The 216,693-nt window shown below is 40.2% G+C and overlaps 5 protein-coding genes and 1 long non-coding RNA gene across 15 annotated transcripts; 2 read left to right on the forward strand and 4 right to left on the reverse strand.

The window, feature by feature from the left end:
• Positions 1–2,067: 2,067 nt before the first annotated feature.
• POF1B (POF1B actin binding protein) lies at positions 2,068–49,217 on the forward strand. The gene is made up of 14 exons (XM_073360894.2): positions 2,068–2,792; positions 18,451–18,558; positions 22,398–22,598; positions 32,125–32,255; positions 34,193–34,220; positions 35,285–35,359; positions 37,460–37,552; positions 38,300–38,413; positions 39,817–39,969; positions 40,140–40,250; positions 42,044–42,172; positions 42,774–42,850; positions 44,217–44,331; positions 46,376–49,217. The coding sequence occupies exons 1-13, from the start codon at positions 2,196–2,198 to the stop codon at positions 44,323–44,325; spliced, it is 1,926 nt and encodes a 641-aa protein (XP_073216995.1). The 5' UTR covers positions 2,068–2,195; the 3' UTR covers positions 44,326–44,331; positions 46,376–49,217.
• On the reverse strand, positions 33,629–61,022 carry LOC140917640 (uncharacterized). Its single transcript, XR_012160936.2, has 3 exons — positions 59,474–61,022; positions 51,701–51,785; positions 33,629–35,353 (listed from the first exon to the last, which is right to left on the reverse strand). It is a non-coding gene; the product is annotated as an uncharacterized LOC140917640 (long non-coding RNA).
• An 11,241-nt stretch (positions 61,023–72,263) lies between these two features.
• ZNF711 (zinc finger protein 711) lies at positions 72,264–112,583 on the reverse strand. Of its 7 annotated transcripts, none has more exons than XM_073360886.2 (9): positions 112,367–112,583; positions 90,287–90,391; positions 87,827–88,357; positions 80,215–80,373; positions 79,502–79,648; positions 78,682–78,819; positions 76,540–76,587; positions 75,731–75,874; positions 72,264–75,105 (listed from the first exon to the last, which is right to left on the reverse strand). In XM_073360886.2, exons 2-9 carry the CDS (start codon positions 90,363–90,365, stop codon positions 73,928–73,930), a joined length of 2,424 nt encoding a protein of 807 aa, XP_073216987.1. In that variant the 5' UTR covers positions 90,366–90,391; positions 112,367–112,583; the 3' UTR covers positions 72,264–73,927. The 7 variants fall into 7 exon arrangements, with proteins under 7 accessions (XP_073216987.1, XP_073216988.1, XP_073216989.1 ...); XM_073360887.2 differs by having other exon boundaries at positions 112,357–112,583; XM_073360888.2 differs by lacking the exon at positions 75,731–75,874 and having other exon boundaries at positions 112,367–112,582.
• Positions 112,584–118,188: 5,605 nt separating this feature from the next.
• On the reverse strand, positions 118,189–154,750 carry LOC140917642 (uncharacterized). 2 transcript variants are annotated; one of them, XM_078854234.1, is made up of 8 exons: positions 154,668–154,750; positions 144,437–146,121; positions 138,670–138,775; positions 135,961–136,152; positions 132,374–132,476; positions 127,773–127,870; positions 123,480–123,645; positions 118,189–119,862 (listed from the first exon to the last, which is right to left on the reverse strand). In XM_078854234.1, the coding sequence occupies exons 2-8, from the start codon at positions 144,510–144,512 to the stop codon at positions 119,746–119,748; spliced, it is 858 nt and encodes a 285-aa protein (XP_078710360.1). In that variant the 5' UTR covers positions 144,513–146,121; positions 154,668–154,750; the 3' UTR covers positions 118,189–119,745. The 2 variants fall into 2 exon arrangements, with proteins under 2 accessions (XP_078710360.1, XP_078710361.1); XM_078854235.1 differs by lacking the exon at positions 154,668–154,750 and having other exon boundaries at positions 144,437–147,065.
• On the forward strand, positions 149,128–162,876 carry SATL1 (spermidine/spermine N1-acetyl transferase like 1). Its single transcript, XM_073358706.1, has 6 exons — positions 149,128–149,193; positions 153,641–153,692; positions 155,782–155,862; positions 160,162–160,263; positions 161,191–161,231; positions 162,706–162,876. The coding sequence occupies exons 1-6, from the start codon at positions 149,128–149,130 to the stop codon at positions 162,874–162,876; spliced, it is 513 nt and encodes a 170-aa protein (XP_073214807.1).
• On the reverse strand, positions 154,771–213,956 carry APOOL (apolipoprotein O like). Of its 3 annotated transcripts, none has more exons than XM_073360895.2 (10): positions 213,884–213,956; positions 195,614–195,718; positions 193,825–193,944; positions 180,334–180,388; positions 177,334–177,432; positions 174,845–174,936; positions 173,267–173,383; positions 170,189–170,384; positions 160,230–166,972; positions 154,771–154,815 (listed from the first exon to the last, which is right to left on the reverse strand). In XM_073360895.2, exons 2-9 carry the CDS (start codon positions 195,716–195,718, stop codon positions 166,875–166,877), a joined length of 882 nt encoding a protein of 293 aa, XP_073216996.1. In that variant the 5' UTR covers positions 213,884–213,956; the 3' UTR covers positions 154,771–154,815; positions 160,230–166,874. The 3 variants fall into 3 exon arrangements, with proteins under 3 accessions (XP_073216996.1, XP_073216999.1, XP_073216997.1); XM_073360898.2 differs by lacking the exon at positions 213,884–213,956 and adding an exon at positions 213,368–213,540; XM_073360896.2 differs by lacking the exons at positions 173,267–173,383; positions 213,884–213,956 and adding an exon at positions 213,368–213,550.
• Positions 213,957–216,693: the final 2,737 nt, after the last annotated feature.

The raw sequence follows: 216,693 nt of genomic DNA on the forward strand, positions 1-216,693 counted from the left end.
ACTTTTAGAGAAACTTAGGAAAACATCCTCCTCCATTAGCCAACAAAAGAAACAATAGAAATGGTTTTCTACAATAAACATAACCTCTAGTACAAAAGGTCACTTAATATGGTAACTAAGAAGGAAGTTAGACAAAATTCCTGTTAATAAGAATGGGAGTTCTGTGGATAACTCAATCTTAGCTCTGTCAAGTGCTTCCTGTGGGATAATCACCAGCTGCTAAATCCTTGCTCCTTCTGTTTTCTCCTCTTGGCTGTATGGATTACTATCAGAACATTCATCTCTCTTTCAGGCTCCAGAAGACTAGCTTGACCAGGCTCAGAGACATTGCTTGGGGACTTTGAGTTTAGGCGCTTGTAAGCCAGGGTTCCTGAGGTAAAAGCCTCTTAAACAGTTATTTTAATTTGTCTGACCTTTCATGTGACTGAAGCCTCTGTCAGCTATTCCTAGCTACAATTAATATTAATAATAAAATCATCATCAGTATGTACTAGTAATAATACATCCTTTATCTTGTGGGACCCGAAAGCAACTAGTAAGCTTATAGGGTGACGGTGCACCAAGCTGGAGCATCAGAGGATGATACATATATATGTTTGAGATTTTATACAATATTTTACATAGTTATGCTACTATCCTTTGCACTAACTTGCAAGAAGAGGGGACAGGGCCATTTGGTTATTGAATGTGACAAGGGAGCACCAAAGAAAGTATTCTGGATTGAAAAATTCAGTGGAACATATATTCTTTCCTATGGAGTGAAGTTTTAGGCTATTGCCTCCCAAACAATCAACAGAGAACTTGCTGGTGGTCTATCCCTAAAGAGCAACCTGGTCACATGATGTTGCCTCTCCTCCTTGACACCAACTCCCAAACTGTATTAAAAATAGCTACAAATATATTAAAATGATTGCCTAATATCACTTTTCTATATAAGCAATTGCTGTAGTAGCCAGAGGGTTGTTAATGTGAATGGGTGAGAAAGTGGTCCCTATGATTACAAATGGAAAGTGGTCTACCACGTAGTAGAAAGTTTTGCAAACCCCTTAGTTTTGGCATAGAATTTGAGTGATTTAACTGGCTGTGACTAAGTAGCAGATTACACTCCCCTGTCCCTTCAACCCAACCTGGGAACACATTAAGACACCAAAGGGGAAGTTTAAGTGCACTCACATCAGGAATGAAATTAATTCATTTTGCTTTATTACAGCTGCAGGAAATGTCAAACCAAGGCTGATGACAACTGAAAATGAGTATATAAAGGGATTATTCTGCACAAATATACATAAAGTCCTATTTGAAAATATGGTGGTTGTCTCTATTGGAAACTGTGGTGTTTTGAAAGTTGTGTTAAAATTGTGATTTATTACTTTAAATGATCAAAGGTCTTCAAATGTCCTGCTCCTGCTTGCCCCTATGGGTCTTCCTAGTGAAGCATGAAGCAGCAGCCAGACCAAGGTAAGCTGTGGTCTGTTTTGAGAGCAGTCTGCTTTGTGCATGTGTTACTATTCTGAATTCCAAGAAATAAAGTTAGGTTGCATTTTCCAGCAAGAGTATTTTTATGTTTATCTAACATCTCTCTTTGTATGCTGTGCCTGTAACAGAAATTAGTTTAGGCCATGAATTATTATAAGTAATGTTAATGTATTTTAGGCTTTCCTTCACTCCACCTATTTGCATTATCTAGTACTAATTCCTTCCTTGTCACCCTGATAAACACAGGACAATCATATTGGCATCAATCGTACAGTCTGGTTTTAACAGAAGGGGAATGGGTGATAGCCCTACCCTGTTTCCAGCGCCTTTGAAGGCTGACATTACTTTCCCCCCTCTGGAGCGAACAATGCTAAGGTGGTGGGCAGCGGGGGGCTTCCCCGCCAGGCCTCTGGCGCTCTGCCCCAGGCTGGCCTCCAGGCGGTGGGGGCGCGGCGCACCTGCCTGCGCTGCTCTCCCCCCCCCCGCGCGCGCCAGGCCGAGCTGGCAGCCTGCCAGCGGAGGCAGCGGGGCGGCTCCCAGGGGCGGTGGGGGGGGGGGGGGGAGTCAGGTGAGCCGCCGCCGCTCCAAGGCGTGTCCAGTCCCGGGCGCTGCCCGCGCGGCTACTAATCCCCGCCCCAGCCCGGCTCGCCCGCACTTGCTGCCCCGCGTCCCAGCTCCCGCCCAGCTCCGCGTCTCCGGGTGGGCTCCCCGCGGGCAGCATGTACGGCGACCAGCAGCAGCTGCAGACCCAGGCGCTGCCCCCGCACCTGCAGCAGCACGGGGCGCAGCACCACCGGCCCCAGCCCTGCTACCACACGCTGCCTCTGCCGCTCCGCCGGCCCCGGCCGTGCCCCGAGCCCCTGCCGTGCCACGACCCGCCGCCCCTCCAGAGCCGGCCCAAGCCGTGCCCGGAGCCGCTGCCGAGCCGGCCCAAGCCGTGCCCCGAGCCGCTGCCGAGCTGGCCCAAGCCGTGCCCCGAGCCGCTGCCCGAGCCGCTGCCCAAGCCGTGCCCGGAGCCGCTGCCGTGCTGGCCCCAACAGTGCCCCGAGCCGCTGCCGTGCTGGCCCCAACAGTGCCCCGAGCCGCTGCCCAAGCGATGCCCCGATCTGCGGCCCCTGCCCTGCCCCGAGCCGCTGCCCCACCATCAGCATCAGGACGGCAACGTTGTGTACGAGCGGGTGAGGACCTATAGCTACCCCGGGGGCAGGCGGGGGCCGGTGCTGGAGCTCCCTCCGTGCTCCCCCAGGGCGGTGTCCCCGCTGGAGAACGCGCCAGGCCGCCAGCATGTCATCTGGAGCCGCGACCCGCCTCAGCAGGTAGGTGGGTCTCCCTCCCTCCCGCCTTCGGGATTTGGCCGGGGGCTCGTTCGGCTGCCTCTTGTGCTTCTGTAGACTTGGGCCTCTGCTACTTCCTGCTGCCTGGGTGGCTGTGCGTGACCGAGCGCGCGGGGAGGGTTTCATTGACTAGTTACTGTGTGAATGGGGGGAGTGATTGACTAGTTACTGTATTGGGGGGCATTGACTAGTTACTGTGTGTGTGTGTTGGGCTGGGGTCACTGACTGGTTACATTGTGGGTGGGAGGTCACTGATCCACAGGCCCATCTACACAATTGTTGCTGAGGGACTGATGAATCATTGAAATTCAAAATTCCTGTATATGGCTATTCCTGAAGTGAGTCGTACAAGGGCTACTATGCTTCTAAACAGATTTGCAAGCTGCATGGGAGAGTATTTTCTTTTTTGGCATTCACCAGTAGGGGAGAGGTGTGTTTAGCTTTCACCATAGATCTATTGACATGCAGAGAAAAGGTAATTTACAAAAGAGTTCTGTAGGGGTGTGGCAGCTTTATGAATGTGGTGTAAACAGGACTGAATTAAAGTATGAGCACTGATGATTATCTGCAGCTGAGAACTGTAACAGGCAAAATCATTAGGTTTAGAAGTGTTTTGCAGTTTGTCCTGGGATTTCTGTTCTTGTTCTTGTATAAGAAATTATATATTATTTCTGTACTGTAAAGATAAATGGATTATGAAATGGATAGATGGACCTCATAAAAGCTAGTGACTGCTTTTGGAATGAGATCAAAACCAAACAGTACATTAAGATACCTTTTTGTGTCCCAATAGTAATTTTTATTACATTGTAAGTATTAAAGAAAAGCATTATACACAGGACATTGCTGAAATTATGCTAAGCAACCTGTTTATCTATGTGTGAAAAGCTATATGTAACTGTAATGTATTTTCACAATCCAGGTTTTTTATGATTTTCAATTTAAATTCCACTTTTTCGTATCTTAGAATAGATGAACTACATTTGTATTTGTTCAAGCTTTCTTTAGTAATTCCTACCTACTATTGTTGACTACAGGACTACAAACAAACCCCCACAATATTTCAGTTCAACACAATTCAATAAGGACAAATGCAAAGTACTCCACTTAGGAAGGAATGATCAGTTGCACACATACAAAATGGGAAATGACTGCTTAGGAATGAGTACTGCGGAAATGGATCTGGGGGTCATAGTGGACCACAAGCTAAATTTGAGTCAACAGTTTAACACTGCAGCAAAAAAAGCGAACATCATTCGGGGATGCATTAGCAGGAGTGTTGTAAAAAATAGCATGAGAAGTAATTCTTCTGCTCTACTCCGCATTGAGTAGGCCTCAACTGGAGTGTTGTGTCCAGTTCTGGGTGCCACATTTCAGGAAAGACTTGGACAAATTGGAGAAAGTCCAGAGAAGAGCAACAAAAATTATTAACAGGTTTCAGAGTAACAGCCGTGTTAGTCTGTATTTGCAAAAAGAAAAGGAGTACTTGTGGCACCTTAGAGACTAACCAATTTATTAGAGCATAAGCTTTTGTGAGCTACAGCATCCGATGAAGTGAGCTGTAGCTCCCGAAAGCTTATGCTCAAATAAATTGGTTAGTCTCAAAAATTATTAAAGGTCTAGAAAACAAGAGGGAAGATTGAAAAAATTGGATTTGTTTAGTATGGAAAAAAGAAGTAAATTGTGAGGGGACATAACAGTTTTCAAGAACATAAAAGGATGTTACAAGGAAGAGGGGGGAAATTATTGTTGTTAATGTCTGAGGATATGACAAGAAGCCTGCAGGAGGTTCAGGCAGGATATTAGGAAAAACTTCCTGACTGTCAGGTGGCTAAGCACTGGAATAAATTGCCTAGGGAGCTTGTGGAATCTCCATCACTGGAGATTTTTAAGAGTGGGTTAGACAAACACCTCTCAGGGAGGGTCTAGATAATACTTAGTCCTTCCATAAGTGCAGGGGACTGGACTAGATGACCTCTCTAAAGGAAATCTACTTGAAGTTGAAAATGCACAAATCAATTTAAATAGATCAGACTAGTTGTGGTAGCCCTCTTTCCAGAAAAGTTGATTATAAAAAAAATAGCAGAACAGATACCAGTATGATATTAAAGACCAGTAGGTCTTCAATGAGGTCAAAGAGCAGAGGAAAGATGTAGTTTTTATTGTGCAGCTGAACTGATTTAAATATTTTGTAGTGGATCCTGATATATATAAAATAAAGAAGCAGATGCCTTCTTAATTTATAGCTACAATTGGAACAGCACAGTAGCATAGAGTGACACTACACAGCAAGTATTCGTTATTCCGTCAATCTTCTTTTCTCACTACTTCAGCAAATACATCCATTTTCTGTGGAAATGTTGTGTCTTATCTTTTACAAAAGCAAAGTTAACATTTGTTGATGCTATTAGCGACAGAAGTTCATGGAGCTGTGTCAAGGTTCCTTCCCCACTCTGAACTCTAGGGTACAGATGAGGGGACCTGCATGAAAAACCCCCTAAGCTTATTTTTACCAGCTTTGGTTAAAACTTTCCCAAGGTACAAACTATTTTACCTTTTGTCCCTGGACTTTATTGCTGCCACCACCAAGCGTCTAACAAATATAACCAGGAAAGAGCCACTTGGAAACGTCTTTCCCCCAAAAATCTCCTCCCCCCCACAAGCCCTACACCCCCTTTCCTGCGGAAGGCTTGATAAAAATCCTCACCAGTTTGCACAGGTGAACACAGATCCAAACCCTTGGATCTTAAGAACAATGAAAAAGCAATCAGGTTCTTAAAAGAAGAATTTTAATAGAAGTAAAAGAATCAGCTCTGTAAAATCAGGATGGTAAACACCTTACAGGGTAATCAGATTCAAAACATAGAGAATCCCTCTAGGCAAAACCTTAAGTTACAAAACCAGGAATCTACATCCCATTTAGCACAACTTATTTTATCAGCCATTTAAACAAAACAGAATCTAACGCATATCTAACTAGATTGCTTACTAACTCTTTACAGGAGTTCTGACCTGCATTCCTGCTCTGGTCCTGCAGGACAAAAACAACACAGACAGAGAAACCCTTTGTTTCTCCCCCCTCCAGCTTTGAAAGTATCTTGTCTCCTCATTGGTCATTTTGGTCAGGTGCCAGCGAGGTTGTCTTAGCTTCTTAACCCTTTACAGGTGAAAGGGTTTTTCCTCTGGCCAGGAGGGATTTAAAGGTGTTTACCCTTCCATTTATATTTATGACACGCTGCAATAAAATTTTGTTTCATAATTTCTTTGTAGTGCTGATGAGATGTTACTAAAAGTGAAATGTCTTCCCTATTGTGAATTTGTTCTGTTTGTGTAACTTCTTATTGTGGATTGTTTAATCTATCTATTGTGATTTCACTTAGTATAATATCTGTCATTGCTGTGGGATAGGGCTTTTGTAAACTCTGGAAAACAGGGCATTTTACCAACAATGGATGTGAATGTGTATATAATGCTGATTACCCTCAGCTCTGCGTGAATGAATGAGTGTGCTCACACCTTCCTGGATAATTTTACTAATATTTGAGTTTCAAAAGAATTTTAGATGTCATCCTGTTCAGAATGTTTATGGCATTGGGATACACATCTCATTTTTAACGAATTTGTTGATTTGTGTTTGAGCTAAAAGTCTTTGGACCTGATCTTACAGACTTTACTCAGGCAAAACATTGACTTTAGCATGAGTTTTTCCTGAGCAAGTGTTGCAGGATCAGGATGGTCTGGTATGAAGTGTGGCAATTATCTGAAGTATCTGTTTATGCCTGTGCATAATCTCATAACATAGATACAGCATGCATGTGATTTTTTTTTTTATTCTACTTTATTTCATTTTATTCATGGGTAAGAATAACGCAAGTGTGATTCTAGGAGTGATGGGAAAAAAAATTTCAGTGCTTAGAAAATTAATGTTAGTTTTTTTTTCTGGGTAACTTCTGGTTGTAATCCTTCTGTTGTCATAGAACTCATAGCAGGTGAACAATTTTCCATTTGGAGCATAGGATTAATCTAAATAGGATTTTAGTTTAAAATAAAGAGGGCCCCTCTTCATAAGTTGTCCGCTCACTGACAGGTATTTCACAAATAGTTTAGATTGGGATGTGTAAGAACTGACAAATTTTAGCTGCCTCACCATGTATATGTTGTAAAGTGATTTCAATCTGAATATATATTAGGCCAGTTCCAGAGGCAGCCTAATCTTTAGCAAATGCAGTCAGTTTGCTACAGACTGCTTCCTATCCCACAGAATCATATCTTTTATAGTTATTCACAACAAAATCATAGCATATCCATGGTGTGCAGGTAAATATTTAGCCATGAATATTGGAGATGGATTGGATGGAATATTTCAGATTATGTTTATAAATAGTGTTGCAAATAAATTCTCACAGGATTTTTGCACCAAATATTTGACTATGTGGGTTAACTAAATACATGTGTAAAAGCCCAATCTCACAAACACAGATGTACAGTACAGTATTTGAGTAACTTCAGTGGGACTACGTCCATGAATGAAATTACTTGCGTGCATCAGTGTTGGCAGAATCTGGTCAAAAATGTTCAGGTTACCCTTTTGCCAATCATAGTGTCAGTCCTTAAATTTAGAAAACATGTCCCTAGGGAAATATAGAATAGTTCAATTTTTATTGATTAATTTTTTACCTAGTCAGCTATCAAATGCATAAGTTAAAGCTAAAGTAGGTGCCTATTTATCCAAAAGTGTAAATAACTTGTTTGGGTACAAAAGAATAGATCTATGATTGCCTAAATGTGAACTTGTTGGGTCAGAGCCTGCCCTCTTCAGGTCTGCTTTCTGTCACTCCTGACAGTGCAAAGCAGAGTTAAATCCAGTTTAAGCAGCTAGCTGAAGCTTCCTCTTGGCATAGGGGATTCCTCCCTTTATAGCCTCTGGTGTTAGGGGGCATAGCTAAGAAAAGGAGGTGGTGTGTATGGAGAACCCTCCTGCTCTGACAGTCCCTGGCTGCTCGAATGGCCCTTTGCACCTATGGTTGCCAGTTTTGATTGGATGTATTCCTGGAGATTTCATCACATGACATAATCTTTAATTAAAGTTTAATCTTTAATTTCTGGAGACTCCAGGCCAATCCTGTAGGGTTGGCAAATTTATTTGCACCTGATACATAGGCACGTCTGGTGCATATTTAAATAGGTTTCTAAAATACCGTATTATGCTCAATAGACCCTAGCAAAACACAAACTATGTTTTAATACAGCTAAATGTAAAGTTATACATGTAGGAAGAGAGAATTTAGGCCATACTTACAGGATAGGGGGCTCTGTCCTGGGAAGTAGTAACTCTGAAAAAGACCTGGTGATCAGGGTGAATAGCTCCCAGTGTGACACTGGCCAAAAGGGCTATCATGCAATCCTTGGCTACATAAACAGGGGAATCTCAAATAGGAGTATAGCAATTATATTATCTTTGTAGTTGGTAGTGGAATGGTTGCTGCTGGAATACTGTGTTCAGTTCTTGGTGTCAAGAATTCAAGAAGGATGTTTTTGGAGAGTGCTCAGAAAAGAGCCATGAGAATGATTAAAGGAATGGAAACATACCTTATAGGGATAGACTCCAATCTGTTCGGTTTAAGAAAGAGAGAAGGTGAAGTGGTGACTTGATCCCAGTCTGTAAGTACCTACATGAGGAACAAATATTTGATAATGGGTTCTTCAATCTAGCAGACAAAAGTATGACAGTATCCAGTGGCAGGAAGTTGAAGCTAGACAAATTCAGACTGGAAATAAGGCATACTTTTTATGACTGTGCAGGTAATTAACCTTTGGAACAATTTACTAAGGGTTGTGGTGGATTCTCCATTACTGGCAATTTTTAAATCCGCATTAGATGTTTTTAAAAAAAGTTATGCTCTATTTTTGGGAATTTCGATGACTGCATTATGCAGGAAATCAGACCATTACAGTGTACCTTTCTGGCCTCAGAATCTAATTCTGTGTCTCAAATAGGAGAAGTATAAATAGGATGCAAGCTGACAGTACAGTCCTTATAAAAATTACACAAGTGTCTGTACAGGTAATTTCAACTTCAGTATTTTAGAGATTTAAAATTGTTTACACAACATTAACTAAATTTGGCAAATTTCACTTACATATCAAAGCCTTAAAGATGCATTTGAGTTGAGCATGTTGTTTGTAATGTTCATTTAACTTTAAAACATCTCAAATCATGTTTTCAAAGGTGGATAGAAGAATGATGTTCCTGGACTCAGTAACTTGATGGATGATCAAGTTTTGCAATAGGTGGAATATTAATGGGATCAGTAGGAACTGGATTAGGCCTCATCTATGGTTTGTAATAGAAACACTAACAACACTTAAACTGTAGTGGCACGCATTCCTCTCCATAATTCTGCAGTACAATAATTGTCAAATTTGATTTATTTGTATAATGTTAAAATAACTTTTTAAAGTAATGTATCTAGGATATTAGATATTTGGTGTTCTTGGATATATCTCTTAACCGTAATCATGTTAACTTTTAAACTATTTTAATACCTATGTGTCTGTTTCAGTTAAAAAATGACCTTACAGAAAAGTACTTTACCAGATGGAAAGTGATAGACTTTGTATAGGCTTTCTGAACCATCATATAGAATTTAGAATTTTTAATAGAAAATATATCCTGCTACAGGATAGTTTATAGATTATTGGTTACCCCCTCCCCTTTTCTTAAAAAAAAAAAAGATATCATTCTCTATTAAATTATTTAGGATTGCTGGGAAATTTCTGTAGCACTCTATTGATTTCATCCCTGTTATGCTCTCTGGAGGACTTTTCCCTCTGAGTCTCCAGTGTTTTGCTTCATGGAAGCTGAGGAAAACTTTATTTTTGTGGCATCTGCAGTTTTTCATAGACTGCTACAATGTGAATGACTTTTCAAAAATTGAATTTGGTGTGACCTTGAAAAATTATTTAAGACTGAACAAAAGGGTATAAAACTCAGTAATAATATGTGTTTCAACAGGTAAACATTTGTAAAATCCCTATCTTCATAGTACAATATCCTGCTATAGGGCTGTATTTTCAGATAAGTGAATGTGCAGATTTTCACACACAATGTGCTCACTGCTATGTGCCTCATTTGTGCATGCACTTACTTTGATTATGCATTCAAATTGGGTTATTGCCTGTACAAACTATTATAATTAATTTTTGTGCACAATTATCTAGTTTCCATTACTAGTGGTGATAAGTTGTGAGCATATTAAATATATAATTGTTTAAGCTAACTTTTTTTCAAAATCAGGCCTGTGAGAGGGGTGTGTGTGTGGTGTGTTTGTTTTTTTTTTTAAATAAGATTCCTTTTTGTGTCTTTAGCTCCAGTTTATGGAATGAAAATTTTAATCCTGAACAAATTTAAGGAAAACTTTGACAAGCAAGTATTAACCCTGCTTGTCACAACTTTACAAATGGCATTTAGACAGAATTCTGTGCTGAGAATTAAGAGGCAAGAGTTCCCCTTCTGCCTCTACCACTGACTGTGCTTTGTGATCGTAGGCATGTCAGCTAAATTCTCTGTGCTTCAGTGACCCTGTCTGTAAAGTGGAGATGTATGCCCAAACTGGTAATGTGCATTGAAATCTAGAGATGAAAATGTTAAGCATTAATTAATATGTAGTACTTTACTACGCAGTGTAGTTGTAGCCGTGTCAGTCCCGGGATATTAGAGAGGTAAGGTGGTATTTTTTAGAGGTTGGTCCAATAAAAGATACTACCTCACCCACGTTGTCTCTCCATGTAGTATTGTAGACGTATTAGAAAACATGTTCCTAAAGTTAAGCCTGTGCTTAAATGTTTGGTGAATCAGGCTCTAAAGGCACAAAAAGGTCAGACATGGAGTGAGTTGTGGTTTCTGTAGCTGGAATACTGGTTGTAAACTTTTGGAAGGTGGAGAGGGAGGATGTTTAATAAACATTAATTTAATTTAGGAGGTTTCTCAAGCTCAAGTGTCAGACGCAAGTGAGAAGACGTGTAGTTGGAAGTAGATGAAAGAAACAAAAGAAGTGGTTGGCAAGAATTTTGGAAGGAGTATTAAGAGTGACAGGAAGAGTAGGTGGAATTTAATGTTTGTTCAGTCCCCTACATTGGAAGTCTATAATTCTTTGGGAGGCTGAGTTGTCCAATGGGAAATGCAGGGGACTAGAACTAAGAACTCTTGAGCCCTATTCTTGACTCTCCTATTGACTTTATGCAGATTGCTTAATTTCTGCATATCTCAGTTTATCCAGTTATCCCATAGGTATACCTACTTCACATTGATTTCTGAACCTTAATTGAGTTCTCAGATAAAGTGATATAGAAATATTATATTGTTTGCTACTGCTGATTGGCCAAGAGAATTCTCTTGTGTGATACTTTTTAAAAAATTACTTCTGGATAGATTCTATATGTACATGAAAGCCATAAAAGATACACTGTGTGTGTGTGTGTGTGAATCAAACATTTCATATAGCATTTACTCTATCAGTGAATCAGTGTTTTCCACTATGATTATTCTTATGTATACTTTGATTACATTATAGAGTAAGAAAATTTGGAAATGGATGTCTTTTATGATCTATTTGTCTGTATTGCCTCGTCACAGATGAAAGCAGCTACTTTATTAATATGTTGTTCTTAGTATTTTTTTTTTTTTTGCTGTATCTAGCCTTTGATTTACTCTTTCCTGTTTGAGATTGTGGGCCAAATGCTACTCTGTGTCAGATCAGGGTATATCTGGAATAATTCCATTGACTTCAGTGAGGTTATCTGAGAGGAGTCTTTCAAGGCAAATTGAAAACTCATGTGAAGAGTTCGTACTTGAGTGAGTGAAGGTTTGCAGGGTCAAGATCCACTGAGATACTGAGCACCCTCAACTCCCACTGATGCCAGTGAATATTAGCCAATGCTATGATCTGTCTGTTTTGGGACCAAGAGCCAAAACATTAACCCCCCTCCTCCCAATTCCCAAATTTAGTAGATTAACATGCAGGAGGAGGAGTGACAATTAGAGAACCAGATTATTTAAAAAAAAGAAAAGATAAATTGTAAGTCTTGTTCATTTATAGGCAATCTCACAGTCTGATGCTTATAACAGGTTTTTCTTTTACTTTTCATGATCTCTTCTGAGTGTTCTTTCTTGGTTCTCTGGATAGCGGGATGAATTCTATTCTCAGTTTGCATTGGTTGTAAACAAGAGTAACTCTACTGAAGGCTACAGAGTTATAATTTACCCCAATTTAACTGATGACAGAATCTAGTTTATCTCTGTTCAGAGGTAGAGTTCTTATCTGTCATGATTTTATTTCTTGGATCATATTCTATAGTGATAAATTAACTATTGTATTTGCAAACTGTTAGGTCATTTATAAATTCTGCTAACCAATCTGTTGCTGGAGTTCTTATTTCTGATTTTTTAATATTGTTTTAGAAAGCCTTCAGATACGTTTTGCTTGCCTTGTATATATTCTTCATAGTTTTTTATTTTTATCTGAACCAGTGGTGCTCTGGTGTCATTACACATTCACCACATTAGTGTGGAGATCTACTCCTATCATTTCTTAATTAAAGGCGTGAGTCTGCAACCTACATTCAGATGGAAAATTGCACTTAATCCTGTGAATTAGTCCCATATTCAAGACCCCATATTCAAGAATTTGGACAAAACAGTACAGAATTCAATACTGGTTCCTATTCCACAATTTATCTGTCTGTTTATAGAGGGATTTTTTACAGTCTGTTAAACCAGATGTGAATCTCATTACAACAAATTTCCTTGGCTGAGTAGTTCAATGAAATAATTATAATGGAGAGAAAACCGAAACAAAACAAAACCCCATGAAGTCACCTTAACACATATTAAATAAATCTTAGAGGTCAAAGCCACAATCTTTTCTGCTTGCCAGTTCATGTTTAAATTTGTCCTCCTAAATTTAATAGTATGGGGCCCAAATCTGCTTTGTTGCCTTGGTGTAAATCCAAGGCCCAATCTTGTCACTGAAATTTGTCCAACAATGGGATGTTCTCCATGCTGACCTCTATCTCTTGCAAGAAAGGAATTCAGTTGCCCCCTGGCACTGCAGAAGGTTTTCCTTGGTACATTGTAGGAAGAGGAGAGCTGAGGGGAAGATGTACATCATTTTACCCCTACTCATCAACTTGAGTTTCAAGTGGAAATGTAATATAACCTGAGGCTGTGTTACATATTTCCTTCCCCGCATCCACTGTCCTATGATGGGAATCACTCTTTGAGAGTAGAGGGTTCCGGGAGCAGCTGCTGGCTGCAGAAATCCTGGCAACACAGCCCCGCTGGAGCTGCAGTGTCAGGGAACGAAGAGTTTTTGCTGGGGAGTGGAAGCACAGGGTTTTTGTGTGACTCCAGCCTGTTCTGCAGGTGTGGGGAGAAGTGCAGGCAAATGCCACCCCTCTGACAGAACAAGTGAGGAGCAATTTCAACAAGCAGAACCTCGGCGAGACTTCTCATTTTGTCCCCTCCTTCAGGCTGTCTGAGGAGGTGATTGGGCCAGCGTAACCACGTTTAAGTCAGTGGCATTGCTATGAATTTAAATGGGTGTAACTGGGTACATGCTTTGAGGTAAAAAACAGAGTCTATGTATCCTGAAAGTGAACATCAATTTGTGGAAGTAAAACATCCCCCTGAGCTCTAAGTATATTATTCTACATAGAGTTTAGAATCTTTCCTTAAATCTTAAAAGCTGAGAAATGTATTCTACCTTAATAGTCTCCTGGTCTTTATACCTATGAGAGTACTTTAGTACTTTTTACTAGAGTAAAATAGTTTTACAAGTTACAACCACTGCTCCCAACTTTCATGTGGTAAATAAGCACCCTGACTTCCACAATAAGTAAAAAAATCAAGCTAGTCCCATTTCAAAACAAGGCCAAAACAAGCCAATCCCTAAGAACTCCAACACTCTATGTGACTAGATCCCCTGGCATGCAGCCTGGGACTGTGATGGGCCTGCTCTGCACCCCTGACTCTCTCCCCTCCTTGCCCCTGCTTGCCAGGAGCTGATTTTAAAAAAAAAAAAAAAGCAACAAGCTACAAGCCCAACAAGCTACAAGCCCAAAACTATCCAACAAGCAACTCACAAGCCAATTAAGCCAAAAAGAAGCCCAGTTTCTGTGTGTTTTTTTTTTTTTTTTTTTTTTTTTGCGGGTTTGGCATGTCTGGTTACAAGCGAGAGAGCTTAATAGCATGAGTTATGTATTCCAAAGCCCTGAGGCAGTGGATTTAGTTTAGGCAGGTTTGTAAATCTCTTTAACAGATTATTTACTTTAAATATAATCCAGTTTCTTAAAAGGATACATTTTTCAATGCCTCATACTACAGTATGTACCTCTGAATAAAAAAAAAACAAAAAGCTTTTCCCGATTGTTTATTTGTATTACCACAGTGCCTAGGAGTGGACCAGGATTCCTTGCGCAGGGTTCTGTGAAAACACACAACAAAAAAGAAGCTCTAAGTACTTATTTTGAGCCAAAGACTGAGAAACAAAACTCTATATCTATAAAGTGCAGTCTTTGGGAAGTGAAATTTGTGTGAAGAAATCAATCGCATATTAATTTGTAGGTGTTTCAGTTTATAGTCCAGAGCCTTTAAAAATTAGGATAATTTAGAAACATGGTTATGCTTTATAAGCTATACATCATCTTTTCTTCTGAATGTCGTTTACTCATATAAGGAGTCCTTTTTACTTCAATAGGATTACTTACATGATGAAAGTTTGCAGGATCAGGCCCTAATTATGCAAAGGTGAGAAAATGTGATCAAGACTATGACAAGTCTTCAACAATACTCCTAACTTTGACATTCTTTTATTACTATAATTGATGCTTAGGTAGAGTAGAGTCTTTTCTACTTTGATTTCTTTTCCCTGGTGTTATGATTCACTCTTTTAGGAGGAGGATTGAAAAACTGCTGCAGGCTGCTTATTACAGTGTAACACAGATGGGGCAGTTCCAAATTGGATATCTGACCTATTTTGGAATTGCTCTTATCCAGTGATGAATGTCCCCTTGATTTAAAATTTTGATAACAGCATCAAAGATCTTCCTGGTGTTGCTGAGTTGTTTGGGGAGGAAGGTGACTATTACCTGTGAGGAGTTCCTGCTGCTCTATAACCATTAACAAACAAAAGACGCAATCTTCAAACTGACCTCAGTGGGAATTCTGCTTACTTGAGGAATACGGTGGTGCAGCCATGTTCGTATCATGAAATTAAGAGAGACAAGGTAATATCTTTTATTGGATCAGCTTCTGCTGGTGAGAGAGACAAGCTCTTGAGCTTACACAAAGCTCTTCATCCGGTTTGGAACACTGTGTAGCTCGAAAGCTTCTTTCTCTCTCTCTCAACAATGGAAATTGGTCCAATAAAATATATTCCCTCACCCACCTTGTCTCTCTACTTGAGGAATGTAGGTTTGGGCTGTAGCTCTGTCCTGGATGTTGTTAATGTTGCTGGTGCACACATGGAATTTAAGTTGTCAATTTAGGTGGATGCTACAGTAGAAGAAGAAGTGGAAACAAATACTTGCCAAATGAAAGCAAACACAATTGGTAGGAATTTTTTTTTTTTTAAATTATAGAATTTAGAGAATGAAAATGATCGAATTAAAAGGAGAAACTTCTCCCAGGAACATCTGATTTCACAGTTGTCATTGCACTATCCTCTGAAGCACTTGGTGCTGTCAGGTATGGGATATTGGGGTAGGTGGTCTAGTGGTCTGATCTGGTCTGGCAATTCTTAAATTTCAATCATTTCACTATTTAAATAAAATACAGATTTTCTTTGCTTCTCATCTCAGAAGGGAAGCACTGAGAAGAGAAATAATGTAATTACAGTGCTTTTTATTTGTAGAGATGAGCGTACGTTATGGGTCATATCTTCAGCTGGTATAAATTGGTGCAGCTCTGAGTTCAGTGGAGTTATACTGATCTACACTAGCTAAGGCTCTGTCCCGGTAAGTCTGCATAAGCTTTGATTCTTATCCCCATTTTGCAGACAAGGCACAGAGGCTAACCCCATTGGTGTGTTATATGCAAATGAAAGAACTGAAAAAAAGAAAATGCTAGCACTGAGCATTCTAATTTTGCCGAGCAGATGTATGCCCCGCCCCCAAGTCTTCTTTATAATGTGGGGAAATGTGCACAAGGTTCAATAATGCTAAATAAACCTAATTACCTGCATGAAACCGATCACTGGTGGTTGGGGGTAAAAGCAGATGTGCACTAGTGTGGCAATAGGACCTAGATGTTTTAGCATGAGCACAATGTATGTAGCCATTTTCATTATTTAAAGACCATTCTAAAGTACTGCTTAACCTAAATATGTGGAAGAGTTGTGCTTAGGATAAAGAATGTCTGTGGCTGGCTCTCATGTGGCTGCCGCAGACATAGAAATGCTGCTTCTTTATATGAAACAGTATCTTCAGCAGCCAGTTCTTTAAAATATACTGGACACAGTATTGTTGCTAGCCCAGAAGCCTGGGAACCCCCAACATATTTTTTTTATTAGCTCGGAAAAGGAAGGAAGATCTTGTTGGTAAAGCATTGGATTAGGACTGTAGATCTGTGTTCTATCAATGGCGTTGGCATAGAATTTTGTTATGACTTTGGCCAAGTTGTATAGGTTCACATTTTCAAAAGTGCCCTTTTGTTGAGTGCCCAAATTTACTCACTGCAGTGTAAGCCCAGGGTTTGAACTCAGGCTCAGGCCTAATCCACCTTCCACGTACACACCCATTGCACTAACCCAGCTCCCAGGATCCCACGGGAGTGGAGAATCTGAGTCAAATTTGGACCCAGGGTTCAAGCCCTTTTGTACTAGTGCTTTGGGAAGCCACTAAAAGTATTGCACAATCCCACAGGCAAACTTTCTTTATTCTCTGGATAGTCAAGTTTCGTGGCTAGCCAAGTTTTCCCACACTGCACCACAAAGGGCTAGAGTTGCCACTTTTGGGAGGGTGCTAGGAAGTCTGGGATATGGGTGGCTGGACTCGGGCCTGCATAATGCAGTGTAGAAATTGGAGCTCCAGTTTGGGGCCACGTGTTCAACAATTCCTAACCTGGAGTTTACAAATAAGTGTTCGCAAAAAGAAAAGGAGTACTTGTGGCACCTTAGAGACTAACCAATTTATTTGAGCATAAGCTTTCGTGAGCTACAGCTCACATCCGATGAAGTGAGCTGTAGCTCACGAAAGCTTATGCTCAAATAAATTGGTTAGTCTCTAAGGTGCCACAAGTCCTCCTTTTCTTTTTGCGAATACAGACTAACAGGGCTGTTACTCTGAAACTTGTCAAATAAGTGTTGACGCTCAAGCTCTAGATTAACAAACCCAGGGACTGCTAACTCAGATTCTGCTAACCCTGGGCTTACATTGCAGTGTAGACATATCCTGTACAGACACTTGGGGGGTAAATCTGCTTTGCGTTAGCCTGCTACACGCTAGTTGTCCATGTGGACCGTGCTGTCATGCACTAAAAGTTCCAACATGCTGATCTACTTGTAGCGGGGTAGATCAGAGCACACTGTGGAGCATGGACTGCATCAGGCTAGTGTGAGGTAAATTTACACCCCAGCTTGCCATGAAGTGGGTGTTTATATAGATAAACCCAGTGACCAGTCAATACTTGGATCCATCTGAGTTATGCCTTTTGTTTCTGCCTTGCTCTCCCCCTCCAAGCCGCTCTGAGGATTAATGCTCGCATCTCAAGAGACCATCCAAAGGAACCAAAATCAGACTTCCTTCTGCTGAGGCAATATGTCACTATGCTATATTTCGTTTCTTTCCTCTTACTTATATATCTGTGCTCTGCTCTGGTCTACTCTGAACAGTTGTGGTCGTCTTAACACATGTGTTTTAGGTCAGTTCCTACAGAGTTGATTTAGCACTTTATAATCTGCCTGCCATTGTGTAGTTTATCAATAATAATGAGCCCAATCTTGTATACTCTCTAAGGGCTTGATCCAAGGCTCACAGAAGTCAGTGGGAGTCTTTTGTTGACTTCAGTGGAAACAAGCTGAGCCCCATTGATTCAACTTGCTTTCTTATGGAGCTCAAATTATGGATTCCAAGGCCAGAAGAGACCATTGTGATCATCTAGTCAGACCTCCTGTATAACACAGTCCAGAGAACTTCTCCCAAATAATTCTTAGAGCAGATCTTTTAGGAAAACATCCAATCTTGATTTAAAAATTGTCTGTGCTGGAGGATCCTCCAGGATCCTTGGTAAACTGTTCTAATGGTTAATTACTCTCACTGTTAAAAATGTATGCCTTATTTCCTCCAGTATAAATTTTTTTCAGCTTCAGCGTCTAGACATTTGATTGTGTTATGGCTTTCTCTAGTATATTGCAGAGCTCATTATTAAATATTTGTTCCCCATGTAAAATTAACGTGACCTTTTAGTGTCTCAACTACTACTTCAATGTACACAGTACCGTATCATGCCTAAATATGTTGCTCTTGTCCTTTCATTTGAAAAAACCCTCCACACTTTTTATTCAGAATAGTGCTAATTCTAAATAGGAGGGGTATATCCACAAGATTGTATATTAACACTTTTTTTTTTTTTAATGCTTTACAGTTACAGGAGCCATTGTCTCCATTTCTGAGAGGAGAAAGTTATTGCCCAGGGAATAATGTTATCTATGAAAAGACAATAAGAAAATATGAGCTGCTAAATCCTGAACAGGTAAATGTTTTCTTGCACAGCAGATTAATATAAAAAATCAAACACTTTTCTACTACTTTCTCAAGTTTTTGCTTCTCTTGGAAATTAAAGCAAATCTGATAGAATTGTTTTAGTATATGTAAGGGCTAAATCCTTACTTGAAATCAATGGAATTTTTTTTATGAGTAAGGTGAGCAGGATTTGGAACATCTATTGGCCAAGCTCGCAATGGCTTACACTCAACTTGATGGCATTTCTGTGTCTGTCAATATGTAACGCAATAACTTTTGAATGTCACATCAGATCAGTTGGAAAATTTTAGGGAATGTTGTGTCCAGAACCCTGTTACTTTGGGGAAAATCAAAAGGGGAGAAATAGGGTACACGTGGAACCCCTATCTTCTCTTTAGCCAATCTACAATTTCAAGCACCTTTGCGGTTGTCTATAGATCAAACAACTGGTTGATGGCACCCATTAATGCCTTCCATCATAACAATACCCCAGTATAGAGTTAAGATGTTGACCCAGTGAATGTCCTATCTTCCAGATGGTGGGGGGAATGGGTGCCTACAGGGAGCTCTTATCATGGAAGAGAGTGGGGTGAAGGGACCCTGGAATGGAGGGAGTGGGGGGCACACAGAACTCCTGGCATGGAGGGGGAAATGGAATGAGGGCTAAACAGAGCCCCTGCCAATGAGGGAATGGGGGGCGGGGGGAAAAGGCACACAGCAACTGACATGGAGGAGAGAGTGGGGTCCCTGGTATTGGAGGAGGAAAGAATGGAGTGAGCACACAGAACCCATGGCAGGAAGGACATTGAGGGGAATTGCAGGGAGTCCATGAAATAGAGGGAGCTTATGGGATGGCATGGCGGGAGCTTATGGGGGGGAAGGAGCAATGCAAGGAGCCCTTGGGGTTTGCAGTGAGCTTGGCCTTCCAGAAACTACGAAGTGTGCAGCCTGTTAGTTATACTTTCCCCAAAACCTTCCTTTTAAATTGAAGCTGAGAGTTGCTGTGCCTCTTTATTTGATAGTACTATAATTTTGAGCCTGAGGCCTGGTCCACACTGGGGAGTGGATCAATCTAAGTTACGCAACTTCAGCTATGTGAATAACGTAGCTGAAGTTGACGAACGTAGATCTACTTACCGTGGTGCCTTCACTGCGGTAAGTTGACGGTTGACGCTCTCCCGTCGACTCTGCCTGCGCCTCTCGCCCTGGTGGAGTACCGGAGTCGATGGGAGAGTGCTTGGCGGTCGATTTATCTTGTCTAGACTAGACGCAGTAAATCGACCCTCGCTGGATCAATCGCTGCCCGTCGATCCAGTGGGTAATGTAAACAAGCCCTGACTGTGGCACCTTTACTGTCATTGGTAACTACATTTGCATGGGGATTGTCTCACTGACTTCTAGAAATAATTCCAAATTGTATGAATTTGTTGTCCTATTTACCCAGGCTTTTAGAAAAACAAGACTATAAGGAAAGGTATTGTTTGGAATTTTACTCTGTTTCTGGCTAATTACATTGTGATGGAGCTGGTTGAACATTTTCAACTGAAAAAATTCACCACCAAAATTTGGGGTTTGATCAAAAACTTATTTTTCATTGAAAAATGTAATTATTGATTAGGTTTAATTTAATTTTCCTCAGAAAACTTTGCAACAAGATGACAATTAAAACATGAAATTGTGAAATTTTTGATTTTTGTTTTCTTCCTCCTCTGTCTGCCACTGAATGCAGAAGAATAAACTATGTATAAAGGGTCTCCTCTCCCTGCATAACTTTTCCAAAGTTGGAGAAGTTTTGAGTGGAAAACGGGAAGGGAATGCCTGGACTTCTTCTTTTTTTTTTTTTTAAGTCATACTTTAAGAGGAAAACTAGAAAAAAGGAGGAAAACAAAAACTGGACATTTAAAAAAAAAATTTTACAAAAATATTTCACCAACTCAAATATTCCATTTTTAAGTACTAAGAAACAACAAACCACCATAGAATCTAGGGCTGGTGATCTTTAAAATGCATTATATGTGGAAATATTTATTTAAATTATTTATTTATTTATTTAAAGCACTGAAGTATATTGACTTCAATGGAACTTAAGTGTATGCTGCAGTGCTATGTTGAGTCATGGCCTAAACTAGCTTCTAGATTACTTACAATTTCTTTGTCACTCTCATATGCTTGATAAATTTAAAAAAGTTGCATTTTTCCTGCATTATAAAAACATAAATGATGTGGCAACATGTAGTCTGCATAATGTGTGAAAAATGTTGCAGATGTCACTATGCATTGTTCACTGTGAAAATCAAAACTTGAAAATTCATGAAGCAAATTTACTGACCCATCTCCAGACTAAATTCAGTTCCAAATACTTTTCTTACTAAACTGTGCTGCAGTGAAAAAGCCAAGAAATATGTCTTTCAAACTTGATCTCATTTCCTAACGTCGGTGTTCCTGACTATAACAGGATATGTCAAAGGAACATATGTTAGAATAGTAATAGAATCTAAATCTAAGTATAAAAAACAAGTGGAAGTACCATTTCGTGAAATGGCATGTCTACGCTGAGACTGCATGGACCTAATGACATCAACCTTGACTCTATGCCGCTTGTGGGGGTGGAGTTATTAAGTCGGTGTAGCGGGGCAGTTACGTTAGCGGAAACAAAATTTAAGGCTATGTCTACGCCTACACAGCTTTTCGCGACATGGCTGTGTCGCTACAGCCGTACAGCTAAAAGTTGTGCCTAGTAGCCGCTGTTCATCGGCACTCCTGCCAACAAAAAACTTCCACTCCCAACGAGCAGCGTTGGCGGCAGGAGAGTACTCCTGCCGACAGTGCGCTGTTCACACTGGCGCTTGTTGCAGCAAAACTTTTTTGTCTTCCAGGGTTTGTTTTTTTTAAACACCTCTGAAAGACAAAAGTGTTGTCGTTCAGTTGCCTGTGTAGATGTTGCGTAAGCTGCTCTGTGACAACCTAACTCTGTAGCGTAGACCAGACTTCAGAATGTCACAGCTAAATACAAGGTGGAACAGGTTATTTAACATAAGTAGTTAACACACATTTCCAGGAACCATTCAAGGTGAAGTGGCCTGTTAACCTTGAATGGTCCCTTGAAAAATGTGTTAACTTCTTATGCTAAACCATCTGTTCCACCTTGTATGTAGCAGTGATACATACTGAGTGTGTTTCCCAGCCCTGAAGAAGAGCTCTGTGTAAACTTTCAAAAGCTTGTTTCTCTCTCACCAATAGAAGTTGGTCCAATAAAAGGTATTACCTCACCCATCTTGCAATATTTGCCAACCCCTAATGCTCAAAAATCTTGAGTCAGGCTCACTAAAAATCACGAGTATGTAAAAATAATAGATGTGGTGGGTCTTTTTATTTGTCTTCTGCTTTTTGAACCTTTAAGGTGGACAGGGGGTCACATTTTGAAGCTTTCTGCACAGACGCAAGAGCTAGAAACTTACTTTTTCTTTAAGAATGAAGGCTGAAATCATTACATATCCACTTGACTCTAGAAGCTGGGTCTTAAAGGAAAGCAGTCATTCTCATGAGACTCACGACAAAATCATGAGAGTTGGCAACACTGCCTCCTTGTTTCTCTAATACACTGGGGCCAGCACAGCTGCAACAACTGTTAATGTGTTAATGTTGTACTATGCCAAATGACAAGCATCTATTTGTGGCATTTTCAATAATATAATTAAAATATTTGCCTAACTGATCAACATAAACTACCATTTGAGTTTTCCCATGCAAGAATGCATTTTATTCATGTATACAGAGGCTTTGTATGAGGGAGAGTAATGTTCTCTGGTTCTATAATAATCTTGAATTTCCTATGTATTTTTTTTAAAGGAGAAACAATACCAGTTTTCCCACCCGTCCAGTCAATCCCAGGTTAGCCATGTATGCCAGCAATCTGAACAGCCCCAAGTCATCCACCAATGCCGAGAAACACAAAGTTGCAGTCCCTGCGAAATAAGCTCAATCTCTGTGAGTGATGGTGGAAGAGGAACGAACACAGTGCAGAGGGTAACAATCCAGTGCTGCGAACCGGTAAGAAGAATTCCTGTTTAGTATTTTACTTTTCACAGCATATTAATATTGTATACGGTGCACAGCATTTTACCGAGAAATTAAACTAACGGTCCATGGGAGCTTAGTTTAAATTATATAGTGTGGAGATTACATTCTATATATCCTTTTTGAAAATGCTCAGAATAAGTTAAATTAAGAGCCAAAATGTTTATGTATAGATATTACTGCTGCAAATCTCAACTTTCCCATTTTCTTGTATTGTCAGCACAGTATGTGAAATGTTTGGTTAAGAATGTTAGAACTGGCAACAGTCTGACCTAGAAAGGGTCCTGCTGTAACATTGTTTCAGGTACCCTGTAATTTCTAGGGGCCCAAATGGGGCATGTTTTGGTTGGAATCTGAGCAAGAGAGCAGTTTTCAAAGTCTGTCATCTTTATAATTATGTCACCTGCAGATGGAGATGAGAATTTTAAATAGATACTTTCCTCTCAATATACAGATTATGGTATTTGGAGGCTAATTTTTCAATTGTGTGTGGAGTGAATGCCTCCAAAAAATTGTGTGTTGCCATTGCACTTGCAAAACCCCATGTTGGCATATGCCAATAGGTAGTTACAGGAGGAACACAATCATCATGAAGCAGCTGAAAACTTTGACCTTGAGTACAGTAGTATGCCTAAAATAGAAAAGATTAGAAAATGTATCCTGCCTCAATAGGTGAATCCTTCTTTATATTCAGGCGTAAGGTAGGTAGATTGACTTGGTTCTGAACATCTGGTAGGAATTGATCGTAGTTTTTCTTCATCAGTGAGACTGTACGCACTTGATCATTCTCTCCTACAGAGAAACCAATAAAGAGACTCATTTTTCTTTAACAGCTACGGTCAATATATACATTATCTTCCACATGCTGTTCAGCATAGCCATGTTGGGTCAGACCGGTGGTCTATCTACCCCAGTATCTGTCTCTGACAGTGGCCAGTGCCAGATGCTTCAGAAGGAATGAACAGAACAGGGCCATTTTGTATGATCCATCCCCTGTCATCCGGTCCCAGCTGCTAGCAGTTGGAGGTTTAGGGACACCTGGAGTATGAGGTTGCATTTCTGACCACCTTGGCTAATTGCTATTGCTGGATCTATGCTCCGTGAATGTATCTATTTTTTTTTTTAACCCAGTTATACATTTGGCCTTTGTCCAACATCACCTGGCAACGATTCCACAAGTTGACTGTGCATTGTGTGAAAAACTTCCTTATGTTTGTTTTAAACATGCTGCCTGTTAATTTCATTAGGTGACCTTTAGTTTTTGTGTTATGTGAAGGGGTAAATAATGCTTCCCTATGCACTTTCTCCATACCATTCATGAGTTCATAGGCCTCTATCATATCCTCCCTTAGTCATCTCTATTCTAAGCTTGAACAGCCCTAGTCTTTTTTTAGTCTCTCTTCATATGGAAGCTGTTTCATTCCCCAGTCGTGTTTGTTGCCCTTCTCTGTAACTTTTCCATTTGTAATGTATCTTTTTTGAGATGAAGCGACCAGAAATACATGCAGTAATCAAGGTGTGCGTGACCAGTTTATAAATTGGTATTATGATATTTTCTGTTTTATTATCTGTCCCTTTCCTAGTGGTTCCTAACATTCACTTAGCTTCCCTTGGAACTGTTCTTTGTCCCCTTGGGACTGTTCTTTGTCCCCTTGCACTGCCAACTTCATACCTTTTCCCATACCATTTGGAAAAGCCTCTCAACATATGTCAGGTGCCCTCCCTTTCCTTCTTCACAAAACTCTACAATATGCATCTGTTCCATGAAGCATAAGAGGGGCAGAGTTAAATAACTTAACTCTAAATTTCTAGACTTTCAACCATTTAATTTTTGAACATGGATTCTAAGAAAGTTATTTTGTTCATTATATATATTTCACACCTTAAATCACATTACTCTCAAACACGTGTCTCTTTATTTAGTACTGTGTACTACTGCTTATCTTTCTAGTTTGTAAATCAGATTTTGCATTTATTAACTGATAATTCTTCTGTTGCAACTTAGGTGTCTCAAAGTTTGACTTGTTGGTTTAGTCACTGTTTATCCTTTTGGGGTTTTAACCAATCATGCAGTCATACCTCTAAAATCAATATTTTGCCTAAAGGAATAAACAAGAAATTAATTCATCCTCAACTTCTGAAACAGAAGTTCTCCATGAAGGAGGCATATCTATAGTGCCCTATCAGGATTACTTTCTGTCTGCACTTACCAATAAATTGTTAAATTAATGTGGAAATACTGAATTGTTTATTTAGTAGCAAAAATTACCATGTACTAAACTTACTATGTTAAACATGCTCTTCCAACATAATTAAGGAGTTAATAAATTCTACAACTTCCTCTACAATTATTTTAGCATTGTGTATCACATTTCCTTTTTTGAGAAATACTCAAAATTGACCAGAGGTTATTTTGGACTGCCTGCAAAATTTTAATCCCTTAGAAGATTCTGCTGGATGATATATGTAGCAGTTCCTGTCCCTAAAAATATAGCATCTAAAAACATTTGAAGGTACAAAATAATAAAACACTACAGAAGTGGGAGTGGTCTTTATAGCTGGAATACTTTTCTTTTCATGTTCTTTTTTAAAATTAAGGTATAGTACTCATTTTGAGAGTATTTGTTTTTCACCCTTCCAGAAAGTACTAAAGAAGTTTCTATCATTTAAAATTAAATGTGGAGGAGTGTACACTATTATATTCTATGACTTAGTTGGCAAATTTGTATAGTAATTAATTTTTAAAAATGTAATATCTCGTACCTCTTTAAAATGCCAGCGGTTTTAACAGAGATCAGATTCTGTTTACTCTTGAGTTAGTATTATATACTATATTTATAATACCCCAGAGCAAAGAGAAGGAATGAAACAACTTTTGAGATATCTGTGTTTCATATACTACCTGAGAACTATCTGGAATTATTTCCCCAAGATATAGTAAACAAAATACTCTGAAGAGATGAACCATCCATTCATAGATAAGAGTGTTGCATTTAGGTCTGATAATAGGAGTTTTTTAGTATAAATTTAAATCTTAGTTTTCTTTAAAGTTTTAGGACTAAATTATTTCTTTTTTTGGTTATATTTTAGAATATTATCTTGTATTTTTGACACAAACCAGGATCAAATCACAAACTGAGCTGCTGTTTAGACTTGAATGTTAGCTCCTTGGATATATTTCTATGTTTCTGTTTTTAAATAAGAATATCGTGTATACATTGATACAACAGGGAAAGGTGTATTATTCTATACTTCTAACTTCCATTGAAGTTAGTGGAACTACTTGGATGAGTTAAGACCATCAGGATTTGGCTCATGGCTTGTAAAAGTATGTAACATAATAGGGTGTGTACGTTTAAAAAAAAAAAGCATCTCACTGAGCAGTTATGGACTTGATTATGAAATCTTTATTCATATTAGTACTTCCGCTGAGGACATTGTCCCTACTCAGTTGAGTAAGAGCTATAGGATTGGGCCCTGAACTTCCATTCATCTTACAGGACTGGACTCTTTGTGCTTTCAAGATACTTTGCCTAATATCACTATAATTCTTAAACAAGAATAAGACCTAGTGCTATGGCTGAACAGTTTCTTAACATTTTTCCTATTGCTGCAGGTTCTAAGGTTCTGTCTGTGGTCCTATGTTCGTGCTCTCTCTCTCTTTTCCCCCATCATACCTTTTTCTTCATAAAACAAAGAGAGGCCTTTTTTTCAAATAGGTAAGTCTGAAAGATTAGACAACAGATCTTCTAAGTTTGGTAAAAATCAAAATGAACCACCACTATTTTTAAACAGACAGACAGCATTTTTTAGAGTAGGTTGGAATTATTTACTACTTGTATATATAAAGTGGATTTGGTTCTGGATTTTGCTTATAGAGCAAACTACACTTATATACACATAATAAAGCTGAAGTTGTAATTCTTCATCCTACCCACTAAGCAAATGCAGTCGCTGTCTCGCTTCACCATTACAATTTTACTTATTGTTCAAAACTTTGGCTGTAACAATTAGACAAAGAAATGCAGCTATGTCTAGACATGAATCGTGGACTAGACATTTTATGGTGCCCCTACTCATTATTCATATTCCTTGACACACTATCAGAATGATTAAAAGTATTAAAATGTACTTTTCTCCAGTAATTTAAATGTCAGTTAATGTTTGTGTAGCACCTTGGTGACATAGAGTGGGGTGGAGCTGCTAAGTGTAACTTTTATTATCTTCTAAAACTGAGGTGGCAAACCAAAAGAGAATTTTGTTTCACAGAAATTTCTGAAACATTTGTGTTCCCATGGTTACTCATTTGGCAAAAGATGGCAACATATGGTAAGAGACTATCTACCTACTCCTCACCTTGTTTACCAGTTCTGCCAGAGACAAGAAAACCGATGCCTCTATTTGGCAAAGGCAACAAGCTGCAACTCAATTAACAAATGCAAACATCCAACAGGCAAAGTACATTACATTTTATTCATTTATGCCCAAACCCTTATCCTACTAAAATTAGTGGCAAAGCACTAGTTGATTTTAACATGACCAGGGTTTGGCCCTTACAGAACTACCATACGAACCGTAAGTGAGCACAGGGTACAAAGAAAACATAGCAACATATAATAGTAATCAGAGAAAAATCAGTAAAGGCCAAAGACTAGTATAACCCAGTGTAAATACTGGCTCTCGGTCTTCACCAAACTCCACCTTTTTTAGATTGCTGTTGCACACTGAGCCGATGTTTTCAGAGCACTATCTAGAGAAACTGCATGATTTCTTTCTTGAATGGTAACAGCTAATTTAGACCCCCTCATTTTATGTATCATATGTATAATTGGGATTATGTTTTCCAATGTGCATTACTTTGCATTTATCAGCACTGACTTTCATCTGCCATTTTGTTGCCCAGTCACCAAATTTTGTGAGATCCCTTTGTAACTCTTTGCAGTCAGCTTCGGACTTAACTATATCAAGTAACTTTGCCACCTCACTGTTTACCCCCTTTTCCAGATAATTTGTGAATATGTTGAACAGCATTGGTCCCAGTACACATCCTTGGGGGGCTCCCACTATTTACCTCTCTCCACTCTGAAAACTGATCATTTATTCCTATCCTTTTTTTTCTATCTTTTAATCAGTTACTGATCCATGAGAGGACCTTCCCTCTTATCCCATGATTGCTTACCTTGCTTAAGAGCCTTTGGTGGGACATTGTCAAAGGCTTTCTGAAAATCCAAGTACACTATATATCCATTGGATCATCCTTGCCCACATTTGTTGGCCCCATCAAAGAATTCTAATAGATTGGCCAGGTATGATTTCCCTTTACAAAAGCTGTGTTGACTCTTGCCCCAACGTATCATGTTCATCTATGTGTCTGATAATTCTGTTATTTACTATAGTTTCAGCCAATTTGCCTGGTATTGAAGTTAGGCGTACCAACCTGTAGTTGCTAGGATCACCGCTGGAACCTTTTTTAAAAGTCAGCATTACATTAACTATCCTCCAGGCATCTGGTACAGGGGCTGATTTAAGGGGTAGGTTACATACCACATTTAGTAGTTCTGTGATTTCATATTTGAGTTCCTTCATAACTCTTTGGTGAATATCATCTGGTCCTAGTGACTTATTACTGGTTTATCAATTTGTTTCAAAACCACCTCTATCAACATCCCCATCTAGGACAGTTCCTCAGATTTGTTATCAAAAAGAATAACACTGGTGTGGGAATCTCCCTTGTATCCTTTGCAGTGAAGACAGATGTGAAGAATTCATTTAGCTTCTCCAGAATGGTCTTCCTTGAGTGCTCCTTTAGCACCTTGATTGTCCAGTTGCCCCACTGACTGTTTGGCAGGCTTCCTGCTTCTGTATCGTTGCTGGCAGGACTCAGGGAGTTCTAATGCAATATTATACATCTTGATTCAACATAATCAATTCATTGATGCAGCATAGGTGTTAAATTCTCAGATGTTCTTTGTGTGATTTTTGAGCTTTAGTTAACAGAAAGCTGAAATGAGAAGAAATAACTAGCCACAAAACGAAAAGGCAAGATGCATTCTAGTAGTGATCCAATAGAGATCCTACTCGGTTTTAAGAAAAGAACTAACATTCAGTAATTTTTAATCCGATTTTCACTTTTAGAACCTAAAAATGCACCACAATCTTAGTCACACAAGGTCAGTATATTTTAACTCATTTTACTGTAAAGAAAAAAGAGCAATAGTCCTTGTTTGAATGGTCTCCAGGGCTGCTTAAGTAGGCCAACACCTGTTGTGTGGCAAGACATTTTATTACCTTCTGGGCTGTAAGAGTGCTCTTTGTTCTCAGTTGCTTATAATTCCAAGGCTGAATTTAAGGAAGTAAGGATGGAGTGACTCCCTGCATTCTTAATCTCCTTCATTGATTTCATTTTAAATGTCCAGTTTAAAGTGATTTTAACATATTCTTGTAGGTATTAAAATTAGTTTTAATGGTCTATTACATAATAATAGTTTTATTCTGTGATGATAATGCATAGTCAGCATTAGTACTTCAACAAGAACAGATAAGTGGCTCAGGCAACTTCAAGGTGAGTAGGGAAAAAAAGAGTACAAATTATATAAGAGCAGGGAACATGACAAAGATGTGTGGAACAGATAAAGCAAGGGGAGGGAGATAAACTTAAAAGGAAGAAGTTTATTCTGGTGACTCATGTTTTTCACTAGAATTATACAGGAAATGAAACAGTTCTTTAGGACAGTAATGAAAGTCAACCCTTGCTTGTTAATCTGCAGCTTTAGAGAGAATTTACCTGTCCCTAGCCACTGGTGCCTTCACTCCTACTCCTCCAGATCCTCCCACTTCCGTTTCAACGTGCTGTGCTTTTGTATATAGAGTTAAATAGGAGCATGCCAATTGTAATGAGTGAAATAGAACATATGGAGAATTTTTGAAAAGTTAGAGAAGTTTTTTCATAGCACGTTAAGGTTAATATTTGTGTGTATGTAAAAAGAAACCCGCATCTCTGAGGTTGAGACACAGTTCATTTGTGCTTAGGAAGACATTATGGAATGCTGAGGTATCATTCAATTAAGACTGCTTTTGCAATGCTGCTGCACTCAAAAACGTTATTTGGTTGCTCCACAGAATAAATGAAAGATGTCTATGGAAACCAGCCTCAGTCTAGGTGACTGTAGTCATGTGTACTAAATTCTGCAGTAAAGAAAAGGAGGTTCTTCTTTGAATGGTGGTCCCTATAAGTATTCCGATTGTGGGTGCACATTCCCGCCAGGTTTTCTTAGCAGTGTCCATTGGCCTGTATGTGTGTCAGCAGAGGTTATAAGAGGCTGTGCGGGTCAACACCTCTCCAGTTCCTTCTTACTGCCGCATGGCCTGAGTCAGAACTCCTGTTCCTTTGTGCTCTTAGAGTGCTAGTCTGTTGTATATCATTCTTGTTTTGTTTACTTGTTTGTTGTTTAGAGCTTACTTTGGTGGATCCTTCCTTTTGTTCCACTTCTCCATACGTTAGCACCACTAGCTTCCTCTTTCTCCAGATTGCAAGTGTATTTTAAACCACAGTGACGGAATAAGTGATCTTATTTGAGATCCTGGTTCTATCATTCTCCATCTAAATTGCAGTTTAATTTGCTTGATGAAGGGTCCTGAACCTATAATCCTTAAAGCATATCTTCCAGAATGTCCATGTGTGTGTTAGAATGCATGATTTGAGTTAGTGTAGCTATGGATACTTGAAAGACATTTCCATACACAATACAGTGGAAGCAAAAATCATTAAGAAAATCTGGAAGTCATCAACAGTTTTTATTTTTTTATTCATTCAGTGATATTTTTTTTTTTGGTGTGGTTTCCCCTGCCCCAAATGAATGCTGAAAAGTTTTTTTTCCAATAATTTTTCTCTCCCCTACTCCCACTGGGCTGTTGAATTTGAATTGTCTGTGACTACATAGTGCGTTGAGGTCCTGAAGGGGTGATTCAGGCATCTAAGTCCAAAATTCAGATTCACAAAATTCCTATGCTGCTGCCACCTATCCCTGTAGGTGCTTAAGTTTCCATGGGTGAAGTCTGCTAGGCCCTAAATTTCTGCTGTTGGGCATCTGCTCGGTTTCCTCGGTCCTGACGCAACTGAGCAGCTCCAAGCAGGGTTCACCATAGGCATTCCCCAGACTGTCTCACTTGTGGGGCACAAACTGGTTAGGGTGACCAGACAGCAAGTGTGAAAAATCAGGATGGGGTTGGGGAGTTAATAGGTGTCTGTATAAGACAAGGCCCTGAATATTGGGACTGTCCCTATAAAATCTTGATATCTGGTCACCCTAAAACTGGTAGACATGCTCAGAGGCAGCCTTAGAACCTATTGGCCAGATCAAGCCAAACACAAAACACAACTGGAGGAGGAAGTGATGGTGCCATCCCCCCTCCTTATGACTTTTAGTCCAGGGGCTAGAATGTTCACTCAGGGCTGGGCGAAAGAGAGACTAGTCTCTAGCCCACTGGTGGGGGCATTCACCTGGGCCGTGGAGGACCTGGGTTTTTAATCGCAGCTCCACATCAGGCAGAGGAGGAGGTGAACCTGGATGTCCCACATCCCCAGGAGTGCGCTAACCTCTGGCCTAAAGGTTGTAAGGGGAGCATAAGTGCCACCACCATCATTTTTCTTGAAAACAGCTGACCTGGCTTAGCTGCCTAACTCCAGGAGAGGGTTAACCGCTATGAATCCTGAGTGAAGGGAAGTGTCTACTTTCATTTGAGGGGCGAGGATCAGCCCACATCCCTCTCAGCATTTCCTGTTGGCTAGCCTAGGTGGCTCCCCACTCAGCTTACTGGCTTGTGAGAATCCCATTCTGGGACACCTGTCTCCAGAGCCTTGGTGCCTGTCTTTGGGGTTGTGAATTCCACTTGGCAGCAGCGCACCTAAAAGTTATTTGCTGTAACGCTCAGCCTGAATCTCCCTTGTGAATCCCATCCTGAGTGTGTTCCAAATTCCACAATTACAGAGGCTGCCTTGTATTTTGAGGGGATTCTTTCTCCTAGAAACAGCTGCTTAAAGCCAACTTCAGCTTTATGCAGCCATTCAAGCCCATCTTCCTAGAAGCAGAGTGTCTGTTCTGCCTTTTCAGAGTGCCTGCGACAAGTGCCTTGGGGAGAATGCTGGGCAAGACGCTGTTCAGTTTATCCTACCCAGATAGCTAAGCAGTGAAAGGATCTGTTGTACGCTAGTAAAGATCCTTAAAGGGACTGCAAGCCTAAGTTGAAATCTCACAGCTTTCTGCTTCTTTATGGATCCTGTGCTGCCAACTAGGGGGAAATTGGGCAGATTACTTCCCCCTCCCTCTGTCATGGTCCCTGGGTAAGCTGCCTCTTCTGAGACACTTTTTTCAGTCCCCCCAAGTTTATCCCTTTCAAGTTACAGGCCCAACCCTGTCTCTGGGTTCCACTCCCATGGTTGTCACCTTAAAAAAAGCAGTCTTTCTTGTTAACCTTGATTAAAAAAAATTTTCCTCTCCAGGTACAGTGTCTTCAAGAAGCTAATGACCAGCTGGACTCCAGATATTTTGGCGAGCTACTTGCTGAAGTGAACCGCAAGAGCAATGACCTGTACAGCTGTTTACTGCAGCATGTGGAAAAGATAGGAAGAAGGTATTGTAGACCCCCCTCATTGTGGTGTTCCAGGAATGTATACCATGGTTAGAGAAAGCAGTGCTGTTTGTTTGAGCTGCATTCTGCAGATAGCTAAACTTCATAGAGTGTGGTGCATAGTAACTTAACTCCTTGAATGTCTCAAGATGTCAGAAGCCATGCTATTTTATTGAATGCAACAAGTGTATTTCAAACTGTTTGACTAATGGTCAAGGCACTTTACAGAGTTAAACAACTATGTACTTCCCTTGTCAAGATAATTTAGACAGCACATAGTGCATATTGCAGTGAATATACTGCACGCTGTGACTTTTTGCTTTAAGACACAGTTAATTATTGTACTCACCTGAAGATGAAAAGAAGGAAACTACCCTGATGCCAAGGTTAAGTGACATGCTCCGGATTCGGAGACAGGCTATGTGCACCATAATGCACAGCATCTATAAGCAAATTAAGCTGCTTTCTACATGTATTATAAACCACTTATGAAAGAATAATTTGATAGCTGCCATCTGAAAGGATTCAGTACAGGAGCTCCTCACTTAACATTGTAGTTATGTTCCTGAAAAATGCGACTTTAAGCGAAACGTTGTTAAGCAAATCCAATTTCCCCATAAGACTTAATGTAAATGGGGGGGTTAGGTTCCAGGGAAATTTTTTTCACCAGACAAAAGACCACACACACACAGTATAAGTTTTAAACAAACAGTTTAATACTGATACACAGTGATGATGATTGTGAAGCTTGGTTGAGGTGGAGGAGTCAGAGGGTGGGATATTGCCCAGGGAAAGCCTTACTGCTAAATGATGAACTAGCAGTTGGCTGAGCCCTCAAGGGTTAACACTCACATTCTACAAGGCAGCAGGAAAGGAGGGAGGGCAGACAGAGACAGAGACATACACCCTGTGTGTGTTTGAGAGACAGAGATGCGCATTTCCCCTTTAAGTATGCAGAGTGGGGTCAGAAATACACTGCCTTGTTAATTAGATCAGCAAGCTGATTTAAGGCAGCCGCTCCCTCCATCTGTGTGTCTCCCCTGCTCTATGGAAGATGGGGTAAGTGGGGTGCAGGAGAAGGGGGGAGGGGGACACCCTGACCTTAGGCCCCCCTCTTCTCCCCTCCCCTGCACAGCAAGCAGGAGGCTCCTGGGAGCAGCTCCAAGGCAGAGGGCAGGAGCAGTATGTGGGGGGAGGGACAGCTGAACTGCAGGCAATTGATAGCCTGCTGAGCAGCTGCTGCACAGGGAACTTAGGGGAGTGCGGAGCTGATAGGGGGGAGTTGATTGGGGGGGGGGGGGGGGCTGCCGGTCCACCCTGGTTCCAACCCCCACCAGCTAGCTGCAGTGGGCTGCTCTTCCTGCAAGCAGTGGACAAAGCAGGTGGCTGCCAAACAACGTTCTAAGGGAGCACTGCACAACTTTAAACAAGCATGTTCCCTAATTGATCAGCAGCGTAACAACGTTAACCGGGACAACTTTAAGTGAGGAGTTCCTGTATCTTCAAAACAAATCACAAGTTTTTCTAAAATTCCTCATTCTTCTCCTCCCCACCACTGATGTTCAACAGAGTCCAGGAAAAGATTTGCCTCCTGTTCAGGCAGTAAAGTTTCTCCAGGAATGAATTTGGTCCAGTCTGTAGAAAATAGTAAGATTTTCATAATACCGAGGAATTAACTCATCAAGATACTGGTTAAGGCATTGGCAGTGCTTAGAGCAATTGTAATGGCTCTCTGATGTTGCTTGTCACCTCGAGGAATATAAGAGGCCAGTTGGGCTGAAGCTAACCCTCCTTTGTTCTGATCCCCAAATTAAAAATGTGGTGGAGAGCCGAAGCCTGCCCATTTTTCTTCTCATGATTGGGCAGGTTTTTTTTTCATTACTCTTTCACATCAGCAAGAGGCACGCTGTTAATCTGTCATTTTTGTGTGTGTTTTACAGGACACAGGACAATGAATCTACAAGTCAAGTAAGCACTCAGAGGAGTCCAGTCCAAATGGTCACTACTTGTTGGTAATAACAATGGGGCAGATTCTCAGTTTTGAACTCAATGAAATTATGCCAGTTTACCCCAGCTGAGGATCTAGCCCAATCTGTAATATAAGGAGGACAATTTTTGATAGTTGTGCACACCTAGGAAACAGTAGGATTCCTAAATAGATCTATAGCAATATGGTTTAAATATGATGTTTTTAAACATGTACATTTAAATGATTTGTAGTACCATTATATAGTAGCTTATGAGGGGCAAACATTAAAACTTTTTTCCTGTGTGTTTGTCTGTAAAACTGACAAGATAGGTAAAAACCTGGGTAAGATGTATGTCACTTAAAAAGCTTCCTACTGTAAATACTTAAACATATAGCACTTTCACTCTCCCACAAATGCAGCAGCTGTTTTTAACAACACTGCACAGAGTTGTTTCTCCACAAGAAGTGAAGTAAGATATTGCCTCCAAATGAAACTTAAAGGGAATTTAGACTGACAAATGCAAACAGATTAGTCAGTTACAATCTCTAACTGCTGTGATCCTGTTGGAATGTTCCATTTACTAAATCATGTATAGCATGTCCTGCAGCATGTAGGTCATTCTAGTCTCCAATGACTGACTGACCAAGTCTGTCCATACTTAGCATGTAGGATTTGATTTGATCACATCACAGGCTAGTGTAGCTGCAACTCAGTGTAACTTTTATTTCTCCAGAATAGGAACATAATTGTTTATTATTTCTAAAATATACACATTTAAAATTGACAGACTTTTTGCTTATTCATCAGCAAAAAATAAATATGCTTCAAACTAATGTCTCCATCTAAATTAGCTTTATATACAATGTAAGACATACATTTTGGAAGTTTTCTGGATATACCCTGATCTGTGTGCATTCCATTTCTCAGAGTTTTCTGTCTTTCTCATGTTTTCCCAGCAGTAGAGTAATTTAATGAAGGAATCACATTGTGATATACAGGAAGAATTCTTATTCGAGATGTCAAAGCCAACAAATTGGTTTGTTTTTCTGTCTTCATTATTAGGTAGAAGATATTGAAGGTTTGATTCCCAAAGGACTGTCAGAGTTGACAAAGCAGCAAATTCGCTATCTCCTGCAGGTATGCAAACGAAAAATATTACTTGCAAATCTACAAAAAAGACTGTTAATTTAAGGCAGTTAATGATTGTCTTACACCTGGAAGCACTGATGTCTTACACATTTTTATTCTATCTAATGTAACTGTGAAGGTTATTCCTATAAACATCTAATCCTTTTTTGAATCCTCCTAAGGGCTTGGCCTTGATGTCTTGTGGCAGTCATTTCCACAAACTAATTACTTTTTTTACACTATTCACATTTCCTTTTACCCGTTTTAAATCTCTCGCCTTTCAGTTTGATTGGAAGTCTCCTCACATTATGAGGATGGATTAAATAGGAGCATCTGGATTACCTTGTCTGTACCTTTCCTTATTTGGTCACAGTTTTATATTAAGAAGTGATTAGTAGATATTTTATTGAATTGTTAATAGTTATAGTTCAGCAGATCTTATTGATAGCTTACAATCCATGTTGTGTAACCATCTATAACATCATCTGATGTAACTACCTGTAACACATATAACTCATGTCTGTAACTTCCTTATGACATCTATTAATAACTTAACACTTTATAAGTGAATCTTAATATAAAGTGTGCCTCGCTTTTTATATACCTCAATCATGTTCTTTCTTAGTAATCTTTGTCACACATCTTTGGATCCCTTTAGCCAGATGTTTTTGGATATGCGGTAATCAGAAAAGAACACAAGGTTCCAAATGAAAGCTGCTATTCTCAGTATTTTTTTTCCCATCCTTTATACATTTTAGTGGTATGCTTTTCTGGTCACTGCTGTGAAATGTGCTCAGTCAGAACTGAATCTCCTCCTTAGTTCATCTGGCATTGCTTAGGAATTGTAGTATAAACGTTATGTTCGAAGCCCCCTTCTAGTGCTAGCTGCTGCAGGGGCAGCAGGTGGAATAATGAGGGAGTACCATGAGCTCGTAGATGCTGCTTTAAAATACTATTTTGATACCCCTGTAGTCAAAATAACAGCTGATCCTGATTTTTATTTTACACAAAGGTATTTCTTTCAGTTAAAATTGTTAGTGTTAATCTTGTGTGTTACAAAACACTTCTGTTAATTTGAACTAAGAAGAGATGTTGGGAATCCTGTGAAAGAAGCTTTCAAAAGTGCTGCGTATTAATAAGAAAATTAAGTAGACAGGGAAACATGATCCATTTTGATCCAGACATAAAAAGATCAGATTACAATCTTTACTATATAAATACCAAGCCTTCACTGATAATCCCAAGAGTCATTGATCCTACCAGTAGCTAGAGCTGTTTTTGTATCCTTTAAAGGAAAACAACTTGACTCTTCACCATAACTTTAAAACAGACTTGTTGCACCATGAGATACTACAATAACATATTGTTTTAATATGAACAGGCCCAGCACTCCGCCACTTCAGTGTATTAACAATGGAAAAAGAAGACAGCCAATACAGCATTACTAAGCACTACTGACTCCTTTTAAATCTGTTTTGCTTTTCTCCACTAAAGGGAGGAGCTGGTGTTTTTATCTAATGGTTTTTGTCCTTGGGGTGAAAGCTTAGTTTGGCAGATCTCAAAGACATTGACTCACTGGTGTGTGCTTTCCCAGGAGTGATGACTAATGGTTTTGGTTTTTTTTTTGTAATTGCTCTAATTCTGAATGCTGTAAACTCACAATATAGCTGAAAATCAGAAATATTATTTTTTTTTCCCTTCCCACTGTGTGCAAATATGAAACTCTTCTTTATTTCTCTTATTCTTTCTTAGTTGGAATGTTTATTTTGTCCTATATTATGAGGCAATAATCTAAATAATTTTGTGTAACTGACAGTGTTGTTTTTAGTGAATGAAAAAGTCTCATCCTTGTAGTCATGGATTCAGATTTCAAAGTACAAGTGACATGAGCAGCTCTTACAATTCTGTTTCTAAAATTAGTTAGCTGCAGAGTAAATGTAATGTCCAAGTTTGAAATTATCTAACGTCTCTAAACAGATTTCAAATAAATCCCATACTGTTAAACTAAAGACAATCAGTTTTACTATTCTTGTTGTTTGGTTATTTTTAGTTATTGTCAAAGATTATATCCCACAAAGAATCTGAAATCAATCCTTTTCTTTTTCCTAGATGAGAGTGACATCAGATAAATCACTGCGACTTGTACTTTCCACTTTTGGCAGTTTGCGTGGGGAGCTCTGCCATCTACAAGATGACTTAGGGGTAGGTCATTGCAAAATTTAGTTTCCATTGTCTGATCTCTTCAGTTGGTTGATTTGGAGGCCTGAAGGGACCATTATGATCATCTAGTCTGACCTCCTGCATAACACAGATCTGAGTTTTTACATTACATTGTTTCAAGTATTTGCAAGAATCAGCTTTAGTCCATAAAGAAAAATTTAGACTAGACTAGTATCTTGTCCCAGCAGCAAACTCCACTGCAGTTACTACTGTTGCATGATGATTTTCCCTTAATAATTAGCTGTATAGGTAATTGCCTGTTTTGATGAAGGATACTCTGATACCAGGATGATGTGCATAGCATAGGAAGACAGGACAGCAAAATAATAGAACTATATATACGGTGGAGAATTTATGTCTACCCTCACTTGATGGTGCTTAACTTGACCAGGATGAGAGAACAAACGTAACATATGTTAGTCATGTTGCTTAATGCACTACTATCATGATATAAGAATCTATATAGAAAATAATGTAACCACGGACACTTTGGGCTAAGTGTGCAGTATTGTAACAGAGCAAACAAATCACAGATAGAATTTAAAGTATATCCAACAAAACTGATTTAGAATTAAGTACACACTTTGGGGTCTTGTTTCATTTAGTTTGACTTTGTGATAAATTAGTCATTTTAATTCATTTGTTTCTTTTAAAAATAAGGGGATCCATTTTTTTATTTATACTGACAAATTTTAGTAGCTATTCATAACAAGTACTTTTGTCTCATAGAAATTGGAAACTGACAAGATGTTACTAGAGAAAGACCTGGCTTTTAAAGAATCTCAGGTAAAGGAGTATGAAGCACTGTTGGCATCCGTGAGAGAGAATAATCGCCAACAGCAGGTAAATTCATATATTTATTATGAACAAATTTACTATCCCTCAAGAATTCACACTTAAAATAAATACTGAGCTCTATGAACAACTTTCACAAATCTATTCTTGGTAGAACAGCTTCCAACAAAAAGGAGAGAGACCAGAGATCAGCATTCTCTGTAACATGTGAATGTGTTGTTCTGAACACTTTATACGAGTACTGTTACCGGAGATGTTCAGACATCTAACACAGGGGTGGCCAATCTGTGGCTCTGGAGCTGCATGCAGCTCTTCAGAGGTTAATATGTGGCTCCCTGTATAGATGCCAACTCCGGGGCTGGAGCTACAGATGCTAACTTTCCAATGTGCTGGGTGGTGCTCATTGCTCAACCCCCTGCTCTGCCCCAGGCCCTGCCCCGACTCTGCCCCTTCCCCCCGAGCCTGCCATGCCCTCACTTCTCCCCTCTCCCCCCAGAGCCTCCTGCACACGAGAAACAGCTGATTGTGGGAGGTGCCGATCGTCAGAGTTGCCGGTGGGAGTTGCTGACATATTACTGTGGCTCTTTGGCAATGTACATTGGTAAATTCTGGCTCCTTCCCAGGCTGGCTACCCCTGATCTAATACATAGGGTTCTGGCTAGAAAAATAAAGGGGCCAATTCTCATTTATACTAAGGCTCCATATGCTGCTCTGTCCATGTAATGGAGCCTTATGGATCCAATTTATTTTTTCTACATTAATTTTTAAAAATACATTTGTGTGTGTTTAAAAAAATCGTATTTATCAGTTGCAAGTGAATGAGATCTGGAAATGTGTTCTGTGTAGGATATGGTAATTGCCAAAAATATCATAATTCATAGCCACTCCAGCAGAAGCAGTAAGTTGAGTCTGCTAGTAATTTGTTTAAATTTTTTTTAGTAATGCTCCATGTACAATTGAAATTGTTGTCCACCTGTGAAAGCCTATTAAGAATTTAACCCACTATATCAAATAAACATTGGGCAGTCTTTTGGGGGTAGGCAATTTTGTCCAAAACTAGTGATCTGAAGAACTTACTTGCTTGAAAAATCCAGTGCTAAGTTTCACAGCTTCTAGAGTGAATTTGGCCTACCTCCTAGAATGCCCAACCTCTTTCCACACATGCTTACACCAACACTGGATACAGTATATACACTAAAGGCCTGGCGCAGGGAAGTGCGGACTGCCTTTAATTTCCATTGATTTAACAGAAGTTGAATATGTGCAGCATCTCCCAACATCTGGCTCTCCAGCTGATATGAATCAGCTATGAATAAAGTTTGTAGGACAATAAGTTAAAAAATGGCTCACCATAAGTAACTGTATACCCAAAACTGAGCTTTGCTCAAAGACAAACCTTGAGACTACCTCACTGACCATATCTAAGAATTTTTTGTTTGCTGCTTTCATAGCAAGGACTCAGAGACAGTGCTGCAAAATGTCGTTCACTGGAGGAACAGATCATCTCTCTCCGATATGCTGAGGGAGAGAAGGACTGTCGGTTAAAAGAAGTGGAATACTGCAAGCGTGCCTTGGAACAGGAGATCCAGAACCTGAGAATGAAGGTAATGTTTTTTTTATTTTCTTGTCACTATTTTTTCACTCCTAAATCCAGCTTCACTAGATTTAGAATTCATACGGTGGAGGGAAAGTGACATGTAAAGATAATTTTCTTGTTTTCTCATCTAATGTAAATACATAATAATTAAGAGTGCTATAATTTTGTTTTGCATAGACCTGTTCTAATCCAGTGATACAAACCAGCACAGATGAGCTCTCTAGTCGTTACGTGGAGATGATTAACAACTTGAGAGAGGATAAAGATAGAGAGATCCGCAATCTTAGGGTATGTTGGTTATCTTATAACATATACATTCATAAACATATACAGATTTCTGAGCAAAGTATGGATATAGGAAAGTGGCAGGTTCCATTTTCAAAATTACAAAATGGAAGAAGCTTATACCAACCAAATATACATACTTGAGCTATTTTGTGGTTTGAAATTAGAGATAGTGGTCTCTGTTTTGTATCCATTGAAATCCTCGCTTTATTGTTCACGTTGTGTTTGGTTGAAAACTAATAATTCACCCTTCAGAAGCAGATTTTACAGAATCTTTTCTGACTCCAAAACTGGGTTGGCAGTTTTACTACACATTAGAGACTTGTGAGTTGAGCATAAACAAAAGATTCATGTATTTTGCGAGCGTGCAAAAACTAACCAGAAAGGCAGCTTTCATAGAATAAGACAGATCCTGATTTAAATTGTACCTATAAAACCTCTGTCACACAAAGGTACTGTATTTATATTTGGCCTGCTTAGAGATCTTTCTAACTTGTGCTATAATTGGTAACCAAAAGAATTTACCAGAGCATGCTGAGTTTCATAAACTTACTGATACCAAACAACATTATTACTTTAGTAGTTCACTAGTGCTTTTATTTTAACTCGGAACCACGCCATTGCACCAAAAAGGAGCTAAAATCATTTAATTGAAGTTGACCTATTCTTGAGTCTCCCTGACCATTTTTTTTTATATTAATCTGGTTATTTTAATGTGGTTTCTTGCTGTGTGAGAATCCACACAAACATAGGGAGATGAGATCTAAAGTGCTGACAAATGTACCAAGTGGACAAACTGGAAATACAAATATCTTTTCCCTTTTTATTTCTTTCAGTTGGAGTCCTGAAAGAAATAAAGTTGGAGTTTTGTACCAATAGCAGATATAAAACTTTTAAATAAAATTTGGATTTTTAAGTGTATGCCAGTAGGATGCAGAATCAAAAAAAATTATCCTTCTATTATTTGATGAAAATCCTTCATTTTCAGAGTCATGTCCAGGACTAGTCACACAGACAGGACCATAATTTCCTTAGATTTTCCATATATTCATGGTCATGATCGTTATCTAGGCTTCTAGACACTACCATAATAGAAATCTTAAATAATCATAAAGTAACAGAAAACAAACAGCAGCAAAACATGGGAGAAGTAGTGCATTAAATAAAATAAATCCACAAACTGGATAAAATTAGCTTAATTCTAGTTTAAAGGTGACCAGCAAAGGAGGAAAAGGTGGACTTTTTGCCTTTTTAGTTCATTATGTATTAAAAAGGCCTGAAAAGCTTTCTTTGTTTTTTTTAACCTATTATGGTAATTCAGTAATTCAAGTTTAGTGTTCCACAGTTTTGACAGAAGACTCCGTTGGGGGTCTTAGATTTATATTTAACTTTTAACTAAGCCATCTTTTCTCCTGTTCAGGTGTGTGTGAAAAATAGGTGTTAACTAAAAACAAACCAACAGTTTTAAACATATGAATAAAATTGGCTTCTCCTGTCAATCAAGTTTTTAATTATCCGAGTTCTACCGGTTCTCCTATCGCCTGTAGCATGTTTCAGGAAAAACAACATAGAAAGACTTGAACTTCCTCCTTTTCTTTCTTTGCTTTTCTTTTCTTCCCCCACCAAAAAAAAAAAATTAAAATTCAGATCTTTTTGAAACACAAGGCAGCAAAAAAAGGGGCACAACTCCATTGTTTGTTCATTGCAAGTCAGCTTTATTTAAGATGTGTAGACTTCAGAGCTATTATTTTCCTTAGATTCCTTACCATGTGCGTAACTGTTTTGTTTTTTTAAAGTCCCAGATAAACCAGTTCCAGCAAGATATTTCAAGAAGAGATGGAAGTAACAGTGACTTCCAGATGAGGCTGCATGAACTTACTTCAATGTTAGAAGAGAAGGAGACTTTTATTAAACAGCAGCAAGAGGTAAAACAGTGTTCATTTGTGCTGCACTTTTATGAAGTCTATTATTTACTCTTACCCTGTTGAGGACTATAAGAAAATTCAAATTTTAACGGTGTAAATCATTAGAATTTAAGGTGGAAGATAGAGCAGGTGGGGTAGAGAAGATCTGCCAAGATAACAGATCAGTAGTGCTGTTTCCTTTAATTGCTCTGCTACGTGTAAAACTATAAGTCTTTGGTTTGCAGGACACTTCTTCCATCTATTACTATAAAATTCCTTTGTAAGAATCTTTAATACTTATCAACAGCTGCCCCTTCCTTTCCTCCATGCTAAGTGGATGCCAGAGGAATTTATGAGCATGCTTCATAGAGAGGGGAGTTCTGCAACCTGTTCAACCTTTGTCTCTCCTGAAAAAGGAGTAATTTTTGCCCAACCCCTAGTAATACCCTTGACTGTTAGGTAGAGCCTGTAGGCCTTCCTCTGACCCAGTCTATTGGAATAACCAAATTTGATTCCATTGTGTCTTCTGAAAGGAGTTTAACCTTAATTATTTTCTTGTGACTTCAGAGTTAAAAATGATAATTCTGAACTCTTCACTAAATGTTATTTTTGGTTTCCTTAGGAACTCTTCAGGTTGAAGCAAGAAAGATTATCATGTAATCAATCCACAGGTGTAACAAAGTCTATCATCACAAAAAAGTAATGTAGCAATATAATTCTTTCTTAAAATTCGTTTTTTAATTTTCATTTTATACTGGTTTTCACAGCAGTAGTGGCCTGCAAACGTCAGGTTACAAGATTCTCTTATAAAATGTTTATTTAATATCTGGGCTTAAGAAAAATGTCTGGGGAGGATGTGCTTTATATAGTCCCACTGACCATTTTAATGAAGTGTTTGGAGAATGTGAAGATAAATGTGTGTTCCTTCCTCTGAATCTCACTTGATAAACTAAACCTTAGAAAGTTGTATATGTCTGAGAAATGCCAGTGTTCTAAGACTTAGTTGGAAATCTATCTTACTGCACTTTTTATTCAAAACATTTGTATTTATCAGAATAAATATGGCAATCTCTGTCTGTATGTGAATGCTGATTTAGATTTGCTTGCTTTAGGGATAAAAAATATGTACTATTTAATCCATTTTGCTCTTCAGAGTTAACAACACTAAAGCTTGGTGTACACTACAGAATTAGGTTGACATAAGGCCGCTTATGTTAGTGTTTATACTACAGCCTTGCTCCCACCAATGTATGGGCCCTATTACACCTCCACTTAGGCTGGTGTAGTTAAGACTGTTGGCTGTCTGGTCAATTTCACAGCTCCTTTGGAGCCATGAAATTCACAAGAAAGCTGCAACTGACAGGAGTCTGGGCTGGATCTCCCTGCCAGAGACAGAAAGCCCCAGGTGGCTGCCCTCCCCCTGCTCCTGGCAGGGAGATGTGTGGAGCTGAAATCCTTGTCTCTTAGCCCCACTGCCCCTCTTCAGTTGGTGGAAGCGCTCCTGGTGAGGATGCACACCACTGACAGAAGGACGGTAGTGTGTCCAGCAGCCATCGCAGTAATTACTGTGGTGGCTGTAAGTCGAGCTAACATAGGTCGACTTAAGATTGTAGTGTAGACATGTCCTGGGCTGAGAACACACATGTCCATACTGTCGCCATTTTTTTTTTTTGGTCCTCTGCAACTGTATGCCTGTGTCTTTTGAGCATCCCTTAATGCTAATTAATGGGTGTTGAACAGAATCATGGCATATAGTTAGTAATGAGTGTTTGGCTTTAAAAGAAAAAGTAATACATGTGGAAACACACACTTCTAAAGTGGATGCCTTTGAGGAGAGAGAATTTCAGTTGGTAACCAATTAACTAAAGCCTTTCAAAAATTATGGTTTAGATATTAACTCTTTTTAAACCAATCTGGGCGCAATAACTAATCTAGAAGTGAGTATTGTGGGGGAAAGGTTGAATTTGGTCTCCAAGATGAGATACTGCTCTGGACATAGATGTTTATCTCTGCTGAGCTTTTTAAACAGTATTCCACTTACAGTTTTGCAAAACTTTTTATACAGGTACATGAACCAATATCCAATCCTTGGTCTCCTGTCTGATGACTACATGGTTTCATCACCAGTTAGACAAACAGAGACTATTGTAATTGAGAAGACTGAAGCAATGTAGAAACATGTAAGTTATCCATGTTAGTTATATATCATTTGTTGTTGATGTGCAGATTCAGTACTCTAAAGAAGCCAAAAATGGGCTAGTAAAAAGCATTAAGGCAACAAAACTTATTTTGGAGACTTCTTTTCTGTAAATAAAATAGCAAAATGAGCAATAGGTCAGTAAGAACAGCCTAGAGAATGTTTCATAATAGACAAGTACTAAAAATGGTCTATGCATGTTGAAGAATAATAAGTAGAATAGCCTCTACTTTTTTCCTCATATCTTACAACCCTACTTTAGCCTTTGAAAGGGTTACAGTTTTTATTGATATTACACGATAAGTAGTACTGGTATGTGGTAAATGAAGATTAAGCCAAATCAGCTATTAAATCCCAGCACTGAAAATGTGCCCTATTTTTTGTTATCTCTAATAGGATGTACCACACCCTCAACAAACTAGTAGGGTGGGTGAATAAGAGGCTCTCATACAAAATTCAAAGCCCAGGGATGCTGGTGGCTTCAAATCACCTTTATCTGCTCTGAAACCTGGGCTGCTCCTTTGGCTCTGTGGTATAATTGAGACAGTTACAAGCAATTTCAAGGTTGCCCCACAACATTGCCTGGAATCTCTGCTTGCTGTAAACTAAAGCCCCCACCCCTTCAACTACATGTAGTCTCCAGGGCTTCTGAGGGGATCCTCAGCAGCCAGCCATACATAGTGCCTGAGGAGTCCTCCACCAGTTGGAATCAGCATTGGTTTTAGGGCCCTTTTACAATAAGCAGAGCAGTGCATAGAGGCTTGCTTTTGAATACAAGTAGTTTGCAGACAAAGGTTTCTGGGGAGCAGTACTTTAACCCTGAAAATAAATATACATCCAGCCTCGTAAACTTAGCTGGCACTTCACACAGACAAACCAGTTCCTTTCACTGAAGAAACAAACATATGACATGTAGGAAAGATTGGTGGGTTTTAAGGAGAGAGTGGGGAGGCTGTTCCTCCTGTAGGGGACACCATAGGAGCATACTCAATTCTGAGTACACGGAGAGAGAGGTGTAGGAGTCACAAGGGGCAGCTGGAGCCTGTTTGAAAGTTAAACTTGTTTGTTTATTTCACTACAGGAGAGAGAGTGAGTACTATAAGCTGAGAGAAATTTTGAGGTTTTATCTCCTGCAGACAGCTCCCAAAATGAAAAATCCCTCCCACACCTTAATGGGAGCAGGACTTAAAGTCAGCGGCACCAGGTTTTCACCCAAGATCTTCATACAGTAGAACCTCAGAGTTATGAGCTGACCTGACCAGTCAACCACATGCCTCATTTGGAACTGGAAGTATGCAATCAAGCAGCAGCAGAGACCAATAAATATAGTACTGTTAAATGTAAACTACTTCAAAAAAAAAAAAAAAAAAGGAAAGGAGCATTTTTCTTCTGTATAGTAAAGCTGTATTAAGCCAATGTTCAATTGTAAACTTTTGATAGAATATCCATAACATTTTGTTCAGAATTACAAACCTCCCCCTTCCCAAGGTGCTCATAACTCTGAGGTTCGACTGTAGCAGGTTTCAGTTGAAAAGAAATTATTTTACTTAAGTTACAAACCTATGACAATATAGGTTTATACTAGAAGTGTTTTGTTTTTTTAACTTTACCTGTAACAACATATGAGGCAGTGTATTTCAATTACCACAAAACATTATCAGTATTTAAGCAAGTTTTTGTCACTGAAATGTGGTGGTGTGCATAGGTAAAATTTTCAGACGCACCTATGCGCTCATTACTGTAGTTTTTAAAAATAAGTAGCATGTTACCATGAGTACTAGAATATTTAAACCTGGGTGCTTAACGTTAGGCACTGAATGGGAACTAAGGCTATTCACTTTACGTATATATCTGAGTCCCATGGAATGTCTGATACCTGTTATATAAAATCAACCATGTTTCTTACATAGACTTATTTGTAAGCACTCGTACATGTACAGCAAAATGGTTACATATGTGAAATCTAATGTGATGTTTGTTTTGTGTCAGGAATAACTTCCACTCAATTAACTGCTTATTTCTTTTAGGAATGAACAGATCCAGTGACAGTCCCAGCTGCTTAAAGGAGCTCATACCAAATGACTGTATCATGGCTTTAACCTTCTGCTGTTTTTCATCATTAGTCTAATATTTAGAACCAGGCCTTTCCCTGAACCCCAGTCAAAGGTGTATGTGTTAAAGACACGCAGTGGGGAAATAATGGATTGTGAAAAGCAATGGCTGGCCTTACTCAAAGCAAGCAAATTAACTTCTATCTGATGAAGAACACGCATTTTTCATAGTCTGCCCATTACCACCACTATACTAGCATTACATGCAGTTAAATCCCAGACGCTACATTCTCTATAGATATGAAAAGCAACAGGCCATACCATTTATAAAGTTCAGTCCTTCCAGACCACATTGAGTAAAGGGGTATTTTCCATTCCTTGCTGCATTACTAAGGAGAGGACCAAAAACCCCACTTATTTAGTCTGCATGCCTGGTGAAGAATAATAATCGTGAACGGTAGAGGCAAAATTACATCAATTACAAATTACTTGGTAAAGATTGACATATATGTCTGCACATCAGCATTTCTTGAAAGGGTGGTGCTCATGATTTTGATACACTTAAGTATTTAAAATAGTGGTACCAGTTTCTACTGCTAAAGTGTTAATTTATTACTTCACAGATCTTACATTAGTTCTAATCCTGCACTTAGCATTTGATCTCAGTATGGACAGATGAGAAAAGATAAGTGTAGCCACTAGAACTAATAGAAATTTAATCAGAGAAGTTTATATTTAAAAAAAAAGCACACAAATTCTGATCTCAAAATGGCATAAGTTACCTCTCTGAAAACATTTACAGCATTTCTGTACATAAACTAACCAAAATGCTTTAACTTGGGAGCAAGACCAGCTCCTCAGTGCTGGGTCTTAAGTGATCAGTGCTAATTTAGCAGATACATTTTATGAAAAACATCTATAAACTGGCAAAATAATCTTTTAAACTTAAGACAACTAAGTTTTAAAAAATGCATTAGAGATCACATGAATAAGTTTTTGACTGACCCTTTATAAACTGAAAACCAGCTGTGACTATCTGTACTAGGTAGGCATAGTTTAAGATTCTTGAAATTTACTTGTAAATTAAAATTTCAAGAATGTGGCATATCCATTTTTTATATTGGGAAAAGTAAAATGAAAATAGTTCTTGGGCTATATTCTGTTGTTAATGGAGCAAAATTCCCACTTGATTCAGGACCACAGTATGTGTCCCAATGATTTTGGTATAAGTGATAAAATAGAAAGTTGAAGCAATGTGGTGGGGTTTGAAAAAAAATATAGAGAAGATACTGGGAGGAGAGGAATTAAGGGTTCTACAATACTTAAATAGGTGCTGGCTTTTGTAAAGGGTTTCTTTTCTATATTTTAGTTATATTAGAGGCACTTGGAGTCCATTTTATATCCATACAGATACAATATATATGTTGGTGTGAGCACTTGTGACCTATGGGTAATAAACAGCTAGGAAATAAACATTCTTTGTCTATTAATAAAATATAGCGTGCAAAGTTTAATTTTCTGCTAACAAAACCTTACAGCCGTGTGTCCATCTGCTTTAGAAAACATCTAAGGCCTATCTTTTAATTCTTTAGATGCATTAATTTATCTAAATGGCTAGGCTACTTGATGCTACATTTTTATTTAACACTGTTACTAGACCCCAAATCCTTTATGCAGGATCTCAGGAGTGGGGGGGGCAGAGTTCACTGAAGGGCACTCAGGGGAGAGAGCCAGGCATAAAGCTATGCTCTATAGTCCTCCACACTGCTGCCAGTTTATGGCCCTTTGCACCACCCGAGAAAGCAAAGAAATTATCAATATTTTTAATTTTGAGAAAAACTGTTACTGTCCGTTCTCCACCCCAGAGTCAGTCATGGGGGGGTCAAAAATTTCTCGAACATTTGAATGGTAAGTTTTGAAGTTGCCTTCAATGCTTAGTAGGGACTAATCCATCCTTACTCAGACAAACTGCCACTGCCCATTGACATTACCTATGATATCGCAACTTCAGACTCACTGACACTTTAATTTGCCAGAACTCGAATATTTCCTTCATTCTAAAACAATTTTCCTATTTAGGGGCTTGTTTCTGCCCTTCTGAATCCAATGGGCATTTTGTCACTTAACGGGGAGTAGGATCAGACCCTGGTCTCAAACTCCTGAAAATTAAAACAGGAATAAGGTGACATCTAATGCATATGTTAGACATTCTTTAGTTAGCTTAAAGCCCCAATTTCTTATGGCTGACTGCACATTATTAAACAACACTGACATTTACACCATTTTAAAATAATTCTCATTTAGTTATTATGCAAATATGACATTCACAGGGCTCCTTCCCTGCCAGAGTAAGTGGTGATGCTAGAAGATATTCACATGAAAAGGTGGGAAATTGTTTGTCAAAAATGTAGTCTGCCTAATGGCCATGGCATAACTCTGTTGGCGCAAAACAGCCAGTACCATAGGGTTAGTAAAATGAAGGACTGAATAAAATGCCGCCTTCTTTAAAAAAACAAAACACCACCTCTGGGGAGCTTTGACTCGAGGGAAAAAATGCCATTTTTAAAATGGCTAACTATCTTTGCAGGCATCATCTTAGTCTTGTCTCTCTCTGGCTCAACTACCCTGGAAGCAATTCAACAGGCAGCGCACACATAAAGGAAGAATTCTTTTGGGGGGAAGGAATCACATAAAAAAAGGTGAAAATAAGGGTACAAACTGTCACAATGTGTTTATAGCGCTATGATAAATTTTGTACAAAGTATGCCTTGTGACTGAGTTATCATTTGACTGCTGGATCTGTAGCTAAATCTCTGTACATAGCTATAACCATAATGATGTAGCTACATCATTATGGTTATAGCTATGTACAAATATCTAACATCTCTTAGCTGTAGCTCTCTATAGGCATAGACAAAGATTACTGGCCCTTGCTTCAGCAAGCTATATCTTTAGATAGCCAGCTACAGCCAGAGATCTCTATCTATATCTAGCACTGTAGACATCCACAGTGTATCTCTAGATACAAAAGATTGCTATGTCTATATAGGTATGTATTTGCATCTATAGTTATATATACACAGATCTATGTCTATAATGAGAGAGCACTGTATGTACAGCTGTACATCTCTATTTATGTATAGCTAGCTATATCTAAAGAGAAAGGTGTATTCTACATTTTAAAGCATGTAGGATTTATTGACTTGCAGTTGTAATAATTAAGGGCCACATTTCCCCCAAAAGAACTACTCTCATGAAAGTAATTCAAATGATCCTATCACAGGTGTCTGTGTTTGCCCAGAATAGTGTAATCACATGCAATTCATCCACAAAAGCAGTAAATCCTGGCTGCTCAGAACCACCCACCTTAAGGTCCTGTGCCTCCTATTTACGATCAGTAGGCTCCTTTTGCTGACTCCAAAAGCCCTCTCAAAAGGGGATTATCATTAATCCCCTAACACTGGATGGGAGTTGGAAAGGGAGGATATGACAGTTGAGACAAGGGGATGCTGAGGATTTTGTCGAGAGGATAGCAGTGGGGCAGGAATCGTCTTAGTACAGGATCTAGTAGAAGGGCTGATCACTGATGTGGATCTCCAGCCCCTGCCACATCAGCAACAACATAGAACATATCTGGGGCATGTGAAATCTAACCACCATTAATGTTATTTGTGTGGGGACCAGAGTTGTCTTTGTTGACAAGTTGCAACCATTTACTTGCACATTTAAACACTGCTGCTACCTTGTAGCTCATAATGGGATGCTATGTATTGATTGAACTGCCTAAGAATGTGAAACACAACAAAGAAGCAGCTCCCACCAATTTTTCAGTCTTTAAAGATATTTTGGGGGGGGAAAAGCGGCAAAAACAAACTAAAAAAACATAAGTTATTTCTCTCCAAAGGTCATACTGCAATGGGTGATTTTTTTCCACCCAACCACGCTGGATGTGGATAAACAACATTTCTCTTCATCTATACCTCTAGTAAATTGTATGACACATAGAGAACGAGGTTTTTATCCTGCAAAACCAATGTTTTTCCTCAAACTCCTTTCCATGTGATGTTGTTTAGGGAGTATCATCCCTAGGGGTATATCACAGTACTCCCAATTATCTGCATTATAGAAGCTTTACACATACATTAAGCCCTGAAAAATATATATGAATACATTTTATTTTCAAGAGATTACAACACAAAGAGACAAAGTCTGATTCAAGAAACTTGTAAGCTCTGCTTAGTGTCGCAGCAAATCTTCTAACTGCTTGGAGCCAAATATCTCCAGTTCTGCCACTGACCTGCTGCATGACCTTGCTCCAGTTACAACATCTATACAATGGAGATAGAGTTCCTTTCTTTGCAAAGCACTTTAAGCTCTACAGATGAAAAGCACCATACAACAGCTAAATATTGCACATGCACACACATGCCCAAAAGCACTTTTCTTGGAATAGGATACAGGAGATATGACTGAGATGTAAGCTAATTAGAGGCAGAGTGACAACAGAGTAACAACAAGTCTTCCTTTTTTACTCTGACCCATAACAATAGAACAAGAGTACAAATACTATAAGATTATATAGTTTATTATTTGGACAAACATTTCTGATTAAGTGGTGTCAGTGGTCTATGGATAAAAAACTCTTAAAACCATGATTTACTGCCAGTTTATTTTATGCTAAAATAATTTTAAAAGCTCTAGGAATAAGTTTGTCTGCTCTGCTACCCTGCCTCCAGCATTACCCAATAGCTGAAGCTTGACACAGTGATTATGTATGTATCCAACCATGCATTGCTATACAGAAAGAAATTTGCCTTCCTGACTGCTGGTGGTCATCAGCATTCTTTCTTCCCACAGTGCCTAACAATGATAAAAGCATTTGGAAGGAAAGCTTTGGCTATCAAGTCTCTAGGGTAAAGTCTGCAGGTACAGGGCATTCCTAGTAGCAGAACTTCATCCCTGAAATTCAGTCCTACAAGATACATGCCTGAGGCCAAAAGTGACCACAGAGAAGCAAAGCGTTCCATTAATGCTGTCCTTGAAATCTCCTCATAGACTACTGCTGCTACTGGGTTCACTGTTATATATTCAAAGTAGATTTTCCTCATTTTCGAGAAGCTATTGTATGGTATTGTTTTTATCTATATAAACTGTGCCCAGATGCTACAGTAAGGGAACCTTTAAAAACTACTGAACAAAACAATTCTCAAAAGATTGTCAAATTAGCATAAATAGACCAAATACTTGTAGACACCCCAGCAAATAGTGCAAGAGAGTGAACAGAAAATATTCAAAACTTACAGTAAAAATGATTTTGGAGGCTCCATAGTACATCCAGACTTTTGCAACACTCCTCTGTTGAATACTTCATGTAGAGAGGAAGCACCTTAAAAAAAAACCATGCAAAATTACTAAAATTCTCTATTGAATATGAGCTGTTGACATGTTTATAGCAATAACTTTTAAAAGTCTTTCAGGTTTACAAAAGCCAATCCATTGAATGCTCTTCCCCACAGTGATACAAACAGCAGAAATGTAAAAATAATTCAGAGGTTAAAGAAACTCCCATCAAACTAATTGATAGTAATAAAAAATTCAAAGTTAAAGAAAGAAACTTTCCTTAATCTTTATTTATTCTTTATTTGCAGAAGTCTCTGCAAATATGCAGCCACACTTACTTATAGTACAGAATCCACAAGAGATAGAGAGAGCTATGGATAAAAATGTATCATTCTCTGAATTCCTTTGTTTTTATTAACACTCCTCATTATGTTACTATAGTTTTATATGTATTTTTATTTTAAAAATGAATAATTAATGAGACTGTCCAATAACTGAGGCATAACTGATAACTAGGGCTGTCAAGCGATTAAAAAAATTAATCACGATTAATCGCGCAGTTAAGCAATAGAATACCATTTATTTAAATATTTTTGGATGTTTTCTACGTTTTCAAGTATATAGATTTCAATTACAACAGAATACAAAGTGTACAGTGCTCACTTTATATTTATTTTTATATTTGCACTGTAAAAAACAAAAGAAATAGTATTTTTCAATTCACCTAATATAGGAATTGTAGTGAAATCTCTTTATCACGTACAGGTTTTAGAGTGGTAGCTAGGTTAGTCTGTATCAGCAAAAATAATGAGTCCTTGTGGCACCTTGGAGACTAACAAATTTATTTGGGCATAAACTTTCGTGAGTTAGAACCCACTTCATCAGATGGATGGAGTAAAAATACAGGAGCAGGTATAAATACATGAAAGGATGGGGGTTGCTTTACCAAGTGTGAGGTCAGTCTAACGAGATAAATCAATTAACATCATCCTAGCCACTATGGATGTAGAAGCCCTCTACACCAACATTCCACACAAAGACGGACTACAAACCATCAGGAATAGCATCCTCGATACCATCACAGCAAACCTGGTGGCTGAACTTTGTGACTTTGCCCTCACCCACAACTATTTCAGATTTGGGGACAATTTATACCTTCAAGTCAGCAGGACTGCTATGGGTACCTGTATGGCCCCTCAGTATGCCAACACTTTTATGGCTGACTTAGAACAGTGCTTCCTCAGCTCTCGTCCCCTTACACCACTACTCTGCTTGCACTACATTGATGACATCTTCATCATCTGGACTCATGGGAAGGAGGAATTCCACCAGGATTTCAATGATTTCCACCCTACCATCAACTTCAATCTGGACCAGTCCACACAAGAGGTCCACTTTCTAGACACTACAGTGCTAATAAGCGATGGTCACATAAACACCACACCATACCGGAAACCTACTGACTGCTATACTTATCTACATGTCTTCAGCTTTCATCCAGACCGCATCACATGATCCATTGTCTACAGCCAAGCTCTAAGTTAAAGTGCATTTGCTTCGATACCTCAGACAAACACCTACAGAATCTCTATCCAGTGTTCTTAAAACTGCAATACATCAAGAGCATCAAGAAGCATATGAATCTTTTGCACATCTGGCATGTAAATATCTTGCGACACCAGCTACAACAGTGCCATACGAAAACCTGTTCTCATGGTCAGGTGATACTGTAATTAAGAAGTGGGCAGCATTATCTCCTGTACATGTAAACAAACTGGTTTCTCTTAGCGTTTGGCTGAACAAGAAGTAGGGTTGAGTGGACCTGTAGGCGCTAAAGTTTTACATTGGTTTGGTTTTGAGTGCAGTTATGTAACAAAAAACCCTACATTTCTAACTTTCACTTTCATGATAAAGAGACTGCACTCCAGTACTTGTGTGAGGTGAATTGAAAAATACTATTTCTTTTGTTTATCATTTTTAGAGTGCAAATATTTGTAATAAAAAATAATATAAAGTGAGCACTGTAGACTTTGTATTCTGTGTTGTAATTGAATTAATTTGAAAATGTAAAAAAGCATCCAAAAATATTTAATAAATTTCAATTGGTAGTCTATTGCTTAACAGTACAATTAATCGCAATTAATTTTTTTAATAGTGATTAATTTTTTTGAGTTAATCGTGTGAGTTAACTGATTGAGAGCCCCACTGATGACTAAGCACTATCTATTTTAAATACATATAATTCACCCAAAGTTGTTATATTTTTACAGAACTATTTTTATTAAAACATGAATTTTAAAACAACTAATATGTATTTTCTCCATGTACAGGAAACAACAGTAGATAAAAGGAAGTACATATTAAAAATAAAGTTATGTTCTTTTGCCAAAAAAGGCATTTTTCACTTATTTAACTTTTTAGTTAATTCTTTAGCTGTGGAGTTTATTAAAAAAGATCACAAATGTTTAGATGCAATACTGGGATAATCATTTTCCAGATTTAACTTTATATTATGAAGCCCATTTTAAATTACAGTACACAGCCAAGAAAAATTATCATGCCACCAAGCTTCTAGTTTTTCCCTTATTTACATCATTTAAAATTTGTAAAACAAAAATTCATTTAAACAAAATTTCATAGTTTTGGTGGCAAAATACCATGTTTGTATATGCTTTTTACTGAACCAGAGTTACTAGCTATTGTCTTACTTTTGAGGAGCATCTTCTATTCAGACATAAAACTTGGTTGTGTATTGGCCATATGCCAATATTGTTAACAGTAAAAGGTGTAGGAAGTACTCAAGCCATTGTTCAAATACCATGAGCATGGGAAACGGGAATATGGACTTTTGTCTTTTCTACTGTGACTCTTTCCACCTTTGATTATAGTATTCGACATTTCATTTATCATGTAATATTAAAGTTCTCTGAATATAGTTAACCGCCTATAAAACCTATGATATAAACATAAATCACTTATTTTTTACATGCCTGTAGCTTTTAAATTTACATCAGTTAATCAATAAAGTGCAATACAAAAGTCTGACATTTTTAAAGCAACCCTATCTGCATATTTATAAGTTTCCTTTCTTGCATGAGCAAACATCATATTAACAGGCATATAAGCAGCATATATGTGGCCAATAACACATGCATCACTTTAGTGTTATGACACAGGACAGAGTACAGCTTTACAGCAGAGCTCACTTTACACAGTGTGCTACTTTGGATAGTGTCATATCAAATTTGCTTAGAAAAACATCACCATATTTGTTGTGTGATACTCACTGACAGTTTGTTAAGAATACCATCTGCAATTCTTGAATTAGCAGAAAGCATAAATACTGTATATCACCAAGAACTTTTTGACATGCCTGGATTGCACATTATCCATGTTCCCTTGCTAGTCAAACTGTTCACAACTCCTTTTTGTGTTTTTTTAAAAAAAGCTTAATCTTCCCTATTTTTGTTTCTTGAAAGATAAAGATGTTTAATGAATAGCACTTCTATTAGGAGTAACAACATGGATCCTGCATTTCAAAACAATTTATAGCAAAACGTTTATGCCCAAAATAGTGAACGCCCCACCTGGTACTTACTTGGAATTCTGGACTAAGTCGAACAGCTGACCATTTTTTTGGACAAGCAATAAGTGCGCACACTAACCCCAGCAAAAACAACTAAACTCTCCAGTAGTACACAAAGGTTACATACAAATATCCAGAATGCCCACAATCAGCAGAGTAAAAATAAGCAGCAACCAAGAGCAGTGTATTTCCTTTCCATACAGTGAACTGTGGGGTTGTTCTGTTCACCCCTATTCACAACTTGGTCTGCCAATGCCCCCATCTCATCCTACAGAAGCAATCTGTCCATGTAATTTCTGGAATACTTTGGCATCTTCATTTCCATAAATGAGTACTTGTGGCACCTTAGAGACTGACCAATTTATTTGAGCATCCGATGAAGTGAGCTGTAGCTCATGAAAGCTTATGCTCAAATAAATTGGTCAGTCTCTAAGGTGCCACAAGTACTCCTTTTCTTTTTGCGAATACAGACTAACACGGCTGTTACTCTGAAACATTTCCATAAATGAATTTAAAGAGAAACTGAGCTCTTGGATTTTTCTCTTTTCTCTCTTCCGTGTTTTCTTTCTGCTTGTTCCTTTATCTTCAGAGTTAATTTTTCTTTTGTAGCCCTACCACGCCCCACCCTGAACCCCCATCCTCCTAGCTCAACTCCAGCAGTCCCTGTCTTCCCTCCAGAATCCCCCTCTGTTCCCTTAATCTGCAGGATTCCCACCCCACCCTGGGAGCCTATTCTCTCCTGGCTCCTTCCTACTCTCTCCAAGTGGTCCTTCCATTTACTTCCCACCCTCCCCAGGTCTGTGCCTGTCTCCCTCTGTCCCTGCTCTACTGGGCTTGGGTGTCCCCTCTGTGTCCCCAACCTTCGCTGCTCCGTGAGAATGTCCGCGCATCCAAAAAGCAACTTGGAGAAGCCAGAAGCTGCTCCCATGTCCATTCACAGCCAGATGGCAGGGAGCTGGTGGAGGGTAGCGATGGGAGAGCAGCAGCACTGTGTGCTCTGCTGGCCAGAGTTGGGCAATGACAGAGTCTGCCTGTGGAGGTGAGGGAAGTGGGCTGTGAGCCTGGGAGGTCAGATGACAATATTAACTTGCTCACATTAAAATAAGAATCGTCTCCTGGTTTCTAAAAAGCTGTTAAGCTAAAGTGGACATGCTCCAAACCCTTATTTTTAGTATTAGGTTTTTTTTTTTTTTTTAAAGCAATGAAACGTTCAGTAGCTTGGTTTCTCATATGATTGAAATCTGACCACACCCTGTATATTGATCAGAATACTGTGAGGACAAAGAATCTAGGTAACACATTTATCGGTCGGATAGAGTTGCACAAGCCTGCTTCTAAACCAATTTCCTTTTACCAGGCACAGCCAGGAATAAGTCAGCCACCAACAGGTACAGGAAAAGCAATGCCCCAACTTTTAAAAAATTAACCTAGAAATAGGAGAAAGTAGGGTCACCTCAGAGTCATCTCAGGAGAAGCTTCCTCCACCCACGGGTCTAAGCACCACACCTTAATTCCTCCATCCACCACCCTTGTCTCATATGAGAGCCCACACATAAAGGAGTATCACAGTCAGCACTTACCCTACCAGCCCACCACCCCATTCTAATATTTGCATTTCATAGTCAGTAGGAATTCAATTTGCAAATAAAATGATCTGATAACATTGAGAACCACTTCCTCCTGAGGTAAGCTCTCTTGCTGAAAAATGTGTTCATTAACCAGGTTTTAAAATTTTGTTGGCTTTAACAAAAACAGTTTTAGAACTTTCTCTTCATTGCTACCTAGTCACAATGCAATATATATGGAGTGTTCATTATTTGTTAAATTCTAGTTCTGATTTCATTTTCTGTAACTAGAAATTTGTCCTGCCACTTCGGATTTCATTTAAGCTATTATGAAACATGTTTTACTTTTCTGAAGATATGCTGCATGGCATACTTTCTGCCATCAGGCCAATTTATTTGATGCTGATATCCCATTACAGTCTATATGCAGTACTGCAGATCATACAATGTTTGGCACCGTTTATGCATCTTATTATGGGGACATGTAGAAAATAAACGGTAGGACTAAATGTAAAAGTACATCTAGATGATGAAATTAAAACTTATCTTGCAAAGCACTGTCATAACCATACAGCTAAGGGTAGCATAAAATCCCTCCTTTACCTGTAAGGGGTTAAGAAGCTCAAATAACCTAGCTGGCACCTGACCAAAAAGACCAATAAGGGAAGAAGATCCTTTCAAATCTGTGGGGGGAGGTTTTTGTTTGTGTTCTCTTTGTTGTTCTCTCCAGGACAGAGAGGGACCAGGGCAGGAAAAAAACATCTCCTAAAACCCTACCTGAAATAAGCATCTAAAAGATTACAAAAATGGTAAGTAATAGCAAGAAAATGAGCTTAATTATCTTTTGCTATAGCTTGTGAATTTTCCCTATGCTAAGAGGGAGGTTTATGCCTGTTTTTTGTTACTTTGAAGTTGAGAGAGGGGAATCCTCTGTGGTTTAAATCTTTTTATTACCCTGTAAAATTACCTTCCATCCTGATTTTACAGAGGTGCTTCTTTTACTTTTTTCTTTATAATAAAGTTCTTCTTTTAAGAACCTGATTGGTTTTTAGTGTCCTAAAAACCCAAGGGTCTGGTCTGTGCTCACTTGGTTAACCTATTGGTTGGTATATTATTCTAAAACCTCCCCAGGAAAGGGGGTGAAGGGGTTTGGGGGGATATTTTAGGGAAATAGGAACTCCAAGTGGTCCTTTTCCCTGGATGTTTGTCTAAATCACTTGGTGGTGGCAGCAATACTGTCCAAGGACAAAGAAAGGATTTGTATCTTGGGGAAGTTTTAACCTAAGCTGGTAGAAATAAGCTTAGGGGGTCTTTCATGCAGGTCCCCACATCTGTACCCCAGAGTTCAGAGTGGGAAGGGAACCCTGACAAGCATATTCATAAAATAGTCTGGCTACATTCCCCCAGAATAACCCAAGTGGTTACCTGCTCCAGCCTTACTACTTCTGCAGCAAGTATTACTGACAGACCCCACCGCTAGCCCAGCTGCCACTGGGAGAATGACAGAATAACTAAGGATGATCACTGAGGGTTCTTTAATGTTGATCTGCCAAGGGGAAAATTGCTTGTATATAATATATGAAGGACTGAATGGTTTCCCACTACAAAAAATGGTGTCATGCTTTATTTTTTTAAAATTTAACACATGAAGAAAGTGCTGAAATTGAAAGACATTTAAAATAAAGAGATTTGGGGATTAGCTTGAGATGCAAAACTCAGCTCTCTAAACTGATGAACAGAATATCTGTCCTCTCAATGTTTCTGTCCATCAAAATCCCATACTTTAAATCTAATTTTTGGTAGATGACACTGACTATACAAAACCCTAAATCAATTATTGTAATTGTGTCAATGTTTTGATAAAGATCAATAATCTGTTTTTGGTATTTTTAAACTGCACTGTGTTAAATGCAATTAATGATATGCTCACTGTGGCAAAATGGCCACATACATTATGAATCACGGAGTGTGTATTTGCAAGTGAACGTTACAATCTGTGCAGAAATTTAAACAATTGAAAGTTTTATTAGCTATGTAATGTTTCTCCTAAAGTAATAAACCATTGCCTACTTTTGACAGTTTTGATACAGAGGTTTTGTTTGTTTACTTTAACATAGCATTTTAACATCTCCTACTAGGAGTTCTACTCGATCACTGTTCTACTCGAAAGTACAAATTTGAGGCACTGAGAACATAAGAGCCTGTTAGATTGCAAGCTATTTGTTTCATCACATTTTGACAGTTTTTAGATACTTCATATTTTATTTTTGCAAAAGTATTTAAATCACACAAAAAGAGATACTTTCTTATACCTCTAGCTAATCAGCAGACTGCACCCATTCCTTTCTAGTGAGGAACCCAGGAACTATACTCAACACTTTTGCAGCTCTATTTTGACTATTTCAGCTTGCTCTTGTGCTCTGTCTCTCTCTCTCATGCAAACACACTTCAATAGTTAAGGAAAAAACTATGTTGTTCACTTAATCATAAAACAATAGGACAAGATTGGTGACTCCCTTTTTAGTTGTAATAATCTTATAGTTAAGACAACTGAGCATCAGTATACTGTATATGGAATCTCACCTCAGAATCCCAGGACATAAGCTCTGTTCCTTCCTTTGAATTCTCCCTGTTAAATAAATAATAATTAGATGTAACTTTAATTTAGTTACTTTGCTTCTCAACTGATGTTTTTTATCCCATCTACAAATAGTGGGAGCCTAGATTATACAGGAGAGGATATTATAAAGCATAAATAAATATTTAGGAAGAACTGTATTCAGGGCAGAAAAGATTGTTTAGGACATAGGATATTGATCAAATAATAGCTGCAGCTGAACCTGTACATACATAGAATATCTAATAAAATAATGTTAAAGGCTTAAAATATACTTAAAATATATACTACTACACCTGGTAAAATAACTTTTAAAAGGTTTAAGACATGAACTTTAATTTCAACAATTTACACAACACTGAACATAGTGGGGCAGATCACTGTTCCATCCAGTTGGACAGCCTTGCTCCAAAGTAGCCAATACTTAAAAATACCCTAATTAGGGCCAACTAATTATCAAAAGGTGGTAAAATTCCCCCTTTAAAAGTACATCCACCTCAACCATTTCATTCAGCTGAGTCTGGTGCTCTCAACATGAGACAGGACAGAATTCCCCTACTGCGGAAAGTTTTCAGGCCCTTTGAGGAGTGATGGCTAGTGAGCAAGACATCTTGGCCTAGATCCTCAAAGTTATTTAGATACCTAACTCCCATTCCCAAAAGAAATAAAACACCTAATGCCTTTGAGGACTTGGGACCTTACCTCAACAGGCTAGTTGTGAAAAAACTTCCACCACCTCCAGCCCCTCGAACTATCCAGCTAGTCCCTTCTTGATTTCAAATTAGTCAAGAAACAACTTGCAAAAGCTGTGACTGGATCCTGTAAATCATCAATCCTCTGGCTCTCCTTTGACCAGTGATATATTGTAAACATCACATATCTTTTTTGGGTCTCACCAACAGTCTTTAACAAAAACATTTTATTATGGAATATACCTGCTATACTTTTCCTTGGACTACACAGCCTCAGAATGACAGACTGATATAAGACCTAGAGTCATTTCCTTCCCCCACCCCCGCCCCAAATCATTTCCATTTTTCAGGGGGTCATGATTCAAAATTTGCTTGTCAGATTGATTTCAAATTTTTGCCCCCAAATCTTTCCTCTTGATTAAGAGTACATATGAAGAGTCCCAACTCCCTCAGGAATAGAGTCAAAATTAGGGTTATAATGGAAAAGGGAAGTGACTTGCCCTGTTGTAACTGGAGTACTTCAAGATGTCCGGTCCCTATCTGTATTCCACTGAGTATTCCTGCGCTCCACTGACCTAAGACTGGAGAATTCTTAAAAGTAGTTGGTCTGCACCTGCATCCCTGCTCTCCTCATGCTCCATATGGAGGGTACAAGGGGTGGGATGGGGCAGACTGATCACCTCTCCAGTTCCTTCTCTACCGCAAATCTAGTCAATATGCGAAGCAGTGGGGAAGGAGGGCAGGTAGTGAAATACAGATAAGGCCTGCACATCTCGAAGAAAAAACAGTAATTCACCTTCTTGTAACTATTGTTCTTCAAGATGTGTTGTTCATGTCCATTCCAACCAGGCGTGTGCACGCGCACATGCACGATAGCTGGAAGAGTTTCCCATAGCAGCATCCGTCAGGTCAGCCTGAGCGCCCCTTGGGAGTCGCGCCTTTATGGTGCTCAATATATAGCCCTGACAACCCGCCACCCCCTCAGTTCCTTCTTGCCGGCTACTCTGACAGAGGTGTAGGAGGGTGGGTATTGGAATGGACATGAACAACACATCTTGAAGAATAGTTACAAGAAGGTGAGTAACCATTTTTTCTTCGAGTGCTTGTTCATGTCCATTCCAATCAGGTGACTCACAAGCTCAAATTCAGGAGGTGGGGTCGGAGTCGTCCACAGATTGGAGCACCACTCTTCCAAAAGTTGCATCATCTCTGGCCTGCTGGGCGACTGCATAGTGCGTGGTGAAAGAGCGAATGGAGGACCATGTCACTGCTCTCCAGATTTCCTGGGTGGGAACCTGCGCCAGGAACGCTGTTGAAGTCTTTGCTCCCAGCCACTTGCATGTGGTTTAGGATAGAATACCAGGAAGATGTCCTGGCTGACGTGAAACTGGGAGACAACTTTCAGGAGGAAAGCTGGGTGAGGTCTCAGCTGGACCTTGTCCCTATGGAACACAGTGTAAGGGGGATCTGAAGTCAGGGCCTTGTGCTCAGACATCCTCCTGGCTGAGGTTATCACTACCAGAAATGCTACCTTGTATGAGAGATGGAGCAGGGAGCATGTCGCCAAAGGTTCATAGGGAGGTCCCATGAGTCTGGAAAGGACCAGATTGAGGTCCGAAGCGGAACAGGCTGCCGGACATGCAGGTATAGCCTGTTGAGCCCTTTAAGGAAATGGCTGACCATAGGGTAGGCAAAGACTGAGCAGCCTTCTGCACCTGGATGAAAGGCAGAGACGGTGGCCAAGTGAACACTTAATGACGACATGGACAGCCCCTGCTGCTTGAGATGGAGGAGATAGTCTAATATAAGTGGCCGAGAGGCAAGTGTCGGGGATGGATGATGCTGCATCGACCAGATTGAAAATCTCTTCCACTTAGCAAGGTAGGTAGCCCTGGTAGAGGGCTTTCTACTGCCCAGGAGGACTTGCCTAACCGAGTCTGAGCAGGAGAGCTCCACTGGGTTCAGCCACGGAGCTTCCACGCCGTGAGGTGCAGCAACTCTAGGTTTGGATGTTGGAGATGGCAGTGATCCTGAGGTAGTAATCCGGGAAGAGTGGCAAGGTAACTGGAGCTTCCACGGACATTTGCAGGAGTGATGTGTATCAGTGTTGGCGGGGCCAGGCTGGAGCTATCAGAATCACCACCGTTTCTTCCCTCCGTATCTTGAGCACCTTATGAACGAGAGGGATTGGCGGAAATGCATATAGGAGACGGCCTCCGCATGGGAAGAGGAATGCGTCCGCTGGGCTGTGATTCAGGAAGGAGTAAAACTGCTGACACTTCCTGTTGCGTTATGGACTGAACAGGTCTATCTGGGGAAAACCCCACTGATGGAAGATTGAGTCCACGATGTCTGGTCGAAGGCACCACTCGTGGCCGTGGGACGACCTGCTGAGATGGTCCGCCAATTTGTTCTGTACTCCAGAGAGCTAAGATGCTTGCAGGTGTATAGAGTGTTCTACACAGAAGTCTCACAGCATGAGGGCTTCCTGGCACAGGAGAGGAGCATGCACCCCCCTGTTTGTTGCTATAAAACATCGCCATGGTGTTGTCTATCATGACTGATGCACATCTCCCTGCTAGATGTGCTCGGAAAGTCTGGCATGCCAAAGGTACCGCTCTCAGCTCTTTGACATTGATGTGGAGAGCAAGATCCACCTGAAACCAGAAGCCTTGTGTTCTGCGGTCTCCCAAATGTGCCCCCCAGCCCAACTAAGATGCGTCTGTCACTAGTGAGAGGGATGGCTGATGAAAGGGACCCCTGCACATACTACCCGCAGGTTGAGCCACCAAAGGAGGGAGTCGAGTACCAGGCGATGCAGGGTTACAATCTTGTCCAAACTGCCCCTGACTGGCCGATACGCTGATGCCAGCCATGACTGAAGAGTCTGAGTCTGGCATGCTGTACTATATAGGTACAAGCTGCCATGTGTCCAAGAAGTTTCAGGCAGTTTCGTGTTGTGGAATTGTCTGAGACCTCAAATAATGTCACCCAGGGCTCGAAATCTCGCTTCTGGAAGGAATGTCCTGGCATGTGTCGAGTCTAGTACTGCCCCTGCAAATCCTATCCTCCGAACCAGGGACAGCTTTGACTTCCCCATGTTCAGTAGCAGGCCCAGTTCGTCGAAAGAAGCTCTTATGAAGCGACCCGCGTCTCTACTTGAGTCCTGGATCGGCCCTTGATCAGCCAGTTGTCAACCTGTACCTGTCACCTGCAGAGGAACGTGGCCATGACTGCCACGCAGTTGGTGAATACTCAAGGTGCCGCTGACAGGCTGAATGTGAGGACTGTGAACTGATAGTGGGTGTTGTTCACCACAAACCTGAGGTATTTTCTGTGGGACTGAGTTATTATGTGAAAGTATGCATCCTTCAAGTTGAGGGTGGCATACCAGTCTCCTGGATCCAATGAAGGGATGATGGAGGCCAGAGAGACCATGTGAAGCTTGAGCTTCTTCACAAATTTGTTGAGCTTTCGCCGGTCTAGTACCCGCCCTTGGCTTTCGGTATTAGGAAATACCGAGAATAGAAACCCCTGCCCTTCTGTTCCTGAGGAACCTCTTCCACTGCCCCTAATGAAAGGAGTGCACTTCCTGTATAAGGAGTTGCTTGTGAGAGGGGTCCCTGAAGAGGGACGGGGAAGTGGGGGGTGGAAGGGCTACAAATCCTCGTAGCCCCTGGACAGCACAAAGTCGCGCCTTTCATTGTACTTAGCCATAGGGGGCAATGTGGCTGCGGTCTGCCACAAAGCTTTTGTGGTGTCAGAGATGGTCTTTATAAGAGGTAGGGCAATACATGCAGGTCCAGAGGGGGCAAGAATGTCTACCATTGGATCTGTGTCCTCCACTATCTCCTCCGCCTGAATGCCCAGGCCCTGGGCAACCCCCTGCAGCAATTGCTGTAGTACCCTGCTGTCCTCCAGAGCTGGGGCCATAGCCGTACCCGCCAGTGCCTCGTCTGATGAGGATGAGGAAAAGACCCCTGTAAGGGGTGGCTGCTCCCTTCCTTCCACACCCAGCTGGTCCCGCGGCACCTAGATTTCTTGGGCTGGTGCCAACCCGCATGGTGTCGCGCCCATTGGTGGGACTGCATACACTGCCGCTGGTGCCGAAAGTCTCGTCAGTGCCGAGGCCATCATCAATGCCAGAATTGCAGTTGGTGCCAGAGCCATCGCAGTTGGTGCCAGAGCCATCGCTGGTGTTGGAGACGTCAGAACCGAAACAACTGGGGCTGGTGCGGGCTGTACTGGTGCCGGAGGTGTTGGGATGGAGGTGCCGGGTGGCAATGGGGCTACTCCTGATCCTGCTGATGCCAAGCATGCTGGAGGGGATACAAACAGGGTCGAGGCCACCAAAATCACCCTGCAATGCGACCCTTAGTTCTGACCTTGGGTTTGATGAAAAGCCCAGGGAGTCCAAAAGGGCAATTGCGCAAGGGGTTGCCATTGCATGGGCCATGGTGCCGGGTAAGGGTGCTGGTCCCGCACTGATGCGGACTGTCTGCTCCTACTCCTATGAGACTGATACGAGTCCGACTCCGACGTGTCTGAAAAAGAGGACCATGGGGAGTGGTATTTCTAGGTGCTGACCATTCGTGCCAAGGGCTTGGGGACCAGTGCGGCTGCTGGGTCTGTTCTGGTGCTGGGGAGTGGCACGCTGGGGTTGGAGATCGGCGGGGCACCATGGCGGGCTTTCCCCTTGAAGGTGCACAGGGAGCAACCGGTGCCAGCCACCTGCCCCATCTAGCAGGGGAGAACCGTGCTGTGAGATAGAGCAGTTCTTGGGCTGCCACGAATGCCTCTGGAGTCGAAGGGAGGTGCAGCTCCTGGCTTGGCCTCTCCTTAACACGTCAAACACAAAGTGTGAGGATTGCTTCTCGGCATTCACTTGCTGCAGACTTTGAAGCTCGGAGACCCCGGCATGCCCTGGCGTTGAAAGAGTGTAGTAGGGGAACCCCCCCAATCCAAAGGAAACTAAGGACTACTAACTATTTAATTAACACCGCAGAGCTAATGAAAATTATGTATATAGACTGCTAAATGCACTTGCTGAGACAAGAGCAACAGGGAAGTTCCAGCTAACCGTCATTGGCGGTAAGAAGGAACTGAGGGGTGGTGGGTCGGCGGGGCTCTATATTGAGCGCCATAAAGGCGCGACTTCAGGAGGCGCCCAGGCCGAACTGATGGATGCTGCTATGAGAAAATCTTCTGGCTACCATGCACGTGCCTGACTGGAATGGACATGAACAAGCACTCAAAGAAGAACTCCAGCTGCAATAAGGTAAGTAACTTTCCTTTCTTCTTCAAGTGCTTGTCCTTGTGTGTATTCCACTGACAAGCAGTACTCAGAGAGAACGATGGAGTGAGGTTGCAGGTGGTATGGCTGCTTGTAGAACTGCTGCCCAGATGATGTGTCAGCAGAAAAGACTTGGACCAAAGAATAATGTCTCATGACTATGTGGCTAGAACATCACGTAGCTGCCCTGCAAATATCAAGCAGGAGTACCTCTTGAAGTGATGCCACTGAAGCCCCTTGTGCCTTTGTAGTGTGTGCCCAACTGATAGAGTAGGATCCAGCTAGAGATCCACTCAGAGACCCTCTGAGAAAATGTAACTTGACCTCACACTCACTCTGCTCTGGCAACAAACAGTCTAGAGCACTTTCTGATGGGTTTCATTCTTAGCAGATAAAATGCCAATCCTCATCAAGGGAATATCATCTCCTCTCCTTGTCAGAGGGATGGGGATTTGGAAAAAACCCGTAACAGGTAAGTGAACTGACTGCTTAAATTCTGAAACTATCGTAGGAGTGAAGTTTGGGTGTAATCATTGCAAGTTTTTTCGAGTTTACCCACATTTCTGACCAAGGTGATGGTAACAAGGCAGGCAACTTTCATTGACAGGTAAGACCACATAGCTAGCAGTTAGAAAGGTTGACTTAGTGAGTACTGAAAGTAAAGGTCCTAAGTGCAGGTTTGGTTCCTTTATTGGTTGACAGGGTCTGATCAGGCCTTTCAAGAATCTGTCTCTTAAAACTGGTTGAGTAAAGATCAAATAGCCATCAATGGCAGACGATGCACTGATTGCCACCAGGTGAGCCCATAGCAAGCTAAGGGAAAACCTGTCCCCTTGAGAGTAAGAAGGTAATCTAAAAGAGCAAGAATATCCAGAGTCTCTGAAGATATATGATTTTGCTAGGCCCAGATAAAGAAAAAAATTTAATTGGCTAGGTAACATCTTCTGGTGGAGTCCTTTCTGCTATTATTAAGAATGTTCTCTGTGGCTTCAGAGCAGGAAGATTCTAGGCTTGATGTCCTTTCAAATTCAAACCGTGAGGTAAGTGCCTCGGGGTTTGGGTGCTTGACCCTGCCATTCTTCTGGGTCTAGAGATTCAGGAAGGACCAAATGCTGATTGGTGGACAGGATGACATTTGTAGGAGCCTTGGAAACCAGAATTGCCTGTGTCACCCAGGGGCAATGAGAATGGCTTGTGCGCTGTCTTGTTGAATCTTCCATAGAACCCGAGGTAATAGTGGGATGAGATGGAAGGCATAGTTCAAGCGATCTGACCAATGTAGTAGGGGAGCTTCGCTTCTGGAGTACTTTCCTTGAGCTCCCCTGAAGCATTACATGTTGCATTTCCTGTTTGTCGAGGCAAACGATGCCAAGTGGTGGGCTCCCACTGAGTGAAAATGCTGTTCAATACTGAGCTGTGTAACTCATTGTGATTGATGATGAAATGCCTGCTGCCTGTCTGCCAGCGAATTCTGGATTCCTAGAAGGTACATTGACAATAGTGTGATATCGTTCTTGATACCCCAGTTCCATAAGATGACTGCTTCTATACACAGGGGGATGGACCTCATTCCTCCTGGTTTATTTATGCAGAATACAGTTGTAACATCTCACATTATGAGTAAACAGTGAAACTGAACGAATGAAGCAGAAGCTCTGCAAGCATCTTGGATTGCCCGGAGTTCTGGAAAATTGATGTGCATTCTGGTATCTCAAAGAGTCCAACTACTCTGTGCTGTGTGACTATCCATGTGGGTTCCCCAGTCTGTCAGGGAGGCACCCATAATTATCATGTGGTCAGGTGTGTGGGATAAGAAAGGAACAGCCACACACACTGGGCCTGGATCTTTCCCCCAAGTTACTGAGGTCCTCACCCTGGTAGGGATTGTCATTATGGTGTTCATACCAGGTTTGGTCTATATATACTTTTTGGAGCCAAACGTCCAGGCAACAGGGGTGGAGTCTGGTGAACAGTGTCACATAAGCACACAGCACCATGTGCCCCAAAACAGAAAGGTAAATCCCAACTAATGCACATAACCAGGTCTAGCAGGCTGGTCATTATGGTCTGAAATCTCTCTATTGAGACATAAGATCTTGCCTTGACTGAGTCAAAAGGTTTCTTTTATAAATTCTATAGTCTGCACTGGGGTCAAGATAGACTTTTCCAAATTCACAGACTCCTAGGGATGATAGAAGCTGAAGCAGCTAAAATGTTGATATGAGGGCTTCTACATGTGTCCTGCCAATGAGAAGCCAGGCATCTAAAGACAGTGAAGAAGCTTCATCTGAACCGGGCTGCTACTACTAGAAACTTTTGTGAAGACCTTAGGTGCAGTTGCTAGACCGAATGGAAGCCTCCTGTATTGATACTGGTCATGACCCACCATAAACCTGAGGCATCTTCTGTGAGCAGGGTGAATGCCCAAGTGAAAGTACGCATCTTTCATATTAGGAGCTGTGAACCATGTGTTCTTTTCCAGGAATGGTATTGATGCCAGCATAACCATATGGAAATATTTTTAATAGAACCCTTTTCTTTAATGATGAAGAGGCACCCACTCAACATTCCCCATTGCAAGAGAGATTCTACACCTCCTGGTAGAGGATCTCCTTGTGAGAAAGGTCCCTGAATAGGGATTGGGAAGGGAAAGAAACTCGATGGCATAGCTAGAATGGATGATTTCCAGCACTCACTTGTCCACTGTTATTGCACTTCAATTGTGGGAAAGAGAGTGCTAGACAGCCAACAAAGGATATTTGAGGATTGGGTGGAGATGTCATTAACAATGCTTTGCAACTCCTGAGCATCCCATCAAAAGTATCTTTGGCAGGGGGTGAATCCAGGTTCATGTGGTTAACGTGTAAGGTGCAGGGTATTATGGCTTTTGTACCTTCTGTCCTTTATGAGACAGTTCATAGGATTGCTGATGGTAAAATAGTTGAGGTATAGGCCTGGGTTTGTAGGGATGTTGTGCTATTTCCTCTTTGGAGCTGGTGTTTATTTCCCCAGGGAGCAAGGGCTGCCCTGGAGTCCTTTAGTGAATGCAAAGACTCAGAAGTCTTTTAGTTGAAAAGGTTGGTCTTTTTAAATGGCAAGTCCTCCATTGCATTCTGCACCTCCCTGAGAAACCTTAAGTGTAACCATGTCAGTGTTGCCCTTGATACAGCGTCCATTGCATCAGCAGTAAATTGTCATGCAGTTCTGGCCCCAAACTTGCTTTCATCAATAAGGGCCTGAAATAGAACCCGCCTTGCTGAAATAATTCGCCCTTAAATCTAAGAACTTTGAATAATTCAGAAAATCATACTTAGACAAAATCACTTGATCATTATATATTTTGAACTGGAGGCTACTAGATGTTAATACCTTCCCTCACCAGCAGATCCAGATGCTTGGCTTCCTTGGGGGGGTTGGCTCTTAGATATTGCTACCTAGATCTTTCTGTGGCAGCCTTAATAACCAGGGAATGTGGTGTGGTAAATAGAAACTCCACTCCCTTAACTGGGACAAAGTAACACTCCTCAGCCCTCTGGGGTAGGGGCGCATGATCCCGGTCTATGGCATATGGCTCTTACTGGTTCTGGTGTGGCATCATTCATTGGGAGTGCTATCGGGCTGAACCCTGTGAGTTGCAAGATGTTTAGGAGCTTGCGTTGTGTATCCTGGACCTTGATAAGGGAGATTAGGAGCTTCTTCACCACCCAGCATAGCAGCTTTTGAAATTGCTTGTAATAATCTGGAGGGGATGGCAAAGCTGGGGTAACTGCTTCATTGGGAAATAAGGATAGCCTTGCCAGTATTGGTGGAACCAGTGGATCTAGCTTGTAGTCTTCTATAAGGTCTGGCTGCTCTCTTGGAAGGGAGGAGTGGAATGATTCCTTATTAGATCCCACCAACCATGGGTATCATGTATGGGGCCCACTGGTCCCAGTAGGATGGATCAAAGGTGCATCATGGAAGCCCCAAGGCATGGGGTATCACCAATCCCAAGGAGCGGTGACTGGGTAGAGGTTGGTTCCAGAAAGCTCTTGATTGCCTGTGTGGACATCTCTGTTGGAGGAGGCAATGATGATTCATTTCCTCAATGACAAAAAGGCCAGATCCACTTCAAATCAGTAGTGTCAACAGTTCTGTCGGACCAAAGCTGCAGCTAATAGACAGGATGGGAGATGGACTTATCCCATAGCCCAGCAGTTCTTGATCTTTCAACCTAGGTGGTATTGCTGCCATTGTTACTGATGGTGCAGAGTCTGGTTCCGATAAAGCCCTCTTTTTATCATGGTTCTGTGACTTAGGACATTCTAAATCTTTAGGAGCTGCGCATGGAGGCTTGTACTACCTGGACATGGTGGAATCTGTCCTCTTTGGAGTGGACTTACAGGGGGATCTGCTCTTGTGTTTCTGAGAACATTTCTTGCTCTCCTGATGAACTCTGGAGATTTGATTTCCCTTGCTCCTAAATCAGCCATGTGGTAGGAGTGCACCTCACTGACTCTGGCCAACGTACCAGGGCAGGGAGAGGGTCCCCCAGGCTGGGTCTGCCTGGCGTCTCACAGCCTTTTCTATGAGATGGTTTTTAAGCCAGAAGTCCTGCACAGGCTGGGCATGGCTAGGGAAGGAATGACAAATATTTCACCTGCTCAACATATGCACTTTCCTAAGGCAGAAAAAGCAGTGCTGGTGGCTGTCGCTGACCAAGAACGAGCGGGGAATGAAGAGACAATTTTAAAAGCCCAGTGTTCTGGGCACAATCTAATTCCCATAAAAGGAGCCAGAAGGGTTCTCTGGGGTGGGAAATCTAATTAAACATGACTTATATTATTAAAATTATTTGTATTAGCTACATTAAAGTTAAAAGTTAAATATTTACAGATTCCAATGTAGGCCATGCACCAGTAAGGAGGAACAGGAGAGGTGGCTGGTCACCTTCTGCTCTCCTCATGCGCTGCACTGAGAGTATGGGCACAGGTGTGCACCAAAGGACACTGTTTGTAAAGCCAAATGTTTTAGCTACCAACAGTGCTACTGTACAGGATTAGAGGGAGACACAAAAACTTCTAAAAATGACTTCAAATACCTTTTCTGTATATGAAAAGTCACAATGCTAAAATCCAGAATTTTACGCCCTTCCAGGGTTATTTGCAAGATGTAAGTGCTGGCTTCCACTGGGAGGGTGGAAATATTTCTTTCTATGGGGATAAGTGCTATTTCTAGCCCTAATGCCCTGTTTGGATGCCAGACTAATTTTGTGGCATTTTTAGCTACAAAAAATTGTTCCTGTATGGGACTGAATCTCTTTGTAAAGTTTTATATTGTATAAATTCAATGACACTCCAAGTTACCTGAGTAGTCCATCTTTTAGATGAGATAGCGCTGATATCTGCTGGTAGAAGAGAAGGTCAGACCAGGACAGTGGCAAGATTGCTCTGATCTTCAGTCTAGTGGGTGTCGATCTTCAATCCCGGTACAAGGGAAACCCATGCTGTGTCAATATAGTCAGTATAATTTTTAGGAACAAAAAATATAAACATTTTCAATTAACTAGATTTTAACTTAGATTAGTTTGTGAATGGTTACAAGAAGGTATTTGGTTTAAATGGGAAAGAAAAAGAAAATAGATTCCCCAGGTTCCCATCTTTTATATCTGTGAGTGCATGCCCACAGGGTACACTGAATTTGTAACAAGCCAAAGAGGAACATTTTGGTGGGAATCCCTTTAAAATATTTACAGGATACCACAACTTGAAGGCTTTTGTTTTGTTCTGAAACATCTCCACACAGGAAACTCTGATTCAATTATATATTTTTGTATATTTGATTATAGTTTACATAATTCCACTGAAAAAACATGAAGTTAGAGGGAGGAAACTCAAATAAAAAAAAAAGGGTTTAGTGTTTTAAATTGTGAACTGTTCTTATTCTTATGAAAAATTAAAATCTACTTGTGGTTTTTCCAAAATGTGTGGAAAATTATGTTTTTGCAGAATCCAAACAAGGAAACTCAAAGGAACATCAATTACTTTCCATATTTGTTGACAGTTTTAGTAAATATGTTGAATTAAATTTATTGCAAAGTCTCACTGCTAATTAGAGCTGCACAAATAACTGATCTGTTGGTTTACTAGCTGATCCAAAAAAATTAAAAAACAAATTTTCTTCAGACCAACCAAAGAAATTCCCACCCTCCCCGCTTCAATTGTTGGTGAACCAATAAAAGTTGGGAAAAAAAAAAAAACTGTTTGGGGGCTGAACAAAATGTTTTGCTTGACCCAAAATGAAATGAAACACTTAATTTCTGAGTTTTTAAAGAAAAATAAAATTGAATACTTATAAACAAAAAGAAATTTTGAATAGCAAAAATGAAAATGGTTTGATTAATTAAATGTCAAAACAAAACATTTTTATTTTTTAAGAAATTTTTTGGAGGCCTTATGGGAGGAGTTTCAACCAAAACAATTTATCACAGTCAACACAAAGGAGTGAAATGTTTTGGCTGATCTGAACCTGCATTTTTTGGCGAAAAAGTTTTAGCCAAAAAAATTTCACCCAGCTTTAGCGCTAACACTACACAATGAAAATAATTAAACTGAACAATAAAAAAGTGGTAGCCTGTTTGAAAGACACTTGTCAGTTAATTGGCTTACCGCAGTCCAGATGATTAAACTCATACAAAGCTGAAAAGAACGATGAAATTAAAATATTAGGCACACTTTCAGTGAAGGAGAACATTCCCAGAATCAGCATAAATGAGAAACAAAGACTCCAAAGAACCTTGGAGTGCAAGAGATGCATTTTATTGTATGCTCATTACGATGAGTAACACATTTAGAAATAATAATCCCACGTAACAGTGACAATCTTATTTTACAGCGTGTACATCATTTTTTACAGCCACATAAAACACTTATTTTTCTAAGAGATTTCCCAATTTAGCTTTCTGAAGTTTAGAAATATAAAAAAAATTTATTCTCAAGGAACTGATTCTCATCTGGTGCAAAAACAAAATATGAACATTATCTGAAACACAAAGCCACAATATAGCATGAAGTAAAGTTACAATTTATCATGTGAACAGCTCTGTGCAAACATGAAGCAACTAAAAGTAAAAAAGTACACATTATATGCATAACATTTTTGAACAGGTTTTTCATTAAATAGCCCTAGACCAGCTTGTTATATTAAGCGCCATTTGATTTGCAGCATGCTAACACAAAGCATTGTTTAAAGGGATGCATATTTTAAATGTATACACTGTAAACTGAAGATCCACCTCCAAACTCGAGTGGCAGCATATTTTTCTGGTTAAATACTGCATATATACTTTCTTACAGATTGAAAATGCATGTTTATAGTATGGTAGAGATTTTTAAAGAATTGATTAAAAGGTGCAATTTTATGTCTATACTGAAAATTGTATATTAGCAGGTAGGACTATAATAGCCATACCTGTTATAAACACTGCCCTAAAGAACCTCTAAGTATTTTGTATTTTAATTCAAGAAAACTATTGTGTTCTTTGAATCTTTTTTAATACTCCTTTTAGAGAAGATCTTAAAGTAGCAAGAAAAAAAAAAAGTGTTGAGACAACACTATCAGCTGCATTCATTTTTTCCTTTTAAAAAAATGACAGATTCAAAGGTATTTGTCATGTGCCATACTGAACAACATTCAACTGCAGTTTCAGATAAAAAAGGGAAATTATATACATACATATTTTTAACCCTAGCACCGGAACACCACCTTTGAGCTCATAACATAATGCAATATTTTTAACATCATATCCTGCCATAAAAGAGGTTAGCAGCTCTGAAAATAGTTTTAAAAAATTACTCACTGAACCTAGACTAATAAAGGAAACAAAAAGGTTTCCCAATGAAATTTTTTTTTTTTTTTTAAAAAAAAGGGGGGAGAAACCCCAAAATTTGACTAATTCTGGAATACACTTTCCAGGCACAATTTAAAAACATAATGACCAAGTGATTGACTTATATTCTTTTCAAAACTGCATAAGAAGTTAGAATTGGTTGCTTTGACAAAAAGTTTGTAAATAATCCCACCACAACTGAACAGTTTTCATATTGGAGACAAATGCTGTTACTGATGAAATGGATAACACAATCATCTTCGTTTTCTCTTCTATAGCTTAACAATGTATAATACTATTAAATAGAAGACATTCAGAAATCCTTCTGCAACCTTTCAGACATTCATCCATCTTTCTGCATTCTATAGTGCTCTTTAGGTTCTGATAAGCCACAATCATAGGACTATGAGATCCCTGTCAACCTTAATACTTTTAAGACTTTTAATACAAAGAATGTAAAGTTATGATTTAATATCAAGCTTTGAAACCAGGAGAAACAGTTCATGAGATTTTTTTCCCCAATTAGCATATCACAGTTTCTAAATTGCTTCCTTCTCAACATCATATATTACATTATGGCCTCTTTGTGATGCCTCATTATATGTTGATTTTTTTCTGATGGTCTACGGAATCCCTTTTTGCAGTATTCACACCTGTGTGGATAGTCTTTTGTGTGTATTGATATTACATGTCGCTTAAAGCCTGATGCATCCGTAGTGCTATATTCACAATACTGGCATTGATACACTTTTCTTCCACTGTGGGTCTTCATGTGCTTCTTAAGTTCGTTTTGCTGCCTAAATCCTCTCTTGCACCTTTTACATTTAAAAGGCAGGTCCTTGGTGTGAACTGAGAGGATATGTCCACTAAGTACAAAAGGATCTGAAGTTTTAAAGTCACAGTGCCTACACTGATGTATCTTTTTACCTTTGTGGGTTTCACTATGCTTTTTGAGCTCAGATGGACGATGGAAGCCTTTTTCACATACCTCACATTTGTGGGGAAAGTCCTTCGTGTGAACCGAAATAATGTGTCGTTTCAGGTCGCTTGAGTTGGTGCTCTTATGGTCACAATGTGGACACTGATGAGTCTTATGTCCTTGAAATAACTCTGTGTGCTGCTGAAGTTCTTTTTCATCTGTGAATGCCTGGGGACAATGCTCACATTTAAATGGTAAATCAGTCCCATGTTTGGATTTTATGTGTGTTTTTAGATTGGACTGATCAGCACATCTGAAGACACAGTGCTGACACTGGTATGGCTTTTCTCCTGTGTGGGTCCTCATATGCTTTTTAAGCTCAGATGGATGACGGAATCCTTTCCCACACTCAACACAAACATGAGGAAAGTTCTTGCTGTGAACTGCAAGCAGATGTCTATTCAGCAGTCCCTGTTCTGCAGTCTCATAGTCACAGTATTTGCACTTGTGTAGTTTAGGCTCCTTGTCCCTCAATATCAGTTTATTAGAACTCAGTGGGCTTGCCTCTCTGTATCTCCTTGTATATTCTGTAAACTCATGGGTTTTGTCAACTTTATTTATAAGTTTATGGCTTTCCAGATGGTTGTGGAAACTTACTTTTTTGTTAGTTGTAAAGTCACAATCCGTACACTGGTATTTCTTCTTAATCATATGATCTGGGTGGTTCTTCATATGCCTTTTCAGGAATCCTCTCGATTTAAATTTTTTCCCACATATGTGACAAGGGTAAACAGTTAAGGGCTGTCCGTCAGGACCTATTATAACAGCTGTTTTCAAACAAACAGAAGATGTTATGAAGAAAACTGTTAAAAGTGCTGAATTAAAAAGAACTGCTCAAGAACATTTACTTGAACTTCACACATAGAGCAAATAGTTTAGTAGCTTGAAACAACCAAATCCCAGACATCTAAAATTTTAAATACTGTTAAAAGAGTTGACTGAAGCAAGGCATAAAACCCCATTGCTACCCCAATGCACGGGCACTGGTGACACTCGTTTACTGAATGGACCACAAATTAATGGAGAGATTGCCTTGTTAATCAACCTTTCTCCCATTCCCAATTGTGTATATCTCGCCTCCCATTCATGATCACGTAATATCCCCGTGACAACTACAGGAATTGTTTATGTGGATAAGTATTAGAAAAAAATGTATTTTAGATGTCTTTTAATGCAATTTGCCAGCTGGAAATTAAGAGAGTCAGCATGATGTACCAGCCAGCAATCTGTGGACCATCAGCAAATTCTCCAGGGACAACAGTTTTAAAACAGTTGCACTACACAATTTCAGTGGTGGTAGGGGTTTTTTTTGTTGGTTTTCTTTTAACTAGTTGCAGGAAAAAGGATCTTTCCATATTAAACCAATACAATAAACAATGAAAAATATTCTACCTGTTTGCCACTGCCTGGTTTCTCCCCTCCTCCTCTTCTTGGCTTTTTGTTTAAGCGCTCTATTTGTGTTAATGCTATCACAGATTTGCAGGTACTGTGCTGCATTACCATTTTTGTTTTCTAATCGTGTATCCAAGTTATTTCCTGAATACAAAGATCAGACACCATAAAAACTATAAGCAAGTTTTTTCTTTGGGACTAGATGACTGGAATCACATGGGAGCAAGTCACTTTACATTACCTTAAAAAATAAATGTTCACTGCAGAAAGGAATGGGCAAGTTTTTTTTCAAAGGGTCAATATTTACCATAGTTATTGATAAGGCATTATAGAAGAATTTAATTCAATTTGGACTCATTCTGAACTCTGTTTCCTCCACTCCCAAACCCTTAACATTCAGCCGATTATTCCTGTTCTTTCCTTCAACCTAGCAGTCCTTTATTTCCCAGTGGGCTCATTTTCCCTTCCCTGGTTACCCAAAACTGTACTAAAAGATACTGATGTACATTTCTGAGGGCTTCTGCTGTATATAGGATTGTTCTTATTTCTACAATGTTTATGTAATTGAAATTCCTTGAAGAAATGAGTTCCAAGTGTATGGAACCCTTACACATATGCATTCTGAATAGTTTGGTAGCATTCACTGATCAGGAAAGCTGTGGATTAGGAATTTGTCAATATTCCATGAAATAAGGGAGAGTCATGAATTTCTTAATGGAAAAATCTGATATACAACTGTGTTTTTTCAAAAAATTATGAAAGCAAATGAATCTCTTGCTCTTGTATCAAATATAATTACACGTTCTCACCTGCTGCTTGACAGTCTTCATACCTTCTGGGCAGTCGTCTTTCATCTCCTATAGAACACAGTATTTTACTAATTCATAAACTGAAATTGTATTTGACAATGATTGTTTGAAACTCCTTGTGTGAGAGAATAGCTAGCAAATTTTATTTACTGCAGAGTCCTCCCCATTCTGACCGCTCTCTACAGAGATGCCAAACCAGATAATGACCATACTGTACATATACCTCTACAAATTTGCTTTCATTCTTAGGTTCTGTAAACAACACCTAGTACGAAATAACCAAGTTCCACGATTCTCTTTTGCATGAGAGCAAGTCCAAATATCTTGCTTTCCTATCAAGAACTTGGTGCATGACAAGTTTTGGACTAATTTTCTATGTCTTGATACAATGGTCATTCAGCACTTGCACGAAGAATGCTGAAGCTCTATGGGATGAAATGGGCTACATCTTAGTAGTATTCTCATTTTCTTATTCTGGACTGAAAAAGTTTTTTCTATGCTTTTGGACTCTGTGGTTCAAACACATTTTTGTCGAACAGCTAATGGGGTTAGAAGTATATCTGGCCAGGACTTTTCTGTCAGATTAATTTTCTGATGAAAATGCCCTTTTCACAACATTAAAATTTTTCCACAAAAAATCGATTTTCCATGAGGAAAATCAAAGAGATGGCTCTTCTGGCTGCTTGCCTGGAACACTCATCAATTTCATTTTCAGCCTGCAGGGAGAAAGTTAAATTAACAAGAGTCTTCCAAGCGAGTTGCTTGCAAGCAGAAAAATTTTGAATTTTTCATCCTTGCCCACAACATTTTTTTTTAAATCATTTTTAACTTTTCATCCTGATTCAGGATGGAAAAAAATTCAAAATTGCATTTTTCACAGGAAGGGATTTCCATTTTGCAGCCAACTCCAGTTAGAACTCCGTCCTTAAACAACTGACTCTCTCTTTCATGAGTCAGAGATGATCTGAGAGGATATTCCCTTAAATATGATGGATTTACAAGTTAAAACCCTACAGCATAGTAAATATATATGATATTAATAGAATATACAGAATTTGAACCATTAAAACTTCCTAGTAAAATGTTCATACTATTCAATCCCCGTCACAGAGAAAGATGAAGATCAACTTATTAAGACCTTTTAAAAAAAAAAACAACCAATACACAATTTGTTTTCCGTCAGAGGATGAAGAGTCTGATTATGCAGTATAAGGCTATGTCTACACTACCACTTATATCAGTATAACTTATGCTGCTCAGCGGTGAGAATAACCCCCCCATCTCCACGACACTGGTTACACAGACGTAAGCGCCAGTGCGAACAGCGCTATGTCTGGAGAAGAGCTTCTCCTGCCGACATAGCTATCGCCACTTCTTGGGGGTGGATTAATTATGTTGACTGGAGAGCTCTCTTCCATTCTCATAAATTGGCTACACTAGAGATCTTACAGTGGTGCAGCTGCACTGGTACAGCTGCGCCACTCTTAAGCTCTCTAGTGCAGACATGGCCTAGGACTGAGAAAGGAAGATGTCTGCATGACAAACCCTAAGCTTATTTTCTCACACTCATTCCTCTTTTCTCAGATAAAACTTGTGTGAACCTTTCACCAGCCAGCTTCATGTATTTTAAACAAATTCCTTTAGCTTACGCAAGATTCTATAATGCTCAGTAGCTGACCTCAAGATATGCAAGGGAAATTTGCATGCTAGACATCTCTGAACTAGTACCTGGAACAACTTTAACAAAACCTTACAAACTACAATGCTTTCCCTTATATAAAACCCAACACTAAGCAAGGTATTTATTATGATTAAGAAAAAACAGATATTAAAATAATTTAAGGGCTGTCTGGCAGGCTAGTGAACAAAACACTAGAGTTTGGGACTAGCATTTTTCTTCATTCCTTAGTTGCAAGAGTCTGAGGGCATTCTGGAGAAAGTATACACAGCCGCTGAAATATCACTTAGATATTTCAATGTCTGACTCTTGTAAGTTAATGACTGGCTACAAACACAGCTCTTTACAATTCTCCTTAGACAGAGCTAAGAGGTAGGAAAGTCATGCTCTACAAGACTTGGGAGCTAAGTTAGGGGAAAAATAAGAGGAGGCATTCCCACGAAAAGAAGAATCTAGGATCCTACCATAAGCAGCAGCCCAAGCAACAGGAACAAAAGTTTTATTCACAGCAGAGTCTTCAAGTTGTGTGTCGGGAAGTGATGTTGCTTCCTCTTCACCTACAATGACCTCCATATAAACTTCATCTGCTATTTCAGCACAACCTACATTTAAGGAGGAGAAGTTGTGATTCTGGAATTAATTTTACTGTATGTTCAGCCTAAATTTTCCTTTGCTTATTTTCATATTATTATTCTGCTTAGTAGGGGTACCCACTGCACAATTCTCTTCCTTCCCCAAAATACTTGTACAGGGTTATATTGTTTTATCCACATATATTGCTAGACCTGAGACAGAAAAAATAACTATCAACCAAAAGAAGCTTGTAAGTGTGTAACTGTTGATGGTTCTTTGCCACTTTGCCAGAATAAGTACTGTTCTACTTAATAAAATGTAAAAAGTGATCTAAAAGGGTCTTGACACTCTCAATAACAAAGTTGTTTAAATGAGCTAAACAAGATTTTAGCATGGTAGTTTGTTAGGCAAACTGAAAAATTAGCAAGTTGCAAAAATCAATTACTTATTGACTTAATCAACGATCACATTAAATTCAATACAAATAATCTACTGCTTGTATAGGATAGGCACAATATGTATTTTATAATAACTATAGGCTACTCTTATTTGTGGGCAAGGCAAGATATGATTTCCACTACTTTAAATCTGGGAGCAATTATTCACAAACATGAAAAAGTTCCTTTTAGAAAGTGACCAATATTATGCATACAGTTTTCATTTCTGGTATTATTTTTTAAATGTACTTTTTTTAAAAAAAAGAATTCTTACTAATATCTTCATCTTCCTGAGAAGAGTCCTTAACAGCCATGTAAACCATCTTTTCTCGCTGCATTCTGCCTACAGCTCCCTGCTCAATGACTCCAGCTACAGAATGTCCATTGTGGAAGTCACTCTCTGTGACAATTTCTGTTCCTCCTTGAAAAAGAAAAACACAGTCAATGTAAACAAGATAATCTAGAATATCATCTCATGAGAATTAAATTAGAAAAATGTTTTATCAGTATTTTTTTCTGTTTTAGACAGCCATTTAGTAAAACCCCGATTAAGTGCTTTGAAATAAATGTTTTCTTGCCATTATAAATTTCATATTTGTTACTCATTAGTGGCACATTAGACAAAACCCTCCTTTCTCACCAGTATATTGACAAAAATCAGGGCTGAATGGTTGGATAGTACTATTCGGGGGGGGTATCATAGCCATAAACCGTGTCAGTTTTTGCATGCTAGTAGTGTGTTAAATATGAACAGAAATATTATGTGTCACCCCAAAGCTTCTATTTTATGCTGTGTTTTGAATATTGTGCTGGCAAAAACCAGACTTGAGATTCTTCCTTGAGAAAGGAAGTTAAATTGGGTTGACATAACCAGCAGACCACTACGAAGATGTTATTTCACATACTGCAAAACAGTGGATTTTATTAAAGAACACAAAACTAGCATTTTCAAACTACTGAATCAACAAACAGAACGTAAGACCGTACCTATTTCCACATCATCCTCAGCTTCAGCTTTAAATATATACACTTTTATAACTTCTGAACCAAATCCATCATCTTTAGAAACATCATCGTGTGAAACCTCAGTGCTGATTTTTAAAGGTGTGCTTCCAATATGGTCTAATTTTTCTCCAACATCATCCACTGTAAAAATAAAAAAAGGACAGTGAGGTTCACGCACAAATTTTGTTAGGACTCAAGAAGTGATCTCTAGCAAGTTTTCCTCACATATTCAATATGTAAGATCCAATGGAACTACTATTGTAACAGGTTCCAGAGTAGCAGCCGTGTTAGTCTGTATCTGCAAAAAGAAAAGGGGGACTTGTGGCACCTTAGAGACTAACAAAGCTTTTGCTCAAATAAATTTGTTAGTCTCTAAGGTGCCACAACTACTCCTTTTCTTTTTACTATTATAAAAGCAGTTATACAGACAGTTCCTTTTTCTTTTATATCTTAGTCTATTTTAGTAAAGTACAGTACTCAATTTCATTATCAAAACTTAGTAAATGAAGGACAAACATGGTTGTAAAATGAATCACACAGGAAGCACCCTCATTAAGTAATTAAAAAGTACCTGATATTTATTCTATTGTAAACTATTAAGCCTAGAAGGTATAGATGGATCAAAAAGTAAAAACACAAGACATATCTAATATAATTAAAAAACAAACCCAGAACCTGCTATTTTAATTCTTCTGAGATTTTCAAAATGCTCTACTGTCGACAATATCTATTACTAGTAACTAAAAGCTGTTATTCTTATCAAATGTGTTTTAGTCTGGCTGTGAGGTTTTGGGGTCAGTTATTATCCTGGCAAGTATATTTTTGAGATTTTGTCTCTTGCTAGTTAAAAGTTGAGATAGTAATATTTGGATTAATGTCCAACTATTTGAAGTTGAGCTACCTGCCATCCTTCATGTCTATAACTGAAGGATTAAGTCACCTACTACTCAATCTACTTACTTTTATCAATACAATCAAATTCTTACATTCGAACTACTATTAAGTGGAAGAGCAGAGTTTTGATAAAGTAAATGTTAACATATATAGGGCTGATTTCATAGCAAAGGACACTGAAAAAGCCTGATCAGAAAATGCTTGCTGTTGTGTGCCCTTTGTTAATCATGTATTGACAGAACACTACCTACTCCCTTTGCACATGGGCAGCATAAGGTTAATGCAACACTGAATATCCACTGAAGCCCTCAAATGAGGAATGAATTCCACACTTTGAAATAAGCCGTAACCCATACTGGATCATTTTCCAGATTCAAAAATATGTATATTATATTAGACATACAAAAACCGTGAGAATTTCTTTAAAAAGAGATGGGTTATTTCTTTATGACTTGGCATAATCTACTCTGAAAGTCATTTTAATGATACCTACTCAACTGCAGCAGGTTTTTTTGGTGTCACTGATGAAACTTGTGAATCTCAGAAGTCTTTGAATGAGTCAGAACAATACTGGAGCTACTGAAAACAGAACTAAATAGACATAAAGCAGCTAATTGATTAACATTAAAAAATCAACAAATACTAATGTAAAGTATTACAAAATTAAATTTCTGTAATTTAATAAAGATTAAAAAAATGTGAAAGAATAGGAGACTACATAATCTTTTGCATATTTCAAGCTTTTTAAAAAAAAGATTGGCTTGTAAATGGGGAGGGAGTTTGTAAAAGACAAACTTGGATCACTGAAAGCAATTGTAAATTTCTCCTCTTCTGGATGAGCTTAAACCTTTTTCCTTTTAATTTAAAGAATTTATGGCTGATCTTGTTTTATTGAAATCAGTGGGAGCAGGATCAAGGATCAAGCCCTTATTTCTTAAACATGTCCTGAATAACTGTATTGTATAACATCCACCACCTCCCACCTAAGAGGACTGCATGATGTCCAACATAAGAAAACAAACACCAAAAATAGCAAAACTAGAAAGGAATCTACAAATACCTTTGATTAGTAAGTTTACCAGTATCAGGCTGTTAATACAAATTTTATATATGAAGCAGCTATAGCATGCACTATTAGAGCATGCTCATGTTATCAGAATGGTGTTTCCACAGATAAGACTAAATCCAACTATCCATGTGCCTTTTAAAGGAAAGGAAGGGAGAGCTAAGACAACCAAGGTTTTGTCTATTAAAGGGTGCTATCAACTTAAATATTTTGAATCTGACTATTTTCTAATATCTTGGAACGGACTAATTTTCTGCTAAAGCATCTTTAATGACCTGATCCTTTTTATTTAAAAAATCCTTTAAAAGTTACAGGATTTTCTGTTCCATTTTTGATGTCTTTCCAATTAAGTCCTCAATCTTGCAAAGATTTATACACATGCTTTGTTCTACCAAAGTGAGTAGTTCCATTCCTAAATCTTTGCGGTATTGGAAACTGACTATACAGGAGAAGAATGAAACTGACTACACAAAGTGCTGTTAAATGTACAAAATAAAAAGTATAAAAAATTTACACTAATTTAATGGGTTACTTGTAACTATAATAGGTATAAAACTGAGGTAAAGTGATTTTAAGATGATGACTTTAATCATCATCCACTTTTCTGTTTTTTAATTTACAGATTTTACACACAATCAATTTAAATACAACAAATAAACATGTTAATACTTTAAAGATTGTTCAAAAGTGGAAGCCTTCTCCTATCAGGAACAGTGGAATAATCAATTACATTACTTTTCTTCATATAGTGTATATTGATGTATATTGTATCTTATTGCTTAATATACAACTTACTTTTAACCACATCTGTTAAAAATTCTAAATCCCTGCTCTGGCAGGCAACATTATTGCAATAACTAAAATATTAGAAGTATTTCTAAACCAACAAACATCCTCAGCCTGATTCTGAGAGAGGCTAAGCACATACAACTGAAACCGAAATCAACAAGTTTGTCCTAAACTATATATACCTAGACTCTCTGAAAATTAAGCTGCTCCTCTTTTAATAAGTGGAGCTGAAATATACTCAAAATGTTTAAACTGAATATAACAAAATTTGGAGTCAACTCCTGAAATAAATCTGCAACGTAATAGATATATTTAGGAAATCTGGATGGTTTGAGGGAATGGTAATGGAATATAGTTGTTTTCACTTCTAGAATGATGAAACATATCTAGCTCACCCTCAGTAGCAATTAAAAAGTAAACTATAAGTTCTACCACTTACTTTGCTAGTCTATATGAAATAAGTTTGGTGATCTCAGTCCACTTTTCAGAGACAGTCGTATTAGAAATAAAATCATCATAGTTAGCACTAATTAGTTTTTGTCCACAGTGTTAGCAGAGAGACTGAGAACTGAAGTAATTTCTAATTCCCAGAGATTTCCTCTTTGACGATAGGCAGTGTCCAGATGCTTGCTTGAACACCACCCATACACAATACATACTGTATGGACTTCTTAAGAGGACTCCAGTTACACAGGCTGTTAATCTAGTGCCTTTAGGAATACTAAATTCACATTTTTGTAAAGTATTTGTTTTAAAACAGGAATAAAAGTTTCTACATCACACAGTAAGTCAGTAAAATAATGGTGAACAGAACACCAGTCTCCTGGCTCTGAGTTCTCCACTATAAACATAAGATAATGCTGTTTCCTCATTTATAAAAAACAACAACCAGATTGCTTTAGAAATATATGCTGTATCCTCCCAAATAAGCACAAGAAGAGGAGCATTCAGCACACTTATAACTTAAATCTTACCTTTTTTAGTTGTTTTCAGGTGTGTGATGTCCAGATTCACTGTGGATTGCCAGCTCCCAATTCATGTGATATCTCAACATGCACTATGCTGGTGATATCACACCCACCAAAGAAGTCCCATGATTTTACAATTTTGCAAAGTTTTCTAAAGTTTAATATGTTTATTTTATATACCATATGGTACAATATAGGAAATATATATTAAAATATTTTAGCAAACTATGCAACACTGTATTGTAATATACTAAAAAGGAGGTGGTGGTGGAACATTACCTTACCCCTAAAGGCCAGCTCCAGTGTTGTTCTTTGGTGGGTATGAGGTCCCCCGCATAGTGCTTACAGGGCCAACACATAGACCAGAAGCTGGCAATCCCCTGTGGGTCTGAATATCGCAAACCTGAAAAACAAAAAACAAAAAGTATGTTTTAAGTTACAAGTGTGACAATTGTCCCATTTACCCTGGTTATCTGGTGTGTACAGTATACAGATTAAAATCTCATTTTGTTTGTTTTAAATAATCTAAAAAGGTAGTTATATTTAAAACAAACTTTCTATCTTAACTTCTAAATTTCCCTTTTTTTTTTTTTTTTTTTTTTTGTGGTGACGCTAATGCAGGGATTGGCAACCTATGGCCTGTGGCCTGCCAGGGTAAGCCCCCTGGCGGGGCCAGGCCAGTTTGTTTATCTGCCGTGTCCGCAGGTTCGGCCGATCGCAGCTCCCATAGGCTGCAGTTCGCCACTCCAGGCCAATGGGGCTGTGGAAAGCGGCGCGGACCGAGTGATGTGCTGGCCGCTACTTCCCACAGCCCGCATTGGCCAGGACGGCGAACTGCGGCAAGTGGGAGCTGCGATGGCCGAACCTGCGGGCGCAGCAAGTAAACAAACGGGCCCGGCCTGCCAGGGGGCTTACCCTGGTCGGCTGCGGGCCAAAGGTTGCCGAACCCTGCGTTAACGTATCCCATTGGGTCATTTTAAGTCTCCAGAAACTGTGATTTGACATATCCAATATGCCATCGCTTGATTTGTAAGTATATTAAGAATTGAGTTTTCAACCTTATGATTTTTACCTGATATGCTCATAATGCTTCCATTAATGTAAGAAGTTAAATTCATCTGCACAAAACAAAACAGATCAATGGTGACAAACTTCTAGTGAAAACTTTGACTATTACAAAGTTTTCTGTGCATATAAACTTCTGAGCAAAAAGATCAGACTATACTTATTAGTTTCCAGGTAACATTTACCACTAAAATAAAGATTTTTCCTTATAAATTTATAGGATAGCCAGAGGAGATACAAACTTAAAATGGTGAAAACTACATTTAAGCAGTATTAACACTGTAACACAAAGCAGCAAGATAAGGTAATTTTGAACTAAAGCTCCAAGCTTTAATCCAGCTTTTTGTCCCAGAACATTGTATACTGTAGGGGGTTCCCAAACTGTGTTCCACAGAGCACTTGGCGGTGATCCATGAAGAGCTAGCAGGTCATATGAAGTAAGATCTTTGTTTCAAGATGTTACACTTCATTAAAAGACAGCTAAAAATAATATAAATACTTTTCTAAGATTATGGTTCCATATAAACAATTGCTGTTGTTGACAAAGGATGTTATGTGTTCATGAATCAGAAAAATGTCCATGCGATAATCTCTCTGTTCAGAAGTGGTCCACACTACAAAAAAGTTTGACAACCCTGGTAATATATCATGGGGAATCATAGCATACAATTATACTCCTTTAATATATGTTGCATATTTGACTATACAGTAAAACATCTATACTAATCCGAGGTTTCAAATTCTTGGCTCGCTAGACATATTTATCTGTCCCAGCATGACAGATTCAGATTCTGTGGAAAACAAGTTCTCATTTTCTTTAAGGAAACAAAAAGAACCACTATCTAGCTGTAAAAATGTACATATTATCTTCAGAAGCATAACCAATTCAGCGCCATCTTATAAAATCTGAAAAAACAGCTCCATAGGACTGATTCTGCAAGGTGATGAGAACTCTGGTCCCAATCAACCAAAACATTTAAGTATATGCTTAACTTTACGGTTAATTTTAAAGTTAGCATATACTTTGTTGCACCAGGACCGGAGTGCTCAGCACATTACAGGATCAAGCCCCATGAAAGGTGAGAACTGTCCTAGTGGTCTAAATGAGACGATGACTTTAAAGCCTAATAATGACACTTCAAAAACCAGATTTTCTTATAACTCAGGTTGCAATTGCGTTTACTCAGACCATGATGTGCCTAAAACACAGTCACAACAACTACCATCAAGTTAAAGTTATCTACCTTAGAAGGAATTCCAAAGATGACTTTACTTACAATTACAAGGATGCAGTTGGAAATATCGCAGTTACAGAACACAACTCATCATAAGTACTCTGTTAGAAAGGAGGAATTCTTTCAGTGAAAACAACTGAGCATTATAATGGTGTTCCTTTTCTCACAAAACATACACAGGAATACCACTGCTGTAGAAAGTCTGATTTGCTTTCATAATGGTTTCTTTGTGTTCTTGTTCAAAAACCCTCACTAGTTTAAGTGACATATTTAAAGTGCCCTTGCATGCAGCACATGACATTACATTAAGGACAGACTGATGAAAACTATAGCTCTGTCTCTCCCACAATTTTGGAAAAAAATCTAAACATGTTATACTCCTAAAAATGTTTTGGAAAACAGCATCACAGACATGTTTCAAAATGTAGAATGTATAAGATATATTTGAATACAGTGATTTGTATTTATCCTGAAAATTTTAATAAAAGCCGTTTATTGAAAGTAGATCTCTGAAGTTTTTACACACTTGGCATTCTCATCATTTATTGAGATGGGTTGCTACCAGCTATATAAAATGGTTATTGGACAATCAAAACCTATTCTGGCCTAGTCAAATTTCACTAGCTGTAATTCAGAAAAGCTGCAAGTTTGCACTGACAAATATTGTGTATACTAACTAACCTACATGGAAGTCCTGTGGGTGAGAGTGAAAACTGGTACCAGATATCTAATTGTCAATATCATTTAATTGTAGAAAAAAAGGATTATTTGCCTACTTTGCAGTTTTCCCACAGTTGTTCTCACTCAGCCAGCTGTACCCTAATTGCAGGTAGCTAATAATTTATGTGCACTCCCCACAGTGCAATATAGGGCAAGAAGCCAGTTTACATTTTCCGTCTCAGATCAGAGGTGTCAGTCAATAAATGCGCATATTTTTTAAGTTTAGTTCAGATCAGGCAGTGGAACATAAAGCTGGCTACTATGTTTTTGCTTTACAAACAAACCTATTGTCAGACAAATGTATAGCCTTTAACGTTTTTATGTTAACCAATATGGTCAGGGACACAACTCCATACTCTGGGTGTCCCCAAACCGCTGACTACCAGAAGATGGGACTGGATGACAGGGGAATTACCCAACTCTGTTCATTCCTCTGACACTATCAGAAGACAGGATACTGGTCTAGATGGACCATTGGTCTGATCCAGTATGGCCATTCTTATATTATGTCTTTTTTCTAGCTTGATGCTATTGATGAAACTTGAAAAATGCTATTTTCTGCACATATTTCCATAATTTGATAATTATGTTTTTTTTAATTTACTGTATCACTGCAAGGTTAAATTACAGTATATTAAAAAGATTTTTTTTTTAAAAAAAACACCCATTGTTCAGAAATTACACACTCACATGAAAAATCTAACTCTTGGCACCAAGTCATTAATTTGGCAAGAGACTGTTTTTTCAGAGAGTTCAGGTGCACAGGATAGCAAGATTTCAGTGTTAATAACTTCTCCCTACTGGACCACTTCTAGTTGAAATAATCTCCTATTCATATCTACCTTTATTTCACTTACAAGATATCATTAAGTAGTCTTCAGATGTGCTCTTGCCATCATCATCATCTTCAGTTTTTATTGTAACCGTAGAACCAGGAACAGTACTGGCTGCTTGAATCACAGTTTCTGTATCTGAATTAGTTACAAGAACTTCTTCTGAAACCATTGTGGGTGAGTCAGCTCCTGACACAGAGTCTTGCACCACATGTTCCAAATGTCCATCAGGACCCGTAACAAGGTCAGCCACAAAAACCTGATCAGGAACTCTAACAGTTTCTGTTATTAGATCAGAAGTCAAAACATGATCACTGGTATCTAAAGCTTCTTCAATAGCAACATCAGCTTCCAACACAGATTCAGGAACAATTACACCTTCTGTTACAACATCAGTTTCAGTGATGATATCTGGTCCTTGGACAACTTCAGCAGCTAAGCCATGATCAAGAGTTATCCCATCATCCGTGACAACATCAGAAACTAGTACAGCTTCAGGAACTGATACAACAATATGGTCACCATCTATATGAGCAGTGCCAGCCATTCCAGCCACTGTGAAACAATTGTGAATGAGAAAAAATGTTAACATTCACACTACGGTATCACATGGACTGTATGTAAGGAATATAACTAAGGTAAAGACTATGCATAGAAGAGGGCTCCCTTGCCTTCTAACAAATTTCATTACATTTTACATACCTCCAGATAAGAATGAACACAATCTTGTAAAAGTCTATGATTTTAAAATTAAACAAAACAAAAGCACAAAATCCCCCAAATCTTTCTTTAAAAGGAACATTAGGTCAAATCTGCCCCCCAATTTAGGTTTAATAAAACTGAGATTTAAAAGACAAAAGATCAGTAGCGGATTCTATTATATGTATTCCAAAAAAGCTAAAACATTTTTCTATTATGCTAGCAACTTGAATGCTGCATTATTTTGTTAGTGCAACAGAGCCCAACAGCAAATCTGACTAAACAGCATGAAGCTGGCTGGCTTTGCTGACACACAAGATAACAGTTTCCTTAAACATCAAAATGTGCTACTGGAACATCCTTAACACTTTAAACATCAAAAACTGGAGAGTTCAAACTGTCAAAAATATCACTTGTTTTACTTGCTTATCAAATTATGGCAGAGGTTTCAATTAGTCACTCTAGTAAATATTAACAATTTTCCTTTCTAGGAAACATAGCCAACAGGGATCTGGGCTACAAGAGAAGCCACGTTAGAAATATCCAATTATTTTAAAGCCTAAATAAAAACAATTATTTTAATCGTTATGAATAAAAGATTCAAGAACATATGCCCTTTTAAAATGAAGGTGGTAAATAATATTTTCCATTTTTATTGTAATTGTAATTAATTTGGTACATTCCAAGGACTTATGCCATTAATACTAGCTCTGCAGAATGGTTGTCCCCATACAAATAAATAAAATAATAATAATAATAATAAAAAAAACCTCTCTATTGATAGATGGCAGAGTTAGGGACCTGCAGGTCCAGGAGATAGTCATGTTTGCCCACTGTACCATTCCTCCCAAATACTGGAGGCTGGTACAGTCACTATTATCTTACTTTTGCCCTGTCTACATGAGAAAACAGTAGCAAATTAACTAAATTAGTTTAGAAACTGCTTTAGTTAAATCAATGCAACATCTTGGCTGGACATTCATCTCAATTTAGGAGCTTCTAAACATAATTAGCTAAATAGATACAATTTTCTTGCATACACAAGGCCTTTGATTTCCTCTCTATACACAGGCATGCATGCAGAGGGAATTCAGACAGCAGCTAGTGGGAAGATCATAAGAACATGGATCTAAAGGGACTCAAGCCATTATGCTCCAGGAGAGCCTAAGATTTAATGCGGAAGCCCAAGATCTGTCAGAAAATCTCTCAGATTGCTGGCCATTCATGGAGCCCAGAGGCCCTGTCTGTTCCAAAAGGAGGAGAAAGGCTAAATCCAGGCTAAATCCTGTCCTTTTACCATCCTAACATATCAAAAGGAAACAGCAATTAAAAAAAAATCGTCACATTGCCTTTTAAGATAAAGATCTTGTTGAACCACCTTCTCTGTTTAAGGATCTCAGACTGTAAGCTATTGAAAGCCTCTATTCCCATTTAATCAATGAGGATTGAGGGTACTCAGCACTACAGAGGAGGCGTTCAGCACTTTTTACAAACTGCCCCTTAGTCAACTTACTGAAGTTCTACTTCATCCAGAATTAATGCTGCAATTTTTAAAGCAGACTTTTTCCACATGATAAAAGTGGGAATTCAGATACGTATAGCTTGTTTCCTGAAGGACTGCCTCTGTATGGCATTGTGAAGACAAAATTAAATACATACTAAATATTATTATAAACCGTTAGTTAACCTTACATTTGAGCTACATTCAATGATGTAGAAAATATGTTTTATTTAAAAAGATCTCTCCCATTTTGTGCATTAGTGTTTAAAAATAAAATGTTTTACCAAAATCTTGCATAATCATAGTGTGAGGCATTTTGGACTCTTGTGTCTGCAATCCAAGACTTCCACCACCTGGATCCATAGTCAGCTAAGCTCTTTCACAAATAGCTGTAAAAACAAAATTGTAATTTATATTAAATGCATATCATATTAATGTTTGTTTAGCTCTACTGGACTAAAGTCTGATTCACTCCGTATAAATCCATGCGTGCAGACATGGAAATGTGTCCCTGAAAAACGGAAGGAAAAAAAATAGATGCTACCTTACACAATTCACTTTGTCATATTATTTTATGATCCTGTATTAGATCTCAATCCTGCACACACATCCATGAGTAGCCTGATAAAGTCAAAAAGCACTGAAGTGTGCAAAATTAAGCAACTGCAAGTATTTGCTGGACTGGGCTTAGTTACAAAAGCAAACAAGTAAAAACTTTGTGATGCACTGTTTATGTTACAACTTGTAAAAATTTACCTAGAATGTGCTACTGGAACATCCTTAACACTCAGAACTCCAGACAGACACAGAGCTTTACCTCAAGGGGTACTAACTGAGCCCAAACCTTTTGTATCTATTTTGGGAGTAGAATATAAAAATATGCTCTGAAATTCTCCCCACAACATGACTAATGACAGATCATTAAAATGTCTAAAGCACTACTGACAATAGCAACAAATTATGTGTCAAGTATTAGTTAACAACAGAAGACAGTTACCTACGTCTTATTAGACACACAAAAAGCTGTTATGAAGCAGTTTGAGTTGCTACACATACAACTTACCTACCCACAAAAATAAGGAAATCAAAGGTAAGCCACCTAACAAGCACACACATTCAACCCACAAGCATACACTTTAACGTTACAACTACAATACGCTACGGATCATGCACCAAAACCCTAACTCTGTCCCATTTTCATCCTCCTGTACATACTTTTTACCCGATTATTTCCTCCCTTCCCCAACACTAACCATGTAGACATCTGGTGTAGCAGAAGGCTGTGATGAGAGAGGGTAGTCTGGGAAAGGGTTGTGGCTGTAAAGGCAGTTAAAGGGGATGATGGAAGCTAACATCCCAGGTGGATACCTGGTTTAAGTTATCAAGGCATGGTCTGTGGCATATTGTAGTTTCAACATTATCTCAAATAAAATTAGTAAGGTGGAGCAGAGAGCTGTAGTGTAGAAGACTTTTTATGTCTTTGCTTTTGAGAGTTTTCCAGGTAGGTTGTGTGTGCTTTCCAAAAATGTTTATATATAACTTTCTTAGGGATTTTTTAAAATAAAAATCTGTCAGTAGCTGCACACTAACCCTTCTGTTGGAGGATAAAATCTGACAAATTGTAGCTCCTATGGGTTTGTTTTCATTGCTTTGTTAGCTGGAGGTATAACTCAAGTTTTGCCCCAACCCAACTTCTGTCCACAAAGAAAATCTCTAGGTGGAGTTAAGTGGTGCTTTAAGATGCAAGCTAGCTCATCCATCAGAGATGGGGGAGGGGGCTGGAGAGGGGTCGGATGAGGGGCTGAAGTTCAAATGGTGATGAAGCTGGAGCTAGTAATGCTGTGGGGATGAAGTTATAACAGCTCAATGGCTAATCCAACTACCCTGCTAATTCAATCATTCTGTGCTGCTAATCAAATCACTCTGCAGTGTGTTGTTTTGCAGTGTGGTCACTCTCACTCCAGCTTGCTAGCTCCAGTGGAGTAACTCTAGTGTACCAACTGGAGTTAACTATTTAGCTGTTGCAGGGAAGACAACAAGTTATACCATGAATAGCAGCTGAACAAGGCATTATTATTTTTATTTGAATTGCAACAGCGTCTAGCCCCAGTTGCAGACCGGATCCCATTGTGCCAGGCGCCACACAAACAGAACAAAAAGACAGACTGAAAGTTCATAGGGACAGGGACTAAGTATATGACAAGGGACACAAGATGGATACAAGCAGATGGGGGAGCACAAGACAACAATAACACAGTATAGGTCAGGGTCCCCCCAGATCCCTGCTTCAGGCCCTTGTACTGTCTTTTCTCCTGCCCTGCCCTCCCCCCACACCGGCAGACACCCAGGGGAGACTTGGAGCAAACAAACAAACAAGAAAAGTACTCTCCCTTCTTTCCTCCCTTATGGGGGAAGGGAACCTGTGGGAAATTTAAAAAAAGCAAGGGGGACCTGGAACTCAGGCAGTCTTCCTGGGTCAGCCCTTTTGGCTTAGTTTACACAGGGTCCACCTCCAGCCCTTACTCTAGGGCAGAGGTGGGCAAACTATGGCCCGCAGGCCACATCCAGCTAGCGGGACCCTCCTTCCTGGCCCCTGAGCTCCTGGGACGCTTGCCCCTCCCCCGCAGCCTCAGCGCACCGTGCCGCTGGCACAACGCTCTGGGTGGCTGGGCAGCACAGTTGCAGAGTTGCGGCCTGACCCGGTGCTCTGGGCGGCACGGCTGTAGCACCGCCAGCCACTGGTGCTCCAGGCAGTGCGGTAAGGGGTCGGGGGGCTTGGATAGAGGGCAGGTGAGTTTGGGGGTGTGGTCAAGGGTCAGGGTGGTCAGAGGGCGGGGAACAGGGGGGTTGGATGGGTCCGGGGGGATCAGGGATGGGGGGTCCGGGTGTGGTCACAGAGCAGGGGGTGGTGGATGGGGCAGGAGTCCCATGGGGGCCGTCAGGGGACAGGGGGGTTGGATGAGGCAGGAGTCCTGGGGGAGCCGTTGGGGGCAAGAGGTGGAGGGGGGGGTCGGATAGGGGGTGGGGGCCGGGCCACGCCTGGCTGTTTGGGGAGAGACAGCCTCCCCTAACCAGCCCTCCATACAGTTTTGGAAACCCGATGTGGCCCTCAGGCCAAAAAGTTTACCCGCCCCTGCTCTAGGGCGTGCTGCTTGGAGGCTGGTTCATGCAGCTTTGGGAGCAGTGAGCCTTGTTGCTGTCTCCTCACTGGGCCTGTTTGGAAGGGAAGGGTGGCTTCCTGTGGAAGGTTTTCCCTTTTAAGCTCCCACCCCCAGACAGAACAAGCTTTGCAGGTTTGCTTTGCTGGCATTGAACAGGCTCAGAGGAACTCCTTAGTCCCCTCTCTGTCAGTGTGTGGGTGTGCCCCTTCATAGTTGGCATGACAGGCAATGCTCTGAGCGCACCAACAGACAACCCATTAAGTTTTCTGTAGGCCTCATGTCAAAAGGAGTTTTAAGAAGAATTATAAAGGAGAATAATGAGTTAGTTTTGCAGATGTTTATACAGTGCTTCTCCCAAGCATGGGCAGCAGCATGGGAAAGCACAAAGGTGTCTGAAAATTTAAAAAGTGAGCTATGGAAGCTGACATCATGGGCTCGTCAGAGGTGGGAGTCAGTATTTTGATACTAAATGAAAGGTAAGTAGGGTGAGGATAGGTCACAAAAGACCATGAAAACAAAGACAAGTTTGATATAATAAAGAGGGAACAAGTAAAGTGATGCAAAGAGAGGGGTGACATGGTTGAAGTGACAGGCAAGAAAAATGATCTTTGAAGCAGCATTCTGAACAGATATCAGCGGGGCAAGATTGCATTTGCCAAGATCAGAGAAAAAGATGTTACAATAATTGAGAGAAGAGACTATGAGAATTTGGACAAGAGTTTTAGCTCTGTAGATAAACAGGAAAGGCTGTATCTTAGAGAAGGTACGCAGAAAGAATATGCAAAACTTAGACATAGCCTGGAGGTGAGTACCTAGAGAGGTCCTAGTTGAAGATACTCTTGTCCATAACCTAGGGGTTGAATGGTGGTGATGGAAGGGAGGATTAAGAGCTGTTTTAGCCGATTAGAGTTTGAGATGACAACTAGATGCATACTAAAAATTTGACAATTGTTAGGTCACTAGTGTGCTAATACCACTACCTATCATGACGACCAATTCTGTCTCATTATTTTCTTGTACTTTCCTGTCTGTTAAACTATTGGGGGAAAGGCCCATATTTATGCATCACCTACTACAATGGGATTCTGATGCATGACTACAGCTCCTAGGTGCTACAATAATATATCTAAATAACAGACATCTTCTCTGACAATGTCCACTTCAGATGCTTCAGAGGAAAGTGTAAGAACCCTTCTGTGGCCAGATCAGAGAATCTGCCTCCCACATTAGGTTTCCAATAATGAGAGACTGGTTTAGGCACTAATGCATAATCTTTAATATCTCTTCCAAAATTATAATTAATTGTAACAACTCTGGATATGATCTATACAAATGTCCAATCCCTTTTGAATATTGCTAAATTCCTAGCCTCAATGATTTCCTATGACAATTTGTTCCACAGTCTAACTATATGTTGTGTAAAGAAAGAAGCACTGGTTTTGAATTTGCCACCTTTTAATTGAATGTCCCCTTGTTCTTGTGTTATGACACAGGGAGAAAAACATTCTTGATCTACATTTTTTATTTTATATACTTTTATCATGTCCTCTCTCAATCTTCCTCCTTTCTAAGTAAATAATCCCAACCTCTTCAATCTCTATTTGTAATTTTTTCATGCCCTTGATCATTTTTCTTGCCTGTCTCTGACCCCCCTCAGTTCTACAGTATCTTTTTGAGCTGGGATGACCAGTACTGCAAAGTATTCCAGACGAGATTGCACCACTGATTTATAGAAAAGGCGTTATATTTTCTGTATTATTCCCTATCCCATTCCTAAGGCATCTTTGTTGCTTTATTGACCACCACTGCACATTGAGGAACTCGTCACTGAACTGTCTATAACGACACCCAGATTCCTCTTTTGAGCTGATTCAGTTAATTTAGAATCCTGTACGCTGAACAAGTAGTTTAAATTTGCACATTTACCTAGCTTGTTTTAGGTCTCTGAAATTCCTCACCATCTTCTCTGATTAACCTAAATAAGTTGGTGTTGTCTACAAATTTTCTGTCTCACTGCTCAACACTACACACTTTTAAATGTATAGCTTTATTTGATAGCCTCCAATCCTCTGAAACAATGCTGTTTTTAATGAGAGAATTCATATTTTTGTTAGTGGCTCAGCTACTTAATGCTTAAAATTCTGCCGATCATTTGGGTATGGTGATTTGCTGCTTTTTAAATTATCAATTTCCTCCAGACATCTCCTTCTCCCAACATCTCAATCTCCAATAGCACCTCACCTTTATTCTCAGCAAAGAACAAGTCTGGGGTAGGTATCTTCCCAACATTCCTGGTACTGAAGACAGATGCAGAGAAATAATTTACAAAAAGAAAAGGGAGTACTTCTTTTTGCGAATACAGACTAACACGGCTGTTACTCTGAAAGAAATAATTTAGCTTCTCAGGGAAGTCTTCATCTTCTTTAATTGCTTCTTTTAGCTCCTGGTGATCCAGCAGACCCATCAATTTTTTTGCAGGCTTTGCCTCCAATGTACTTTAAGAATCTCTTTGTCTGTTCTTAGAAATCCATTTCAGCCCTTCCATTTTCCCATTTATTGCCTGCTGTAATTTGTGTCCTTTCTATTGGTTATTCCTATATTCGCTAGGGTCAGATTTCCAAATTTTGAAGGATTGTGTTTGGTTCAAATAGACTCTCAAATTGTTTCATGTAGCTATATTGCAGGGGTGGCCAAACTTACTGACTCTCCGAGCTGCTACAACAATCTTCAGAAGTTTGAGAGCCAGGTCGTACCTGCAGCCTTGTGGGAGGCGCCTGCTGGGACTTGGGGCTTCAGCCTCATGGGAGGCACCTGCCGGGGTTTGGGACTTCTGGATCTCAAAAAAATATTACCCAATCTTAAATTTGGACTTTATTTGGAAAACATTTTTAAATTTAATTGTTTAAGTTCAAAAAGATGATGGCAACTACAATCCCCTGCTGATGCAATTGATTCAACTCTGAGATATTTCAGCCATCCACCATGTACAGTGGATTTTTAGACAGGTCAGGGCACAAAGCAATAATCATAAGCTGCCTATATTCATTTCCAATCCCCACGTCCTCTCTCTCATTCACTATCAACGCTCACTTCTAATCTACCCATGATGCCAGCCTCCACTGCCCCTTATTACATTTTCAAACAACCTCCCTGTGCTTTCTCTGTTGCTGCCATATACATGAGAGATGTTCACCATTAACATCCACAAAGCTACCTCATTATTCACCTTCAAGTCCCTTCTCAAATCTCCTTTGCTATAAAGTCTACAAAAAACTTGAGAATTGTTTTAGTGTGTTGAGACTAAAACCTATCAGTGCTGACTCCTTCTACTCTGTCTGTCGATTTGTCTTATATTTAGACTGTAAACTCCTTGGGGTGGGGATAGTCTTTTTGTTCGGTCTGTACAGCACCTAGCACAACAGGGTCCTGATCTATGACTAGGGCTCCTAGATACTATAGTAATACAAATAATAAATAATTTGGCTAGCACCCATTTGGAACATATTACAGAAACTGAGCAGATGTAGTCCAAGTTAGGAACATTTTAAGGATATCAAGACAGGCTAATCTGTGGGCATGGATAGCTGAAATCTTATGACTAAAGTTTCTCTTACTTTTTGAGGATCTCATTTGAAGCTTTGCAAAAATCAGAAGTGCTACGCTGTCATTCCTGAAATTTGTACTTGGGCCAATGACAATACTGATCCTGCTTAGCAATCTGATTCCACAGCATTTTGTGTGCACCACAACTTCAGTATTAGACTAGGTACTTTTTTGCCCACAATGCCATTAATTATACCTTTTAATAGGCAGCTAGAGTCAGACAGCTGCACCTAAGGGAAAAGGAGCTCCCCAGCCAAGACCTCCTGGATCCAGATACTAAGGGGAAATGCAATGGGGCAGTAGACTTCTAGCATACTCCTCTAGTGCCATACTGAACAACTTCCTCCAGAACTGCAGTACCATGGGCAGGACAACTGTCGTAGTGAGGGGCCCCAATACTACCTCTCTAGACACAGAAACTACCTTCACAACCCTGTGTTGCCCATATACTCCACCCTTTCTGAACTTTTGCTGATGGAAGCATTTGGCTGTAAGGGACTTTGTTGGAGAGCAGGAGGCTTCAGAAGCTCAGTGACTTCACTACTGTCCATTATAGGTGTTTGTTTTAAAAGTAATCATCTAACTCGAGGATAGGTGGTAACCCCTTCTCAAGGATCAGGAGTTATCTCCTAATTACAAAGTTCAGTAACAGCTGAGTTATAAATATACAAATAATCACAGGCAAAAGTCTTAAAAACAACTATAATCAGAAGCTATCAAGTTGTGCAGTACTAAAGAGGGGTTACTTACCAGTAACTTGGGGTATGTCTACACTGCCCACATTACAGCGTGGCCGTGGCAGCACTGTGACGTGGGCAGTGTAGTCATGCTTTATCACCGGGGAGAGCTCTCCCGGCAATAAAAAATAAACATCCCTCATTCGGGGTGGTAGCTTTTATGATAAAGTGCTGTCAATACTGGCAGTTTTCTGCGCTAAAACTTTTGTTGCTCAGGGGGGTGTTTTTTCACACTCCTGAATGACTAAAGTTTTAGCGCTGAAAGTGGCAGTGTAGACACAGCCTTGTTCTTCGTGAGTGTTGCCCTGCATATTCCCAGATATGAGGCTGGCCCCTTCTGGTGTTGAGCTGCTAAATCTTCTAGAGAACAGTGCCTGTTGAAATCACTTAGCCCTCCTTCTCCCCTTCCTTAAGTTTTAATAATATAGAAGGGGTCAGTGGCTCGAACTGCCCATCAGTTTTTCCCTAATTTCAGAATTCTTGACCAGAGACTCCAAAGAGGTTCAGAAGATGGGTGAGGAGTGTGAATATGTAGCAGCAACACACTTGAAGAACAGCTACTAGTAAGTAACTTTTCTTTTTTTTCTTCTAGTGGCCCCAAGTACAGTACTACCTGTTAGAGACTAGAGCAGTACAACTGCTAGGAAGGTTGGTGGAGGAGTTCTAGATGAACAAGGACTGCAAAAACTACAAAAGCAAGCATGAGTTCTAGATGGAAAGTTAAGAGAGACCTAGAAGCAAGTGCAATTTCACTCCCCCAAGGACAATTTTTTTGTTCAAGCAACAGCTTTACAAATTCCATGAAAGAGACAGGGATGCTACCTCTGGATTAGCTGAATACCTTTTGATAGTTCCAAATGACTGAAGACCAGATGAGTCATAACAAGGATGTAGGAAAGACTTGTGGAAACACAAGCATAATAGAGGCCTGATAAAATCGAAACAGAGATGACCTGAGATTGAAAGTGGGGAGTATGACACTGACCAAATCACATTTCCTATATGGGCTACCGTTTATATAGAGAATTAGTTATTTGGCCTGTATCTCACTAAGATATCTATGGCTAAGATGAATGCCCTATTCACAGATGATACTCTGCAAATAGCAGATGAGAGGTCCCAAGAGTTTTGTGATACAAGACTTGACCCCAAAAGAAAAGAGATACATGCACCTGAGGAAAACCCCTCAGTGCAGCCATCAAGCTATCAGTATGTGGAACAACCCATCCATAAACTAGGTTATCTTAAGGCAAATGAAGACTGCTGCCAGAGCTTGTGAGGGTAGAAGCTGAAATCAAAACCCATGCAGCCTGGTGAAATTCAAAATGCAGTTTTTAATGTTCAAGTTGTAACACAGAGCAACATTAAAGAAAAGTTTGTTTGGTTAAAAAAAGCTTCTACTTTTCATTAAGATCCATTAGACTTCTAAAGAACACTCTTATCAAGCATCTCAGCAATCTAGAAGTCGGGCTGTCAAAGTGAGAAGATTCAGGCTCAGAGGGACATTCTTACTCTAACCTGAACACACAAGACCCAGTAAACTGGAAAGTGATGCTAGCATGAGACCTAAGTAGTTTGAAGATAAAACTGCAAAGACCTGGTTACAACTACTGTCAACATCTTGGCTCCATCCCGACTGCCCTGCAGAGAGAGATATCTCACGCCAACAAAATAAGGGAACACGTAGGAATTCCCCATTCCAGTTCAAGATAGGGCAGTCTGCCAATGACACTGGGTCCTGTTTTGATTCAGGATCAACACTGGACATAAGGAGCATTCTCTAATAAACAGTCCTAGTTGGAACTTTCTTCCCTTGCTTAACACGTAAGGCCAGACTAAGACCTAAGAAAGACATTTGTACTGTTATACAAAACCTCTTTTCCATGAACCTGCTTGGACACTTTCTCTGGCAGATAAGTCTTTGGCCTTGATTAAAGTTTTTCAAGCTACACAAATGGCTCTCACCCCTAGAGCCCTGATGGGGAGATTTCATTTCTCACAGAATCCACAAACCTTGGAAAGTCTGGAAAATAAGGTGAACATTAGAATCCACATTTTGAAATATTACCATAGATAGTAAGAAAAGTGAGGTGGGAATTCTCTGATGGGCACGTTGTTACTTTGCCATTCTGCATCTTGTATGAACGGAGACATAAGTGGCTGAGGTGTAAGAACTGTCAAGAAAGAGTAGTATCTGTAATTAGTCTTATGGAGGCCACAAACAGTGTGGATAGTTATCATCCAGTTACGCTTTTAAGGAACTTGTTGTACAGGGTTCTATTATTTTTTTTACTTTAAAATGTATGTAACACGTCTAGAGTTTGCCCTGTAAAAAGAGGCAATATAAAAACCAAGTGGTTTATTCAAATAAACAGCGCTGGATCTTTGGCATCAAACTATAACAGAAATGTAGGACTGGAAAGGGCCTCGACAAGTCGGCTAGTCCAGTCCCCTGCACTGAAGCAGGACTAAGTATTATCTAGACCATTCCTGACTGCTGTTTGTCTAATCTGTTCTTAAAAACCTCCTATAACGGAGATTTCACAACCTCCCCGAGGTAATCTGTCCCAGTGCTCAACTACCATTACAGTTAGGAAGTTCTTCCTAAGGTCCAACCTAAATCACCCTTGCTGAAATTTAAGCCTGTTACTTCTTGTCCTGTCTTCAGTTTAAGGAGAACGATTTATCATCTTCCTCTTTATAACAACCTTTTACATATTTGAATATGCAGGACATCATCACGTCCCCCTTCAGTCTTATCTGCTCCAGACTAAACAAACCCACTTTTCCCAATCTTTTCTCATATATCATGTTTTCTAGACCTTTAATCATTTTTGTTGCTCTTCTCTGGACTTTCTCCAATTTGTCCATACCTTTCCCAAAGTGTGGTGGCCAGAACTGGACACAGGACTCCAGTTGAGGCCTTATCAGTGCTAAGTAGCAAGGAAGAATTATTTCTTGTGTCTTATTTACAACACTCCCGCCAATACAGAATGAGATTTGCTTTTTTTGCGACAGTATTACTTTGTTGACCCATATTTAGGTTTGTGATCCACTATAAACCCCAGATCCTTTTCTGCAGTATTCCTTCCCAGGCAGAACCAGTGCTAGGCATAAGCAGACTAAGCAATTGCTTAGGGCCCTAAGCAGCTCAAGGGGGTCCCCTATTCACTTTTTATTATGTTTTTTGGGGGAGTATTCCTGTTTAGGACACCCAATGGGTTAGCACCACCTCTGTTTCCAGGCAGTTATTTCCCATTTTTATTTGTGCAACTGATTCTTCCTTCCTAAGTGTAGTACTTTGCCTCTGTCCTTATTGAATTTCATATTCATTTCAGACCATTTATCCAGTTTGTCAAGACCATTTTGAATTCTAATCCTCTCCTCCAAAACGCAACCCTCTCCCAGCTTAGTGTCATCTGCAAACTTTATAAGCATACTCCCTATGGCATTATCCAAGTTATTTATGAAGACACTGAACAGAATTGGATCCAGAACATATCTCTGCAGGACACTTGATATGCCCTTCCAGTTTGATTGTGAACAATTAATAACTACTATCTGAGTTTTCCAGAGCACCTTTTCCAACCAGTTTTGCACCCACTTCACAGTAGATTCATTTAGACAATTTTTCTCTAGTTTGTTTATGAGAAGGTAATGTGAGATGGTAACGCTTTTGATACTATGGGTATGTCTACACTGGAAACTTCAAAGCGCTGCTGCGGGAACGCTCCCACAGCAGCACTTTGAAGTGTGAGAGAGGTCTTCCAGCGCTCCTGGTAATCCACCTCTACAAGAGGATTGGCTCCCAGTGTTTAGAGCCTGTCTACACTAGCGCTTTAAAGCACTTGGACTTGCTGTGCTCAGGGGGGTGATTTTTCACACCCCTGAGCCAGCAAGTTAGAGCGCTATAAAATGTAAGTGTAGACATACCCTACATTTGAGTTACGTTACATCTACAGCTTCCCCCCATCCACAAGGCTTGTTACCCTGCCAAAGAAGGATATTAGGTCAGTTTGACATAATTTGTTCTTGATAAACCCATGTTGACTGACACTTATCACCTTATTATCTTCTATGTGCTTACAAATTGATGGATTACTTGCTCCATTATCTCTTCAGGTACCAAAGTTAAGCTGACGGGTCTATAATTCCCTGGGTTGTCCTTCTTCCTCTTTTTACAGGCAGGTACTATATTTGCCCTTTTGCAGTCCTCTAGGATCTCCTTTATCCTCCATGAGTTCTCAAACATAATCGCTAATGGCTCAGAGATCTCTTCAGCCAGTTCCTTAAGTATTCTAGGATGTATTTCATCACACCCTATGTTGACTTATACTGATCTAAGCATCTTATTGCCACTTGGGTTAAGTACAGAACCACTTAAATTGATGGTTCATCAAGGAGATTGGACCATTGTCCTGCTTATTCTTTGCACTGAACCATTTCAAGCAAGTGGCTCATCAGAGTATATTGTGCTGGATGCTCAGCACCAGACTTTGTTGACACAGATTAAACCAGGAACTTAACATCACTTACATTGGTACTGGACTACTTCAAGCAAGTGGTTCACTAGTCAATGGTGTAGACACCTGGGTATTGGACTCAGGGCACGGCTACACTTGGAGATGTAGAGCGCTTTGAGTTAAACCAGCAGTAGGGAAAGCGCTGCAATCTGTCCACACTGACAGCTACAAGCGCACTGGTGTGGCCACAGAGAGCAGTGCATTGTGGTAGCTATCCCAGCATGCAAGTGGCTTCAACATGCTTTTCAAATGGGTGGGTGGGTGGGTGGGTGGAATGTGACAGGGAGTGTGTTGTGTGTATATGGCGGGGGGGGGAAAGAGAGTGGGTTGGGGGGGCTGAGAACATGTCAGCATGCTGTTTTGTAAGTTCAGACAGCCGCCGGACCCCTCCCCCCTTCTCTCTCTCTCTCACGTACAGCATTCCACAGTAATGGTTGCTTTGTCTTGGGGCAGATAAGCATGCCGGCTGTCAGAAATGGAGCTTTCAAAGGCATATCCGCATTCCTGCGGCGATTCCAAAACAATGAGAAGAGTGGCCACTTGACTTAAGGGGATTATGGGACGCTTCCGGAGGCTGATCAGAGTGCAGTAATGCAACACCTTGTTCACACTGATGCCAGGGCATTTTAGCCAAGGCGCAACAAGTGTTAATCTACTCGACGACGTGGAGTACCAGGAGCGCTCTAGCCGTGGAGTCAGAGCGCTCTACGTGCCCTGCCAGTGTGGACAGGGAGTGAGCTAGGGCTCCCGGGGCTGGTTTAATGCACTCTAACTCGCAAGTGTAGCCAAGCCCTCAAATGACTCAGACTATTGTGGAAACACTAATGGTACAATGGGCACTGAACCTCTTCATCAAGTGGTTCACTAGAGACCACATTACCAGATCAAAGAAAATGGACTCAGTCAACCTGGACAGATCAGGGGACCTTAATGCAATTTAGAGTGGGCATTAAGCCACTTCTGGTTCACTAGAGCTGACTGTGATGGAACCGTGGCACCAGATTAGGTTGACTTGGAGGGATCCAGGGACTCAGTCCTATGTCAAAAATGCCAGGACCTCAGCACTAAATTGGGTTAACATGGAAAATCCAGAGACCTTGGTGTCAGATTAAGTAAACCCAGAAAGATCCATGGGCAGCAGTGCTGTGTCTACTGTGGTAGACCGTTGGCACTAAGCTCTATAAGCCAATTAAAACTGGGGAACTGCATATAGCCCAAGCTGGGCACTGAGCCACGTAGGCTAGCAGACCTCCAAAATCAAATCTGGACTTACATTTGCCAGACTTATTTGACCAGATGTGAGGAGACTCCCCTTCAGCTGGGTAACACAGCTCTGCTGCTCAAAGCAGGTCCAGATACTTATACCCAGATGGTAACATGTATTTTCTGTTCTTTTAAATACAGAAATCTGAACTAACTGGCAAACTAACCAAACCAAAAATAGTATGAAAGGGCCGAAGAAAAAGAATGTCAAGAAGTCTTGAGAACACCACATGCAATCCGAGTTTACTGCACTTTCAGTGGTTAAGAAGGAACTGAGGGCATGGCTACACTTGCAGATGTAGAGCGCTGTGAGTTAAACCCGCCTTCGTAGAGAACAGTACGGAAAGTGCTGTAGTCTGTCCACACTAACAGCTGCAAGCGCACTGGCGTGGCCACATTTGCGGCACTTGCAAGGGCATTGGGAGCAGTGCATTATGGGCATCCATCCCACAAAACACCTCCGCCTATTCTGGTGCTGTGGCTTGTGGGAAGGGGGTGGGGAGTGCGGGGCATTCTGAGTCCTTTCCCAACGCCCCGTGATGCATCGGTTCGCATCCCAGCATTCCCTTTGGTTCCATCCACATTTGGTGCCATCTTTCAACATTTTTTGTACTGTGCGCTCTGTCTTCCCTTTTGGTCCGCAGGAATGGAGCCTGGCCTGCTGAGGAGTATGCTGACTAGTCTCGCCAGCAAGTCACTATTGGCAGTCAAGTTATTCCTTATGATCCAAAGTGACAGGGAGAGCTCCGATGATAATATCAACTAGAGTAACGCATATGACGCTTGCTTGCGGCATTCACGGACATGCTCACCACCGTGGAACACCACTTTTAGGCTCTGGAAACAAGCACTGAGTGGTGGGATCACACAATCATGCAAGTCTGGGATGACGAGCAGTGGCTGCAGAACTTTCGGATGAGAAAAGCTACTTTCATGGGACTGTGTGAGGAGCTCACCCCTACCCTGCGGCGCAAGGACACGAGATTGAGAGCTGCCCTGATGGTGGAAAAGCGGGTGGCTATTGCAATTTGGAAGCTGGCAACTCCAGACAGCTACCGATCGGTCGCTAACCAGTTTGGCATGAGGAAGTCAACTGTTGGAATCGTGTTGATGCAACTTTGCAAGGCTATTAATCGCATCCTGCTCAGAAGAACCGTGACTCTGGGTAACGTGCATGACATTGTGGCAGGCTTTGCACAAATGGGTTTCCCTAACTGTGGAGGGGGGATAGATAGCTTGCATATTCCAATTCTGGCACCAGCCCACTTAGTCTCCGAGTACGTTAATCAGAAGGGGTATTTCTTGATGGTTCTCCAGGCGCTTGTGGATCACCATGGGCGTTCCACTGACATTAACACAGACTGGCCCGGAAAGGTACATAACGCACGCATCTTTCGGAATGCGGGCCTGTTGAGGAAGCTGCAAGCTGGGAATTTTTTCCCAGACCAGAAGATCACCATAGGGGAAGTCGAAATGCCCATTGTGATCCTTGGAGACCCCGCTTACCCTTTAATGCTGTGGCTCATGAAACCCTACACAGGAAGCCTTGACAGCAGCAAGGAGGGTTCAACAACAGGCTGAGCTGGTGCAGAATGACTGTGGTGTGCTTTTGGCCATTTAACGGGCCGCTGGCGCTCTCTGTATGGAAAGCTGGACCTGGCCGATGACATCATCCCCGCGGTTATAGCTGCATGCTGTACCCTCCATAATGTTTGTAAAGGGAAGGGTGAAAGATTCACTCAGGCATGGAACTCAGAGGTTCAACACCTGGAGGCTGAATTTGAACAGCCAGAGAGCAGGGCTATTAGAGGGGCCCAGCATGGGGCTGCAAGGATTAGGGATGCCTGGAGGGAGCAATTTGAGGCTGAAAGCCACCAGTAATGTCTGGTGCCCTGCACGGGAGTGAAGTGCAGTGGTTCCAATATTAGTAGGAATCTGTGTTTGCTACGCTGACTTGCAGTGCCCGTTTCTTTCCTGGGCTAAGGTATCTTTTACTTTATGCAATAATAAAGAATGTTTTCAAAGCCAAAAAATCCATTTATTGAAAAGAAAATCCATTTATTGAAAAGAGACACAACTGCTTGGGAAACAGAAAAGGCAAAGGGGTGTGGAACGGTACAATCACAGATTTGCGTATGTCCTGTCTGGAATGCTGTGCAATGAGTGCTGCACTTCAGGATGGCTATACTGCATGGTGATGGGGGTTGAGCGCAGTGGGTAAGGGTCGTAGTTTTCAGGGCTTGGTGGTGAAGCTACAGGTGTTGGAGGCAGCTGGTGGCAGTAAGAACCCGGATGTTGGGGAAAGTGGGTTGGAAGTGACATGGGGGCACAAGGGAAAGAATTTTGGGACAACGGCTGCAGGGGGGGGGCGGGCGCAGTAGTGCTCCGCCTGCTTTGCTACAAGTGCCTGTATCGACTCCGCTTGGAGCTCCGTGATGCTTAGCAGCCGCTCCATGATGCTTAGCAGCTGCTCCGTTCTTTGGTGCCGGCGAGCTGCATTCTGCTGGCGGACCCTCCTTTCACTCTCCTGCCACTCCTGCACTTTTTGATTTTCATTACTTGAATGCTGCATTACTTCATACAACATGTCTTCCTTGCTTCTACGTTGCCTCTTTCTGATTCTTTAGAGTCTTTCAGACGGTGATAACACAGACAGCCGAGAACTCCTGGCTTGAGAAAAGCTCCTGGCTGCATGCATCTAGGGATTCCAGGGTGTCTTCCTCTGCCTCAGCACTCTTGCTCCCGCTTTGTTACTCCTCCTGCCTTGTTGCACTGGGCTCTGAAGTGTCCATGGTGGTCCCCAGAGTGGAGGTTGGGTCACCCGCAAGTATCGCATCCCGCTCTTTGGAGAAATGGCAGGTCGTGGGGGCAGCACCGGAGCGGCGGTTTGCCTTGCGGGCTTTGTGGTAGGCATTCCGCAGCTCCTTCACTTTAATCCTGCACTGCAGTGCGTCCTGGTTGTGGCCCCTTTCCATCATGTCCCTGGATATCTGCCTGAAGGGATCGTAATTCCTACAGCTGGAGCGCAGCTGGGACTGGACAACTTCCTCCGCACAAACACTGATGAGGTCCAGCAACTCGCCATTGCTCTATACTGGGGCTCGCCTGGCGCGGAGGCATGGTCACCTGGAAAGATTTGCTGACAGCACTCCACGCCTGGCTGAGCAAACAGGAAGGGATTTTTCAAAATTCCCAGACAATTTAAAGGGCGGGTCTGATGGTTGGTCACCTGAGGGCAGGGCAGTAGAGTTCAAAGTGATGACCAGAGTGCCTAGCACAGGCATTGTGGGACACTTCTGGAGGCCAATCAGAGTGCACTATAGGACCAGGGCATCCACACTGGTGCAGTGGCGCTCCAGCAGGGGCGCAGCAAACATTATTCCACTCGCTGAGGTGGAGTACCAGCAGCGCTGTAGCTGCAGAGTCAGAGTGCTCTACGTGCCTTGCCAGTGTGGATGGGTAGTGAGCTAGTGCGCCCGGGGCTCCTTTATAGCACTGTAACTCACAAGTGTAGCCAAGGTCTGAGGGGTGACTAAGGCCCATACTGGTGAAGAGTGAGGGAGGAATAAGTGGCCCCATAGAGAGTGTTTACCAGAAGATTCTGCAGCTCAACCCCAGGAGGCACCAATCCCACACGAGGCCAATTGAATATAATCATATCACTTGAACAATGTCACCCATATCCTCTCTCCCTTATCACTCCTACTGTTTGTTCAAATCAACTTGTTGCATGTGGTCTTAAATTTAGATTATAAGGTCTCAGACGCACAGACATTCTTGATTCTGTTTGTACAACTTCTAGCACACGGGATGCCAATCCTGACTGGGAACTTTAGGTGTATAATAGAAATAATATTTTGATAGGCCCACAATCAGTGCTTGAATTTTGGGGGAATTTTAGAGGGGCTCTTAATGAAAGACGGGAACTATTTTTAGAAGAAAGGCTCAAGTTCCTGTAGCAAAGAATAATGGCCTTTGAGAATTTGCTCTGATCCTACCTTGGATTTCTTGCTCATTAGAATGGATACCATCATTTTTTATTTAAATTGTGGAACAAAACATCTACAATCTCAGCAGAAGCTACCCACACACACACACACACACACACACACACAAAAAGAAATGCTACCCTCAAGTTACAACCTACCCATATCCCCCCAAAAGCGACAGTCAACTCCCCCAGGATTAAAGGCTTTCCCCCAAATATATTCAGAAAAGGGGTGGGTCTCTCAAGTCAAAGAAGGGTATTTTTATCATGCCCAAAGCTTGCTAAACTTTATGTAGGAAAAACAAGGTCCCTGACAGAAGAGCTTCCCATCTAAATTGACAGAGACACAGATGAAGGCTCGGGGAGAGGGATGCAGCCAAGGGAATGATCAGGGACACTCGTTCCCAGCTTGTTTAACTCCACTTTCAATGAATGTGTTTTGGGTTTTTTATTTACAAATAGTAAAGTTGTGTGCCACTATTGACAAAATAGCAAAAAGTTGTGTGCCAGTATTGACATTTGAACTGATGCCCCCTCCCACCTGTAGCTTTTGGGCTGTTTTGTCTTTTGAGGAGGGGGTATAACACTTCTCTTTTGCTTTTATTTATTTTTGTATTCATGTCACACACCTTCCCCCAGCCTAGAAAAAGGTGTGCATGTTTGCGAAGGGGTGTATTGCAGAGGATCCCTCCTAAACACTCCAATGCCTAGTAAGGACAAGGAAGGAAGGTATTTCTAGAAGTCTCCCCCCACTTCCCTGACCAGAAGTGAGGGGGAATATTCCAGGGGTCTCCCCATACATCCCCCCTTCCAAGACGAGAGATGAGGGGGGATACTCAAGGGGCTCAACATACTTCCCATCAACACCCATCACCATGAGCTCTCCTGAGGCTGGGGGAGAATTTCCATAGCTTCCCCAAATGACCACTCCAGTGAAAAGGGGCCTCCTGATAGGGAACACACACATTTACCTCCTTTTGGAATCCCCTCCACCCCACAGGCAGCAGGCCATGCCTCCCATCCCATTCCCTGTGCAGAGGGAGAAGGGGAGGGAGGGGGTGGGGAGAGAACAATAGTGCCTGGACCAGTTACCTCAGGAATCAGGAGTTGAAGCCGCTTGTTTCAGCTTCAATCCTTCCCACCCTCACCCCCTACCAATCACAGATGAGAGGAAAGAACACCCTGCAGCAATGGTGCCAATTCAGATTTGCCCCCTCTCTTACCCACACACTGCATGAGCCAGTGACACCAGAAGTTGAGCTCTTGGCAGACTCACCTGCAGTCCACCATACAGAAACAGACTCCGGTGCGCCAGGCTGCAACACCATTTGGCCTGGCCACCCCTTCATCTAGCAGGAGGGGCAGCTGGGCCAAATTTGAGTGGTACTGTGACCCCATGTGCCCAATCTCAACACCACTGACAAAAACTTGGCCAGGCCGCCCCTCCATCTGTTCAAAGGTGCAGATGGGTCAAATTTCAGTGGCATTGCAAGCACACAACTGGAGTGATGCTTCAGACCACTCTGGAATCAGCTGTACTGATTCAGTTTAAAAGTGATCTGGCCACACATTCCCTCCCATTGAACTCTGAGCAAGAGCAAAAGCCTTGGGTGTGAGGGGGAATTCAATGTCCTCAGCCTCCCCTCACTGGCGGCAGTGTAGCTTTATCCTGGATTTCAAGTGTCAGGGTGGTTCTTCAGCAACACTAGACCCAGGTGAGAAATAAGGGGGCCAAAACACAGCACCCTGATGCCTTATAAACACAACTAAGACTAAGGCAGGCCCTAAAATTAGTAAGTTATTATCTAACTAAAAAAAACATATGGAATCTTACACCTCCCAGTTTTTGACTGAAAAAAAATTGTCAAATTAAGTTACAGCCATACAATCTATTTTTATGACAGACGCTACAGTATATACTTGCTATAACTAAATCAGATTTAATTCTAGACTATAAATGGCAAATATAATATCCTGCAATTTCCTGACCACACTTTTCCATTCCTCCCCCCCCCCGCCCCTTCTGAAAAGTTTTAGATGAAAAATCACCAATTACCTTAAATTACACCTGACTAGATTATAGGGAAGGTGCTTAAAAACAAACACACATACATAAACTTTCCAAGTACAAATACTGCCTGGAACTAGGTTAGGTAATGAAACGAAGACAAATCAGAAGACAATCCAGGCTAGACAAACTAATTTCCAATCCTGTTAATAGTTGGGAAAGATTAAGAATAGTAAGATTTAGATTCCAGTGAAACAACTGATGACACTCAGGCCTTAAGTATGTTGGTATTTTGCTCCAGTTTCAACAGTTAGTGTCCAGCCAACAATGTGGCTGCACTAGTACTAATTGTATACAAGCTGTGATTTGCACCAATGTGCACTGTGAAAGAGTTTAAGCTGGTGCAAATTACAGTTTTCCTTATCTTCCCTTGGAGGCTTTCACTGGCACAACTACAACATCAACTGTTGAAACTGGAGCAATTTCCAAAACAGACGATCTATACTTAAAATGTTAAAGTGGTGCAGCTGAACTGCTGTAGCACTTCAGCGTAGACCACTGGTTCTCAACTCGCAGGCGGCCCAATTAGCACACAGCTGCGGCCCAGCTCAGCTGTGTGCTAAAGGCCAGGTTCCAGGTCACAGGTAATAAACAAAACTTCATGGCCGGTGACTTGTCCATATCTTTTACTATATATATATATATATATATATATATATATATATATATATATATATATATATATATATATATACACACACACACACACCCCACCTGACTAAAACTTAGCACCTCCTGAGGCCCTGGGTGCTGCCGCTCCGGGGGTCTGGGGGCTGACAACTGCACTGGCCATAGGGACTTACTGACCCCCGCCACCCCTGCTCCGAGGCCTTGGGGCTAGCTGCTCGGGCACTCCCTGGGGCCAGCTGCCCCAGGAACACTGCTCAGTTGCTTCCCCCTGTCCAGCCGCCCAAGCAGCAGCTGGCCCTGGGAAGGCTACTCAGGTATTCCCAGGGCCAGCTGCCCAAGGAGCGGCTGGTGTGGCTGCCCCCTGGGATGGCTCCAGCTGCACCCAGTGCAGCTGACTGCGGGGTGCCCGAGCAGCTGGCCCTGGGGCTAGCTGCTCTAGGATCAGCCGCACCAGCTGCGAAAGTCATGGAGATCGTGGAACCGTGACTTTGATGATCTTCATGACTGAACTGCAGCATTAGTCGTGACCCCTCAGGGGGTTGCAAGGTTATTACGTGGGGGGTCACGAGCTGTCAGCCTCTACCCTCAACCCCTGCTTTGCCTCCAGCATTTATAACAGCATTAAATATACAAAAATGTGTTTTTAATTTTAATATAAGGGAGGATCGCACTCACAGGCTTGCTGTGTGAAAGGGGTCACCACTACAAAAGTTTGAGAACCCCTGCTCTAACACACATTCCAAACTCATTTTCTTTTTTCCTTGTGCGTATTGTAGACATCTACAACATGGCAACATATTAAGAAAATGTAAATGTAGCAAGAACTAACTTGTCTAGACAAAAAGCCAGCAAAGGAAAGTCTAAACTAGAAAATAATGCATAGCTTAATATAAACCTTACCCAGGAATGTACAGTGTAGTATAAAAATTAGTATTGGATATAATATAGTATGTAATATCAGCCTGCAAAATAGTAATGAAAATTTACCAGTTAGGTATGAAATCTATTTCCCCCACCTTCATTTACCACAACAAAATCAGAAAAAAAAATACTGTATTGTCCATTCAAATTAAAAAATTGCCCACCCTGGGCAAGAAATACTAGAAATTTAATTTTAGGTCTACATATAGTTCCTGAATATTTTAAATATATATGACATCTAAAGAAATAATAAAACTTCAGACCATGACAGAGCACCGTGTAACTGCTGAAAACCAGAAAGCTGTGTGCATATGCACAAAAGACGACAGGCATGTTCATAAAACAATCCACAATTACAGATGGGATTGAACGTGAGAGTACCAGGAGGACATAAAAGTGCACACGCGAAAATAACAGAAAGGAGTATGCCTGCTAAACACTGGCAGGGCATGTGCCTAGGCACCAGAATGACAGAGGTATGTGTGCTAACTACTGGCAAGGCCTGCGCATGAACACCTCAAAGACGAGTCACCAGTGTGTGGTCAGAGGACTGGCACGGGCGCGCGGTGGGCACTAGCAATGGCGCATGCATGTGCATCCCAGACAACAGTGGGCGCGCTGAACAGCGGCAGCGCGTGAGACGGACTGCGAGGGGACTGCAGCCACGGACCGGAGCGCGCGCGCGCGCAGAGGGCTGCCGCAATAATAGATGGACAGCGCGGAGGGGACCTGTCCACAGCTCTCGCCCCTGGACCCCGGCACGTTATTAGCCAACAGCAGACATTCAGAATGGGAACTGCAGCCCCGGCTCGCGAGCGTGCAGGCGCGGGACGCACTATGCGCGAGGCTGTGCCAGTGCGGCTACACGCAGGGCGCCAGCGCCCCCTGCCGTGCTCGGGAAGGGGGGAGGGGGCGAGCGCAAAGCCGTGAAGACAAAGGAGCTCGTGATGACTCAGGGCTGCAGCTCGGCAGGCACCGCACCGCCCCAGCCACACTCCCCCTTGCGCCGCAGGGGACGGGGCAGCGCTGCCCGGGCCGAGCCCCACACGCCCGGGCCGCCAGGCCCACTCCTCCCCTGCAGCGCCGAGAGGCTCCGAGCCCCGGCGGCTGCGGGACCGGAGCCGCCGCCACTCAGCCCCCAGCCCAGGGTGCGGGGAGGATGGGCGGGCAGGCAGAGCCCACCCCGGGGCGCGCGCGAAGCCTCTCCCGCCCTGGCCGCCGACATCTTGTTTTCCGCCATTTTATGGCCGCCCGAGAGGCCGCTCGGCGGCGGGATCCGGGCCCTGCTCCGGCCCAGCTGAGGAACAGCCACCGGCGGGTGGAGCCCACACGCCTAGAGCGAGGAGGCGGCGGTCAAGCCCGGCGGCGGTGGCGGCGAAACGCACAGGCCCCGGGCGCGGCCTGCGCTAAGGCCTAGCCGCCTCCATTGTTCCCAGCCCCCGCCGGCCCAGCTCTCGCACCTCCGCTCACCTGTGCGGGTCCCTGCGCCGCGCCGCGGGGTCGGGTCCGGCTGAGGGTCGGGCGGGCCGCACGACTCCGCCGCCGCCGGGGCCTTGCATTCGGGGCCGCCAGGTCCGGGGCCTGCACCAATCACAGGCGCTGGGCTAGGAAACGGGGCGCGAGCGCGCGCGGCCTTCTCCCCCTCCCCCCACCGGCTTCGCGACCAGCCCTGCCGCTGTTGCCGCACGTCACTGGGAGCCGGAGCGTGCCCCAGAGCTGCGAGCATGCGCAGCAACCGCAGCTGAAGTCGCTGCCCTTACTTTGCTCTCAAACGTGCCCCGGGAGCAAAGCGGGGAGCTGGAGGCCGCCGGGGAGAAAGGGTAGTTGGGGCGGAGGGGTCAAGCGGAGAGAAGGCAGGAGAGGATAAATGGGAGAGGCCAGGAAAGGGGCGAGAGCGGAGGACAAAGTGAAAGGGCCAATGTAGAGCAGGCTTGGGGTCGTGGGTGGATAGTGTGGCTCTGTGCTGCCCCCCACAGGGATGTGGTATTACAGCTACAGCCATACACCCACACGCACCCACAGAGGGGTATCAAAGATGCATTTTTATGGCCTGGAGGCTGCATGCACATGCTGCAGCACCTCAGCTTTTGTTAGGTAACTCAAGTTTCCAAATCTCTGCAAACAAATGGGAGTCCATGTGTGACTTCAGTGATGTCTGCTTGACAATGCAAACAACGTGAAATAGCATCTCAGAGTCTGTGTGAACTTCCCTGATCCTTATTCATTTTACCATAGTGTCATCTCTAGCCCCTAGTAATGGCACTTTCTCGTCAACGCTAAGTAGCCTTTTGCTGATCATTTTAACAAATGGAACAAAAAATGTAACAAAAGTGAAGCACACCTGTAATTGCTGCAAAGAAGGAAACAGATAAAAGAACAAAGGTAAATTTAACAAGAAAAAATGAGGAGTACTTGAGGCACCTTAGAGACTGACATTTATTTGAGCATAAGCTTTCATGGGCTAAAGCCCACTTAATCATCTATGGAAAGAGAAACAAAGGGCCAAATTAGTGATAAGCGTAAAGTAGAACCTGTTTTTCCACCGAGTGATACTGAATAAGACAATAAGGCACTGAACAAATAATATTTTAATTATAGAAAGTGCCATATTCTCCCATTAACAGCAGTGAAAGTTCTGCTTTGCATCCAGCTCATGTACACATATTTGCACTAGCTCAATGAAAGCTAGCACGGGTATAAATAGTAGTGTAGCCTCTGCAGCCCAGGCAGTAGTGGCACAGGGAAGATGCCCGTATTACACGCCCACCTGAACCCTATCGGAACATACACTGCTATTTATACTCACACTCGCTCTCATCAAACTAGTGCAAGTATGTGTATGTATGCTAGGAATCATATCCTTAGCTCATAGGGTAGACGTAGCCATAATTCATGTACACATTCTTATTTCAATACAGGAGTTTCTCGTTTCAGTTTTGTCATTCGAGAAGTGGTTTAAGCAAAATAAAAAAACAGCCACTCTCATAACTGTATAACTATACTGATAGAACTGTTTGGTGTAGATAAATCTTTAGGATTAGTCTGTAAACAGTTTTGTGCACTGATTTAACTAAATTGGTTTAGAAACCAATTCAGTTAATTGGAACAACCCCTTTTCTGCAGACACTTTTAAATTGGTTTATATGACAGATTTTATTGCAATATGGAATAATCAAAGGCTATTGTATCCATTTTATAAATGTTGTAAGTATCATTATGGGCTAGGGATTGTATTCTAGATCCATGAGGGATTTACAGGTGGTTCCAGAAGGAACTAAAATCACTGAGATGGGGGATGTGAATCCCTAAGCAGGCAGCAAGTCTGAAGGAGTCTTAGCTCCTGGAGGAAATTGCATGTATTTATTTAACCTGTTTCAAGAAATCTGATACCCAAAGAACTGAAAATTGTATAAAAGTGACCAGCCTGACATAGAAAGGGAGCTCACACTCACTCAAGAACTGACATGAAACTGACCAAGAGAGAGAGAGAGATCCTGTGGAAAGGGCCTTTGTCCCTATCAGGATCTCCATGTGGAAGATAGGTGACTGCCTGGTAAGCTAAGGCCTGCATGTAAGTTGTATATTATTTTAAAGAAGTGTTTCCTCTGTAATGCTTTTGTTCTGAATAAATAATACTTGTTTAATAAAGGCTGTCTGGTCACTGGTTAGCCCTGTCATTGTCACGGACAGAACAGGACTGCAGATGCTGAACTAAGTTAAATGTAATGACTTTGTTCAGCACCTGTGTCTAGTAGACACAGACATTGTGATGACAGTGAAGTGTGGGAGGAAAATTGCAGCCTAAATCCCCAGCCTAGAAGGAGAGAATCGAGGGACTCTGTCCTGAACAAGGTGATGGCTAGAGGCAACAAAAGAGTCAGAGGTACCTTTATCTCAGAAACGGTGATAGTTTAAAAATGCCTTATGATGATTGAGTTTAATTTTATTTAAGGCAAAAGGGCTACACCTACTTAATGAAATCAGTTGCTTAAGCCCATTTAGTTAAAATCAGTACACACACTATGTATAAACCAGCCCTGTGGTACAATGTTTATTTTTCAACCCAGAAGGAATTATTAATGAACTGTTTTAATGGGGGGAGGGGAGAGGTGGCTTTTGTTTTTAATCACGGAAACATTTGTAATGGTTTTAAGGTTTGTGAAAGCTTGTCTTTATAAAAACTTATATTTTGAAACAAATGTAAGTTTTTAATATCTAATATTTTACTACAAAACTACCCTTTAATTTAATTTACAATTAAATAAAAATAGTTACAGAATAAATGGGAACATTACTTACTATGTATTTTTCCTTTTTTGAAGATGAGAATCAGGCAAGATTCTCACTTCTGGATCTTAGCTTCTTAGTGCAAATCTAGGAGAACTCTTCTAGTTCTGAAGTTGTTTTGACTCTTGAGGTGGGGTAGAGCTACTGACCATCACATACCCTGCCTTACAAATGTTCCAGTCACCTAGGCTGAAGGCAAAGATCCCAGAAGGAAAGTCAATTCAAAGTGATCAGCAAATGAGGTTTAAAAGAAAACACCTCAAAAATAGGTAAATCTCCAAATTCTGAGGATATTTGGGCAGGTGAATAAGAGTCCTGCAAGAGGATATTTTCAGAGGAGCACAATTACAAAATGATTAATTATCTCTTTCTAAAATAATTCCATCTGTGCCGTATTCTCACTTCTGGAGAATAAGTAGCTCAAGGGATGCCTCAAAAGCAAAATGAGCATAAAGCTGCAATGAGCAGCAGCAACAAGGCTACTGCCAACAGTGTGACACAACATAGAACATAAGACAACATTCAAGTTTGCGGAGTCAGACAGCAAACAGGAAAATGCCATGCAAAAATTGGCAAGAGGCACAGGAAAAAGCACTGAAAGGCATCAAAATACCAAAAATAGTTTCTGAAGCACCCCAAAAAAACAAGTCAGAGTGCCATGGGAAATGTGACAAAGTGCCTGAGGTAAACACCTCAACAACCAAGCAGTTCTGGTTGGATGGCTGGGTACTGAGATAAAAGGATAGCTTGCTTGTTTCATTGAAATCTGTGGATGAACAGGAACAATAAGAACTACTTACCTTCAGCAAGCTTTTTGACCAACCTAGTCAAGAAGTAACTGACAGTAATGTGTGGTGTGCAGGATTTATGGTTGGCAGGGATGTGGCATATAAAAGCCATTAGAGGTCCTAGATTGCACCTCACCCTGCTACTTGGGGTACAAAACACCTAATGAATTATGGCATTTCACTTGGTTTCAAAGTGAGAAGCAAAGACCAAGAGTGAGATTCTCAGTGGATGAAATCTTTCCACAACTATTATTATTCAGTACTAAAAGGGACAGTCACAGTATTTCATGAAGTTTCTTCAAACTAATGTCTCTCTCACCCATGATGATCCTTGAGTATTTAAATTTCACTGGAAGAGTACTTACACACAGGACTGATGTCCTGCAATTGTTGATCTGCCTAAGGATGTTGGACAAGAGATGAAGTCTGATGAGGAAAACTACATTCACCCTGCTAACAGTCTCACTACTGTGTCCCAGATACCTTGCATCATTGTTACTCCTAGCCCTTTTTCTTTCCCGACCTTGTGGATCATCATGTGCATTAACCCCTCAGGATTTGTTCCTTGTTACCCTTCCTTTGGCAGGATTACCAGTGTCTCCTCCTCCCACGCAGTCAGTCTCTCTCTCAACTAAGTGGTGGGGCTGAAAAAGCCTGACTTTCCCAACTGTTACCAACAGGTAGATGGATCTGAATGCCAATAACAGCTCATTAGTTGGAGGCATTCTGAGTTTATGATTTTAAGGAATAGTAATTGGCTGCTTGCAGGCTAATGGGCAGATCACTTACTGTTTAGAGCTGTGGTTTTCAACCTTTTTTCATTTTCAGACCCCTAAAAAATTTAGAATGGAAGTGTGGACCCCTTTGGAAATTTTGGTCTGCGGACCCACAGGGGTCCACAGACCACAGGTTGAAAGCCACTGGTTTAGAGAAATGAAAAAAGGGAAAAAAGGGGTAAAACAGATGTGAAACTCATCCACACATTAGGACCTGACTTTTTAGGGTCATGACAATTTGTGTTTCTATTGCTTGACCTAGATCTATGTGGTGAGGACTGACAAATCGCCTTATTTTTTAAATTATTTTTTCCAGACAACAAATATACCAAAACCAAATCTCCTTGCCTTGTTTGTACACATCCAAGAATAATGTTGATAGCTCTGAAAGATGTCTATTTTTCTCTTATTTATAAGAGGAGTTGGGAGTGCAAGTGACTAACATCAGTATGTTTTAGTTATACATGGTGACCAGCAAAGAGCGGAAACAAAACTAAAAGCAGCGACACTCTCTCAAGCTCTCTCCATAACCAAGCTTTGCCCTTAAGGGATGCCAATACAAAATACCTCTCTCAAAAGTCTATGCATATCTAAGCAATATGATCCTCTCTTGTTCTTGTGTACTTTGAACAGCAGTGATTGAAATTGTTAATGCTGACATGCAAAGCTATTATTTCAGGCTATCTGTAATCTCAAACAGACATTGCAGCATTGGTTTACATTCATTTCACATTTGGAAGGTTTCCTTCACAACCACAATGGCTAGAGACTGGTTTCTTTTTAATGGAATCTTAGATTCTCTAGCATGAGATTGCAGCCACCTGGGAGAAGTATTGGCTTTACTAAGATGCCATGAGATGACTTGATTCAACTGCACTAGCCAGTCTGCTGCCCAGAGGTAGGTGATGCGTAAAAGATGCTGTTTAAATATCCTTTATCACCTGTCTGCTCTACCAGCAGAAGCAGGAATAGCAAAACTGACACTGCCCCAGCTGATGGCGCATGGAGCACAGAAGAGCGTTGGGGGAAGGGAGAAAACAATAGCAGCAGGGGAGATTGCCAGCTAAAAGGGGAGAGGCGTCACAGGGACAGGAAAAGCTGCCAACCTCATGGTCACTCTTCTTTCCCCCCCGCAGGAAGCTATGCCTATCCAGCTAAACTCTTTCAAGCAAGCAGGAAATGAAGTGAGGGGCTCTGAATATGCCTCTGGCTTTGTTGCTTATGCAGTTGTAGGGAAATGCACACGAACTGGGCCATAACTGAAAGCTGAGAGAGAACATGCAAGATGCCCGAATATAGACAAGCGTATGCTGTTGAGAGAAAAGCACTATACCTACAGAAAAGAAATGTCAACATTTTTATCTGCAGTTTATTTATTTACCTTATGGTTTTACTGATTTCATAAAGTTAATGAAGAGCATGATTTATTATAAAGGGTTAAACAAAGGGTTGAAATTACACTACTATATTTTCATGTCTTTCATACAAGTTACAAATAAAATCAAACCATATTTTAAAGGGGAAACTAAAGAGTTTTGAGTTGAACATTTAGGATCAGGGAAATTGACTTGATGTCAGGGAGACCAAGTACAAGAGAGATTGGGCAGCACAATGCAACAGCAGAGGTTCAGCTCTCTAAATTAGTGGATGTCCCAAGATTTGACTGTATCTTAGGACACCTGGAAGCTCAGTATCTCAACACAATGCTTTCATCATGACATCATGCATTTGGACCATAATTACTTGCCTCCTTCACGGCTATGCAGTAGCAATCATAGAGAGGAGCCAAACAGAGGTAATGTCAACTCTGAAATAGTATTAACTTCCAAATAGACAGCTGTAGAGTCTATAGCATAACATGTTCCCCAACTCTATTCTCTTGTCCTATGCCCAAATTACTATGGAGGTCTGACCTCGCTGATTTTGAGTAGAGGGAAACTCTGCTTGCGGTTCTGAAATGAATAGCTTCATGTTGGTGGAGAGAAGAATATGGCCCTAAGATCACAGCAGTGGTTGGATTATAGAAACGTGTGCCCATTATGACAGACCAGGAAAGGAATAGTGGATCCATAAACATGGAACAAAGTGGGGATTTTACACAAAATTTTGTTGGAACTTCACTCTTGCATTTACTGGAACCTCTAGCCGAATCTGCTCTCACAAACACGCATGCAAAATTAACTGAAGTCATTGGGGTTGCATCATGGTAACTAAGAACAGAATTTGGCCCTCCAATTCTGTAAGTAGTCAGTATATACAAAATTAAAGGTTTAATTTACAATCCCAAGCTGTAATTAGGTTTTTTGCTTTAAGGGAAATGAGGAATGTGGAGGGAGTCTGGGAGCAGCCATTCTACATGCCATGTTGTCCTGAGGAACCTGTGTAATTTCAGAAAACAAAACCTTATGGGTTTTGCTCAATGTCGTCAGTCCCCCTTAAGGGAGTAGAAATGCACCTTATGACACCATGGCTGTGGAACAAACTCTACAAAGGAAAGAGAGGGATGGAAAGCAGCACTGAGATGCAGACCACTGAGAGTCTGCTCCAACCTCCCCTAGCTAGTGACAGGATTTCTTGTGGAACAATGGGCTGATTGGTCGCCATGACCCGTCTCCTCCATGTGACTCTAGATTCTCCTCTCAAAGGAAAGAATGTTGGATTTCCCATGGATTTTTAGGTTAAACTAAAAGCACCTTTTTCCTTCTCATGAGTATTTCTGTAGGAGGGGAGCATGTGGCCTTATGTGGCCTTTCCTGCCACACATGCACAAAATGAATTTAGTGAACACAAAAATCTTTTTGTCTTGACAGATATGCAACAGTTAGGGCACTACTTAGAAACAGATATCCAACTGCATAATCAAGTCTTCAGAAAGAAGGTTAGGACTATATCAATCAGATAGGAAACAAAATAAGATATTTTCAGAAACAACCTGAATTTGGTTTTATAATGAGTAATATTCCATAGATGATTCCTTTTTTATAAAGCTTTCTTGTAGTTACATATATTTTTGTGAGCGTCCTAGTTCATAAGGTCTTCCAGTGTTTGGATTGTTCATTGGTTGAGCAACACTCTGAAACCTGTCAGACCTAGAAAACTCCGGTATGCCATATTTCTGTAAAGAGATTGAAGTTAAAATGTAAATAAAGGTAATTGAACAAGACATTTCCTACTGTTTCCTCTTAAAAGTGGCTGTTCATATTTATATGTCAAATTAGGTTTCGTTAAGTACATTTTAAGTACTAGTTTCTGTATTTGTGAACACTAGCCATCTGGAGTATCTGGAGATCATTTTGATATAAATTACAAATGATTTGACTTCCAGTGCACACAGGATCCAAACCATGTTAGTAAGAGCTAATAGAGATATGGTATGATGTAAAGGTTTTATCACTATGAATTTGGGATAGCTGTATTGTTCATCATTGGTGAGGCTACAAGTAGGTTATCCAAAAAAAGGGTCAATAAAACCTGCAGACCATATCATTGTGTATTATGCTTATGTCACCATCTTAACAGAGAAAACTATTTTTAGAAATGTTTTAAAGAATAAAAAAAAGTTTCCCTCAGTACCATGAGTCCTGCTCTACAGATAGACCAGAGAGAGAGGACAAAAAAACATTTTTTTTTTTAGAATAAAAATATTACTTAATTGCTCTAGTATATATAAAGAATTTAAGAACTAATTAAATTACTAATATCTTGATATCCTCAAAAATTTCAGGAGTTGAAGCAACTGCGGTGTGTCCCACTGGAGAGCTAGAAATCACCTTTTCCAACGCCTCCCATTTCTGTCCTTGCAAGGCTCTGCGATATTGTACCTTCAATCTGTCACTGGTCTGGGACTGAATGTTGTCTGTTGTTGACTTTGGGCTGGTGTAATTTTAGGGAGGAAATTCTACACTTGGGAAAGAAGAAAACATTTATCTGGCAGTGGTGGTTTTTTTTCTCCTTTTGTGTGTCTTTTTGAAGCTCTCCAAAAGCTTGGAATGTTACACTATATCTTGCCAAGATAGATTATTGGTATGGGCCTACCAAATTCATTGTCCATTTTGGTCAATTTAATGATCATAGGATTTTAAAAATAATAAATTTCATGATTTCAGCTATTTAAATCTGAAATTTCACAGTGTTGTAACTGTAGGGGTCCTGACTCCAAAGTGGGTAGTGAAGAGGTCGCAAGATTATTGTAGGGGGGTCGTAGTATTGCCACCCTTCTGCACTGCTGCTGCTGGTGATGGCGCTGCCTTCAGAGCTGGGTGGCCGGAGCGTGGCAGCTGCTGGCTGGGAGCCCAGCTCCGAAGGCAGCGCCATCACCAGCAGCAGCACAGAAGTGAGGATGGCATGGTATTGTAGTGCTACCCTTACTTCTGTGGTGCTGTCTTCAGAGCTGGGCCCTTGGCCAGCAACCACCGCCTTCCGGTCACCCAACTCTGAAGGCAGAGCAGAAGTATGGGTGGCAATAACACAACCCCCCTACAATAAACTTGCAACCCCCCATAACTTGCTTTTGTGTTGGGGCCCCCAGTTTGAGAAACACTGGTTTCCCCTGTGAAATCTGTATAGTATAGGGTAAAAGAATACAAAAGCCCAGATTTTACGGTCCAGGTCGCATTCTTCACAGCTATGAATTTGGTCGGGCCCTGATTATTGAGCAGTGTGTAAGTCTGGTCAAAAGTCCACGAAAATGCTGTCTGTTTCGAAGTTCCACAATTTCACATGGTACTCGTGATCACATATGCAACATAGTTTCACAAAATCATGCTACAGAATAGATCCTACCTTCCCCAGCCAGGGTGAGGTAAATTAGTTCATCACTCGGCTAGCAAGAACTGTTTTAAAACATAGTTTAAACTTGAGAGGAAAAGGCATCTTATTTTTCATTCTCTTACCATTTTCCCCTTTTGCAATCAACCTTTGAACAACTAATTGAAGACAATACTTGAATAGGAATACAGGCTTCTGAAAAAAATGGACTTCATGGGATGTCTGCAACTTTTTATATGGGAATTACACGAAACTTATGCCTAAGTGAAAGAAAAACTCTTCCAGAATTCAAACTGGCTGAAATAGCTTTCAGACCCTCATTTTTTGCATTGATGACAACAAATGTATACAGCAAAATAAATGTCTTGTGTCCTTAAGAATAGTGGTGGGAAACTTTTGGTTGGTGGCAACCCAACTCCCTTTAATGTCATTAATTCTACTTTGCACCTACTCTAAAGGCCTGATTCATGTTGGGATTTCTGTCAGATTTAAGAATGAACCTCTGAGAAACCATACATAATATATACATAAATGACGAGTACGTGGAGTGTCTAATGGAAAACAATTAGATATTTGAGGTTTTCTGACTATTTTATTTTTCTTAATTTTTTTGTAACAAGTTTTTTTAGAATCTTTACAGTAAACCCTTCCCTTACTGATTTTTTTTTGGGGGGTGAGGGTGGGGGTTGACTATTATGAAGAGCTGTGCCTATTTTACTTGCATAGGACCTTCCATATGGAAAGACCCCAAATTGTTTGTACATGCAAATCATTACACTGCACCACTGAAAGAGACAACTACGGGGCAGGAAGGGAGTCTAGTTAGGTTATTTATTTAGAATTTTTTATTGACATTAATTGCTGAAGCAATTGGAGTCCTTACATTGTTTTAAATAATCATTTACAAATGATTCAGTGGCTAGAGCAAGGAAATGTGAATCATGGTTTACATTCAGTTCTACAAATGGCTTTCTGTGTATTGGAAAAAGAGATTTAATTTCTCTGTGCCTAAGTTTACTTTTTTATAGTATGTGTACCTACCTACCTACCTTCACAAACATGCCATGAAGCTTTTGTATTAATGTCTGTAAAGCACTTGGAGATCCTTGGATGAAAGGTGCTATGTAAGAGTTAAATATTAGCAGCACTATTGTTATTACTATTATCTGCTGTTTAACAGTGCTAGCAATAACACAACATTTTAGGGCAGAAAGTGATGGAGAAAGTTTGACACATTTGACACTTCAGGGAAAATTTAGTTAAACAGTAAATAATGAGTCAATTTGTAAATTGCTCAATATACCATAGTTAGATACTAAGAGCTTTGTATCTACAGCACTCCTTTTAGATTTGTACATCACCCCCACCGAAGATTTAAGCATGACTCTAGAAACTGTCACTACATTACTCTAGTTTCATACTGGTGTAACTCCAACCAAATAAATAAATTATGCTGGCACAAAACAAGTGTAACACATTGGTGAATCAGCTTGTTAGGTATTTGTGTTTCACAGAAATTTTAAAAATTCCCCTCACTGTATCAGCAACATAGATTTATAGTTTCCATAGAGCAGATGGATATACTTTTGGTCTTCTAGATTCTCTATTAGAAGCCTGGATTATGCAACTGTTACTCACTTTATTAAGCACTTATTCATATGAGTAGTCCCACTGACCTCCACAATAGGTCAAATTTACCCATATGTAGAGGGCTCACACAAGGATAAAACCCTCAAAATGGGGCTTTCACAATCTAGCCTAGACTGAACAGTAATAGGAGATTTCTGGGATAAAAACCACAGAAGTTAGAGATGTAAGCCTTTAGCACACAGAACATTTTTCAAATGAATGCAAGTCTAGCCACATAAAATGTATACAGGATTATGACAGTTTATTCTCAAGTGTCAGGTTACAAGATTGTATAAGGGACACCTTTCATGTGTGCTTGAGATAGTTTATACGTACAGGAAATTGCCTCCCAGACATAGGTGGAATGGGGATGTCCTCTTCATAATCCGCATTAGGAATATGACTGTTCTGATAGCCAAACTGGTTACGCTGAGGAGATTGGAGGCTGAAAGAACTGTCTGCTATTTGAACTGCTCTTCCTGATGGCCGATGTGGTATATAGCTATCAGAATTAAACAAACAGGGTTTAAAAATATTTGCAATGTCTAAAAAAAATATAAATAATTGTAAATGATGACACAGCATTTGTGTGTTGAGTTAAAACAATCACCAAAAGCTTTATTTTTGACATTTCACTTCACTCTTAGGCCCCATTCCTGGCAACACTTAAGCATATAAGTATGTTTATGGATGTGAGTAGTTCCCTTTGACTGTAAGCTCTTTGGAGCAGAGACCATATCTACCTCTATATTTGGCACTTACCACAATGAGGCCCAAATCCCAATTTTGGCCTGTGGGTACTACCATAATACATACCGGGGTGGCCAAACCATGGCTCACAAGTTGCATGCAGCTATTTTACGTTAAAGTATGGCTCACAAAGCCCCCCAGACCCCCCCCCATTCTCTACCTACCAGACTGTGGGAGGATGGGGGAAGCTCAGGGCTTCTGGTCTTGGCGGGGTGGTGAGAAGGGGCTTCTGCCAGCGATGACTGGTGCCTGCTGAGAGTGTGCGGGAGCGGGGGAGAGGGGTGTCATAATTCAAAGGTTTCCATCCCCCCAGGCATGCCCCTTCCTTGGCCTCAGTGGCCCTTCCCTGCAACTCCCAGGTGTTAGCGCTATGTGGAGTGGCAGCGGTAAACTGCTGTGAGCTGCAGGGAGGGGCCGCTGCTTTAGCTCCACAGGGAGAGGCAGCAGCAAAAGCAACAGCTTTCCCTGCAGTTCTTAGCTGTTTGCTGCTGCCTCTCCCCACAGCTACAGCTCCTAATTTGCTGGCTCCAACCGTTGCTGTGCAGGGAAGGGGCCTTGTGGCACCATGTGACTTAGCAGGGCCAGCAAACCCTGCAAAAATCTGGGGTGGGTCAGGGTGGGGACGGGACATGACCTGATGAGCTCTCCCACACATTGCCTCTGGCTTCTGCCTATCTGCGAGGGTGGTCTTGGGGTTCAGCTGAAGATTGTCATATGCAGCTTGGAGGGTCAGTAAGTTTGGCCACCCCTGATATATATAATGATTTATTAATATCACATTTTAAAAATCAACACAATAACAATTTTACAAAGATAATACTTATTAAATATAGTCCATATTAGAATAAATGAAAGCAAGAATACTAACCACAGGGCTCAAGAAACACTGACCAAATCTTTCTGTATTCCTCACATTTGCCAATTGAATGGAAAGATATTTCATCTAAAATTGCCAGATTATACTTTATCAAGTCAAATAACTAATAACCTTTTGTGACATTCAATTTCCGAAGCAATGTCTCTCTGGTTACAAAACCAGCTTTCAACAATAAATTTCCTTCAGGAATAATTCTTCTTAATATTTTGATAATGTTGTTTAAAAGTTATACAGGAGGTTCTCTGCTGGAAGATACAGGTTTTACGTAATTTAGCCAAAAATGAGACTAGAGATGAAATTTTTGAGAAGAAATGGGGACAGCTAGAGATATTGTAGGCCTTTACCACACAACATTTTTCAAATGAATGCAAGTCTAGCCACGTAAAATTTATACGCCAAAAATTTGGGTTATGTGGTTTGACAATGTTTGTACTGGAAGCTTCTCTGTCTCCTCTTACTCTCTTACATATCATACATCTGCTCAGGGCACAGAATGAGCTGATGTAGCTGGTTATTTTAGCTAGGTGTTAAATCTTTGATTAGTATATCTTGACTATTTTGGTATATTTATATATGAGAGCAAGCCTGTACCAAGGGCCAAAAGGCCGATAGCTATGCTCCTCTTCCTTAAAGGAAGTCGGAGTTATGCATGGCTCTGGTAACGCACTGCTATCATCTCATCCTATTCAGCTGTATTCTAAATCCAGATACACCCTAATCTTAAGCGATAGATAAGGAAGTAAATTTGTCGTCATGCTCACAAGTGTCATGGATTTTCTATGCTTTTCTTTTGACTTTCCTCGTCTTTCCACTCCATTAGTGATGGAAGAAAAGGGATATCTCTACCTGTTAATCCTGTAAGGGGAGAATACTGTGCTGCCAGTTGCCTTCCTCCTGTTAAGGGAGTGAAGATTCTATTACTGCAGAACCTGGAGGTAGGAGCTCTGGTGTCTGGCAGTTGTTGGGGAGGAATAAGAAGGGGAGAGAGCATAGCTAACTGAGGGAATTGTGGTTTTTTCCTCCCTAAAAATCAAAATGAATAAACCTATGATTTTTGGAGAAAAGTCACCATTATTAATTTACAAGCCTAGTCACCTATTTTGAAATTTAGCTTCAGAAAGAAAAGGGCTAGAAACTTAACTTTTTGTTTTTAATGAGAGCTAAGATTAGGTGGAACAGAATTTAACCCTAAGATTAAACTCGATAAGTTTATGGAGGAGATGGTATGATGGGATAACATGGTTTTGGTAATTAAATATTCATGGTAAATAGGCCCAATGGCCTGTGATGGGATATTACATGGGGTGGGATCTGAGTTACCCAGGAAAGAATTTTCTGTAGTATCTGCTGATGAATCTTGCCCATATGCTCAGGGTTTAGCTGATCGCCATATTTGGGGTCGGGAAGGAATTTTCCTCAAGGGCAGATTAGAAGAGGCCCTGGAGGTTTTTTGCCTTCCTCTGTAGCATGGGGCACGGGTCACTTGCTGGAGGATTCTCTGCTCCTTGAAGTCTTTAAACTACGATTTGAGGACTTCAATAGCACAGGTATAGGTGTGAGGTTTTTTGCAGGAGTGGTGGGTGAAATTCTGTGGCCTGCGTTGTGCAGGAGGTCAGACTAGATGATCATAATGGTCCCTTCTGACCTAAATATCTATGAATCTAACATTTGACAAACCTCAGAGATTTATGAAAAACACTAAGATCACCTAGTAATTGAAGATTTAGACTCTAACTTGGTAAATTTAGTCCTATGTGCTATTTCTCATGGAACATTAATGCACAGAACAATCCTGAAGTATTTGCAACAACAGTGTTTGAGTCGTGAGAGGACAAAGAACATTGTTCAAAAGGAGAAAAACTCACCAGTTTTCCCAAAGTCTCATAATTCTAAAACAATGTATCTGATCAACCTAGTGAGTAGCTGCTAAATTATAATATGCATATAAAGATTCAAAAGTACAATGAATACTAATGCAATAGGTATAATAGCAACCCCTGAATACACTTAGATATATTAGAACTTCAATGATCCTTAAAAGAAAGTGTCACAGAACAGTTAGATTCTGCTTTGTGCCTTAAAAAAAAGGGGAGGTGGAGAGAGCGGGCTGGGAGTAGAAGGAAGAAGCAAGTAGCAGAGTAATGATGGAAAGAGCAACTGGACCAGGCAATGAGGATGTAAAAGAAGGACTATAACAATGAAGAATAGTTGTTCAGATATTTGTGCAAAGCCCTAACTTGAGCAAATGGAATTCAACTATGATTAGAAATAAAATGTATTTAGTTTACATCAATTCTTAGTACAAGTTTAATCTGATCAAATAGCTGACTAGAAGGGGTTCTAAAATGGGCACTGAAAATGATTAGAGAGGCATGGAGGGACTTTAGTATGATGAGAGACAATTTAATTTAGAGGAGTGATGAATAAAAAGAGGTATGCAAAATAATACATGATTTAGAGGAGGTAAATCATATGCTTCTGTTTACTCTATTGTAATACAAAAATAAGGAAAATTCAATGAAATTGAAAGGTTCTAAACTGATAAGAGGAAATGCTAATTACGTGTTATATAAAAAAAATAAGTGGAACTTATCACTTATAGAGGCCATTGAGGCCATAAGCTTAGAAGGATTCAACAAAGCACTGGACATTTATACACTGGACAAGAGAAAGAAGGGTCACATTATTCCAATCTATTAAGAGAGAGAAACTTTCAGGTTTCAAGGCACATGCCAATCCTGGGTGGATGGGAGTAAGGAGGAAACTTCCGCTTTGGACAGGTTTTTCTGAAATTGTGCACTATCGGTTTCTTGCATCTTCTGAAATATCAGGTACTGGCAACTGTTAGAGGTAGGGTACTGGACTAGATGGACTAATGATTTGATCCTGTATGGCAATTCCTATACCACTGAAAGTTATATAGTGATTCTTTCACCCTCTAAGCCAAGGACCAAGTCTGGAGAGAAAGTGAGAAAAGAAGGCCTGACAAAAGCATAGCATACCTGAAACTTTCTACTTCACCAGGTGACTGTGATTGCACAAAACTTTGGCTTTGCAGTTGAATTTTTGGCATTCTAATATTCTCTGTGGTCCAGTCATCCTGTATAAGAAAGATGAGAAGTGAAGGCTTTACACACCAAGTACACAACAGTATGTTTACAAAAGTAACTCATCTGGTGCAGATTGCTAGCATTTGACTTTGATTTTAAAAATTTAGTATTTACACTTGTATATGTATCAATTGTATATGTATCAATTGATTTACCAATTATAAAACTCTTCACTTTTGTTGTGAAGATAGTATAAATCACCCTTGTCACTATCAATTCATTAACATTATAATAGTTGTAAATTCCACATAACAAATAAGGCTCAATGGACCTGATGCTCCTCTTCCACCAGTATTATAACAATACAACTCCACTGATATCAGTTACTCCTAATTCACTCCCAGTATAAATGAAAGACAAAGTCAACAAAATGACTCTGATAGTGAAGGTCATTTTAATGTTTGGGTTTTTTAAAAAAACAACAACATTTGTTTCTCTTTTCCATCATTTGTATTATGGAGGAGAGAGAGAGAAGGAAGCGGATGTAGAGTGGAGGTCTTCTGATATGTGTGAGTAATTGTAGAGGTGCTGTTTTTTAATGCAGTATCTTTTTGTTTTGCAGCAAGATCCTCTCTTAAAAAGAGAATGATGAAACACCAGAGCATCATTTTCATGCAGCAGTAAAGGGAGCAATCTGAAGAATCAAAATATGTACTCTGTAGTGGCAACCAAGCTCAAATTATGTTTCCTCTTCTAAAGCTACAACAAGTCAGGATCATCAGCAAGTTGTTAGCTTAACAAACTAGCATCTGGAGGGAAGAATTATATGGCCCACCTCCCTGCCAGTGTCCCTAAGTGTACAGTTTCTAGTGTTTTGACTAGCCCAATTTTGTCTAACACATGAAAGGGTTGGTTCTGGTTTCCTTATTTAGGCAAATATCCAACTAATGTCAGCGGCACCATTCTTTTAGTTTTCTCTATTTCTTAGGACTGTAAGTATTATCTTTATTGGAGTGTTAGCAGCTGCAGCAGAATCACCACCCAGAGGCATAGTTACTTTGGGATATTCTAATTCGTAACGCCAATGGGGCTGTTGTGCTGGAGGGTGTTGGTAGCTTCCAGAAAACGAGTCTGGTCTGTGGGCAATAAAATATCTCATTGCAGCTGATGGGCATGCTGACCATCGTTCATTCTGGGTAAATGGAAAAAGCAAATAAGCTCCTTTATGAAATAAGATAGCTGAAACGATAGAAACCACTGCCCAAAGCATCAGCCACATGAAAAACCTGAGCACGAATGAACTAAGGGAGAATAAGTGGGATTTCCATTGGACTGATTACAAATGCAGGGGCTGGGGCACTGACTGGATTGCAGGTAGATATGTAGGTAAGGGTGTGTATGTGTCTGTCTCTCTCAAAGGCAGAAAGCCAACTGAAAGCAGTCAGGAAAGTCAGAGAAGCACAAGTAGCATGGCCCTGAGAAGAAGCCAAAAGAGCTTCTTTTAAGCACAGTGCTGGCTGAAAAGGCAGGTTTGCAAATAATAAGCAAGAAAACTGCCCGTTGTTTGTTCCTACTGTGTTCAGGTAAACAGGATTTTGTGTACATTCTTTGTAAATAAACAGGATTGCACCAAAGAAACACCAGACTTATATCATCACTCTCTCCTCCTATTGTAAACAAGACAACAAGGCCCAAAATGTTGGCTAATTGCTCAGGGCAATAGGGCTATTACGGTAGCAGGGATTTTTAGGACTACAGTGCACATTGGCCATGCCCCCATCCCATCTTTACACCACCTGCGTATTCCCCCCAATGGGAAACTCACCAGCTAGCTTCTCCTTTATGGCAGTTTTTTAGGGCCATTTCACTGCTTTGGTATCATAACAAGGCCATAGCATAGATTAGGATCTGGCCTTCTTTTGCTATAATAACTTAATTAAAAATAGTTTAACGCATTAGCGTTATATTTTTAGTTTTTAGAAACTAACAATTTGAAGAAATATTTCATTGTAAGAGAATAACATGGAGGTGAATGAGGGCATAATGCATTAGCCCTTACATCTCCAGTGGGACTGCTCACACGAGTAAGGGCTGCAGAAGTGGACCCCTAGTTTGTAGCACTTCTACTTTTCATTTGAGAGGTAGGTTATTTACTACTTCAGTAAGAAAAGACAAAGCTAGCATCTGTAGTACCAAATTCAGCAATAATTATAAAAAAATTAAACAGCACCATCTACTGGTGAAAGAAAAGCTGTGCCTTATGTATTTCTGTTAAGTGATAAGATCAATGATTTTCTATTAAAATATTTTATAAATATATTTATCATGGCAGCTATCTGCTTTCATTTCTCAGGTAGCCAGATTTGTTGTTTGTAAATGAGATGACTTGCATGCACCGGTCCAAATGGAAGAAATGGAGAATATGGACATACAGTGAGTTCCTATGTGTCCCTTATCTCATACAGTTAAAGTTTATATAGCCATTTCTTCTTTACGTTGCTGGCTAGTACAAGTGGTGATCCCTGTTACTGAAAATATGTTGTCTATGGTCAGAGAACAGAGTTGAGAGTCAGGAGTGGGAAATTGGCATAGGAAGAATGGTCTAGTGAGTAGGGCACTATAGACTAGCACACAGGAGTTTAAGTCCCAGCTCAGTCACAGATTTCCTTTATGGCCTTGGGCTACTCTTTTAATCTACCCTGTTTGACAGAGAGTTTGTGAAGATAAAATTCATTAAAATGATTGTGAGGCGCTTTGGTGATGAGTGCCATATAAATGTTTAGATACTATCCTAAAGAATGTATCCCAGAATGAAGGCAGGGCTCTTTTTCTGGCTCTGTCATTGACTCACAGTGTGACCTTGGGCCAGTTTTATGTAACTTCTGTGCTTCAGGTCAGTTTAGCCAGCTAGTAAAAGAGATTGCTGCATATTCACTTCAATGTGAATTTAGGATTTGACTCATCCTTGTTCCAAAGATAAAATAATAAAACAGGAAGCGGTTGTTTAAAGTATTCCAGCCTCAGTACTAATTCAGTGGTACACTGTGTATTTTAACTGAATTTATATTATGAATTATGGCAAAACTTTTTAGTATGTAGGTACATATGTCCTATCACAAGCTTGACTGTTCATCTAGGGAACGAAGAACAGAGAAACTGAAAATTACATTATGCATAAGCATACTCTGCTGGCCAGCCGAAACCAACTAATCCACCCACAGAAGTGTCTGTAGATGAGAAGTCTCACAACATACATGGCAGAAGAAAGAAGGGCCATGCTATTAGTTTTACACAGAGGTTAGCCCTTCACCTACAATAAATTGAAAGGCAAACTAAATACAGTTGGAAGAAATACTTAGGCCTGGTCTACACTGGGGTGGGGATCGACCTAAGATTCGCAACTTTAGCTATGCTATTCTCGTAGCTGAAGTTGGCGTATCTTAGGTCGATTTACCTCCCGTCCTCACGGCGCGGGGTTGACTGCTGCCGCTCCCCTGTCGACTCCACTTCCACCTCTCGCTGTGGTGGAGTACAGGAGTCGATGACAGAGCAATCAGGGATCAATTTATCGCATCTACACTAGACGTGATAAATCGATCCCTGATAGATCAATCACTACCCGCTGATCCGGCAGGTAGTGTAGATGTACCCTAATTACATTCATAGCTTATATACAGCTTTAGTCCAAGATTTCATTGTATCAAATTTTAAGGCATTACATTATCTTTTTTTCATGATGGGCCAGGCCCCCAGCAAGTATAAATTAGTATAGCTTCATTAATTTCAAAGCAGTTATGCTAGTACATCAGCTGAGAATCTTCCCTGATATATCTTCATTACAACAGAATACGACCATAGATATAGTATGGAACAAATCCTTGCTAGGCTTCCTTAAATGTGCCCATCAAATCTGTGAACATATCCATTTTGTACATGAAAATCTTTACATGTTTTTAAAATTTGCAGGCGAACAATTTTACTTAATTTACAGTAATTAAATTGCCATATACTGCCACATGACAGGTATATTGTGGGACCAACATGGCAACAACAACACTGCATACAGGTATATTCATGTTTGTTAGGAAAGCAATAAGTTAAGTGAATTGGAAAGCAAACCACTTCCTCAGCAACCTGAGTTGACTTTTGTTAGAGGTCAGTGTTGAGACACACTGACAGACCATAGCAGTGGAAACCTGCACTACGACTGTCCACGCAGTACCTGTTCTGTAGATAAACTGAGAACGTCAGATTCAACATCTGTTTTTCACAAGCATTATATTCACACATACCATACATAATTGCCTGTATTCATTGCACTTTTAATGCTGGCTTGTTTCCTCCTCTGACCTGCACTGCTTGGATGCAAGGCAGCACTGGATGAATGAAGACAAACTGAGATTTTAAGCTCTGATTGTTTAACATACTGGCCTACAGAATGTATACTGTTACAAATACTATTCACCAATACACTGAAGCATTACAAATCACATCTGATTTCCACTTAAGTGGGAGCATGTGACAATCTAGATGGCAGATATTTCACTTTTTACCTTAGCCCACTGTTGTTGAGAAACATATCTTGAGTTATCATCCAGCTCAGGAACAAACACATGGTTATGCTGTGACTCGAGTTCCGTTTGTCTTGCCGGTTTCCTGAAATTAAAAACAAACCATGCTGTGGAGTATATTCATGAACATGTCTTTTATGAAAAACTTAGATCCTCCTTCTCCATTATATACAGGTACAATATAGACTAAGAACACTGAATCTTTATTACAATCCTTAGCTGCATAGATTAGTATGTACCATGCCAATTAATCATGATATACGTGTATTCAGTGGCCGTGGATGTTAACTAAAAACAATTATTGAAATAAATTGCAGATGTTGGGCCAAATTTCCCCCTCATTTACACCTGTGCAACCTCACGGACTGTGCTGAAGAGGCTTAACTGAGCCCAAAATTGAGCCCGCTGTATTGTGGAGATACAGAATGTTGCATTAATGAAAGTCTCCTCCCAGTCCTCTCCTCTCACCCTCCTCCCCTTCATCTTCTTCCACTTTCAGTACCTAGAACAGTCGCCCGTTTTCTATCTCAAGCTCACATATGCTTCAGCTCCTCCTCAAAACTTCCTCATTCTCCCAAGTAATATCTGTATTCCCTCCTTTCCCTCGGCTGTTGATTTGTCTTGTCTACCTTACATTAGAAACTCATTACAGCAGATAATGTATAATACAGTTTATAAAGCACTGCACAGATCAACAGCACTATACACATGATTAATAATAAATAAGATGGAGACTCTGCAGTAATGGGCCATATCATATAAAATGTATAGTTAACTTTTCCAAGCCCCTTATAATCTGAAATGAAGCCCACTTTCCCCTTCTCCTGTGGTTGCAGCTGGCCCCTGTGTGCTTAAGACATCCAAAACAGGTTTTATTTAGTGCAGCATTAACTTGCTATAATTTTCCTTTAGCAATTCATAGTGTTTTTCTTTTCAGTGCAGGATATGTAATGCTTTTTTGGTGTGATTTTGCCCACATCTCCTTAGATCATGGCTCTTGTACTGAATTTGTAGATATTTTGAGGATAGTCTACAGTGGGCTGTGTTGCTCTGTAATTTAGCATGGCAGCCATATAAAAATTTTAGCTCTTGCATAGTATTGTGAGATTTAGTTGCTATGTTTTGGGATGCACATACACGCCTTAGTGACAGAAGGTGTGAGCCAAATGGCTTCTTAGGGCAGAGATGCCCCTCATTCTTTAAATACTTGGGGATGCTCTCACAGACAGCGCACAAAATGTTGGGATGTGTACAGAGCACAAGCATCTGCTCAAAATGCCAATGATTGTGATAAATAGTGCTTAATTGGCAGGATCCTGGTCAGATCTCTCTTTAGTCTGTTTGAGGTTGAGGAAAGGCAGCCAAGCATACTCTCATAAATCAGTCAGGACAAATATCGTAGCTTCAGCTCACCCTAGCAAGTCAGTTAAGGGGACTTATTAAAGGAGCTTGCATGGTCAGTCCTGAGGGAGGGAAACAAAGGTCTTGTTTGGGTGGATGTGATTATATTAGGTAAAATGCCTAATAACTTAAGTGTTTTGATTAGTGCAGTCAATTAATCACAGTCAACTCTAGGGATTAACTCAAAACAAATTAACTCGATTATAAAAATAATTGATTAATTGCAGTTTTAATCACACTGTTAAATAATACCAATTGAAATTAATTATAAATATTTTTGAATGTTTTTCTACATTTTCAAATATATTGATTTCAATTACAGCACAGAATACAAAGTGTACAGTGCTCATTTTATATTATTTTTGATTACAAATATTTACAACTGTAAAAAACAAAATAAATAGTATTTTTCAATTCACCTTGTACAAGTACTGTAGTGAAATCCCTTTACAGTGAAAGTACAATGTACAAATGTAGATTTGTTTTACGTAATTGCACTCAAAATTAAACAATGTAAAACTTTAGAGCCTACAAGTCCACTCAGTCCTACTTCCTGTTCAGCCAATTGCTAAGACAAACAAGTTTGTTTACATTTACAGGAGATAATGCTGCCTGCTTCTTATTTACAATGTCATCTGAAAGTGAGGACAGGCATTCACATGGCACTGTTATAGCTGGCATTGCGAGGTATTTACATGCCAGATATGCTAAACATTTGTATGCCGCTTCATGCTTTGGTTACTATTCCAGAGGACATGTTTCCATGCTGATGATGCTCTTTAAAAAAAACTAATGTGTTAATTACATTTGCGACTGAACTCCTTTGGGGAGAATTGCATGCCTCCTGCTCTGTGATTTTACCCGCATTCTGCCATATATTTCGTATTATGGCAGTCTCAGATGATGACCCAGCACATGTTTTTCGATTTAAGAACACTTTCCACTGCAGATCTGACAAAATACAAAGAAGGTACCAATATGAGATTTCTAAAGATACCTACAGCACTCAACCCAAGATTTAAGAATATGAAGTGCCTCCCAAAATCTCAGAGGGACAATGTCATGTTGTCAGAAGTCCTAAAATAGCAACACTCCGATGCAGAAACTACAGAACCCAAATCACCAAAAAAGAAAATCAAACTTCTGTCGGTGGCATCTAACTCAGATGAAGAAAATGAACGAGCATCATTCCACACTACTTTAGATCGTTATTGAGCAGAACTCATCATCAGCATGGAAGCATGTCCTCTGGAATGGTGGTCAAAGCATGAAGGGACATACAAATGTTTTGCATGTCTGGCATGTAAATACTTTGCAATGCCAGCTATAACAGTGCCATATGAATGCCTTTCCTCACTTTCAGATGACATTGTAAATAAGAAGCAGGCAGCATTATCTCCTGTAAATGTAAACAAACTTGTTTGTCTTAGCAATTGGCTGAACAGGAAGTAGGACTGAGTGGACTGGTAAGCTCTAAAGTTTTACATTGTTTAATTTTGAGTGCAGTTATGTAACAAAAAAAAATCTACATTTGTACGTTGCTCTTTCACAATATAGATTGCATTACAGTACTTGTATGAGGTGAATTGAAAAATACTACATTTACTTTTTTTACAGTTCAAATATTTGTAATAAAATAATATAAAGTGAGCACTGTATATTTTGTATTCCTGTATTGTAACTGAAATCAATATTTGAAAATGTAGAAAACATCCACAAATATTTAAACAAATAGTATTCTATTATTAACAGTGCAATTAAAACTGCGATTAATCAAGATTTTTTTAAAATCTCGCGATTAATCACAATTGTTTTTAATAGTTTGACAACCCTAGTTTTGATACGATGTTTTGATTTATTCCTAAACTATATCAGATACAAAGTGAGTGGAGATTTTGGACTGTAAACACTGTTAATTTAAATCACCAGAGGCTGCAAATACATTCAAATACTAGGATTTTCTTTGCTTTACACTTCACACAAAGTTTGGGTATCTGTTCTATTATATTGAGACCAACTCTTCCACACAATTCTTTTGAGTTGATTTGTAAAAAATTACGATCCTCTATTGATGTTGTCCAACATACACATAAAATAAAGGAGTTAATTATTTCTAGATTCATTTCTTTGATCAGCAAAAAACTTAATTATGTAAAAAAATAACTTACCTAGCTCCTTTAACACTTTTATTTGACTTGTTTTTACAGTAGTAGACACACTGTATTATTACACCAACTAGGAAAGCCAGTGTTACTGCAGGAAGTACAGTTACTAAAATCAAGTCCAAAGTATTCCAGAGTTGTTCACATTTGTGACCCATGTACCAGTAATCTCCCCAGAGGCCTCGGTAGTAAGGACATCTGCCAATTAAAAAAAAAAAAAAAGAAGTGTGTTTCTTAAAGGAACAATATTCTAATTAAAAAAAACCCCTCCAATAATTCAGAAAAAAGGAAACATTTTGTTCTGTTATTGAGTGAAGTATGTCAGGAGTCCAGAGATCCATTACTTTCATGAAGCATTATCTATCTTAAAGTTTTATACTGCTCTCCACCAGTGTTGTATCTGTGCACTTTCCATGTAAAATCAACAGCAATAGCAAAGTCCGTAGTGAACTTCATGGAGTCTCTGGCTCTTCTGCCTTTTAGGGGTAAAAACTCTGCTTGGGGTAGGGTTTTTTAATTTTTTTTTAAAATTAATTTACTTTTATTTTTAAAGCTGGTTTCTTTCAGGGTTTTGTTTGCTCTTTACATTTTTTCCCCGTAGGAGGTGTGTCAGTGTGATGAATATCATGTTTGTGATAGAAAGGTCTTTTTGGAGATTTTGCATTTTCTAATGAGAGTCAGACTCTGGATTTGCCTAATGCTCTCTGGAAGTTTGTTCCATAGTTGGATCCTCTTCACTGAGAATACTTTGCTCAGCCATACTTTTTAATTTATATTAAAGTGGATTTGTATTTTTCATTATAAATATCAATTTTCACAATGTAGTATACTATATGCAGTCTTGTTGTAGCCATGTAGTCCCAAGATATTAGAGAGACAAGGTGGGTGAGGTAATATCTTTTATAGGACCAACTGCTGTTTGTAAGAGAGACAAGCTTTTGAGCTTACACAGCTTCTTCAGGTCCAGCAAATGTACTCAGTGTCACAGCTAAACACAAGGTGGAACAGATTGTTTAGCATAAGTAGTTAAATATGTAAAATATGTGTTAACTATTTATGCTAAGCAATCTGTTCCACCTTGTGTTTAGCTGTAGCCTGTGTTTAGCTGCAGCCTCAGCCATCCTGTCTCTCTAATGTAGTATATTATCATCTTCAAATTGCATTGAGCTGAAACGTAGGCACATACCGATTTGCCATATTGATCCATCTAATGAGGTATTTTACCTTCAGGAATTGCCCCACTTCATTTGCTTTATCACCTGGGCAATCCTGTAACTGTATAAGGGAGAAATTCTTTCCCAAATCCTATAGGTGATCAGATTGTGCCCCAATACATGGCATTAGATTATCATTATTAGTAACTCAATCTGCATAGCTATAAATGTGATTCATGGCCATAAAGTTATCCTACCCTGGTATTTGAGTTGATAATTTCCTGTAGCAGAACATTTCAGAGACTGACTACAGTATATGCCACATAAAGGACTAATATGCTGGATACAAAAGATTAATTTGGTACTTATATTTTCAGCTCAAATTGCTAGATCTCTTTAAAAAGAAAAGACGGTTTTGAGGATGAGGAGAGGGCACTAGTTTTATTCTCATTTAAAGAGTACATTTTAATGGATGTAAAAAGCATTTAGCACCTTAGATACACACTTTTGTGTGATGTAATTATAAATCAAAATAAATTAAGAACATAAATAAAATGATGCAAAACAGGTGAGTTAATGTTATTACTGTATGAGAAGCATTCTTCTTTTTTTCCTAGATATTTAAAATTGTAACTAATATTGCATTAACCTATGTTTTGGCATGTCGTTTGCCTTTTTGTGGGGATGGGGAGAGGTAGTGTCTTGTTGTGTTGGTTTGGTTTTGAGGGTGGGGTTAGAGGAAGCAGGCAGAAACCAGAATTAAAAGGAAGCTAAGGCTTCAGTCCGACAACTGGCTCTATACAGGCAAACTCTTACACCCACAAAGAGCCTTCCTGACTATGCATTTACAGTACTCCATAGTGACAGAATTGTAACACCACTCCTAAGTGAGCAGAAATTTTGTACCGTGCATGATTCAGTTGTTATTTTTACTACAATATCCAAGAAAATTAAGACTAAACACATGTGGCATTTGAAGTTTGGGTCAATATTTTTAAAAATATGAACTTAAACTTAGGCTTCTATAAGTACATTCAGCTCCCAAATAAGTGGCCTAATTTTCAAAAGTTCTGACCACTCAGCAACTCCAACAGTTGCTCTGCACTTTTGAAAAATCAGACCACTTGGGGGAACCTAAATGTTGATGTAAAAACCTAACTGTAGGCTCCTATTTTTTAAATCCTCTGCCTTCAAGTTCTACTGTTTTTGAGATACCCACCCACAAAAAAAGCATCTTACATTCTTGTATTTAAACAGATTTTGCTCAAGCTTAAGATAAAATAGAACATATTTGAGACAATTATTAGCATGAGAAAATGGAGGGTTATATGTCTATGTAACTTTAACTATAAAGTTTATGGCTTACATATGCTGTACAAAAATAGCAATGTTAGGACCTGATCCTGAATCTGATTCTTGTGAACAGCCATCTGTTCCTGTGCAGAGCCCAAAAGACGACAGGGGTCCACCTTCATGGATCAGATTGCAAGGTCCTCATTTACTTTATCAGCAATAATATCTTGTTGATGCCTCACTTACATAGCACATCCAAAATACTTACTTGCAGAAAGGTTTGTTGCCTTTACACCCGCAAACAATATCCTTTGGACAGAAGCCTTCTGTATTACCCAAGCAATTATCAAAGTCGGCAGTGCCACTGCAATTGGCTGTAAATTAAAACCAACACTTCAACAACCAACACTTCAACTGTAAAGTAATGCAGATGAGCATGCTGTATATTTGTCTGCATCAGAAACTCAGGATTTATGTGAAATAATCTTTAAACTGTAAGTTTTACCCCCCAGTGAATAAGAATTGATGTTTGATAGTTCTGAACCACTTTGAAGTCTCATTATTTCCTCCTTTTAAACAAGAAGCCTTACCCCACACAAGTTATTTTATTCTGAATCCGTACCCTACATTCTCATTTGTCCTCCATTAGCTAGTAAATCATACTCATGATATGTAGGTATTATGATTTAATGTGTGTGTTGCCATATCTGAATTTCTCTCAATGTCATTTAAACCTTGCTAGACAGCAGAAATCATAAGGCCTGCAAAACCCTTTGGAGGATCAGACTTTTACCTTTATTACAGAATATTTTTAATTCGATTTTTGGCTGACAGCTGACAAAATCAAGACACTGCAATAGCATACTAAATACATCTAAGTATAGAATCAATGGCAGGAAGTGATGTCACAATGAGAATGGCCACTTAGGATATGTCTTGACTACGGAAGTAATGGTGTCATGGGGTGTCACCCTCATCGCTGGACTAGCGCCTCCTCTTGGTCATGCTGAGGATTAACTTGAGACCAACACCCAGGTCCATTGTCTGCACACTGGCACTTTGTCTCTTGTTCCAGCCTATGGCTCCTCTCTCAGCTCGCAGAACTGCAGCGTCCTCTTTGCAACTCACCCCTCCGGCTGTGTCACCATCCAGATTTCCTTCAGTGTTTCCCCCTTTGGAAACCTCGTGCAAGGTTAGTAGAGTCCATGATTTGGGGAGATGTATCCAAACCTAGCACCTCTACAAGGACATGTCCAAGAGGGAATGAGAACAGGTATATTGGTCCATTACCCGTGACGCTACACTGATTGGCATTACAATTTGTTTTGTTGGCACTTTTCACTTTTATTAACAATTGCTAGGCTGCCTGTGTTTATTTTTAATAAAATGTGTGAGTGCCTGGGAAACAGAAAAAAGGAAGTTTATACCCTGCTTATCAGAGGCATACTATCTGGTTGCTTGTGGTGACTTGCAAACCAGCTTGGTCTTTGACCCACTTGTAGCAAAAGTTCTCCTCCTTATCCTTACATATACTGTGCAGTGCACAGAATACCCAACAACATGAATAGCACTGGGCATGCTAACACCCAAACAGGTTTGTAGGCAGCACCATCTTGCCTTCAAGTTGGCAAATACACATTCTACTCTCATCCTGCAACTACTCAGTGTGTAACTAAACCTTCTTCTGCTAGGTGTCCTTAAATCAGGGTATGGGTTCATGAGTCAGAGCAAGAGGATAGGATGCATCCCTATATATATATATACACACACACATATATATATATATATATATTTAGGAGGGAATAATGTCCTTTGTTGTCCAGGTAGGTAAATGCCATATCTCCTGAGCACCCTGGCATCATGCATCTTGCTGGTGTGGCTCATGTTGGTTTTCATATATCTCCTTCTGTGGTTGACCAAGGGCTGCATAATGAGCAAGTTAGTATCCTTGTGCAACTTGTGGTGGGTATATTCATGTGCACCAATGGATACATGGTCCCAGCACAGTTTGAGAATCCTATTCTCTCAAAGCCAGCTATTATTTCAAGGTGTGAGTGAGTGGTGTGTCAGTGCAACGGCACCCCCTCTGGCCAAGTGTGGCACAGCCCCTGGGCCCACAGAGCCTAGCAGGGCTGTCAGTCTATTTCTGTGCCCCAGGAGTCTGAAAACCCTTTCTATACTCCCAAGTCCATCAGGTGGTTAGTAGGGGAACCAAGGCCTGCCCACTCCACTAGGTTCCAGCCAGTGGTGCAAGTAGAAATCATTTCTTTCCGGTACTGCACTCATGGGAAGGACACAAGGGGGGGCACGTGACCTCCCCATGTGACCCTCCATGTGACTCCTCCCCACCCCGCCCCCAGCCCGGGGCCCCCATGCTCTCCCCATCCCCTCCGACACCCCACTTACGTGTCTAATATTTTATAACTGCATCTGTTAAACAGATGCAGTTGCAAAATGATGCTTTTGGCCCCTGGTGCCACCTGTACTTCCAGGTGTCACTGAGGATCCAGCAGTACCTCAAATTGAAAACTTCTTAAATGAAAGAAGGATAGGAAGGACAATCACCCCACTTTCACTTAACACACTATCAGTGCCTCCGCTTATGTCCAAACTAAGCTTCTGCCAGCTTACCTTTATCTAAGGGTATGTTCACTACCAATGTTAAACCGCTGCCGTGGCAGCACTTTAACGTGGCTGTGTAGTCGTGGCACCAGTGCTGGGAGAGAGCTCTCCTAGCGCTATAAAAAAACCCAGCCCCACGAGGAGAGTAGCTACCAGCGCTGGTGCACTGTCTACACTGCCACTTTACAGCGCTGAAACTTGCATCACTCGGGTGTGTGTGTGTGTTTTCACACCCCTGAGCAAGAAAGTTTCAGGGCTGTAAAGTGGCAGTGTAGACAAGGCCTAAGTATTGCTCTCCACCAGGCACTAGGAAAGCAAATATGCTGCACCATCTGGGTTTGATGGAAAAGAGGCATAGAACTGTGTGTGCCATGTGCATTTTGATAGAACTACAGCCCAAATTGTTTTATTTTTTTCCTCAGCATGACATACAAGCAATTGATCAAAATCACATTCTCTGATCTCTTGGGGCCAAATCCTGTTCCCACTGAATTCAAAAGAAGTTTTTCTATTGAGTTCAATGGGAACAGCCTTTGACATTTGAAGAGGAAAGAACAAAACCACTCAAGCAAGGGCTATATTGCGTATACCACTGGCATCAAAGGCTGCTGACTCATGTCAGAAAGTCAGCAGAGATCTGGTCTTTGTCCATTACAAGGGAGAAATCAGAAATCAATGAGGCTAGAACAGTCTTTGTACCATATACAACTCATAAGTCCATCTGCAAAGGATCAAGGAAATATGAAGGCTCCAGATTACGTTAAAGTCCTCAGTTCCTTGGTTAGAATGCTTCCATCAGTATATGTTCATAGTCTAGAGGCTGGAGCAGGAATCAAAACCACTATTTAAACACCTTCCGTCCCCCCAACCCCTCCCTTCTTGAGGACTTCTGCCCAACTTAACAGCACAATATATCTGCTAACAAACTTAAACAAAGCCTTTAAGTTTGTTAGTATATGTATTGTGCTGTTAAACCCATATAAAGAATGAATACCCTCCCTAGCCCCGTTCTGCTCCTTTAAGGAGCAGAATGCAGCTCCACACACCCCCAGAGGGGGGCTGCTAGCTTCCCCAAATCTTTCTGGTACCCTGTACCTGCTAAAAATCTCTTGCTGGTACTGCGTACTGGAGCATACAACCCTACTTGCACTCCTGGTTCCAACTCAGGGCTCTCGAGCTAGGTAAGCAGAATCAGGATTCTTTGACTCTGACAATGCCCTGAGCTTTTTTCCCTATGTTCTCCTGAATCTCTGCAAGCTCTCCTGCCTGTCCCCTCCTGGGCTGTTGTCTTTGGGCAGCTCTTGAGTAGCTTGCTGGCAGGAGCTCCTTTCTCCATTCTGCTCACTCCTCTGGTAGCCACCATGCCTCTCTGCTTCCCAGCCCTTTTAGCCTCCCAGCTACAGTGAGGCTTCCAAATCAGCAGTGGCCAGCAGTGCCTGTATTAACCCTTTGGTGGTCCAGCGTGGGGTATATAAACCCCATGACACAGGGATATTAACAATCTTCACCAGCTATGGGTAGACCACAGCAATCGTCACCTCACAAACAGCCATCCATCACACCACCAATGGTTGGTTTAATATCCAACTGGTTAGCCACCAACTTGTAGAAGTTTGGGGCAGCCTGCTTCCAGATGCCAATGGCAACCACTTCTGGATTGGTATGGGTGCCCCCATGTGTCTCCTGGTGCTGAAGGGTCAGGCCAAGCTCCTCATGTAGCTCCATGAAGGTGTCCTTCCTCATGCAGAAGTTCTGGAGCCACTACTGGTCATCCCCATATGCATTACAAGGTATTCCCACCACTCTATGCCTGTGGTTCTGCTCCAGAACCACTGGTCAGCATGGGAATTCCATAGCTATTAAGCTCACATTAGATGTCTCTGCTCCACCATGTCTGCATGCAGCCCGCATGATCTCCTAACCAAGACTTGCTGCTTCCTTCTCAGGCAACTGCAGAAGTCACTGCAAGTCACTGCAGAAATGCCTTCTCTCTGCCTCCAGTTGTAAAAACAGATGTTGCATTAATGCCAACAGCTAGAATAGGTCATGGTCCTGAGCTGGAGCCATGACTTGGCATCTGCTGGAATGGTGGCTGCTGACAGAAGTGAGGATCATACAGTGGTAGAAGTACTTTAGTTACTGCATTTGTGGCTATGAATTCTTATGCACAGGAGCCCAGGGAGGATACAAGTCCTCTCACAATACACTGGGAAAAAATTCATAAAGCGGAGCAGACTAGGGCAGCACTAAGAACCATGGGATATGCCCCCAGAAATACTAGCATCTAGCCTGGGTTAGTGCAGTGCCAATGTGGACACAGATATGTAGGTATTATTCAAGTGTTGCTTAGCAGCATGGACACGCCACATCCAGGCTTCTCATATCTTGCTGCTCAGACCCAGGTGAACTGCAGTGAAGACATACCCTTAGACTCCAGAGAGGCAATAAGAACATCTATTCTGTTGCTTTAAGGAAAGTAAGGAGGAAATTAAGAGAGAGGGACATAAGATATGGGGGGAGGCAAAGGGTAGAGAGGGTCCCGCATCAAAGTACATGATCAGACCAGAAATTTCTCATCAAAGATCTCTGAGAAGGGTTGGAAGTAATCTGGGAGCATTTGAATGAAAGAGAAGACTAATACTGTTTCTACAGCAAACTTACAGTTGACAGAGCACAAATGGAAGCAACTGCTAGAGAACAAAAAAAGAACGGTGAAGCTACATTTGGTTTTTTTGTTTCTTTGTTTTAGAGATGTCATGAGAAAATATTAAGGGAGTTAAATAAACAAACAAACAAACAAACTGATTTGCAGTTCCATTAGCATGCAGACAGAGGTGGGATGGGTTTCCTTTAAAAACAAATATATGCTTAAGCACTTTGCTGGATTAGGGATCATAGTCTTGAGCACCTTGTAGGACTGAGACCATGTAACGTCTCCTGTGTAAAAAGAAAAGGAGTACTTGTGGCCACTCTATGCCTGCGGGAGAGCTCTCCTGCTGGCATAATGAACCCCCCACGAACAAGCGGCAGTAGCTATGTCGGCGGGAGAGTGTCTCCCTCCAACATAGTGCTGTCCACACCGGCATGTGCTTTTTCACACCCCTGACTGACAAAAGTTTTACCAACAAAAATGCCAGGTATTCTTATATCTCATGTGCGTACTTTTCTATAGATTATCATGACCTTGCCATTGCAGAATTCAAAAAGCCTAAAATGTCTAATAAGAACATATACACATTGTTAGTTACCATAAAAAGCATCCTTACATCTTTACTTTTTTCTTATTTCAACCTCATTTCCACCTAGCACAAGAGAAGAATGTTGTCCACTAGGACAAAGTGTGAATAAGTAAGCAGGACTTTGCTTGAAAACATAATTTGTCTATAGTGCAAAGAAACCCAAATATTTCTTACGTTCTGAAGCCTGTTCCGTCAGCAAAACACTCGACAGTAAGACAATGAGAGGTAAGAAGTCGCTGAAATTGGGCATTGTGAAGCTGTTACAGTAAGAGATGACTCAAATTCTTCTCCTCTATTTGTTGAGCAGCTGTTAAAGGTAATAGCTGTTACTTTTGTTTATATCATAGCAGATCAAAGATCATGGATTTTGAACTTGTTTTACAGCATCCTTCCCTGTACATAATTACTAATTAACCTCTCTCTAATAAATTTACTGGCATTTTTTCTAGCATATACATCTTCTATGGTTACTAAATAGGTCAATAAAAATCTTTACTATTAACCCCTTTCTTTCTGAACTCTTGAAATCATATGTAAATAAAATCACGTTAGTGGCATAAAGGGTTAAAGAGATTCAATAAGAACATTTATTTGTTTAGCTTTGTTCTTTCTTTAATGTAGCTTTTCACAACAATTTAGTTTTTTGAGGACTGAAATACCATGGGTGAAATTTAATGGCCTATGATATGCAGGAGGTCAGAGTAGATAATCTAATGGTCCCTTCTGGCCTTAAACTTTATGAAATCTATGAAACTGAAGCCTTATTAACACCATGAATATAAAGCATTTCATTAGTAAACATTTTTAGAATTGACAAAAAGATGTAAAATGACTGTAGGAAAAAAAAAATCTATCTTCTTCCTATTTGGCACAACTTCTGTTTAGCAGTTATCAAATAAGAGAAGAGAAAAAGAAAAAAAACAATGTCAAACCTAAAACATTCAGTAACACATTTTAGTATATAATATTTCATTTTATGATTAATATTTGTATGGCAAAGATTCATGTATCTTACTTCACTGACACAAAGGCACCCAAAAAGTCTGTAATATTTAATTTCATTGGACTGGAAGAAGAAGAACACTGAAAGAATATCGTGGCCTGCACCTATCAAGACATCTTGACGTTAGCTATAGAGCTAAGGTGATTCTGGAGGTCATTGATCAAAAAGCCATTTACGCAGGAATAAATGCACTAACATGGCACTGCTGTCAAGCCAATAATGGGTTCCAAACATTTTCCCACTTGGAGTTTAGAAATGCTGAGAAATTTTCATGTAATTATATTTAAAGGAAGTGGGCTAGCTCTTTAGGTGCAATTGAGCTCTGCTTGATGCAGTACCCAGGGGAAATAAAGGTGGCTTTACTTTATCTTTTAAAGCACACTCCTTTCAATCTTGGGTTGGCTGGGCTCATTTTGGCCCCGAGCACAACTTAGAGCAGCTCAAGGTTGCTCTCATATGTACCTTACTGTAATGGTCCTTAAAGGACCTTTCTGGATGCCAAGCATTGTTGGAGTATAGTACCACTCTATCCATATCTTCTTCCCCTGGCCATACTGAAGGACATAAATCCACACCGTGTAGAGGTCAAACATAGGAGTTTATTACGTACAGCGCTGACGGAGTGTCACCTCACTTATTAGGCTCAGAGACACCATCAATCAATTGATTACAATGGAATGTATGGATTTTCCATGGGTGGGGAAAGTGACAGGGTATGCAGTCCCACACCCCCGGATAGGTTTAGCTGCAAGACATGATAGCACAGTAACCAATGGTCAAAAGGTTACATATGTTGGATTCAATTTGGGGTCCATAGGAACGAAGTAGCTCCTTTGATTGTCCAAAAGATACATATCTAGGGGTAAAAGCAAAGAAAAAGTGAAAGTATATGGCAATAAAGATTGTCTTTCAAGTTGCTTATTTGTGTTTTAAGGCAGGCATTGGTGCCATGTGAAAGGGAGGTGGAAGGAGGCCATATCTTATACTGACATGCTTGAACCTTTCATAAACTCAAGGATGGATGTGTGGGAAGAACATCTCCCTACAGAAGAAACTGACACAACAGAAACAGGGCTTCTTTGTTCTATTTGCAACTTTGAATAAGACACAATTATTGCCCCCAACATCTGGCATTTTGCTGACCAGGCATATCTTAGCAAAAGCAAGGTTATCTTTAGTTATTCTGCTTTCTCTTAGCTATTGCTAGGCCTCTGACCTCTTGACCAAACTCTGGACTTTGGGCCTGTACACAAATCCATATACCAGGTTATTACATCAGCAATGGATTTTAACCCTTCACACACCATAGTTTGGTTATAAAACATGTTCATGACATGTTCAATTTTTTGCTACGATTTCTATGGCTGACAATATTTGCACTTCGATTTTACCATCACTTCTCCCAAAGTTTAAAATGAAACACCTACATCTTTACTTTCTAATGCACATACTATCATCCAAGTTTATACATCTTCAATTCTATTTCTGAAGGGAGGTATTTACAATTCCATGTTCTTTGCCCTGAAGTTTCCAGTAAGAGAAGTTGATAATTTCTGTTGCGTAAGAATTTCCCCTGAACTTTGTTCTTTCTGTACATGAGGAAATAAACTTAGATTTATTTCAGACTGAACTTTAGCTTTATTCAGGTCACTGTCCCAACACTGTAGCCCTATTGACTTCAGATGGAATAAACAAAGATCTTACACTTATAATATGCCTTTCATCTCACAGGTTCACATAGCACTTAAACTGACATGCAAACTATAGAGAGGGATCATTTATCCTGCACTGAAAAGCAGCCACAATTTTAGCAGCACACAAAGACACTATATAAAAGTGAGTGACAGTAGGCCACTACTGAGCCTGAAGTGCAGAGGGAATGCAGGGAGGCAGAATGGACCAAGGCAGAATGGAACCAGATACACCTGCAGGAAAACTGGAAGGACACACTCATGATTTTCCTGGGTTTCTCTTTTGGAAAAGTTAATGCAGGGGTTGGGCCAAGGGGAGTTGTACCAAGAAAGAGAAAGGTGTCGATGCAAGGGTTCTCATAGGGTATGTCTATACTGCAATAAAACACCTGCGGTTGGCCTATGTCAGCTAACTTGGGCTCACAGGACACAGACTGTGCCGCTATAAAATTGTAGTGGGGACATTTGGGCTCAGGCTGAAACCTGGGGTCTGGAACCCTCTGTCCAGCCCAGAGCCTGGGCTCCAGCCTGAGCCCAAACATCCCCATTGAAATTTGATAGCACCACAGTCTGAGACATGTGAGACCAAGTCAGCTGAATCAGCCAACCGCAGGTGTTTTATTGCACAGTAGACATAACTAAAGAAGTCTGATCAGACCCAATGTAACATCCTTAAGTGAAATTTGGTCTGGACTCTGGGATTAACAGTCTTACATGATAAAAAAATGCCATGGAATCTTTAATGGTCACAAGTGGTCAGGAACTTGATTTCATAAATCCCATCTGCAAGACAGAACCTCTTGCTACACAATGCCTCCTAACCTCCATCCCAGCACATTGGTTCAATAGCAAATAAGAGAAAATGTGCCAGCTACAGTGTGGACTGTACCAACACTACTTCCTGCAGTTTCCTGGCATTCCTGTTAGGCCTCTTATCCAAGAACTGAGCCAGCTTAATGTGGTTTAACATGTGAGATCTGATGGGATCACATCACAAATGGGAATTGATTGGGTGTCCTCTAGACTGAGTTTGTTTTCTAAATTTGAGGAATTAAAGTCTCTCTAAAAGAAGAAAAAATATATAGTTGATGGGGAAAAAAATTTAGCAACTATTCAGAAATACATTTACTTTGGCCTGATGATACAAGCTGCTCTAACCAGGAAAGTGGTGTGCAAAGAATGATCACAACTTGGCAGAGACCCTTTGGCAGGCTGAAAAAAAATCTCTTGAAGGGCAAATTCTCTTAATTCAAAAAAGTTGCAGAGATGTGCATACTGCAGCAAATAGAGGAAGCAGAAGCTAAAAATCTGCACAAAGACACATGGAAAGATGTATACTCGGTATGAAATAGAAAAGAGAGGAAAACAAGCAGAGAACTTTAAGACCGAGAAAAGCTAATTGCCTGATCAGGCTGCAGGGAGGAAAGACAGATGTTGGACTGCCCTTATTGTCCTTTTCCTCCCACACCTCCTGGCCAGCCATACTCTCCCTTTCCATACATCTCCTCTTCTCCGAGCCCTGAATCATCTTGCACACCCAAGACATCACTGCTCTCCCCCTCATGCCTAATGCTCCCAACATACTGGCATGTCTCCCAATTCACTTATCTTTGTGATAGAGTCTATCCCCTCCCCAAAGAAATTACAGGAGACAACACTGGGGACAGCCTCTGGTATCCCCTTCTGGGCAGAGAACACAGAGCTGGTACGACGGAAAGCAACTGCTCCCCGTAAATCAACTGAGTCTAGCTTCCCTGTGTCTTTCTTTTTCCAGTTTCAATGACTGATTTCAGTGATCCCAACAGCCTACTATGGCCATGAACCTGAGGCAGGGGAAATGTGAGTATTGTGATGATGATTTCCATTGTGACTACCCATCTGCTCAGGGGCTGTTGGTTTAAACGAAAGTAGTAGGTCACAAGGATAAGTAGGGGTAGGATGTAACTAAGGCAGAGCAAGGAGTGGAGGCTAAATTACCACTTTAGTGAAGGAAAGAAAGAGGAGGAGGAAGAAACATTTTTGTTTCTTCCCTGTCCCAAAGTGCTTTTTGAAATGGTGAATGAGGAGGAATATCTCCCAAACAGCGGCCCAGCAGTGTTCCATCTCCCTCCTGGGAAGTAATCAATTCTCTGCCTCCTGCTTTCCACAGGTCTCGCCTTGGCGCTGGCGTCATGAGCTGTTTCCGAATCCGCCCGGCAGAGCCCCGGGACTGTCCTGAAATCCTGCGCCTCATCAAAGTAAGAGAGGGACAGAAGTGTGCAGGCATCTTTCCCTCAGTCAGTGTCTTTCCAAGTTTCCTTTTTAAAGCTTACTACTATTTCCTGTGCTAGGCGTAAACCCCAGTGAGCATGTTTATTAGCTACTTGTGTTAATGTGCTGGTGGATAATGGTACATAAGATAAATTAGATAGATGTCTCAGACAGTTAGAAGTAGAAGCATGAGGTGTAGACGTAACTCTTGCCTATCCTCTCTGATACCCTGTCTTTTTGTTCCCCCAATCCATTTTCCCTTTTCACTCCATCCAAACCACATGACCACCTGCCCCCTTCATGTCTTTCTCTCGGTCCTGTTTCCCATCCTTCCTCCAAGCTGCACCCTCCCGATCCTGGTCTGCCATGCTTTAATCCTCTCTGCCTTCAGCTCCTTTCATTTCTTCCAAAAGACCATAAACCATAATCCTCCCTACAAGATAAGTGACCTGTTAATGAGACTGGGAAAAAAAAATCAAACTATAATCATGGAGCTACCAAGACATACAGCCCTATGCTAAACTTCACCCATTCACTCATACTGCTTTTCATTACATCCGGCCCCTTACAATGATTACTATGCTATATCTTTACACTGTAAACTCTGAGATAGGGGCCTCATCTCTAAACACCTAGCAGACTGTTGGCTCTGTACAAATACTGTAATCAATTATGATAAAGAATGGGAAGAAATTCAGTTTTCCCTGACAGGTAGACTATAGAGATGATGTTCGCTTATGTTGATATAGAAATTTGCTGAAATGTAAGTTGGCCGAAAAATCTATTTCCTAAAAATACACTTGATGATAGCTCGGCAAGGCCTGGTAAAATACGAGTAACGTGAAGTAAAGTGAGACAATTTAGAAAAGCAAGCTAGAGATAAGTTATGGCCTAAACCTAGGTCATGCTGTAAATGTATTTTGGTTCCAACTGGTTTTTACAAGTATTTTAGATAAATTGTTAATGTTTTGAACAATGCAATCTATATTGTTAGTTATGGGTATGGTATTTACGCAAATATTAATTAAAACAATGCTTCATGTTAACTAGCCAATGAGAAAGTAGAAAATATTTAATTATAGTAGTGGAAATACAGATATGGTAAAAGGTGGATTTAATGTTAATTAATTAAGTGCCATTATTATAGTTGATTATGAAAAGGATAGCACACTATTTTTATATTAGAGGTGACCATCCTCCATCAAGGTTACAGAAAGGATTATGCCTCGTTTAGGAACTAATCACCCTAAATGCATCAATTCATTTTAGAATACGAGTATAAATGCATTGCAGGGTTATAACGTAATGCCTGTTTGCTTAACTATTTTATATTAAATAAAGTTTTTAATTTTATCACTCATTGTGCCATTCACAGTCCGCCCTTAAATTATATTTTCTGTAACCACCCTGGAGGCTTGAACCTTAAAGAATTCAGTTTGATTTTATTCTTTATTTTTAAATTACTAATTATGAACACATACATCAAAGGTTACATATGTGAGATTCATTAGTTGTTAGTCTCCCAAGGAGAGTAATAGAAACCTCATCACTTGGCATTTTAAAATGCAGACTGGATAAAGCCCTTAGGATGGAATTCACTTCTTCGCGGATGGCCTATACCAGCCCCTCTGTGCTGTCAATGTCCCATGTTAACCGAGTGTGTGAAGGCAAAGTGACTCAGAGGAGTCCTTCTCTATCTGCTGTATACCATGCAGATGGGCTCCATGACAACTCTAAACATACCAGAATAGAGAAGCAGCCTGGGGTTTGGGTGTGTCTCTTGGATCCACACTTATGTGGACCAGTAGATAGGACCAATTACCAGGTGCCAACAGATTGCACTGCAGCTCTGAGTCTTGCCCATGTGCTGGAGGTGATGATAGATTCCATGTCCTCAATCCTACACCTAGCTCCCCCTAAAAAGCTTGTTTATTCACCTTCTGCATTGATCTTCTTTACAAGACTGCACAATGTACTCAATTTAATTCAGAGTTTGATTTTTTTTAACTGCCCTTCCTAAGATCTGTGCTTTATATATATTTATAAAATCTATACAGGTTTACCAATGCCATAAAAATATTTCTCAAATAAAATACCCAATGCCCACAAAAAATATGTTCCCCTGACTACTTCTCTGTTCCCCTTTCTTTTTGATCACTCCTGAACATGGTTATTCTACCTATGCTGCACAACAAACTGCCCTTCATTTCCTTCTCTGTGCCTTACTCCATGATACCTGCAATTACCTCCCATATCTGGTCGGAAATGCCTGCACTCTCTTCACAGACCTCTTTAAAAGTCCTTTCAACATGTTGAAAGCTATGGTGTTCTTCTGACAGAAACATTAAAAAAAAAAGGGGGGGAAAAGGAAGGGCAAAAGGGGCACTAACAAGAGTCCTGGTTAGCTTCAAACACAACCATCTTTCTTCTTGTTTCATACCATTTCCCATCCCTCAGTTGCACATTTTCTCACTAGATTGTAAACTATTTGGGACAGACCTTGTCTTCTTCCTCATATGTAAAGTTCCTAACACATTTTGGCTGATAAATAATTAGTAGTACTAATACTCTGGCTTTGGGCATGGAGTGATGAGTTTCACTTTAAGATTGTGGCAGGTCCTGACTGGTGCATTAAGAAATGAGAGCCTGCAATATCCCCACCCTCTTTGTGCCCCTCTGGAAGGGCTAGTCTCAGTTATTGTGGATAGAATTGGCCACTGTGGGAAGAGCTGAGGTGGGGACACAACCATGTCCCTGTCCCTTCCTGCCAGTTGAGTTGACCCACTGTGAGTGCAAAAGCATATACTATCCCATTTCAAAGACCAGAGTAACTTCAACTTCAGTGTGTGATACCCCTTAGACACAGAAGGAGTTAGGTAGAATTCGCACAGTGACAACCACTGCACGATAGCCCAAGTACAATCCCCACAATGTGGCCAATGGCTTACAGGCACAATATGGCCCTTACTATTCATATTTCTCTCTTCTATCAGGCCTTTAAAGACATCCTCTTCTCCAGAGGTGATGTGTCTAAGACTTACATCTCGGGGAAAAAAAAACCTGATCTTGTTCCCAACTGAGTCCTCCAGTTGCCATTTTAACTTTTTGTATTTATTCCCTATCTTCCCTTTCTAGTTTTTGACTGCATCTCACCTGCAAGCCAGGGAGGATATTACATCACGTACCCACAAAACAATGAAGGGCTAGTAAGGTTAACATGCAAAGGAATGATATAACATTCCTCTATGCAAGAAATAAGGCCAGATACTTGTAGGCTAAGCTAATATGCTTCTACACCTGTTGGAACTGTAATCAGACTTATGAAGTCAGCGCAAGTGATACAGCAATCCTTCCCACAGATAAAAGTTTGCCACCTTTACAAAGTGTTCATTCCTCAATGGTCCAAGAGGAGAGTTTCCTAATCAGTTCTGAAATTCAGGTCTTCTGCAGGGGTAGCTAAAATACTGCCATCTTTTGGAGTTAATTTTCACTAATATGGCAGCAGGTTTCCGGAAAATACTGAGCCAGCCTTAACAGCAGCAATTTTTCATCATCATCATCTATAGAGTTCTGCTGATGTGATAAGACAGCATGCTACATCCTTCACAAAATACTTAGGAATGTTCTTTCTAACAACAAACAAAAAGTTCCACTAATCTGCTCAACTGCTAGTGATAACTGGGACCCCTGTATCGTGTTTCTATCCAACTTACTTCAAGACCGTTGAAGTCTTGGATGTAACTACTCTTTCCTTCCATTTACCTGTCTCACAAGTGTTGTGAAACATCATTAGTCAAAGGGACATCATCAAGTTAAAAAAAGTCACAAAGTTTTTACCACCTACATGCCGTAAAAGTGACACCTGAAGTTACTATAAAACAAACTAAAGAAAAATATTTTCTTTATTTTCCCAGGTAGTGTATAGTCAGTATCACTATTTCTTATATGTAGTTCTCCTGTTTGTTTATGTCTTTCAAACAAGGGAGATTTTGTTTAACAAAAAAATAAAAATGGAATTGTAAAATCACAAAAATTGGAAGGGGGATTTGGGATGGGGTACTCCATGAAACTGCTTCTCTTTTTAAAGCTGACTAGATTTCAAGTTGACATCCTTTAATAATAAAAAGTGCTTTACTATTCTGATAAAATGGTGCTATGTAAGTGTAAAAGTATTATTATGGTCAGATTGTGCTCAGTTTACAGGATAACACATATGCTGCAGTTTTTTTCATTTCCATAGTGAATTAGAACATAGCAGATATAGAACAATAGTTTCTGCCTACCTCATTTGCAGAGCTCATGGCAGGATTGGGGCCTAAGGTAGCATTTTGCATCGAAATCCAAGTGTAGCCTAAACATTAATATTTTGCATAGTATTCTGTAAAGACTGCAACTATTGATGAAACCTCAAACTCCAATTTGTTCATCTGACAGGAACTAGCCGCATATGAAAATATGCCAAATGCAGTAAAACTAACAGAAAAAGGTAAGATTATACTCTAAATAAAAACACCTATGGAAACCCATACATTATACAGTAGAACATCAGAGTTACGAACACTAGAGTTACGAACTGACCGGTCAATCACAGACCTCATTTGGAATTAGAAGTACACAATAAGGCAGCAGCAGAGAAACATGCCCCCCCTCAAAAAAAAACAAACAACAAAACCCAACAGTACTGGGTTAAACGTAAACTACTAAAAAAAAAATAAAGGGAAAGTTTAAAAAAAGATTTGTCAGGGTAAGGAAACTGTTTTTGTGCTTGTTTCAATTCAAATTAAGATTTAGCTGCATTTTTTTCTTCTCCATAGTAAAGTTTCAAAGCTGTAGTAAGTCAAAAGTTCAGTTGTGAACTTTTGAAAGAACCACCATAACATTTTGTTCAGAGTTATGAACATTTCAGAGTTACAAACAACCTCCATTCCCAATGTGTACGTAATTCTGAAGTTTGACTGTATATAAAACAACTATGTACTGTATATTTCTGAAAGATTATGATGAATATTGCTGTTGGAGGCAAAGTGTTATAGTAGTTAGGACAGACAGAAAAAACTAAGTTCTATTCCCATCTCTGCCATTAGCTTACTGCTACTTGCAGTTACACTTAGGCTATGTCTACACTAATACCTATGTTGGCAAAACTTATGTCACACAGGGGTGTTAATATTCCACCCTACTTGAGCGACATAAGTTACGCTGACATAAGCCCAAGTGTGCACAGCGCTACGTTGCTAGGAGAGTTTCTTCCGCTGACATAGCTACCGCCACTCATTGGGGGTGGGTTAATTTTGTCAACGGGGCATAATTATGTCTCCCGTGGGCATAGAGCGGCTACATGAGAAATCTTACAGCAGTGCAGCTGCATCGATACAGCTGTGCCACTGTAAGCTCTCTACTGTAGACACAGCCGTAGTCACACAGTCTGTCTCCTCATCTGTTAATGGAGAAAAACACTTACCTCATTTAAAAGCTGCAAGATCTTCAGCTGCAAGATTCTTAAAAGTGCTGCATAAGTGTAAAGTATTTTATCCCTTCCATGTACTTTTCTTTTTGCAATTGGCTTTGTTTCCCCTGTCTGGTTCCATACTGAATTTGTACCGAGAGAACTGGAAATAAAAATTGAATGCTAACTTTTAAAACACAGAAATTTAAGTTTTATGTTATGTGACAAATGGCATTTCTTCATCTGCCTCAGCCTAGTTATTTCTGGCCTTGATTAAAGGAGAGGACAGCAAACTAGGGTCCTGATCTTGTAGCCTTTACTCATGTGAGGAGTTCTACTGAAGTAAGCAGGAGTACTCATATGAGCAAGGGTTGCAGGATTGTTAACACTAGTTTAGGAAAATATCTTCCAACTTAGTTGCTAACTGAAACAGTAGGTGAAATAGTCAAACTACTTTTAAAGCTCCAGTTCCAGGTCAGAAGTGAAGTGCAAAAATTGAGTTTTTATATTTAACACTTTACTGCTCTAAACAAACTACCCCAAACCATGACCCTTTAATGTTTCTTTGAAGCACTGTTGCAGCAGAATTGGAACTGCTCATCGTGGGCCTGATCCAAAGTTCACTGAAGTCAACAGAAAGAATCCTATTGCCTTCAATAGGTTTTGGATCAGGCCTCATGGAAGGGCCAGTTCAGCTGTAAATTATAGTTTCTCATATGTATGTTTTGATAGTCCAAGAGCAGACACATGTTAGTACTTCCCACCCCAAATATTGATGTTTGAACATTTTCCATTTCATAACCTTAAATTTTTCTTTAGCTTTATGCTTTTTTATTAAAGATTTTTACAAATACAATCTAGTGCATTAATATCTTGACTCATGCTCCTAAATAGCTTCTATTCTCACCCTACCATACCTATTTCTTTCTTCTCTTATTCCAAGCTACCCCTTTTCAACACTCCATGCATTTTTCCGGAAAAGGCTGATGGACTGTAATTGTACAGCCAGCAGTAACTATTTCCAAGTACTCCCTCAGATGGAAAGCTACTTTACAAATATTCTTATTTACTATTTTTTTTTAATGTGGTAAGCCTGCCATTAACTTACAGGTTTTAATTTTAATTTTAGATTTGCTTGAAGATGGCTTTGGAGAACATCCTTTCTACCACTGTCTAATAGCAGAAGTGCCAAAGGAGGGAAAAACAGGAAGTAAGCTAAACATGTTTTAAATATTTATCAATTGATTACCTCTAGCAATCCCTGATTACACAAAGAGTGACATAAGGGATAACAATACTGAGACAGCTGAGGCTGCCTATGGACCCTTAGCTGACCACAGCAAGGGAACTTCATGGATTTTTCTTCTAGATATTTTAATAAAAAGTTCACTGCCATCAATGGATGAATGAACAGAGACTGAATTATCTTCTCTATCTAAAAGGTGTTCCCTGCCTGTCATAGCTGAGGCACACTGGTGATGTGATGTTCATCCACAATCCACATTCCACTTTGTTGGTCTTTAGAGATTGACAAGAGTGCCAGTTAGTGGTACTAATTCTGTGGATGTGATCAAATGGTAATAGAGATTAGAGTATTGTTAGTAAGGCAAATGAATTTAATCTGAAACCTGTTCCTTATGAAGAACCCCTTCGCCCAGTACCTCCATTACCTTTGATAATACATTCTGCCTTCTTGATTACACCTTAGTATCAGTAAGTATCTGAAGTTTCCTTCCTAGTTTCTCAGATTTTAGAAGTGCCTTCTGCGTGAAAAATACCCAAGACTTTTAAAAAATCCTGCAGTTTGGAGTGCATGCCTTTCGATACTATTAAAACAAATAATGGCTTTGTGGTGCTTGTTTGGTCTGAAATCTATGTTTGTTGCATTTTAACATGATTCAGTATGCAGGGATTTTCACTGAGAGCTATCTGAGTTTATATCAAAAGTTTCCTTTAAAAGGTTGAAGGATAGCTATAAAGAATTGTATTGATATACTTTACATAAGCTAGCCAGGTTTCAGAGCAGCAGCCATGTTAGTCTGTATTCGCAAAAAGAAAAGGAGTACTTGTGGCACCTTAGAGACTAAAACTTATTGGAGCAAAAAATTTCATGAGCTACAGCTCACTTCAATGGATGCATTCAGTGGAAAATACAGTGGGGAGATTTATATACATAGAGAACATGAAACAGTGGGTGTTACCATACACACTGTAACAAGAGAGAGTGATCACTTAAGGTGAGCTATTACCAGGAGAGCAGGGGGGAAAAAAACTTTTGTAGTGATAATCAAGGTGGGCCATTTCCAGCAGTTGACAAGAACTTCTGAGGAACAGTGGGGAGTGGAGTGGGGAGGGAATAAACATGGGAAAATTGTTTTACTTTGTGTAATGACCCATCCGCTCCCAGTCTCTATTCAAGCCTAAGTTAATTGTATCCAGTTTGCAAATTAATTCCAATTCAGCAGTCTCTAGTTGGAGTCTGTTTTTGAAGTTTTTTTGTTGAAGAATTGCAACTTTTAGGTCTGTAATGGAGTGACCAAAGAGATTGAAGTGTTCTCCAACTGGTTTTTGAATGTTATAATTCTTAACGTCTGATTTGTGTCCATTTATTCTTTTACGTAGAGACTGTCCAGTTTGACCAATGTACATGGCAGAGGGGCATTGCTGGCACATGATGGCATATATCATATTGGTAGATGTGCAGGTGAACGAGCCTCTGATAGTGTGGCTGATGTGATTAGGCCCTATGATGGCGTCCCCTGAATAGATATGTGGACACAGTTGGCAACGGGCTTTGTTGCAAAGATAGGTTCCTGGGTTAGTGGTTCTGTTGTGTGGTTGCTGGTGAGTATTTGCTTCAGGTTGGGGAGCTGTCTGTAAGCAAGGACTGGCCTGTCTCCCAAGATCTGTGAGAGTGATGGGTCATCCTTCAGGATAGGTTGTAGATCCTTGATGATGCGTTGGAGAGGTTTTAGTTGGGGGCTGAAGGTGATGGCTAGTGGCATTCTGTTATTTTCTTTGTTGGCCTGTCCTGTAGTAGGTGACTTCTGGGTACTCTTCTGGCTTTGTCAATCTGTTTCTTCACTTCAGCAGGTGGGTACTGTAGTTGTAAGAATGCTTGATAGAGATCTTGTAGGTGTTTGTCTCTGTCTGAAGGGTTGGAGCAAATGCGGTTGTATCGTAGAGCTTGGCTGTAGACAATGGATCATGTGGTGTGGTCAGGGTGAAAGCTGGAGGCATGTAGGTAGGAATAGCGGTCAGTAGGTTTCTGGTATAGGGTGGTGTTTATGTGACCATCGCTTGTTAGCACCGTAGTGTGCAGGAAGTGGATCTCTTGTGTGGACTGCTCCAGGCTGAGGTTGATGGTGGGATGGAAACTGTTGAAATCATGGTGGAATTCCTTAAAGGGTTCTTTTCCATGGGTCCAGATGATGAAGATGTCATCAATGTAGCGCAAGTAGAGTAGGGGCTTTAGGGGACGAGAGCTGAGGAAGCGTTGTTCTAAGTCAGCCATAAAAATGTTGGCATACTGTGGTGCCATGCGGGTACCAATAGCAGTGCCGCTGATTTGAAGGTATACATTGTCCCCAAATGTGAAAAAGTTATGGGTGAGGACAAAGTCACAAAGTTCAGCCACCAGGTTTGCCGTGACATTATCGGGGATACTGTTCCTGACGGCTTGTAGTCCATCTTTGTGTGTTGGTGTAGAGGGCTTCTACATCCATAGTGGCCAGGATGGTGTTTTCAGGAAGATCACTGATGGATTGTACTTTCCTCAGGAAGTCAATGGTGTCTCGAAGGTAGCTGGGAGTGCTGGTAGCGTAGGGCCTGAGGAGGGAGTCTAGATAGCCAGATAATCCTGCTATCAGGGTGCCAATGCCTGAGATGATGGGGCGTCCAGGATTTCCAGGTTTATGGATCTTGGGTAGCAGATAGAATACCCCAGGTCGGGGTTCCAGGGGTGTGTCTGTGCGGATTTGTTCTTCTGCTTTTCAGGGAGTTTCCTGAGCAAATGGTGTAGTTTCTTTTGGTAACCCTCAGTGGGATCAGAGGGTAATGGCTTGTAGAAAGTGGTGTTGGAGAGCTGCCTAGCAGCCTCTTGTTCATATTCCGACCTATTCATGATGATGACAGCACCTCCTTTGTCAGCCTTTTTGATTAAGATGTCAGAGTTGTTTCTGAGACTGTGGATGGCATTATGTTCTGCACGGCTGCAGTTATGGGGAAAGTGATGCTGCTTTTCCACAATTTCAGCCTGTGCACGTCAGCGGAAGCACTCTATGTAGAAGTCCAGTCTGTTGTTTCGACCTTCGGGAGGAGACCACCCAGAATCCCCCTTTTTGTAGTCTTGGTAGGAAGCTCTCTGTGGGTTAGTATGTTGTTCAGAGGTGAGTTGGAAATATTCTTTGAGTCGGAGGCGTCGAAAATAGGATTCCAGGTCACCACAGAACTGTATCATGTACTTGGGTGGAGGGGCAGAAGGCGAGGCCCCGAGATGGGACAGATTCTTCTGCTGGGCTAAGAGTATAGTTGGATAGATTAACAATATTGCTGGGTGGGTTAAGGGAACCACTGTTGTGGCCCCTTGTGGCATGTAATAGTTTAGAGAGTTTAGTGTCCTTTTTCTTTTGTAGAGAAGCAAAGTGTGTGTTCCTGAAGCAAATACTCACCAGCAACCACACAACAGAACCACTAACCCAGGAACCTATCTTTGCAACAAAGCCCGTTGCCAACTGTGTCCACATATCTATTCAGGGGATGCCATCATAGGGCCTGATCACATCAGCCACACTATCAGAGGCTCGTTCATCTGCACATCTACCAATGTGATATATGCCATCATGTGCCAGCAATGCCCCTCTGCCATGTACATTGGCCAAACTGGATAGTCTCTATGTAAAAGAATAAATGGACACAAATCAGACGTCAAGAGTTATAAACATTCAAAAACCAGTTGGAGAACACTTCAATCTCTTTGGTCAGTCCATTACAGACCTAAAAGTTGCAATTCTTCAACAAAAAAAACTTCAAAAACAGACTCCAACTAGAGACTGCTGAATTGGAATTAATTTGCAAACTGGATACAATTAACTTAGGCTTGAATAGAGACTGGGAGTGAATGGGTCATTACACAAAGTAAAACGATTTCCCCATGTTTATTCCCTCCCCACTGTTCCTCAGAAGTTCTTGTCAACTGCTGGAAATGGCCCATCTTGATTATCACTACAAAAGGTTTTTCCACCCCCCGGCCCCGCCTCTCCTGCTGGTAATAGCTCACCTTAAGTGATCACTCTCTCTTGTTACAGTGTGTATGGTAACACCCACTGTTTCATGTTCTCTATGTATATAAATCTCCCCACTGTATTTTCCACTGAATGCATCCGATGAAGTGAGCTGTAGCTCACGAAAACTTATGCTCAAATAAATTTGTTAGTCTCTAAAGGTGCCACAAGTACTCTTTTTCTTTAAGCTAGCCAGTTATTTCACTTTTTATGTTCTTTCTTTTCAGGTAGTTGCATTGTAGGCTATGCTATGTATTACTTTACATATGACCCTTGGATCGGCAAGTTACTTTACCTGGAAGACTTCTATGTCATGGAACCGTATAGAGGTAACAAACAAGCTCGTTAACAAGCCTCACTCTTGATAAAAAAAAAACAAATAATTACTCGTTTACTCTTTCAGTATGAATTAGCTTCCAGCTTTCTCTTTCAATACCTCTAGGCAATATAATTCTGTAAATAAATATCCTGCAAGTTTTATAAGGGAACAAAGCATGAATGTGTTTCCAACCGTTAGAGGACTTTGTCTTCTGAAACATAATATACTTGAATACTATTATTAATACATTCTGTGCATGATTCTGAGAACTCTTCAAAGAAATTATGTTGCAGAATTTTTAAACTTTTAAGGTGAAGCTAATATTGTTTTCTAATGTCAGTGAAAAAAGTATATTTTAATTTCTTATGTTTAAAAGTAAATTTTAATGCCTTTAAATTTAATGTAATAAAAGGATTAAGAGCTTGACCTGCAATAGAAGTGATATTGACACAAAATATAAAATAATTAACTTTTTAAAAAATTTCTCATGCTATCCCTTTATTTCAAGTACTTATGAAAGTGCTAAAATATATCACAATTACTCACAAATAAAAAAAATCAACAAATTTAAACAAATTCCAAAATTTCATAGAAGTACAAGTAATATCAAATGAAAATAGTTTATGCAATAGTTTAAAAGTAGTACTACTTCACTGTAAATCAACATTTCCTTATGATCCAGTCAAAACACACATAGCTTAGTTCAATATATTTATATTATATATATTAAATATAAAATTATGATACAAAAATGTATATTTGCTCATTTCCAATGACATTTATTAGAAAAGTAATTCTATTTTCAATATAAAAGTTAAATTAATTTGAATTTCCAGTTAAGTATTTTAAAATGTCCAACTACAATTTCATAAAAATATATCTTGCTATGAAACTGTGTGTGTGTACTGATATTTTTAATGTTTGTACTATTTAATAGGCTTGGGCATTGGCTCGGAAATCTTAAAGAGATTAAGCCAGGTATGTATCATTTAAAACAAAGACTTACAAACACTACATAATTTAAATGGTCATCTCCCTCATTTTATGACCTATGACAGTGTAAGATTTTGATTCACAAAGTCACTGTAGAGTATGCTTACTACATATCATCAATTAATGTAACACAAACATGTAGACTTGTTTTCATATATATTTTTTTTCCTGCCAATGCAAGTCTGTTCTCAGCAAAATTTTATCAAGTGATTTTTTTGTTTGGTCTAGTGGTAAATGGACTCTTAAAGCAGTAGGACTTCTACATCTTCCACAGGGAGATTTTCCCTTAACTAAATAGACTCTCACAGTTCAGTTAGGACAAGCCTTCTGATATTTTGCTAAAGTTTCCCTATGCTCAATTTCACACTGTTATATACCCTGTTGTACCTCTTTAGGAGCACACTAAGTAATTCTTCTCTGGCCTTCATACTTACTTTCAAATAATGAGGGGAAAAATCTTACCCCCTGCTCAGTGTGTAAAAAGGTCCCAGTAGGCAGCAGAGCTTGTGTGATTATGCTGGAATACAAGAAGCCCTTCAAGGCGTCTCCATTTATTGTGTTCCAATGACCTGGTCTGCAGAACAAGAGGGGTCTTAGATATGTGTCTAATGAGCAGACCAGGCAGAGTTTAATGGGTAAACTAAGCACCCCTGTGGAAATCAGAAGAGCAGCTGCAGCTTTCCCATTGTAGTAATAGATGTGGATATGCTCCAAGGCTTATGTTGGAATATGTCCCTACACTAACTAGGAGCAAGCCTCCCAGCTTGGGTAGACATGCTTGTGCTAGTGGGGCTTGCAATACCATGTTAAAAATAGGTGTGTGAATGTTACAGCACCAATGGAGGCACGGGCTAGCCATGAGAGCTCAAGCGACTAGCCTGAGCCTTCACCAGTGCTGCAACATCCACACAGCTATTTTTAGCACACTAGCACAAGCCCTTCTAATACAAATCTGCCTATGCTGGCTGGGAGACTTGCTCCAAGCTGTCATGTAGACATACCCTTGGAGTTGCCATCCCTGGCCACCTGAGAATCCCTCTGCCAAGCCCATATACTAGTGTATTGCAGAGTTTCCAGGAATTGGACCATAGACTAGTTACACTGCCTTTTTTCCCTCAGTTTAACTAAGAGTGATCTAATCTAGCAGACTACTCACTTGTTGGTCCTGTGAATGTCACGATGACAAAAGAGGGTAAGGCATCTCTGCGGAGAATTTTGGCTCAAACTGTTGCTATTTTCTTGAGTTCATCACTATAACATGTGCAAAAAGGCACTAGCTTGTTAGAGAACATGAACTGCTCTGGCATCTACTGTGTGTGCAGTGGCCTTTTGCAATGGTACCACTGGCTCTTTTCATAGATTGCTCTTTCTATTTGTAGATGAGTATCTGAACTAGTATTGGAGAAGGCATCCCAAAATAATACCTTGCAAGTAATACAGAATGTTTACTTTTCAACAGATAGCAATCAAAACAAACTGTAGCTGCATGCATTTCCTTGTAGTCATTTGGAACAAGCCATCTATAGAGTACTATATGAGACGTGGAGCTTTAGACCTTTCCACTGAAGAGGGCTGGCATCTCTTCAGATTTAACAAAGAGAATCTTCTCAGAATGGCATCTGGAGAATGAAGGAAGTTCCCATTCACCATTCCAAGATTTGTGAGAGATTAGATTTTTAATCTGCAATCAGTTTGTCCTGCTTTTGGTTTGGCACAATACAACATCTGCTGCTTACACCCTGAAGTTCTAGTTTGTTATTCATTGAACAAGATTAATCAAGTTTATGTAACTTCTCTGTTTTATGACCAGAAGCCTTTATTACTATTAGGTACTATTAGATTTACTAAAGTTTCTTTCATTGGTTTGTTACATAGCTGGACACTATTCAAAGAGACCCCATGTTTCATCTCCCCACCTCACATTAAATATAAATAAGCCTGTGATACAATGCATACAGTACAGTAACACTTTAACAAATAGATGTATATGTTAAAGTGATCCTGCCTGCTACAAAAACAAGTCTTATGTTACTAACCTTTTCCATGATGTGACATTATCAGTTTGATGAATGATTGTGTCCTCATCTTTCAGGCAGGTAATAGCCAATCAGAATTAGAATTTTTCACCCAGTTCTTCCTCATCTGGGGGGTGCAAGTAGGCATCCCCTGTTAATGAGCAATGTAGCCGGAGAACATGATCACCATCTAAGCTAGTCACTTTGTCTGAAACTGGTCATTCACTGTGGCATTCATGGTTGGTTTTCATACTGGTGCTGCTACATCACAGAGAGCAAGGTGAGAGACATATTTTTTCTTGTGATGCTGGTGCTACCATTAACGAATGATGAATGGATCCAGTTACCAAGGAGGAAGGAGTAACTAAGGAGAAGTTAAGATAGACTAGGCTAAAGTGACAAGAGGAGAAGATAATCATGAAGAGCCTATTAAGATGAGCAAACCTCCTGAAGGTAACCTTTTAGAAACTGCTGAGGAAGGACCACTATGGGAACTTGACGATCGAAGGCTTCTTCAGCAGACGCAACTCCAGCCAGTACTGTCTCAAACAAGTAGCAGCATGAAAAAGTTCCTCAACTAAGGCCTCCCGCAACTCTGCCCAGGACATGGCCACAGTTAGGATACAGTGAACTCAAAGCTCCTCTGGGGTAAGAAGTGAGGCATGGAAGGGAGCTGAAGTGCTGCATGCAAGTTTGGATCCTACAGAAAAATATATATTTACATACCTTCTCCTCTTTATGAGCCCCTCCAAACAGCATGAATGGAGACCTGGACTTGGGGAATATTTTAGATAAGGTAATGCATATCTCAAACTCTAGGGAGATCCAGGTACTGCCACCACACCAAGTCTTGGAGTCATGGCAGAAGTTGGGAAGCAAGATCTCATTGCTAAGGATGAAGGCTGAGAGGCCATCTTGAAGAGAAAACTGGGGTACATCCAGAGAACGTTTCCCCCTGCAGAAGATTACATATGAGGGATTGCAAGCTACGGCTGCAAGTTTCCTGACTCTTTGGGCTGAGAGCATGACAACCATAAAGGCCACTTTCCTTGTCAGGAAGACCATTCAGAATGGTAAAGATATGTTCCAACAGGTCAGAGTAGATGATCTATGGAGGGGAACTGCAGACTTTAAAGTAAGAGACTGCTTTCAGGAAACTGGCTAACACAGGGTGGGACCCCACTGGGAACCCTTTGATGGAACTTCTGAGGACACTACAGGAGGAGGCCTGGACCCTAGGGCAGCGAGTAGAGAACCTTTTGTCAAACCCATTCTGAAATAATTCCTGATTGGAAGGGATATTGGATTTCCTGGTCAAGTTTCCATTGGATATGCAATACTAGGAAAAAGATAGACCACACAGCTATAAGCAGACATACCACTCTTCTTTCAGGAATAGATGAGGCAACACAAAACCAGTCAGAAATCCCTAGCTTTGAGGAGCCATCTCAGCCACTCCGTGGCTATGACAACAGGAAGACATTGATCTCTTTCTGCTTTTTCCCCTTTTACCTAATTCTACAAAACACTTAAATAATTCTTTTACAATTGGATAATGCATTGAATTTAGTAGGAAAGACAACTTAGTTTATTTTAAAATAAGATTTGTAGAGAAAAGGCAATCTGTAATCCTTTGTGTTAGCTTCACACTTTTTCATAATCAAAAGGATTAAGAAGCGAATGAATGATGGTGAATTGTGTAGGATCCAAATGCAGATTCTTTCCTCATAAGCCATTGATTTGATTCAGGGTAAACTTTCAAAGTGTCTTTTTTGTGAGTGTTACATGGTACCTGGGGACATAAGCATATGACTCCCAGTGACACTAATGGATATCTTGCAGCTAAATCACTATCTCTTTAAAAATTTAACTCTAAGTTTCACATAGAAAATTGAACTGCATTTCTTGCACTCTTCTAATCTATTATTTCCCTCAGTTAGGTGAGATTCAATTTCAGAAGAACAAGAATAATATATATCTTGTATCATCCCACTGATGTAGACTCTTAGGGCCTGAGAATGCAAAGACACATGAATAACTTTATGACTTTGAGTAGTCCCAATAAATTCATCTGATCCTTGCCTAGCCAGATATTGAAATCACTACACTTTCATGTTGGATTCAGTGGGAATACTCATGGTTTGTAAGTTATGCACACAAAACAGCTTGCAGGATTGAGACCTTAGTCACTTAACAGGAACTCAGTATTTTAGGTATTTTTGTTTTCTTTACTGAAACAGCCATGTTGTTTGTTTAAAAAGAGGCTGCTATCCACAGGCACAAATTACTTTTCACATTTTTTTAAAACTATATGTTGATATAGTTGCTGTGACGTTGCCATAACTACTAATAACTAGTTCAAGAGGCAAAGAATTGTGTATATGTTCTGCTCCAAAAATGATAGCAATAGCGGTATTGTGCCAGAACATGCTATTCTTCAAAAGTCAAACAAACAGTCCTTAAAAAGGATTTCCAGTTTGTCTCAAATCACTTTATGTCATGTCAAAATTTTATCAGAATGAAAAATTCACTCTAAATATTTGCTCATTCTTATGTTCACAGAAATCCCATTGAAGGCAATGGGCTCTGGTTATACATGCTTCAAGACAGACTCTGGACCTTGGTTTTATCCCTACTAACCTCCACAACTTTTTATTCTTTTTTTTAAGTTAAGCTATGAGAGCACTTTCATCCAATAGTATAACTGTCTCCTTTAACCTCTGTGTCACTAAAATGCCCAACTTTCCTGCCATAATTTGCTAATAAATTCCACATGAGCACAAACAGTACCAGTAACATGGGTTAGAGCTGATGGAGCTGAAAAGAAACTAAATAAACTATGTTATTAAAGGTTGACTGAAAACTAATGTGTGGTCTACAAGGGATGCTTTGAAGACTAGCTCCAATTTTTCCTTTTCACTTTAAATGTTACTTTTAAATTAGGAAAGCTACACACATACAGAGCAAAATTTATTTTCTATTCTAGTTACCTTGGTGGAAGAGGTTAACAGCAGTGATTTTTACAAAAAGAGTTAGCTTACATAAATCTTAAAGCAACTGAAATTGAGAGAGTACAATTATCACAGCTGGTTTCTTTTATCTTATGAGCGCTCAGACTAATAAGATATTTGAGCCAACATAGATGCCAAATACTATCATTTGCCCATAACATTCCAGAGCTGGGAGTGAGTGAGAAGGGGGACAACAATCAAAAGATGACCAGATTTCTCTTTTACTGTCTTTGAACAACTAAGGACCTGAAGGACAGAAATACATTTACACTTTCAAACAGTCCCTTATAAAAGTGATTTATGTTTATTAACAACTTGACACTGACAATCTTGATACACCCCACTGCAAGCACATATTGAGAGAAATACAATTCTCAGTGTCAAACAGCTAATTATTATTCAAAGAAATGAAAATATTTAATTGCTTATAGGTAGTAAGAAACAATATACAATAAACAACAAGGACAAAGTAGATTGACTGTACATATTGGGATTTAAGAAAATACCTGATTAAATTATACCACATTTGGTACAATCATACATTGCATAATCCATTTTTCTTTGCTATTGTTAGTACTTCCCAATATTTGTAAATTGGTGCCTTAGCTTCTAGTACTGTACATATCCACATCCTCTGGGTTGGACTGACCATGGTCCATAAGTCTGGGGTCAAGCTTAAATTTTGTTGTCTTCGCTACATCTGTTAAAGATATTAAAATGAAATAAAATGATAATAAAGGCATAAAAGCTTTTTTTAAAAAAAGCTAATGCTTATTCAGAAGTTATACATACTGATAGTGTGAAAATTCAAGCATTATAATAAAGTACTCTACGGTTATAAATTAACTGTAAATTACATTGGTGGGAATAGTGCAGGGAAGTTGTTGCCGCGCAGTGAAAAGTCGCATCAAGTAAGAAAAACATTTGAAAGATCTACAACCTCTCACAAACTCATCACTAAATTGTTTTCACAATTAAAAAGTAATCTATTAAAAGCCTGATCATGGCATGCCCTGAGCACTGGCACAAGGGAGAAGGGGGTAGTGCGTAAGGCTCTCCTTTACACCATACTGTTGCTTCCTGGGTCAGCAGGCTCTGCAGAGCTGCTACATCCCTCCCTCCTGCAGGTGGGAAGTAATAAATGAGAAACTGGGAAGCAGGCAGAACCTTGACTCTCCCCCCAGCAGCACAGTTAGATCAGCACACTGTGCAGAGTATGCAGTGACAGGATCACAGTTTAGTACCTTTCCAGAGCAGTGGGGAGACAGAGAAGCAGATAGTGACTGAGTCACTATCTCCCTCACAGCTGGTCCAGGGGGCAAGCTGAACTCACTGCACCATACTATGAGCTAGATCACAGATGGATTATCTGGGCCTAAATTAGTGCAAATAAATTCACACCATTTGACTTTATTGGTGATTTCATACGTTTATTAAAATGTGGAGGCAACACACACAGTACAGGGAGGTGAGGCAAAGGGAATGCCTTGTATGAAGTGACTCTCCCAAACCATGTGTAGAGTTTATGGGAAGTGAACCCCATCCAGCCCCTCTGAGCCAAAAAGATAGAAATCTGTTGGCTCCACTGGGGACACGGAACGCCTTCCACCTGGAAATATGGTGACAAATAGGAAAAACTTTATTTTACCTTCTATAAGTATTTATGTTTAATATGAAAGGAGAAGTGGGGGCTGAAGGGACTGAGAAACTGAGAAAGTTATGTATAAAGAGACCCAATAATTCCACAAACTAAAAAAGAAAAAATAAGGGAGCAACGGGATTAAAAAAAGGATTCATATGTTAAAGATTGTATAGCAGGAGATGTCACCCAGGGACATCCTGGTGCCAACTAACAGAGGGCACAGGGGTGCACAGGAGTACATAGATCCCATGGTTCCAAATCTCTACCAAACAGTTCATCAAAGAGAGTCATGTAAAATCTCAACTGAAAGCTTATGTCACATTGACCACTGTAATCACTGTGGAATGTACGTACAGATAACATATAAAGACTTATGTATATATACACAAGCAAAGTTATGCTCTTAGGTATGCGAGTTGGGGCTGGTCACCAGAAGGCAATAAATAAGTTTCTTTCAGGCAGAGATGCTTATCTACCTGTCCGGCTTTATAGGATTGAGTATTGTATACTTCACAATGAAAGCCTATTTGCAGTCTGATCAAGGGAAGAAAAGTCTCCAGGGGAGATGCTAGACAGGAAAAAATAAGCAGCAGGGGATACCCTGTTTACAAGTGAAGACAATGGATCACTGGACATGTCTAGGGGTGCAGAGGTACACCCTATTATGCTTCACCTAGGCTGACAGTATATTTGCTTCATGAAAAAAGGATCACAACCAAGTCTGGCTGAAAAGACTTTAGGGTGACCTAAACTTGATTTGACAAGGGTGTGTTTTGTTAATTAAATCTAGGCTCTAGAATGCGTGTTAGGATTTTGTTTTATATGTAACCATTTCTCTCCAATAATGCTACTTGCTATCACTTGAATCTTTGCTCTTTGTTAAATAAATCTTGCTATCACTTAAATCTTTGCTCTTTGTCTTGTTTTTACCATAAACATATCTAAGTGCTGTGTGTTAAGCGGAGCTGTGATAGGGTATAACTGTTAAGCTGAGTGTACTGTTCCTTTCGGTAGCAGAGGGTCTGGGAATTCTGTAAGTGTCCACTGGGTCAGGGGATGGGCACGCCAGGGAGATGCTCGGAGGACTCAGAGGTTGGAGTGTGCCTACTGTTAACCTGTAAAGAAAGAGTGAGTCATGCAGAGGCCTGGAAGGCAGTGCTTGTGGTGTGAGAGGCTGAACCACAGGAGTCACAGACCAGGCTTCCTCACACTGAGGACAGCTGATAGCAACGTGCCTCAAAACCATGGGTATCCCTGCGAATGTAATGGGGATAAAAACAAACAACAAAAATACACTTTAATAGTAAGCCCCTAACATGTTATGTTTGGTTATATAAAGACAGATGGGCATGCATAAAAGGTGATTGGAGGATATTGGAAGAACTTAATATAATATTTTCAAATTAAAATTAATGTTATCAGTGGTAGGGGAAGCTCTGTTTTACTAGATAAGGCCAATACCACTTTTCGTGATTACTAGGGAAACTATTGTTACTGACAGAAGGACATGAAAATTTCACTTAAATGTCACTATATAGATTAAGTTGTTAATTAAGAGCACATTCAAAGATTTTTCATTATCAGCATGCCATGCAATGGATCCCTTATTGATCACTTAAGATGCATGAAAAGCAACACAGTAAAGAACTAGTGAAAATAAAATACAGTGCTTCACATACAAATTGTGTGTGCTTTGTCAATGCCCTGGGCTAGTACCTCTCAAACCTGTGGCCCCTAGACAGATGGCTAATCACCTGGTGCTGGATCTCCTCTTTGTTTCCAGCTGCTTTTACAGATACCTAGATTTCACACTACAGGAGAGCCAGGATGCCTGTAAAAGCAACTGGAAACAAGGAGAAGCCACACTAGTTGCCTTCACAAGTAAGCTGATGCTATATGTGAGGAAACAGACGTTACCTTCAAGGAATATGATCTTTTAACAAAAGCAAATGCTGCAGTTTCCATAGAGAAGATGTGCAACTGACAGCAAGAAGGATCCATGTGATTGGGAATGGGAAGATAAGTGGTCCACAATACATATTTTTTATTGAGGTGTGGTCTACGGTATGGGATCCCCTATCACCTCTTTGGGCTCTTGATATAGCATACTAAATTGTATGAAGTTTACCACTCTAGGAAGCTAAATTTGACAGCTAGATTTCTAAAGCTAAATTTGACAGGCCTGCTAGAGTTGCTTTTTAAAAAAAGAATAATGAAAAATAATATTAAATAATTCACAATTCACTGCAGTTGATGCTAATTTGAGTTTCGTACCTGAGATGACATTTGGCACTTTTATTTCTGCTGGCAAAGGCACCAGATCTTTCAAACTCTGAATCTTCATTACAGGAGAATCTGTTACAGCAAGTGGTTTTGACTTAACCTCAGATTCAGGGGTTGTTTTATGAATCTCTGCACTTTTATCGTCTCTTACAGCTGGTTCTGGAACTTGTTGCAGGTGTGAACTAGGCTAAATTGCAAATGAACCAAACAAACAAAATAGAACAGTATTTATGTGTATGTTTATTACATTGTTGATAAAGGAAACTACAAAAGAGCTGTCACATTTTAATAAATGATTTCCAGATATTCATTCAGTGTGTACAAAGTTTCATAGTGGATACACAGAAATATGCCAGAAGAAATTAGTGTACTATATGCCTCAATTCACTTCATGTTAGATTCAAATAATTGACAATATTTCCTGATGATGTTGAGATTGTTTGCATAAAATAGGCACCACAATAAGGGGACAGAAGATGCATTTCCTTATACTATCAAGATACAAGGAACTTCAATTTGGACGTATAGAAGCTTGTTTAATGGTTAATGAATTCAACTACTAAGTTTTGATATACCTCTTTTTATCCAAGATATTCAAAAGACTTTACAAAGAAGGGTACAGGTCATTATCTCCTTTTACAGAAGGGAAAACTGAAGCACAGAACAAGGTTAAAGGAATAGGTGGATTTACAGGATAATTGTCAGCCTTATCAAAGTTATTAAGAGACTTGGAGTTTGAATTATCACTAACCACTTTGACCAAGATAACTAACAAACCTCCTGCAGATTATTCTTGATTAGTGATGAGCAACTGTTTAGTTTGGGGCAGGTCTACACTATGGGAGGGATCGACGCTCTGAGATTGATCCACTGGTGGTCGATTTAGCGGGGCTAGTAAAGACCCGCCAAATCGACTGCAGATCGCTCTCCAGTTGACCTCTGTACTCTACCCCAGATGAGAAGAGTAAGGTAAGTTGACAGGAGATTTTCTCCCATCGACCCCGCCCACAGTGCAGACCTCATGGTAACTCAACTTAAGGTATGTTGACTCCAGCTACGTTATTGACGTAGCTGGAGTTGCGTAGCATAGGTCGACTTACCACGGTAGTGTAGACATAGCCTAGGAAACAACTGATCTTATTTAGCAAACTCTGACAGTTTATAATTCTTCTTACCACCCAGTTCTTATTTCCCTAACAGTTTCTCATTATTCAACTGAAATAAAATACTCTTCAGTCAGAATTCTGCTCTTGGTTCTTAATGGAAATAAAACTGAGGATTAACAAAAATGTCAAAAATATATCAGTGTTTTAATAGATATATCAAAATATTTGTTTGTTGGAGTAAACCGAAATGTTTAATTTCTAATCAATTAAACATTCAACTGTATTTCCATATAGTAATTCGATGCCTCACGGAAGTTGTAGTTTGGGCATCTTGTGCCCTCACTTTCTCCTACTGGCTTGACTCTCTAACCGTCTGAAGTGGGTTTTTTACCCACGAAAGCTTATGCCCAAATAAATCTGTTAGTCTTTAAGGTGCCACCAGACTTCTCGTTGTTTTTGTGGATACACAGACTAACACGGCTACCCCCCTGATACTTGTTAACCAGACTACATCTCCCATGATGCAGTGTGGTCTCCTCCTTTGACTGAGCCATGTGGTGCACCAGCAGAAATATAGTCTGGACAGTGAGCTGGGTGCACTGCAGAAAATGGAGCACGAGATGTCCAAAACTATAAGTTTCCTGTGTCTGTGTTCTCATAGGGAAATGCAGTTTCATGTTGAACTGATTCAAAATGTTTTGTTTCTATCAAAAATGCTGAAATGAAATATTTCACCATTTCTGAATCAAAAATTTGTTTTGAACTTTTCATTTGTGAAAAATATTGCTTTCAACTTTTCATCCTAATTCAGGATTTTTTCTTTTTTTTTTTTTTAAATGTTGAAATATCAACATTTCCCTCAGGATAGAAATTCCAATTTTTGCTCACATCTAATTCTTTATTTATTATTATTATTATTATTAAGGTATACAGAAATATTCTCATAAGATTTTTTAAATTGTAAACTGGCATTCAGAACACGCATGTTTCCAAACTAGAGTAAGTCAAATTCACGAATACCTGGAATCTTCAGAACCAATGGAAAAATCTGTATCTTTTTATTCACTAAAATGAAATGTCTTATTTATACTTTGTAATCACAATAAAATAGGTGTGTTCTCGCCAGCTGCCACTTGATTGCCATCCACATGCTAAAAAGCATCACATTTTTCATAAACTGGCAATCATGTTAACAATATCAACAGAGGTGCCAATAGGGTGACCAGACAGCAAGTGTGAAAAATCGGGACAGGGTGGAGGTGGGGGGTAATAGGTGCCTATATAAGACAAAGCCCCAAATAGAGGGACAGTCCCTATAAAATTGGGACATCTGGTCACTCTAGGTGCCAAGGACTTATCCTGCAAACATTTACACATGTTCTTAACTATATTACCATGAGTAGTCCTACTGAAATCAATGAGGTCACTTATAGATAGAAAAGATAAGCATGTCTAAGTGTTTGCAGGTCCATGGCCTAAATAAGGAAAATTAACTATTTTCTTATGGTTGCATCTCCAGATCAATGAGGTGTATTAAAAAGGCAGTAGAGGGAAGCTCACCTAGCTGTTGTGCATGCTGAATATGTTGTATGAGTAAACAGATCTCAAGGTCTATAAATCTGAGATTTGTCACAAACACTACAGTCAAACAAAATTTTTTTAAAAAAAATCACTCTGACTGTAAGCTCTTGGGGCAGGGACTGTCTTTTTGTTCTGTGTTTGTACAGCACCGGGCATAATGGAGTCCTGGTCCAGGACTGGGACTCCTAGGTTCTACAATAATACAAATAAATAACAATGGCAATAAAATATGAGGACCTTTGTGCCTCCTAACACACTTCATTGTGATATTAAATAATATCAACAAACACACCTGTATCTTTTTGCTTAAATTTGCATTTCAAAAATCAATCCAAGGTATTGAACTGAATGACTTAAGTGATCATTCCTGGGAAAAACCTACCTTGGTATCTTCTTTCTGTGTGAGTAGCACTTCTTTCATAGAGGAGTTTTTTGTCCATAGTGATCCTATTGCTTCATAGGTTTGATGGCTTGTGACATATACCTTTTTCCCTGTTATCTAATTTAATTAGTTAAAATGTATTATTTTAACAAGAAGCTTTAAAAATGGTAGGGTTCACAGAACATTTCAAGTAAAGCAAATATTCTCCTTTAATAAACTGTATATTAGCTCCAATACTGGAAGACAGAAAATCTGCATTTCACAAATTTGATGCATCTCAGATCTCCCCCCACTCCCAATCTTATATTATAAATCATGTTTAAATTGTAAATCTGCTGCAGTGTATCCATTTACACAAAATGGATTTAAAACTTAACAAGGGAATAGTGGTTTGAATAAATGAATGCACTAGAAGCTGGAAAAGCAAGAAAAGTCAGACATATCATATGCTACAAACTTGAAACAAAAACGTGACTCATTTAGCTAGATTTTTTTCATTCATGCAAAGACAATCATAGCTAAATTTATGCCCCGTTAAAACAAATCCCATGGTGAGGAAAGATACAACCAAGAAATAAAAGGACCTGATTGAAAGTCGCGAACATTGCTGTTTTGCTTCACAAAGGTCTGAATTTAAATTCTTATTCAGCCCGTAATTATTCAAACTCTGTGAGGTTGCAGCAACATCTGTGGAGTGGCTCTGTAGATAAGCTGCAGCCAGGGAGGATTCTATTTCCTCATTCACAGAGAGCTATGCACAAAGTTTTGGTACTATGGCTATGTATACACTATCCTGCCGTTCGGACTATAAAAGAGCGTAAACAGCAGTGTGCACCAAAGTGCTGTGCTGAAACTCCCCCATGTGGTCACTGAGTGCACAAACTAAAAGGTTCCTCGTTCGCTTTAACATAGTCTTGTCTAAAGGGGACATTTATGCAAACTAGGAACATTTTAGTTCACGCCTACAGCATCCATGCAGGGGAATCACAGTGCAGCACTTTGGTGCACACTGCTATTCACACCCTTGTAGCTGAACTGCGGGGCAGCGTAGTTAAGCCTATAAAAATCAGTATTTTAAGTAGCTAGCAAACAAGCTAACTTCAAGATCACAGTCACAAGAAAAGAGTGAGGGGGATTCCCTGTTTCACATGGATCCAGCACTGGACGTACATTAAAAGAAAGAGCTTCAGAAATGTCACCTGTGTATCCATTGGGCAGTTTCTTGTACAGTATTATTTTAATGCACTGAAATGAGCAGATGTTAAAAAAATGCAATTTTCTGTTAATTAAAAATGTTATTGTATTGTATCTAAAAATGAAACTCTCCTTTCTCCAACTAAGAATTAAATATGGAAAGTAATATTGTATAGGTCAAGTAAATTCAGCCATATTATTCGTTTCTGATGGACATGTAATTAACAACTGTGATGCATCACACACACATAGCGTATAAACTGATGCCAACTCCAAAACCCTGGAAATTAAATACTGCAGATGTGTTGAATATTTCAGTCTCACTCAGTTTAAATATTAATATGTTGATATTTTCACCCTATGAAAGAACAAAACAAAACTTACCTTAGCAAGTACTACTGACTGAGCTGGGTAACAAACGGATACTGCTAAAGTGGCAAGCCCCAGCGGGTAAGCAGTTTTCTTAACTCTAGAACCTGTGTAAACAACACAAATAATTTAAACAGGTACTAGATACAAATGGAACATAGTATTGGATAGCTATAGCTATATAATTTTAACCTCCGACTCTTGGCAACTACCTAGATCAAAATCTATCGCAGGTCTGATTGGCGTAGAGTTGTGTCTGTATTCCAATGGGTCAACTGATGTTTCAGTAAAATTTACTGAATTAAAAAAAATGAGGATATATCTTCAATTATGAAATATTATTAAAATCTTCTATATAACTAGTTCAAATTCCAATGTGTATTATCTTGCATTTATTAAAGAGTTTCCTCTGCTATCATGCTACCCAACTGCCAGGCTCTCTCAGGTTTCTGTGAATACTCATACCCTTCTATGCTCCTCACTATCCTACATAATTTTGTGTTATCTGTTAATTTTACCACCATCACTGTTCCCCCCACCTTTTCCAGGTCACTAATGAATGTATTACACATTTGTCCTATTCCATATCTTTGAGGCAATCTATTGTTAACACTGATCACTAATCCCTACTCTTTGTTTACAGTCTCTTAGCCAATTTCTAATCTATGACAGTTCTTTCATACCAGGACTACTTAAGTTTACTTTAAGTTTCTTTGAAAGCCCAAATAAATTATATCTATTAGTTCTCTTTTACCCACTATTTTGTTGACACACTTAAAATCTAGCAGACAACAGAAGGACAACATTTTCTTGAATGAACTGTACTGTTTTGTCTGTATCATATTCACCTACTTGTAGATGTCATATAACTCTATGTAAGTACTGTTTCAAGTATTTTACCTGGTACTGAAGTAAAAATAATTTGTCAGTAACACACCCCAACACCTGTTTTAAAAGTAAGTACTCGCTACCCTTCAGTGCATAGTACATTACATTAATGAGGCTGCATATTTTAGCTAGCAGCTTAACAATTTCAGTTCACCCTTGGATCTACACTATCCACCCCAGTGATTTGTTGTCCTTTAAGGACTCGATCCTGCCAGCTGTTTCACATGGAACACGGTCTGATTTATCAGTTTGTTCTAGCACTTTTTCTTTTGACCCTTCAAACACTCACAGTGGCTCATTTTTATTACCCACTACCTGTCATTCTATTATGTTTTAAAAATGCCTTTTTTCCCCAAGATCACCTTCCATTGCCAAGTATTTTGGTTCACCGGTTTTGCTTTTAACCTCTACATATCTGATTCCCCTCTGAAATCCCACCCTTAGGTCTAGGCTGTCCTTTCCCCAATTCATTTTGTGGTGCTTAATGCATTTAAATCCCTCTTTTTTATTATACTACCATTGTATAATCCAAACTGTGGGGAATGATTTAGATTTGGGGCTATTTAAAAATCCAAGGAAATAAAGATCATTTGCAAACGTGATGTTCCAGTTATGCCCAGTATTCTCTTTTAATTTGTTGGTGGCTTTACCTAAAAATCACGTTGCTGTAAATTTCTACAATTTACATAATTATTTTCCCTGACATTATTCTTATGAAAATTTCAGAAGGAAAGATTTGTAAATTCTACAGTACTATAATGAAATACAAAGCCTACAATATTATTTCATAATTTTACAAAAATTAAGTCTGGTGATTTTGAATATATATTTCATAATTTTATGAAAATTAAATCCAATGATTGTGGAATACATCACTTTTCTCAAGCACATCTCTGTTCCTGTGTCAGAGCACCCAATTCCCCACTGTCTTATACAGCTCCATTTCAACATTCCATATCACAACTACCATCACTCCGGTTCAGGAGCACTGAGAGAGACTCTTCAGTGTTCACTAGAAATACTTCTCTATTGGCCAGGAGGTTCACTGAGAAGTTTGAAGTGCTCCTTCCTCCAGGAAGACACCTACAACTTATACTGATCCTTTTAAGGAATGGGAGAGGTACTATGTGATGCAGAGAGTATTGAATCTTTTTCATGTGGCTCTAGATTTGCATACCTTTCCCCTGACTGTAGAAACTGTGAATATCATCATTTACATTGTGTGCTGATTTAAATTAATTATCAAATAATAAATTACCAAAGAAAATTAAGGCATTTCTGATGGCACCAAAGGATCCTATATTTCCAATAAAATAATTCTTAAATGATAGAATTAAATATAAAATTGTTATTTTAAATGAATAAATTAAACAAAGCTGAAAAAAGAAATGAAAAAAAAAGTCTGTTGGTATCCCCTCTACATAATATAAAGATCTGAAATCTTGGCTTGTTTGTTTTTAAAACTACGTAACTGTTCACAAGTGTTCAAAAGGTTTGTTACCAAAACTTAAGTGAAAATTTCAGAAAGCACAAAATAAAGTACTGTTAAATTAAAGACGTGTCATACAATTACCAATCTGACAGTGTTTGAAAAAACAAAAAACAAAAAACCATACCTTTTCTTGCCAGAACTAAACCAGTTAAACCTGAAATTGTAATTACAGCAACTTTTGGAAGAAATTCTGGAGGTGGATTCTTCAGATAAACGTACGTATCTTTAAAAAAAAAATGAATCAAAACAGCTATGATATAACAATTGAAGATTAGTCAATTTGTTCTCTCCCCCCCCCCCATTTTAAGAGAGAGCAGTAAAGTCATGTCTATGAAAATCCGAATGCTGAGGTAGCTCCATCTCACAACTGGATCTGCTACTGCGGATACGTGCATCCGTGTCAAGCTCCACTGACTTATTTTGCAGGTGCACACATGGGAGTCAGCACTGCAGTATCAGGATACCGATGTGTCATTCATAAAATATACATTTTACAAAGTTCACAGTCATGCTCTTTAGATACCTTTTTGTATTTACTAAAATGTTAGCACTTGTTTCTAATGCAAGTGACAAAGTTTTTAGTTTTCAATGCATGTTAAAAATGTATTTAAAAATTGGTGAAAGGAGATGCCACTATGCTGGTGTTTCTTGATTTTTTAAATAATACTACTACTTGTATATAGCGCTTTTCATCAGTAGATCTCAAAATCTTTCACAATCTTGAACGTATGGATTCTTGCAATGCCCCTTTGACATAGGGAAGTTTCATTATCCCCATTTTTACAGAACTGAAGCCCAGAGAGACTTGCCCAAGGTCACACAGGAGGTCTCCAGTGGAGCAGGGAACTGAACTGTGCTCGTCCAAATCCTAAGCTAGTGCCCATAGGTGCCGACTCTGTGGGTGCTCTGGGGCCAGAGCACCCACGGGGAAAAATTGGTGGGTGCTCTGAACCCACTGGCAGCCAAGCTCCCCACCCCAGCTCACCTCAGCCTCTGCCTCCTACCCTGAGCGTGCCACGTCCCTGCTTCTCCTCCGAGCGCTTGCCGCCGCAAACAGCTGTTCCACAACATAACAAGCTCTGGGAGGGAGGGGGAAGGAGTGGCAATGTGGCACGCTCAGGGGAGGAGGCGGGAAAGAGGCAGGGCCTGGGCGGGGATTTGGGGAAGGGGTTGGAATATGGGCAGGGAGTAAGCGGAGTTGGGGCGTGGACGCTGGGGAAGGGGTTGGAACGGGGGCGGGGGAAGGTCAAGCACCCACCGGCGCCAGCACAAGTTGGCGCGTATGCTAATAATGCCCTAACCACTGGACCATCTTTTGTTTCTTTTTAATGAAACTTATTTTCCACGGGTAATTTCAGAAATGCATCTTTAATACAAAGAGTATTTTTTAATCTTCAATGCCAGAATTAGGACCAAACTGTGAAGTGTAAATGAGAACTAAAATAAGGAAGCAAGGGAAAGGAATTCTTCTCACTTATACAGCAGTTTGGTGTACAGCAACTGTGTAGCCTCCTCCCTGCTGCTTACGGTTGCCAGGTGTCCGGTTTTTGACTGGAACACGTGGTCGAAAAGGGACCCTGGTAGGTCTAGTCAGCACCACCGACTGGGCCATTAAAAGTCCAGTCGGCAGTGCTGCAGGGCTAAGGCAGGCTAGTCTGTACCTGTCCTGGCACCGCACTGCACCCCGGAAGTGGCCAGCAGGTCCAGCTCCTAGGCAGGGCGGCCACGGGGCTCCACGCGCTGCCCTTGCCCCGAGCACCAGCTCTGCAATCCCACTGGCTGGGAATTGTGGCCAATAGGAGCTGGTGGGGCAGTGTCTGCGGGCGAGAGCAGTGCGGGGAGCCTCCTGGCCTGCCCGCCAAGGAGCCAGACCTGCTAGCTGCTTCTGGGGCACAACATAGAGCCAGGACAGACAGGGAGCCTGCCTTAGCCCCACTGCACCACTGACTGGGAGCCACCCAAGGTAAGCCCGCACCCCAACCCTGAGCCCCAACCCTGGAGCCCTCTCCTGCACCCCAACCCCCTCATCCCCGGCCCCAGTCCAGAGCCCACACCCACCGTCCGTACCCCCTCTTACACCCCAACCCCCTGCTTCAACCCGCAGCCCCCTCTCCTATTGCAAATCCCTTGGCCCCACGCCCCAGCCTGGAGGCCCGCCACCCCCCTCCACACCACAGACCGCTCATCTCCAGCCCCACTCCATAGCCTGCACCCCCAGCCGGAGTGCTCACCCCATCCCACACTCCAACTCCCTACCCCACCCTGGACCCCCCTCCCGCACCCTGAACCCCTCATTCCTGGGCCTACCCGAGAGCCCGCACCCTCAGTTAGAGTCTTCACTCCCTCCCACACCCCAACCCTCTGTCCCAGCCCAGTGAAAGTGAGTGAGGGTGGGGGAGAGCGAGCCTCTGAGGGAGGGGGAATGTAGTGAGTGGGGGACGGGACCTCAGGGAAGTAGTGGGCAAGGGTGTTCAGTTTTGTGCAATTAGGAAGTTGGCAACCCTACTGCTGCTATCACAGCTATGGATTGTAATAAGAATTGGACTACTTATACACCACCTATGTGGAGGTTTACACATGTGATGCCACTCCCCAAACCATGCTCTGTGCTGCTAAGAGAAAGCACTAAGAAGAAAAGTTCTTCAGCATGTAGCACACTGGGGATATAGAGACACTCGGGACGTAGAGACACACTGTATCATCAGCTTCTTGCTCCATTCCCCTTTTATCCAACCCTGCAGTAGAATCATGAAAGTTCTATGATATTTAGAAGCTTCTGAACCTACTGAGGGATTGGGTAGCATTTGGCCTCAAAATGTCATCTAATATTAAAATCAAAGGAATTACAGACAAGCTAAGTTGGTTGAGTCATAATTACAAAATGACATTCGGAACTTCCTTTTCATTTTCAAACAAGAGACTATGGTAAATAGCATGAAGCCAGCTTCTAGGGAAGGCATGTGTGCCCCTTCTGTTTTATTGATTCTTGTGTTTGCTCTAGTACAATATCAATATTTTTGATAGAATTTGCTGTTCTCCAGTATAAACCAGCTTTGTAACTTTCATAGCCAAACAATGAGCAAGAAGAGACTAGTTTTAAATTTTGACTATATGACTCACCTACCTTTTCCAAACTGTATGGAATCCATTATCCCATTTTTAACAAAGACATAGGCATCCTACACAAAAGAAAATTTAGATAAAGTGAACTCTGTTTTTGAGAGTCAAAGTCTTCAATGCCATTGATACAACACTAACACACTGGACTACATACTTTTCCACTCTGGCCAAAGAGAATTGATTAATTACATAACACATAAAAGAAACAGATCACTCAAAAAGCTTTTAGAACAAAAAAACGCAGAGATACATTGTCTGTACTGGGAGCAAAGTAGAAATGTATGTTTAAATTATATATGGATGGTGTGACAGATATTGCAACCATGTGGAATATCTTTGAGGACCACATTGTATTAAGCATATGAATGGTTTATATATATCACTGTGGGCCAGGGACTGAATTCAGCTCCAGGGGGAAACGGTTGCTACAGCTCTGTCAGGACCAGAGCATGTCCAAGCATGTGAACAAGGGGGATCCAGTGGATATAGTGTATTTAGATTTTCAGAAAGCCTTTGACAAGGTCCTCACCAAAGCCTCTTAAGCAAATCATCACTTAAGCAGTCATAGGATAAGAGGGAAGGTTTTCTCATGGACTGGTAACTGGTTAAAAGTTAGGAAACAAAGGGTAGGAATAAATGGTCAGTTTTCAGAATTGAGAAAGGTAAATAGTGGTGTCCCCCAGGGGTCTGTACTGGCCCCAGTCCTATTTAACATATTCATAAATGATCTGGAAAAAGGGGTAAACAGTGAGGTGGCAAAATTTGCAGATGATACAAAACTACTCAAGATAGTTAAGTCCCAGGCAGACTGCGAAGAGCTACAATAGGATCTCTCAAAACTGGGTAACTGGGCAACAAAATGGCACATAAACAACAAGGAGTCCAGTGGCATCTTAAAGACTAACAGATTTATTTGAGCATAAGCTTTCGTGGGTAAAAATCCACTTCTTCAGATGCCCATGAAAGCTTATGCTCAAATAAATCTGTTAGTCTTTAAGGTGCCACCGGACTCCTTGTTGTTTTTGTGGATACAGACTAAAACAGCTACCCTCTGATACTTGTCACCATAAAATGGCACATGAAATTCAATGTTGATAAATGCAAATTAATGCACATTGGAAAACATAATCCCACCTATAATATAAAATGATGGGGTCTAAAGTAGCTGTTACCATTCAAGAAAGAGATCGTGGAGTCATTGTGGATAGTTCTCTGAAAACATCCACTCAATGTGCAGCGGCAGTCAAAAAAGTGAACAGAATGTTAGGAATTATTAGGAAAGGGATAGATAATAAAACAGAAAATATCATCTTGCTTCTATATAAATCCATGGTATGCCCACATCTTGAATACTGCGTGCAGATGTGGTCACATCTCAAAGAAAATATATTGGACTTGGAAAAGTTCAGAAAAGGGTAACATAAATGATTAGGGGTATGGAACGGCTGCCATATGAGGAGAGATTAATAAGACTGGGACTTTTGAGCTTGGAAAAGAGATAACTAAGGTGTGATATGATAGAGGTCTATAAAATCATGACTGGTGTGGAGAAAGTAAGTAAAGAAGTGTTATTTACTCCTTCTCATAAACACAAGAACTAGGGGCCACCAAATGAAATTAATAGGCAGCAGGTCTAAAACAAAGAAAAGGAAATCAACCTGTGGAACTCTTTGCCAGAAGATGTTGTGAAGGCCAAGACTATAACTGGGTTCAAAAAAGAACTATACAAGTTCCTGGAGGATAGGTCCGTCAACAGCTATTAGCCAGGATGGGCAGGAATGGTGTCCCTACCCTCTGTTTGCCAGAAGCTGGGAATGGACGACAGGGGATTCAACACTTGGTGATTACCTGTTCTGTTCATTCCCTCTAGAGCACCTGGCATTGGCCACTATTGGAAGACAGGATACTGGGCTAGATGGACCTTTGCTCTGACCCAGTATGGCCGTTCTTATTTTCTTAACTAAGAACAGTGCGTGTGTGTGTGGGGGGGGGGGGGGTTAAAGGTGAATCACACAGTTTATAAACACCTCCAGAGAGGTACCACCCATTGGGAGGCTTCCACATACTGGTTACAACTGGGTTTTCCAGAGTCCCACAGATAGGACCTACTGTCCTGTAGGGGCCCTAATCCTTGTAGTAAGATTAGAAAGACTTTGGCCGATGCAGGCCCCAAAATGCTGATGGGCGACTACTGGTAGATTTAATCACACACTAAACATATTTATTGGGTTTTTTATGCTTTCTCCTTAAGAATAAATGGGCTTGCTTAGAAAGAGTGGTGTGGTAGCTTGTGACAGCTGGCAATACCCCGTTCATAGCCCTGAGAGAGAAAACACCACACAAGTGCTGGCCTTTAGGCTGACTGCCTTGCTAGGGATATTGCAGTGTAAGGCAGGGAGCTGTGCAGCTTAAAACTTCACAGTCAGAAAGGAATGGGACAAAGATCCCTGCCCAGAGACAGGTAACAGGAGACTTGACTGGGCACTCATGAAATGGACCACAGATGGGGATACACAGGCACTTTCCCTGAAACCACGAAAGATAGTACCTTTTAAAATACCCACACACATACACACACAATAGCTCTTGTACATACTGAAAGTTTTTCCAAATTTCACCACAACCAAGGTATTCTTTAAAAAAAAAAATTGTACAGTAATTAAAAAAAAAAAAATCTAGGGAGCAAAAAATAGAGCACCAACTGTAAAAAGTTATTCTTCATTGAATTTGAAATATGTAATATTATTCAATATAATAGTATTCAAAATTGATTTTTCCCCATATAGTAAAATTATGCTGGTAGGGAAAAATTCCAACTTTTCTATGTGCAGTTATACCTAATGTTTAACTCCTCTATAAACTTAAAGATTATATGATGTACAATAGTGATTCGTATTGAGTTATTTGTGTTCAGTGATATAGCCTAGTCAGATGTGCAACCTAGCCTCAGAAAGTAATTTACCAGTTAATTCTGTTGACATCCAACAAGAGAACAATTCAAATGTACTAGTCCACAGCAAAATTTCAGCTTGGTCAAAAGTCATATTTAAGATTTTTCTTGAAGTAATAAAGGAAAATATAGTCCGACAGCCTATAGTTTGAATCATCATAGTGATACTTACTAAGCATAGCAAGAATTAGTATACTGCACATGCTTCAGAACATCGATTAACTTCAGATTGTAAGGTATAATTCTATTTCTTTTATGAGAAATTTTGTTGCAATCAATTTTTGAATTTATACCACAGGGGGTCACTGCTATTCAAGTGCTGAAATATTAAAAACCATTTTAGAAACCTTTTAATCTAATATAGAGAAAAAGTTTGATATTTTAATTGTGAATGTTTTAGGACCAAATCCTTGTTTCAGTGAAATCTCCCATTGATTTAAATGGAATGGGGATTTGACCTTGAGTAAGTACTCAAGACAACGATTATGGTTACATTTTCCCAAGTGCCTACATGATTTAGAGGCTTTTTGAACATGGGACTTGTCATGTAGATGCTTTTGAAAATTTTGCCCCAAGAATCTAAATAAAAAAATAATATATATCAAATGGAAGAAAGGGGGAGTTGATAGTAATGAATATAAATCAGAAGTTAGGAATTGCAGAAAATTGATAAGGGAAGTCAAGGGACACAAGAAGAAATTTATTACCAGTAGACTTAGGGACAATAAGGAGTTTTTAAAATATATTAGGAACAAAAAGAATCTGACAATGACATTAGTCCATTACTAGATGGGAATGGTAGAATTATCAATAATAATCAGAAAACGCAGAAGTGTTCAGTACAAATTTGTTCTGCATTTGGGGAAACACAGATGACACAGTTTCATCATATAGTTATAACATACTTTCCATTCCACCAGCATATCTGGAGAACATTAAACAGAACCTACTAAAGTTAGACTTTTTAAAATCAGCAGGTCCAAATAACTTACATCCAAGAGTTTTAAAAGTGATAGTTGAGCAGCTCACTGGACCATTAACGCTAATTTTCAATAAGTCTTGCAGCACCACAGTTGTTCCAGAAAACTGGAAGAAAGCCAGTGTTGTACCCATTTTTAAAAAGAGTAAATGGGATGATCCAGGTAATTACCGGACAGTCAGCTTAACATTGATCTTTGGCAAGATAACGGAGCGGCTGATACGGGACACGATTAATGAAGAATTAAAGGAGAGTAATGTGATTAATGTAAATCATTATGCGTTTAAAAAAACTAGAACCTGCCAAACTTACTTAATATCTTTTTTTAAACGAGATTACAAGTTTGGTTGATAAAGTTAATAGTGTTGTCATAATACACTTCTTTTACAGGTTTGACTTGGTACCATGCACCATCTTGATTCACAAACTAGAATGATGTAAAATTAACATGGCACACATTAAATGGATTAAAAACAGGCTAACTAATAGGTCTCAAAATGTAACTGTAAATGAGGAAATCATCATCAAGTAGGATTGTTTCCAGTGTGGATCCTGCAGGGGATTGGCTTTTAGCCCTATATTATTAAACATTTTTAACAAGGACCTGGAAGAAAACAAAATCATCACAAAAAATCTGATTAGAAAAATTGTGAGAGTGGTAAATAATGAAGAGAAGAGCTCACTGACTCAGAGCAATGTGGATCGCTTGGTAAACTGGGTGCAACCAAACAATTTGTGTTTTAATATGGTGAAATATAATGTATACATCTAAACAAAGAATGTAGGTCAAACTTACTTGATGGGGGACTCTATCCTGGGAAGCAATGACTCTGAACGACATCTGGGAGTTGTGGTGAAAAATCAGCTCAACATGAGCTCCCAGTGCTAATCTGTGGCCAAAAAAGCTAATGCAATCCTGGGATACATACACAGGGGAATCTCAGGTAGGAGTAGAGAGGTTATTTTACCTCTTTATTTGGCTCTGGCAATTGCTGCTGGAATACTAAGTCCAGGTCTGGCACCCACAATTCCAGAAGGATGTTGATAAATAGGAGAGTGTTGAGAGAAGAGCCATGAGAACGATTAAAGGATTAGAAAACCAGCTTTACAGTTACAGTGTCATGGATATAGGGGGAAGGATAGCAACCTTTATGCATCCTTGGCAGCTTTACTGGATTGCCTTACCTGTAAAGGGTTAAGCAGTTCAAAGAAACTAGCTGGCACCTGACCAGAAGGACCAATGAGAAAAGAAGACACTTTCAAACCTGAGGAGGAAGGATTTGTTTTTGTTCTGTGTGTTGTTCCCTCTCTGGGCAGAGGGAGAAGCCAAGCAGGTACAATGTTTCCTGAAAAAATATACCTGGAATAATCCATGTAAAACCACAGAAACTGTGAGTAGGGCAAGGAAATGCATTAGGTTATCTTTTGTTTGGCTTGTGAATTTTCCTATGCTACAGAGGTAGTTTCATTCCTGTTTCTGGAACTGTGAAGCTGAGCCCAGAGGGGAATCCTCTGTGTTTTAAATCTTTTTATTACTCTGTAAAGTTACCTTCCATCCTGATTTTCCAGGTGTGATTCTTTTACTTTTTTCTTTATAAATAAAGTTCTTCTTTTAAGAACCTGATTGATTTCAGTGTCCTGAAGACAAAGGGTCTGGTCTGTGCTCACACTGCTAAGGCAACTGGTTGGTATATTATTCTCAAGCCTCCCCAGGAAAAGGGGTGAAGGGACTTGCGTGGATAGGGATTCCAAGTGACCCTTCCCTGAATTGTTGTGTGAACCACTTGGTGGTGGCAGCAATACTGTCCAAGGACAAGGAAAGGAATTTCTGCCTTGGGGAAGTTTTAACCTAAGATGGTAGAATATAAGTTTAGGGGGTCTTTCATGGGGTCCCCAAATCTGTACCCCAAGAGTTCAGAGTGTGTGTGTGGAGGAACCCTGACAGACCATCTCAAAGAGCTCATTATATTTAGCTTAACAAAGAGAAGGTTAACAGGTGCCTGGATTACAGTTTATAGATATCTACATGGAGAACAAATATTAAATAATGGACTCTTCAATCTAGCTGAGCAAGGTACAACATGTTCCAGTGGCTGGAAGCTGAAGATCAACAAATTCATACTGGAAATAAAACGTACATTTTTAACAGTGAGGGTAATTAACCACTGGAACAATTTACCAAGGGCTTTGGCAGATTATCCATCACTGACAAAATTTTAAATCAAGATTGGATTTTTTTCTGAAAGATATGCCCTAGCACAAGGGTGGGCAAACTTTTTGGCCCGAGGGCCACATTGCGATTGCAAAACTGTATTGAGCGCCGGGGAGGGAAAGCTGTGCCTCCCCAAACAGCCTGGCCCCCATCCCCTATCCTCCTCCTCCACCTTCCCACCCCTGACTGCCCCCCTCAGAACCCCCAACCCATCCAACCCCCTCTGCTCCTTGTCACCTGACCACCCACTCCTGGGATCCCCTGCCCCTGACCACACCCCTGGGACCCCACCCCCTATCCAACCCCCCATTCAACCCCCCCTACTCCCTGTCCCCTGACTGCCCCAAATCCTATCCACACCCCCACCCCCTGACAGGCCCCCCAGGACTCCCATGCCTATCCAACTCCCCCTCCCAACTGTCCCGACCCCTATCCAAACCCCCGGCTCCTGACAGCCCTCCCCCCCCCAGGACTCCCACACATATCCAACCCCCCTGTTCCCCATCCCCTGACCGCCTCCCCAGGACTCCCACGCCTGTCCAACCCCCCCGTTCCCCACCCCATGTCTGGCCCCCATCCAATGCCACCGCTCCCCACCCCCTTACCATGCCGTTCAGAGTGGCAGGAGCTCGCAGCCCTGCCACCCGGCCAGAGCCAGCCACGTCGTCCGGCAAGAGCGGTGGGCCAGAGCACTGGCAGCTCAGCAAGTGGAGGCTGCGGGGGAGCGGGGACAGCAGGGGAGGGGCCAGAAGCTAGCCTCCCAGTCCGGGAGCTCAGGGGCCAGGCACGATGGACCCATGGGCTGTAGTTTGCCCATCTCTGCCCTAGGAACGATTTTTGAGGCCATTCTAGGCATGTATTATACAGGCGGTCAGACTAGATGATTAGAATGGTCCAATCTGGCCTTGGAATCTATGAATTATCCCTACGTACATGAATAACCATACTCAGTAGTACTCATAGGTATACGTGTTTACACAACTGGGGCTTAAAAGTAACAACGCTTACGAAATGTAAGAAAACTCTACTTTGCACAGTTTCTTCAGGTTATTTACTTCCCTTCCTTTAACCTGATTATTTAGTATCAAAGATTGTTTTGGCTGATTTACTTATTATGGAATCTTTCTTTGTCTTAAAATAGAATCATACTTAAAGCATATCAGAGGTAGTTCATGTTGTGCTATAAATGCAAACAAAATTTACATACCTTAAATAAAATAATCTTGCACTACTTTATAAATATTAATTAAAAATCCTCATGACAACAGCCCTGTGGTGATGAGAAAATGGAACATATTTTATAAAATAAGCAATATATTTATTGGCATTTAATGTATATTTACACTAGAAGATCACGAGATCATATCATATTGCCAAAGTTAACATCCACCGTTAATTTGGTTAAGGGACACTGTGACACTCTGAACCTCAAAGTAGCACCCTGGAACCCCCATATTCACCGCTGTAATAGTATTATCCTATGTTTTGAACAAAGTATGCCTTGTATGGTATCATTTTGTAAGTCTTGAGATGTTGAATAATAATAAACTGTTGAATTGTACATACTATCATTGTATGTGAAGTTATGAAGTATTTCTGTGTGTGTTATTGAAATACGTTATGAGGTTGGTTTCAGAGTAACAGCCGTGTTAGTCTGTATTCGCAAAAAGAAAAGGAGGACTTGTGGCACCTTAGAGACTAACCAATTTATTAGAGCATGCTCGGGGGTCGCATAACTAGTTATGCGACCCCCGAGCATGCTCTAATAAATTGGTTAGTCTCTAAGGTGCCACAAGTCCTCCTCCTCTTGTTATGAGGTTGGGAACACCCAAAACCAGCCTTTAAATTACAAAGGAATAGTTATCAATAGCCAGACAGTTGTTAACGGCTCATCAGTACACAATCTGCTATCCCAGAGGCTTCTTGGAGGCGGCATGTACATAATAGAGACTGCTTGACCAATGGGGATTGCCTGACCCCCACATCAGAGCAAGAATCTTTTCAGCAAGCTAGAAGTACAAAAGAGACACGGTGACATCACTTGGCCTCCCCCCTCCAACTCAACTTCTGGAAGACAAAGACTTTGAACTGGGAAAGTTCGGTCTTAGGCTGGAAGGGAGTCCCAGTCTGTGTATTGAGGAACTGTAACCTACTTGTACCATCTGTCAGAGTGAGAAAAGCTGTTTGATTCAGACCTCCCTTAGACTGAAAGTTTAGGATTTAGAATGCATGTTTACTTTTTATTTTCTTAAGTTAATGATCTCTGACCTTTATGCCTACTACTTATAATAATTCAAAATCTACCTTTCCGCAGTTAATAAACTTATTTTAAAGTTTTATCTTACCAGTGAGTTTGTCTAAAGTGCTTGGGAAATTTCAGCTCAAAATTACAAAGGCTGGTGCATGTCCACTTTCCTATGAAGAAGTGGCAAACTAAGTAATGAACCTACACTGGTCATGCTTCTGACCAGTGCAAGACAAAACAATTCTGGGGTGCAAGACTGGGGAACAGGAAGAAATTGGCTGGAGCCTCTCTATTGATGGTTCATGAGTGACTGGGAGATCATTCATGTAACAGAGTTGGGTGTGTCCCTGCCTATGATGTCTGTGTAAGTGCAGTGCAAATCAGAGGCTTGTAGCTTGACATCAGCATCACAGTGTGAGAAGCAACCCAGGTTGGTGGGACACAGGGCTCAGTAGTCTCACAATACAGGTTTCAACCCAGGGACCCCGTCACAGTACACACTCCCATATCAAATGGCACGAGGGAACCAATTTAAAGCTTTAGCAGCTTTTTACCTTTTGGCATGCATTGTACACAACTTGAAAGCAAGGAGTGCTGTGGTTTCCACAAAGTGCTCAGCAAAACATCCTGAAGCTATATCTATGGGAAAACTACAAATTATGGAGGATTACATGGATTCACTGAGAGTTAGACCTGGTGTACACTAGGAACTATTGCCAGTATAGTAATGTTGCTTAGGGATGTGATTATTTTTATTACATTTTTATGCTGGCAAACCTCCTAATGGAGATGCAGCTTATACCAGCAAACGAGTGCTTCTGATGGTATTGCTTATGCTGATTTCCCAAGCAAAATAAACTATGCCAGCAAATTCACATTTTGCCAGAATAACTGCATCTACAGTAGAGTTTTTCCAGTCCAGAAGTGTCATAAAAAAAATAAATAACCCAAGCAACATTTCTATAGCAGCAAAACCTTAAATATACACCTGGGCCTGGGTCACTAGTTTAGATCCAACTCAGGTCAGTGTTATTGAAAAGATATTAAGAGTTCTGATAGTTGTTCAGTATCTTTATCCAAGATCAGTTGGTGGTTTCAGTCTAGCTGCTAAAGGACCAGGGTGCACTTCAGAAAAACTACCATAAAAATTGTCACCTTTGTGGTTCACTGACACCTTCATTTCTAGAAGTGGTTGCAAGGACGTGGGGGAAACTCATACTGAGGTACCTCCCATGCTATAACTGTTATATGGATTAATTGATGAGAGGACTTTAACTTCCAGGACTATCAATCTGATGTATTTTATGAGCACTACACTCACTTGAAATGCCTGCAGGCTATTCTTTAGCTGATAGAGTTATATATATATATATATATATATATGATATCTTGCTGCACAAGTGTCTGTTCCTTTTTGATCTAGATTCTAAACAGCAGAGGCAAATCTCAAAGTGGCTAGCGAAAGCCCTCTTATTAAGGTAAAAAAAAATGTAAAACATGAGAACAAACATCAAAACAACAGTGTTCACCATTAAGAGTTATTATTTTTGTTAATGGGAGACCATCATAGCTAAGATACTACAGTTTTACTCTACACTTAAAATATTAAGCAGCTCTGGTAACTATCTGGTATTTATCACCAAATTATTACTTTGTTTTGGAAATCACTACATGTTTCAGGGATTCTAACAACTTAACCCCTTCTGTCACTGTTTCTTAAGTTACATAAACCAGTGTAATACTGACTGGCAGCAACAGAGAATTATTCAGGAGTAGTATGTGAAATGCAGTTGCTCTTAAGTGTTAAAGATGAAAATGACAAGGTGATCAAGTCAAATCTGAGTATCACCGTTACCGTCTGTTGAAATAACATGCCTTCTCCAGATTCCTTCCAAAAGGGTGAAGTTTTTGTTTTATTTTTAATACAAAAAAGCACTACACGGTGACTGATGACACGCCTCTTAAAGGGACAGTCAGCTTGAAATCTAATCAATTTTAAAAGTGTTTGAAATATTTTCACGTACAACATTCATCCTTAAAATCTGCCAGTTTTTGTATTTTATAATCATGTTTTCCTGTTTGTAAATATTTTCTCTTCCCTCTTGCTATATGAAAGGTCCACACAATCAAAAAGGAAAACAAATTGACTATATAGGGGGAAGTTGTGAAGTTGGCTATATACAAAATGCTGTCAAATCCATAAAGTAAACAACCCCCAGGTGTTCGGTTTTCAATCGGAACACCCAGCCAAAAAGGGACCCTCCACAGTCCAGTGAAAATGAGCGAGTGCGTGAGGGTGGGGGAGAGCAAGCAACGGAGGGAGGGGGGATGGCGTGAGCGGGGCGGGGCCTAGGAAAAAGGGCAGGGCAAGGGTGTTCGGTTTTGTGTGATTAGAAAGTTGGCAACCCCAGAGTCCAAAAAAGATACATCTTTGCTAACTCTCAGTTGTTATAAGCGAGATGTTAAAATTAGCCAGAGTATAAATCTTAAGTCAGTGTCCCTTGAAGAGACATACAAAGGACACTAACATATAGAAAAGAACAAGACAAAGAAACATCCCTACGCCACACAAACAAAAGTGACTGTGGGAAAACGGGGCACTCAGATATATAACTTGCACCACCAGTCCTCCTGTGATGCTATACAAAGACAAAACTATTTAGGAAATGTAAAGCTAGAACTCCATATTATGTAGACTAACAAATCTTGTAATGAAATTTTAGCTAACTCTGAGTAACCCCTCAAGTGTGTCCCTTGGTCTTACTGTACTGTACTCTTACCTACCCCACTGATCATTCAGCTCATCCAATCCCCGCATCACTGAATTTCCTTCTCTTCTTAAATCTTTTTTTCCTCGTTAGCTAACATTGCACTTTTATCTAGCATGGGGCTAGAATGTGCATGAAAATGAAAGCCAAGGCAATCTTCTACATAAAGTGTATGAATGTGCAAAAAATATATCGTAGTTTGATGAGGACCATACCAAAGACACAGTAATAACACAGATTCTTTAAATAGTGAGGTCATGAGGTTAATGGACGAAAAATTATTTTAAAATGTCAAGACCTCCAAGGTAGACATCATAAGAAATCATACAGCTTAACTGTACTAACAATGGCAGCTGAAATAACAATGGTATTAAATATAGTTCCTTGGATCCAATTAGAAATCTGAATTATTAGCTTCTTAAACTGTAAAACAGGCTTTATTCTAATGAAAAAAAAACACAAGAGAAAATGTTTTATTCCTTTTATTTTATTGAGCTAAAACAATTTGCAATGCTGAACATAAGAACGGCCATACTGGGTCAGACCAAAGGTCCATCCAGCCCAGTAAACTGTCTACAGACAGTGGCCAATGCCAGGTGCCACAGAGGGAGTAAACCGAACAGGTAATGATCAAGTGATCTCTCTCCTGCCATCCATCTCCACTCTTTGACAAATAGAGGCTAGGGACACCATTCCTTGCTCATCCTGGCTAATAGCCATTAATGGACTTAATCTCCATGAATTTATCCAGTTCTTATTTAAACCCTGTTATAATCCTAACCTTCACAACCTCCTCAGGCAAGGAGTTCCACAGGTTGACTGTGCGCTGAGTGAAGAACTTCCTTTTATTTGTTTTAAACCTGCTGCCCATTAATTTCATTTGATGGCCCCCTACTTCTTATATTATGGGAACAAGTAAATAACTTTTCCTTATTCACTTCCTCCACAACACTCATGATTTTATATACCTCCATTATATCTCCCCTTAGTCTTTTCCAAGCTGAAAAGTCCTAGCCTCTTTAGTCTCTCCTCATATGGGACCCATTCCAAACCCCTAATCATTTTAGTTGCCCTTTTCCGAACCTTTTCTAATGCTAGTATCTTTTTTGAGACGAGGGGACCACATCTGTACGCAGTATTCAAGATGTGGGCGTACCATGGATTTATATAAGGGCAATAAGATATTCTCCGTCTTATTCTCTATCCCTTTTTTAAATGTTTTTTCCTAACATCCCGTCTGCTTTTTGGACTGCCGCTGCACACTGCATGGACGTCTTCAGAGAACTATCCACAACGATTCCAAGATCTTTCTCCTGATTAGTTGTAGCTAAATTAGCCCCCCATCATATTGTATGTATAGTTGGGGTTATTTTTTCCAATGTGCATTACTTTATATTTATCCACATTAAAATTCGTTCGGCATTTTGTTGCCCCATCACTTAGTTTTGTGAGATCTTTTTCAAGTTCTTCACAGTCTGCTTTGGTCTTGACTATATCTTGAGCAGTTTAGTATCATCTGCAAACTTTGCCACATCACCGTTTACCCTTTTCTCCAGATCATTTATGAAGTAACTCTTATTACTCTAAATTTCTTAACACTGACATCTGTAGTTTGAGATGTGAACTTTTAAAAATATGGAACTGACCATGTGGTCTTAGGAGTTAGTATTACTATTTAATGACTGTGTTCATTGTGTAAAATATCGCTATTTGAATGATTTAATCAAGCAAACCATTGGAAGTCCTAGAACTTGCATATTCCCAGGCGTTCCATTTTTCCACAAATCCATTTCAACCAATGCAGTTGGGGAAAAGTAAAGTTACAATGTAAATTCAAAATTGGGCCCCATTCCAGCAAAGACTTATGCCTCAGTGAATATGCCTATTCAGTGACGGTGGACATAATACTTTATTTTTAAAAGTCATTTAGATTAAAGAGACAAAAAGTAAAATGTAATAGCATTGGAAAAACAATATATTAACATATTCCACTCTTGTTTCAACCAAGTAGTGATTCTGAATGCTGCCATTAGATGCTGTCATAATTGTGAAATCCAGGGGCAGAAGGAAAGGGACCTGTTCGGGGTCACTGCTGTTTGGTTTGGACTGCAGGGAGACTGAATAGGTCATCTCACTCTCTGCACACCTTTCTTGGCTCCCTGCTAAGCTTAGGCCAAGCATATCATTCATACTTTTCCCCTACATACCATGGCAATTCTGATTGAATGAAGTGCCCAACAAATTGGATGGAATATGCTGTACTTTAATGTTGAACTCAAGTGTTAAATCAGGAATTCCAGAAGATTTTGTCTTCAAGCATTAATCAAACTATATTTCTTACCTTGCACCACTCAACATAATGACTAGTTGTCTTTCTTAATGTAGAAAACCCCACCTGCAAACGACCAGGGTCTTCTTCAACGTATCTAGATTTCAGAGGTGGCACACAATAAATGGGAAGCTGAAAGGAAAAAGAATCTATTCTAGTGAGCTAGTTTCAGAAACATATAAAAGTCATTAGATATAAATACTAAATTTTAAAAACAACTTTAAAGAAAATAGCAAATGCTCTTTGTTCCCATAATACAACAAAGCCTCCATATCATGTTATATCTATAAACCTACAAAACTGTGGTGCGGATTAATTCTTATAAAGTTCTTGGAGATGAGAAGAATTATATAAGCGTTAATTAGTAGCCTTATTACTGAGTATGATATAGTCTCTCTCTCTCACACACACACACCCCTACTTTAGAAAATGAGGGGGCAAGAATTGGAAAACCAGTCTTTTTAATATTAATACATATATATCTAAGTGTGTGATATTACTTAAAATTGAACTTTAGAGCAATAGTAACATGTAAGTCTCAGTAAATACTGTTGTGATGAATTGAGGCTACATCTGTGCAACTTATAACTTCTGGTTGATATTGTGAAGCTGTATTATGAAAAAATGGGGGCCTATATGTACGTAGTTCCATCAATGCTGACAGGTCCTGTAGCTTATACACACCAGATACGGACAATGGAATATACTTGAGGTTAATGACAGTATTACAGCCACACCAAAAAGTTATAGAGAAACACAGCTGTATCCTTGGAAATCAAGTTTAGTGGACTCCTCTGAAGGTGGGGGGTGGGGGGGGAGGAAGGAGGGAGGGAAGATAGGAGCAGTGGAAAGTTACCCAAAAGACAAAACAAAGGCAGTGGGGTGGGGAAGGTTAATAACGAGCCAAATGAGAAGAGGAAACAGGGAGGCAGGAAACAGCAAGGTCACAGAAACTGAGTAAGGTACTTCACGAGAGGGAGAGCGCCTCTATGAAGCAGGAGACTTCCTGCCTGCCTGCTTTTCTGAACATCTGTGATCATAGAATCCCCAATGACCCGCTAGAAAGTGAGGGACACTGCAGTTTAAGATGTTTATTGTTCTGTATGAGCTGTACTCGTCTGTGTTTTATATGATTAAGTAAAAAAACAAATGTGTTAGACTCTGTGCAAAGTGTGCGTGCAAATTAACTGCTTCACAACTGCTGCATCCCCCTGAGAATTAACCACGAACCAGAAGCTTCACACATTTTGGGTGGAGTTTTGGGAGAGGATGTGTTTAAGTACAAGGGAGTTTGGAAGAGCCAGTATTAGCCCAAGGGGCCAGGCAGATGGACAACGCCTTCCAGTTCTCTGAAAGGGATGCCACATAAAAGGTCTGTGCCCTGACAGTGCGACTAAAGTTCCCAAGATTGGGGCAGTGGCTGGACTCTGTTCAGACTCCAGGGGCTTAACACAACTTGGGGACCCAAGGACAGAGAGGCTTGGATTCCCCTCATAGCAATCCTAGTGAGTGGCCAGGAGGGGTTACTTGCTAGGATCTGTGACAACTGTATTCCCGCCTGCTTGGCCTACATCTGTAAAATCTATTATTATATTAAACTTTAAAACTATTTTTTCTGTAATTCTGGCTATATTTTGATCATTTGTAGTAGCATATAAAGCAGTGCTATAGCATTCCAAAACATCTTCTAAATATTATTATTATGTTTTCTCTAGGATATAGTGTACAATAAAGATTCACTGGTGTTTGTATACATCCACTTATTGTTAAAAAATGCATGAGACAATAGCAAGAATCTTACCTGATTTGGCTTCACTGACTGGGCTTTTGATTCTTCTTCTGTTGCAGCATATATATTAATAGACACAAATGCCAGACCAGCAGGGATAGCTGCTAGCTTTGCCATCTGGGAGAGAGACAAAGATTAAAATATATATCTATATATCCTTATTTGGAAACTCTTTTCTCCTCTTCACTAAAATCCAGAGGTCATTCTAGTAACACTGATGTGACTGATCTAATAACAGACCAAGCATGTCAAATGATTTTAAATTAAAAACCATACGAAGAAAGTACCCCTTAAAATCCACTTCTATCACACAAAAAACATCAGAAACCTTTTTGATACAACAAAAGTACAAGAGCATTCACTTTGAAAGAGATCCAGAGCCTGAAAAGTGCAGTCCACTGTATCGGTATGGCCCTACTACTAGTTTTTTAGCAGTTTTTTATTTATCAGAATTACCTCTGAGATGCAGTTTAAGATTGCACTGTTATATCAGCTAGTTCAGTTTCAGAAAGCAGCAATACTGTTTCCCACAGCTATTATTACGGACAGTACCATAATGCTGTGTTTGGGTACTTCTGACTATACTCATCTTATTTAAAGTAACATTGACAGAATGATTTTGTCAAACAAAATCAATAATACATCAGAAAGAATATGTATTGCAGTAGCATGTAGGAGACCAAGTCATGGTTCAGCCTCATTTTGCTACGCGCTGTATAAACAAAGAAGAAAGAGGTAGTGCTAAAGAATATATATTTCCCTCACCGCAAAGGCTTTCTATTTAAAGACAGCTCATACCATGTATATTAATAAACTCTGCTTCTCAAATATTGGATTTTACTAGTAAAATCTCAGTGTTACAATACATACACAAGTAAATACTAAGAAGAATTTTATGGAGAAGGTACGTTTTCTTTTTGAGTTCTATTTCAGATTCTGCCATATACTGGCTGTGTGACCATGGGCACATCACTTGTGCCAAAATTTATAGTTTAGGCCTGATTTTCTGAGGTGCTGAACACCCACATCTCTAATGTAAGTCAATGGGAACTGCAAGTGGTTGGCACCTCAGAAAATTAGGCCCAGTATATCCAAGACAGATATCCAAAAGTCACTGGCCACTTTGAAAATCTTGGCCTTAAATCTCTAACAGTAAAAGGTTAATACTTGCCTGTCTCACGGTTGTGTTGGGTTGCTTAATGTTTTAGATACATGTTAAACACTGACTTATGTAACTCAAAGTGGGTTGCTGTAATCTCCACTCCCAGTAGCCTACCGGCCTGGTTTTGTTTAATGCTTAAGTAAAATATGGAAGGTGGCATAAGCAAACAGATAACATTTTTCTTTTTGCAAATGTTGTTGACAATATTAGATAATTCTGTTCAAATACAATACATTTTCAACTGACTCTTGGGAGATAATAGTATAGTCTGTTTACTGTTTTACAATAAGAAAAAAAGAATTTAAAAAGGAATGTGCATATAGCATCTTGAATACCTGTTCACTCTCAGTGCCACTGGCTTAATTTATTAACTATCCTTTTCATTTTAGCATTTGTTTCATTTGATATTCATCTTCACATGACTCTGTTGATGTCTGGTTCAGTCAGCCTATGTACTTTCTTTGAAAAATCAGTTTGAAAAAAATACAGATGTCACTATACAAACACACACTCAAATATGGGTGCAGCTCTACCAGTAGAAACCTACTCTATACAAGAAACACTACACTGACCATAATATAAGGAACAGGAAAAGGCTTTTGATTTCAATTTCTTTATTGAAATTGTCCATAAAAGTTATAAAGCATTCCAGAACAGAAAAACAGACATTTAATTTACTGTAGCGGGGTGGTCACCCCACTCCGGCCCTGAAGGGGTTAAAAGCAGCCCTGGAGAGGGCTGCGGCTGGGAAAAGCTGAGTGAGTAGCTGACCACAGGACCCACGTAGATGTTCTCCACTGAGTGAAGATGTTCTTCATTACTAAACTGTGTAACTTCCACTCATAGTCAGTGACAAAGTGCCTGCTGAGGCTGTCCACCAACAAATTCTGGGTTCCTGGGAGGTACAATGCTGATATGGTTCTTGATACACCAGTTCCATAAATTGACCACTTCTGTACACAGAGGAATGGATCTTACTCCTTCCTGTTTGTTTACATCAGATATGACTGTCATATTGTCTGACATTATGAGAATGTGATGAGACTGGATTAATGGTAAGACTGCTCTGAATCTTTCTTGGGCTGCTCTGAATTCCAGGATGTTTGGATGCCCTAGGAAACTAGAATGCATATAATCACCCTGTACTGTGTGACTGTCCATATGAGTGCCCCAACCTAACAAGGAAGAGTCCATGATTACTGTGCTGTCAGGCATGGAGCACAGGAAAGGAACTTGTGCAGGAGCTTTCCACCAAGTCAGAGAATCCCTTATCTTGATGGGAAGTGCCACTATAATGTTCATGCTGGGTTTGCTCAGTATGTGTACTGTTCGAAGCCAAGCCTGCAGGCAGCACAGGTGGAATGTGGCAAATGGCATTACACAGGTACACGACACCATGTGACCCAGTACAGTAAGGTAGATCCAGACCCATGTCCAAAGGTTGTATATAACCTGATCTACCAGGTTTCCCATGGCTAGGAACCTATACATAAGGAGATACTCCGTTGTTCTGACTGAATCTGTGGTCACCCTATAGAGGTCATTTTGGGGACTAGAACATGTTTGGAATAAAATCCTTTTTTCGTTGATGCTGTAGATGTACTCACACCATTGCAGAGACTGGAGAAAGGAGTCTCCCTACTGAAGGAGGACCTCCTCATGAGAGTGGTCCCTGAAGAGGAACAAGAAAGTGGGTTTGGAGGCGGTGGGGAAGGAAACTCGATGATAGAGCCGGAATGGATGATATCCAGCATCCACCTGTCCACAGTCATTGCCCTTCAGTCATGGGGAAATTGTACTAGGTGTCCACCACAGCATATCTCGGAATTAGGTGGGGATGGAATCAACACTGGTACCATGGACGGGATGAGAGATGGGCTTCTCCCTAAATCCATGTCCTCTACTGATACAAACTCCCTGCTACGATTGGTCCCAACAACAAGGCAGATTGCAGGTCTGGAAGGATGAAGATATCCTCTGGAGTTCTGCAAGATACTGGAACGTCTGAAAGCTGCATCACATCAACTTGTGCCATCAGAGTCAGTGTAAAGGGACTCTTAGTAATCCTTATAGGGCTGTGATGGTACCTCCAGTAAAGAAGTGTCTGACTACATGGTCTTTGTCTGTACCAACCATGCCCGGTCCCTCAGCTCCGATGCTTTGTTTTAGTTGGTACTATGGTCAGCATCAGTGGCGATGCAAGGAATGGCACTGATAGAGCCTTCCTCCTGTGCACCTTCTAATCAACAGTCATGAAGCTTAGGAGAACCTAAATCCTTGTGCTCTAGGCACGAAGTCTTGCTTTACCTGGACAGGATCAGGGAGGGATCTCTTCTCTTAGCAGAGGATCTGCTCTTCTGTTTATGAGTGTCTCTTACTCCTATGAGAAAGTCCAGATGAAGGGTCCTTCACTCTAGTCATTACATTCCTGAGTCAAACATCAAGTTGGGAGGAGTACTCCTCTAGGGCTCAGGCCAAGGTACAGGGGGGATCTCTGTAACCTGGATCTGAGTGAGGCCTCATGGTGTTCCATAGGTGCTTTTGAAGTTGACCTTCTTATGCCTGCCATGTTCAGCTGGGGAAGGCGAGGCAGACACTGAATTTAACATAGATATGAGCTTTTCTGAGGAAGTACAGGCAGCCCTGGTGTCACTGCTGACTGAAAAGGAGCAATAGCAGAAGACGTGGTTCCTGAAGCCGGGGCATAATCTAATTCCCCCATTTAAGAGACTCTGCTGGCATAGCCACCTCCTGTGCCAACCCTTTCCCACAGTTCTGGAGTAGACGGACAAATGGGGCTTAGCATAGCAAAGCACACCTATCCTCCACTGGCTTAAGGTCACTAGAGTATGTCTACATGGAGATAAAATACCTGCAGCTGACCCCGGTCAGCCATAGCCATGCTCTGGGGGCTTTTATCCCTGTGTAGGCATACACTTATGCTAGTGGTATAATTAGGCAAGGGCCATGCAACACAGGATTGGAAAGCTGTAACCAACTCCTTAATGCCCATCCCCCCACGCCTAACAGAAATCTGGCATGGAAGTGAATTAAATACTCTATCTTTTTGTTCCTGATTTTTTAAAATAAATTAATTTTCTTCCCCCGTCCCTGCTTTTAATAATCGTATCAATTTTCTTCCAGAATTGAGGGTATAATGCATGACCCTATCCAAAGGCACCATCAATATTATACTCATTAAAAAGTAGTTTGAAAAATAGTGCAGCCTGTAACCTTCTAGTACCACTTCCACACTGTCTACCTATCACTGGTTTTCTGCTTAAAAGCATTCACCCAGCAGAGCAATCCAAAGGCCCAAGAGTTTTGCTGTCACTACTGAAAACCATCAGAAAAATGTTCCTTCCATACTCCCAAATCTCACAGTCGTTGTAAAAATAGTCCTGAAAAACATATATTTTGAACTACATAAAAGCAATGTCATGGCTACGAGATTAATCATAAGGTAGATCTGAATTTAACATTAATTAAAATTTAGCATGTATTTCTGATATATAACAAGCCAATGACAAACTGCAATTAGTCATCAAAATACTACAAGTGGGACAGTCATTAGTGCCTTAATAGAACTTTTCACACTCCACTGTTCTTTGATTAGTTAGCCCATAATCTGATTTTACAATAATTTGCAAGTAAATACATATTTCTGACCTAAGCATCTCTCTAGAAATCACAGATAGAGGAAAAGCTTGTAGTATCCTTTTCAATGACATCAGTGAAAACCATATGCTCAGGTTGAAATATCTAGAGCTCTCAGATAATCATAATCAAATCAAAACAAGGTTGATTTCTCCTTTAGACTTCTGAGTGAGGTAAATTATGTCCTATGCAATTTATTGTATGGATGTTTCAAGTGCATGAGGTCCTCTCTATTCTGTTTAAACAATAAAGTTTTCACAGCATTATTTGTAAGAACAGGAGATTTCTCTCATGTCACTGGCCAAAATTTCTTCTTCTCCTCACACCACTGTGCAATGAACTACAATACTGTTGGTTTAAAGAAGCTGCCTTTTATTAGCAAATGAGTGACAGAGCAAGGATTTGAATTTAGGATTGTGTGATTTCCAACTTCATGCTCATCCCTCCAAATTATGAAACTTACCATATAATTGATACTGTTCATAGATATGATTAGAATGGCAAGACAATTTGTTCTGAAAAATATATATTGCATTCAGCTTAAGTCCAAATACAGCTGAATATTCTAATAATCAAGAGTATTATTATTTAGCATTTGTATTGCAATAGCACGTAAAGGATACAATCAGAACTCGGGATTCATTGTGTTAAGCACTGCACAAACATGAAATGACACTGTCTGTGTCTCAAGGTGTTTATAATATAAGATAGCTGAGGAAATATAAGGAACAGCAAGAACTCTGATTCTAAAACTGACATTTTTAGATCATGATGGTACTGTAATAGCACACATTATTCAATCAATTTTAACTCTAAATCTAACTTATTTTTTCTTTCCCTTTCTTTTTCATTATTGCATCCTTTCATTGTCACCCAACTGTAAACTGTCTGCTATAATATTTACTATACTTTTGTTTGTGTCTGATCTTTTTACTTCTCCTCCATTTCCTTTTCTCCTACCAGTCACTTTCCCCAACTCTGTAAAGGGTTCACCAAAAGCATATTTGATTCTTTATAAATATGAAGAAAAATATGATAATGTAATATACAGTATTCCTGACATCTACATTTGAAAGACAATGCAGGTGAGGTAATATCTTTTACTGAACCAACTTCTCTTGGTGGAAGGAACAAGCTTTTGAGTTACACAGAGTTCTTCTTTAGGTTTGCAGACGGTAACCAAGGGGTCTGAGATAAATACAAGGTGGGACAGATCATTAAGCATAAGAGATTCACACATGCTGTAGGAGACCACTTAAATGAAGTGGGCAACTAAGACATTTGATACATGCTTGGATGCCGTGAGTAGTGGCAGAATGTCTGATTTCAATTCCCTAAAATAAATTAATAGTACATACTCCTCGTCTGTTGTCTTGAATTCCAAATGGCATAATTCAACACATAATTATTTTCAATGGCATGGATTTGTTCCACAGCATTTTTTTGAACTGCTATTGGAAAAACAGTTTAAGAATTCACGTTGATCGTGAGCACAAAGCCAATAATTTTAATTAATTTGGACAACTGTTTATTCAAATACAGAACACAGTGCTTACAATACAGCACAATCTATTTTTGTATAGTATGCTACACCCACCACTTTAGAAAGAGTCAATATATCCAGAACAAAAATCAAAGTAATAAGCCAACAGATAAAGACATGAACTGACTCACTGTATTGGAAGACAGGTAAAGAGCTGCTAGGCAGATGAGGCAGGCACAAATGTAAGAGAAGAATGCAAAGGTTAAAAGTGTATAGTGAGCAGAGAGGGCAAGAGGATATAAGGCTAGAGAGCTAAAGGATGGTAAAAGCTCAAGGAAATTTTTTTTAAAAAAAAAGGTAAGCCTTTTTCAGTTGTGTTCCAATGACAGACAGTGGTGGTGGTGGAGGAGGAGAAAATAATATGGTCTCACTTTCTGAAACCTTGTGAAGTTTTGAGAGTAAAGATTTAGGGAGACTATCAAGAGAAAGAGTGGCAGCAATCAAAACATGAAACAAACACCACATGAATAACTGTCTTTGTTATAACAAGTCCTGGAATAAAATGCCATGGTCTGAGATACAGAAGATAGTTTATGAAAGGTTGTGAACCTCTAAAAAGTGTATACATATTTCTATTCAGCCATTTGTAGATATGCTACATTAAAACAAACTTTCTTTAAATTATTATTATATTTATTATTACCAGTGGAACATTCTCAGAATTTGTTTTAATTGTTTCAGAGTAACAGCCGTGTTAGTCTGTATTCGCAAAAAGAAAAGGAGTACTTGTTGCACCTCAGAGACTAACCAATTTATTTGAGCATAAGCTTTCGTGAGCTACAGATGCATCCGATGAAGTGAGCTGTAGCTCACAAAAACTTATGCTCAAATAAATTGGTTAGTCTCTAAGGTGCCACAAGTACTCCTTTTCTTTTTGTTTTAATTGTGACATTCTATTCCAGGACTAGTGATAGTAGGTTGCAATACAGAGGAAAGGGGAACCACAGTCAAATATTAACGTAAGTGAGAAGGGTGTAGAGAGGATACTGTTCATTAAATAAAGCTAGTTTTGTTTAATTCAGTACGTATACCATTGTGTTTACTGTGGTAAATTAAAAAGGAGAGTGTTATATAGTGAATAGTGAAAATAATCCAATTCTTGAATGGCACTAACTGCTTTACTTTGGATGCCTATTAAAGACAACTGTATAATTACTCACAAAATGTAACTGATAATCACTTTACTGTCCAATAATTATTATTAAGAATAATTGAATCAAATGACAACAGCAAAAAAACATCATGCTTGTGCTATATTTAAGAGACTTCACCATATCCACTGATTAGTTTGTCCTCCTCTTGAAGCCTAATAATTAGGTCAAATATAGTAAAATAAAAATTATTGATAATTTCAAAGCATAATTAAACAAAGTAAAACACAATTAAGATGAAATGGAGTAAGATATGCAAATGAGCCCTAGAACTTTCATATTACACTGGTAAAGTCAAAACATTTCTGGCTTCTTTAGGATTTTACATCTTCTCCTATAATAAGTTATTAAAAATAGAAAGAAAGTATGATCATGAAGTCTCTTCAGCTCTTGCAGACTTGCTAAAAGCAGTAGAGAGGGAAACTTCTGTACACAAGTCAAGGCCATAAAAATCAAATTGGAATTTCATTGTTAATCTGGAGAATGACTTCAGAAAAGCAGTAAAGTGCCTGTGTCTGATTTTATGCCAGTCTTGTTCTATTTCAAAGAACTAATCACAAGAATTGCAAGAAATGCATTTATATTGAAAAATATCCCTTGTCATGGAAAAGCATGAAATTCTAAAATAAGAATTCAGTTACTCCACATTTGCAATGCATTTTTGTGTGTGCTCTTTTTTATTTTTACTAAGGGTCTGATCCAACACAAAGTCAGTGGAAATCTTCCCACGGGCTTCAATGGAATCAGGCCATAAATGAAAAGCAGCATCTAGTGAACAATTGCTCACAGTGAACAACTTCTAATAGTTCCTAAAGCAACACTTTATAAAAGGAATGAATTCAAACACTATTTTCTAGAGATGAATACGGGGTGAGTATTGATCCAAATTTCACTAGGATTATAGGGTATTCAGAGCCACTGTTTTTGGTTCCTGAGTTTTTCAGTGACTTTGGCATTCTAGACTGAAAGCTGGTCACTGAAAACAATCAGAAAGTGTTTCCCTACAATGCCATCCAGCAAGCTGGCAAAAGGAGATCTCAGTACTGTGTAGTACATCACAGTGTTCTTCTTAGCCTGCATTAAATTCTTTAAATTTTTTAATTTGCAGGGAATTTTGTTTTATTGTGGGAGGGCTGGGGGCAGCAGTAGGTTCTGCCTCTAGGAGTGGGGGCCTGTGGGAGGCCATGGGAAGGAGAATGGGTGACCCCCCGGGTGGGTGCGAGGGACGAGGGATCAGGTCCTGCTCCCAGGGTCGAAGGGGTGACCCTGGGGGAGGGTAAAGGGTCATGCCTATGGGGATGTGTGTGTGAGGCCCAGAGGAGGTATCAGGTCGGGTCCTTCCCCTGGTGGTGGTGGTGTGTGTGGAGGGGGGAGAGTTGGGAGGCAGGTCCCGTCCCTAGGAAGAGATAGGGGGAATCCCTGGGGGATGAAGTCCTGCTCCCAGGGGACTTGGGGGGAGGACACGAAGAGGAGGTGGTTGGGTCCTGTGCCCAGGGGGTAGGAGGGGTTTGCAGAGTGAGCCTGCTTGTACTCAACCTGTAGCAATGGCTCCTGTCCCACAGGGCTAGGCCTAGCCTCCTGCTCCAGGTATTGCATAAGAACATAGAGTATTGTATAAGAGCAGCCATACTGGGTCAGAGCAAAGGTCCATCTAGGCCAGTATCCTGTCTTCCAACAATGGCCAATGCCAGGTGCCCAGGAGGGAACGAACAGAACAGGCAATCATCAAGTGATCCATTCCCTGTCACCCATTCCCAGCTTCCGGCAAAAATAGGCTAGGAAAACCATCCCCACCTGATGCACAGGGTTGCGGCGCTGCTCAAGTTTGGCCCAGCCACCTCTCCTTCATGACCAATGAAGCAGGGTTCAGATGGCCCAAATTTGAGTGAGTGGTACTGCGACTCTGTGCACTGGGTCACAAAGCCTGGAATGGGGGACTAGGCCCAGCCCTGTGGGACAGGAGCTACTGCTGCAGGCTAAGTTTTTCCTTTTTATAGGTTGTTTTTGTTTCATTTTGTGTTATTTTGCATTTGCAAAAAATCACGGGGCTCTAGATGTCTCTTATATAGATAAAAAGCAGATCAGCCATCTCATTCCAAAGGACTAAACTATTTTTATAAAACAGAACAGACTGACAGTCTTGACGTTATTTTTGGTCACAGAACCATGAATAGCAGATATTTTGCTTAAGTGGAAAAATTCTGGCATAGCTATATTTTCCAGGGGAAAAAACTGTTAAAAGCATAATTTCTACAATAGAAGACCTGGGGTAAAACACATCAAAGTATAATAATAAAGCTGTCAAAATATACCTACAACATTTGGGCTTTAAGTCTCTGCATTTCAAACAATCTACTTCCAAGTGCTGGAATAATATCAGATCAAAAATACAGATTCTGCAAAAAAGTATGAAAATTAAAGAGCTACAGGACTACAAAGCATACAGTGCCTTACTACTCAAAGACTTAGGACTCCATTATGCTTTAATCTATGTTCCACATTTATGCGACTCTCCTGGAAGAGCGTTCTTCTCATTAAAACTCTGCAAACTTGGTGTTCTCCCTCCAAAAATGTGGTGTAAAGCTAAGGAAACATACCCAGCAAGTAGGGATAAATCTCAAGTGAGAAAAGGTAAAAGACTCAAATAAGCAGGTTACACACTGAAATCCTAAACGTTACTTTTAAAAAAGTGTCTGTCTTTAATAAAGTTGCCTTCAGCAGCTCTCTCTCACAAAACCAGTACTTAACAACCAGATCAAGATAGGTCTAATTTTAGCAACTGTTGCTTGGGTCGTAATTTCACATAGGTGAACTCTTCTTAAAGCGGCATATCTTTATATCAAGCACGGATGCCTTCCATGACCACTTAAGTTTTCTATATCTAACATATAGCCATATCCTACCTTCAAACTCTGTGCAGATATCTTGCTGCTTTAAACAGGGATTATACAATTTGATCAATTGCAAAGTAGTGGCCTTAGATTTTTTTTTTTCACTAACACTTCAAAACCCCTTATCCTTTTGAAAGTATCTCAAGGGAACAGACTGAAGATGTTATTCCACACCCATATGAGGTCTGTTTGGTTCTCTTAATAACTACAGTGCAAAAAAACAAATGATACGATTTATTATTATTTTACCAACAGCAGTTGTGTTTTTGAAGGCAAATCAATTCAGAATGTTCCCATCTCCGTACAATGCATATGGACACAAGCCGTACATGTGGAAGAAAGCAAATTTTACAGGAATTGGGAGTGGTAGAGACAGGAGAACAAACAATGAACTAGAAAGTTCGGCAGCTTATTTACCATGCATTCAAGTAGTCCTTGCACACCACACTACTTGAGGCCTTCTGGTTAAGACAGTAAAATAAGAGCTAAGTGCTAAGAGCGTCTGCAGTCTATGCATTCAACCTGCTCCACAAACACTTTACATGAACAAAATACACAGACACATGTAAGCCATAGATAGGACATGCATAAAAACTATGGTGGCAAGCTCTTCAAAAATACATTAGCAGGGTGGATAAAAATCAATTCTTTAAAAAAAAAATTGGATTTTTTAACTTTTAAAAAATAAAGCCATTTAAATTAAATTTGAAATTATGACCTGTTTTAAGACCTAAACTTACTATACTGTAATAAAATAAATAAAACAAATAGTATTAAGCAATACATTTGCTACCAAGTTTTAAAGAAAGCCAAACCACTGATCTGGTAGAAGTCCCTGGCTGAGCAGCTGAACCAGAATTTGCTGGAGTGCTAAACTAGCTTTTAACAGCAATAGCCTCTTCTATAGGGGCAGAGTGAATATTTTCTTCATTCCGTTGAAGTTAAGAAACTAGTGGGAGTTGAAAAAAAGCAAAAAAGATTGTTTTCTAATCTCTGAATAAAAACAAGGTGTGAGAGGATGAGATCTGCTAATTCTAAAATCCTGAAGGGCATGGTGACCACAAACTGTTTAGTTCACTAACATATGATACTTTCTTTGTTTAATAAATCTGTTAGTTTTAAATTCAAAACATGCTTTGATAATTTTTGTTTAATGTATTCAGGAGTTTTTTTAAAAAAATAAAAGTATTTTAAAATGCTGTTTTTGTGCATTTAAATTGAATTTCCATCCAAACAGAGCTTGACACAAAACACTAGCAAAACAATTAATCAGCTAGTAAATAAGAAATGCATCCTTCACCATTTTCAAACATTATAAAAGTGTGAAAATTAAGAATCCAAATAAACATAAGCAATCTAATGGCTTAAATAAATATGCATACACATAGTGTATCCTCCTGGTTGGCAAAAAGAAGCAAATTTAGTGTAAAATCTATATTTAGCTGCAAATCAATGTATTTTAATTGTTATGAATCAGTTTGTTTACAAAAATAGCAAAATTGACTAATGCTAAACAAGATTAAAATCAGTGATTTAAATAACTGATTTAAATCAATCCATCCTGTACATTAACTTTTTCTTTTAAATAAAGAAAACAGAACTCTGGGCCAAATTCTGCCTTTACACACAATAACATACCACCCTCTGACTTCTATGAAAGATGCACTGCGCACACACACACACACATATGAAGGCAGAATTTGGCTCAGAGGATTTTATATTCAGAAAGACTCCAATTTTGCATCTGGAATTAACTACAGGTGAACATGACAGCCGTTAGATAATTCTAATTACCATAATTACCATAGCACACCTGCAAAATTGGAAGCGGTGTTGGAAAAATTAAGTCAGAGGCACAGCGTCCACTGACAAAAACTGAAAAGTTATCATTCTTATATGGGTCTTTGACAAATAAAATTCAAAGCAAACGTTTTCCTTTATAATGAATCTTTTCATCCACCAACATACTATTTACATATTTGGATTCTCAAACTATGCATATCCACATTTTGTGTGTGTCTGTACAATATAACTACTACAAATATTATAGAAAGTAAATTAATAAAAAGTGAAAGACTTTAGCATGAACAATAACCCATCCAGATTAGTAGTACATGCTACTCCCAAACATTCTGGTAACCTTTTCACTTCTAAATAGCCTGGGATAACAGGAAAGTCAGAGGATCAGGAGAAGCGGAAATAAAAAGACCTTCAGTTACAATCCTAGCCAGGTAAACCAAGGGACTGAAAGTTTGTGCTCTTCCACGGTTCTCGGACAGACAGATCATTTAGGGCAGGGGATCTCAACCATTTTCTTTCTGAGCTCCCCCCTCCCACCCCCACACGCTATAAAAACTCCATGGCCCACTTACGTCACAATAACTGGTTTTCTGCATATAAAAGCCAGGGCTGGTGTTATGGGGTAGCAAGCAGGGCAGTTGCTTGGGACCCCAAGCCAGAGGGATTCCTGCAAAACTACATTGCTCAGGCTTCAGCCCCGGCCCTGGGCTTCAGCCCCACGTGGTGGGGCTGTGGCTTTCTGTCCTGGGCCCCAGCAAGTCTAAACCACTAGCCCTGCTTGGCGGACCCCCTGAAACCTGCTTCTGGCCCCCAAGGGGCCCCAGACCCCTGGTTGAGAACCACTGATTTAGTGTTCTGTGATTCAAACCAACATCTTGAATTCCATATGGAAACAAATCAGAAAGTAGAGCAAACTTTGGAGCACTGATGCTCCAACGTTATGGAGGATAGGTCCATCAATGGCTATTAGCCAAGACAGTCAGGGATGGAACCCCATGCTCTGGGTATCCCTAAACCTCATAAGCTGGGACTGTACTAGCAAGGGATGGATCAGTTGATAATTGCCCTGACTTTTCATTCCCTTTGAAGCATCTGGCACTAGCCGCTGCAGGACGACAGGATACTACGCTAGATGGACCACTGATCTGACCCACTATAGCTATTCTTATGATGCTTTATGGAAGGATCCACATTACACCACTAACCTGTCAGTCTCATAAGCAGACTTTGCACCTCAGTCATATTCATATACCAAATACTGTTGAGACAACACGACCCATGTACACAGGCTAGCTGTACACAGATCCTTTTTAAGAAAATGCATCTTAACTGAATTTTAGGTAACAAACCTGATTTTCATCCCATTGACTAAACCTGTATGAATATGCACAGTAAGGGTGCACGTATGCATGCACACATTTGCTTCAATGATTTTGTAGGGTCAAACAACCCTTGCATGTGAGCAGGTACAAGAACTATGCAACAGTTTGATTCATGCTTGTACTGAAAAGTGTTCACACATTTGTTTGCACACCTGAATGGAAGCCTAGCTGAGGCCTTTAGGTATAGTTTATGTCTCATGTAAAATTATGCAGCATTTAACATCTGTTGTCTACAATATATTGTATGTATTTAAAACATTAATTTAATTACTTATAATATAGCATGTTTTAATGTCATGTTTTCTTATGTGTAATTGCATCTTCCAAACATTACTTCAACTATTTATAAGGAATCCATTTCTATTGTACTTATAGGCTGTTCATAAAAATATTAATCTTGTTTGTATACTTTTATGAATGCAAAGTGAATATGTTATGTGAAATGCTGTAGTTATTCCATGGTACTGTACTTTAAATTAAGTAAAAGTCAAGCTGCACAGGGCATGCATAACAGGTTGGGAATGGCCAGGGTGTGAAACAGACAATCTTACTGGTAAAATTGTGTGTGATTATACTTGCTCAACTGCATACGGACAGGTTTTAAATTTGCTGATAGTCCATTTGTTATTTACTTATCAAGCATTTTATCAAAATAATGTTTTTATTTCTTAATACATCACTGTACTCTGTGTTTTAATTTCAAAGTAAAAAGGGTGCAACACACCCTTTCAACACACGAGTGGGAGCCAGGAACTTTGGAGTGCCAAACCTGGCTCTTAGAATGATTTCTTCTGTAGCTTTGGGCAAGGCATATTGGGTTTGACTGCAAGTATCAGCATCTTGCATGATCAAGTTCTTAACCTCTGCTTTGATTTCACCTATCTCACAGGGGTGTTGTGGGGATTAATTTAGTCAACATCTGCAAAATGTTGTTAAGGTGAAAAGGACTGTAAAAGAATAATTATTAACAAAGCTAATTTTCTCTGCAGTCTTTTTTCATATTTTAATCAGACACCACTTCACTTTTGTCAAGAAGCAAGGCTAGCAGCCCTCAAAGTGCAGAAACCAATGTTACTGAGCAGATAAGAGGGGCTAGCTAATAGCTGGAACTCTACCCTTGAGAGGGGAAGGGTAATCACAGTTTACTGCTGTCAATCTGGAATAACTCCATTGAAGCAAGTGCCTCAGTTACAATCAGATGTCAGATTACATTCCCATTTTAAGTAAGACTACACATTGTAAATTCATTTCCTCCCACTGTTCCTCCAATAAGTAAGTGTACTTTGCTTCAAGTTTTATTAAGAATAATTATCATTTAACGGCTAGATACGATTATATGAAACATGGCTGACAAGAGGTAGGTATTATATTTTTAATATAGAGGATTTTTTCTTTTCAATTTTCTCAACAACAAAATTTTAAAAATAATAATCCATTAAACGAAACCTGCCCGTCAAAATTATCAAGGAGCAGATTCCAAAATAGCAAATAGTATTTCTAAGCTCTCTTAAAATTCCTGTTCTCTTCCACATTAAAACATACAAAGTGTTTAAAGAGAAATGAGCACTAAACCTCAAGAATTTTCAGAATCACTTTGATATTACTCTTTTAAAACCTTTATTTCAACTTTACCTTTGTAATTCAAAAGAGAATCTTTTGTATACTTGTAACAAGGGAACATTATGACAGGCAACGTATGCTCTATAACTGAGGACAGAGAAAACATGAAGTAATTTAGTAAAAGAAAAAAATTCAGAGTATCGGGAATATTACTCTGTTAAACATCTATGATGCAAGAACATCAGCATTACTAATTATATACAATAGTGCATCAACTGATAACTTTATTCCTGCCCTCCATTTAGAATGTGTATATACTGGTTGAGTTAAATTTTTAGAAATCAGGACTCGTGTGTCTATACCCAGAGATGCCATTATCTTGTTGTGATACCTTGGTCGTGTCACTTTACGTCTCTGATGCCTCAATTTAAAAAAACAGCATTAGAAATATTTTATCTACTTTACAGGTTGTTGTGATGCTCCATGATGTCATTATGGAAGCTTCTGTCTCAACTCCACTTAATGGTTAGGTTTAGACATTGTTCTAAGCTCTATTTTGCATTGCCCTCTAAGTTTTGATAGAAGTAACTGATTAGTATGCAAATTGGAATGTTTAAAAAGGACGGTAGAATTATTTTTTGGAGAATTTGAAAAGTGAAGGAGTCTTTCTGCTATTTAATCAAAAAATTAATATGTTTTACATTCTTCCTCAGTACCTCAAGCTTTTTTGGCACAGTAGTGGTAGATTAAAACTTCACACTCAAGAGTCAGTTCCTTACCCACTTGTGAAGGGGGAAGTTTCAATTGGTAGGGCATTTTTAAAGAAACAATTATCTAGCAGTATTAGTCCTTAGGAGCTGAGCCATAGACAATAGAAGAGTCTGCAGCATCCACATTCAACCCACACTGTCGTCAAAGGGGCTCCATGTGGGCATAGCAGTCCATCCCCATGCAATATACTGCAGGATCTAGGGCTTACATTTGTATTTGACACCTATTGCTTTTACACCTGACCAGCCGTTAAACACTAGACCTTAAACAACATTTTTAAGGCCATCTTAATTCCCACACTTCACTCTGTGACATGCTTTTAGCACCCAATATCTTACAAACCAATTTAAGCATAGAACAGAGAGGTGTGCAAGATCAGAGGTGGGTTTTTTTATTTTAAAGTTAGTATACAAGCTTTCATAGGGAACAAAACTATAACATTGGTTTCCACTAGCCCTTTAATTGGGCTTTGGTCGAATGATGCAATATAAATGTGAAGTTTCATTTTTATTTTCTTGTGGCAATGGGGGGAGGTTATCTGAAATGACTATCAGCTGTTATTTTTAATCACTAATATTTAAAATTGGTGTGTACACAAATGCTGCATTAAATGCATTATTAAACAGAACATAAGAGGAAAGCCAATATTTCCCTACGGATATAAACTCAATACAAGACACCTACAAGCAGAGTTACATTTTAAAATGTTAAGAAAAAATGTGACTCAGTGACTCCAACAGATAATTTTGGCACACCCTAAGAGATACACAGATAATCATGAGTAAGGAATCCGTGTCTTCTGCAGACCTCCATGACTTCAGCCTGCAGCCACTGGGAGCTTTAGGTTATCCTCACTACCCATGTTGGTCGGGAGATGCAGGATACCCCTGCTGCCCGGAGTGGCGGGTCCCCAGCTGCCTGCGGGGGGGGGGGGGAAGGAATCCCCCACAGCTCCCCAGTCCCCACAGGCACTGGGGGATCCCTGGCATGTCCTCAGCCACAGCAGGGGGTCCCTCCCAGCCACTGGACACAGGTCGCAACTCCCAGCCATAGCAGGGCAGGGTGCTGGGCCCTCCTCCCTCCCCATTTTGTCATGGACATTTTTGTAAAAGTCAGGGACAGGTCACTGCTTCCAAGAATTTATTTATTGCCCATGACTTTTATTAAAAATATCCATGACAAAATCGTAGCCTTAATCATGAATGAGCAGGACAAGTCTACAACACTGAACCCCATACATCTGTCATCAAGACAACGTTAACCACCATAAGGCAGGGGCTACAAGTGGCCAAGGCGGAGACACAATCGGCGCGTGGAGAGAGCCAATGAAAAAGTGCAGTGACTATGACTACACAGACCCACGTCATGCCATCTGCGCGCCCTAGGGTGCAGGGCCCCACCGTCCCCATGGTGGGTACTCCACCCAGCCACAGGCCCTGGGCCATCGGTACGAACTAGCCCCCATGGGCCTCTTCCGCCCGTGCTGGAGGCTCAGAGACCATCCCAGGCCGGTGCCGTGCAGACCAGCCAGGGCAATGGCAATGCCTCTCCCAGCCGCACGCCCCTGTCGACTGGGGGCCCCATTCCGCAGCACCGTAGGAAGGAGCGTGCGGCTCCCCGCGCAGCCAGGAACCCCGAGAGGAAGCGTCGGCGCAGCAGGCCGGCTAGGATCCCTGGCGAGAGGCCGCGCCCCCGGGCTCTGAGGGGAGGGCTGGCGGCAGACAACGGCTGTGGGAGGGAGTCGGGGGGCACTGCTGTCCCCGCCCGATCCGCTCTCGCCTCTAACGTGTCCCGGGGGAAGAACAGCTGCCCCCGCCCCTCGGCAGTTAGAGCGGGGACGGACGCTCACCTTAGCCGCCATTTTAGTGACCCCTCCTCCTCCTGGCCTGTCCCCCAGCAGCGAGTTTGTACGGCACGCGAGGAGGCCAAACCAGTGCTCGTCTTCCGCGGGGCTGGCACCCCTCCCCCTGAGCGTGAGAGACGGGGGCGGGGCTAGAGACACCGCTCGCCAGAGTCGCCCTCTCAGACTTGGGTGTGAAGCGCGCCCAAGGCAGCGAGCTGAGCGCTTCGTCTCGAGAGGCTGTAATCAGGTTTTGATCATCGTTTCTAATCGCTTGGCCGTTCCCCATCTGCTAGCCTGGAGTTCGCCAGGTTTCCACTTCAAAAGATTATGTAGCAACGCAACACGCTCATGCACTAGCTGCAGGGGCTCAGCGTGACACCTAAAAATAGCGGGGTTTTGCTACAACATTTTCCAGTGGAGGTAAAGAAGCTAACGGGAAAATGAAGGGCAGCTTCTGACCCCTCCCCCTCCCCCCCCCCCCAAAAAAAAACAGGCGTGGGAAAGAAAAGGTCATCCATTTACCAAACGTATGTCCTCTGTGAAAGGGAACCCGGAGCAGGGATACGTTTTTGAACAGTCGACCAAGTCCCTCACGACCCTGAGACATGGTGGCAGAAGCTCTGAAAGTGACTGGACTGATTAATATGAGCGTGTCTTCTCCCACTGAAATAGGAAACTTTAATCATTCATGTTTCTGGGGAGCAACAGAGCTGGAAATATAATTCAAGCTTCTGGGAAGGAATAACGTAGATAAAGCTGTTTCAGGATTCTTAGAAGTTATGTGCTACTGACATGCATCATTTCAAAGGGGGCGATTTTCTGGAGGAAATTAGTCAGAGAAAAAGGAAACTGGGTGTTCCAGTCTGAGCTGGCTGCTTTGTGCTGAGCCAATGAAGCAAAACAGCCAGGAAACCAGCTTAATCTGTGTAGGAATCCTGAGATGGGGTAAAATTGCTGTAATGACTTGGTTTGTATGCCACTCCCCTTCCCAGCCTCTACCATAACAATGCTCAGTGTTGTCATACCGAACTTATAGGCACCTTTAAAATCAATACTATTCACAAAACCTGAGTTAGGTTTCCTACAAAATAAATGTCCGGAGATAGGCACCTATGAATGGGATTCATAAAAACCAAAATGCTAGGGGGCACCATGCCTAAACTTCAATAGCTCAGACATAGGGGAGAGGTTTATTGCAGGAGTGGGTGGGTGAGATTCTGTGGCCTGCATTGTGCAGGAGGTCCGACTAGGTGATCATAATGGTCCCTTCTGACCTTAATAGCTATGAGATGCCAAAGGGAGGAGTGTGTGATCAACCCCACCGCTCTCACGGGGTTCAGTCTCTAAATCTAGGCTGGAAGCAGTTGCCTGTCTCTGGTTAAGATTCGCAGCTGTGAACCCGAAGCCAGGTGCCTAAGGTGTTTCTTGCAGTAAGCTATGGGGGAGGAGGACCTTCCTCATAACTTTTAGTGATTAAGGAATTTACCTGGGATGTGGAAGACCCTCCCGCCCCCCCCCTTCAATTCCCTCCTCTGCCTGAGAGGGAGAAGGGAGATGCTGCCTCTCGGGAGAGTACCTTAATGACTGGGGTATGGTATATTCTGAAGGGGGAAGATGATGCCCTCAGTCTCTGCTGTTAAATCTGTTCCACTTTGGACAAATAATTGGAGAATCATTGTAGCCAAGGGATGGGATCCTGGGTCTCCCACATGCTGGGTGGGTGCTGTCAGCACAAGGCTATGGAGTCTTTCTTGTGCATATGCCAAGTTGGCAACCTTATACTATACCATTCCAAAGAGCATGCAGTAAAACTAATAAAACTGTTTTACATAAATGAGAGAATGTTGGAATAATAGAGTTTTATTAACTAATGAGAAATGATGATGAGGCTGGTCATGAACTTGAAGCTGTGTGTGAGCTTGCATGTACACACACAGCTGAAAAGTAACTGAGTACATTTTAGATATGGTCCCTTATGCATTCTTAGAAATTATAAAAATGTGCTTCAATTCTTGGTATAGTTTTTCTCAATAATGTGTATTGACTGAAACTGAAATATTGATAATAGGGCTGTTAATTGCAGTTAACTCACATAATTAACCCAAAACAATTAATCACGATTAATTGCAGTTTTAATTGTACTGTTAAACAATAGAATACCAACTGAAATTTATTAAATATTTTTGGATGTTTTTCTACATTTTCATATATATTGATTTCAATTACAACATAGAATACAAAATGTACAGTGTTCACTTTTTTATTTATATTATTTTTATTACAAATATTTGCACTGTAAAAATGATAGATAAAAGAAATTCAGCCAATAGCTAAGACAAACAACTTTGTTTACATTTACAAGAAATAATGCTGCCCACTTCTTATTTACAATGTCACCTGAAAGTGAGAACAGGCGTTCACATGGCACTTTTGTAACCGGCATTGCAAGGTATTTACATGCCAGATATGCTAAACATTCATATGCCCCATCATGCTTTGGTCACCATTCCAGAGACATGTTTCCATGTTGATGACACTCGTAAAAAAATAATGTGTTAATTAAATTTGTGACTGAACTCCTTGGGGGAGAATTGTACGTCCCCTGTTCTGTTTTACCCGCATTCTGCCATACATTTCATGTTATAGCCATCTCGGATGATGATCCAACACATGTTGTTCATTTTAAGAACACTTTCACTGCAGATTTGACAAAATGCAAAGAAAGTACCAATGCGAGATTTCTAAAGCTAGCTACAGCACTCAATCCAAAGTTTAAGAATCTGAAGTGCCTTCCAAAATCTGTGAGGGATGAGGTGTGGAGCATTCTTTCAGAACTCTTAAAAGAGCAACACTCCGATGCGGAAACTACAGAATCTGAACCACTAAAAAAGAAAATCAACCTTCTGCTGGTGGCATCTGATTCGGATGATGAAAATGAACATGTGTCGGTCTGCAGTGCTTTGGATCATTATTGAGCAGAACCCATCCTCAGCATGGACGCATGCCTTTTGGAATGGTGCTCGAAGCATGAAGGGAAATATTAATCTTTAGCACATCTGGCACATAAATATCTTGCGAAGCTGGTTTCAACAGTGCCATGTGAAAGCCTGTTCTCACTTTCAGATGACACTGTAAACAAGAAGCGGGCAGCATTATCTCCTGTAAATGTAAACAAACTTGTTTGCCTGAGTGATTGGCTGAACAAGAAATAGGACTGAGTGGACTTGTAGGCTCTAAAGTTGTACACTGTTTTATTTTTGAATGCAGTTATTTTTTGTTCATAATTCTACATTTATAAGTTATTATTCACCCAGATTATGATTCTTTGACCA

Source organism: Lepidochelys kempii, chromosome 9, assembly GCF_965140285.1.
Source record: "Lepidochelys kempii isolate rLepKem1 chromosome 9, rLepKem1.hap1, whole genome shotgun sequence".
Classification (NCBI taxonomy): Eukaryota; Metazoa; Chordata; order Testudines; family Cheloniidae; genus Lepidochelys; species Lepidochelys kempii.

Bases quoted from the DNA above. Each gene is read 5' to 3' on its own strand.
- LOC140917642 (XM_078854234.1), bottom strand. From the start codon at position 144,512: ATGCCCAATTTCAGCGACTTCTTACCTCTCATTGTCTTACTGTCGAGT. The intron at 138,776-144,436 runs GTAAGAAATATT...TTTAATTTACAG, and splicing joins GACGGAACAGGCTTCAGAAC to CCAATTGCAGTGGCACTGCC. The intron at 127,871-132,373 runs GTAAAAAGTGAA...TTTCTTATACAG, and splicing joins CTCAACAACAGTGGGCTAAG to GATGACTGGACCACAGAGAA.
- ZNF711 (XM_073360886.2), bottom strand. From the start codon at position 90,365: ATGGATCCAGGTGGTGGAAGTCTTGGATTGCAGACACAAGAGTCCAAA. The intron at 79,649-80,214 runs GTACGGTCTTAC...TTCTTTTTCAAG, and splicing joins TGAGGATGATGTGGAAATAG to GAGGAACAGAAATTGTCACA. The intron at 75,106-75,730 runs GTAGAATATTTT...GTTTGAAAACAG, and splicing joins AACCAGGCAGTGGCAAACAG to CTGTTATAATAGGTCCTGAC.
- POF1B (XM_073360894.2), top strand. From the start codon at position 2,196: ATGTACGGCGACCAGCAGCAGCTGCAGACCCAGGCGCTGCCCCCGCAC. The intron at 2,793-18,450 runs GTAGGTGGGTCT...AATGCTTTACAG, and splicing joins GCCGCGACCCGCCTCAGCAG to TTACAGGAGCCATTGTCTCC. The intron at 35,360-37,459 runs GTATGCAAACGA...TCTTTTTCCTAG, and splicing joins AAATTCGCTATCTCCTGCAG to ATGAGAGTGACATCAGATAA.
- SATL1 (XM_073358706.1), top strand. From the start codon at position 149,128: ATGAGCTGTTTCCGAATCCGCCCGGCAGAGCCCCGGGACTGTCCTGAA. The intron at 149,194-153,640 runs GTAAGAGAGGGA...TTCATCTGACAG, and splicing joins AAATCCTGCGCCTCATCAAA to GAACTAGCCGCATATGAAAA. The intron at 160,264-161,190 runs GTAACAAACAAG...ACTATTTAATAG, and splicing joins TGTCATGGAACCGTATAGAG to GCTTGGGCATTGGCTCGGAA.
- APOOL (XM_073360898.2), bottom strand. The intron at 180,389-193,824 runs GTAAGAAATATA...TCTTTTGTGTAG, and splicing joins ATTATGTTGAGTGGTGCAAG to GATGCCTATGTCTTTGTTAA. The intron at 174,937-177,333 runs GTATGGTTTTTT...TTGTTTACACAG, and splicing joins TTTAGTTCTGGCAAGAAAAG to GTTCTAGAGTTAAGAAAACT.